Below are 283804 nucleotides of genomic sequence, written 5' to 3'. Positions count from 1 at the left end.
GTGGACCATGAATGAAACTTCGATCAAACTCAGTCAGCATGGGGTTGAGTAGGTAATGACTGAATTTTCATTTTTGGGTGAACTGATCCTTTAAGTCAGTACTTGGCTCAAAGAAGTATCCAGACAGATACTGTACTTTTTTAAAAAGTAAAATGTACTTGTGATGAAGGAAAATCCTCATAGCCGACTTAAGTTTATTCATTCAAATCAATCAAAAGCTTGTTCTGTAGATAGTTCTTTTACTCTCAGTATCAAAAACATTGATCCCAGAAGCAAGAGATCCTCAATTTTGAGGCTTTTCTGTAAATATTGTTCTAATAATAAGAAATACATAAACTCATATCAACTTTAACGTCCTGTTACCACCCACTTTTGGGATAAACCCCGGCCATTCCAAGTACATATAGAGATACAGACAATGTAGCTGGTTGAACAGATGCAGATACAGATAATGGTGTACTCATGAATAAATGTATGTTTTGGTCCTTAATTATTCCTAAACTGTCTTTGAGTGTGGTGCGCTGTCTTTATATAGTATTCTTCATGTTTATTTTATATGTTTATATTGCCACACATTTCGTCTAGTTGCATTGAGGCTTATGCATAAACAGACCAACAGGTTGTGCAGGGCTGTAAGGAAGAATACTAACTTGTGTTTGTTATTTGCTGATTTTGCTGCAGTCCGCCAGTCTTTCTTGCAAGGAAGTGTGTGTGTGGTATCAAGGCACGTAAACACCGCGGGGCCACCCTCAGGACAATCAACCCTGGAATAGAGAAATGATACAAATCATTCTCCTGTTTCCTGCAAATCTGACCAGAAACATCTGATTTATTGTGTAGGAACAAATAAATGTTGCAGCTATTCTGCCTCCCTCAGGCTTTCAGTCCAATTATAAGAATGTCCAAATGGAGCAGCGAGACATATCCTTCTCCTCTTCCCCTGTGTTTCCTAAAAATCCAATTATCTAAATCCATTTTTTAAAGAACTATGGTCATTTTTATAAATTAATTATAATATTTTACTCACCAGTAAGATTCTAAATGTGGCGACACAGCTCTGCACAGTTGGATCAAATTAGTTTAATAAACTTATTGGGAGATTAAAAATGTTAGCGCATACAAAATGTTCATTACAGTCACTCATTGCATTGCAAAACTGTGTTCACTGTCAACTATAAAAGTACACACTAGGCCAAAGTTGAACCAGGATGTAGCTCTGCAAAAGGCATTTCCCAACAGTTTGGGAAATAACTTAAAAGTTCAATTTCACCTTTCACTTCCCAGCAGGGTTTTATGTGAAACTGGGGACTTCTAATCTTTCTGACTGCTTGTGTTGCCTTCCTGAATGGTTAGAACTACAAGATCTTGTGGAAAAGAGAACTGTCCTTTAAGGTTTGTGAACATTTGTAAGACTTTGTCAACACGGTGTGCAAAAGTTACTTAAACCAGTGCTGCAGCACCCTGCTCAGGCAAATTTTCAAAATGTCCGAATGCAGCAATCATGCCCTGAAGTTTCATTAAAAACCAGTCAGGAGTGTTGAAGACATTACCCGTGACAGACAAACAGATGATGACATGTTGAACGGAAAGACTGACAGACAGATGGTCCGGGGTGATTACATTGGATTAATGACCCACCTCAGCCTCCCCACCCCAAGTTCATCATGTAGGACAATTATGACGCACAAGCTGGAACTACAAATCCCATTGAGTGAAGATGACACACAGGTTGATGTGGTGCACATGTCCTCCAAACATCTAATGATTTTCTATTAAACTAAAGGTTAACAAAAGTTACTAAATTGTTATTTTATTTTAGGAAAAAGAAGGCCCACAGGCTCCTACAGCCCCTCATTGTATTTATGGTGTTAAAGTGTGTTTATGTTTTCATTTTGGTGATCATTCTGTTTAACTTTGTTGATTCTTGACCATTGAAAACTTTGATAAGGACAATATGAATAATCATGCCAAAGTAATGTACACAAAGAATTCATCACTACACATGTATTCTTTTATGTGTTTTTTTTTAGTATGCATGTTTTACACATTCATTATTAAGGGTTTGGATTGAGTAATTGCACATGAATGAATTTGATAAAACATGGCTGGACATATAATTGTATACAGCACATATAGACATCAAAAATAAAGAGTAAGAATATAGAACAGTAACTCGTTATGACCTGCTTTCATTTTTCATGTTTTTGTCCTCCCAGGTCACCTGCAACAATAGGTGTCCCTCTACAAACCAGTGCAACTGGTGGCCTGTGGGCTGACTGCAGACCTTTAAGAACCTCATTCCGGACCTCCCATCATTTTGTAAGTAGCCCATTCATTAGTTATATCTGCTGCTAAGCCCAAAAATGCTAATTTTATTTTAAAAAAATGAATACAGGTTGTTTAAAACAAGGGAATTTACAAGAATCAACTTATTTCTAAGATGAATAAAAAGGTGCATTATTTTTTCCTGAACTTTTGTATATCAATAGTGAAAATAAAGCTGAGAAAAAAAATAAAAAGTGTATTGCTTCAGAACATTTAAATTCTGAGCTATACAGGTCAGATGAAGGGAATTCAAAACGTCACTTTTTTATATTCTTGCACTTTCCTGGCCTGTTCTAAGATTTGTTTTCAGTCTCTGTTATACGATACCTCGTTCTCCGGTTGAGTAAAGACTATAAACTGTTATTAAGCAGGAGAAGATATGGAACATACGCAGCAGATAGAATTAAAACCCCTGTAATTACGGAGACTTACAGAGTGTATTTACCCACTTGTGAGAGTTTGTGATGCTCCTGTTTGTGTTGACACAGGACAGAGTGCAGTCTGCAGAGCTAGAGGACACACACATTTTACCACATGGAGTTAAACACAAGTTGAGTCTGGTAAGAGTGAGATTGTGTCGAAAATACACAAAAGCAGCCTGAACTTTAAGGAGAAACTCAAAATGAAAATAAATATTGCAGCTCTCTTATTACGCAGCAATTGCCAGCTGTATACGTGCGCCTCATATACTGTTGGTTTCCCCTTTCATTATCTTGTATTGCCTCGTTCTAGTTTAGATGTATCTTATATGCAAAACTGAGTTACGTAGGAGGCTCTATATAAATAAATACCTCCTCCTATCTCTCATTATGTGGATTTAGACTGTTTGTGCACGCCTTTGAAAATGTGTTTCTTCTGTTTTCACTCTGTCCCTCCACTGTTGGAGGAAAACATGCTCAGTTGCAGCTGACTTCTGACCTCTTGTACAGCACTGAAATAAACTCTGTGCTGATTCTGACCCTGAACTGCTGTACTCCAGTGTTTAGTCCCACGGGTCCAATTATTACCTCACACATACGAGAATCAGGGTTGCGTTTCGGTTCACTGACATGGATGACATCATTGACAATAAAATTGACATTTCCATGGGAAAATCACTTTGACCCAACCAGACTGTGATTTAAAAAAAATTGCCTTAAGAGAAAAACATGCCTGTATAACAAGTCTAGTGACTTCCTGTTTACAACCAATCTGTTTTCATGTGTAACACCAAAAAAAGTGAGGCATGAATATCCTTCACAGCAAAACAGCTTTGCAGCATTCTCCTAAACAACTGAAGTCGATGGGGATTTGCTTTAAAACTTAAAATAACAACTAAAAAATGAAAAGAGCTTCATGCACATCATACAGAGTAATACGTCTCCAGAAGCCTGGAGATCCCAAATTGACTTAAAAACATTAATTACACCCTCAACACACAGTCAATCTTGTGCACCCCTTTCAGATGGGGTGTGGGCTAACGCTTTTAGCTTAGCAGTAATGAAGATTTCAGATTTCATACACTGCCACCAGTGTATGAATGTGTGTGTGCAAAAGGGTGAATGCTGACTTGTGTTGTAAAGCACTAGAAGGCTGGAAAAGCACTATAAAAATGCACTCAGTTTACAATTTAGTTCCATGTTATCTATGCTATGAGTAGCAGTGATGCAGTGGTTATGAACATACTGTATTTCAGCTTCATCATTACAAGACTCGATTCATTTAATGAATTTCCTCTCATTGACAATTAAGCTTCATAATTAACTCAGTAAGCGGTACACACTTATATGCTCGGGGAAAGTGTTCATCAAACCATGGATCTAAACACTTATGAGGAAATATTTTTAAAAAGAGGAAATAAAACTACAACAACAAAAAAACAGGCCTTTCTAAGTTGTTATATGAATGACAGCTCTCCTACACAAAAGCTGTGTTTCCTTTTGTGCTAAAACCCTTTTGTGGCTTTTGTTGGTATGTACGAGTGTGATGTTTTTCCTGCCTGTGAGAACTGGTGGTTTACCAGACATCTCGGCAGAGTAAACAGAATTTAGATTCGTCTGACAACGTCTTTGGCACCGACCACCTTTCTGATTGAGCTATGGTATTTCTTTTAACGACAAACAAGCGGCATAAATTACAACCCAAAGCTGTAAATGATTATCCCATATGCGCCACACGCACCAATGCATGCAGTTCAACAACCAGGCAATTTGTCATGCCTTATAAACTAGAGCACACTGAATAGCTTCTCTTTCTTTTTTTTATGTATTTTTTGAGTGTTCAGCAATGTTTCTCAAAATGTTCTTTATGTGTTGCAACGTCCTGTCTCGTGTCTCGCCGTGCCTCTTTGGTGCTGCCTGTTCTCAGCGTGCGATGGCCTGTGGATGTTCCTGAGAGGTTTATCATTGACACAGTGTTACTGAGGACGGGACGGACATGACCTCCTGGGTCACAGTTGGAGGGGAAGGAAGGGTGAGAGCTCTACCAGCCTTCAGACAAAGCTGCTGGAACAAATAATTGACAGGTTGCCTTGGAAACCGACCAACTAATCTGCATGGGACAAATCAGCCTTGCAGCACCGTCTAAAGAGATGATGTAGCCTAGAAGAAAGTAGCATTTACTGTCTACATTTCAAGCAGTAAGAGGTAGCTTATTATACATGGTACATGCTCTGACTAATACACTTTAAATATAATAGCTGAGGCATAATCATTACAGAGTCATCCTTCAAAATGTTGACACATCAAGTATAAACAGCTCTTTCTCTGTCATATGATCTCTTCCCTGCCTTTCTTCTTTTCCATACAGATGCCATCTATATGCAGTTACATGGAGTGTCCTTGATGTGTAGGCAGCAGCGTTTCCACAATCATCTCTCTCTCTCTGTGTCTCCTTCCTTTCTAGGAGCCTTGATCAAGTGCTTGTAGTGTGCCACTAAGGGGTGTTTCTTCCATCACTGAGGCTGTAATTGATTTCTAAATGTATTCAATGTCAAGGCCAGTGGGTTGTCCACGTCAGTCAAGCTCTTCCTCATCTTTCCGGAGGTTTCTACTGGTGGCTAAATATGTTCAGCCCCGAGCTCACTGGCAAAAACCAGAGGAGACCAGCAAAAGGTGGGGTTTGACTGGTCATCAGCTTGATACCGGAACATGGCTATGAAAGAAAAGTTAGATCTCTCAAAGGATTTAATATGATTTTCAAATCAGTACAAATTGTTCTTGTAAACAAAAATTGTGCAAAAAAAACTTCTTGCGCATGCAGGGTCATGTGTTTCTGCTGAGCACCGATTACACAACTCAAATAATGTTGTGGACATGAGTGGAAGTCCTTTTCGAAGAATATGTAACCAAAGCTTCATAGTGAAAAACAACAGCTACTCTCTGTTTGAACAACAGGAGGGTTAGGGGTTAGGGCTAGGGGGAATACAGGTATTAAAAGACATTTTACTGATCACTGACTGATGTAAAAAACACAAAATGACTGGATAAGAACTGGTGTGTTAAAGTTAAAGGGGCATTCCACTGATTTTCCACATGAAGGCCAGCTTTCTCATCATGGGAAGTACCACTCAGCTGGTGAAAACATGATTGTCATCTGTGGCTCTGGAGGGAGTTTTCAAAAGGCCGAGAAAGTAACCCTGATGATAGCATCCGGGTCACTCAGAGTTAGAGTTGGGCTTGAAAATACTTATTAATACAGAAAGCTGATATAAACTGGAGACTTTTAGTTTGCAAGATGAGGGCATTTATTACATTGTGGTAGCATCTTGGAAATTGTGGGAACAAACATTTTTGAAGCTTGGTGCATACAAGGGGATGTAATTCAGGAGAATCCTTCAACTTTATGCGAGGCTATCACTGGAGTACTCCTTTAACTCATTATAGAGCTATCACTTCAGGAAAAAGTTCACCCGTCAGATGGGAGGTGGGACCCAGAGAACAGGCAACATGCTCTTGGTCCATCGCATCATCACCTCATTTTCACACTAAACCAAGCGTAAAGAGTTTTAAATATTCCCATCTTTATTGTCTATTTTACTCTAAATGGGACCATAATTTACTAAATGAACGATTGAGACCATATTACTTATTAGGAAACTGTTGTGAGAAGTACGGTCTTTTTCTCATGAGCTTACATACAATCAGATTAAGTTTGAAACCAGTGGAGTCGCCTCTTGCTGTCCATTAGAGAGAATGCTGGTTTAAGGCACCAGCAAAATATGGACAAACAATCTGGGTCACTAATGCGCTTCTGTCCCAGTTCACAATATATACTTCCTATGCACACTCGGTGTCTGTTTAACCCTATTTCACTCATGTCATTTTGAAATTAAGCCTGCATGTCAGCAGGGGTTTCCACTGTCAGAAAAAGCCTTCAAGGGAAATTTAAGGTTTCAAGTCTGAATGTAATCAGTATGGACTGACCAAAACCAACACCACTACATCTGAGAAATGTCTTACTGGGCCCCAGAAAAAAAGTACAGATTACAATTTCTCAGTATCAATTAATGGAATAATTCTGCATATAAAAGTACCAACAAAACTGTGGACCTACGCACAAACAACAGTAAACCGTAATGAAAATTTAAACAAAACTGTCAAAAAGAGAGATTGAGCACACACACTATGCTCTTTATTTATCTCTGAGCGCTGTTTAGTGCTACAACAAGGCTTACTTATATGCACACACAGTGCCTGTCATGTATGTTGTCCCCTAAAGAGACTCCAGGTTTCAGCTCCTCTATTGTGGGATGAACATTAACTACTCAAGATGAAGCACTTTCCTTCAGTTGGCAAGACGCCGTGTACAGTCTAAGTGCTTTGATCCAATTTTGCTACTACTGAAAGTGCTGTTTTTATTTCCCTTTTGCACTATTATTACTTGTGCACATGGGAAAAAGCAGCCACACATGCACAGCCACACACAGAGAGTCAGAGAGCAGAAGAGAATCTGTGTCCAGAACATGTAAATTCCTGTCTGTTTGTGAAGCTGCAGCTGCTGTGGGAGTTATGTAATCTGCTATCAATATAAATGAAGATTTACATGCCAAAGAGCAGAATGTACATATGAGCTTATATTGCATGAAACCACTCTGTGTGACAGCAGCTGTGCCCCCCCAGATTAGAAATGACAGGGTTCAGGGAAGTCCAAGTCCAGAGACAAATAGAGAATTACGCCCACACTTTCAACTTCACTCCTCAGCAAAACAAACTAAAGGTTGTGTCCTTGAAACACAGCCTGTCAGTGGTTTCTCGAGTGCTAGAGGCCTGTGCACTACCTTTTCTTTCCTGTCTGACATACTGAACAGCGCAAGCTGTGCGTGCCCTGGGAAATCAAAAAGCTTTCCTCGTTTTCACAGAAAGAATGCCTCTCCTCTTCCATTTCCTTGGGATGAATGCTCTCACGGCCTACACACCAAAGAGCGTTAATGATCGTTATCTCCAAGTGGCTTAAATGCTCAGCTGAAGCAGTTTAGTACACGCACACAAACACAGGGGTAGGGGCGTTTTTTGCAGCGCAGAGGAGAAAACATTTCCTCCCCCTGGGGCCGTGGGTTCAGCAGAGTGTGGCAGGCAGACTGGGTTTCACACTCCTCTGCCGGGCAGGCTTGAACCCATGGTGAACTCTCCCGCAGTGAAGGGAGAGCAATGACTGAATGACTGATTGACTGACCCCACCTCTCGAAGCCCCAGACAGTCCCAGCCAGGTTTGGTTGGTGGCTGCAGCAGCACTTGTGTCTGTATTGGAGATCACAGGTTAGAGTGACACCTGCTGGAGTCTGAAGAAAAATGATTTGTTAATCTTTTGTGAGTTATGATTCTTGAAGCCGGACCACATGTGTTGAATGCTGATAATGAAACGGTAACAGGGATTTAGAGTCTGCTTAATGATGTTTTTCTGTGACTGAGAAACTTTGGATGTAAAAGAAAGAAAACTGGCACACACTAGACAACCTAACATACAGCTACATATCCAGTTTTACTGACCAAGAGAGGCATTCGTTACTCTGAAAATAGAAAAGGGAGCTAGACTTTTACAGCTCAGTGCGGTGTATGTTTTGGCCAGCGTGCCACAATGGTCTTCTCACTCTGAAACCTTATAATAAGGAAGCTGATATCATGATGAATGTTGTCTGAAATACAATGCCCCATGGCACAGGGACTACCACTGTAATCCCTCGCCTCTCCTGTTTTCTCCTATAAAATGCTCTAATGGTAGCTAATCACTTAAGCCCTGCAGTATGCTGTGTAACTAAAGCAGGGCCCATTCAGGGTCCCAAGGTTGCAAGTGGAACTGATGACATATTCTTAGATGAGCTCACAACGAGTGAGTTTCAAACTGTTTCGCTAATCCAAATGGCTCCTTTTTGCTCATGGACAGAGTGACTCATGGGTCAGGAAGACAGATGATGATGATGATCATAGGTATTAGTTTCATTAGATATCATTAATGTAATTTAAAAGTGGCAATGACATTCAATGCAGTCATGAAGTCCTGTTTGGGCAGAACAGAGTTCCCAGAGTTTAAATTAGATCTCAAACTCCACTGCAAATTACAAATAGCCTCCAACTATGATTTAGATAAAGTTACAAAACATGACTTCACAGTAGCAGTGTGCTTTTCCTGTTTTCCACAGGACAGCTAGGATGCTTATCCCCTCTGGGAACAAGCAACTGGATGCCTCTGCAGTGCAACTGCTGAGTCCGTGGTGGTGATAAAACGCTCAATGTCCTGTCCAGATTGTTCAGGAATGTTGGAGAGGAGCTCAGTGATCCATATGTTCTTTTCCACATGGCGCAGTTATCTGGACTCTTTAGATCACATCCAAACCAATGTGTTTCATTAGAGCTGGCTGTACACGCTGCCTGTGGGGGATTAAGTCCATAAATCACAGCTGAGATACTTATTGAAATCAGCAGCGGGTTTGTGCAGAGATATTCCCCTGCAAATCTGAATCGACTGATTGCTGACGTGAGTAGTTACACGGTTTTGTTGCTCACCGCTCTGCAGGAGTGTTTCATCGACAGGGACAACAGTTTGTTTACTGTGTGTGTGTGTGTGTGTGTGTGTGTGTGTGTGTGTGTGTGTGTGTGTGTGTGTGTGGCAAACCTGGCATGGACATCAGGGGGGTTACAGGAAGTATGACGAGGAACCCTTTCCAGAAATACACCAGTCTTCCCAAAAAAGGGAGGCTGTGTAAAACTAAAATAAAAACCAGAATGCAATCACGTTGTAATATGATATAATAATATGTTTGTGGTGGTGAACCTCGCTTGTGCATGACTGAGCCTTTCATACCCAATCACGATACACCGATCACCTGTGACCAATGAACCTGTTTTCCTGTGGAATATTCCAAACAGGTGTTTTTTTAAGCATTCCATAATTTCCCCAGTCTTTTGTTGCTCCTGTCCCAACTTGTCTGAAACATGTCACTGGCATCAAATTCAGAATAAGCATGAAAATTCCAATGATGTTGATGAGGTTAACATCAATTAGGTTGTCTTCGTACAAGGGGTGTCACGATATACCAGCACGTGCCAATAATCCAGCGTAGATGTTAAGCCTTGTGGATCTTTTGTTCATATGGTCTCCTTTTCACTATTCAAGTGTAATTGTTCTTTTTGTACGCTTTTGTACAGTTATGGTTACAGACTTGTATTTTGAGAGTAATCATTTGCGAAAAAAAACAACTGAATAAAGTAAAAGATGAATTTGACTGTCAGCATTTTTTTTCCAAATTTTCTACAGGTATCACGATAATATCGTTATTGTGAATTCTTTCAGACACGATAATTGTGTAGCTAGTGAAAACCTGATATTGTGACAGTCCTACTGTGTACTGTTTTCAATTGAATATACAGTGTGTCAAAGAGGATGAAGACATTATCACCTCTCTGCTCTAGATGCTCATTTTCATGTGTAAAGATGTAGCTTTGTTCAAAGGTCACAAACGGTCACGTTGACTTTCACTGTATTCTTATTGTTAGCCAATCACCAGTATAGCCACCTATGCTAACTATGGCAAACATGAATGTTAATGAATCATGTACTTTGTTCAGAATAGTCAATTCAATAAAGAATAAATAATAGAAACTTTGGTTTATCATAGTGAAAAGTTTAGGAATAAGAGTTGGGGGAATATGTCCATAAGAAAAAGTTACAGTTATGCATAAAATGTTGCTATTTTTAGCTTGCTACAGTGAGCAGCGTTCGAGACCACCTAAACCGAAACCAGGTGTATCAAAAATGATACAAGACCAAGACTTAGAGGGGTTGAGACCAAGTCAAGCCCAAGACCAGACCAGTGCCAGTCTCATACTTCATGACCCACTTACAATACATGTGGAGCATTACTCGACCTCCGTTCTCTGCTTTCTCAACCGAGTGAGGGAGCAGCTGCATTTGAACCTGGAATTATTCATCCAATCACAGAAATAATGTTAAAAACTGATAGTGATATTCCTGCAGTTGTAGTCTCAAGCAAAACATTTTGACCAAAACCCATCTCAAGTAACAGCTTGGTTTAGAGTTAGCTTGTTGATAGGCACAGTGTTAATGCCCTACGAGCTATTTAGCTTTTACTAATACTTAACATTTCGCAGAAGGATAGTTAGCTAAAGGACAACATTATACAGAATCCTGTTTGATATTAACAGCACAATCGCATTTCCAGTTGACAATCATTTTACCTGCACTATTCTTGAATTTCTTGAATTCATTTTTTCATGCTTCACTTTTTGGTTGACTGCCCACAGAAAGAGCAGGGATCATCAGCCAACTCTGTCTTCAATGAGTCAATTATGACATCATTTTAGCAAAACATATTTTTCAGAAAAACAATTCTCAACTCAAATATTTTTAAATTGAATAGTCTTAGTAGGGTGCATGGCAGCAAAATTAGGCTACTAAATCACTTGTTAACGGTTCGGATATAATTCAGGGTTAAGTAATAAAAAGGCTGTGTTGCCAGAGGCAAACAACCTTCACAATAGTTTCTGCATTGGCACTGAAAGTTTCCATTGAACATAAATCACTAATGCAGAGCAGTATTTGTAGGAGACAGGGTTGTTATATCATTGCAGGGAAAAACATTCTGCTTTGTTTTAAAGCCACAGACAGCCTTCATACAACCAGTGGGCTGATAATCAAATAATCTTTTTAGAATAATGGAGAAACCTTGATTTGTTTCTCTAATTATTCAGTTTACCATTCGTTTGCAGTTTTGTTGCAGCAGGGTAATGAAGAGACAGTAAGTACCTACGTGTTACCTATTCTAAGCATATTACCATCTATTTTTATCTCGCTTCAAAAACACATTTGAAAATCAAATTAAACAAATCTTTTCTAGCTGTAAGAAAGAAAAATGTCCAATTCATGTCTAAAACACTAACTCTGTCTCTGCATACATATGTGAGTCCATCCGTGCGTCTGTTTGTTCAGCAAGTGTGCTAAAGAGGAGGGGCTGCCAGCCTTTATAGCCTCTGTAATAATCAGGATTTCTCTTTTCTCACAAAGGCTGAAGTCCTGACAAGGGAGTCAGCAGCCTCTGCTCAGGTGTCAAAAGACTGTGTGCATCATAAAGCAACCCACTGCTTCCACCCTTTACACACACACAGAAAGACACACGTGTGGATCACCGTGATAGTAGACATTAGACAGGTCTGCTGACTGGGCGGCCCCATTGACCTTCCACTCTCTCTATGCAGCTTGACTTGTGTTGTCGTTGGTCAACATGATAAGTGCTTATTGTTTAATAGGGGCTCACATCTATATATCATTGTTAAAGACTCCCTCACAGTTTTCTTGAACAAATGACTAAATGTGATCAGTAAATGGTCTATCAGCCATCAGCGAAGTCAACCTTATCGCCAGAATAATTGTTGCCGTTGTACCTTTCTGCAAATGGATGTTGAAACATTTATTTATGTTCCAACTTTTCGTTTGATTTAATTTTCAATTGTATGTTGTGACAGCACTGTGATTATGATCTTGTTAGGCTAAGGCCCAAAACCACTCGGTTAGGGTAGAAAAAGATCATGGGAGAGGTCTTGCCAAAAACATGCCAACATGTTCCTAACAAAAATACAAAATTATCAGTTACAGCCAGTTGCTTTTTTTCCCCTTGTGATACTAAAGTCTAGTCTAGAGTCTTTTGACTGTCCGTCACCAACCCCACCCCCCAGCCGCTCCCTTTGGTGGCCACCCCAAGACTTTCAGTGGCCCTTTCTGGCCCCCCCGTGAAAATTATCTGGGGGTACGCCTGGTTGGAGAAATGCACATAAATGCTGATACCAATGATAATGTTGATCCCATTAATGCCTCAGTTTGACTTTGGAGCTTTGTGGTCTCATAGATAACATCTCACTTCACAACTGCATTATAAACCACTGAAACTATGACGTGTGTGTGTGTGTTTTTTTTTTTTTGTTTTTTTTATGAGAATGCTTTAGAGCCTGGCCCGGGAAAGTATATCGTAATTAACTGTGCATCAGTACGTATACATAAACAGTATGTAGATGTGTGTTAAGGAGTAACAATGTGGGAGCTTAAGAATAATTTAGTATTTTTCATCACAGGCTACAGTTCAAGCTTCCTAGCAACAGTCTGGCATTTGAAAAGAAATTAAAACTTGTACTGTAAAAATTTTATATGATATTTTAATTTGTAAATAGCTCATTTACAAATTAACTTTGAAAGAATTTTGTTGAACATTGCACGTCGTAATCTAAAGCGTTAACCATTTTTATGTACACATGTAATAGCCACCTGATATGGGAGAATGAACAATAGGTAGAGTGAACCTGTAAAGAACAATCTGAAGAGCCCATAATCTATTTCTGTCTGTGTCCACCCCTCTCTCTAAATATTTCTCTTTTTTTAAAGGCATTCAGCCATCAAAAGATGAGACACTCAGCACCTCCTAGCAACAGGAAGAGGGTCTGCTCCCCTCAGAGAGCTCCTGTTAATCTCTATCCTCATCTCTGCCTTTACGACCACACTGACGTCAAAGGCCAGTCCTCTGTTATTGTCTCTCTAGGATTGAAGTGCCTCAGATGCAGGACTCACACCAGCACCGTGCTTCCTGTCGGAGTCTAGAATAGCTGTCCTCTCCCTCAGACTGACAGCGATCGTTGAAGTCACCTACAGGACTGCATGTGCTGTGAGGGCCGGCTTCGTGACAAGAAACCCGGCCTCCTGGGGGGGGGGGGGATTGGCTGTAAATATCGCTGTTGTTGTTGAGGGGGATGATGTGCTCTGTGGGGAGGGGATCCACAGTACTGTGTACGTATGTGTGCTTGTGGACAAGAGCATACGAGATGGCACAGGTAGGGGGATCCATGTGCTCCACAGCGAGGGGAGAGGCTATGGATTAAGGGTCACATGCACCTTTTGTGTTGCTATACGAAAGGAGAAAGGCAGGTATGACATGTCTTGTCTCCGCATACACATGCCTGATGACGCATTTGCCTCCTCGGTTCTCATGTCTAACATGCAATTTAATAAATCATAAGCATAACCTTCCTCTTTTCTCTTGCTTTCCCTTCTCCATTGTTTCTCTCTCTGTCCACTCCTCTCCCTCTTCTGTGCTTTGTCATCTGTCTTCTTTCTTTTAGAGGAAAAACATTCCCCCTTTTCTCCTGCCTCAGTGGTTCATTTCTGTCTTGTGTTGTTTGTGGAGGCTCAATGGAGCGTCACTTACTGGCCCCTCGACAGATTCCAGACTACACACTGCAGCTGCGGCTATAGAATAGACGTTAGAGCTGGCACCGCGTTGCTCCAAATTACTCGCTCTGCTTTCAGTGTTTAAATAATGGTCTTAGCACAGAGTTAATGGCGGTAGTGGGAGGCCAAGTGATGAACGCACTGTTTTCGGTGCAAAGTGTTCCAGCCAGAGCGAGCTCAGGACGGACCGGGTCCCCGGGTTAATAGGGCCCAGGGAATGATATGTTGTCTTAATGGAAATGAAGGCTGCTTGAGGGAGGACATTACTGTGATTCTTCCATGTGTGATGTTTTGAAGAAGTGAATGTGGCCATTATTTCCTGCCGTCGCTTTCTCTTGTTGCATCTTTGGGGGATGGGTATTAGAGTGAATGGGTTACAGTCAGCTAGTGCCCCTTTGTTAACGCCGTTGGCTTACATGCAAAAGGACAAAAAGCAGCACACTGATCAATGTTCTTTCTTCTTCCACTGTGTGCTCCTCAGTTTAATTGTACATATTTGAGCGTCAGAAAGAGACAAAGTGACATTCCTGTCGCTGTGCAGCTCCTTTTTAATTTTTTTTCCCTGCGACTTCCAGGCCTGTGTTGCGGTAAGAGATTGTTTCATTAGGGGAATATTCATGGGTGGGGAGTGCAGGCTCAGTTATTGATGCAGCTCATTGGCTTTTTGTGAGGCACAATGGGCTCCCTTGATTGATTGTGCTAGACGGCCAATGATGTGACACAGAGGAACGGCAGACATGTGGAACTATGAGCTATAGATGGAGATAAACCCCCACTGAGTGCATACACACACACACACACACAGTTGTAAGCATACTGTAAGAACATGTCGCTGTAATGAAGACAGCTCTGTGACGGTAATGAACAACATCTAGTCCTATATGATGAGGAGATTGGCCCCTGTTTGGACAAAACAATTAATATTAATGCTTGGCTGCCAATTGAATAATAGCTGAGATTGTCCCTTGAGCCCCAGTAGGTTTCGATGATAAAGAATCCAGAGCAGTGGAGGATTCTGGGTGATTTTGGAACACAACTTTTACAGACTGGTCTGTTCTGGTCCTGGTTTTCCAAAAGCTTATCAGGACTAAAGTCATCTTCAATTTCTGAAGAGCGACATCAATGTTCTGTTTGGTTTTTTGTTCATTTTTGGGAAGGACTGCAGCCCCAGAGCTAACCAGATTTGGTTAGAGCAGATTCTTTTGGCTTGTGACTCTGCAGTGCAATAGCTTATTAATCAGAGGAGTGTTCTGCTCTCTGTGATAAGCCTGCGTATTGTGTGTGTGTGTGTGTGTGTGTGTGTGTGTGTGTGTGTGTGTGGTGGTGCAACTGTGTGACCACCAGCCAGGATGTGGGATCCGGGGCTGAGCTAATACAGACAATGCTCCACAGTGCAAACACTGACACATGCACACTCACACGCAGTCACTGAAGAAGCTACGTTTCACAGTCATCCAGCAGCATGGGGACTCGTATCTCCCCCCCCAACACCTACCACACCCTCCACCCTCCTTTTCCAGTCTCTCCTTCTCTCTTGCCCATCTGGACACATCCATTTATTCAGCCCTGAGTCTCAGCAGGCCAGTGTGGGGGTCTCAGGCAGGCAGATCTGATTCTGGCATCCTCTCGTCCATGTGACTGCATCTGCTTCTGTGTGTGTGTACGCGCTTGTGTATCATGTATGTTCACCATCTGGGGGGCTTACTCAGCCGTGCACAAATCAATGGTCATGTATCGATGCCGTTTTTATGAGGCACTTAACAATAAAAAAGCAATAAGCTATGACATGGATAATGCGGTGGGGCATCACAGGCATTGCAAAGCAATTATAACAGCTCTGCTCCTCTCCGTATGATTTACAGACATGCCTGCAGTCTTAAAAAGCTCTTTGATACCAACAACATTTCCAGGAAGTGAAAGGAGGATTTACAGAAGTGTTTGCCTCGCTCATCCCGCGCCACCTCGTATCCATTTTCAGGGTTTTAACTGATATTGAGCTGAAGTGATATCATTAATAAATGGAGTGACTTTGCTTCTCCCTGGAGGCTGAAGTGCATTACACTCCGCCGGCGGGTGTGTAGGTGTTTTTAAATTGTCACATATCACTCTTCACAATCCATCACAGCAGATGTAGCAGCATTTCACCACTAATGTTGTAAAACCCGACGGTTGCATGATTGCGTGTGGGTTGATAATATTGTTTGTGGATTTGCCCACAGCATTCTTACCCGCCGATCATAATGCCGGATTATTCATGAAGTGAAACTGCAGAGAATTACTGTGAACCCAGTGTAATTATAAAGCACCTCAAATTGGCCTTATGTGGGCGACTGAGATACAAAACACACATGACAGCAACAAAACTCCATTTGATTAAAACTTCTGTTTGCATAATGTTTGCTAGGTCGTCTGTTTTGATCACAGCGTGCTGTCAATCTTAGCATTGTTTCATTTATTGCAGGGGACCGAAACATTTTCCCTTGGAGGGCCCAAACCGAAACTTAATGGTGGGCCAGGGACGGAAAGCAAACACCTGATGTATCGTATTGTTACCATGCAAAATGGTACTTAGTAATCAAGTTCCTTTAACCGAATGACTTCATGCACAAAGTGTCACTCTGCCAGCTGTCACATTATTAAAAAGAATGAATAATTAGGGATCCTACATATTTAAAGAGCAAAAATTTAAATTTTGTGTGATTTTGAATTTTTATGTTTCACCGTACACATCTGGCAGGCCAAATCAAACCTTATGATGGGCCAACTTTGGCCCCACCTGATTTATTCATAAATGTGCGGTTTATTTTAATTATTTCAGTTTTCTAGTTAGTATTTGGTGAGATATTCCACAATATGTTCAAAAAAAGGTGGTTTTAGCAAAAAAATAAAGTGCACCTCAGTTACTGCTGCTGTTGTCCTGTCACATCAATTTCATCTATGCAGATTAGTTCTGTTTCACAGAGACAGTTCATCATAATTCACTGTGACAATATAATAGAAGTTTATCTGGCTTTAAAGCACACTATTAAAAAGTAAGCTACTGTTTTTTTTTGTTCTTAAATATAATAAGGCAAGGCAACTTTATTTGTAAAGCACGTCACATCAATTCAATGTGCTTTACACGGTAATTGAATACATCTAAGGTAAATTATTTACAATGTGAAAAGTGCAAAAGTACAGGCAAGCAGTTCAAGAGATAGTTACTCTCTGTGTTTCCTCTTTCAGTTGAACCTACCAGATTATTCCACAATCTTTAAAAGCCAATCATATCGTTGCTCCAGAACTTTAAATCTGTTCTCCTTTCTCGTTGCAACCCTCCTTTACCCCATTCACCTCCACCGCACCCAGGTCTGACCTCACCAGAGACCCACTCCTCTTCATATCCATCCAGATCTCATCTATTCTCTTCTCCAGTGTCAAGACAATGGGGTCTAATCGCCAAGGACTATTCACATTTCTCATCTTTATTGTGCACATGTCAGTAAAAACTTGTTCACTTGTAATAAGTCTCCTGATTGAAATACTTGTACTGAGCGTCTCTTACATGAGCAGTGAGGCCTTGAGTGTGAACGCATCAACAGTGTCTGTTCAGGAGCACACAGGCATAATTGGCTGTTGATGCGGTTGGTTGTTGTTTTACTGAAGTTTTAGTCCCTTTCTTTGTGTGCTCAAATGCACTGCGTGAACTCTGGCAGCGGCTCAACCCTGCATCCCGGGAGGAAATGTGATTTATGATGATGATGAAGCTGTGTACTCAGGACTGGGTTAATTGACATTAGTGATCGAAATGTGATCCTAAATTACTGGCCGGGCTTTTTCGGAAAAGAAAAGAAAATCCAGCCCCACCTCTCCCCACCCCCTGAGCGCTTCTCCAACCAGGCCTGTGAAGATTAGGATTTCTTGCACAGACTCTCTCTCATCTCTCACATGTCACACTCCAGCACTTTGCGTGTGTGTCACAGATGTGTTGTGGAGTACATTTTCTGGACATGCATGCACCCTAGTGTGTGTGTCAAAAGGGTTAGTTATCTGTAAAATGCTGCAATGATCATCCCCAGACGGAAACAGGAGAGAAAACAGGAAAGACAGCTATTATATTTAGGTGCCTTTCAGACCCCACTGAACTTGGCTGGCTCATTGTGGCTTTATTAATGTTGCATGCCCGACCGTGTACACTATAACAGAGCCACTCACCACTGGTTGAAACTAATTGCCTCAGTCTGAGCAACTGCGTGCAAAGACACATTTGGTCTTTTAAAATTAGAGTTTCTGTGTGAATGTTATCTTTGAATCCAAGAGCACCCGATCTGTCATAATCTAATCTAAGAGCCCTTCACACAATCTGAGCTCCTTCATCAAGGGGACTGATGATGATTACTGCTATGTATATGCATATTATCGTATATGCAGGCGCTTATCTGTTATATGGCAAGCCCTTGATGTAATTCAATTTGCTGTGATGATGGTTATTGTGATTGCTATTTAAAGCTGTCCGACCAAAGACATCTCAAACTTATATTAGACCGAAGATATAATAAGTTTTCATGCGTTATCAAAGTAAATGTAAAGAAAGTGTTACATCCACTCAGGCAAAGATTTATTTGAGAGTCCTCTTCCTATCAGACTCCATTAGACAGTATTACCAACAGCTCATGTGTGCTATATGTAGCATCCTGATCCCAGACTTCAGCAGCAGTCTGATGAAAAAGAAACTTATCTAGCTGTGGCTTCATCATCCAATCCCCTGAGCCCTTAATTACATGTGGTCACTCCTCGCACAAATCTCCCTCTTTTTACTTCCCAGCGCATTTTTAGTTTGCGTGGTTTGCACATGGTGTTTGTGTTTCCATGCATTCAAGTAGCTGTGACGTGTGTCTGTGTGTATGTGTGTGTGTGTGTGTGTGTGTGTGTGTGTGTGTGTTTCGATGTGCGTATGTGTAGGTGTGACGTCTGTGGATGCAGCATTAACGTCACACAGGCCCTTCTCACGCAGCATGTAGCCACACCGCCTCATCTGTCTCTCCCTCCCTCCTCCGCGGACTCTATCTATCCTCTGTCTCTTCATGTCAGACTCCTGCCCTCCACAGTCTCTCTCTCCACTGTCCTCTGGTCCATTCTTCACATTTGTTCTCCCTCCTCCCTCTCCTTTCCCGTGCGTATCAATAACACAACCTCCCTGATCTTTTTATCACTTCACACCTCGTCTGGTGTGAAATCTTCCACCCACGGTATCCTTCATTTGATGTAGCAGTTAAAATAAGGAAAGTTTCAGTCTGACTAAAGGTCAGTTACTTTTATGTTCTGTGCATTTTGGTCATGGAACTCAAGACTTAAGTTGAGAAGTCTCTCGTTTCTATACCAAGAATGAAAGAATTGCTACCAGTTTGTTGATGTTTTGTGAGCTAACTGGCTAGCTAGCTAACATTACATTGTTATTGCTGATTAATGCATGACTTTCCCGCATTTTGACATATTTCAATGCTGCATTCCCTCCCTCTGATGACATATGATTCCAGAAATTCAGTCAAAATTAAGTCCAGTAGTAAAGTTGCTGCACTTAAGCATGGATTGCTAATGTTAGCCTATAAAGCACCACTTGTGGCCAGGTAATGAAGCAGTGTTCTTTTTTATTTGAAGACTTGATTGACAGTGTCTATCAGATAAATGGTAAATGGCATTGTGATAATTCTAGGATGGCCACAGTAACGGCATAAGGCTGCACAATGGAAATGTGCCATTGTGTCTGTTCAGTGTTGTCCCATGTCATAGGGGGAGATTTCAACCAATACCCCTCATTACTCGGTTCTGTGGGGCAAAGGGGCACTCGAAGACAAGGGGGTATGGGTAAGAATTGGATGTTTGTCAAATGCAGTTGTACACTGGATGTTGCTTCACTAGTTTCTGGTTCCTCTGATGCCTTAATTGGGTTGCAGCTCAGCCCAGTTGCCAGAATTAAATGTTGACATCGTACGTTTCTTTAAACCATAGATACGTTAAATTTGTAAATTTTTCAATCAGTAATATCAACATTTATAAGATATGTGTCATATCACGTTCAGATTACATGTTTATGAGCTGACTTTCATGTCAGAAGGTCGCGAGCATGAAAGTGAGAGCTAGGCAAGATGGCTGCCAAGCCAAAGACCACTGTTCAACACTGTTTCAAGATTTTTCAGACACGAAACCACTGGATAATGAGACGTCAGGACAATTTCAAGTTGTGTTTGTGGCAAAAAAAAAAACACCAAAAAACAGGTGAATCAAACCATGATCTTTTTTAAACGTTCACCAACGCAAACATGAACATAAAGAAACATAAAGCTTCAACATATCTGCGGTTTGCAGAAACGCACATTGCCAGCGTTTGTGCTGCTAGCAGATCCTCTGGTTAGCTGTTGTTGTTGTACAGTAGCCCATCTTTTGTTTCTGAAAGACAATGAACAGAAATTTGGGCCCTAAAACTGTGTCGAAGCTCTATTCTAAAAAAGGTGGTGAACCTGAGTTTATGGGCTTATATCCCAGCAACCTCCATCCCACTCTAAGTGTATTGTGCTTAAGGAGCGGATGCAGCTCCCAGAGGCTTGCTCCTCATCCCTCCCTTCGTCCTTCCACCCCCACTCCTCTCCACCTGCTTTGTGTGAGTGCAGGAGATGCATCTCCCGGTGAGGTTTGTTGCTCATCTCTCCCTCTCCAGTAAGGAAGGAGTCTTTCTCTCTCTCACTCTCCCCATCCCTCCGAATATCCCTCACTCTCTCCTCCCCCACCCCTGTTGCCTTGTTTTGAGGGAGAGAGAGAGAGAGAGAGAGAGAGAGTTGCTGGCTCCCAGAGGCAGACTGCTCATCCCTCAATAACTCCAGCTGGCTCCCTGCGGTGCTGAGCCCTGTCCTCCACCACTCAATTACTCCCCTCCATAAAGACGTACAGATGGGCTGGGATGCATACGTGCACACACAGACACTCACGTAAGACTCTCTCAAACACACACACACACTCACACTTAGGCATGCCAATTTACACACATTTGGAGTGAGGAAAACACATATCTGTCTGCACACACATGTGAATCGATGCACACAAACACAAACATCCTGATCAGCCAGCAGAGCTCCCTTCGCAGGTTGCTCTGTGCCTTTCCTCCTCCAACAGACTCACGAACGGAGAGGAAGACAAACCTCTTTTCCTTTTCTTTATTAACAGGAGAAAATCTGTATTGTTCTTTTTTTTCTTTCCGCTTTCTCCCTCTCTTACAGCAGCTTTCTCTGCGTCTTTTTCCCCCTCATTCACTGTGCATCCACGGGCGGTTAATGAGAACACAGCACAGATTTGGCTTACCTGCTCTCCTTCCTGCCTCTGTTCAGCAGAAAATACCCAACAGACAATGAATCGCACCCAGGACATGAAAAACACCAGGAAATAAAACACAGATGCATACACACAGACATACACACAGAGGTTAATTCAGGAGCAGCGCCAAAGCTAATGGTAATTTCCACAGGTTATAATGGGAGAGTAGCACTGTGTTGTCTATGCATGACCTTGCAGGAGGTGTACAGGTAAGAGAGTTTTGTAGCACTGATCATATAATAGTGATGATAAAATGGCCGGTTGCCCTTTAGACCCTGAAAAAGAAACATGCACAGTGCTCTTTACTTTATTGAGTTTATGTTCTTTTTAAAATTTAATAATCCTGTGATTGTTCTGTAAATATATTATTAACTGATTGCATGAATTTGAATCAGTAAGTCAAACTGAATGTAACATACTGAATACAGTCATTCAAAATTAAAATGTGAAAAACTGTGGTATCGGAGTGCGCTGTGATTTGCATGTCTCAAAAGGCTCAACCTCAGCATCAGTTGAAGGAAATTATTTTTAATTGAGGAAACTGAACATGTAATTCATTTAGATATAGCTAAAAGTTACATTCAGAAATCAGAGGGCACTTGGCAGGCGAGTACCTTTAGCCTCACAATACTTCTTGCTGTTTATTATCTTGAGAGTGTGATTTTCATGAAGACAGCTCATTTATCTGGTTCAGTTTAACAGTCAGAGCAAAGTCCTGTAGGTCAGAACTCCTCAGAAGCCATAGAGGGCTCTCTGTGTGCTGTATTTCATGCGATCCAGTTGCCAGTTTTGGAGATTGTCATTCATAGAAACAAAGCATTCAAGCATGCACTTGATTTTAAGCTATTTAAACACATTTTTCAATTCTTAGCATCAGCATCAGCATCAGCATCAGCGTGAAAATTCTCATTTTATGCATTTTAAATACAATGTCTGTGGGCACCTTTTCCATATTCATCATCCTATAGATTCTCTGTTGTTGTTTTTTAAAATCTCTTCTCTCCTTTTACTGTTTCTAATTTCTCTGAGCTGCCTCTGCTGATATTGATGATAATTAGGCCTATTTATGTTGTCTGTGTTACAATAATTAAATTATTATCTGGAAGGTGTTACACAAAAGGTAAAAACATCCATCTCTATATCTGTATATCTAACTCCGATATTGTATTTTTTATTTTTTGTATATAAGTCATTAGTGGTACGGATTAAAATGAAAAAAACATTGCCCGAAACATTAACTTTAGTTATTTTAGTTGCATGTAAATGTTATATTTCTATTATTACCGTTCTATTTTCTTTTTCATTTTATTCTATAAGTTCAATGTGTCAGTGTCACATTTAATGCAAAGGTTTCCTGTCATGTTGAGTCAATGATTTTATTATTTAAGTTTTATCGTCAAAGTAATGTATTTCAAATTGACTTTTCTATCTCCTGTAATAAATCTACGCTTCTAGTCATCATTTGATTTATACACATTGACTAGACATGATAGAAAGACTCTGCATTAAATGTGACTCTTTACATTGAACTTATGCAATGTGATTAGAAAGACAATTTACATGAAATTAAAGGGTAACTCCCTCAATTTTACACATTAAAGTGTGTTCACAGGTCTTGTGGAGTATTACTGCATATGTGAAAAAAAGTAGTATTTAGCCGTTAGTGGCTCCAGAGGAAGCTGAAAGTAATCTGACAAATTGCCTCCAGTGATGTCACTCAGTGGCTAAGTTGAACTGTGGGTAATGTAAGCTCCAGATTTTGGAAAGGAAGATTGAAACAAAAAAGGTGTTATCTTTAATTCTGTTGAATTGATTTTAATTATTTGTTTTTAAACTGTCCATAACGAGTCCAACAGTGTTATAGGAGAGCAATGCTGGACCAGTGGACTGCTTTTAAAAACCTGGTGCCTACATTACAAACAATGCAACTCAACCAGTGAGTGACATCACTGCAGGCAACTTATCACATTACATGCAGCTTCCTCTGGAGCCACAGAAGACTGAAGGTACTTTTTTCACATGTGCAGTACTCCCTGAGATCCATTAATACATTTAAATGTTTAAAAATGTATCCTTTAAAGTCAGTGTTTTAGAGAAATTATTTTTTCGAGTGTAGTCTGGGATCTTGTCATTCCAAATCTCACAGTGCTGGTCTCAGACACATGCTGCATTCAGAGGTCTCCACACAGGCAGTCTTGACTACAACACCACCATCTGCTCTGATCAGCCTGAGATGCAGCCAAGCACATACAAACATCCCTGCACAGGCCTCTATAGGACTTTTCATTACCTAACGTCTGGTGAGTATGAGAGCTGTTTGTCACAGAGGGAACCATAATGTGCGTTTTGACCTAATCTGACTTACTGTGTTATTACACATTAAGTAATGTTTTTCAGGGTATGAGCGCTGCTTGCTTCTCTACAGCTGATATTTTCATGTCACTTACAAATTTGAGTTTTGTTGTTTGTTTTTTTAACTGTAGCTCTGTTTGGTTTCACGTTTGTTGATTTTCTCAAATCCAAGTCAAGCAAGGCACATGTGTAGTGTAGAAATCAAGAAAACAAAGCATCTCGCTCTCTCTGTCTCTCTTACACACACGCACACACACACACACACACACACACACACACACCAAGGCAACAAGGGAAACAAACATCGTTTCTCACCCGGTCTGCAGCGCTTACACTCACATTAGATGCCAACCGCTGTGTCAGTCAAAGCCACAGAATACAATCTATTTAACACAATGGCAGCTTAGTGTCAGACACAGAGCGACCGTAAACAGTGTACGCTATATTATATCTGGGCTTCTACCGCTTAATAATGAGCACTCCTGCTGAGATTATCCCACAACCAATACTGTTTATATCAACACAACATTCTACAGATGTTTAGCCGTTTTTACATTATTCAGGCCATTTTGTTTACTGTTTCTCACAGGCTCTGAGGTTATTTGTAGCACATGGAACTTGTGGGTATGAGAGTGATGCAGGAAATAGAAAATGAGGTGTTTTAATGTGTTTTTTTTCTTTTAGGTTTTTTTTTACAAATCTCCTCGCAAAGTCAGGAGCATGAGAGGGAAACACTGCTGCTGTTTGAATTATTCTGAACAGATGTAATCTGCTACCAGTAACCTCTACATCACCCTCCTCTCCACTTGTTCTGACACACTGGCCCCTGCCTCGGTGCTGATTAGAAGGTGAATAAGCCAATTTGTCACATTCAAACCTATTTATAATGCAGGCAAATTGATTGAAGCTAAAGCCTATATTTAACACGTGGAAGAACAAGTAGAAGAGGACACAGTGTGTCTCTCTGTGTGTGTGTGATATATGCAGGAGCCCTGTCTGTCAATTCTGACACATGCAGTTATAATTATCACACTGTCATTAAAATGACTCAGTGTGAGTGCCTGGCAGGCTGCTTTATTGCCGAGTTTAATCTATGACCGGTTCACATCTCATTATTAATATGGTAATGGATCTCCTTGAAGAGATTAAGGGATGGAGTGGTTGGTGGTGACAGTAAAAGCTATTTTAGATTTTAGAATCAGAGAGGGGGTTGATGCTGCAGTAGATGAGTACTGTCGTTTAATGTAGTGTGGGTTTTTTTCATAGCTGCTAAGCTCTTTTTTTTTAGCCACTTTTAGTAAGTTGTGATGTGTGAAAGTGCACTTGCATGTACAACAGGCACCAGAATTAAGTTTTTATCATTTTATGTATGGTAGGTTTAAATTTGCACTTTCCATGAGTGTGAGCGACACAGCTGTGAAGCAAGAGACGACTGTTTGAGACGCTGTTTCAACAATTAGATGATTGCCAAGCCAGAGACCACTGTTTCAGCTGGTGCTTCGCAATTCCTAAGCATGAAATCACTGGATACTTTCAGCAAGACACTGGGACGATAGACCAATCACACTCAGGGTGATGTCAGAGGAATGTTGTACTGCTGTGTTCCATATTATAAGTCCGTAAGGACATATGCAGGGAATATGACAAATTTCTCCGCTTCCTAATTGGTCAGCATGTGTAAAGACAATGGAAAATGAAAATCTGGAGGGACATCAGGCCTTATTTCAAGGTCAAACAACATATTAAATATATATAATATATATAATAACCCATTGGCTTCCATTAGACAACTGCTAATGTTAGCCTTCAATGGCTTCCTTGTTAACATTACGTATGATACTGTAACATGATACGATAGGAAAGGTGCAAATTAATTCTTGTCTGTCAACACATGTCTTGGATACATTTATTGAAGCCTGGAAGTGACACACACTGAATGTAATCAAACTGTAATGTTAGTTAGGAAGTGGTTCAATACTAACGTTAGCTCATGGGTTATCAAATATGTTTTAGCTTGAAATATGGCCGATGTCCCTCCATATTTTCACTATCTATCATCTTTTCAGTTGCTGATCAGTCAGGCAGTGGTGAAATGATAGACATTCGTCAGATACGTTTATTAGACTTGCAACTTGGATCGCAGCAGCATATCATTATCCCAGCATTCAAAATACAGCCATGTGCTATTTCTAGCCATACTAGGGGCTACAGATCCAGTGTTGCCAACTTGGCGACTAGCGCTAGATCTAGCAACTTTTCTGACTCTCTTAGCAACTTGTTCACACCATCAGGGAAAAGGTGAGAAACACATTCAAATTTTGTAATTCATTCTTCTGCTAACAGTGCCAAGGTCTCTCCCTATTGTCTGCCGCTAGCTGCTGCAGGAGTGGGAGTTGTAGCGAGTGTCAGTGGATGGAGCTTTTACAGTAAATATGTTAATAGTGTGTTTGAACATCTCTGTCACTCTTTCTCTCTAGATCTGGATTGGGGTATTAAAGCTTATAAAAATGTAAACAGTTCATTTGATTTCTCTGGCCTTTATATGGCTCAAAGTGATCCCTCACTGCAACTGACACAACCAAAAGAGCTTCATGGTGCAATCTGGCAACTTTCATTGTAAATAAGTTGGCTACACTGAACAGAACCAGGTAAGACAATACATGATCTTTTCCTTACCCCAACCAACATGTTTTGTGCCTAAACCTAACTAGATCATAAACACAGCATTGTCACAATACACAATTGAAAATTCAACCTGAAGAAATGTAAAGTTTCAACATATCAGTGATTTAGAGACACGTACATTATTCTGCCATTTGGTTTGGCATGTGACTTGTTTATAAATACTATCTGATATAACATTTTTACTGCTTTTGTGAGTGTCTTTTTCATGGGTTCTTGTGTACAAGCCAGTGTCTCCTGTCTAACAGCTTTATTTGCCGTCTGTAAATGCCATCACTGCGCTCTCACCCCCAGCACACAGCGAGGAAACCCATCCAGTAATTGGCCTTTCATCGGTCAAGGCAACCGCTGCGCTCCACCACCGAACCCTCTCTTTCTTTCTCTTTCTTTCTCGCTGCAGACAGATGAGGCACATAACATGACTGAATAACGTCCTGCCACATCCCATAATGCCCCTCAAATAAAGTCCTGTACAGAAGTCCTCTGAGCACGTCCAAGGACTTGCACGTCAGCAAAAACTGTGCCGATGTATATGAATAATGCATGGAGGAGGTTTTAGGAGTCTTGGGGCGGGGGCGTGGAGGGGTTACGTTCCCCTGAGCAAATAAATCCGTCAAGTGTCATGATGTTGTGTGTTCATGTGAGCTGATGCTTATGTCGTATATCCAGGATTAGGTGCTGTAATGTTGGTTGAATTTCTCCCTTTATTTGCTTTAATGCTGCGCTCATCAGGACACCTCTGCACTTTTTCTTCTAGGTATCCAGTCTTCCTCTTTTCAAATCCCAAACCATCACAGCCTTTCCTTGGCAACGCATCCATGTTTCGGCAGGTAGGATTAGACTGAGGAGGGTTTGATATAATCTCTAACATCTGCTACACATTTCCATCCAACTTCTTTCCTCTGGCTGTCTTTTCTTTTGTCTTTTGCAAAGCATTTCACCCATGTCAAAACTACTTAAGTCCTTGAGACAAACCCACACAGATACACGCACACCACATGCACACAGAAGCATATCACCCCCCTAAGGTGAGAGAAATCTTGCTTCTAACATATTACTGCACTTCATTAGATTTGTTCATTAAAGAAGGCTCACAAGTAATGACTTTCCTGCACCATGTGACCGCCAAATAGATTACAGTATTGATAATTGCATTAGTTTTATGATGAATATGTAAAAAGTGGAAACGGAGAGTGGGCGTGTTTAATATTGTAGAATTAATAACGTTTTATTTCGTCTCAGCCTCAATTCCTCCACAGTGACTAAGACACTGAATGCTTCAGTGCCGCGTGTTTCACTGAAGGGGATTATAAGCTTGGATATAGAAAGTATTCTCTACTGGATGAATTCTATTCATGCTGTTATTAATGAAAGAATGCGATAACAGTAGAAGATAAACAGATTTACGGCCATATATTCACATATATTGTTTTTCATTATATTAAAGCCCCACTGTAGACATTTGACCTTGCTTGGTCATGACACAATGATTTACCTCTCAGTATCCGTTTTCAATTTCAATTTCAATTCAAACAGTAAATAAAACAGTCGGCATAAAGACAGTAAACAATGGTGATTATATTTCTATATTTTAAAAGGATTATTAATAGTGAACATCAAAGAATCCCCTTCTTCATGTGCCATGCTAATAAAATGTATTATCCAGTCTGATTGTACAAATGTAGTAACATCAGAGGCTCCATATATTTGATACATTACACATATTTTATACATGAAAACATATTATGTCATTAAACTAAAATGTAAAAAATGTAGAAATGTCATATAAATAGGGGTCATTTAGTTTCCTTATAATATTTCTTAAAGGGTAACTCCACTAATTTTAAACATTAATTAATTAATTTAAACAAGTCTTTTTAAAGGTCTTGTAGAATTCTACTGCAAATGTCCAATGTTAGACCAATGGACTGCTTCTCAAAACATGGTGCCTACATTACCCACAACGCAATTTAGCCACTGAGTGACATCACTGGAGGCAATTTTTCAGATTACATGCAGCTTCCTCTGGAGACACAAAAGGCTTTGCGGTAGTACTCCCCGAGACCTGCAAACACAATTTATAGTAAGGTACTCTTTTAGTGAAACGAAATTTATTTTATTTTAGTGTGCAGCCACATGCTTGTCAAATGTACTGTAAATAAAGCAATACACAGCAGATTGCTCCACTAGTATCAAGAGAATGATGATTGATATACTGTATGAAGAACATGATTGTGTTTCATTAAGATTTAAAACAGGTATTCTATATGCTTAAAGAGAAAAATAAAAAGGCTAATATGTATTACATTCACTGACATAATTTCTCAATGCATGTAAATTACCATAAATTGGTACCTCCCAATTCATATGAAATACAACTGTAAACACATATATCCTAAACAGTTAGATGAAAACTTGAGTGCAGAATTCATAGTTTATTATGTCTAACTAGCTCACTTTTAGCGATTACAGCTAGGCCTTGTATTAAAGGTGCAATATGTAAAAACTGGCCACTTCATACTTGCAGCAAATAAAGGGGCAGCATATTACCAGAGTAACCGCTAACTGCTGCCAACTGTAGCTGAAGTTAGCTAGTTAAATCAGTTAACCGTGCAGCGAGCGGTCCGGCCTGTTGTTTACACCGCTGGCACAGGGGCTGTAAATCCTGTACAGGTTGGGGCTAGCTGGTTAGCATGCTAAACATTGCAACACAATACAAAGACATCATAAGGTCAAAACTGTTATTTCTCCAAATTCTGTTGATAATTTTAGTTAAGTTTGGAATTTTCAACCAAAATTGTCCCATATTGCTCCTTTAACATTAAAGACATTAAATTAAAACAAGGATCTTCCTCAGTTCTCTTCCCTTTCTGCCTCAGATATTATTTCTCATTTCCATTTCTGAGTGTTTTGGCATTTTCATTTCCTCTATTAGAAAACTGACAGCAGAAAGACAACCTGAAGGGGAGAGAGATGTGGAACGACATGACACAATGGCCAAACAACCCAGTTACGGTAAATGCCACCACAGTTCCTCATTAATTCTCTTTTCTACTGCAGCTTTGTTTTTTATTCATCTGTTCACTTGTGCTTATTTTCTTTTAGTTAATTTGCCAATCACATTTTGTCTGCTCCTTTTTTCATATTCCTTTGTATTTTCTGTTTGAATGGAACATTAGGTTGGAGGTCAATATGATAATATCTTAGTTTAGTTTAGTTTTTTTTTTTTTTTTAAATGTTTTTAGATAAATTTAGCGTGGGAAGTCTTTTTTAAAAAGCTTAGCACTTTGCAGCACTGTGTGGACATGTATTATGTATATATATTTATATCTGTTTACACAGTCACATTGTGGAGACTGTCTTATGGGGACAACATGCAAGTTTAAGGGTTAAGACTTGGATTAAGATTAGGGTATGGTTATGGGTATGTTAAGTTTAGGTTGAGGTAAGTAGTGGTAATGATTATGGTTAGACTAAGTCTCCAGGAAATGAATGTAAGTCTATGTATTGTGCCAAAAAGTGATAGAAACTGTGTGTTTGTGTCTATCAGTAGGATGAAGGCTGTTTCTTTCCTCGTCTCTCCTGCTTCTGACCCTCATTGGAAAGCTACAAATTGAAGTCTAAACAAACTTTGCCTGCTGATGAGTTTTCATACAAACACAACCTACATACATTTTGTCTTTATGTCTATTCAGGCTCCATCAGTATCACGTCCTGTGCCTGCAGCCACATCGAAGCTGTTTGCTTTTGTCTCCCTGCAACATGCCCCTTCACAGGCGCATGCAAATAGAAAATCTAAATAAGAAGCTATGACCTGGAGTCCAGAACAAACTGAAGAAAAGGCGATGAATGGAGGAGTTGTGTTGGCAGTGGGTTTGGCAAAAACACAGCAGTGGAGCCCTCTTGCTGTGTGATGGCAGGGAAAGCTGTGGCTGTGACAGACTGAGAAGGTGTTACTGCTGCTCCTCTACAATTTCTAAGTCTATCACTCAGAGAGGAAAAATATAACCCATCCATCTGGCCCTCATGGAAGATGATTCAATTTGAGCAATCCCTTGAAAAATACAGTTCAAATGTTGCTTGAAGGCAGAAAGATTTTTTTTGCGAGGAACAAAGGGCCGGCATGCAAAAATCATCTCGACTGCCTTCCTGTAATTCTTTACATTCATCAAACAAAACAGGGGTGACAGAGGACAACAAAACTCTCATTTGACTGCACTTGTTTTCCAATGCAAATCAAGGGACATCATCTGTATACCACAGCAAGATGTTGTTTCATGTCATTCCAGGCGTGTCTGCATCAAAAACAAGTGAATTTACAGCATATCACCCCATTTAGCAGAATAATCAGATGATGAGACTCATTACAGGACTAAATGACTTGTTAAGATGGACTTTTTTTTTTTGCAGTGTGGGTTCATTCAGCCTCTAACCCACTACCACCCCCTCTGTTCCCTGAATACCCAGCAGTACATTAGCCAGAGAGCTACTATTACACAGTCCCAGTTCCAGAGAGCAGCTACGGAGAGCTGAGTGTTACAGTAAGCCCCCACAGGTTTAATGGCGCGGACTTCTCTCACCACCTCGCCAGTTCATAGCCTGCTCTCTCCAGGAGCACCAAGGTCACATTAAAATGGAGGACACAGCAGCTTCCATGTGTGTGTGTGTGCGCCTCCGACTACAAAGGCAGAGGACGGTCATTAGCAGGGGGGAAAAAAAGGGGGTGAGGTTTTCTTCCTAAATGTGGCTGAGAGTGAGGTCTCGCCATCCTCAAACACGAATGGAAGTGTCTAATCCCCCTCGGTAAAAGAAATTCCGATAGGACAAACTTCAGATCATTCTGCGTTGCGCGGAGTCAAGAGTGCCGTATTGATCTGCTCTGTCTGTGATGAATCCACAATTAGAGGCATGGCAGGCCGCTGGGGAGTCTGTCCTCTGTTTGATTGAGCCTGCCCTCTTTGCCTCCACAGCTACAGTATGTGGATGAAACATTAAGCAGCACACAGAGAGCTGTAAGTGCATGTGTGTGTGTGTGTGTGTGTGTGTGTGTGTGTGTGTGTGTGTGTGTGTGACAGCTGTGGCAGGTTCTTGTGCGTGACAGCAGCAAAGACTGAAAGGAGAAGAAATCAAGACAGAGGCGGTAGATTGCCAAGATGCTCACTGGCATTACAGACATGGACGGGGTTGAACAACAAAGAGGGACAGGGAGACATTCCTCGTGGCTGATGTAGTGCTGCAGAATGAGGTGGTTTGGGTGGCGGGTGAACTCTTCTCGGGAACGAGACCAAGACATGAAGACAGAAGAGGCCTGCCAAGAGTAGAGATGGTGATATTTAGAGAGAAGTGTTTTCGATGCAATATGAGGCTACGTGTGAGTTGCAGGTGTTGGAGGGGTTCTGCCTGTAGGAATGCCAGTGTCAGAGCTCAGCAGTGCAGAGAGAGGGAGAGAGTGAAAGAGAGAGAGGACATGGGGGTGAAGTGGGGCGGGGGGGCATCCTGCCAACTGGGTCTGCAGCTTAATTAAGTCTAAAGCAGGCGAGCTGCGGGGCTGCCCCGTCGCCTTGCATATCAACGACCTGAGCGCTTTCTAAGCACCTTAGCAGACAAGCCCTCCTTTGTGAGCCTGAGGAGTCTATTCAGCCGGGGCCGGTGGAGCCCAAGGAGCTCCTCTCTTGTCTCTCCTCCCAGTGATGGGCATGTACTGGGTTTTTTGGGGGGGTTTTTTCTCCAATGAACATTTGAATGGAGCTGTGGTTCTATAGTTGGCTGAGCGCTGAGGGCTGATGGAGAGAATCATATGTAGGTGTTTGTTGCCAAAAAAACAGACTTGAAGACATTTTTCTTCAGGGTGAAAACATGTTGTTAGATTTCTGAATGCCTCAGGACTGCACCAGAACTGACCAGAGTTTGAGAGCTTGCAGCCACAGCGGATGATCAGTTCTTTGGTGATCTGTTCTTATCTTTGAGAAGGTCACAGCGGTGCCTCCTCAGACAAAGCTTTCTGTACTGAAGCGCAGCAGTCCCGTTTAATTCACTACTGGCGTCAACTCGACTAGCCACTGACCTCTAGTGGCCTGGGATGGAATGAATCACTTACAATTAAGCCTTTTCCAATTATGATGAAAATGAAGGTGATGGTCAAGAAGACTCTAGTTTGCCATTTAACAGCCATCGCCATGTATTTTAACATTAAAAAAGCACACAGCTCTGCGTTTTCTGTCACGACTGATGTTGAGCAGAGGCAACATAGTTTTGTCTCTTCTCCCTCCGTCACTTGCATGAGTGTGGTTGTATCTCAGGCATGCTGCATGCTGTTCAATGATGAGAGATTATGTGTGCACATGCACACGCACACACACACCTTGCAGAGCAGCAGTGCAGAGGTCATGACTGATATATTCTGCTGAGAGCACACAGTGATCCGTGATGAGAGCAAGTGGGATTATTAAATTTGGACCTCCTGGCTCCTTCGGGCTGGTTGGCTGGCTGACCTTGAGTTGCCAACTGGCAGCTAGCATGATGACGGACTGGGTTTGTGGTGGATGACCATTCAGCAGGTTATTGACCACATGCATGTCTGCAGGGAGGTCTAGCAGGCAGGTTGGTTGCCTGTTTTGCTACTTTTTCACTGACTGGAGGGCTGATTGATAAGCTGCTGATTTGTTGGTAGCTGGCTGATTGACTAGCTTGCTGGCTGGCTGCATAGATGTCTCTCTGCTGTATATTTCATTAGGCCATCAATTTCCTGGCAGCTCCACTGTTACACAGCCAACACTTCACACACATCTGCTAGCACCAGCACACCTTTATCGCCCTGCAGAGCGCTGCATGTGTCAAATGTGCAGATGGACAAACCAGTCTTTTGTTAAATTATATCTTATTTCATCAAACATGTCTCAGATAGAGCCCTCTGGGCTCAGCGGTTCATTTACACAGAATGATAATTAGATTCTGAAGACAAAATTGAATGTAATTTGTGTTCATTGTATCCTTGCCAGTGCCAGTGCATTTTATGTGTATTTCTCCCTATCAAAAAAAATCTAATGAATTACTAAATGCATTGATTAGAGTCATGTAACCTGAGTGATGGAACTGGTTTAAGTCTATAATGGATGTGTGCAAAAAGGAACAGATCGGTAGTTTGTTTCATCGAGCTAAAACTCCTCTGATTTACATCAGCATCTGAGATCAAAATCTCTCACCGTCATCAGTGTTGTGTTTTATCTTTGTTCTTTATTAATTTTTTTTTACTTTATAGTTGTTTGAGGCCACTGAACAGGCAGGGAAGGAGAACATTCAGTGACACTTTCATTTTATGCCGATAGAAGGATGAATGAAAAGCAAAGCATACATTTGTGGAAATCAGTATTCTCAGTATTTTTACATTGCCAAAGCTCAAAAGACAAATGTATGGCTGGATCAACCTGCTATGTTTGGTTTATTCGTTAGTCTAAGTAGCTATGGGAAATATTAGACTATCACCTCTTGCTTGTACAAAGTGGTAGTAGTAGACAGGACATGTTGGGGCTAGCTGGTTAGCAAGCTAACTTCAGTAGACTTCTCTGCAACACAATACAGAGATGTCTTTGACATGTCGTCAACACTGTTGTTTCTTCACACTGTTGATAATGCTAGTTAATTTTTTGAACATTTTAAAGTAAACTTGTGGCCATATCTTACAAATTGGCCCTTTAACCTTCGCAGATATTGACGCAAAATCCCTAGTCAAGACAGGAGCATGACAGCAAGCATTAAGCTCTTGTCTTACATAATGATATTGTGCTTCAGTAGCGCATACTCCCAAACAAATTTGCAATGAATCATATAACCTCAAACATCACCTGCAGACATAAATGTGTATTGTGTATAAATGTGCACAGAGTAAATACACAAACACTCCCCTTCATTTGTTTCTGTCCCCTCTGTGGTGAGTTTCAGGGCTGCTGCTGTTATCGTGCTGTCAGCTGCCTGTCAGTAAAAAGAACCTGGATTCACAAAGGGCATTTAATGCTGATCAATTCAGCTGTCGCCTCGTTTCGTACTCAGTATTTACCATTAGCCTGTGGCTAATGATGAACCTGCCTCTTACAGGAAATTATCTCATTCTGTGAGAACAGTTCTGACTCACACTTTCTACTCCCAGGTTCCTGTTTGATCTTCTTTCAGTTTTTTTTCTTTTTTCTTTTTTCTTTTTCTCTTTCAGGGTCTTGCAGTTGTTGTTGCTGTTGTTGCTCATCAAGTGTATTTTCAGGGCTTTTTTCAACTCACTGATCTCATATAGACACATGGTAGTGTGTGCACAACTAAATGAGATCTCTCTACAATATCAATCTTGTATAAATTCTGCCAAACGTAGTTTTGAAAACATTGCATTGATGTCGTTTCTGCCACAGTATGTGGTGAGATTCATAAATGCAAGGTCAGAAACTGAAGCCGTTAGCATAGATACATCTAATAAACACCTTCAGTAGAAGAAGACTTTTACTTCAAATAATGTTCACTGACAATCTTACCTAACCATACGCATAATACGTGACTAAATTGTATGTACACACAGTCTTGTGTTTGCTCTCAGAATACTTGTCAGGTATCAGAGTGTATCGTGAGTAGCACCCCACCATGACAGCCTCCCAGTGGGGACACCGGTATTAAAGTGCCACACTCTCCGATGCCTCGCCTGATCAGTCTGCCTAGAAAAGACGGGGTGCTTATGAAAGGCAGATTTCTTTCTTAAGAATACATCAAAGCGACCAGGCATGCTCACTTCCCTCCTTCCACACTCTGCCGAAGCTGAAGAAAGAAAACAAGAAAGAAAGCAAGGTTGGGAGGAATAAGCGCGGCAAATTGGGTTTGCCATGGCTGGATGTGATGCAAAGACCGGACGAACTAAGTCAGAATTCAGGGATATATGCCAAAAGAAATTACTACAGCTCTCAGTGAGAGTAATCCACCACTTCAGTGTGTACTTCCTTTTCTTTTCACAGCGAGAGGAGCTCATGCCATCTTTATTGAACTTCAGTATCAGCTGTCAGAGCACGAAGGATTCAGTGATTTATTTTGAGCAGCTCTTTAAAAAAAGTTTACGTTTCTCTCTGAGGGATTTATAATCTATAAGTGCTGAGGTGAAATTTGCATTGATTTAAATACTATCATTTGGTGCTGGAAGTCTCAACTATTCCGCAAGCAAGAAAGCACTGATTAAGAAAATCCAGTCAGTCTGAGATAAAAACAATCTCTCCTTGAGGTTTGCTCCTGCAATTATATATTTCACCACCATTAGCCAACAGAAGCAAAAGGAGGTAGAATATGATCCTTATGATAATAAATAGAGACATGTAATGTTAATGACCTTATGCGGCATTTAATAAAGGCCTTATTCCCTCCTGGAATAACTCATTATAGCCGCATTGTTCAAAAGCTGCTGACTCACATTTACAGAAAAAACTGCAGGCAACTTTGTGTCTATAGAAAGAATAACCAGCAGCTGTAACTGTAGCATTAACATGAACTGTCAGTTCTTTACAGAAGAAGAGCTTTTGATTCATAATTTGTATGTGTGTGTGAGTGTGTGGCCCACCAGCAGTTAGAGGGCAGCGTCTGCAGGGGAGCCTGTGAATGAGCACGGCTGTCTAAATCAGTGCTGACAGCCTCGCTGCTCTTCTCAAAGTGTGAAAACAAACCGTGCACAGACAGCTGAGGATCAGCTTAGCCTGTGAAGGATTCTGCGATGTATCCATTTCATCTCCTCACAAACATTTTCTAAAATCTCTGGAGTAGTCGCTGGGTGATCTTCACACCTCGGCTATGAAAATTAAGCTTTTAAAAAACCATCACACTCAATTAATTGTTACCCTGATTTGCCCTGGAAGATTTTATATCCAATTATCACTTCAACAATAAATGGTTTAAATTATCTACATTTTTTTTTTTAACTCTCGACTCAATTTTCCATGTGAAATTGATTCTCATTTAAAAGGCTCCTGAGAGTAAAGACGGTCTTGTGTTAACTTTTAACCTCCATTTTTATAGTTAACACACTCAATACTCAATACTATAATGTGGTAATATTCATTTTAGCTGGAACAAAGTGCACAATAACACAGACTTTGACTTTATTTAACATTTTATTGCTAAATTATATTATGAAATGTTGCACATAGTGCCTTTCTCTTACAATGAGAACTGTTTCAGGGTCCACGTATCCCAGGATCCCTCGTGTTCGAGCTGAGGGTGTGACATGTGAGCCACATGTGACTGTATAACAGTCTGCCAAAGATGGTCAAATCTTTGACCTATAAACTACAGATGTCTGAGTGTGTGAGCACATACACATGCACATGTGCATTCATATGTTTGTGTGTTTTCCTGCAGGTTAGATCAATACTTCAGAGACTGAGATTTGACTCACACTAGTTAGTCATTCACCTATGTATGAAGGTAAAAACATATCGTGTCCTGCCATAGACTGGTTTGCCTTAAGATCATTTCAGATTCGTGTCTACGCATCTGTTGAAGGTCAGATTGTTTTTTCAGAAACTTGTCACCCTGACCAGAAACAATGGACGCTTAATATTTCTTTGCCAGAAAATTGTCAAGAAACTGAATATCAACACAAAATCTCTGCTCCCAGAAGTTTCAGTAGAAATTCATTTTCAGGCACCGCATAGGTCAAACCCCTGTGGGTTTACTTATTTCACTGTTTCAGGTACTGTAGGTTACTATTCGGTCTAGAAATCAACAGTATTAAAGGGTAACTCCACCAATTTTACAAATGAAAGTGTGTTTGCAGGTTTTGGGGACTACTACTGCATCATGTAAAAAAGCAGTAGAAAGCCTACTGTGGCTCCAGAGGAAGCTTCATGTAATCTAATAAATTGCCTCCAGTGATGTCACTCAGTGTTTAACTTGCACTGTGGGTAATGTGGGTGCCAGGTTTTGGAAAAAGAAGTAGAATATAATGGTATAAACAAAAATCTCCAGGTGAGACGAGATTGTAAGTATTTTCACAGGTTTGTAGTAATTGACCAAGGTATTGGAGTATTGGATTTGACAGCACTAGCTGAAAAGTTCAGGGATCATCAAAGTTGTTAGAGCATAAATGTACCAATTTCTGTGTCAGTACCAAATTTTTCAGAGATTTTTCACTAAAAACCAAAAATGTCAAAAAGCTTTATAGCATAAAAAAGTCAGGGGGTCACCAAACTCAGAAGGGGTCTTCATGTCCCTGTGCAAAATGTCATGGCAATCCAGCCAATAGTTGTTGAGATGTTTTAGTTTGCACCAAAGTGATGGACCCCCCAACAAACAACCCTGGAGTCCTGCTGCTAGTGAGGCTGAAAGCACAAATAGAAGAAGTGTTAAAATATAAACTAAAAGTGAAGTGTTTATATGAAATGGTTTCACCGCAAAACCACTTAGCTTCACTCTTGCAATTTCATGGTAGATATTTAGCGATGGTCATTAAATGATCCATGAGGAAATATATCATTTAACAAGTCCTGAACTGCACAGAGCCATCAGACTCAAAAGCTGCAAAGGTGTATTTCTCTGGAAATTAATTTTATTCAAAAACCCTCAAGCAAACCACTATCAATGCACTATTTTCTCATACAATCCCAAATGAAACCATTTCCAACTTTTTCTATCAAAGCCAGCCGTGTGTGTGTGTGACCCTGTATTGTAAAAAGATGATGTGTGTTTTCTGTACAAGTTCACGCTCTGTGATTTCAGAACAGTCTGTGGGGCTTTGGTGTCCTCATCCTCAGATCCCACAGCTGAACCTAATACAGGGGAGCGGTGTACGGAGGGAAGAGGGCAGGGAACGGAGCGTGAAGGAGCAGAGCAGGGTGGAGGAGAGCAGGACGGATGAAAAGGAGAGTTTGAGTATGAGCTGAACAGAATAGAGAAGAAACAGAATGAATTGAGGGAAACTGAAAAGAGTAATAATAATGTAGAGTCTTCCATAGTGGAATAAATAACAACTTAGCTGGAAAGTATCAAATACAGCTGAAGTGAAAATCAGAACGAGACAAGATCTAGGCAGAGCAAGAGGAGAAATCGGGATATATCAGCATATACTGTAGCAGTATCCTAGGATGCAGCAGTCTTAATAATGATAGGCTGAGACATGCATCAGATAGGGTTCAGAGGTCACAAGGCCACCCTGGCTTTCATCATCCTGTATATTGGATCTGGGTTGTACAGTGTCTGAATGTCAAAGGGGGATGAAGCCGGCTGGAGGGAAAATCAATGCACTTTGGAAACACTGTTTGGCGTCTGCACTTTGTTTGCAGCGCACACATTCAAACACACACACACACAAAAGCGTGACGCAGACCTGTTTTGACATTTTACCTGAAATAAATCGGTCTGAACTGAGCTTTCAGCAGGTATTTGTGGGAGGCACCTGCTTTAATTTGCTATATGACTTCCCTTTAAACGAAAATCTCCAGGAGCAGCGAGGGTGAATTTTCTTGAATAGTGCAGAAAATTTGGGCTCCTCTTTCAAAGCGTGAGCACAGATTTACTTATCGGTAAAGCTTCATGTTGAATTGTGTATTGTGAAATGAACATTTGATGTTTTTCAGCCTGTCAGTAAGTTGCGTTGCAGCTTTTACTTTCGGTGTCTGAATCAGACAGCAGCATTAAGAGCAGCATTAAAAGACCCCATAAAAAGCCTGTGGAATTACTTAAAAATATTAAATTCCCAGCTGGCTGTTGTGTACATAGGAACTCTGAGCTGAATAAGATTGATTTAGTTACGTCAAGTGAGTGAATTCACTGTAGTGTAGAAATAAAATGTGCCTTGTCCGGGCTTTACTTCTGCAGCTGTCAAATTCAAGTTGAGTTACATGGCCAGAGAACATATCTGACAAACAGCTTCATTTGATATTGTGCTGAGCCACTCCTGTGTATTTAATCTGTGTTTCTAAGAAGAGTTATTGCAGAACCTCCTGTGGTTATGAGTGCCACACAGTTAGCAAGAGTGTAAACATAAAGTTAGAAGTCAAACATTCAACAGTCAAGCTTTCTGACTTCATAAGGGTCAATGGTCAACTCCTAGTCTATTAATAACGCAAGTCAATAGGTAGAATAGGACAAACTGATTCAAACTTGGATTTGATTGATAAAATAACACACAAAGGAATGGTTACAACAAGCATGATAGCTCATCTATCTTACAGAGCGTCAGGAATGAGTCCTAAAATCCAGCAATGAGTTAACATTTTTGCAGTTGCAGTTCCCTTGTCTTTAAGGTTTTTGAATGGGTTTTTCACTCCTGACACCTAAAATAAGGTCTGTGGTCAAAACAAGCTTAAGAAATGTTCACATTTTGCTCTATAACATAACACATCTTAGTAAATACCCCTTTTGTGAATTTTAAAGGTGCCATATGCAAGAATTTTAGTTTAAAACACTCAAAAATTAACCAAAATTAACAACTGAACGTGGAGACATAACAGTTTTGAAAGTATATCAAAGCAGTCTATTTATTGTGTTGCAAAGATTCATATCTACTAAAGTAGAAAGTAGAATGCTAACCAGCTAGCCCTGTGCCTGAAAACCTTGGTCCCAAGCTAGTCTGGCTAGCTGCACGGCTAACTGAGCTAACTAGCTACTAACAGTAACAGTAACTACAGTCATTGAACAGAATACAGTTAGTAGCAATTAGCGGTTACTCTGGGGATATGTTACCCCAAGCCTATTTGTTGGCATTATGACTTCTACAGACACATTTAAAGGGTTTACAGATCTTTTAAAAGGCGGTTGCTAATGAGTGGCTAGATGAGACTAAGGTTATCGGAGACATAAAACGTTATCACGCCGAACATGGAGACTCATGGAGGTAACCAGGGTGATGCTAGATTTCAGGTTTGCCTACAAAAATATGTCATCCCTGCAGTAATCTGTAGTGATCGGGGTTGTTATGTTGATTGACAGTAAGATAGAGCAATTGGTTCAAGCATACGCCTCAACTGTGGACGGGACACAAGCATTCTACTAGAACTGATGCACAAACACATAACTGGCATAACACAAAAAATGAATCAAAACCGGGATGAAGTGTGCATGTTAACATACTCATTGTTGGGATATTTTATGTATCTATATTGAAGCCAGCGGCATCCAGAGAACACCTGTCAGGCAGCAGTGTAGTTTGTATTCTTCCAGAGTTCTGCTCTCCTGTTGTATTTCTGTCTCCGAGGCCCAGGGATGGAGGGATTGAGGATTTAGCGATGATCAAACTCACTGTACTGGACAAGAATAACACAACAGGACCAGCACTCTGACTCCTCCATCTATTGTCGAGATGATTTGACCATCTGGGGTGCTGGAGCCACAGAATGAAATAATGACCCAGAGAATTGCCGACAGAGGATGGGGGTGATGGAGGGGGCAGCAGAGGTGTGATGGGTGGGTGGAGGTGTAGACAGGTTTTTTTTTTCATTTCTGAGGCATCTGATTCCCTCGTGTAATGTGGACACAATTAGAAGAGGGAGAGTGTCCTGGAGCAGCTTTATCCCTAACCTCCAGGATCAAAGAGATGAGAGTGACTTCTGTCGTCCTCAGCCTGCAGCGCTCCTTTATCTTTCCATCTAACCTTCACCTTTTCTCAACCTTTCTCCTTTTCTACTTCTGTTCTTTCTGCTGCTTTCTCTTTGTCTCATCTCCTCTGACCTCACGACAGTCAACCTAAATCCTCTGCATTCTATTCTTTCATCTGCTACGGCTCCGAGACCCAATTAATATTCATCCATCCGTCCTGTACTTATTTTAATAATGTCACTCTTATATGCATGTCCACGTTCACATGCTCATCGTATGCTCATCTTTCATGTCCATTTACATTTACAGCAGCTGTTACTCTTCGCTGTTCATGGTTTGATCGTGTCCTGCCTGATGTGCTGCTTCTTGATTCTGAATTCAAAATTTGCACTGGGCACAAAGGTCTTCAGCCCAGATGTCTGTCACACTGAGTATGGATCTGCATCCGTTGGAGCAATTTTGCGAACATATTCCCGGTGGGACTTGTGTATCAGTGGAGCGGAGCCGCACTGTAGATTCCCAGGTTGTAAATGGGCTTCAGTGTGTCATATAGTGTCTTGTGCATGTAAAAGGTCTTGAATGTTAAAAAGCCCAAAGCTCCTCTCTCCCACAGAGAACACTGCTCCTGATGTGCCAGAAATGCCTCATCAGAAGTCTCGCCTTTAGTTCTGTGACTTCCTGACATCACACTATGTCACCATGTCACACATTCACATAATTTATGCCTCTACTCAACGTAGACTGAAGCTTACTGGAAGCTGACAGAGACGACCAGAGACATGGTAAGGTGCTGGCTCAGGCGTGTCTGTGCTGACCAATCAGACGTACTGGGTATTCAGGAGTAGGGGTCTTAAAGGGACAGGAGAGAACACAAAGCATCTTGGACAGAGGGGGAATACAGTGCTGCAGCACTGGACAGTATGAGAAAACTGATGTGTTTTTGAGCACTAAAGCATGTAAACCTAGTGAAAATGAGCATAATATGTCTCCTTTAATTCAGTTGATGAAAAAAGAATAATCCAACTCTGTAAATACCTGACTCTCTAACATATCCTGAATATCTTGAAAACATAAAGGAATGGTTTCACCCTCTCTCTCTCATTCTCGCTCCCTCTGTCTCCTTCACCGCTGCATGGGTTATGACACCATGACAGAGAGCCATTCGACGAGGCTCCTTTTCATCCTGGCACATACCAGTGAGGGTCTACTGCTCTCAGTGCTTTTGAAGCACTCAGCTTTCCCTCTTCACTTCGTTTTTCTCCTTATCTGCCCTTCTGTGATAGAAAGATAAGTGGCCGTGACACCACACACCTTTGTACCTCAGCTTCACTTTGCAGGTACAACACACCGCATCTTTCAGTTAATATTCATGCGGCGAGAGCTCATGTTAATAAAATGTGGAGTATAAACGTTGTGCAATATTCTGTCCGCAGTCTTCCATCGCTTGCATGAATAGGGAAGTTGTTTTCATGACCAGTTCACTGCACAAATGTGCGGCGCATATTGATTTTAATGCCGATGATAACTCTGGTGCATTACTGTAATGAAACAGCAAACAGCCTTTTAGCCTTGAAGAAAATAATTCTTTTTTGCCTCTATTGTTTCCAGACAGGATTATTTAGCTGTAAAATAAAAAGAGGCCAACCAGAGTGCTTGGGTGAGCTGAGCTGAAGGCTATAATTACCCAGGAGACGCAGGGGGAGAGGAGAGAGAGGTGGTCATTTAGATGGGATGTTAATTGTAATTACTGTTCTGGTGGGATGTCGCCATGGCAACCTTAGCCACCTTTAGTCTCGACCTGACCATGGAGCCTGTTTGTGTGTGTGTGACAGAGAAGGCAACTCAGATGTCCACAAAGTAACAGTGGAGTCCATTTTCAACATCCAGCTGACAGATATCCCTTCCACTTTTACTCCTCCACCTCCTCCATCCTCCATGTCTTCTCCGTCCCTCTCACTCCTACTTCTCTTTCACTCATGTAGCTCCTCCACCTCCTCCTCCCATCATTGCTCCCTCATCCACGCTGACCTGATGTTTTGCTTTCTGCTCTGCTGCTTCCTCCTCTCATGTCAGTCGTTAATCATACACAAGTAGTCCATGGACAGAGTGTACTTACTTGGTTTCTGTTTACAGCATATCAACCAAAGGCTCTTCTATTTTCCACATTCAGCACATAGCTGTGTGTGCGTGTGTGTGTGTGTGTGTGTGTGTGTGTGTGTGTGTGTGTGTGTGTGTGTGTGTGTGTGTGTGTGTGTGTGTGTGTGTGTGTGTGTGTGTGTTTGAGCTCCTGGGGAGCAGGACTTTGGTTGAGAACTGTACCTGTGATTCATGCCATGCAAAAATAGCTCGTAAAGGAAACAAGGAAAGCTGGGAGCTCTGCAGGACTGTGGGTCGTTCCACAAGAGTTAATCACTATTTACCAATTTGTTCTGCATTAGGGATATTGCATTTCTTCTTCGTAAACATGTTTTTCTGCAGCTGGTGGTTGTGGTCGGTGGTGTGTGTGCGTTCTGTGCAATTGTACTGTAATGCTGCAATGAAAGCAGAATTATCATTATTACTTATTATCTTTTGTTCACTTTACACTCTTGTCCAGCAGATTATGAGAACACAATTACAAGTTATGACATCAGACTCTGAGCTCCGGCCGAGCTCTCTCGCGCGCACACACACACACACACACACACACACACACACACACACACACACACAAATGAAACACTGATCCAAGTTTTAACATGCGAGACTGATCTCAGTGGCAATGATCCGGTGTGGTTATAAAAAGCATCTTAAATGAACCTTACAAACTCTCCCAAACAAACATATTTGTCTCACACAAATGTTATCTCGTTGCCCAGCACAGTTTCTGTTTACTGCTTCATGCCTGCTTGCTGTGTTTGTTGTGCGTCGTGCAGTGGCCAGTAGTTGGACTTTGTGCAGCTCTTGTGTACACTTGATAGTGTGCTCACTGAGGTTTCCAGTGACACATATTGTCTGTGCGAGTCTGGCCACTTTGCTGTAGCTAAATACTCTGTGCTGAGTTCAAGCGTATTTGTATTATCAACCAAGCGTAACACCCATTCAATTCAAATAGAGGACCACAGTTATCTGTATTAATATTACATCACACAACAGTGTTGACACTGCAAAGTTCAAAGAGGTGAGGCTAGATTGGAAGCTGAAATTATGACCATTTTGAGTAAAAAAACTCCAACCCCCATTAAAATATTATCGTAGACTAAATGGATAAATTAAATTTGTTTTAAAATGTAAAAGAAACAACAGAAAAAAAAATGGTACATACAGCTCGTCAGGGTAATCCAAGTCTCCCAAAGCCCAGAGATCCCAAATTGATTTAAAAAGAAGTTATTTTCACTTTTTTCAGCTAAAATCTCCACTGTAGCTGCTAAGCTGAAAACCTTATTGTGCAACCCCACTGGAGTGTTCAATCAACCAATCAAATCAATTTGGTATCCCGGAGCGTCTGGAGACTTGGGTTATGCCAGAGGAGTTATTTAATATTTTTCGACATCCACATCTGCTTCATTTGTTTAGGAGAATGCTGCAACACTGTTTTGCTGTGAAGCTCCAGAACGTTTTGTGGGTCTACTGTAATCTAAGTGTTGTTGGTAAATGCTATCAAACAACTATCAGGGCAGCTGTTAAAGGAAGGGCATTGTACCCTAATACAGGGCACTAACATTTTCTTATTTCATCCCTTTCAAGCCACAAGTGAGTGAGTGAGTTAATCATGTGTAGTTAACACACAGGACGAGAAGAGCGACCAGCTTGCCAATTATTAATGCTTATTATTAGATGGGCTATTAGATTAGTCTAAAAGCACTAATAAGCAGTAGTTGGAAAATAAAGTGTAGCTAATATAGTGATGGATAAAAATTGGTAGTTAGGAGCAGTACTTGATTGTTACAGCTGAAGAAACTGACTGGTGGAATAAGAGAAGAGGACCAGTGTCTCACCCCTTGAAACCAAATGGGAGAAACTCCTTGCACAACTGCTGTATTAATCCTGAAAGTTGAATATTCCTCGGTGGAGAGATTAAGACCTTCAAGGACCTGTTTCAAAGGCAGAAGAACCAAAATCTAGCTGTAAGATGAGAGGAGGATAAGATTGGGAAAAGAGCAGAAGAAGGGCTAACGCGAGGTCTGACCTTAAGATATTGAAATTTGGACCTGGAGGGGCAAGACTGAGATTGGATGCTAACAGCAACCACAGGGCAAAGAGAACGAAAGAGAAGCTGTGCAGAGATCAGAATTAAACATGATATCAGTAGACCTTCAGGCAGATTCAAATTGGCAGAAAAATGTAGTAAATCAAAAAAGGGGTCAATGATTTTTAGTAGCAAGAATATAATGCATTTTTAATATAAAAATATGTTTAATTTAACTTAATAAAATGGCTTATTCATACTCTATTCATTTTGTGAGACAGAAAATAAATGCATTAGACACTGATACTGAGTTCAAGATGACCTAAATGTCATCCCAGACAATCCACACTTAGCTGAATGGAAAACTACCAAAAAAGAAGAATGAATCCTTCAACAGAGCACAAAGTGGGGCGATGGTGTATGGAGTGATGATCGTCCACTCCAGTCCTACTGAAGGCAATACATTTTGCCCTGAACTGAGTCTCCTAGGCAACACTGCCCCCAATCTCTAGCAAAGGGTTAAGTAAGTAATTCTGCTGCTCAGGGTCAATGAAAACAAAAAACATACATAGTTTCAGTTTTTGGTCAGCTAGTTCCTGTTTTTTTTTTGTAGTTCTGTCCTCTTGTGTCTTGTTGTCACGTTCTACTTCCTGCTCACCTGCGTTCCCAGTGTTCTGTTTCCCTCCTGTGTTCCTGTGCTCCTCCCCAGCCTGATCGCCTCCCCCCCACACACACCTGTTTCACATCAGCCTTGTTAGCACTACCCTGTTCCCTGTGTCTCTCCACCTGCACCTCATCCCCTCGTTAGTTCAGTTTGTATTTAAGCCTGTGTTGTTACCTCACTCTTTGTTGGTTGGTCTCTTCTTGTCCTGGTGTCAGTCTCGTTGTCATCCTGTTTCTCCTGTGCCCGATCCTCGGACCTCATGTGTTCCCTTTGTTGTATTTTTCTTTGCCTGACTTTTTGTTGCCAGTTTTTGTTGCCTGCCATTTTATTGTTTGCACTTTTGGAATCGGGGATTTTAGACTTCAGCTGATTAAAGCTCACTTTACTGCCTGCCTGTGAGTCTTGCGTTTGAATCCTTTTCTGTGTAACTGTGGCAAAACAACAACCTTTGCCAATGAAAATCTGTCAGGCAGAAATGTTCACAGACGAGGTAATGCGTTAAAGTTTTATTCACGTTATGTAACCTGACAACGTATATCAATTTATTTTGACCTTCCAAATTGCTATATGGTTCTTTAAACCTATCGCCATGCATATTAATGAGTATTGGTCTCATTAAAATGTGCTCTGGATACTATTACACATTTTGATTTGTCTACTTATTTCAATGTCCTGCCAGAAAACAGACTGACTGCAACACCCACAAGTAAATCTGGCCACTATATTAATAATTCCATGTTATGCTAAACAAAGACCACTGGTGAGGATGAGTGGGAGAAGCTGCCAAAGCATCTGACGTGTCAGCTTGTGCTCTGACCCGTTACTTTGATCTGATGAACTGTGTTGTCTGCTGGTGAGGAAAAGAGTCGGGGAGAATCAAGCTTTTTGCCATTCAACATGCCCGTTGGAAAACATAAAAAAGGAAAAGACTCAAAGGAACAAATCAAATAACTTTTTATTGACTTCTCAAGTTTTCTCAGGCTCATTCACATCCAACTCAAGATGACCCGAACCTCTGAGCAACCCCTGTGATCAGCAGGCCATGAAAGTAAGATCTCAAAGACAGGACAGAGCTGGAGAGAAGTTCCGGCTGGGAAAAGAGAAGCAGCTGGTTGGACTGGGAAGGAAATGGAAGTGGGGCAAACAGTAGCAGAGACAGACACCAGTGTTCCCAGAGAAGAAGAGGGATGCCATGAGGGAATACTAAATGCCTGACAAGCCTACTAAAGGCTCCAACATGGCAGATGAAATGTAAATCAGAACAAGTGAATGGAGGAATGGACGAAAAATTTAGCTGTTGTGTTGTAGATTAGCAGAAAAGGACTGGATGGTGCTGTCAGGACTCTTGTAGTAGCGTGGAGGCCTCATACAAATAATGCTCAACCAATTTCAGTTGCAGATTTGGTGTTGAGGTACCCTGAAGACGGACAATACTGAAAAAGGATCTGTGTAGCATCAGACTCAATTGACAAAGCCATAAGGCCGCTTCTGCAAATAAAAGAGACATCGATTAAACACACTTTGACACCAAATGAGTTTTACTGAGGGAGAGGTTACTGACAACGTGTAACTTTGGTGACTAAAATGACTGCAGCATATGACAGTGGAGATGCACTGCATATAACTCTCTATAACTCTATAACTCTATAACTTGTAGAGATTGGTTGTCTGACAAAAAAGGAAAGCACCTGCCAACTTGGCTGAACCTGAGCATAAGCTTTGTTAGTGGTTGCTGCAGGCTGAATGAAATCTTTGTAGTGAGAGCTTTGGGTTACCTTGGGTCAGTCATAGTGTTTTACCAACTATCTCTGTCAAGAAAAGAAAACCCAGGGGCTGACAAAGACGGATCAGATGGCGAGAGAAAAGAATAGACTATCATTAGATCATTTCTTTTTATTGAGAATTCTATCGTATCATTTTTCCTTAGCCCTCGTCAGAACAAGATTAGAATTTATGAAAAAGCAGGACTTCTTCTGTGTTCTTCTCTCTATGTATGTGCATATGTCTTTATGTGTGTCCACATGTGCACTATGCTCCACCAACGTTTGAGTGACCAGTGGCCTCCTCCAGCCCGTGAAGGTCTGCTGCTGGCGTCATGCCATATAGATTTTCATTTGGGACACTCTGTGCTGCAGAGGAGGAGGACACTGCTCCTGTCACGTCCAATCAGCTCGCCTGTTCTTCTTCATCTAACCCCGCTTTCTGTCTGCCTCAGCCTGCGACCTGGCATCCGCCCTCCACCCAGCTGCACCCAAACCCCTACATCTCGGCTTAGCTTTGAGTCAAATCCTACCTGATGTCGAGGAATGGTATTGTTTCAGAGTCATCCTGTCGAGGACATTTCTGTGGCCTATACGGACTCCTGAACTAAACACAGTATCCTACCAATGTAAAGATCTCATCTTTCATTTTATCCAGCATGTATTGATTGCTGGGTAGTGTAGTGCGCCAAAGTGGAGATGAAGGGGAGATAGCGAGAGATGGTGAGGGTAGACAGGGCTGTGATGTGTAAATGTCTTCCAGTTTGTTTGTCTTCATTTCAAAACCTACATGCAAATAGGCAAAGCAGACACCTGCAAGCACATATGCTAACTCTCTCTGCCTCTTCTCCTCTTTTGTTGTTATCTTTTCGTCTCTCCTTTGCTCTTCAAAACCCCTCTTTTCCAAACACACTCCTCCACCAGCCCCACATCTCCAGGCTGAGGAAGCAACATAGCATGTTCCTGTCATTTCCTTGGCCTCTGGTCCCCGAGCCATTTGAGGAGGGATCAATACCAAACATTAATGTCTGCTGCTCCCTAATCACAGCTCCACTGGTGGGAGATGAGGCAGATAACCAGACTGTGAAGCTCCCCTCTCTTTGCCTCCTTTCCTCTGTCTTACCTTACGCTCTTATTTTCAATTTTCATCTTTCTCTGCGACCAGTCTGACACCTAGTGTGTGTGCGTGTGTGTGTGCGTCACCCAGCTAGAAGCAGCTGTCCTTTGCAGCGCCAGTAAATGTCCATGTGTTCTAGTGTCCTTTGAAAAGCAGCCAGTACATTGGCAATAAGTTGCCTTTGATGTTTGTTCACGTTTCATATTCATATTTTCCGTCTCATGTCAAGTTCTGATGTTTCTGCAGAGACGCTACACTCGGCTCCCAACTCTCTCTTTCCATTTTCATTACATTGCACTAACCACGCTTGCATGAGAGCTGTGTGTTAATGAATAAATGAATTAATTAGATCTTGTTTGATCCACCATCATCATCAGGCGTCTCTCCCCCTTGGTAATGACCTCAATAATGGTGCTGACTTTAATGGGATTTTAATTGATTTAGCTGCTTTAGTTTGCTGCTGTGCGTGTATCCTGTGCTCCTCAGACAGAGGTGAGCAGAGGAGCTGATCCCTAACTGCTCAAAACATTTTCTGCCATGTCCCCTTTTTTCAACATGGTCGAAACTGTAAAACATCAAATCCACCTTTTTATACAGCACCATTCAGGCAGAATTGTACTATAGAGTAATTCAGATTTGATGGACTATATAAATGGTCGGCTGAAAAGGTTTTTCATGGTTTCATTTGAATCTGTTCACACATTGTGATGCCCTAAGGTCCTCTGGCCGACTGCTTCAGAGATGAAGACAAAAGACACTAAACCTGCTTCTCTGTTGGTCTTATTACAGACCAGTGTAAGGGGAATGGAGGGATCATCAGATATGTGTTCAGGCATTAATCCACAGAGTGATTTGAAAACCGAGGAGGGTCTTAATGGCTATAAGAAAATAAAAACATGTACATTTGTTCACTTGTGATTTTCTCCAGCTCGTTTTATGTCTGAGTAGAAATAGATCATTGATGAGAGCTGAAAGAAACACAAACACAACATACAATCCTGGAATGCATCCTAGATCAGTGGCCTACTGTACTGTGCTGAGATACGATAAGTAGATCAAGTACCATCAAGTATCAACCCCATTTCTGTACAGCTGAAAATAGAACATGAGAGAATGTCTTTAAAATTTCTCTTGAGGAGTATGAAAGAGGTCATTGTAAACAGAAAATGCATTTAAATTGAAACAAATTTGACTTGTTATTCACACACTGAACCAACGACCTTTTAACAGTAAATAATAATAATAATAATAAACCTCTGATTTCAGTGGAGTGGAAGCTTTTGGAAAAGCACCAGATTACTACATTTTTCCACTATGAGCAGCACTTAATGTTGCGCGATTATCTGGCAGGAACACATCCAACAGTTATTTGACCATTCAAATACTTATTGTTAAAACACTGAATTGTGGCACTAAAATAAGCAGTAGGCATGGATAAGCACCCAATTCACCTCAAATAGGAAACTCATTATATCTCACTCCTTCCTGTATAATTGCCTGTGACAGTTTGGTGGTTGTTGTCCATGTGTCATTAGTCCAGGCGCCTCCGCTGATAAGCTTCTGAGTGCTGATAACTAGTAATGTTCCAGCGCCTGTCATAAATAAAGTACATTACCACTGCAGCTGCACCGTAATAACCTCCTCTCTGCTGTGCACCCCTGCTCTCATCACCCTGCTGACCGTGGAGGTGAAGTGGGTTTTAGATTATCGTGTGTGTGTGTGTGTGTGTGTTTGTGTGCCTGCATCCTTGTCTTAGTATTCAATTTGTGCAAGCAGGAAGTTAAAAATTGAACATCACTCTATTTCTTGGCAGTGCCATCGACCAAGATTCTCATTTTCAATCAGTCTCTCGCTGTCCTTTAATTTGATGTTTGGATGACTAGCTAGATGGTCATTAAAAGTCAGATTTGCCACTTGAAGTGCCAGGATATTTATCTCGAACTGGTTCACAGCTTATACTAAGTGTGTATTTCACTGAAAAGACCTCATGTGGTTTTATGTAATTTTATGATGTCAGTGTGCCTGAGTTAAACTCAAGATCAGTTCATCCAAAATCCCAAAAAGTAATTTTCTCCTTAAAGATATAATATGTAGGAGTTCTGCACTAAAAAGTTGAAAAAACACTCAACCTTTGTTTTATGTTTTTGTTGAGTCGTGTACTTACATTAACCCAAAAGTTTCCAGCAATGTTCAAGTGCAGAGAAATCCACAAGGTTATTCAAGGTGACCGTGCATTTCATTTGGCGCCCGTCGCTACTTCCTGGATAGTGAAGTCGGCGAACGAGACTAAAAAGCAATCATTTATGTTTATTCGGGTTACTCACGCAATGTTACTCCACCCCAAATGGCCAGATTACTTTACTGTACATTAGCCATAAAATAAAGTTAGCAAGCAAAGACATACACCAATTCAGAACTCACCAGAGACCCAAACACCCAAACATCATGGTACCCGACGGTGGTGGCTAAATCACTGGTGCTGAAATGACTCTGTATTTGACTTATTCACTATTCCTTATATAGCAGACACTACATTTTTAAGCACCCTCATTAGTGAGCAGTAAATCAAGAGTTCTGATTTTTTTTAATACTTATGAACTAAGGTATTCTTTGAGCTGTGGTTATGATGACTTAGCTACATCAGACTAGTATTGTTTAGCTAATGGGCAACAACCACGTGACTGAAACTGCTTCCTCCTCACGTGGTCACTCGCTATGGCTACAATTGTAGAGATATATAGTTTATGTCTACTCAATAGTATGTATAAATTGTATAGTGAGAAATTCTGTGTCACCGACAGGTGTACAGTCAGAAAGTAGCCGACAAGACATGGATGGGTTTTTTTATTGTGTAATGTTTGTGCGCACACACTCAAAATGGCAGACAGTATTTACTTTACATTGAATAAGAGGAGATAATTTGGTCTTCAAAAGCTTTTTTTGCATGTGCCAATCATTCACAGTAATTAGACTGCATCATATCAAAGGCCTGTAAATATTTGGTTCATAGGATATCCTGAACTGAACATGCTATACCAACTGGTCCAGGCCGAGCACATGTACCACTACTGCCCTCATAAGTCTGAGTGACTGTGTGTTTCTGCATGTGTGTTCGCCTTTGGGGACATGTTTGTATCTTATGAAAGCCACTCTGTCCTCTCCTCCATGCTAATGCCCTGACCATGGCCTTGGCTCACTGTGCTGTTCTCAGGCAGCCAGCCGACCGGAAGACAGGATCAAACACAGGAGGAGGAGATCTCGGTGACTGGAGTCAGACGCTCTTTCATCTCTCCTCTGCCATGCCAGCACACACTCTAATGCTTCATTTTCCCCCCGCACAGGGGAGGGAGTCTCCACAAAGAGAGCTTTCTGAGTGAACTCTCTGTGTCTGTCTCTCTTTTTCAATTCTGCTTTAACTGATTCATCCCTGATAGAAATACAGATCAAGATGAACTTAGTTATGCGCCTCAATTTTATATGCATCCCTTCTCCCCCGAGTGGGGAAAAGTAAATATGTGTTTATTTCTTCCTTTTCCTCTCAAGAGAATTCAGAGCAACGAATAGATCTGTCTAAAAAGGACTATTTCCTATGTGAAGAAGTGAAGCTAGTAGTCGTTTCTTTATCTCTTTCAAAGTAATACTTACAATGTATGGCTTCAGCAGCAGCATGTACTGTGTTAGAGCCTTATATCAACTGAAAGAGGTTGATATAAAATAGAAATGAACAGGAGTTGATTAGCTACACACGTCTGTGGATAAACACCAGTTCCAAGGTCAGCTCAATGAGATCTGAGTTCTTTACCTGCTCCCGTAGTGTTTGCCGCCCACTGCTCTCCATTTCACAGCCTTTCAGACCTGTGAATGAGAAAAAAACGGGTTCACCTTCTGTTTGTTCTGAATGTCAGCTGACATCGAGATGGATGGATAGATTGATCTTGTGTGTTTGGTTGGTCTTGCCGAAAAGCGGCTCGCTATTTCTGCAAGTTTAGGGACGAGAGAGTAAAAGAAAAAGGGATTAAGATCAGCAGAGCACATAGACCCCTGGATAATGAACTAGTTTGAAAAGAAAGTCTAAACACCCAGGTCAGTGATAATACATACTGTGTGATGATGTATACCGTTCATTAAATCATATAGATTTGCATCAGACTAACGAGGCAAGTAAAGTCCTTGATATCAAATTGCCTTGAGTAAATGTAGTCTGAGCCCACTATTTCAGATCTGCAGACGTGCAGGATTTAATTATGCTGAATTAGCAGCCCCGAAGAAGATGTGTAAAATTTGAATATTCTCATTAACAAAGAAATGGGAAAAGCCTCTTTCAGCAAAAGAAACTTGGCGAGCGAAATGAAAGAATAAATGATATAGTAGAGCAAGAGAGAGAGAGAGAGCATATATTTCTGATTATGAGACAACTGCGTACATCTCACCTGCTCTGTTAAAATTATGTATTCAAATCTTGACAGACAAGAGCAGAGGAGAAACCGAGACTTTCATTGATATCTCTTAAACACAAATATGACACAACTCTTTTCCTAAATGAAATTCAATCAGCCTCCGGTGAATCTGACCCGATGTTAAGCACCTCTCGACCTCTGACCTGTAAATCCACTCTGGGTTTAAATAGATGCTTCTTTAAGAATTCATTTCTGACTTTGTCTTGCTATTATGAAAAGATATCCTGGAAACAAGTTGTCGCCATGTTTTGATGTGTGTTCATATTCATCCTCAATGAGATTATTGTTTGGATGAGATCTGACAATATCTGACAATCAACGTGTTTTGGAAAGCACTGTGACCAGGGCCAGGCTTTAGAGAGATTTACTTATAATCCTTCTACGATGGGAATTTTCTTCTATCGCTGGATAATTCATGAATAAATATCTGATTTGTTGTCCCCGTGTTTGAATGACATGAAAGCCAGCTGGCTGACTGGTTACACTGGTGGGAGGCTGGCTGCTCACAAGATGACCAATTTGTTGGCTGATCGGCTGGTTAGTATGCTTGTTTGTCTGTTGATATGTGCTGAGCTGAGTGACTTGGAAATGTGACTTTAGGTCTACAGTGCTGTATACGAAGGAGTGCAGAGGTTGATATAGAGGGCAGAAGAGCAGAGGATTCCCTGAGGGGTTTCCTGCAGATAATCCGAGCTGTTGTGATAATTTGGACAGAAGGCTGAATAAGAGCAGAGCAGTGAGCCTCTACTTATAGACCTCCAGCTCTGACACCCCATGACCCAAGCACACAATAACCTTACCCTGATAAGGGGAAGAAAGGGGGAGAGAGAAGGGAAGAGTGGAGAGGTTACGGGCGAGAGGGCTGCCAAGCCAGTGACTAGAGTTCAAGACTGTGTTTCATCATTTGTATATGTGAAAACACGTTTTTTTGTTTTTGTTTTGGGGACCTCCAGCTGTTTTTGTGGTGACAAAAACAGGCATTTAAAGGTGCAATGTCTAAGAATTCTGTTTAAAATGTCAAGAATTTAAACTATTAACAGAGTATGAAGACATAACAGAGTTGACGTGATGTCAAAGACGTCTATGTACTGTGTTGCAGAGATGTCTATTGAAGTTAGCATGCTAACCAGTTAGCCCCTAGCGACTTTATACCTCAAGAGGTGATAGCCTGATAGTTAACAGTACCAACACTTCCCTTGTAGTCCGGGTAGAGTCAGCTAATACAACTAGCTAACAGCAGCTAGCAGCAATGTTTGGAGTTGTTTAGAGCAGGAATTTGACAGGTGGCCAATTCCTACACATTGCTAGGCCAAAATACGTTCTTTTCCTAACCCTAACCAAGTGTTTTTTCTGCCTAAACCTAACCACAGTGTAAACATAGCATTGTCACAAGATAAAGAAAAAAACTGAACATAATGAAATGTAAAGTTTCAACATATCCATGATTTGCTGATATGTATATTGCCAGCCTTTTTTCTGCCGATTGAGATGCAATAAATAATCTAAAAAATAAATAATTTGATAATAAAGAACTGAGTCCTACAATATAACAAGAGAAAGATGGCATGTTTGTGAATGCAAAAGCACTGATGTACTTGCGTGTGTGCATGCAGACGTGGCAAAACCATCTTTCCACAGTCCCATCTCATCCCACTGAGTGGCCTCTCCTCTCTGCTCCCTGGTGTTCACAGATGCCTGTCACGTCACCCTGAAGAGACAAGAGCGAGGGAGAGCCTGACATAGATTCACCCTCCCACAGACGGAGAGACGGGCGGATTGAGAGGTGTAGCCGATCCCTGAGAAGCACTGCAGGCCTAATATCCCCTCTATATCCTCTCTTCACGCCGTCTGGTACCATGAGACTCTGGGCTGACGTCAGTGTTATTTCTGTCCATCTCTTGGTCAGGGAGGGGTCATCATCTCTAATGCATTATTCACGCAAGCAGCATCAACCTAGACAGGTTTTATCTCGACAAGGCGAAGTGACTATCACCCCTGGCTCAGTGGCTGAATAAACACAAAAAGCATACAATAGCTGCAGCTTCATCCTATTGTGATTAACACTGCTGATTTGAGCTGTATAGTAACTTGTTTATCCAGACAATTTATTATTTACCTGTATGTATCTGTTATTTTCATATCTCTATGTGGCAACATTGAGTGTTTAATTCACTTCTTCTGTGGACTAATGCATATATATATGGACAACAGAGATGACGATATAACAATCATTCTTCCTCAAAACACACAGGCTCTTTGATATGCCTGTCTTGCATGGCCCTAAACATAATGTCGAGCTATTCAGTGGTGGCTTTCTGACTGATGTTTTGAATGTCAACAGCTGTCATGTGGCACACATTGTTAGATAAGCCATCTTTTCTGCGGTGAACCCATGGGGAGTTGAACCACACACACTTACTGAATACATAATGACCACGTCCTCTGTCTTTAAATACAATATGCATTCAGAGTAATAAAGAGATCCATCATCTCTCATTTTGTATAGGTGTTTTTCCTCATGCATGGTTAATTGTGCTGAAGAAGTATTGTCCCTTCTCTCTGCCCGTGATGACAGTGATATCTCGCCACCATCCTTCACTAGAAGCTATCTGTTCTCTTCACCACAGCTATCTAACAGCTCGTATAGAAGAACTGCTCCCATAAAGCATTAAGGATAATTCAGTTATGTTGCTGATACCTGCCATATCAGTGCGCTCAGAAACGAAGTACATGAATATATAGAATAAAAATGAGCCCATGATGAAATGTCCCAGATAAAAAACAACATTTAAGACTGAGTTTGCATGCTGTCATCTTTGAAATACAGTCACAGTTTGCAGGTTTTGGCTTTATTTTGTTTTTTGGATTCATGACATGTCATGTAAAGATATCTTTGATTTGTATTGATACTGTCTGATGTAGACGGAATTTGCATTCCAGCTGGAGCCTGACATGTAGAGAGAAGTAGAGCGAAGACCCTCTCCCCTCTCTCTCTGTCAGATCCAGCTATTAGATGTAAATGTTGATCTTCCTTCTGAGACAGATTATCCATAGCGGTCCCTCTGTGATCCTCTCAGAGAGGGTGAGTTCGATCTAAGTTAAACTGACACTAGACAACTTTTTTTTGCTTTAACTTATCATTCTGAAGTAAATATCAATTGCCCAGTGTAATGAATGTAGAAATATGACACCATCCACATATAGATTGGTTCCCTATAATGTTGCTTTCCTTATGCTTTTCGGTCTGCCGGCAGCTCGATTTTCGCGGCAAAACAGAGGTTGAATTCTGGCACAAAGGAAGTGCGTCTGCCATCGTCCAAAACAGGAAGAGGTATTGTCTTACCCAGTCGCTATGCCTAGATATCTGTGGAACAACAGGAATAACTGTGGGAATCCTGCACTGCAAAAAATAGAAGCCTGTTAATGGAGGAGGTAAAGAAGGCGAAGACAGAGTATGACAGAAACCGTGAACGGATGGGCATTTACTTGATGGAGAGCACTCTGGTGTTTTAGTTGGTTCCACGGTCATAAGTGTTCGTAATTACCAGTGGGACTCAAGACAGTTTAAAACCGTTTTTCAACCTTATTGCTGCTAATGCTGTGTTTGTTACAGCGGCACCAACAGTAAGACCACAGGAAAAAGCAAGGAAGGGGAGAGTTGAAAAGTTGTCATTTTCCGCTTTGAATAAAATTGGCTTATCTCAGTTTTGCCTTTGATCTGAAGTTATAGTTGCATGCAGAGATTTCCAAAGCCAAACAATGATAACATGATTTGTGTAAGGCTGTTCTAGCATAGCATGTCTGATATTTTGATTGTCACCTGGTCAAGATCCCAGACATATTATGAGGCCATAGTGAGAAGATCCAGTTAATTTTATGATACCTCTAAATAAACTAATTTTACTCCAGTTTCATCTCTGAAGTGTTTCGCATTTGGTAGATTTAATGCAGACAAAACTGATCTAGTAACGAGGGGATCCAATTAATCTCCTAAAACAGAAAAGCATCATGACAAGCAACAGATTTTTCCCTTTGAGGCGAGCAGTTGGAAGACAGACATTCAAAACATGTGTGCAGCCAACAGTCCAAGTAGTATAGGGCAAAAGTCAGTGTCTTGGCAGTCACTGCCTGTGGCTGTTGTCTGTGCACTTCTTCTAAAGTATGGCAGGCTAGATGGATCTTGTGATCATGGAGATTATCTCTACAGGATGGACAGGATTGGGTAATAGGAAATTAACAACAGCCTGAATTCTAACTATTGCCAAGAGAAACAAGGTCTTTATTGTTACCAGCTGTGAAAGAGTGACTAGAGTGATTGTTTACATCTTGTCATCATCATCATTATTGAGTACTGAGTACTAAGTAATATTTTAGTGATGAAGTTTGCCATGGGATCACATCAGCCATGACACCAATCAACATGGTGACGTTCCAACTCATGACTACTCAGTAGTCTAGTCTCTAGTTACAGTTTGAATTCAACTTAAAATGATCTCAGTCAACATATTTAACCTGATTTTTTTGGGTCATTTCTCCCGATTTTCGCCAATTTATTACACTTTTCCCCCTTTTAGTTATCATAACCTGTTTCTGGCACAGATCAGTATGTAGTCTGCTGTATTGTTAGTGAGAGATGATGAAGAAGAGAAAGCCTTTTTGAGACATCCTGAAGACAAGAATTCCAGTTTCTTACACAAAGTTTTTTAAAGAAAGGGGCTGTAAAATCTGTTGATCTATTCTGTCACGTGGGCCACACTGCATCAATCCTCATCAAGAGGCTGACAAACATAAGGCAGTGGCTCGCACAGACTCTCTTAGGGGCAGGGGCAAAAAATGAATGAGTGAATGAAAAGTGGTAAATATTACTTTATGTCACAGATTTATGTTGTCAGTTATTATTTTGTCATTTTCATTCTTTAAATGTCATCAGAATGCAGGAAACAGTCTTTGAATCTTGAATCTTGAATTTTGAATCCCTATTTTGGGGTCTCAAGGTTGGCAAGTATGACTGACATAGGTATATTACCCTTTAAGTGAGTTAACAGTTGCTTATTTACATGCCAAGCAGAAAGAGAGCAGCATCGGCATTCATTTGGAGTCAAATGGAAATGAAAGTGAGTCTAATATTTGCTCTACTTTTAGCTCTTTTCTTTCTCGACCAACTCCTAAGAGAAATATGTGGCCCTTTAGCTACAAAATGCTTCACTTTGTTCACCACATAACTTTGTCCATCCACTATTTATGAGCTGGACGGGTTGTGTACGGTTTATATTTCCCATTTCCATCTGTGTAACAGGCCTGTGGCTCTACTTTTTTTTGACTGTGTATGTTATAAACCACAGTCTTGTTTAGGTGTTTAATGACTGTCCAGCTACCTGCTCACTACACGACCCCCCGCTGGTCTGGCAAGGAAACCCCATGGCTTCAGGGCTCCTACACTCTTTCATGTCACTCACAGCGGGACTTTCTGATAGCTGTTAATAGATTTGTCTTTTTTTTCAAAAAACACCAACTATGTCACATATGTTTCTGCTTGTATAATGAAAACAATGCTTCCCAGAGGCAACTCATGTACTGTTCTTTAGATATCATTCATACCGTCAGTACCATATAGCATTTATTCAAAACACACTGAGTAAATATATTTCTGATTTATGCCACTTAAAGTACAGTTTTTGTCTATGTCTTAAACAAAACAGAACAGAAAGGGCTTTTCTTTTGTTGCTTTCAGGTAATAGTTATTCATAATCCATGTCTTTTCTGCCTCATCCCTTCCCATGATCCCGGGCTTACTGTATATGAATGTGAGGTTGAGAAGAAAGGCAGCTGATGGATGTATACCACAGCCATCAGCTGCCTCCGCTAACGCGGTAATTGAAATGGTAATTTTCTGATACGGGATGATGACCTGTGTTCAGCCAGAAATCCCCAGCCTTATTGGATAATGAACAGGGAGAAAATGGCCCCATCAAAACTCATTGGAGGAATCTCTCAGAATGCAGTCTGTCAGTGAGGTGTGTATGCACAGCCTACGTGAGGGTGTATATCCTTCGGTCAGCTTCAATGAAGCTCTGCATCTTCCTTCTCTCCTCTTCTCTCCTTGTCTCTTCTTTTTTCATTCTTCCTCGGTAAATACTTGGCTCTGATATGCTAATAGATTCTCTCCTTACATTCAGTGTGTACGCCTTCAACAGCTCTTCACTATTTTGCCTTTATGAGGACAATGTGTGGGTAAGAGTGGGTGTACATGTGTAGCAGTGACTGTCTGTGAATAAGTGTTTTGTATAAATGAGTTTCACTGGGAACCTTGTCTGTCCTTTTTTATGTTGTAAATTCATTTATTTTCCCAGAGGAACTCTCGTGTCCCCTCTGCCTCTGTTTGGCATATGGCCTGATAGGCAAATGTGGTGTTATTTGTACTGTATGCCAGACAGGTAGCTTTGTGTTTTTGTCATTCAAATCATTATCTTAATTGCTTTGCATTGCTTTGATGGCTTAAGGGTGGCTAGCCAGTGAACCTGAACAACCGACTCACAGTGACCGGCTCTTTTTTCAGTGCCTCTGTCTCTCTCTGGTCTCTTGCCAGACAATAATACAATCAACCCCCCAAGCTCCCAACACACACACACACACATACACTCACACACTCTTTTAGCAATTACTCAAACTAATTAACAATTTGGCCACTGGAATAATTACCTCTAGTAAAGCAGAGAGGTACACTTGAGTGTTTGGTTCTTTCCTCGTTCTTGCTCCCTTAATTGTGACAGGCTACCTTTTTTTTCTTCACTATTTGATCATCAGATAAATGTAGATTTGCCTCAACACTGCATTACCTCTTAGTCTTCATTAAACAACAGATTTCTGGCTATTTCAGGGCAGTGGGAACAAGCCATAAAAACATTTATTATCCTTATTCTTTAGCAAGCAATTGCATATTCAACAATCCAGCAGATACAGAGCAACATTAGCAACATTAGCCTTCATTTACTAGTTCTGTTTCTGGCAGTCTGGCGAATGCAAGTCCAATATTTAGTCTTCTTTTAGCTTAGTTTTTTGTCTCTACCAACTCCTGAGGATCTCTATCTGGCTCTAAAAGGTGCAACATGCAATATATATGTGATTAGTTTAAAACATTCATTAAATCATGAACCTCATTTGAAAAAATAACAGTTGTAATATTATGTCAAAGATGTCTATGTAGCTATTGTGTTGCAGAGGCGATTGTCTATGGTTTTTCCAACTAAAATCTGGATACAGGAGGATCAATGTGACCCGCAAGATTGACGTATTTAGTGTTTTTATCACCATTGTTTTGTTGAAAGGTGGGCTAGCTCCAAAAAAAAACAAAAAAAACAAAAAAAACATAGGGAGCAGCATATCACCAAAGTAACCGCTGACAGCTCACTATACTCTTTGCTGTAGCTATCTGTACCTGTAGCCACTAGCTGCTGTTAGCTAGTCAGCTCAGTTAGCTGTGCAGCTAGTGACCCTATTAACTGACTGGAATCTGCCAGACTGCGAACTTGGATCTGAAACTTTAATTCATTACGTGTGCGGTTGGATTTTTCTGTTCAGTAAGTAAAAAAGGTGCAAGAATATTTCCTTTCTTTACATTTATTTTGTTTATTCAGGAGACAAAAACAGCTTAGAGAGGTTGTAAAATGTAGGGAACTCTTCACTTGCACAGGTCTCTCAGCCGAAACTATGAGGGACTGTGTTAATAGACAAAGGCCTGAAAACCCTTGAACTGAAGCATTTTAGTGTTTTAGCTCATTGTTCATTGTTTATAGCTGAGGAGAACTGCAGAGTTGGGGTGAGAGTTCTCAGTGGGTTTGTTACTACAGGTGAAACCTTTCACATTACACCAAGTCATTTGATTTAATAATATTATAGAAATATTAAGTGACCACCATAACTGGCTCTATAGTATTCCACTGTCATTGTGTAGGATCCCACATTTTACCCCATATTTGCTTTGAAAGGGTTGTTTTTCCCTTTCCGTCCATCCAGATGTTTGTAGTTTACCATAAAACATAATGCAAACCGGCAATCAATATATATATGGATTTCAACAATTTCCCAAGCGCTGCATTGTTTCAACACATACGCATGTTTATCAATAACCACAAGTGATTGTTTCTATGGTGACCATACGTGAATGCGAGGGTGAGGAATCTAAAGAGACCAGTGATCATGTGAGAGGCCGCTCTGTTTTCCTCTGCACAGTGTGTGTCCGGTGTCTATCTACGTCTCTACTCGTCTCTCAGCAGGTCTCATTCAAATAGGATGTAATATAATGTAAATAAGCCAGGATGAGACTACAGTGGGAGCAGCCAGGGCCAGGAAGCCAGGCAGGCGCCGACTGGAATGGAAGGTTGCACAAAGGAACATGGAGGCCCGAACACAAAGACAAATCAGGCATGAAAGGAAGGGCCACCACAGCTGACATTATTTGCACAGTAATTGGTTGTTTTTGTCCCCATCAAATGGGGCCTGGTAATGAATGGATTGGAAATAAAAAAGATATAAGGACGCCGCGGCTCTTTAGGAGGCAGACCACTGATAAGAGATTCCACTATGTCCCAAGTTTTTTTTTTTTTAATGCCTTCATTACTTAACCTAATTTCACAGAGGAGAGGCTAATATGAGCACACAGCGGCAGGCCTGGCAATGCTTTTCTGTTCCTTGAAGTTTTGGAGAGGGTTCTTTGAATGCAGAAATTTTCAAGGAATTTCTGTGAATTTTTAACACAACGTTTGAGCTGTTCGACATTATTTGACACGTCCTCTGGTGGTTAGTGTTTATTTTGAGGTAATTGCTTCTGAAGGCGGGGTGGTAGGGATTTCATTAGTTCCCTTGCCCCTGTCTCACAGCAAACATTTTACCTGGACTCATTAAGCATCAGACATGACACATCAGAGAGACTGTTCTGCCAGCGTTCAGCCTGTTACCCTGCCAAGGTCTGCCCTTGCTGAATAACCTGCCAAAGCTGAGAGCGTCTTTTCTTCCCATGCCCTAAAATTTTACTCTCCTTTTAGTGGTGCACATTTGTCTTAAACTGAGCATTTAGTCAGTCCAGGCAAAAGGAAAGTGTCTTCTCCTGCCTTGTGCAGGACTGTGCAGGGAAGTCAATGTGTGAAAATGTGTTTATCTTTTAAGAGCTTAAATTCAAACCTATTAAAGTATTTCCTTTTTGGCCTGCCTGCTGGGAAATTCCACCTTAAAATAGAATTCAGATGTACTTTTTGTGGTCTTAAATCAGTTAGTATTTATGAACACTAACAGCCCAGTGAGTAGCTAAGCCAAAACCACACAAATATCTCTTTCTCATGAATTATACATTTGAGCACTCTTCATGTTTTTCTTTAAGATTGTGCATACAGATTTAATAAACTTCAATGAGTTCTAAGTGCACAAATGTTTCCTCTGATATCTTGACTTAAGAGATTATGTGTTACAGGCAACTTTAGCAAGCATTGCCTGGAATAACAGTACAGAAAACTACATTTCTCTTTAAGTTTAGATTATTTTGAAAGAACAGATTGATACAACAGCAGGCTATTACTCTGTGTGATGGAAGCCTTCCTGAAGGTCTTTTTCCCTTTTTAAAGGTTGTCCTACAGAATGTGGCCTGGTCGAGCCTGAATGGTTTAAATGGGTCTGAAAGTCTGTGAAAAGCATCAGAATGAGACACAAACCAATACTTGCTTGGAAAGAAATGACAACATTGCGTATACTTGACTATGTGCCTATTTGCACCATTAACTGGGCACCATCTCAGCAACACTGCTTTCAGACTGCATTCAGCCATACGTCAAACATTGACACCCGGTGGCTTCAGGCTGTCTGAGTGGTAGTAGACTAACAGAGGTGGGGGAGAGGGGTCGTCATCGTGTTTCATTTCAGGCTCCCAGTGCCCTCTGGCGGTCCTCGGAGCAGGCTATACCCAACTCCTTATTTCTTCCTCAGCAAGTCTCCCTATTAATAGCTTAGTGCCACTCCAGCTCCCATTGTTATTCCTGCCTGGCTGCTTGCTGTGCAAAGGATGTCACATGTTTATCAGACCAGAAATATTGTGCATCTCTACTTTGGGAGAATGAACTTTGAGGGAGAGCCTCCTCTAAAACCAGATGTCCTCCTTTTTTAGTCCATAACCTTCTTTATCTTTGTTGTTATCTCAGACCTTTTCTCTGTCCACCTATGATGGCCGTTCCTCAAAAGCTCGTCCACTGAGGCCGAAGGTAAACAGCTGGATCCCTGAACCAGTTATATGTGAAGTGTGGTGTGTATCACTGCTGAAGACTTTCAGTTCAGAAACTATTCAAAGTGTCTATTAATTTGTATGTTGAAGAGCTCATGTGCACAAGTCAGCACACACACACACACACACACACACACACACACACACACACACACACACACACACACAGAAAACCTGTGGAGTCAGCTTTGTTTAACACCTCAAAGGACTCGGATAAGTAACCATCATTGAGTCTGTATAATTAGGACGCCATGTCATCTAAAATCAAAAAGCCCAGTTGCCCTGGTGGTGTCAAGCTCACGAAAATAGCCACTGTGAACATCAGCAGTATGGCCCTGCAAGCACTGCTCGCTAACTTTGGTTGCCCTAAAAACACATTTTTTCTTCATATGTGAAAAAAAAACTCAGCTCAAGATGAATGAAATTTGCATTATTTCATGCTGTGAACACTTATGGAGTAGTGAGCAATTTTCTCAGCGAGTCTGTGCAGCGTACGTGACTTCTCATAGTTTAACAGGGAGTCATCAAGGCCACAGTGAACAAAAGGGACTTTTTTTTTCATCTCTGAATTAAACTGACCCAAATGGCCATTCATCCTAACTTAAATGAAAAGATGAATTTGTTTTAATGTGTGCTATTAACATGTTATGCAGTTAATAATTAGAATACATTATACTATAATATTATTTTATTAGTTCTGCAAACCAGAGAATTTGAGCAACCTGTGGTCCCTGCCATGTGTTGAAATCTGTCAACAATTGTGCTGTCATGTGTTGGTTTATAAACTAAAGATTTATATTTGAATTTTCTTGTTACTGCAAAATGTATTGATGTGTTTATATGAAGGCATTTGTTATTGATGTAGCTCTGGTCTTTAGTGGGATAAAGGGCTCTGTGTAAACACTGTTCCTGAAGCGGATGCTGTTACCCATCATCAGGGCCATCATCAGCAAGCTAAAGATAATATGGTGTGTGAATGCGCTCTACAGGCCATTTCAGGAACTGCAACAGGCAACCTTCTGGCTTTAGCTGATTTTCTTTTTTTTTTTACTGTTGGACTACAACCATTTTGCTTTCTAGGGGTCGCATTTAGGCCTTTTGCATTGCAAGAACATAGCTTGAGATGTAGCCATTGCCACAGGTTCTTTTGATTGTCATATTTATTTTATCCTATCTATCCTGCCCTATAACCAACCAACATGCTTCAAAAACCAGTCAACAAAGTTTTGATTGAACAAACAGAAGGGTTACACCTCCTACTTTTCATTCCTGTTTTAATATTTCAGCTTGACACTTTTCTTGTCACCAACCAATTTGTGCTTTAAACTTGCTAAATTCTGTTTAATCAAAATGTCAAAATGTTGGCGTACTAAACCTAAAGGTGACACACCAGCAGTATTCGAAAAATATGCAAAACAAATGTCCACACATGTAGAATGATCTGTTTTGTGTATTTAAGTCACAATTAAAGTTGTTCAATGATTTAAACTGTCAAGTTTTAATAATGGAATGTCAAAAATACGAGATACATTTAATATATCACCCTCTCAAACTTCAGGCTTCATATCCATGAGGTCATTTCAATACATCAATAAGTAGACATCATTTATCAATGATTTCTTTGGTTGCTTTTTCCAAATTTAAGTGAAAAACAAACTAAAGATTTGGTTCTTCAGCATGTCTGCTTGTTGAAACAGGCCCCTGGTGACTAAAACAATTGTACAGAGTTGTTTCATTATTAACAAATATCAAGACACCTGCAAATGAAACGACTATAGTAACCTAACATCACTGAGGGTTAACGAACTCCCAAAACACATCAATATTGTAGATGTCTGATGTTGTCGTTTATTGAATTCAACAACAAACCAGTCAAGTTGTAAAAAAAATAGTGATCAGTAGGCTGCGTAGGAAGACAGTCTGGACCAATCAGGAGGCTGTCATCTTCTGGTACTGGCTGACTCACTGGCTCTTCAGATAATCATCGGGGTCTGGAAACAGGAGGGGTGCTGAGAGTGGTTCAGTGGACTGCTGTGGAGCGAGGACGTCCTGGGATGATTGGCTGGTCCACGTCCACTCTCAGGAGCCTCAGGAAGAGTCCTGCCCTGTGAAATAAAAAACAAGTCACGATTGTTTTTCTAACATCACAGTTCCTGTTTTAGATTGACAGACATCATGATGTTGACCACATTTCTCCTGCAGACTCAATCATCTCTAAGTAAACCAACTTTAATGTCTATTGTCAGAGAGTTTGTAGTTATCAGCATGTTATTTTCAGCTTATAACATCTTCATAATCAAGGAAACTGCTGGAAACTTTTTTCGGGTCTCTGTCTGAGCTCTGTCTGCTTCAGGCTGCTTCAACATATGTCATTGTTACCAAACCTCTGGCAGATACAGTCATCTAGTTAATAAAAAAAACGAAGATCATTAAATTATCAGATAACTGATAGAGAGACTTACAAGACAGTTTTGCTAATAATGTTAATGTCAATAATGTTATTAATTGTTGTCTTACCTCTGTCTGGTGCAGCAGTCTATATTAAAATGTAAACAAATAAAACAACAGTGTGAGGAAGATAGAACTTACACAGTATAATTATGACTTTATGTGCCATTTTCTTTCCAAGTCAGAAGCTTATATTCACCTTTTCTCCAACATGCTGTGATGTTTCAATGGATCACCATCCATGCTGTCAGGTGTCAGAGGAGCAGTAACCTGGGACCATGCCTGGATCAGGGGATGCAGGGTGTCATCCTGCAGCTGGGTCTGGAAAGAAAAGCCTTCCCACCTGCATGTCTTCCTGCCTGTCTGCCAAACAGCATATACCTACCTGCTTAAATGCCCCGTGACTAACAAGCCTCACTACGAAACAAACTACCTACCTGTTAAGTTACCGATCTTACTGAGCTAAGAGAGTGACAGGTTGAAATCAAACCCAGGCTGCTGCTGAGAACTCAGCCTCAGTATGTGGGCTCAGACCAGGTGAGCTATCAGGGCACCACTTGCTGCACCTTTTTGTGGAGGAGCTGAGGCCAGAAGTTGAGAGATCTGACTCTTGAGAGTTACTTACCTCCATAAAGTTTTGCTCACATCTCCTCTTCTGAGACGCTGAGTGTGCTCAAGAACAAATAAAGAATCCTTTTAACTGAACTGAAGTTCCTGATGCTGCCACAAAGGCAGCTAAAGCTTAACAGGTACCTGCAGGTACCTGACAATCAGTCTCTGATGTACAGCAACTGGATACCAGCAAGAAGAGAAGTTCGACGAGAAGGAACAAACTCCTCTTCAGAGCTGTCATAACCAGAGTCATCACTGCTGATGCTGACATACCAGGCGGACAGATTAATGCTGTCATCAGTATCTTCATCATCAGAAGACACTGGGGGGATGTAATCACCTTCCTCATCCAAAGACACGAGGGGGTAGTACTCACCTTCCGAATACTCATCGTCAAGCTCAACTTCCTCACCCACAGACAGACTGAGGTCGTCAAGGTACAGCAACTGAATACCAGCAAGAAGAAGAGAAGTCGACGAGAAGGAACAGTACAGGCAATGTCCTCACCCTTCTCATACTCACCTTCCTCATCAGAAGACATCGGGTAGTACTCACCTACTGTATACTCACCAACAAACTCACCTTCCACATCAAAAGACAGGCCGAGGTCATTGAGATATAGCAGCTGAATACTATCAAGAACAAGAGAAGTAAGATGAGAAGGAACAGTGCAGGCAATGTCCTCACCTTCCTCATACTCACCGTCAACCTAACCTACATCACCCTTTTCGTCAGGGGACCAATACATACCTTCTCTGTTGATGGGCCTGATCACCTCTGGGAGTAGGTCAGCACGGTCGGCAATGTTGTCCGAAATCCCAGAGGGGCCTCCAGAAGGGAAGCGAATACACATATTATTATTATTAGCTGTTGTATAAATATACAACTGGCAACACTGGCAACTGCTCAATGAGGACACAAGAGGCACACTACCAGACTTCAGCTTAAACAAACAGATCTTCCACTCTTAGTTGAGCAGGATTTAAATGCAAATTCTACTGCAATTTCCTTTTTAAGGTATTTTGTTTCACAAAACAGTGTTTAATGAATTTGTTTAGTGCTGCAGAGATGCTCTGGCCTGCAAAGCACATTCTCCAGATGTAATAAAACACGTTTGTTTGGCAGAGACTGGGAGAAATGCCACATCATCATGATTTTACTACTTTTTCAATGACAATGAAAAAATGGTCACTTTATGTTGACACAGGATGATCACATTCAGCCTAAACAGTCATACCTCTGCTGTTAAAAATCATATTACAGTTATTAGGTGTTTCAAAAACATCTGAACAGCTGAATAAATCATGAGCATCATGACCAACAAGGCTTTTCTAACATAAGCACACAAGAATCGTCTGCTTCTGTTCACACTGAGAGGCACTTTCAACTGTTCTTTCCTCCCGTTGTATAAGCTGCAAATAACAGGGACATTTAGACGGCGACATCCCTGAACTCACAATACTCCATGACCAACCACTTTCCTCCTGGCTCTCACAAAAAATTACTACACAAATGAAAAAAGACCATTTCTATTTTAATCAACAACCAGCATGTTAAATCCAAGCTTTCAGTGTGAATGTAAGCAGCTTCTTCACAATACCTTTGATTTAAATTCGTATTCTGTTGGTAATTTAAGGAATATATCTAAATTCGTTCACAAACTGTATACAATTGGACCTTAAAACAACGCAGTAACGTCAGACCGCTCGTGTCAAACTCGTGCAGAAGGGGAGGTTGGAATGATTGCCAGAGTTTATATAGGCCTCCGGTCTGACGTCATTCATCACTGAGCCAAGGGATGCTTTATGATCAGACCTCTGTGTCTAGATGTTTCTGTAGTTTAGTCATGTGTATGATGATCACTCGCCTCAGTACACTGTCAGAAAATCACATTGTCCCCTGCAGCAAATTGTGCATAATGATGAACACACAACAGGCCGCTGCAAAAGTTGTAGTTGTACCATGTTTGCAGCTTTATTGCATCAACATGTACAGTGTATGTGCGGTTTTTGTATTTTACTTTGCAAAGTGTACTCCAAAAATATTATTTAAATTATAGGTGTTGTGTGCACTTCAAGCAAATCCCCAAATCCCATTTCTTCTGATTTTAATAACAGCAATTCTGTGAGAGTGAGCAGCTGTAGGATTATACAGACTAGTTATAGTTATAGTTATACAATTATATAGTTATACTTATAAGTTATACAGACTAGATTAGTCATTAGTCATTCTGTTGCTTTTCTCATGCAAATGTACTGAATTCAACCTTTTCTATCTATTGCAAGTAAAATCACTGACAGAAGTTTCTCCCAAAATGTCCTGTGAGTTGTATCTGCCTCTGAAATCTTCTTTAGAGCTCTGTCATGAATTTGCTGTATTGGCTATATTACAGTAATATCTGGGGTGCAGTATACTGTAATTTGGGTGCTGTGTACTATAGCCTAACAGTTAAGCCTCAGGTATTGTAGGTTATAGTTTTGCCTCTTATTATTACATCATTACTCCATATTTCTGCTGTCCTCTCCTACAATACCGATATTGCAGTTTTTATTTTCCTTTATCTATTTCATTTCACTTATTGATTTCTTTAGACTATTTATCTATTTATGTAATTATTACATAAGTAATACGTATTATTAGCTTAAAATATATAGAAAAAACACCACAACAATGTAAATGTTTGGGTTTTTTGTGTCATGACTTCCAATTTAGTTTGAATAACCTGCATGGGTCTGCTCTTGGTTAGGATGTGTCTGCTTTCAGTCTCTGACAGCTGAAAGATATTCTGCCAGTTCCTGATGTTTTTTCAGGGTCAGATATCATCCTAATCTACTTTGGCTTATAGTTTCTTCTTTCCAGCTTTCTTAACATGTTTCTTTACATTGTATTAGGACATATAATGATTTAGTTCACTCTGGTGTTTGACAAGTAGTGGTGTTGTGAGGGTGTCTGAGAGGGGGCAGTTAATCGCTGGTCACACTAGGCTGCATGACTTTCAAAGTATTCTCATCACCAACTAACAGAGTGTTTTCTGGGCTCAGCTTTTAGTTTTCAAGGTGACTAAAAACTAAATGTTACTTATCAGTGGTTATCTAGTCAGATCTGCTCTACATGCATTTGTTTGTGTTTTTTCTGTGTAAAATGTATCTGCAGGGTTCTGCACTTTAACTCAACTTTCAAACTCAATTCTTGTCATTATATCATATCATATAATCAGTAATATATCGGCCTACACGCACCTATAAACTGGTGTTGGCTACATCGCGCTCCCGTCCAGTAGGTGGCACTATTGCACCTCCGATTTCTTTTAGCTTGCGTAACATTGAGAAAACGAAGACGAAGAAGGACTTCATAATAATAATAAAAATGACAAGTGAGGGGAAATAAGGTGAGTGAACACACATCCGTTTTTCTCCTTATTTACACATGAAAGTGCCAACTTTCGTCACATTTAAGAATGGCGCTGACATAGTTTATGAAAACGTGACACGACGTGCAGCAGAGAGATAAACGAGTGGACGACCTGCTGTATTTTGTTGTAGCTAGTAGCCTAGCATCACAAATGACCTAAGTTACAGCAAGACGTCGGGGTTTTAAACGCTGTTTTTCAACTTAAATAAAGACGAGCTATATGTTAGCTGTTTGAAGGTATGTGCTTCAGCCGTAACAATGATATTTGTAGTTGTTTCCCCTCCTACACTGTCCTGTTAACAGTGCCAGAGCATCATTTGTGTTTGCCAGTAGGAGGGATTGACCTGTGCCCATCCTTTATAATGCAGAGGAAAGGTTATTAACAAAGAAGTTAGTCTCGGGAACCAACACACCTATCTGTTGTAGACAAACCAGTCTGAGAGGACAGTCCACAAATAAATACCATCACTATCACACACATCTGCACACATTCATCTGCTCTCCTCATTTGAAGAAGTATGCTATGTGTTATCAACTGTGTGATGACATTTAAGATGTGGTCTACTTGTAGAGCCTTAAAGTTCTGATTACACACGTATTCAGCAGCTTTTACACTGAGCTAATCATTTTCTGTTCCCCTTCGCCCCAGGAGCTTTAATCTACTGGTGGCAGTGGAGAGCTGAGAGAAGTTTTACATTATGGAGGCTGTGGTTGACTTTCTAAATATCTTCCACATCAACGCCAGTGGGTTTTCTGTGACGCTCAGCCTCTTCCTCATCTTTCTGGGTCTTCTCTACTGGTGAGTAAATGGTTTGAATCCTAGTCGGCTGAAAAATTTTGAAAATATTCTTCACTCTCTCTTTGCTTTATATTTTCTGCGCTCTGTCTTCTAGGTATTCAGTTTACCCTTTTTCGGTCCTTTCTCGATGTGGCATCAAACATCCGAAGCCAATACCTTTCTATGGCAACATATTCATGTTTCGCCAGGTAAGAGCTCGATGCATGTCGATGTTCTCTAACCTTTTTTTTTCTTTGCCTTTAGTTTCTGTTCAAATCTGTTTCTAATTAGAAACATTTTACCCACTGTTGTGAGAAAAGTCTTACTTCCAACTCATTACGGCACTTTATCAGATTGAACAACACTCAAAAGCAGCAATATTTTATGTCCTGTGTCACCCTGAAACAGGTTAATGTAATTATAATTACATTGTGTTCTGTTTTGTTTCATCTCAGCCTTTGGTTTACTGTAGTGATAATGTCAAGATCATTCTGTACTGTGTTTCTCTGAGGGGATTATAATTTGACTACTTCATCTATATGTCTGGCCTTGGATGAATAATATGCTTTTAGTTTTCTTTGTTTATGAAATAGAAAGTTAAAAGAGAAACACTCCTTAGTTAAGACAAAAATATATTTTTATATATAACATCAAACAATGATGTTGAAGGTTTTATGGTATTTGGATGTGTCTCTATACAGCATGTGATTTTATTAATACATAGTCAGGCAAGGTGGCCCTGCCTCTGTAGGTCCCACGACACACACTTTTCATGCAAGTTTCAGTATCTGAAAATAAGTAAGGTCGCTCTAGTAGCATCTAGAAAACCAGCAGGATTCATCGTCTCTCTTTGGGGCGTGTGAGCTAATTTAAAGTCTCACTCAGTAAGGATTGACAGTAATAGCATTTCCTTAATACACTAAAGTGTTGAATCATATCAGATCTGACTTGCAAGAGCTCATTATTCCATTGACTTTGTTTAACTCTGTCATTGATAAATTACTGTTGAAAGTACATTAACCTACATGCCAGTTTGGTGTAGTCGATTAGGATATTGTTGAATTTAATTTCGTTTTTGTAGCGTTTGTGAAACTGTGACACTTGTATTTTATTCACGTGACACAAAAGTAGTTTTGTTGAATACTTTGAAACAAAGTGCCAAAATGGAAGGCTGTGAAAGACTGTGTTGCTGATCATGTCTGTGTGCTTGTAGTTTACAGTACATCTGCTTTTGGTTGTCAAAGAAAGATTGTAGCAAAGTTTTCCTAGATTTTTACAACTGCTCCCTGTGAAAAGTGCCTTCTGTACAGATGACGACAAGTTGGGCATGTGTTTCTGTAGTTTATATGAGAAGGCCTGATAATTCCCTCACAGACAGGGTACTTGGTATTATTCCCTCTTCTACCAGCACTGGCTTGACTAACCAGTGACCTCTAGTGGCCTGGCAGGGTTTTGCTCAACATTCTCAACTGATGTCACAAATGTCATTTATGTAACAATGTGAAGTTCATCTTGTTCATTCCCCACTTTTGTGGCCTCATGATTTTAATACTTTTGTCAGTGAAAATTAAAATTGTGATGCTAAAATGATCATTCCCACGAATTACGAATCATATTGCAACAGCAATATCTGTCAAAATAATTTAAATATGATATTTTGGCCATATCGTACAGCTATACTTTTAACTGTTACTATTTACATGAAGACAACAGCCCCAATATCAAAATGTCTCCGACATTAAAGGTCCAATTTGTAAGAAAGGTGATTTTTGAGTCTCTTTCCCAACTCGTCAAAAACTGACACTTTGGGATTGTAGGTTGAGTCGGCAGCCACTAGTTTTTGATGAGTTGAGAATGAGACTCAAAAATGGGACTGTTAAGTTATTTCATTCTGAAGAAGAGCTTGATGTGGTGGGATGTTATTTTGGTGTAATAACCGTGGTCTGATGGCGTTCTTTAACATTCTTTTCAGGGTTTTTTCAAACCAATCAATGAACTCATAAAGACACATGGCAGAGTTTGTGGGTAAGTAGAAAAAATAACTTCTACATCAGTATCAGCACACTGTAAAATGAAATGAATTCTTGCTTGTTAAAAACCTGTTAGAAGCATAAGATTCTTTATCTGACTCTCCCTGATATATTTCAGGTATTATTTGGCCCGCAGACCAGTGGTGGTGGTAGCAGACCCTGACATGCTGAGACAAATTATGGTCAGGGACTTCAGCAGCTTCCCAAACAGAATGGTGAGGACATTAACCAGTGCAGGCAAATGTAAACCATTAAATAAACTTTGATGAGTTAATAATAATAGATATTTGTGTCTGTACTCCCCTCTCTCTCTGTTTGTGCAGACTATCCGCTTTGCCACCAAGCCCATGAGTGACTGTCTGCTCATGTTGAGGAATGAACGCTGGAAGAGAGTGCGGAGCATCCTGACCCCGTCATTCAGTGCTGCCAAGATGAAGGAGGTGAGATATGAGTGGTCCCTTAACAAACAACTTTTTTTTGTAGTCTTAAAATTGTTGTAGTCTTAAAAAACATCATAAATAACTGCATGATTCATGTTGGTCTTAAAAATGAGGTGTGGTCAGGTGCATTGATGGAGCATTGCTGTCTCTAGGCAGCAGGTTCACAACACACTTTACTTTAATGGTTAAAGAGGCTGCTTTCAGTCATTTTAAATGTTTTCATGTGCACAGTAACAGCACTGTAACAAATATCGTGGCACATTTAATCAGCAACTAAAAGCTTCATTTATGAACTTGACAGGACAACAGAAACAGAATCAAACTTTTAGCTTCTGAAATAAATACTTCTTGACTCAAATACTGTTGAACTGATAAATACCCAACCCCCTTGCGCCATTTAACTAGCAAAAGGGAGTTGGACATGCCTGAAAACGCACCATGCACCAAAGATTGTTTAAATAGGCCCCTTTATGTCTTTCTGTCAACACTTAAATGCACACTCTATAAATTCTTTTTTAAATTCCTTGTCAGTCAGGAGTAACTTAAAATATTCATCCACACAGTGTTTACTGCATGTTTGCTTTAAAAGTGCATCACACGTTCATCTTTTATTTACATCTTAGAGCAGTTACTGCCGGTCCACTATGTGTATTTACTGGTATTTTGATCTACAAAGGCTTTTTCCAGCTGTATAGTGTTAGGATACTCTATTTGTTTTTGGAACCACATTGACCTTTTCCTAATTTTTGTGCTGACAAGTTGATGTGTGTCTTCCCTTTCCCAGAAAGTCTTAGCAGCTATGAGAAGTGTCACAGTCTCTTGTATTTTCCTGTAGATGGTTCCGCTCATCAACACAGCCACTGACGCCCTGATGAACAACTTGAATGTTTACGCTGAGTCAGGAGAGGCCTTTGACATCCACAAGTAATCACACACACGCAGTGAACAGAGGTAATTAGAATTATGGTGTCTTTTTCTGTCCTCTGTTATATTTCTACTTGTTCCTGCAGGTGTTTTGGCTGCTTCACCATGGATGTTATCGCCAGTGTGGCATTCGCAACTCAGGTGGACTCTCAGAACAACCCCGATGACCCGTTTGTCCGCCACGCACAGATGTTCTTCTCCTTCTCTTTCTTCAGGCCCATCATGCTGTTTTTCAGTCAGTCCAATCGATTTATATTGTTGTTTATTTAGGTGAATTATTACATTTGAGACATTTATATAAGACATTTAAATAGGAATGTAATGTGGGGCAAGAGAATAAAGTATTAATAAATCATTGACTTGAAACTGGAGGGTCTATTATCCTTTTATATAGATTAGGAATATGTCTCAAAAGTATCATGGCTGACCAGGTAATTGGATGATAAATTTGAAGAAAATTAAGGATGAAAATAAAAAGATAATAGTTAATATATTTTTCTAAACATGTACATTTTATGATTGTACACTCGTGTGACTGTGTTAAGCTGGCATTTGTCGCACCAACAAATTTGGTTTGTGTGTCCAGTTGCTTTTCCATTTTTCGCGGCTCCTCTGGTGGGACTCATCCCCAACAAAAGACGAGACGAGATGAATCAGTTCTTCATCAACTGCATCCAGAAGATCATCAAACAGAGAGAGGAGCAGCCTCCTGAACAGGTAGGTTTCATGGATGTACAACTTACAATTTCCTATAAATACTTTTTTTAATGAATTTCTTGATGACCTTTTGCGTGTAGAGGCGTCGAGACTTCCTTCAGCTGATGTTGGATGCAAGAACCAGCAAGGAGTCCATGTCTTTGGAAAACCTTGACACTTTGACAGCAAATTCTGCCAGTGACCTTGATCACAGGAACCAGCAGACACAACCGTCCTCCTCCGATCAAGACGACCGTCCTCACCCACAGGAGCCCCCCACCAGGCGTTCACAGAAGAAGATGACGGAAGATGAGATCGTGGGTCAGGCTTTTGTCTTTCTGCTGGCAGGCTATGAGACCAGCAGCAACACGCTGGCCTTCACCTGCTACCTGCTGGCCATCAACCCTGAGTGTCAGAGTAAAGTACAGGAAGAGGTGGATGATTTCTTCACCAGACATGTGAGTGTTACGACATAAGATTTTAGTTGTGAACATTGTGGATTTATCCCATAACCAGACAAATTCAGTGTATACAGATTTTTTATTTCATTTTTATGTTTAAAACTTTTACTGAATTATGCTGAATTTACTTTGTTTCTCCTTTTATTGTAGGAGTCACCAGATTATACAAATGTCCAAGAGCTGAAGTATTTAGACATGGTTATAAGTGAAGCTTTGCGCCTCTATCCGCCTGGATTCAGGTAAATTAAGAACATTAAATGAGGATAAAATATTTATTTTTATTAGATTTAGTAGCTTCACAATGAATACTCTGTACATATAGCAGATTTTTAGTTATGTTTATACTCAACAAAATCATACAGGAATCACAAAGACAGTAAAGATGGAAAATTGAGTGAAAGTGTATTAAACATGACATTTTTTACCCAACAAAGGTTTGCAAGGGACATCGACCAGGACTGTGTGGTTAACGGCCAGTTCCTCCCTAAAGGAGCGACACTGGAGATCCCAGCGGGCTTTCTCCACTACGACCCCGAGCACTGGCCAGAGCCTGAGCGGTTCATCCCTGAGCGGTAGGAGGCTGTTTTTACAGTAAATAAGAAAAACATATAGTACCTACACCTTGTGTGCCAATATCATCTAAATCTAGGAAATGGCTTGGCTGTGTTTGCTGACAATTAGTGAATGGGGCATTATGAATTATCTTGAAGAAATGCACTGTCAGCACCTGCAATTAACTGTAAAAAAGGGTGTGCAACACCCAAACAAAATATGAATATGTTGTCACATAACTTTCAGTTTGAAACTACTCAAACATCTCAAAAGTAAAAACACTTTAGCCTTTTTCACAGAAGGCATTTTCACGTCACAGTAGGAAACGCACACGTGTAAATAATAATGAATGTTGGCTGAATTCTACATAGCTGCTTCAGTTCCAGGGTCCTGGTATTGTGCATGCTGGCTCATTGTCACTTTATAATGACATACAGGGAATTGAACTTTTGTTGTCAGTAACATATATGATTTTCCTGCTGTGACATGTCTGCTATAGAAAAGGCCCTGCATTTGTGAACCACACGTTGTCATGGCAGTGAATAGCCTCGACATAACGACAACAACAGCGTGAATACAATACCTGCTGGTATCTTTACCTCGTACTGATATGATGACTGGAAAAGTGATTAAAATGTTTTCTGTTAACAGTGAAGTTGCATGAACCTTTTTACAACCTTGTCTAACTCTTTATCATTAATATGTACAGCAGGCCTTTTCAATTACTTTTTTAGAAGGGCCAGATTTTAAATAAAGTGCCTACTAATAAAATGATCAAAGGGACCCAATCAGTGTTATTAAAGCGTCACATCGGGCCCATAGACTACCAGTTAAAAAAGTCTGATGTACAGTACATACCACCTTTAAACTGCCCTTTGTCATACACAGAAGGAAATTAACACTGTTATAATTAAAATAGTAAAATCCTTGCATTGAACTGCATTAAAGCTAAATAAAATACATTATTTTTATACTGATTGACACCTATTCTCTTCTGCCTTTAATTCGTTAAAACAATAACTTGTGGTTTTAATCTCCAGATTTACACCAGAGGCCAAAGCCAGACGACATCCATTTGTATACCTGCCGTTTGGGGCCGGTCCCCGTAACTGCGTGGGGATGAGGCTCGCCCAACTGGAAATCAAGATGGCTCTGGTGCGTGTGTTCCGCAGGTTCAGCATTGTGGCCTGCTCTGAGACCAAGGTGGGTTGGACACTTTAAACACTAAAAACAACAATCTGCTCTCAATCCAGTCTAAGAACAGATTCATATACACAAAAGACACATTTACCCACTACACATGTGGAAGAAAAAAGGAACTATATTCTTCAGCACTAACAGACCGTCACACTAGTAACAGCTCAGATGAAAATGGAAAAATATCTGAGAGTTATACAGCATGTCTACATTCATGTTTGTTAACATCCCATCATCATATACCCATGGGTTAAATTATAATAAAATATTAAAGCGTTTGGCTTTATAAATAATCCAACAAAAATAAGAATTTGTATAAAAATTGTATCAAGCAGCACAAGAGATCAGAGAGTGGAGATACAATCATCAGCCACAGTGTAGTCACAGCTGTAAATGCAGTTTGATGTTCACTTATTGTAGTTGCTCTGGGATTTTACTAACATAATAAAACAGACAAAGCAGTCTTTACAGAGAGCGAGTGTGTAGCTGTTCTCTTCTCATTGTTGTGGTAGACAAAAGCTTATCACTTGGACTCTCCATATTAATACTGTAAACAAAATTATTGTCAATAAAATATGTATAAAATAATATATAAAATATGAACGTAATCCCACATTTAACAAACACAAACAAGTATGGAAGATATTTCTTTACATGTGGTATTCTTTTCTTTGTGCAGGTTCCTCTTGAGTTGAAGTCGTCAAGCACTCTAGGACCGAAGAATGGCATCTTTGTGAAAATTCAACGCAGAGACATGGGAGAATGTCAAGTGACTACTTCAGCTGACGATTAGAAACTCACGTTCATCTTATCGAATGGTGGAAAAAATTCTAAAGAGTAACAAAGCATTATTGCAAGTCCAGACACTGTGTCTGTTAGCAGTTTTCTGGACCTGTTCCTTACATGAAAATATTTCCATAGGTAACCTAACCCTGATCAACTTATAGTACACTGTAATTGTCCATCATAGTGCTTGTTTAGTGCCTTTCTTCTTGGAGAGTGAACTGGAAACAGGACAGAAGGTGATAAACAGCATCGCTTTACTATAATAATTTGCAGAAAAAGTGTGAGTGGCCTGTCATCTGTCCAATCAGGCACTGTGGAGGGCACAGTTTAGGTCCCTCTGAACTCCCTACTGATGGCTCCATATGTTGCTTTGGTGATAAATAATAAGGGAGAGAGAGGGAGGTGGAGGACGTGTGAATAAAGAGAAGGGAGCGAAAAAGAAAAAGAAGTGTGCTCGACTTATGAGAGAGCAACTCTCAGCCTCCTACCTCCAGTATGTAGCAATATCTTTGATTTTTTTTGAACAGGTTACAACAATTTAGGTATTTTTTCATTAACCATTCAGCTGAACAATGTTTTTAATTATACTACAATCAGGTTACAAATCAAATCAAATCAATTTCATTTATATAGCCCAAAATCACAATCACATTATCTCAGTGGGCTTCACAGTGAACGACATCTTCTGTCCTTAGACCCTTGATTACCATTTTTTCTTCCTTGCACTGTGTAACTTTGATTCTTTTATTACTTTCTAAGTGCATTTAATATTTTAACTTATTTTATGGTCTTCATAAGTTACTGCAGTTAATTCAATGAACAGTTGAAAATGCAGGAATTGAATCCTGGACATTGTGTGGTATGAATATAATAATTATATGAAACGGTAATCTGGCAGCTGAATCTGAAAGTTTGCACATTCCTTTACCAAATGAGCTGTTTGTTTAACTGAGCTGCTGTCTTTGCTGCTTCTGCCCATGAATGATTGTTAACTACAGTATGTAATAATTAACCATCACAGATGTCCAAAATAAGCAGGACAGGGAACTGAACATGTTTATGCAGGAGGATGGTTTGTCACTTGTGTTCAGTGTTACTGATTACATTTGAATATATAATGACTGACACAGCCTGTCATGTTTGTACATCTTTTTATTACTCCAGTTGAAAGCTATTTCACAGAGAGCAGAGAGGTAATCCCAGTCTTGTTTTTATTCCTGATGACTTGAGTCAGTGCATATCAACTGTCACAAAATGGGAAACCAGACCTTACTTGCCCACATTTCTCAGTGTGTATTAGGTCCAACTTTAAATCATAGGAGAAAAAGCATTTTATCACTTTCCTCTGAATGACTTTTTTAATTATAGTTACAGTACATTTACACCTCATTGACATGAAAACGTTACTCAACTTTTCTCATGTAGGAAGGTAAATCTTAGTTAAGACAATGTGTTGGAGTTAAGAAATGCAGCCCTGAATTAATTGGAATATTTAATGTATACAATAAGAGTGATTTACCGCTGATTATTTCAAATGTTTCTATGAAACAACACGTATACTTCAGCAGCTGTGATTAAATGCAGAGGGCTGAATGTGTCAGTTGTACATTTTACACTTTTGTGTAAATAAATAATTACATGTGATGATGAAATTTGTCTTTAGTGATCTGTTCTAATGGTACAAAATTAGATTGACACGGCAATTTGTAATATGTTCATTACGTAACAACCTGTGACATTCTTACAACAAACACCAATCATGAACAAAACATCGGCAAGGATATTAGTATTGTCCAACACCAAATTCACTAGCGCACACTAATAATCACACCGAAAAAATAGGAAAATATTGTAACATGTCAGTTTATAAATCCAATGCAGTGCTATATAAAAAAGTTCATATGAGCTCTACCTATAATCTGCCTCCAACATTTCTGCATGAATTATAATAATCCAATGTTTTAATATACAATACTACACTCACAGGGGCCATTCTGCTGCTCTTTTAGTTCTTGATTTGGATTCTTGAAGCATATTTTGTTGCTACAACTCAGCTTTTACATATAATTCAGAATGCAGGACTTTTATTTGTATTTTTACATCGTGATGTTACATTTACTGCACATGTGAAGTATCTGAATACTCCTTACACCACTGGAAAAACTCCACAAACCTTAAACAAAGCCACCTGCTGCTTACCATCAAAGTAGTAGTGTCCCATAATACTTTGTCCCCTGTCCAAAATCTTGAGAAAAGGAAACAACAGTATTGGGACTTATGAGTAGTTGATAAGATACTCTGGATAAATCTGCTGCTTATCAAAGACAACATAGATGCTGGGGTCGCTCTCACGGTCAACACAGCTGTCATAGAAGGTTTTGCCGTCTTTTTTTGCCGGGGGACGGACATAAGTGCCACTCCCCTTGGTGTACTCCCCCACCAGGACCAGAGCAGCAAACATGATCTTGTTCAGGCTTTTTTTGCTGGCATATCTGTCTGAGTAGGACGCATCTCTGGCAAAGTAGCTCCCTAAAAAGTAATAAGTAGTGAGTGTTAGTGTTACTGCTGACACAATCAAAGAGGGTGAAAATCCAAAAGTGTCATATGGAGTTTACTGCTCCCTTAGCAAAACACAACATAAGGTAAGTTTAAGGAAAATACATTTCTTTTGTGTTCTGTCAGTAGTGCATGCTGTATATTCATCTTATTATTGAATTGGCTACCAAAGCAGTGTACCTTTGCCATAGGCCGTCCCGTGAACACCACACATCCTCCAGTCAAAGTTCTGTTCACAGATGGCTTCAATCAGGGACTCGTCTGTCCCGTGGAACAAGTACTGCTGATTGACAGCTTTCCCTCCATTCCTCATCATCATCTGCTCTTTCTGCCTGAACACACACAGTAGATACATGAATGTGATGACTTGATGAATCAGTCAATTCTTACTTAGTTGATTAATTGCTTCTATACGTTCTGTTTTCAATCTCTACAAACTCCTGAGACAAACATCTGGCTTTTTACCTCCTAAACGCAATGTCTGCTGTGTTAGAGCTTTTTCACAGAAAGCAGCTGCCTGCTGCCGCCAAAAATGATGCTACGAGAAATGTTAACCATAACAGTCAAGTTGTGGGCTGGACAATTAAACATTAAGCTGGAACCTGCTATAAAGCTGTGTAAAGGTGAGCAGAGCTGCAGATTCAGCTGATAATTCTCTGTGGGTTCATCACTACGAGGTGAGCGACCCCTTTCACATTGTCACATACATTGTTATTATAAAAACATCACTTATAGCTGCTTTAAGACAAAAATGCCACATCTGTGATTTACCATTGAAAGACTTTCCACAGAGAAGGGTTCTGGATCCTCTGGATGTTGTTAATTTTACTCTGTGGCATGGTGCGCTTAAACAACATCTCAATCCTATTGTACTCCTTTGCAGAGACAGGGAGAGATACGAGCTGAAAGATAACAGAACAGTGCACATTAATGAAGGGTTTAATATATATTCAGTGTTGAAGAAGGAACAAAACATAGTAAAAACAGAAATATTTCAAGTCCCATATTGTAGAAAGTGAGATTTCCATGTCTTTTTGATTATAAAGCAGGTCTGGATGATATATTGATTATCTGAACATAAAAAAAAAAGGTCAATCCACAGCCTGTTTATAAACTGTGATGTCACAACTATACAGTCACCTCCCTCAGCCATGTCCCCAGCACAGCTAAAACAAAAACACTGGCCGTGTCCAAATTCAGGGGCTGCAGCCCAGGAAGGGCGCATTTGAAGGCCAATTACGTCACAACGCTGCGCGAAGGCTGTCCAAATTCGAAGGCTGCGCCACATGCAGCCCACAAATGCAGCCTTCCCCACCCTCGTTTAGGAGGACGCACCGCTACTATCCTTCGCGGCCTCACATATCCCAAGATCCTTTGCGCACCGCTGCTCAGTCCCGAAACAGAAGAGGAAGCAAGAGAAAATGGCGACATCAAGTGGCGCAGACATGACATTTAAATTTAAGTAATGGGTTTATACTCGGTTTTTACTCATTTGAACATCCAACGCCAGATATGTTAAACTTCAAGAGACTATAAAACCTCCAAAGTTTAACTTTCACTTAAAATACGTGAAGCTGGTAATGCTATGGTAAACATAGTTGTTATTCACCAATGGGTTCATGTTTATTTTGTAATGTTGATAATTCAGTTCAGATTTGACACATTGTACACACACAAATAAATGTACACGTTTGATAGATTTGAACCAAAACAGACTTTAATGCATGAACACCTGGTGACGCAACCAGGAAATACTCCGAAGGCTAGACCGTCCCATTTAACAACGGTGGATGTAGCCTTCAAGGTCTCTCCGAAGGCCGCGGCCTTCGTGGACCGCTAAGGCCGCGGCCTTGAAGGCTGCAGCCCCTGAATTTGGACACAGCCACAGTCAGAACTAATGGGGAAACATGGTGGGCAGTGCCTACTCAGACCTGTTACAGCTGACCAATCAGAGTAGATCGGGCTTTTCCGGAGGGGGGGGGCTTTAAAGAGACAGGCACTAAAACGGAGCATGAATAAACTTGCTGCAGAAATGCATGGTATGAGAAAAAATGTTTTTTTTTATCATTAAAGCATGTCATATTCCCTAATAGACACCAAAAATAAAAGTATGAGCCTTAAAATGAGCATAATATAGGATGAGCACAATAACACATGAAACAAAGATACCTTGTATCCAAAATCCACAAGGGCATTCTTGTCCCAGTAGGACGGGAAACTTTCAGCTGTGGAGGAGCTGGAGCTCTGTGATGACCCACTACAGAGGAGACAAATATAACTCTGGCAAGTGAATTAACCTGATCCATAACATCAATGTTAGGATGGCAATAAAATGAAAAATGTGAAAATAAAAACGGGGAAAAAAAATACCTCTTTAGCTTCACCTCCACATCTTGGGCAGACACAAAGCGAGGCCTCCTTCTGACCTCTCTCTTGGTTTTGTATCTTATGTTCTCCTGAAACATCTGCTGGGTTCCCGGTGCGCCTTTGAAGTGGAGGATATACTGCTGTTTGCCAGCACTGAAAGGAATCTCTGTATCTCTGTCTGCCAGGTACACGTTCTCGAGAGTCTGAGAGGTGACGGAGGCTCGTGTGTCACCACCACCCTGAAGAGAACAAGCAGAGCAGATCCATCAAAGTTTGACAATGACAAAAAGGAAAAAAAAAAGATTAGTAAAGGCCAACCCACATATCCAAACTCCAGCCATTTCCCACTTTCATCCTTCCAGTACCAAAGCCATTCTGTTGTAAGAATGAAGTGCGGTGGCTTCGAGACAGAGGAGGCAGTGGACAGGCGACGAACTTCAGACCCTCCATATGTCATCGTCGTGAAGTCAACTGACGGCTCAACAGGGGATGCAGAGCTGAAAGCAAGCAGTGAAAGAAAGTCAACAATTACCTCAAGGAGACTTTAACTAATGCCGTCTATGGTGAAGTATATATTTGTAGGAGAACTGTGTGTACTTCTCCACTCATGCACCTTTGTAGAGACAGAAATCTGAAAATCGCTAAGGTGGGGGTGGGTGATGGTTGATCCTTGCAGTTTGTGTCCCTTTCTGGATCACAGTAGGCCTTCTCAATGTCCTCCATACTGGGCAGGTCCTTCCAGGTCACACCATTGCTGTCTAAAACCTGCCACCTGTAAGGCAGGGGCCAATGGACGCGAGCACACTTCTCTATGGTACAGAGGCGTTCATTAGACAGTGGCAGACATACAGACATCATCTCCTTTTCACAAAAATCTACACAGTGTGACTAGTTTCAGTGTTACCTTTGAAGCTGCAGTGTCTGCGAATGAAGAAGAGGCAGATTTCATTCTTGTCAACATCGCTCATGGGTTTAGATGCACCAGCAGAACGAGCGGGGGGTCCGGGGTTGTTGTGGGAAGGCGGCTGACTGGGGAGTCTTACCTCTGGCAGCGCTGCAGGAGACACACATCAATATCTAAAATCTACTGTGCAGTTCAAAAAGTTTGCCACAAAGTCTTTATTCTTTACCAGGAACAGCAGCAGCTCGTCTCTCCTGTGGTTCCGTGATGATGAATTTATTTCTGTAGATCTCATGAAGGTTGCTGATATTCTCCTGACTGAATCCTCGGAAGATCTTCATTCCCTGTGCGTTGAAATTATGGATTCTCTTACAGGAGGAGCCAAACCTACAGTCACCCTGGAGATGGTGTTGGCAGACGTGAAGCTTGATGCAGGTAGTTTTGAACTTGCAGGAACCGTGCTCACCGTCGCCCCTGTTGTAATGTGGGCAGATCTAGAGGATGGCGACCATATAATGTTCACTTAGACATCTGCTTCATTTCCTACACAATTCTGGACTCCAACCTCTGTCTCCTGTGGTTGCTAGTAAAACCTACCTCAGGAAGCAGAAAAGGGTCATTCTGCAGTAACAGCTGGAACAGCTGTTTCTCCGTCAAATCGTGAAGACCATATCTCTTCAACAGCTCAGCATTGTGTGGAGAAACCAGACTATGGTTTTTTTTACACTTGTGTCTGCAAAATTAACAACATAAATTAAATAGTTAAGGGGTTAAGTTTTACTAAATAAACCACTGAAAAAAAGGCTCGCAAGTGGCAGGCATTAAGTGAATTTTCAGTGTGAACATTGGCATTCATTACTGCTTTATCATTGTACACAGTTAAAGGTGGGTTACTCAGGGAAAGTTATGATCCAGATTATAATAGGATGCAAATTGCTGCCATCTTCTGGTCAGATTAAAGTCATACAGTATGACTTTGTTGATCTTAGGTCCTGGTCACCAACTGTTTCGTTTCCATATAGGTCAAACTGTGACATACTATTTGTCTCGTAGCATTTACTACCATTTTCTGTTCAGATTAGCAGCTTTCTCCATTTTGTGTGTGTCTGTTTCAAGAGAGCTACAGAGAGCATAGAAAAGCCAAAGGTCATAGTGATGTCCACAGATAATAAGGTTCTCTACAGTATGCATGGTTACAAACTGCTCCATTATAACTGATTGTAAAAGTCCATAGTTGTACAAATAAACATTTAAAAAATACTAGAGGTCCTAAACAAAGCAGACACACCCACGTCAGAATAAACAGGAGTATGTTATCTCTTGGACTGGTTAGTCTTCTTATTCTTTGTGATTTATCTGCGGGTTAACAGGTTTAAAGTACCAAGTACAAGATCAACAGTTTAACTTTGACCCTTGGCTGAGCACAGTGTTCACACCCTACAGCCTCACACAGGTGTTGCCCTTCAGTCTTTATTAGGCCACTGCTCAGGCTGATGCTGGGTGGAGCTTCTCTGGAAACTCAGGCAAAGTAACCAAACTTATTATTACATAAGCTGAGAACAGTGTGAGCTGTCCAGCCACAACACATGCAAAAACATCAGGAGGTGAGGAAATGTTGATCGACCTGTAATACACGCCCAAAATGTGTCATCAAAACCACAAGGAGAACTTTAAAGCGTGGGGCTTTAAAGTTTAAAAACACTTTCCTACTGCTCTCATCTACATCTCTTGTCTCTAACAATTACCGACTGTTTTACCATTGTTTGATTGCAATACATATTACCACACCGTTGTCATTGTGAGCAGCGTTACTGCTTGGAAAGGAAATATGTTACAGAGCCCCGACATGAAGCACAACAACAGTCTTCGTACTTACCCGAACGTACACTCTCCGCAAACATAATACCTGCACAGGTGTAACCCATCACACTGTGCACACTCTCCGGGTTTCTTCTGACACAGTCGCAGGCTGGTTTTAGCCACCACCAGGCTGTCCGGGCTGATTAGCTGACCAGCGGCAGCCTTCCCTTTGACTTCCTTAATGGCTATTTTACCGTCGTCGAAGAGGACACTCTGCAGGACTGAATCTGCAACAGTGAAACTCTGCGTGATCCTCTCATCCAGGCGCCTGAAGTCCAAACATCCCTGGTTGTCGCACAGGGTCTTGATGATGAATTTAGAGACGGTTGAGGTCATCCTGACATGAGTTCAGCCTGAACTACACTGTTGTTAGAGAAGAGCTGAGCTGCTAGCTCCCCACAGCTACAGAGAGCCGTCCGGTTACAGAGAAATGAAACTGAAACTTAAAAAAATTAGAAAGGAAATGAAAACAGGTATGCCTACCGCTAAGGTAATTATTAAGAAACTTGTTTATTTGTTAAATAATTTGTGAAATAAACAAGTTTCGACGGAAAGCAGTTAATTTCAACCGAGCCGTCTTTTCCGTCCCGATTCGTTGCAAAGTTTACGGATGAGAGGTTCACGTAAGTACGTGAAGGCAACACCAGCCATAGCAACCACACAGGAGGGCTTCAGTGTACCATAGCAACCATGGAGGATGGGCTTTCGATGATGGAAGAAAAAGGCAAAGGGGTCACCAAAGAACAAAAAGAGCACCTCTGCAACCGAGTCGAAGAGCTAAAGTAATGAACATAAGTATTCAAGAATGCCCTTAAGTGAACCATAAAGTTTGTTAAGCTAAAGAAACCTTAGCGTAACTATTTTGTGTAACCTGCTAGCGTTGGCGACTATAGCTAACTTGAGCTAGCTCTGTTGAGCAATTAGCTAATATTACTGTACTAAAACAATACTAGTAGCTAGCTATATATCCTAGAAACATTAGCTAAAACAGTAATTGTATAGGGTTAGAAGTGTGTCATATAGTGTCATATAACTTATCTCACATTATGTCTAATAAAGTGTTTAATACTTAAGCGTATTTGTAAGGGTATTAGGTATTTTAATGCAATCTGTGCTAACTAATAGCTGCATACATAATAAGTTGGGCTCAATTGGCAGGTGGTTAAGTTGTAAAAACTTTGAACCCTCTTCAGGTTTACGTTTCCAGCTTATGCAACCAAGCTTTTTGCTTCAAGCATTTTCTTTGTCTGACTCTGAATTTGTTTACTTCCACCCAAGACGTGTCAATGCAGCGCTCCTGGCAGAGAATGACATGTTCGAGCGGTTCATGTGCCGCATGGATCCTCAGCACCTGTTGTCCCACTCTGGTGAAGACAGTCTGGAGGCAGCAGGAGCCTCCCAGCTGGAGGGTGGGGTAAGTGCAACCCGGTGACATGACTTCTTTAATACTGATATAAAACTCAGCATGAAGAAACATTGTTTTTGTGTAAATCAAACAAACAATAGGGAACCTAAAACTAACTTCATCACCTCGGTGAAAAACAAACACAGGGAGGACAGATTATGATACACTTTTGTTCAGGAGTAGAGGATTATTCTTGCTCAAAGTCACAAAGCCAAATTAAGAATTCAAAACAGAACATATTGCCACAATCTTAGAAACAATCCTAATGCTACACATCATTTTGTGTGTCTTGTCAGGGTCGTGGAAGAAGGCGGAGGTCCCGGTCCAGCATAACAGATCGCCTTCATCAGCTGACCTTGGAACAAAAACTCTATGTGGCACAGAGAGAAGTAAAAGAGACACGACAAGACCAGGAGAAACTCAAACAGAGATATGAGAGGATTCAGGACGACTACAAGGTTACAACAAAATCCATGCACAGAAAAACAAAACAAAATGACCAAAAAAACTGTAACTCACAGCACATTTTGTCTTTTCAGGCCTCCCTGAAAGAGGCAGAATTGCGTCTTGCAGAAATCATCAAAGCTAAGAAGGAGTTTGAACGCAGACTGCTCAAACCTACGAAGGGCAACCGGTTGGAAATGAAAGAGCCTGAGAAGGTGCTCCAGTACATCGGAGACAAGTCAATGGTAAATATTGAGTTCAGTCTTGTGCAGAGGTGCCCATACTTTTTTCCCTTAGGGTATCAAAATGAAATATTAATGGTGGACCATGGGCCAAAAGCCAGCCTGATCAGTCTGATTCTGATGTAGATTGTTTTCTCTCCTGTGTTGTTGACTTAAGAACAGCTGTTAAACCAGATAGTTTTATAATAGTTAAATGCACACTTCTCATAACTGATTTGAACAATTCATTCAAATACATTCATATTTTCCCCCAAATATGTTATATCATGTTTATACAACAAATTGACATTTTAAATATTAGTCTGTCACCATATCACGTAAGTTCCTGCATTCGCCTTTCCACCTTAAAATGCCATCAGCATGATTATTATTCTAAAGTGGTATAATGTGCTGCCTTCTAGCAGCACTAGAGAAATGCCAGTAATACTAACATGTTGTTTTAATTCAACATATAATTATAATCATATCCCATTAAATGGGAATGACAGACGGCGGGGATATAATTTTTTTAAAAAATTTTTTTAATTTTTGATTGTTATCTGCTTTCTCCAGTACTGTCACAACCCCTGCTCTTACTCATCATCCTCCTCCCTTTGATCACATCATCTGTTCTATTCACAAACACAAACGCACTCAAACAGGTCGCCCAGTTGGAGAAGTTTAATCTGAAGAACAAGGCACTGAAGGCCAATGAGAAGAATCTTCAGCTGCAGCTTCAACAGAAAAAAACCCAAAAAGAGTTGGGCAAAGCAGAGAACAAGGTAGAGAATCAAAGTGTGAAAAGAGACAGCTGTCTTTTGTCAGTGGATTGTGTTGTTTGCCAGTTAGACTGTAAGAGAAGAGTGAATCACAGTCTGCAATCTGCCTTTTTTTTGCACTAGTTAGTAAATGTAACAATGTTGGATGCTGTGTGTTAGGAAATTTTCCAGGAGTTTAGTGAGCAGAGAATCAAACAAAACCTGGATGAACTTCAAGCCAACAATTTGAAAGTGCAACGTGTCCTCAGTTCACACAAGGTAACTCATCAGAAATGTGTGTGTGGGAGAGAGAGGGAGTGTTCTCAGTGTAAGATGTATGAAACAACCTTTGCAGCGTCACTAATCACCTTGAACTTAGCTCCAGCTTGTTAAATCTATCTGTGTCTGTGTGTGCCAACAGGAGAAGCTGCAGAGTGTGACACGAGAGTCCGCAGAGCTGAGCAGTGATATCAGCAACAGGAAGCAGATGCTGGCAAAAATTGAGGAGGAGATGCAGCATGCTGAGGAGGTTTCCATTAGTCCAACAATTAGTCAAATTTTAAAGTGGACACAGAAAGCTTTGTGAACTTCATCCCTTCTGCTTGTTTTTCTCTTTCCTCAGGAGCGTTTGAAGGCCGGGGCTCTCAACCGACGCCTGCGCTGCCAGATGACAGATTATCAGGCCCCTGATATCACTGAGTACATGCATGTCAAGGACAGGCACAAGAAGCTGCAGCAGAGCATTCACACTTGGGAGAGGAAGGTTGGCATCGCTCAGGTAAATCCAGATTTTATTTCCTCTACTCAAATATAATCAGCTCTCTCCTGTATTCTCTCTAGGAAATCTCAGTCACCTCTTCAAAATGGGATGTTTGCTCCCCTTTTGTCATCCTCAGTCCAAGCTTATGAAATAACTGTTGTGTGACAGTTTGCAAAACAATGTGCCCTCTCTTTTCTGTTTTCACCAGATGGCCTTCAGGAGCCACGCTAAAGCCTGGAACACACAAAGAGCCACTCTCACTCCTGCAAACAGTGCTGAGGCTGGAGCCCGATCTAAGGAACACCAAGTCTCAGTAAAGCTCCCAGACATAGCAGAAAACAGCGCATAGAGAGATAGAGAATCAGAACAAGACTACTGAAGTCTTTTAAGAAATGTAGGAAATGTGGAGAGAAAGCAATAAAGCTTTTTCACTCGTACACAGAATGTGCTCTTGGAAGATTTTTACTATGCACCATTATGAAGAATGAACTGTACAGTAGGTGTGCTGTAAATGTAAAACCTCTCTCCATCAAGTCTTATCTGATTAATGGGTGTAAAAATCTTTGTATACTGAACTATGTTGAATAATAAAAATATCCTGATACCATGTACGATATTGATTACACTGCAATCATTATGTTGTACCTAATCCAATGTTATTACATTATTTACGCGCTATTGATGCCAACTAACTCCCCCTGTAGCTTCAGGTGGGCTCTGAGGAGATTTTTAAATATAAGCCTTAAACACTTTAAAAATAAGGGTTAAAACAATTTGCTTAAGTAATGCTTCACTAATGCATGACTCATGATGATTTAATGCAGGCTGTATCATGAATTCCAGTTGCTCATCATTAACAAATGGTTGAGTCATTATGACTTTATGTAATTAGTTCACACTTAATAGATCATCAGTCAGAAAACTGGTAATTCAGTTTCTTCATACATTAATTGAAACGCGACCAAATTAAGCTGGATGAAAGTTTTCTTATGTAGCTGAATTTATGTTTATTATAGAAAATGTTGTATGTATTAAAAAACAGCTTATCATGTATAAGAGAACAGGTACCATTCTGCTTTCAGAGGTTGAGCAAATAGTTTTATGTAACTTGGTTGCACATCCGTTACATAAAGTCATAGTAACCTGTTCAATTATTAAGGGTGAGCAACGGGAATAAATGATACATCCTGCATTAAGTATATGATTTGTACCCCTAAAGTGTTACAGTACTGCCATTTCATCATTTCTTATCATATTTGTATCTGTAATGATGGTCTGTAAGTGTGCATGCATGCATTAATTCATAAACTGAAGTGTGCAGAGACACTTCAGATAGTGTTGCATGATTAAGGTGGAATGTAACCAAGTACATGTACTCCAGTACTGTATTTTGTTCATAATACTTTTTTACCCTTACTTAAAATTATGAATTGAGGATTTTAACCTGTCCGTTTTCAGATTGTGCCATTTCTAATTTTACCTGAGTCAAATTATCTGAGCACTCCTGAAGTTAGAGTTACTCAGTACGACAGCGAAGGCAAAAAAAAATCCACCTTAGTCTCGACAAACTATTTCCTTTATTAGAAAGAAATCCTCGGAGGTATAAGCCCTCAAAGAACTCTACACATTATGATGTTACATGCCATATATACAGTTATATACATAAAAGTGCAATGTCACAATGGGTAAGCTGTTTATTTATTATTAATTCTGTCATATAACTGTTTGGAAAATGGCATCATTACTTATTCATGTGTCTTCTTCCTGCACCGCATTTCCTCAAAAAACACAGCATCAGACATGAAAATGCGACAGTACAGGATGTCTGAAGTTCCTCTAAAACATTTTCAAAGGCACTTTCACAAGTACATACTACAGATGTACAGAACACCACAGAGTAGCTTAAAGCCTACAGACGGCATAATAACTGAGTCCTACTGTAGATGATGTTAGCATAGTGACAAAAGCACACATTTTACAACTGGCTTCATACTGTAGGTGGGACACTTGTGTTTCTGGATATTTAATCTACATCGTTTGTTCTAATTTCCACCCAGAAACACAACAAAACATAACAAAAAAGATTACAAAAATAATGAAAGTTAGTAAGTCAAAAAATCAATTATCGTTTGATTATTATACACACAATATCTGTCAAGTCAAAGAAAGTGTAAACCTGCGGTTAGAAAACATTGCTTGTTCATTGCAAACTTTTCTGTGTTATGCTAGCCAAACATTCCCCAGACATGCACCCATTTTATTTCTACAGTACAGAGGTTTTTTGGGAAAAGACATACAGGGGTGCAGTCACAGCTGGAACTCATACAGTTTTATGGAGCTATTGCGTTTGAAATTATTACTCAACCTGGACACACATGAGCTGACTGACATGGGCTGTTCATGAGCTTCCCCCTCCTGTTCCCACTAGTCATCATCCACAAAAGCAGACAACCCACGGAGAAAGCCTCAGTGTCAGTCAGCACAATACAAAAAAAGAAAACACTGACATTCTCAGCTGAACATAAAACAGACTAGAGGGTTCACAAAGCGAGCTGCTGTTTTCAGAGAAGCGTAGGAAGCAGGGTGAACACATCAGGAGGCTTTTACACTAACAGTCATCAGGTCCATGGCTACCGGCAGCACTCCCACAGGGCGCCGCCATGAGTCTATACACATCAGTCAATATGAAGAATACCTACATCACATATGGCGGATCTACATCCATGCCTTAACTTGTACAGTCTTTGGGTAGAAGGAGCTAAGCAAGGTGTAAAATAAGCTACAGCTTGTGTTCCACACCATAAATAGCATGACTATACTGTATGTAGGAGATGATTTATCATTAGAGTTTTTCACACTGCTCCCCCTAGATTATACACATGCAAAGGCATGAGCTATTAGGCATATTTTATCCCTGCATTGTGAGCTATTGAGGCAGGAATTCAAAAATGTTCATAATGGAGTAGTGGTTTTATCCAATGGTCATGTCATTCCAGGCAGTATGGAAATACGTTCAAATAAATCCAGCACAGAGGTGATCTTTGTACATTTCTGAGACACAACAGATGCCTTGCCAAAGAAAGTTTACACGCTAGTGAGAAAAAAAAAGCATCAGTACTACTATCTATTAACAAAGTACCGTTAGTTGTTCAGGGCTCTTCAGGCCCTTGATCAGTCCAACCTTCAAACCATTTCTCTCCAGGTAGTCACAGCACCTTTATAATATTTAACATTTGAAAGTCAGTAAGGCCTTTGAACCAGGTCACAACACCTTCATGGCCCCTTCCTAGGTAACAGCAAAAAAAAAGTTACATCATCTAGTTGTTTGTGAATGCCACTCTCATCTGCTCTCTACAGTTCACTTCAGGCTCCAGGTTCAGGTTGATTCAGTGGTAAACAGGAGCGACTGTACATGCAGCGTGTTTTGTTCAGAGATACACAGTTCATGAATGTCTGTAAACTAACTAATGTACATTTTCTAAAACCTTGAAGGAAGCCTTTGTGATTTGTTGTTTGAATTTCTTTTTTTCCTTTTTTTTTTAAAAAAAGAAGAAATTTGTTAGATAATATTAACCTAAGCATATTAACACATAACTGTGCATGTTATGTCCAACTGAGAGATCTGTCTACGTGGTAGCTCCTAAATCACTCCACTTTATTTTCACCTTTTCCTGTCCTGGTCCATGTACTTTACACACTCTTCGATATTTTTTTGTTGTGTATCTATGAGGTCTAGACACTGGTAGCATTTTGCAGCCCCGTCCCAAAAGTTGATTGAGGGTTTTCATTGAACTCTACATGGTGCAGGACTTGTCCAGAGGGTCCTGAGCAGCTGGAGGCTGTAAGGCCTGGCTGGATTTGGGCAGGACCATGGGCTTTGGCCTCAAGGCAGGGGGTTTGAGTTGCACCCCCATGCGGGGTGCTACCACAGGCTTGAAGGTGCTCATGGTATCACTGGAGGAGCTGGTGCTGCGGCGGATGGGCGGCTCAGTATTGGCAGTGGACCTCAGCATGACGCCGTGGATGGGGCTGAGGGACTCGCTGGAGCTGGCCGGCGTGGGCCCCCCGCCACCGCTGCCGCCGGAGGTCTGCCGCTGCTCCAGGGTGTCCAGCACCACGTCGGGGGCGTGCTTGGCGGAGCTCTGCCGCTCCAGCTCGCGCAGCTCATTCAGAGCAGTGTTCATGGTTTCTTCTATGTCCTGCAGGAGACAGAGAGAGTGTGTGTGTGAGAGAGGAGTGGGGATGTGGATGGAATGATAAGACTGGTGAGAGAGAAATGGGTAGTAACAGGAAGGTTGGAGTTAAAAAAGAGAAGGTGGAGTGGAAAAAAAAGAGATGATATGTACAGCAGAGACGTGAGAGAAGGGAGAAGATAGAGTACAGTTTGGTAGGAAACATAAAAAGCGATGTTAACAGACGACCACAGTGACAGTCTTTCAAGAAAACACCAAGCGTGCATTATACATGCAGAGAGTTAGTAGAGAGTATTACTTTGCTCCAGCACCTCTCCCTCTGCATGCTAATGACTTTGGATAGCGAAGGAGACGCAGAGATGACAAGACATGTTCATCTGAGCATGCTCCCAGTAGGCAGACAGACAGCCGAGCACAGTTTAAAGTGCTCTCTGTGACCTCTGCTTTCTAATTGAGCCTCTATACAAACATCATTCGTGGATTAAGCATGTGATAACAATCAAATTAGAGCCACCACCTTCCAAATGAAGCAAACATGGATGTCTGCTTGAACACAAATTATTACCAGTTAAGTATTGAGATATTGTGCGATAGCTTTTCACATTTCAAAGCTTTTGGCATGCTACAGTAAATATCCTGTGATGAGTCCCAGTGTCAAGCTATGCTCTCTGCTGTCTGCTGCCTGTGAAGCTAGTCTTTTTGCGTGTATTTAGCACACAGACACAGTTGCAGCCAGAGGAAGCAGAAGACAGGGACTGACTATGTTTTTACAGGGCGGGGCAGGGCTTTGATGGTGGAGGGAGCTGCGGTCGGGTCGCCGCTCGTCCCGCGCTGACCTGTGCGATGGTCTCCGGGTCCAGGGGCTTGCCGCCGTGGTGGTGGTGGGCGTCAGTAAAGCCTGTGTACTGGCCAGAAGAGGTGGAGCGGCGGATCGGGGGGCTCTCCATCTTTTTTAGCGACTCGTGGCGGCTGATGTTGGTCAGGCTGCCGTGGCCGGTGCGGCGCCGACGTTCAGGGCTGTCCATGGGCATGTGGTTGCGACTCCGCAGCATGTCCCGGGGGCTGAAGTGACCTAGGACTGGGGAGCCCATCTCTGGGGTGCCTCCATGTCCTCCGTGACCATGCTGGGAGGGATGCACCATGCAGTGGACATCTGTGGGGCGGGCTGGGGGCCTCCGAGAGGGTGGTTCTGATCTTTTCTTGTGCCTGCTGAGATAGAAGAGGAAACCACAGAGGGAAATATTTATTCATGGCATTACGGCTTTCACATTTAATATTTTAACACTTTAACACATACCTCTCAAACGCTACACTCTGAGTTAAGAATTTCTTTTAAATTACAGCCAGTGTGCAACATCGTATCTCCCAAATGTCCATTTTTTAACAATAATAATAAAAAAAAAATCAGCCTTGCTTTCAGATTGACTGCTATGTCTTCAATGATTTAAAGTCCCCCTCCAGTCAAAAATGTCTTTTTCTTCTTGTTCCTACAGGTGAATGTTTGAGCTTCACTGTACAGAAGGATTATGTGCTTTAGTTTGACACCAGAAGGCTGTTTTCATATCCATTGCTAGAAGTGTACATTTTCTCTGTGCTCATTGAAAATCTGATTTTAGGAGGTGGGTCGGCGAGCATGATTTGTGACATCACAACTAGTTTGGTAGCCAATCCTGGTCCAATATTCGGCATACACAAGTGTGATGTTGAAACTTGAAGCCTCCAGTTCACATACTGTACACTGAGGATGGACAGTGAAGAAGGAGCCATCTTTTCGTCCAGCAGTCAAACTTGTGAAATGAAATATTTGCGTATTCGTATAGTTTGGAATTTTTAATGAGGGAGAAGGAGAAGGAGCCATTTTAAGGATTATAATGTGGTAATTACACTTTCTTTCTGCAAAAACCACATCACACGCATATTAGTTATTGTTTATGCATGCCTTAAAGGTGCAAAATGTAAGATTCAGTTTTTATATTATGGCCCTGCTTCCTGCCAGCATTCCCCACTGGGTCCCCCCATCCTGGGCCTGAAAGCCTCCTCCCCCAGAGTTCCAAGCTCCCAGTCTGGACCGCTAGCTGCACCATTAACTGAGCTAAATAGCTAACGGCAGCTACAGTTGGCAGCTACAGTTAGCAGCAGTTAGCGGTTACTCTGTTGATATGCTTCCCCCCATTTGTTTGGAGATGAACAGGTGGAAAATTCTTACAAATAGCACCTTTAATACATGTGTGGAGGGGATCTTATTGAATTTGTTTAAGGGATTCCTTTGAGTCTCACTCCAAAAACACAATAATCCTTCAAACATGAAAATTCTTCCAAACTACTGTAGATCCACAAAGTTTTCTATATTACAATGTGTGGAGGGCATGCTGCATCATCAATCATGAGTGTTGTAAGAGGAACCCTGAAGAGGAGCTTATTTAGAGAGCAGGTAGCGTGGACCTGGCCTTCAGCCAGAGGATGGAGGACTGTGGTTCATCAGAGCACCAAAACAGGCTCCCTTTCCTGGGAGAAGCTCCAGCTGCTTCAGCAGCACGGCTGCCCTCTATCTGAACCTGGACCAGCACAGCACCATACACACCTAATCTCACACACATTAGAAACATGCAGAGACAGAGCTGAACAGAGACACACACAGACGCATGTTTGCTCAGTTACGCGTGATGTTTCTCCACGGTAACATCTACTCCCTCAAAGCGGCTCTATTGCTCCATAAAAGGCCAATAGAGCAACTCATGCTCCTCGGTATGGCTCTGATACGCTCTGCTCTGCATATTTATGACTACCAGCACTACAGTAGCTACACACAGCCTGAGTCAAGAGCTGTAATGTTTAATCAAAGCAGCTATCATCACTTTCTGTCTGGCAGCTATGACTAGATAAGAGCATGACTATTTGCACTAATGAACTCAAATTGAATAATACAGTTACCTGATATTTATTATGTGACATCTCAGAAATTCATATCGTCTTCGGGTGGAAAAGAAAGTAATTTTATTATCATGCAGTCACTTTTTCAGTCGGTGGAACATTTTCCAAATCAGCTACAACTTGAAATATTAAATCAATAACATCTGAAAGCTGATACGACTATAATACTACTACTTAACTATTTTAATTGGCCTGCCGTCTGCATTATTGGTTTATTGTGATGTGGTGCCTGTGATGAACAAGCACTGAATTACTCATCCTTTAATCACTTCTCTGAGGCGCACGGCTTCATTTGAGAGTTTACGTCTGCCTAATGAACGCTGTCTCAGCTGTTATCGTTAAGATTTACTGGCAGCTTCATCACCACGCTAAACAAAAAGCAATAATGAGTGCGGATATGAAAGACCGTGACGCTCTCAGAGAATGTAATTGCAACTTTGCATCTCCCCAGTCGACTCGTTTCATCACAGAAAACTCTTCATCAATGTGAACTAGAGAGTCTCAACAGCTGTGTGTGCTTATGTGAGACTCATACCTGCTCACCCACTGAAAGAAATGTAAAAACATGAATTATCGTGCACAAAAAGACATCTTGACAGCATAAATATGCACTGATGAGAGTTAAAACATAAAAAATGAAGACTTCTTGGTGGAGTGGTGCAGGCTGGCGAGTCTGGTTGGAGATTTTTTTTTTTTTTTTTCTGACTGCAGTGAGAAATCTGAAATAGTAAACAACCGCAGGAACCACTGACAACCTGCAGGGGGAGCAGTCTACATTCAAAACACCAGTCCCCTGCTGGGACAGTTGTATGACAACAGGCACTGCAACTTACTGTGCAGGCTGTCACCACAAGACAGCTCAGGCTTTGTTTGTTGTGGCTTTTTGGCTGATAATAATGTAAATCACAAGACATTCCATCGGTTTTCATCCTCAAAACAGAAGAGACCAACTGAAATACTTGGTATATGCATCCTTGCCACTGAAAGATGCACTAACTGTCTTGTTTAAGGACTCCTGCTATAGTCGTGACAGAGGTCCAGTCTGGTGAGTGTGCTGTTGATTGAGAACGCCAAGAGAGGAAAATATCTAAATAAAGCTTGGGATATAAATGATTAAACACTTCTGAGGACTGTCTAAATGGAAGAGCAGAAAAGTGAGTGGGGGCGGGCGACAGGAGATGAAGAGAGACAGATGGGGGTCACCTAGGAGCGGATGACAGGTAGAGAGTGTTTGGTTTTGGGAGTTAGAGCAGCTTCATTAGGGCCGATGTGGAAAAAGATGATTCATTCAGATATATCCTCCATCCGCATACAAATACCTGCAGCTGGTGTAAATATTGCCCCTAGGATGAATCATCAACATTTCAACAGTGAAGTAGAGAGAGTGAGTGTGGCTCTGAATAAAATAGCATTTGTTCATGTGTTTGGCAAGAGCCAGGAACAGACATTTCAAGGTCGCTCGCTCACTCCACCACCAGAAGCAGTAAAGAGAGGAGCATGAGACACAATATTGGCATGCAACCAGCAGAAGCTGCCAAAAAGACTGAGGTGTGTTTGCATATATGTGTGTGTCCTCTGTGTGTGTGCGCCATAACTCTCTATGCATGCATATGTACAGTATGTTCCAGTGGGAACAGCTGATGACTAACTACCACTGTTAGATGTGTATTTAATACTCATCCTTTACAACTGTCTAGTCAGTGGCAATAAAATAGAGTGGGAGAGGTTTTTATTTCCTCCAGTGGCCATTAGGCTGAGCGAGGTGAGCTGAGGATAGAGGATGACAGGAGGAAGCAACATATGTAACAGCGAGGATTGGGTGCATTATCGTACAGGTCTTCCCCGCTTCCTTCAGCCTCACTCACATAACAGACAAATCAGGTAAACTGGTCTTGGTGCAGGCTTGCATCGAAGTAAAAGGTTGAAGCAAAGCAAATAAATCTCTATACCAGGTTCCTACACATTTTCTATTTCAAAATTCTATACTTTTCAAGACTGGATTTTTTTTTACAATTCAAAGATATCTTCAAATATATATGATGATGCAGTCCTAACACACGTAGGGCAGTGCTGTTTTGCAGTCTGTGACGTTCAGGTGTAGAGGCAGGTCTGCATAGGAGTAAGCCTTCAGTCACACCTGCACTTTCTCCCCTTGGTCTGCACTCTCTCACTCAGTAGAAAGCATTTTGGCTGCACTGGCTGCAAATGCCATGAAAAACTCTCAGCTGTGATCAAGTCATTTTTAGGAGTTATACATTTTATATTAAAGAAAGAAAAATTAGAAAAGAAACAAATATTTCCACACTTTCTTCTCTTTTTTCCATACTTATCCAGACCTGGAAATAACCAAAATCAAAATCCATTCTTTTCCATAAGGCATAGGAACCCTGTCTACATAAAACATTTAAAGTTTGTTCATTTTTTGCACCTTGGGTTTGTGTGTGTTTGGGCATAAACACTGACCATGACCAATAGTCCTCATGGGGACCAGAGGCCTAACCTAGAGTCCTAATGCAGCAAAGTGTGATTCCTGGTTAGGTTTAGGGGTATGTAATGAATTGAGGTTTAGTTAAGGTTAGGTATGAACTGGTTATGGTTTGGGTTTGGGTTAGGCTGTATAAATGAATGGACGTCAATGTAAGGTCCTAACAAGGATAGCTGTGCAAACCTGTGTGTGTGTGTGTGTGTGTGTGTGTGTGTGTGTGTGTGTGTGCGTGCGTGCGTGCGTGCGTGTTGGTATTCACACCTGAATCTATTTAAGCATCTTGGATGATGCAACAGTGATGTTGTTTCAGACAAGCTGCTGCTAGACTGTCAGTCCTTATTGGATTGGCCACCTCTCATTAGATAAAGCCAATGTGAAGTCCTTGATGTGTTGTGGTCAAACTAGTGTCAGTAGGACTGGCACTAATTAACACTGCAGGGTGCTTATTATCCCTAAAACAATGTGTCTTAAAAGCATTGTTAAGAAATCCTAAATATTGATCTTTATAATGAACATAGCTATTCTAAAATACTGTAAATAAGTTTCTTATTATGTCTCTGTGTCTATCACTTGTAATGAAAGTGATCAATTTTGTGAGTGTATGGAAAGGGAATGTTATCACAACGTTAGATTTTTCGTGGGGGAAAACAAAACATCGAGTGTTATAAACAGCAAACTGTCAGACTTATGTGAATTGTATAGATAATGCAAAGATTTAAATGCCAGATTCCTTCTAGAAATTGTTTAGTAGAGGCGTTAATATTTCAGTCTGATACAACCAATTCAAAACCAACCTGGTAATGAAGGCCTCAGAGATCCTGGTGTCAGTGGGCGAGCCGATGTCTTTTCCCGGGCATTTATCCTCTCCAGCGTGGCCGCTGCTGGCCTCACTGTCAGCCTTCTGGCTCAAAGTGTCTGAGAAGTTGTCATCTCTGGGACACAGAGACAGAGTGACATTGAGACGTGGAAAGAGCAAGAAAAAGTGACAGAAAAAAAGAAGAAATCAGCAAATCAGTCGATCTTTTATATTTTGCACCGGTCTTCGATGACAGCATTTGATATCAGTTTCCTGTGAGTCAGCACGTCTCCCTCTCTCCCCCAAGGTCCAGAGGGTCGGATGAGTCATATTCCTGGGCCTCTCATTATTCTGGTGGTGTACTGTGTTGGTGACATGCACACACACACACACGTACAAACACCCACACACACAAGCCAGCTGTATGGGTTTCAGTGAGGTGTGTGACTGGATACTGGGTACAGTTGGTGCCTGTCAGGTGGCAGTAATCAGAGCTACTGAGCTGCACTGCTGCTTCTGATGGTGTGTATTATCCGATATAAAACACAGTCAGTGTATCCACAGACAGAGACGGAGGCAGGATGAGCCGTAACAAAAATTTACAGATAGACACAAGTAAGTTGGGACACCCTGAAAGTCGAGTCTGAGAGCGACTTCCTGTTCTGAAGTGGCCTCTCAGACATCTCTCTGCATGTTTTATTCTGGGCTCTTTTGTGGGACAAGTGAAGTTCACAACCCTGTGTGCTCTTACAACCCTTGGGCTGCTCTGTTTAAGTAGAGAGCAGGATGTTACTGCACTCTGGGACAATCCGTACAGCTGTAAATTCCCCAGCTCTTTCATTAACTAAGAAGACACCCCATCAGCAGTGGCCCTCCTGGTGAATTATGGATACAGGCACACTGACGGGACCGCAGCAGGAGAAAGAAGAGAAGACGGAAGAGGGAGAGGCATTCTAAATGGCTATTTTGTCGGCCAGCTACTAAGTGATTGGAGTGATTCTTTTCTCGGCCTAATGAGACAGTGAATCCAGTCCATTAAGCACCAACAGTCGCCATGGCAGAGTGTATGCTTGTTAACGCTGAGAGCGGGAGAGAGTGACAGAAGGGCCGGTTGAGGACCCTGGAGATGGAGAATGTTCCACAGCTGAGCGGGGATGACAACAGCGTGCAGAACAAACAAGGCTGAAGGTCCTCTACGCACCACCCTACAGTCAAGGGATGGCCAGCGGCCTCTTATGGAGCAAAGTCAACAAGGACAAGTGTGTTGTTTACACACAGGGATATTATCAGTGAGAGCTGGGGGACAACTCCAAGGCTCTGAGTGGTGGTGGTTTAGGAGTTGAAAGGAACATTTCCTCATGTGAACCACCTGTAGAATTATGTGATAAAAACAAGCCTAGTTTTTCCCAAATGGATCAGGATTAAAATGATGATAAGTTGCTGTTATTATATTCTAAACAAATTATTTCAGTTTGTTAATATGGCCAATTTTAAAATATAAAACCATTGATCTATTATCTTTGCAAATCAAGATGTGATAGTCTAACAATGGCATAGCTGTCAGTGCTGAACAAAATGTTTAAATCAAAAATGTAATCATGGAAAGTTAAGGAATCATTCAAGCTATTACAATTCATTCTGTTGAGAGCATGAATGTCAATGTCATTTCAATTTAAACCACCAAACGTCAAACTTCTTGGGCGCTATTTAGGTGAAATCAGGGGGTGACCAAAGTTAGTTGGATTCATCATCATCTATGGGCTATGAATGGATAGGATTTCATGACAGTCCATTAAATAGTTGCTGACATGTTTCAGTCATCTTGAACTTAGCCAATCCCCTGCTAGCGAGGCTAAAAATACATTAGTTTTGCTTCAAGGTTACAGCAATTTCACACAGCTCGTGTAAAAAGCCATGTATTGCTAGAGTTAGTGTTTTTGTCTCAAGTGTAAAGGTATAATAATAAAAAATTAAGAACCTCCCACAGTGAAAGACTCGGTCATAGATGTGATCTAAACATAACAGTCCAAATTTAATTATACATGTCCTCTATCTATATCAGTATGAAGGCATCTTGTTGAGCATTAAATCATACTCTCACAAGCTAGATGCTGATTGAATACATTTATGCATTACTCAGTCATATCTAAAAACACTCACATGTCTTGGACCACAATATACTGGTGTGGCACCAGGCCATCGATGCCGTTGTGCCGTCCCTCCCACCAGTCTTCTGACGCCCTCTGATACAGCAGCAGGGAGGCGCCCTTCTTGAAGGACAACTCTCGGGAAGAGCGCCCAACGTAGTCAAACTTGGCAATGGCTTCAATGGGTTCACCCTCTGTCAACGGAGAGAGGATTACACAGGTCAGGTATGTCAGACAGGGCAAAGACATCAGGTACAGACGGCTATTATCGCATGTCCAGACACTTGTAATGACTGATGCAAGTGGGACAGCTTATGAAATAAAAATATTAAGACAAGACAACACATAAATACACTTAAATCTACTGTATGCTGGCTTGTGTATGTTTGTGCACATGGAAGCTCATGTGTGACAGTTCAAGTGTGCTGAGCCAGTCTGTTATTTTAGTTGTAGTCAATAGTTACCCAGCTCAACAACAGCAGGCCAGGGCCACAACAGGCCCTGAGGAGCTTTAGCAGGATAATTATAGAAGCTGGCGAGAGGAGATCTATATGATTCAGGGGCATGTCAGTCACTGTATGGATCATTAGACTGGGCTGATATCTACTCAATAACTGTACAAGTAGAGCCCTGGATCAGTGACATGGGAAATGAACATTGGAAAGACCAGGAAAAGTTATAACAGACAGCATGTACCAGTGATAGATTGACCAGATAATGTTATGATTCATTTCAATTTACCTTTATTGACTGCTCTCTTCAAGTCCAGTATTTTTCAAATCACTGGATCAGTCTCCAGCTCCATTTTAGCCTCTTATTCAAAAGGTACACGTCTCCAAGCCAATATGCATGCACTACAGCAACACAGGTCTAAAAATAGCTTTTTTATTCCTCCCTCGCTCCTACCTCTGCTCCCCTCCCATCTCACTTTCTCACTTCAAGTCAGACCGGGGGTCCCTGGACAGACAGAGCCTCACCGTAACACAGACTCTCTCTCTATATATACACCGGGAACAGAGTAAATGGCTGAAGCTTGTATCTGCCGTGAAAAGCCATCATGGTATGTCTTTCACAGGAGCTTGAAAGTAGTTCCCAGATGAGCAGGGAGGCCATGTGAGAAAGGAAATACTGGTGAGATTCCCCTCTCTGTGTCCTCTTCATCCTCATTTATTTCTATTAGATTTTTTTCCCCAAACCTTTAAATTGCCTTCCGTGCTTGACTTGGTTGTCAGGACTGACGGGGTGGATGTGACGTGGCTCCAATGAAACGTGACAAGCAGGAATTTACTGCCTGAATTAATTGGGCTGCACTGCTGCGGACAAGGCTGTTAATAAACTTGACGGAGCCTTTATCGTTGCGGGGGATTTCTCTTTCTCTCTATTTTCTCCATCTCTTTCTCTCACTTCAACCTCTCCATCCATCTAAAAATTTTTATCCAAGGCACACACAAACACACACAGACACACCCACAGTGCAGTGACGTACCTGCGGCGGCTGAAGGCAGCAGGCCATGAACTCAAATCTCAGTGCGGTAGAGGATCCCCTCTGTCATGTTGTGCAATTATAACTGAGAATCTCTTCAAACCCAGCCACCCAAGGTTACACACACACACACACACACACACACACACACACACACACACACACACACACACACACACACACACACACACACACACAGCGACTGGAGTTAAAGAAATGTTGGACCGTGAGAGTTTGAGGCCGGAGGTGTAAGAGATACGAACTGTCAGATGTCTTACACAAGCCAGTGGAGCGGACTCAGAGGGGATGTTGCTCTACATCCAAGTTCACACATAGAAATGAAGGAGCAGGAGCCTTGTGCTAGATATGGTTGGGATCAATACAATAGGAGAAGGTATAAAACACTTTTCTCTGAAGACAAATATTAATCTCACAGCTCTTCACAGGGTAAAAGATGACCCTTGTAGTAAAGTAAAATACACTGCCCTTTTACATGTGCAACTTGACAACAAGGACATCCTACTGTACTGCTGCCGTGATATATAATCAATGTGCCAGTTAGTTCACCTTTGACCTTGTGTTGAGTTTACCAGCAGATAACATCAATGTATTGACGGCGTGCGAGAAATGCCACTCTAAAATCAGGCAGTTAATCTCCAGGCACGACAGCCACCGTCCATGAGACTGTCATGTGTGTCAGGCCTGAGCAAATGTATGCTGAGAGACAATGTATGGCTCCATACAGCCCCAGTGTGTGCCTTTATTGTGTCTTTAATCAAGTAATAGTAGAAGAAATAAAGAGGAGGACAACTGTAAGGATGACTGGTTACAGATGATGATCACTCTCATGTATTATACATGCGGGTCAGAGTACTTAAACATACAGTATTCTGAAAAACAAACTGTATATACCTGGTGGTCGGTGTTTTTTTCACTGGACATTATGACTAAAAGATTAAAATAATGGCAAGAAAAAAACAAACAAAACTAACAACAAACAAATAAAAGGTAATACTCCGGAATTGGAAAACCTGAAGCAAATTGTGATTTGTGATTCTGGGTTATATATAAAACTGACTTGAAATTTACCTGACTTACAAGTACAAAGGGCAGCTGAGGCTGTTGGGAATGTCATTCGTTTGCAGGTTGTAGAAACAGTAATTATGGTATTTATGTTATGGTAAAGTGTCTGATATTTTTTGATCCAAGTGCTTTGAAAGGTCTTCGGTAAACCCTGTCAAATAACTTTTGGCTGGTTTTTCAAAGATTTATAACACTCAATTGTAATGGTAATACTATTAGAGGCACAAACTGGGGCTAATATCTTGAAACACCTAACATGACACCACTTTTAAAATAAACACTCCACAGAATTGGCCTCTACTTTCCACTAGCAACTTGATGAAAGCAACAATCACTTAGCCGTGTGTGCTGTGCTCTGTCTAAATCCACCCAGTCCAGATCATTTATCTGAGCTAATGAGCTCTAACACACTCCAGGGGGCCTGCGCCAAACAGATTTCTGGACAGCTACTTAGACCAACACGTGGAATGACTTTTACTCCACTCTCTCTCTCTCTCTGTCCGTCTTCAGTTCACTTACTTCGAGGGCAAACACATTTTGAGAAGAGAATAAACAAACTGTTTCAGCCTGCAGAATCAAGTGCTGGAAACAGGAAAAGAGGTTTGCTTTTGTGTCTGAAATCCAAATGAGGTCATGGGGATTTAAAAATAACTGACGACAATAACTTGACCACAGTTCAAGACTCCACAGGGAGGGACTCGAGTCAGTGAGGACATCCTCCCCGTCCGCTCGGAGAAGCTTTTGGAACAAAACCATGGTAGCAAGGGATTTCTGGAAAACATAATCCTCCATTAATTACTGAAAGAGTTGATAGCTGCCATCTGTGTTTTACAATGGGAATCCTCACGTACAGAAGTTTCCCTGTCTAATCAGATGTCAGTTTTAGTTAAAAAGGACATCCAGATGATGACTTTAATTTGGAGGCGGTGTGATTAACATCTGATGTAATGAGTGGAAATCAACCATACTCCTAAACTCCAGAGAATGATGATGAACAGTGTGACGGAGCCCCTAAAATTCATCTCTGGGTGTGAAAAGCAGACAGGATTGGGGTCTTTGTCGTCGCCATGGAAACTGGTTTAGGGAAAGTCTGTTCAACTATATGTTGACTCTTTTCTGCTCACATTGTCTACATCTGGCCAGCTCTCAGTCACGGATATCTATCACTTTTTAATGAGCTGGAAGTTTTATTGTCCTTTTCTGCTTTTTCGCTGTATGTCAGCAGTGTCTGACCCCAGCTGATATTTTGGTTTCAACTTACTCACTCACTATTTGATTTGGACTGGACCAACTGGTATCCACTCACTCAAACAAAGGACCACATGTATGATCACACAATTCTGCCGTATCCCAGCATGTCTGAGACAGGTCTATTGTATCCTCCAGCGACTATGTGAGCCTGGTGTTTTTTTAATTCTTCATATTTCTCTTGGACACATGGAAATGTAGTTAAACGCAGAGAAAACACAGAGTGTATAATCTTTGAAAAGCTATTAAAACCTGACAATTTTGACACTACTTCCATGTTTTTGCTATTTTTTTACAAATCACTGTTTTCTCAAGGTAATCAAAAATATCAAGGGAATTAAAACATTTCAACCCAAGGCTATGACCCATGGGAAAAAATATCCAGTGGGTGCAGACCACCAAGGAATTTGTAAAAGGGGGATGTGGAAGTGTCCCGAGGCCCCTTGGGAGAAGCAGAACCATTAGAATATGAATGGCTGTCCATCACTGTGAGCCTAGTTCCCCTGGCCCTCCAAGGTTACTGCATTTAGGTGGCTGAAAGGCAGGATTAGCTGCAGAGAGCTGCAGAGAGCTGGGTTTAACCCTCGCAGCACCAACGACACGAGGGAAAGCTTAAATTTGGATACAGTATACAGACAGGACAGTACAGCTTTTTCCTTCACGTGTGAGTGTGTGTGTTGAGGCGCGACAGTCATCAGTGATGGAATGTAACTGAGTACATTTACTCAATCACTGTACTAAAGTATAATTATGAGGTACTTCTACTTTACTTACTCTAATTTAGTATTCACATTTTCTGTTCAATTATACTTCCACTCCACTACATATTGGAGGCAAATGTTGTACCTTTAATCCAACTTCAGTTGCTAGCTATTTTGCATCAGAGCCTATGTTGCCATTTCTAAATTCATTTACGTCATTGGCGATCAGACAAATGGTAATAATCTGATAATCGGCTAGGCAGATAATAGGTCAACCCATAGCACACAGTAAATCCATATTATATGTAACTACCTTTAATTGGTACTTTTTATACTTAAGTACATCTAATATCAGATATTTTAATACTTTTACTCATGCATTATCTGTGTGGATGACTTTCACTTTATCAAAGTAATATTTCAACACAATGTCTTTACTTATACCAGTATGACTTTTAGGTACTCGTCACAACACTGGGTTTAATTAATGTGATGTTGAATTAATTATACTGTTTAAAGGGGCAAAATGTACACATTTTGGTTGAAAGTGTTCAAAAATGTATCAGGATGCAGATATATCTACTGAAGTTAGCATGCTAACCAGCTAGGCCCTGCCCATCCTGGTCCAAAGCTCCTGTGCTAGCAGTGTAAAAAACTCCCAAACTCCTCTGGTCTTTGAGGGTTCAGTCTGAACCACCAGCTGCGGTTTAAAATGCACTTCGGTGAATAAGGTGCAAAAAAGAACACAACACACACGTAATCACATATAATCACAAGTGTGCCTGTGATTATGTACTACAAGCATTGTTACTTTAATTATCACTCACCGTCCTCGCTGGTGTGTGTCTCTGTCCCTCCCTCATTGTCCACCTCCTCCAGTGCTCCGTGCTCACTGTAGGGGCTCTCACTGTGGGGGACAACATGCAAACTGTCAGGGTCACAGCCAAGGTGGGGTCAGAGGTCAACGGACAGTTTCAAAACAGACTAAAATCCTGAATTTTGTGTCTTTTTTCCTTTCATTTCCATTTTCTTCAGGGAATAAAAAGTAGTTTGAAGTCACTTTATCTCCTAATTCATAATGCAACATAAGACTTTTGCTCAAATCTCAACGGTCAAATCTCATTTCAGTGAAGATGACAAGGGAAAAGGGAGGGTTTTTTTGGAATTAATAAGACATAGGGGAAGTTCAAATAATGGTCACTTTATGAGAGGCTTAGATCCTCTATCTGTGGTTCTTTTTCTAATGGTCCTCTTCTGGCACCGTGCTGAGAGATCTGGCAGTAATGCCACACACACATCCACAGATTACCCTGCCAGGAACTGAACTGTCTCCTCCCATGCTAACATGTCACCAGCCGCCTCCTCTTCTACGAGAAAGGGAGGCAGCCAAGACAACAAATCTCCCCGGGACCTCATGTGCTTTGCCGGGGGGGGACATGGTTGTGCTGAGACGGCTGATTAGCTCGATCCAGGGATAAATCCCTGTCAGCCTGTGGTGATGTGAGGGCATTGAACAGGAGAAAGAGAGACAGAGAAAGAGAGGAAGAAACAAGTGATACGTAGTGCTTACAGATGTGAAACTGGCAAAGGGCCTCAGGTTTGATCTGTTTGACTATGTGCTGCAATTCATCTAATGATCCTCTCACTGCCAGGTGACCTTTCTCTTTCCTCCTGCTGATCGTGGTAATTAAAGTGATTGTTTCAGCCTGTCTCACCTAGAAAAGTCCACTGTGTTAAGTCAGCGCTGAAACATGCTTCTACCATGTCATGTTCCTCAAACACAGACACCTAATTTGTGAGTGTAATTACTCACCACCTCCACTGACACACTACTGACACAGCTGCAGTGCTGAGAGCACACGCATACCTGCATGTTCACCAAGTCCCCAAAGAAGGTTTGGCTGCACGCCTTTGTTCCATTCACGGTAATGGAATAAGGAAAGCACCAGCATCTGTCAGACTCTCAAACCTACATCTTGCTGTGTAAATCTGCGCAGCTGCAGGAGGTGACCTCATCAGAATGCTTTCCATCTTTTAATCCTGGATAACCCACAGCTTCACCTTCAGACACCAGTGAGAGGGTGGCCTCAGAGCTAGACAGTAACACTGTTTACATCAAAGTGTATTGCAAAGTTTTGCTGAACTTTGCAAACAATCGGCAAAAGAACTTGCAATTTGAGATGGCTGCTGAACTCTGACCTATTATTTGAGACCTCTTTTGACCAGTAAGGAGCTTCTATGCCTGCCCTGTGGCCTGAAACAGCCAAACGGGGTATTTTGAGGTCACAAATTGGCCTTCAGTGACACTGTTGTCTAATTGGAACTTGGACCATGTTATAATATATAATGTGGACCAACTGTATTTTCCAGCTATGAGAGGCAGTTACAGGTCATCTGCAGGCAGAAAAAATAAATAAATAATTCAATGTGTTCAAACTGCTTAAGATTAATGCCAGCTTGGGAAAAAAATACAGCGTATTACATTTCAAAAGAACCCAAAATCATGCCCCATTTTTTGGCTAGACTGGGATAGGCGTTTTTCATACATTTTAACAAATGTTATTACATGTTTTTCAAATGTTGCTGTTTGTCAACCTGAAAATATTGAACCCTGACATTCAGAATGACCTAATGACTTGATACCTAATCAATTGCAATAACATATTAACGTATCATTACTCACCAATAGTCTCCTCCAGCCATACACTTCTCATAGATGGGCCCATCCAGCTCTTTAGCATCAGGAAAGATGGTCTCATGGTGGATGATGATGGTCTTGATGATCTCGTTGACGTGGGCCTGGCAGGACACCTGATCCTGGCTGTCTGGTGTGGGCATGAGTGTGGGGCCGAAGCATATGGCCAGGTTGTACGGGTCCATCATGTTCTCGTCGCTGTACTGGGACAGGCTGGAGGGACGAGGGTGGATGGAGGAAGAGAGAGATGGGGAGAAAGAGACCAAGAAAATGGGGAGTGAGAAGAGGACATAGCACCTGGGACAGTATTTCAGACTTATCAGACTTCAATCATTCTTATGAACTGGTTTGTGTCTGTCAACTTACTGGTTGAGGAAGGCGAAGAGGTAGCGCATGACGATGAGGACTGATCTGGGAATGGTCAGGAGGATCTTACGAATGTACAGCGCTCTCTCATACAGGTTCTCTATTCCTAGAGCAGCAAAGAGAGGGTATGATGTTAATACAGTAAAATGCAATAATATGTGAGAAAAAGACTTTGGACGGCTTCGTTTCCATCTTTTCACCTCTGCTTGCAAAGATCCATATATTTATATATACTTGTCTATCTGATGATGTTCACATATTGATTATCACCACACCACGTCCAAGTATACAAATGTAAGAGTGCACTGAAGCTGAGCCAATTACTTATCAGAATTACTGCAAGTCTCAGGAGCAAAGATTTACTAATGCAGTGGTGTGTGTGTGTGTGTGTGTGTGTGTGTGTGTGTGTGTGTGTGTGTGTGTGTGTGTGTGTGTGTGTGTGTGTGTGTGCAGTCCACAGGAAATGTCTTCACAGTGGTGGTGACCTTCACCAGTGTTTTTTCCTGCTCTAAATGAAAGTAGAATCTCTCTGAAATGATTATGTCAACTTCTCGATTCTTTTACTCTTTTTTCTGCCTTGCAAGAATTAGAACAAAGGTGTAACACATTAAAGGCACATTCAGGAAGTCAGCCAAAATTGTGGTGTGCGACTTCCCCCCTTTGATGTCATATCTGCAGAAACATGGAAAGGTTTGTTTCATGGGTGAAACTTTTTATTAATTCAAGAAATCCATATCAATTTTGCACACATGTAATTTGTCATCCGGTATTAGGGTGTAGCCCTCAGTTGCTGTCCCAAGATTAATTAGAAAAATAATGCACTGGCATTAACCCTGTTAAACACAGATGATCTTTGTAGTCTACATCTTGTTTCCATATTTTAAGCTCATGAACACACCAAAGTTATAAGAAAGACTTCCAAACTCCAGACTCGGGACCAACCGAGGAGCTGATTGCACAGTTTTTGCAGAAAGATTATCATAAATTTAAAAAATATGAAGTATTTAAAATCTGTATCAGATTGTGCTTTATCAACATGGCAGAGAATGCCAACCTTTGTATCTTTCATTACCATCTCATTTGTTCTGCTGTGGCACTTGGAGCAGCCTATTTTATTTGACTGAGCAGGGGCTCTGCTGCTGCTAAAAATAGCCCTGTCACCCTCCAGCCACTTTGTGCCATCTGGGATTTGGGCTTCTGGGATCTTTGTGATGCATTTCATTTTTCATGAATACCTAACGAGGATTCTGGGAGGCTCCTGAGCACTTCAGAAGCTACTATTTAAAGATCTACGCCAGCGTAAGCTTATACATCACCTACAAACACATGTGTGAGCACTCCCACGCAAAGCATCCCCGCTGCCAAAATGAAAGATAACAGTAGCTGCAGTGAGAAAAAAAAAACCCTCAACCGAGAGCAGTTAAATGGAAAAGTGATCTTGTAGCTGGTCTGAGCTGCTCCATATGGAATAAGCAGAGGGTTTTAATATGGAGCCTGCTGGGCATTCAGCCCACACTGCAATCACTGGCATGTTGAGCTGGGGAATGTAAACAGGGAATCCCCATCACTCATCCTGCGCAAATGTGTAACAGTACACACCCAGGAAACACACACAGACACACTTCACAACACACTTGTGAGTAGACAAAAGCCTGCGTGTAGAGTACACATGGCACACACAATCTGCACTGGGCTTTAAGGCACACGTTCTGCCCATGTGACACCGTGCATGTTCAATTGTTCAGTAACAGAGCTTAAAAGTCCCCCATGTAATGTCTAAAGATCAGAACAAGCCACACAAAGAGCTGACTGATGCGTGAACTGACAATGTGACTATTCTTATGAGGACTTCCGTAAAGATTCAGAGCTGCAGACATTTAACATTCCACCACATTGCAGCCATCATGGCCAGCTTTGTGCCACTTACAACAGATAATAATCCTTCTCAGTACTCAACTAAATACCACAGAGTAGTATCAACACAAAGTGTCAAAGAGAAGGAGGAGTAAGAGCCATTCTGCTGACGAAACACTACAGACAGTTTATTATACTGTTTCATCTGAGGACTGTATCTGCTATCTAGTATATATACTATAGTCCCAGGACAGTGCTTCAACCACAAAACTTACAATATCCAGCAAGCATTCACCTCCACGATTATCAGACATTTTCAATGTAAGCAAATAGAGAATCTGCACAGCCTAACACTGTTTTACTGACCATAACGTGCTGCAGTGCTACATGTGCAGATCTACAGCTTGTAGGTTTAAAGGTTTATGTCTTAGGTTGATTATTAAAGTTTTTACTTTATTTAATACATGTTTTTCATAGTTTCAAACTTGAGTAGAGTGACCAGTGTAAGTCCATCAAACCTGGTTTAATGTGAGAGTAATCTGAGAAATAAAACATGGTATAAGGGAGAAAAAAACACTGCAAAGTGCATAATTTTTTTTTTTAAGATGATAGCTAAAACTGTGCCCCACAAAAGCTACACACAGTTTGGCAAAATGTTTATTCATATGTGCTGTTTAGTTGATGGATGCACTTAAAAAGCATCCATCTGAGTGAGATGAATTTGCATTTTGAATGAAAAAAGAAAGTGAAGACAACAAAGATTGAACAGAAAAACACTGAGCTGTTATGCCATGATGAACTACAAAGACATGCACTCAGAATAAAACTACCTCACTGAAGATAAAATGTGTGTGTTCTTACTGATGCAGGCCAGCAGATCATTGAACCTCTCTTTGGGGAAAAGAGGGTTCTCCAGACCACGGAAGTAAAGCTTGAGAACGCCAGCCACCGAGTTGATGTCATGATTATTCTCATCATCTGTCAGAGGGTCGTTTCCTAAGACACAGATAAGTCAGCAGGTCAGTTGGACCACCTTGATTATAAAAACTGCACATGATTGAACTCAAAAAGCACAATGGCTAAACATGGTCAATATAATGTGTGATGATTAATTCCTAACATTTGGATCTGATAACAATGAAGCAATAGAGATCAATGTGATAATATGCAGTAAATACAGTTTAAGAAACATCATGTACCTCTTTCAAATGAGTTCTTGATGTCATTGACTTCCAGCTGGGATCCAGATACACGAAATATTCCTTGATGCTGGAGGCCTGAACAGAGAAAGATAAAGAAAGAGGGTAAGGAAGAAGGAGAAACACAAGGTAAAGGAATAGCACAGACACACTCAACATTGTCATAAATCCACTGAGACGGTCACAGAAAGAAACTCCCTCACTCAGCAAATAAAGCCTATTTTAGTTGGACCTCAGAGGCACATCCTCTTCGTTAAGCCCCTTCACTTTTCTAATTAAGGATAATTAATGAGGCAGGGAGTCCGCAATCAAGCTTTACTAAAGTGTCTTCCAGCTGGGATTAGGACTTAATAAGAGGAGAGGTCAAGGGTCAGGAGGAAGCGTGATTAGTCTGCCGTTTGTCTCTTTAAGATTTCTCTTGACGTCATCAGTGGAGGCTGCAAACCAAGAGATCTCACATCTAAAATGCTTAAAGTTCACATTCCTGCAGAGTGTCTTTTTCAATCTGGTTCAAAACCAAAAATTGTAACTAATCACTTGTGCCAGACTAAGCTGTGTGCCTGTTTGTCTCACGGTGTGTTTGAACAGCTCGGTGAAAAAGGCTGCGCTGCTGTAAACAGGATGGAATCTGCATTTTCCCATGACTGCAGCTTAAGTGGAACACACCGAAGCACCGACATGAAACACGATGCACACGCCCAAACAATTAGTGCCTGGAAGTCACTCAAGTGTCACTTTTAACCAAAGTCAGGAAGAGTTTTGTGAGAAGAACTAATCACAGATCATATAAAATACAGTTATCAATTTATGATTGCTAAGCTAAAGTAACTAAATGTCTCTACACATTGTGTGACAACAACCGACTCACCATACAAATTGATGTAGCGAATGCAGCTTTCAACCACGCGGGGGATAGCTTGTCCAGAGTCCTTTAAAGGCAAAATAAACAGAAACTCACAAATGTCACATCATGTATAATTTGATGTTTTGATTACATAATTAAGAGCTAGAGGCCGACAGATACTGGAATTTTGAGGACACTATCCATATCGGTAACACTTAATAATAACCATCATTAATAAATGGTACATTTATAGTTAATAGTTCATTCATAGTTTAATAGCTAACTTTAGTTAATAGTTATTTTAATGTTAAACAATGAAATGCTTTAAAAACCATTTATTAAGCATTTGTTATTGGAAAGCTGTATTTGATTCATAATAGTCTGTAAATGGTTAATAAATACTGTGTAGTTCATCTATTAACATTATCTGGATGGCTGTAATAAAGCTTTACCTGATGTTAATAAAACCTTGCTTGATAAATGGTAAATGAAACATGTCATTCTAGCAGTAAAATAACTATTAACTAAAGTGTAATAAACTATAAATTAACCACTTATGAATGATGTTTTTAATAATATCAATAATTGAGAATGTTAAAAATCTATTAAAATATATTGGGTGATCTTATTAAAATATAAAATACATTCTATGAGATAACAGTACTTTTGATCAGTAGATGGAACTGAAATTTGAATGATTTTAAACAACTATAAATAACAATTATTTATAATTAAATTAAAATGTGCAGCCTCAAATGTACACAATATATGTATAATGGCTGTTGACTGCAAACTCATAATATGTCATTGGTATAATAAATACCAATGACATGGGCCTGTTGGTGTATCGGTCGGGCTCTAACAGAAACTAACTAATGAGATACTAAAAGTATACAAACATGCACACCCAGTGTAAGTGAAGGCTGTGGGTTTACAGACAAAGTGAGAATTACCTTTATGAGACCTTACTGAGACAGACTGAGTTCCAGCTGTTTGATTTTTCATGCCCAGTCTCCTATAATAACTCACTGATTATAAAATATCATCAAAGTGTACAAAACTCAACAACAAGCATGCACAAACCTGTTGTCCAAAACATTTCAACCCTGGGCCTCCAGTGCTGCTAAATATACTTTGTGTCTTGTTATGCTGGCAATCAAGTGCACCCTGTGTTTGAATGAACTTATCTAATGAGCCACAGGAGGAGGGCAGAAGTGGTGGGATGATAGGAGCAGCAGCGTCTCCTTCAGAGAAAACACATTCCTCTCACGCAGTTCGACGTGGACGTGCACTCTTGTTCCGCGCTTGGTGCCAGCTGCTCCTGCAGCTCAGTGCTGGACAGGGACTTGGTACATGCTTGTAATGATACAGTAGATCTGTTTACAGCCCTCGGGGGTATACACATGGTCAAAACACAGCAACCATGCCAAAATCGACTATCTATCGCTGGAGTGGAGCTGTGAGGGGTTGAGGCACAGGTCTGGTGCAGCACAATTATGTAATACTATCCCTTTGGATATGTGAGACTGGGCATGACTCTTTTGTGTCACATAAATGCAATAACAATTTTGAAGCTGGAAATGGTCCATGCTGGGAAATAACAGTTGAAACTAAAGATGCAGGTTGCTGCAAGATCTTCAGTTCAGTCTGTCTCAGTCGACTCACTGAAGTCAGGTAACAAACACACATGACATGGAGTGAAAATGTTGTTACGGCAGGACAGGTAAAAGAAAAGAGCGCAGGCAAGCAGCATGGGCCCCCCCAAGATGCTTCAAGGTGTCTACCTGATGTCGAGCGTGTGAGTTCCGTCGTCCGCGGCTACAGAGAAGTCGCGAGAGCCAGAGATGGACACAGAGAGACAGAAAGAGAGAGAAAAGGCAAGACCCAGATTAGCACCACAGAAGCTGCCCACCAAAGCTTTCACCAAGAGCGCACCCTCATTCCACTCTGTAAACAACAGGAAGTGGACAGGACCAGGCAGGACTGGACACGGCCACCAGCGAGAGGCAGTGAAGAGGCCCGGAGGAGGGAGGCAGCAACACCTTATCAGTCTGGCATCCGCTCCCTGACTGCCATTTATACTGCTGTTCTTCACTGGCCTCTGCTCTCACCGTGGAGGAGGAGGAGAGAGTATCTCTGACAGAGCAGCTCAGTGATGCCAGGTCAGCAGTGAGTCAGGGGAGCTGACGGAGGGAGACAAACATTTATCCCTCCGACTGCTGCTCCTCTCCTCACGATCTATCATTGCCACCCTTTACATCTCAGACGCAGACCGACAGAGCTCACTGACTCATGAGGAAGGTTTCCAGAACCCATCTTAGCACAAATATGTTGTTGTTGTTTGTTGGTAAAAGATAAATCAAAGCTAAGATGCTTTGGGGGAACCCACCAAAATGGCCAGAAAGCCAGAGCAAGACAGAAAATAGATAGGAGGAGGAGCAATGTCAAGCAGGCAGACTGGTAATCAGTACCTTGATAAATGACTCCAAATTGCCATTAAATAACCTAACATTAAAAACAGAGCGGGGTCTAGCCCGCCGGGTGCCAGTGTGGGTTTTGTGTGCCCCGTTGGGATGTCTAGAATACAAAGAATGCATCAGAGTAAGTAAACAATGCAGTTTTCCTCACAGAGTTCATCTATTCTCCAATAACCTTCATGTCCTTCAAAAACTTGAAGGAGGCTGACTAATCTTCAAAACCTTTCGACTCTGGATGATGGAAAGGTGACTGAGGGTATTTTCAGACACTGCTGAAAACCGTGAACAAACTTTTTCTTTATAATCCTGGCTTTTATTTCACCACAGGCTATCACAGGGCAGTGAAATATCAGACCCGCTGGGAGCTTTGTATGTGTCAGCATCCACCTCATGACAGGCCCTGCGGGGGATTTGGCTCTCTTAGTTTGTGTGGATGTGTGTCTGTGACTTAATGCAGTGTGGCTTCTTGTGACCAGACGGAATGAGATTAAAAGAGTCCGGGACTTTGGTTTCTTCTGCTGCTCAATCATAGTGACAGAATTACTGTCACTGTGAGAAAGGTCTGAAGATGTTTTAAATATCTGACCATGACCACCAAAGACAAAAGATGACATATCTGAAATAAGAATAAAACTGTGTCCTTAGCCGTACCATCGCCTCAACGGGGGTCAGCTGGCGTAAAGCACTGATAGTTTACTGATGTTTTACTTGATTACAAATATTGGTGTTAATCTGCACGTCAACGTTTATTTTCATCATCAGTTAATCTGCCTTTAATTTTCTCACTTAGTCTATAAAATGTTGGAAAACAGCTTTGCAGAGCTCAAGGTGACATCATATAACAGTCCAAAACCCCAGTTGAGAGGATAGAAGTAGGGAATTTCTGGTATTCTTGCTTGAAAAATAACTTAAATGGTCGATTCTTTAATCTAAACAGTCTCTAATTTATTTTTCTTTTGTCCATCAACATATTGATTAGTATATTATTTTTTTTACTTTAAGAGTGTACACAAAGGGAAATATATGAGTTATTTCTTTTTTAATCTAACCTTTTCCCTGCAGTTCTATCAGGGCAAAATAAACTTCAACCTAGATTGTTTTGATTATATACATTATACATATATCAAAAAATTATATATAAAAGTAAAGTTAATTTTCCCTTCTTTGCTGACTGACCATTCACAGCTGATGGCTCTATAACTGTTAAATTTGCTCACGAAGAACTATAAGTATTTTTATATCATTTTTGTAAAATCAAATTTCAGTGAAATATGCCACTACACTAAAATAAGTGACAAAAAATAGTCAAGTTAAAGTAATGGGAGTATATTCACAATTATTTCCATACTTGAACATAAACAATGAAAAGTTAGACCAAAGATTCAACTGACCCATCCCTTCCTGTCTGCTCTTCTTTTGTTGTTGTTTAAAAGTGACGCTAAAACACGTCAAGTTCATGCAAATTCTCCTCCCTCTTGTTTCTTTGGCTAAACACTCCCTACTGTACCACCTCTCACTCACTTAAATAGCCTGACATATGGTAGTGTTGGGAATGAGAAGTAGAGTACCCCATAAACACGATACCAGGTTGGGCTTAGAAAACACGGTGACCGGCACATCTGCTTGGTGCTCTCCAGGGGATATTATTCCTCTGCTTTCATCGTCACAAAGGACTTCACATGAGAATTTCCTGAGGGGAACTGTGTGCTGCGACATGTCACGAACGTTTCTGCCACTGCTGAAAAGAAAGTGGACTGGATGCGCATCTCAAATATGCACAGGTCCTGAAATGTGAGCGTGTACTTTACCTTGTGGTCATGTAGTCAGCTCTGTGGCCTGCGGGCAAAGAGAGGGAAAAGAGAAGAGATGTGAGCGGAAGTTAGATGTGAGGACATGCCAGGACCTGTCTCTGAGGTCCCTGCGGTACATTTTGCATCTGCCTAGTGAAGCATTTGAAGCCTGCCATCTGTCCGCAACCGCTGGCCTCTTGAGCAGCACAAATACACACACCTATGCATGCAAACACAGACACAACTTGCACAGTGACTTCTACAGGCAACACGTTAGCTACATTACAATTACAGTACAAGCACAACATCTACCAGGCATGTAGTTGAACGATTACATCTGATGTAGGCACACAGACACACTAATCATTATAGTAACACACAGAGCTACAAGTTTGGACAGGTGGAGAGAGATTCAGAACAAAAAAGCTTCCAAATGGTTTTGGAGAAACAGGAGTAGTTTTGAATGTGTGGCCATCTGTTCCCATGAACAGGATCTGACCTGTCTGTGTGTCGGAGTGACTCATACTGTACTTCATCTCATTGACAACAATATGATTAGAGAACACGTGGGAAAAGCAGGAGGCTTTTCGCTTCCTTGTTAGCTCCATTACCCATTAAGTGGACAGTTTGAGTGAGACCACCAGGACTGCTGGGTGTAACAATGACTGACAGACACTCTCTGGGTTGATTGTAGATTAGCTGAGGCCTCGAGGAGATCCCACCAATGTAGAACAAGGCGAGAGCGTCGGTAATGACCCCCCCCTCCCGCGCTAATACAAGGCAGTCCATTAAGTTGGGAGCAAATCAATCACTAAGACGGATAATACAAATTCACAATCCCCCTTAGCTCTGGCTTGCCTGGCTAAAACCTAGATTGCCATCTAAGAGCTTTGACTAGTGGAAAAAGCAGGCAAACAATGGGAAGTTTGCCATGGAAAAGGCTGAAACTGCTCAGCAGGACTGCAGAATAAAACAAGACAAATGAATTAACAGTTATGTTGGCTGTTGGGGGACTGATTAGGGCTGAAATGTATCCTCATTTTGGTTAAAGGAAGGCGACGCACAGACTGTAACAGGAACAGTGCAAGCTATAAGGGCAGAGTATAAAAGTAAAGGGATCGTGACTCTACCTTCACCAAGTGTCCTCTTCAGCAAGTCATGTTTGGCCTGCAGTTTGGAGATGAGATTACTGCCCTCCAGAAACTCCCGGAATTTCTGTGGAGAATTGAGAGTAATTACACAGCGGCCCTGAGTGCCAGCCACAGCAGCCGCTCTTAAGACAGCAATCTACGATAAGAAAGCCAAGGGCAAAGGACGCGCTGAGAGTCTTTTTAAAGCTGTTATCAGAGCATGTCCATCTTTAGACTGGAACAGGATAGCAGTTAGCCTTACAAAATGGGAATATCAAAGATTTCAAAGGGACTTGGTGCATGTGAGTGTTAAAATTTGCATGCACAGATTAAAGCATTTTAAAGTCCAGATAAATGCTTTGAATTTTTATTCTCAGTTTTTTGCAGTAGCTATTAAACATATTATATAAATCAGACATGAGAAATCTGGCATTTTCACTTCTTTGAAAACATCTAAGTACAGACAGGCATCAAAGAGAGTCTGTAAAAGAGATTTATTTCTATTTTCATACAGAAATCTCTGAAGTCATATCCACAACCGTACGCTCATGTTAAACCACACATCTCTCCTCACCATGAAGTAGAACTGCTCCGTCTCCTGCTGGTTGGCCCTCCTCTTGGCAATGCTGGGTTTGCTGAGGTACGTCTCCGACACAGTGGACTTGACCGACTCGGTGGATCGGCTGTGGTGGAAACACTCGGACACGTCATAGTCTTCGATCGTCACCATGTCCTGGATGGTGGTCAGGGTGGCCTCTGACGTCTTTTTGATCTGGAGACACACGAGGGATGAGGGGGAAGAATTGAGGAATTAGTCAGAGCAAACACCAGCATGCTTAAAAGCTAGATGTCATCTCTTCACTATCCCCATGTTACTGTCACAGCATACTCAGCAGAATGTTTCATCACACTCCCTAAAACCCTCTCTTGCTTTCCCACGGCTCTCTAAAAAATTCAGGTGTTTCTGACAAGACCCACGTTCCTGAAAATCCACCGGCCCTTGAACATGACTCCAAGCCAAGGCAATCAATTTGCATGCACTCAGAGGGGCAAAGGGGAACAGTGTCTGCTGGAGACGGTACATTCAATCGCAGGCTTTTAGGATTCATTTCCATAACCGCCTCATCCCTGTCAACAGGAGTGCTTTTGCCGCAGCTTATAAACTTCAGGACTTGGGAGGGCAAATGAGTTTGTAATAGCTCCGTAAAAATGTGAGAGACGAAAGCAGATACAAACTGATTGTGTGGACCATAAAAAAAGAGACTTGCAGTACACAGATGTGATGAGGTATCATGGAGTTTTAAAGCCACTGTTGGGTACAACTGAGACTTTAAGAATAAAGTCTTATTAATAGAAAAAAATATGATATTATAGAAAACATAGTTGTAATTTGCATGATTGCCATGTGAGAATTAAAATTAAGCTCTGTGAAGCTTTACTTACAGTAAGCAAAGCAAAACTTTGAGCTAAATGCTAACATCAACATGCTAACAAATTCACAATAATACTGAAAATAATATTAGTAATACTAAAATTGCTAACATGCTGATGTTTAGCAAGTATAATGACCAAATCCGCCATTTTAGTGTAGTGTGTTAGTGTGCTAACATTGGCTAGTTAGTACTTAAAACAATGTACAACTGAGGCTGTATGAATACATACCGACAATATCTTGACTAAATTAAAGTTGTGACTTGATAATGGGCTTATAAGGAAAGTCAGGGGATCACCAAAGTTATTATAATTAATGAGGGAATCACATCCTAAATTTCCTGAAAATCTATCCAATATACACACTACAGTAGTATGGCCTGGCTCTAGTATATACCCAATTGAGAATTTAAATGTCCTAATTCTGAGGATTAAACATTTCTTTCATTTATTGTACATATGATTTATGATGTACGAATGTATTAAAACCAGGGTCAGTCAAGGGTCAACAAAGCCACCACTCCTACCTTATGTTTAGTCAGTGAAATTCATTACCCACTCACCCAGTTTACTTATTTACAATATAGAGCGACATAAGCTGTGGCCATTTGCAGAACAGGGACGAAAAGGAAGAGATAGAGAAAAAGATAAAGGAGACAAACAAACAGGGGGAAGAGCCTAGAGGCTGCCAAGTGTGAGCATGACTCACTGATGTAGAAAAGCTGCATGGGGAAAGAGGCCACGCTGATGTAGAAACATCAACAACCGGCTCTCAGGGAAAATTCAGCAAAATGCTCCTCTTCATTCAACAGACACACTCTGGGGTAGAGTGAAGTGCTGCGGCTATTGCAGCTTGATTGTGTGTGCTTTAAAAGGTGGGGGCACCGCAGGTCAACGGGCCCCTGAGTGAGACGCAGCTGGAATTCCTCCTAATTATTCTTAATGGCCTGGACCCCCACTTAAAGGTAGTGACCCCATTTCTTAGTTATTAAGTGAGTCTGACCTCAGTGCTAATGAAAGAACAAGGTGGATTCCTGGTGCGCACGCATAGACAACAGTGGATTAGCTTGTTGTTATTTTTTTTAAACAGCTTGACCTGTGGCCTTCAAAAAACACCTGAAAAGCAAGGTGGACTTCATCCCTTTCATGTGGTACACTGATGGATTACAGTGCTGACACACATGCTTAGGGCACGCAACGTGGATGTATTTAGAATCATCAACCCCATCATGAAGTCAAAACATACTGCAGGTTGGAGCACGGCTAATGACAGTGTGGAAAAGGAAATGAGGGTTCCACGATCATGAATCCTGATCATCATACTCTCTTGTGACAAAAGTCGGGAATGTCATTTGGTGATCAAAGGAGTAATTGTCCTCGAAGGCTGCAACTAATGATTATGTTGACGATTAATCGTTTAGTCAATAAAATGTCAAAACATTTCCCACAGCTCAAAGTGCTTTTTTGTCTAACCAACAGTCCATAAACCAAAGATTCTTCATTTACAGTCATAAATGACAAAGAAAAGCAGAAAATGCTTTCATGTCAGACAATGTCACAAATGTCTGACTGTTTTGATTGAAAAATGACTGAAATGATCAACCAATTATCTAAATGGTTGGTACCTAATGTTTTTTAGAACAACTAATCGGTTAGCAGCCCTATTTAGTAAGGAGTAAGGAAAAAAAACCTTCAGTAAACAGCGAAAATACGAAGAAATCTACACCAACACCATCACCTTAAGGTTATGCATTCTAGTTTTTTCCATGGCAGGTCCCTATAATAGGTAACCTCCTGTGACATACAGTCATGTGTTACAAGTTCTGTGTGTGTTTGCCTGGCAGCCTCATCCATGGTGGCCCCCGTGGAGGCGAGAGGCCCGGCTGTCATCGTGAAGACAGGACTCATGCATGCGAGAGAATCACTCTCCCGGTGAAAAAAAGCTGTTGAGTTTATCCATTATTCAGCAGACGAAAAGTTACCAGTGTTCACTGCTGGGCTCAATTACAATGGAGCTTTTACTGAGACACGCTGGGTATGCCCATTAGTCCCCGTAGCTGCACAACAGACCTGCAGAGAAGTCCCCGGGACTGAATTAAGTTTGTTTATTTTTAATAAAGAACCATGACTGTGGTTTTTTCTGCAGTGTTATACAGGCAGCCCCGGCAACATGAGGAGATTCAGTCTGGCTTACTTAGAGTCGGCATTTACTGAACTGAAAATAACTTCTGTTGTGTCAAAATCCAAAATGATTCCACTTATTGGTCGCACTTTAAAATCAGTGTTATTCTGCAGGGCAGCAGTATAGTGTCAGTAATCGTTATTTCGTCATCCATCATCACATCTCAAAAGGCAGACTGCTGTCCACAGCTTTCAACAGACCATGTACTAAGTGTGTAATCTGCAGATCATCCCATTATGAGTGCACACACACATTCACACACATACCCACACATACCCACACAGGCTTTGATGTGCTTCCCTGAGATTTATCTGAGGAAAAACAAACACACCCTTCAAAAGGAGATGGTATTAGATTGCCAGAGTTTAGTGTGAAACATCTTGAGAATACGAAAGAGAGCAGAGGAGGGAAATCAGCCTGCGTTAGCTCCTGTTCATATGGAGGCAAATGAGATCTAAATGGCCCGATTATTACATCTGAATGAGAGATGAACCACGTGACTGACTGAGGAGCTGAAGATGAGCAATGTCCTCGCAGAGCAGACTTTTTTAATGAAGAAAATTCAATTGTAATTTCCGCAGCGAGGAACCCAGCAGGGCGATGTTAACCCCAACCCCTCATCCAGAGTTTTCTCCTCACATCGCACCCCACCCACCACTGATGCAGAGTAAATTATTCAGCAATGTTTTCTTTCACCGTTTCACGGGAGTCAAAGAGGTTTGAGGAAACAGCTGCACTTCTATTAAGCACTGCCCTGCAGCTTTTCCTGACCGGATAAAGACAGACTCCCTTTCTTTTCTCTCTTGTACATTTGACAGTCGTGCTTGTAGGTCGTTCGCTGAGCTTTGAAAGTTCGTTTTTCAAGGATGTATCTGGCACGATGTTGTCGGGAAGAGAGGCCATCTGGTGATCCTAACACAAGGCAGCAGCGCCCTCCAATTCTGACCCACCAGGACATCCGCTTCAGCGAGGCAGGCGGAAAAGGACACGGTGCAACCATGGCTTGTCATCATACCCTCACACATACACACATATGCACACACAGGGGTGCGTGTGTATGTGCCCAGTTGCAGAAATACTGTACACACTGCAGGCAATGTGAACTGCGATAACACCAGCAGGACTTTTAGCAGTCATGATGCACATTAAACAAGACACTGGGCCTGAATGTACTGTAGGGCCGCAACTATGGTTTATTTCAATCTTTGAGCAATCTGATGATTTTTTCTATTAATAAATCATTGACACCCCAATTACGCCTGGTATTAAAATGCAATCCATATCTGGACACGTTATCCGGATATAAGGAAATGTTAATGCATGGTGTAAATGTAAAATATAAGTTGTTGTTCAAATTTAGAGAGTGAGCAAGCAAGAAAGCTGAAAGTCTAGTTACTGATTAAACATCTATTCTGTGCAATGAAAGTGCCAAAAGTCGCATTACTTAAAAGGCGATAGGGGTGGAAAATGAATGATATACAGTAAGAAATAACTGTGTGTGACTCATCTGTGCAGCGAATCTGCTATTAACAAACCATAAATTTTATCTACTCACAGAGTAGCCAACAAGCCGGTTCTGCAACAAACCAGGACAATCTGACACAATGTTTTTATATAAAAAGAAAGGAATAACTTAATGTATTACATGTGCCAAATTTACAAGATGAGAAATCATTTTGAATTCGTCACGGACATTGTTTCACAAAGTTTATAAAGTTTCCCCGTACTCATCAACCCACAACACTCCAAGAATTGTTAAGGGAGTCTAGTGGCTGATTTGCAGCTGCCTCCAATTCCTAATGGAGGACAGGTCTCTATGAGGACAATGTGAACGCAATAAAAATACCAGGTGTAAATGCAAAGGCAAGATCGGATAATTTTTTATCCAGACACAGATCCCCCTTTAAACTGATGATGTAAATTGGGCGTAAGTCTATAAAAATTCAAAAGGAACATGGTACACATATTCAATTTAGAGTGATATACTAAACACAAACATCTGGCAGGGTGGAACCAGCTCATTTTTGGCACTTTCGTTCAATTAAAAGACTAAAAGAATGATAAAAATCCACAGATTCAATTTCAGTAAATCCACCTTTTGATTAATTGACCATTATTTCAGGTCTACTAATTACAACTATCAAATATTCCTCCTAAATGCAGCTTTGCTATCCATTATGTCATTCTAATAGATGTTTTGTCAGTCACTTTCACAAAAGCGTCGACAATAAGATGAGAAAGAATCTGAAGTCACAGTGAATGCAAAGGGAGTTGAGTGACATGCTCCTGTGTTTCTGAGTCTTTGTAGCAGGATGAAAGAAAGACAGTGCACCAATGTGGAGGGAGGTAGAGAGAGAGAGGGGATCCAGACAGAAGGCAGTGAGAGCTCATTGAGAGGAAGCAGGTCAGACGTGATACAAAAGCCAGCCTGATGGACGTGATTGCACTCCGCGTTAGTCATGGTTTTTGCCTCCATTAGCTTTAGTTTTATAGAAAATGTCGAGTTACTCAAGCATGCTGCAGACAGATTAAAACAATACAGCCTGAGAGGCAGCGATGCACCTCCAATGTCAAAACAGAGAAACGACAGGACAGGTTTGTGCAAATAAAAGCGAGACAGTGAATTCTACCGGTGGGAGCAAAAAATGGAGGCTTCACAGAGAGGGTTTTGATGGCTACCTGCAGGGCATGAGAGAGGGAGAGGAAAATACAGAGTGTGCAATGTGTGTGCCTGTGTGTGGTGTGTGTACGCAACAACAGAAAACTTTGATTCTTCAGAGATCATCAGAAACTATTCCGTGTCTCACCTTGGATGACTTCTGGCTGAAGTTAACTTTCTTCAGTAGCTTTAACTGTCAGCGTCTTGCACCCAACAAATACCAGCATAACTAAATATTTCGACAAAACTGGAGCTGCAGAGAATAGTTTTGACATGTTTGACATCTCTAAAACATCCACAAATACCTGTATAATAAGTTGAATTTATTGCGTTGTTTTACCTCTTCGTTTTCGATCTTCAGAGTAGCCAGGCGAGACTGAAGCTGCTGGAACCTCAGGATGAGCTCCCCGTTCACTGGTGGCTGCACTGAGATCTGAGACACCTTGGGGGGTGAAAAAAGAGGAAATACAAAGTCAATGATGAGGGAACCTGAAATTACATCCTACTGACGGAACAACGAGGCCACGTAATTTAAACAGGACGCAGGCATCCAAATTCTTCTTCAACTGCAGAGCAAACCGCAGTGACTTTTGCCAGATGAATGCAGACAGCCACACAACAACAGCTAGTAAAAAGACATGATATCAGTGTAGGCAATGCCAGCCAAACAGTAAAACTCATAACACATGTCGAGCTACATGACTGCAGGGTGGGAATTAACACATGATTTGTCAAATTCAGTGCCCTATAAAACCTGATCCAGCATCCCAGACACACTAAAACGCTGCATTTAAGCCATTGAAAATCAGACCTCGTTAAGTCTGAGACTTGTTTTAATCAACTCCAAATTCACTTCCATGTTGTTCAGTGTCTTGGAAACAAAACGCCATAAACCCCATGATATATAAATCATATTACAAATGCACAACTACCAGAAATTTCATCATCGCTGCTACTGAATTGACTGTATGTACCTCGTCTCCCATGTGAGGCTGGAACTCAAATTTAGTCGGTGGGCAGAAGGCCGTCGGGTACATCTCCATGAACCTCTGTCGGTCACTCCGAGGGTCCAGACTGTCCACAGCATTCTCTATGATGTCAAGACCCTCATGGCGTGATGTCTCGAGGTTGTATTCGGCTGACAGGTAGGTCCGCAGGGCCCGGTTCAGACTGGCGTGGTACCCCAAATCACAGCACTGGGAGAGAGGAAAGAAGAGAAAATCTTCAGATAGAAAATCTGGCAGATGATCAATTGTAATTAAAGACATTTTTTAAAACATTACATTTATAAGCGTATAAAGGCAAAATCCATGATCATGAAAACAAAAGGGTCGCCTCGAAACCAAAATTTAAACACCAGACACAAATCTGCTATGAGAGATTCTACTGGTCTCATAATAAACAAACTAGCATGAGACTAGGGCTGCAACTGATGATTTGTTTCCTTATTTTCATTAACAACCTACTGACTATTTTCTGGAATAATTGTTTGGTCTATAAAATGTCAGAAATATTACAAATGTGATACAATTTCCCAATTTTAAAGCCAATGTCGGTGCCTTCAAATAGCTTGTTTTAATAAAAAATACACATTGGCCTTTTAAGACGACAATTTTCACTAGTCAACAGCCTAGCATTGTCTGAGCCTCTGTGTTGTGTGTTGCCTCTGTGTTACATAATGTTGCCTTCAGGAACTAGTGCCGATTTTTAATAACGAGAACCTTGACCGAGGTCTCTCCTGGGAATGCATGCAAGTCCCAGGCACCCACAAAAACAGACACACACACACACACAGTTACACACAAACATGACATGGTGTGATGAGTGATAGGCAAACAAGATAAAACTACCAGCCAGCATGCAGACATTGTTTTCAACTATAAAAAGTCTCCTTCATCAATAAACAAATGTGTGCCAGCCTGCACGTACAACTCATGCAGAGTGCACCCCCTACACACACACACACACACACCCCGGTGAGATGTGAAGGCTTGTGAGCAAAGCGGAGAGAGGGGTAATTTCAGCGCACAGCATGCTGCTGAATGAAGGTTGCATTTCTCTTCTCTTTCAGTCCTGTCTAGAATGTAGAAACACCACAGAAAATGGTGCCGTACGTTTATTTCTCTAACAAAATAACAATAACCCAGGTGAGTCAGATCATAAATAAGTCATGTTTATCTGTTTGGTAGCAAATAAGGTCAAACAACCCTGCTTGTAAGGTAGTGCTGAGGGAGGTGAGTGCTGTATTGAATGGATTAATATCCCACAGCTTTATATGGAAAAAAAGATTTCAGGTTCAGGACTACTCTCGCTCTCTATTCAAAGATTTTTCAAAACAGTGACAAAATGTCAGGAAAACACAGTAGAACTGAATATAATATTTGGGTTTTAATAATAACACGAAGAGAAGGAAAAGTGGTAAAGCATAGATTTAATCACAAAAGTTAATAAGCTGCTTTAATTCTGTCCTGCACTGTAATTTCCTTCCCACAGTCTGGTGCCCTACGATCTCTTTTATATCAGGCCTGGCTGCTAAAGTCATCAGTCTCTCCTTTGATGATGAACTTAAATCTCCTCTGAAGGTCTCTGAAACACCCCTGAATCTCCTGCATGAGAAGCACAAAGAATCATAATAAAATCTACCTTAGCACACAGAGATACGACTTCAAAGTGTGTGTTTTGTTTATGTAAGAGTGTCCTCAGCAAAAACTTTTCCCCAGCAGCATCAAACAAGCCAGTGCTGAAGATGAAGATGTTTCAGAGCAGCGCTGACAGAAGCATGTGGTTTTATATACTTACATCAATTAAGTCCGACAAGTCGTGGATGTAGTATTTGAAAACAGAAGAGTTTGACGCTTCCAGTGTCAGCAGGTACTCGTTCCGCGCTTTGATCGACTTCAGCTTGTTCTCGGAGTACTTGGCTTGACGCTGATGAGAGAATTAGAAGCAAGAATGAGAAAACAGAAAACAACAGAGCCAGTGAGGGGAGGATGAATTTAATGAGTCGAGAATTGCCTTTTTGACAACTGATTGTGCTTTTATGTCTCTGCACGCACTGCACGTCTCTGAGCTTAGGCTAGATTACTGGCAAAACAACAGCTTCAATAAACATTAGAGGAGAAATAAGTTACATTCTTTTAAAAATAGAAAAAAAGGAACAAGAAGGAAAGAGGAAAAACAACTAAAAACAGCCTGTGTCCTTCACTTCAACTGGGGTGTCTCAGTCAGAGCCATCTGTCTTTGTCCTACACTTCCTCTCTACCAGACAAATATAAGGCCGCTAGTTAGTCACCATCCACTGACCAATGGGCTCTGACTCACACACTTGTAAATCATCCATATTTTAACACTTCCCAAATGCTTTCCAGGAAGAGTCATGCTAAAAAAGGCCATTTAATGGTTTGTCACAGAGATGTAACAGAAAACAGGCCTGTTCTGAGAACAAAACGCCCGCTCGTCTGACAGTGCTTACAGTGTGTTTTTTCTTAAGCTTAACTGTGGCCTATGGTTGTAATGTATAGTTCAAAGCTTCATTCATTACGTTGACATGTCTACTTAAAGCAGGTATTTCCACACAGTTGCAGATAAAGATTAGGGTACACTAATATAATTACTATTGTACTATTTTTAGAAGATTTCAGTGGTGGCTACATATGTTTGATTCTGACTCGTGTGATCCAAACGTTTTCAATAATAAGTGTTGCGCAGTCCAAAAGCCACAATTTAGTGAAAAAAGACAGATGTAATCATTTACTAAATTCACAACATGCTTTATCTAGCAAAATACCCTGCTTCAATCCATATTTGTTGGCATTTTGCCTTTCAAAATCTTTATTTTCACCGCGGCCAGTGTTTGGCACGAGGCACGCACCTGTGATAATAATGGGCTGGACTAGAAGCAATCCAATAGCATTATAAATTACATAAAAATCTGTTTTGGCTGCAACACTATTAAAGTGAGTTACTTTTTTTTACTTGTTACAAGAACAACAAAAAAATCATACTATGTACCTGCATTCGCTCGGCGCTCCATACTGCATTTAATCCAATTAATCACTTCATTCAAATTTGAGTTTGTTTGGGTTTTTTTGCGGCATAAAACATGACAACAGACTTCGAAGCTTCAATTAAAAAAATTTCAACAAAAGCTTAGAATGAAAAAAAAAAAATCAGTACAGCCCTACTGTGGTCCAAATAAAGCGTGTTTCCTTGTGATAAAACCCTGATCAGAAGTTTTGTTAGAAAACACCTAATGGAAAGTTAAAGGTGCAACTACTAGCTAAATTTATCACAAAGTGTTCAGGATTGTTAAACCCCTGGCGTTTTACCTTCTCTTTCATCTTCTCGATCTTCTTCACAGAGCTACGCCTCTGGTATTTGTCCTCCATTCGGATGCTGAAGACTGGATCTCCCCTACCGATCTGCTTCTCCTCCTGCTTCTCAGCCTCCTTCAGCTTGCTCTCAGCACTGATGCTCTCCGAGTGGTACATGTGGTAAGTCTTCATCACCTGGAGACAAAAAAAAGTCAATAAGCTAAAAAGAAAATATGTTTTTTAATTCCTGTTTGTCATTATTTCTTTTTTGTTAGTTTTTTTTGTTGGCTAAGGGCAACATCCTGAGACTTTGCTGTGTTAGTTGAGTTTCAGCTCAGTCTCTGTGAGGTCAAAGGTCAGAATAATCCATCTTCATAGTTGAGACTGACCTTCTATTATCCACAACTAAGGATTCCATGCTTTGACCCGCTCATTCATTACAAATCGATTCAATTCATCTCGCAGCAGGCACTTCGTCTCTCCCTGAACCACAAACCAAAGACAGATTCTCTCCAGCCTTTTTATATGAGACTCTCATACGACCACTACAACCACAAATCACTGCAGCTAAATCTAACATGCTGCCTTCATTGCTCTGTGTTTGAAAAATAAAGTCAGAAAGGAGATTTGGGTTTGTCCTTTGATTTTGACATGAGGTTATTAAGAGGGGGGTTGGATTACTGGTTAATCAGATGGTTTCAATAAGTTCAGATCCATTTTTGCCACAAGAAGGACTTCTGAGAATTGAGGGCTAACATGTTTAGTGAGGCTTACATGTAGCATATGTAAAAAATAAATATTTATTTTTGTGAAATGCAAATCATTTAAACTCTTCCTCCCATTGTGTCATCACACTATAGCTATTCAATACAAGGTAAATGCATTACCTTGACGATGAATGACTGATTAGCACTACTTCCTGAAGTGTGAGTCATCATCAAGAGAGGAGGTTGGAGTGGAAGCGTTGCTCACATACTCCATGGATCCATTTAGCAGTGACTCAGTTGTTAAGTAGCAGGTAAACCACGAAACACAAACAATGAGTTCTTGAAGAGGGCCGAGTGATTAAAGTCTTATTAACACTGGCTCAGGGCATCAGGAGAAAGGACAACGGAGAACAAACACACATCTGCTCTGAGGACAGAGAATGAATCACAGGCTGTGGGAGAATAACGTGGCCGAAGTCTGTGACGCCAACATGGAGTCATCAGCAAAAGATCTCACAGACCCTCACAGATGCATGTTAATTAACAACTGAGAATTTACAGTATGGAAAGGAAAGGAAAGGAAAGGAAGACGATCCATGTATTATACCCTGACAAATTACCGAAAATGTGGAAGAACAAACTATCTCGCAATGTTAACAACAAGGTAATTAATCAATCAACATACATTAAAAACAGGCAAACTGTTAACATTACAAAAAGCAAATAAATTATATTGTGTTAATCTCATCAGGTGATACATTTAACCACAGTTTAGATTAAATCTGTCAGCTGTTTGTCGCAGCAGGCCAAATGTACTGAACTGAGAACAAAGGCAGAAAATACATTCAATCTCCCACGAGAAGTCAGCGATATAGAGCACCAGCGGTTTAACCTGGAATGAACCACCTCCAGCAAATTACAGCTCCACAACCTGTGTATGCAGTACACTTGTCTGCACAAAACCTCAACTGCAGTACACACACAGAGTCTCACCCATCTCTAAATCTAAACATCTGAGTTATTTCTGTACTAGTGGAACAACAGCGCAATGCCTGATTCGTCTGGAGCCCTCTGCATTTGGTGGCCTAACTGGAACCATTTTAAAGATGGGTGACTGACCTTGGGTCCTGTACTCCTCACTTACTGGTCTGGAGTCGGCCGCTGCTGTGTTTACTTTGGTGTTTCTTTTAGAAGGACATATTTAGAGATGGAGCAGACCTGTTATTTCATTGGCGGAGGCTGACATCGGGACTGAGGCTGTCTGATGCAACAGCTCAACAGTGTGTGTTAGTGAATATGTGTGTGTCCTCCCACAGGGGCTAAACGAGGTCAAATCTGGAGTGTGGACTGTGGTGAGAGTGACACACATTGAGTTTGGAGCTACACGCTGTTGTGTTTGGAGCAGTACTGCCATGGACTGGAAGTGTAACCACTGCCGTCTTCTATAGTGTCAGTCAATCTCTTCGGATGCAACATCAACTGCCTCGACATGTATCTCCATCTGTTTACCTCCCAGATTACCATGACAATCAATGAGGATGCTAAAGTGACTGTTAGTGAGGAATGACATGGTTGACTGAACACAAAAACACAGATGTATATGTTAAAAGGGCTGAAAAATGACTGAATGTATAAAATTATGAATTGTTTTACTTTGGTTACATTTTATCCTTACTGCCTGATCAGTGTTTATCGTTTTTGATGCCTGTGAGTGACCTAAAGTAGCCTATACGACAGCAATCATATAAACAACTTGACGTATAAGTAACACAATAAAATCAAGCCTCCAGTCATCCTGTCTAAGAATACACCAGCTTCTAATCGTCCAACAACATGTGGCATTAAAGGCATTAAAGTAAGGCAGTAGTCTAGCAGACCTGACTGGGGCAATTAAGGCAGTGGAATTAGCTATTGATTCATGATTTAAGTACCCTTCTCCTCCAAGGTCGGAGATACACGCGGACAAACTACTTACAGCAAAGTCGTTGAACAGAGGGGATGAAGTGGCCTTTATAGAATCCAGACTCTGTGCAGCTTGTTTGATGCAGAAGTTTGATGGTCTGGTGAAATGTTACTAAGAGAAAATTGAACCTCTGTGTTCAAAGGTCTATGTTTACCATTTACTCAAAAATAGATGATGGGTGTCCCTGTACATTAGTGGTCTGAGGCGCATACCATGTAATCGCAACATCCCTGATTCGATTCTGACTGCATGTAATCTCTCTTTCGCTCTCTCCCCAGACTTCCCATCTGTCTCTGCTGTCAACTATTACATAAAGTCAACAATGCACAAAATAAATCACCTTAAAAGAAGAGACAGAAAATGTATTCGGAGAGCTTCTATTTGGCTCCAGCCCCCTGGTGTGGCTTTGCATGAATCTGTTTAGAAGAGCAGCTGATAAGAATCATTAAAAACAGAGAAGATGAACTCTGATGAGTCGAGCAAACATCAACGTCAATACTTCACAGTTTGAATCACCAGTTCATGAGATTGTGTTTCAGTCTTGCTATAAATGAAATTAGACAGACTTTCCCTACAGCTTGAGCAATCTTTAGTATTTGTCTTTTTGCTTAAATGTTTAATATTTAATCCCTTAGGCATGTTGAAGCCACAGGGTTTAAGACTTCAAGCTGTTACAAGCAGTTAGAAACTAGTTAGCTAAATGCTGTAAACCAGTCTCGACCACAGCAAAGACCAATGTATTTAAGTGCATTAGTTAGAGAAAAAGAGGGACAGTCATTACTACTTACTGTGTATAGCTCATTTAGGACCTTCATTAAGTCTTCCTGGAGCTGAAAGGCTATTTCCTTACTCTGAAAAAGAAACAAAGAAAAAACACAATGAGATCGTTACAATAAATTACATACAATTAAATGCACAGAACAACTTTTCCTAACAATAATTATAGTTAATACAAAGCAACACAGTAGCACCATTTTTGTCTTTCCATATCTAATCGAGTTGCTCTCAAAGGAAAATAAGGTCACCAGAACACAGTTCGAAGCTAGAAAGGTGACAGGGTCCACCACATTTAACCAAAGTAAAACAGAATGAAATTATGTTGTCCTTCAAGGTCAGCTTGTTTAGGCATAAAAAAAATCCTTCAGTGAAGAGCTTTCTTCTCTGATTAAAATTTACTTCCAACTCTGTGTAATGCACCGTTAACATGAATAGTGGACAACCACCAGACATTGACCTGTGGTTTGAATGGTATGAACACACAACAGAACCATGATTTATCATCCTGCTTCTCATACAGGTTTGTGTTTCTGTGTGAAAGTGGTATCAGTGTCACGGCGGCTTTTCCACTCAAATCACCGAACACAGCTTGAGTTTCACCGTCCACATGCTCAACACATTATCTGCCTTCTACGCCTCAATGTGAAAGATTTTTCCCAAATATGTTAACTCAATCAGCCGTGCCACAAGGCTGAGTCAGTAATACTATCACACACACACACACATTAATGCATCTCACGGTCGTGGGATACAGTTTAACTGTGATGCTGTGATGGATTTAGAGGGGCTTTCACTATTAATTCAACTATGGAGCTCCCATATTTCCTTCACACTGACTCATATACTGTATCACATGTTTATGAGATTATGAGTCATGACAATGAATGTTTGATCTCTCTCTACTACGTTGATACCACGCGCTGCTACCTGAATGATGTTACAGCCTTGGCCTGCACTCCGAGTCTTTCTTTAACCCAATTATCCTCAGACAAATCTCATTCTGGGAGCCGCTCCCAGCAAAAGGCTGGAAGAGTATTCTGAGATGGTATTGAACCAGCTAGTGTAGTGGGATAGAGTGGTGATTTACTTCTGATCGAGAATGGAGTGCACTGCAGATTTTTTAAAGGGCAATGGTGGTCAAAAATAAATTAAATCTACCACTGAAATCAAAAGGTACAGTATTGAGTGATGTTTTTATGAGTATGTCCCCATTTCATTTTTGACATGAACATGCGCACACAGGCACTGGTGTCAAGCTATTACACTGATTAGTGTTGAACAGCATTGGAAAAAACTGACATAGCAACATTTTTATTTTCTGTGATATATATTGCAATAGGAAAAAAATCAGGAATTTTCATTCATACTCATGTCTGACAAATAATTATAGACATCACCAAAAAACAGATTTTTGGAAACAAATCAAAGACAACAACTCAATTTAATAGACTAATTTCAATAGGTATATTAAATCAAGCAAGCAAAACAATACTGGTTTGGGTGTTCCGTGTGAAAGATTTGTCCTTCAATCCACTTGGTCAAGACTCCATTTAGTTTTCTCCACACCCCAAAACAGTTGAGTTAAATCCAGTTAAAAACCACAAAAACAACTCAAAACTTCAAAATCCGCAAATCCCCAATAAACAGCTCTGCTAAGATGGGCAAGTTCTGCAGAATTGCAGATGAACCCTTAAATTGGAGAAAAATATGTGAAAATATGAGTTATCTTGTAATCAGCCATGGAAAATGAGAATAGTGCGAATCACAATGTGTGATTTAAAAATGCAAAAAAAATTGGTTTCGCAAACAAAAATGAATTCAGTGCGTTTTTTAACCTTGGAGAAACACACAATGCATTTTTGGTGAGATATACTATATGTAAACATATTTTTCTGTTTGTTCACAAGAAAACTCTACAGGGAATATGTTGTTTTCCACAGTGCAAAAAGTTGATTTCTGAGACATTTTTGAGACATGTTTTTATGTTTGTTGCAATTCATAACAACCAGAATTTGTGAGTAGGTGTCTACTGGTAGTAGCTTCAGGGTCCAGAGCACACAGTGAGGTAAGCTGAAACCAACCGACTAACAGAAGGACCACATAATCACAAATGCAACAGATTGCTGTGTTACATTGTGTGCATTTGTTTGTCTTGGAGTTGTTTACAAGAAACTAATACCACCAGTAGTTATCAAATCCTGAAGCAGTGTCCTTGACAATGATGCCCCAACAGCGAACAATGATGGGATTTCCTGATTGAGATTAGATGAGTCACGTATCCTCTGTTACCTTGTACACATGTGGCCTCGTAGGGTTGTTGGCAACAGGTCAGGGACTCTATTGAGGTCAGACAGCTAATTGATTCAGGTGAGTTTACAAACATGTTCCTTCTGGTACACAATTACACCATTTTTTAAGTTCTAAAAGGACTCTGCTGACCTGTCAACACCCTAACATTTGAAGACAGAAGCAACGTTGTGAAAACTAGTGTGAACAAACATCCAAACCCTCCCTCTTGTTCCTCACCAGTCACTGACAGGTCAAGCTGCACGATGTCCAAGGATGTGAATAGATAGCAAAGAGGATTATGCTCTCTGTCACCGCCTGCCAGGCTGGTGAAATAAGAGTGTCGAGCTGGGTGACCTGGCTGATTGGCATCTTCCCAACCAGCACCTTGTCTGTCAGTTCCCTGTTTTGTAACTCTTACCTAATCAGAGGGCACACAGCTTGCAAGCCCGGATAACCAGAGCTTTAGAAGCACCAAACTTGGCAAGAGTCAAACACAGACACATTTGAGAACGGAGGTTAGATAAGGGAGCGACGGAGAGGTCTCGAGTTAAATTACACGTATAATTGAGGTAAATTATAGGATGATTTAGTGCTTGAGTGTAAAGTGGATCCGTAATTGTATCTTGCAAAAGATGACAGTAGCATATTTTGAGTAAACTGACTATCAATTGTGGATTCTTACATATTACAGAGATCATAAAGACATATGCCTTCTCCTGTGGGAAAATCCATTAGCAACCTTCAGTTCAGAGGACAGAACCTTTGACTATCTGTCAGATTCAACACCAGTTAGCGCTTCTCCATTGAGAAGGCTGGGAAGTGATCCAGAGCTCAATGAAAAGCCTTCTCATGGATCACATGAGCTGTGAGAGTGTGTGTGAGAAAAGTAAAGACAGAGATGAAAGTAAAGGGGCGCTGCATTCAAGACATGATTAGAGTGCTTTCACCAGAAAAGCGACACGTAACATAATGCTTTAAATAACTGCAAAAAAATCTCTCCTTTCGTAGCTAAATGTAAAACAGACACTGTACACCTCAAATTACAAGCAATAAAGGCTCTTTACTAAACGCTGTGTTGTGTAACTGATGTTGCTGATTTCATTTGCACAGCTTACCCCTTATCACGCTGAAGGAATCTCAGCTGGGGGGTTTCCAATTTGGTTTAAATTCATTAAAAAGATCCTCCAAATGGGTTTCCCCTTTAAAGCACATACCATCTGTATTCCAACCACATTAGAAAGATGAAACAACCCCAGAGAGGAGAAACCATGTCAGCCTTTGGGGAGTGGTGGGTTTCAAATTGCCACTGACATTAATCATGGTATAGAGGTGGCAGTTGTATACCCTGTGGGGCCCTGTGTGTTGGTGCTTAGCTTAGATCTGAGTGCCTTGTCACTATAACACAGACACACAATTAAGGTACGCAGGAGAAAGTCGGACAAGTTCTTAGCTGATGTATTTTTTTAAGATAAGCTTCGACCAAGTTACATAAATATGTGATCCTGTTTTTTTAATGTCAAAAGAATAGTGGAACATTTGGGGGAATTAAAATAATTTGTTTAATTTACATGTGAGATAAGCAGATCAATGTTTGTTCATTGAGCACAGAGTTGAAGTCAGGAAGATTGAGCAGACTAGAAACGGGGGTAAACAGCTAGCCTGGCTTTGTACAATGACAAACAACTATCTTATTTGCACAAATAAGTTGTTTGTTTAGCCTGCACATGAACAGAAATGTAGAAAACAACAATTTGTGGTTTTAGGGTGCGTTACATGTTTAAGCTTACAGTTAAACCATCTGTCAGCACTTCTATGCAGCTTCTTTGGCTATAGCACAGTTTTCCACATATGGTCGATGAGCACAGGTTTTGGTTGAAACAAAAAGGCACAATGGTACCAAACCTGGCAACCTTGTGATGACAAAAAGACACAAAAAGAGGAGTGCACACTCACTGCATCAGGCTGTTGAAAATTAATACATATTTATACGACAACACTCCCTTTAAAACCACAGATTGACAATGTCAAATTTCTCTTTGTGTACAGGTTTAAGTGTGTTAATTAGCATGAGAGGTGTCAGGAGCAGCTAGCCGGCTAAACACATCCTGACTTAAGCTCTACACTGACATGAAACCAGTAGTGATCGTCGCACTTAAGACACTTCAAAATCATGTGTAATCCTCACCTGATTAACACCTGGTGTAGGCATCACGTAAGTCATAAATGCACGACAGGCCACAGCACTACTCAAAACACAGGTGTTACTGATAACATTAACGATAGCTCTGATTTGTTTAAGTGTCCCAGTAATTTGTGACAGTGTGAGACAGCATGAGCAATACCAGGACCCTGAAACTGAAGCAGCTAAATGGAGCTCTGCCATAATACGTTTTATTACATCTGTGCTTTTCCTACCACAAAATGTCAAACTGTTTTCTGTAAGAATGCATGTTAAATAAACACTATCCAGCACAAGCTTTGCCTGTGGAAAAGTTCAAAACTGCCCCTGGAAATTTACCTCGTAGCTGCAGCCACAGAACGTGACTTCCATAAATAAAACAGGGCAGAGTAAAACAAAGAGCCTGTTGTATGAATAATGAAAACTGAATACATGTGATAAGATCTATTCAAGCATAAAGACAGTAAGAAAGTGAGGTCCACTACTTGACTCTTGTATTCAAACAAAAAAGCCCAAAAAGGGGTGTTTTCTAAAAGAAGTTTGCAGCTGTTTGAAAAAGTGACCACAATGCAGCACTGAAGAAACAAATGCACATGCCAAACTGCAAACAGGTCAACCAGAGGATGTTGACGAAGACAACAGGGCTACTCTGGGGTCCTCCTCTGCTGTTACACCTCGCAGCAGGAGACTTAAGCATACAAGGAAATAAAAACACAGGTCTTTGATGTGCTGGAAGGATGACAACAGTACAGCTGTCTCGTCAAAGCTGTGAGGGAGCCCACGTAACATGGGAGACTTCTCTGTTGTTTGTGCCTCGTTACTGAAGCTCTGCTGAGATCAAAGGCTCAGGGAAGCTTTAATTAGAGGGCGAGTGGTGTCTCGGGTCTCCTATGAACCAGGACCTCCCACCAGTCTGCCGTTTGTCTGCACAATGTCACCTGATCCACTGAAAAACTGCATTGCAAACTTTAAAGGAAGAACCCTGCAGACTGTGAGGGTTTGGCAGAGTGTATTCAGCATTACACTATGAAATGTAAATCAGCATTGAACGTAGTCTATCAATATGATCATCAAAGTGTTGAGTCAGTGGAGGCAACGAGAGTAACATCTGAAAAATGACTGTTTCACATCTGGCCTCATTAGCAGAACCATAAGCCTTTAAACACTATCAAAAGGAAATGACTGCTGCAGCTTCCTGTTTGTGTGTTAGGGGTTTGGGTGAGCATTAAAAGACCACGCCCCCATACAATCAGATGAAACCACAACCATTAAGAGATGTAAATTAGTCTGAGAAGAAGTAAAAGAGTCCCACTTTTACTTTTTGTACAAGCCAGGGTTTAAAGTGAAACAGCGCAAAAAGAGAAAGAAAGAGAGGAAAATCAGGGATAGAAAAAGTCGCACAAGCTAAACTGACACAAAGGCGCTCCGCTGAAGAAAAGCCACTTTGTAATTTAGGCCTGTGGTGAGTTCATGTGTCTCCTGCAGCATAGGAGCTCATAATCTTCTAGGGAGTTGTCGTCTTTGTGGTGGAAAAGGCAGTAGAGGCCCGGTTTCAGCCATAAAGCCGCAGTCTTCAGACGGGAGAGTGAAGGCATACTGATCTGAAACTGTGGTGACCAAGGTTCCTCTGCTCTAATTCACAAAACTACACCACAGGAGCCCAACTGAGTTTCATCCCATCAAACGTAAAGCTGAATATATACTGTACATATCCTGCATGCATATCATGCAACTAAATATACTTAGTCGTCAGATGAATGGGTTAATTGAAAGTGAAAGACTGTTTGCATAACATGAGTGACTGGAGACTCTGCTGCCCGATCTGACCGACAAAAAAAATCTGGATCGCGTTAGTGGTGAGTTCAAACTCCTGTTTTTGTTGATCAAAGAAGAGTTACATCTGACCCCTTCTAGCAGAGGTCAAACATCAGAACAGTAGAAAGAAAAAAAAGGTTGAAGGAGTCAACAAGAGACTTCAGGAAAATATAGACACAGGGAAATGGTAACAACAGTAGGCTACACAGATTGTCTGTGTATAAAACTGCATTCACTAATGTAATTGAATTTTTGTTATAATCCTACACATTACAGAGAGAAAATACAAGTGTTTCAATGTGTTTGCATTGTCTACTTATTGTGTATGTATTATAGACTTTTCGGTGTATAAACTTGACCTGGATAATTTTTTCTGATCACAATATTACCCGTAGTGTTTACATCGGTAACAAAGAATGTCACAAACACAGCCAACATGATGTCAGAATAACTAACAGGGTCTTCCCAACTATTATTTGCCTTAACATTTTATTCATTATTTTAGTTGCAAAAGTTCAGTTGCTCTCTTAAAGGGTGTACCCTGCATTATCATGCACCATTTTATCAGTGCAATAAAATAGTCTTGTAATGACAATCATATTGTGTATTGCAGTTATTTTTGGTACAATATATTGCCCAACAAAAGTGTTGCATCATCTCTGACCACTAATCATCTTTATTTTCAACCTTAATGGGAAATGACTTAACGACCTCAAACATTGCATCACACCAACTGTTACATTACATAATCTCCAATGTGGTTTTGGCGGCCATACGAAAGAATCGCAATTGAAACACTTCCATTGCAGAATACAGTTGTTCTATCTTATGAACAAAATGTGGGTAAAGTGTGTATAAACCCCGTTTTCAGAGGCACCCTGACAATCATATTTAGCTTTACTGTGATCACAGCCTGCATGTAATTTCCACTCTCACCTTCTTGAGTAGTCGCGTAGAGTCTTCACTGATCTGCATGAACCTCATGATGACGTTGTTGAGGTAGATATCGCTCAGTGTGGCGTGGTCCTTGCTCTCCCTCCTCACCTGGTTCAGCAGCAGGTACCAACAGTTGACTGGGGACAGCAGGTTCTGGTCTTTCCTACATAAACCAGGGAAAGAGGAAGGTGTCAGATCAGTTGTCAAAGATCTGTGTGGAAAATTATTATTCTGATTCCTCATTTATTTTCATGTTACTAATGAAAAGAAGAAAGAAGAAGACTCAGTGTGTATGACAGAAAAGGGAAGGCGAAGGTTTTTATAATGACTCATGATTTTCTTTGATGCACTGTCCACATTTATAAACAAGAACAAACATGATCACAGACTTTAAACCCAGTCCACAGTTTTGCAGTATTACCTCCATGTGTTTATGGTTTGCGTCAGTGCATTCAAACATTTCCCTGCGTGTTTGTATCCACGTTAATGTCTCAGTCAATTTTTTTAGACAATATCTGTCAGTTTCATAAGGAGATTGTGGCAGTTCCTTCACTAGCAGGATGACTACAAACACCTCAAGTGCACCAGAGCCAATTATAGAAGCAGAAGAGAGATGCGTCATAGGCCTCCCTTGGTGTTAAATGTCCCATATACTGCTGGTTCTGGACCTAAAAAGCTCTCTGTATATTACATGGCCACCGCAGTTAGGTTAGAAATACTTTGTATTAGTGACATTTCTGGGGCAGAGCTCTTGCAATGCTATAAGCCAAAACGACTTCCTACAACCAGGGAAGAGTGTATCACAGGCTTTAAATACACTGAGTGGAATGAATTGGAACTGGAGAAGCTATGGATGTATTTTAAGTAAAGTTGAAATGTATAAATATGTATGAATTGTGAGAGCAGAAGACAGACAAGCAAGGGAAGAGCGATCGCAGCAATGAGGGATGATAGAGATCTGAGGCCAAAAGAGCTCAAGAGTAACATAGTGAAGCCTGAGAGCTGTTTCCTGTGCTGTGTGCTGGCTGCTTCCAAGCTAACTGTAGAACATTGTCCAGGCCAGAGCAAGCTGAGGCCCTGCATAAGCATAGGCCTACATGCTGACTTCCTCTGGGTTAATCTATAACATTCCTCCTGCCTGCTAAGAACAGCATAGAATATGAGCGTGTGTGTTTGGGGAGAGGTTTTATGGTTGGGTCTGGGGTCAAGTCTTGCAGGAACCATATGGAGACTCGCCTCTGCTCTCCTCTCACAACTCGAGTTTGCATAGACAGGCAACACTTGTCAACACAACAGGTGAAACTCGGCACTCGGCAAGTGACCCTGCCCTGAACTAGCCTTGAGCCCGGCACAACATCTGCTGTAGGAGCAAAAAACGAAGCATTTCCCCAAATGAATAACTGATACACACATTCCAACCAGCTGATATGTTCCCTGAGAATCTGCAAAAACAGGAAGCAAACTACATTTGATAAAGGCAGAGCCAAACATGCCAACATAAATAACATCTGAGAGTGTTTTTCAAAGACGCAGAGAAATCTGAGAATGAAAAAAATGATTTTAGCTTAAAACTGAGTGATGTGCTGGTGCCACATACCCAGGCTACAGGACACGTGCAAAAGGGGTAGAAAGCTAGAAAAAGAGAAAATAACTGAGGCAGCAGGACAGCATCACACAGGGACATGCTGTCATAGAGCAATTACCATAAATCCTTTCTGCATTATGTATCAGCAGAGTGCGGTACTTCCATTCTACAGCACAGAATCTAGATACGTGAAGGCGGCACGCTTGTATGTGTTTATTAATTCATGCTGACTTTTGCATGTGCTGATGCATAATGTCCAGGTGTCCACTGACATGAAGCTGGACATGGTACTTTGTGAGTCTCTGCAGAGTTGCATAAAATAATCTTCAACTTTAGATTTCTAAAGCAATCATTTGCTTTTGCCCGATGCCCCTCTGCCTATCTCTGACCATTCTGTCCAGGTGGTGCCAAAATTAAGTTAATTTGATTGGAGATGCAAAACAACTTAAGCCTATTGGCAGGATTAGCCAGAGAATTTTGCTCTTTGCTTCATCCCACCTTATTGCTCAAAGCACAGCAGGAGTCCTCACTGTGAAAAGTTTGGCCTAATTCAGCATCAGTACATGCACAGGTCCTCAGTATGCTACACAATAGTCAACAAAAGCACTCTTCTTTCACATTTAGTTATTTTTTTCAAATGAATGGCTACTTCAAACACAGGAATGACCCAGAATTCATAAGAAGCCAGTCTAAGAATAGAATAAAGAAGCTGTGTCACATGCCAGATTTGTTAAAGTTACAGAAGTCACTGAGGTAACAAAGGGTTCCCACAAACACATTATTAGTTCTTAAAGTACCTTGTGTGTTTGTTAATGGGCTGACCTACTAAATCCAACTGGAAGGCCTGAACGAGAAAACAAGGGGGCTACTGACATCGGCCGTGATGACAAAATAACCTCTGGGAGTTGCTTACCCTACATAATGGCAGGAAAACTCTCAATGTCATCATTTCCCCCTCAGCCGGGGCAGGAACTGGGTCAGACAAACTCACAGACAGATAGACGGCCCCCTGAGGGTCTGACACACAGGTATGAAAGGGGAAACTAATGTCCAGGAGAGGCAGGAAGGGACCTAAGTGAATTAGCAACTTACAGCCTATCAACTTACTTTCATATCAATATCTGTGTGCTCTAACCATTCCTGCAGTTAAAATCCAGGAGTCAACGTCAACATGCTTGCACTCTCATACAGTAGCAGGATGCTGACAATGATGGATAATTACCACTTGAGTATGCAGGGCATTGAAACAGGAGCCTTTATCAGCATCAGAGGCAATAGGTCCTCCAGTGCTGTACTGATAAAATCTTTCATTAAAGAACTGCCGCCTTCATAGCTGCAGCATAGTGACTGGCATTGACCTGTTATGTAAGCGTGTAGCTGCAAAAGAAAGTGATCACTGAAAGTCCAATAATTTGGAGCAAGCCTATTATGTAAAGTTAAAGTTTGAAATTTAAAAGCAACACGGTGCAAAAACTAATGAACTATTCCAGTTTCATCTTGTTTGGTGAATGAGTGCAAACACTAATAGAGTCAAATGAGAATGTTGTCAACAGGTTTCTCCTCTTTGCCACAGCTGAATGCTCTACAGATAGTAATGCCTTGCAGCATATACAGTATGCAGTGGCAGCATGTTGTACACCTTCTTTTTATCCTCACAGACAAAGCGAGGAAGTCCCTTAACCAGAAACTTAGTTCTGGATAAAGCACCCTATTTAAAATGATCCTAGCTGTGGCATTGGTATTATAAATAATTCAATGATTCCTCTGGTAACCATCTCCGTGTCCCTCCCTGAACAAACTTTGCATAATACTGTATCTGGTTTGTGCATGTGTGTTTGTGCGAGTGTGTGTTTAAGAAGGAACGGGGGCGATAGAGGAGAATGTTAGCTCTTATTTGTTCATTTGTATGTGTGTGTGTGTGTGTGTGTGTGTGTGTGTGTGTGTGTGTGTGTGTGTGTGTTCTGCAAACAGGCACAGAGGCACAAATGGACTGGGCAGGCAGGACTCAATGGCTCTTCCACAGAGTGTTGCTGTGGGCAGGACACCGGGATGTGGGTCTGTTGTTTTGTTTTCTCACAGGAAGGAAAAAAGGAAAAAGGAAGACTCTAGTGGAACTTTTTCCTCATAGTCATTAATGGCCATTTAATGTCTTAACCCACAGATGCATCTCATACAATCACTAGCGGCTGCCGTCTTTTCTGCTGCTGACATCCTGGAAGCTAAAAGCACCAAATGTTTTCAAGAAGCCATTATAAACAGCTCACAGAGACGTGTTGCACTTTTGACCAACATCGTGTCGAACAGCATGCATTCTGTAGAGTTAGCTAACTTGATTTTATTACACCTATTATCAAGCTTAACTAGAACTCTCTGCTGCTTTTTCCATTACTGTCTGTTGCATTTAGAGTTTTCTCATGGTAATGAAGAGGAAGAACTAAACTTGCATAAGTTCTCTTCATATGTAATTCTGGACCAAGAAAACAATGTTTGATTAAAGTATAATTGTAGTCAATGTTGTGTTACACAATCTGGCCAGTAGACCATCACTCTAAATAGGAATCTGTGTTAATCTGCTCTTAATTTTTTCTCTTTAAAGTGGTGCAGATAAGTCTTGGTTGTGTTTCATGATGAATGTTTTTAAAAGTGCCATAGTTCCAGTCCCCCAAATCTTAAAGTCATATGTCTTTAAAAACATCCATCTTTACTTTAGAGTTGACATCATCAGTCTTCCACTGCTGTCTTGCCACCAGTTTTGTCAGACTGAGACACAGAAGTACAGCTCGACACAGGGCACATTCCCTGAAGCGAGATGGATTCCTCTCCAGCAAGGAGCTGGTGCAATACTTCCACAGGTGACACAAAGTCTGTGCTTCCTGTTGAACACTAACTTTATTTCACTCCCACAGAGAATTCAGGACTGAACTCCTACTGTGCCAAAACTTTTTCCTCACTCAGAGAAACCTGAGAGAAGCAGATTTAGACCTGAATAGGATATAACACATTTGTGCTGAAAGACAGACACCTAGATCTGATGCCTAGTAGGGATAGCAGCAGCTTGGTCATGAATACCAACAAACATAATAAATGGCTATGTTTGCAGCTTATTGGGAAGCCAGTGGGGGATCATGTCTGTGTTGCATTAATAGCAACACGGCCTGTACAGAGCAGGTGGCAAGATACAGCATCTAATGCTGCAACTAAATACTATTTTTAGAGCCCAACCGATACTCAATTTAGTAGTAGGAGTGAAAAAAATTAAGCAGATAAGAGCCCAGCCAATTGGTCAGCCTATCGGTCGGCCTATCGGTCGGCCTATAATCATGTTCATTGTCGAAAATTTGATCAGTGTGTCCCAAAGCCAAAGAAGACGTCCTCAAATGTCTTGATTTGTCCACAACCCAAAGGTACTTAGATTACTGTCAAAGGTGAAGAAACTACAAAATATTCACATTTAAGAAGCTGGAATCAGGGAATCTAAAAATGTTTTTCTATAATAAATTACCCAAACAAATTAATAGACTGTAAAAATATAGAAAAATTAAGGTGGGGTCTAATAGCATCAACCTTCACCTGTGTTTTCCCCTGTTGGTATAGATTCTTAGTGGCAGCAGATACATTCTCCACGTGTATCGAGAGGATGCATGTGGCTGCATACAGTGGAGCTGGGTACTCTAAATAAGTGGGGAAACTGTCTTCCAAACAACCTAAACATGTCAGACATAGTGTACATTAACACACTGTTGACTGTTAGAATGACAAATTGTCAACTTGTCTCAACATCAGTTATGTACACCTGATTAAAAAATGCAGCTACGCTAACAGCCACAGCAGTGGCCCCCTGTTGAATGCTGCTTGTCTGGACTAATTACCATCAGATTTAGCTGCTCATTTTTAAAGCAACTTAAGCATTGCAGCTCTGCCAAGCTAACCTGTCATATGAATGGTGGCTTAAGGCTACATACAGAATAAAAACACCACAGACAAGCCTGACCAATGAAAACAACCTAAAGAATATGGAGAACACAGAAGCCTTACTGTACGTGTGTTGTTTATGTGAATACAAAAATATAGGCCACATGATTTAAAACCCACAGGAAAGTTTTTAATGTTATTCAGACGTCTTGTATTTACTTAAGCAATATGCTCCTTGGAACTTGCCAAATGTTTAACCTGTGAATGAAGTGACCAGACTGTACATCACGCGATGAAAACCACAGAGCGCCATACCAGACTCCCTCCGCCAGTCACACACATGGGCACACACAGCTGCTAGAGCCATCGGAGCTGCAGACAGAGAGCGGGGGCTATTTGCGGACGGCGAGGACAAACATACGTTTTATTTTCGTTCCCACCACAAGTTCAAACAATATGCTAATGTCTGCTTTTTCCATGAGGAGACTCCTACAGTGTAATAAGGCCAAAGTCTACAGCATGCTTAACTGTGTCAAAAAGTCTCTAAGTCAAACTGTGATGATGGAGACAGAAGGAGAAATGAAAAGGTGACAGACATAAACTTCTTCTAAACCATTTTATAAAGACTCTCATTTCATCAGATCCTTTTTTCCACATGTACCTCCACAGCCAGGTTTACTCTCTATGAGACAAAGACTGGATGAAATTCAAGGTTTAGTTTCTTCTTTTTTACTTCTCTAAGCTTTTTCATAAGAGTTACAGTCACACTGTTCTGTTGTCAGAGAGCATGTACAAGTAGGGCCAGGTATTGAGACTAATTACTCTTTCAGTATTAACTTGACATATATGAAATATTTGAATAGTAAAAATTATCGAAAGTTGGCGTCAAGTGCTTGGTTAAATTCTTAGTCTTGTTTTTTAAATATTTCACAAAAGATAGACAAAAGATACAAAAATACAAAAATCAGAGTTAAAGTAAAAAAGTTAGAGAATCGTCACCACTGTGATGCTTTTCTGTTTCCTTTGACTCTGAAATAAAGATTGATATAGCTCATCTTCACAGTAATCCCATTAGAATAATATATATCCTTCCAACATTGCATTGAAATGCAGTATGACTGGCTTTCACAATAAAGTAACTTCTTATCATAAATTAGACCAGCAAACTATGAATGACTCATTTTGAGTATTCTCAGGCCCATAAATGAACCCAGAAGACAAATTGAACACAGATAATCAGTAGGACTGGGTCTTTTTACTTGTACTGCTGGTGGTCCTTGGTGCTGCGTGTCTTTGCCATGAAGCGTTCAGCCAGTTTCTCCAGGTTTCTGGAGTACTCCATCTCAATTTCTGCCTTCTTCCTGAAGAAGTCCTGGAGGTCCTGCAGCAGCTGGACCCTCATATCTGTCTGCTGGTCCAGACATTTCTGCTGCTCTACCAGCTGTGCCCGAATCTCTGAGAAGACCCGAGAAGAGAACAAATAGATTAGGATGGAGCAGGAACCTGAAGACTGAGGTTTATAAATTCTAGAAATGTAGAATATCAGAGCTACACAAACTCTGGGTTTACAATGCAAACACTGTGTCCAACTTTATGGCATTTGTTTCACAAGAACCCCATCTTTAACCGAGCATAGTTACTGTAGTATAGACACCATGACACATAGCCAGACAACCGGACAAAAGATGAGGGTTCCATGTTTTAGTTCGGCCAAAGTCGCAAATGTTTACCTCTTAAAACTTTTCAATATGACCACAGCTCTTGAAAAAAAAAGCTAATAAGGTGCAAAACTCAAGAGTTAAAAATCAGCATGCCAACATCTAAAATCTATCAGATTTATAAGACAAAGAACAGTCGGGTGAGTATTTATAGTGCAGCACATGTACACATCTACACATCGACTACTACAGAACAGCCCAATGCAGCTTATTATCCTTTAGTTAAGGGACATCTTGTAGAGATGTGAGGTTGGCAAAACTGGTCTCAGGTGTTTCATTAAGGCTGAAAATAACTCCAGGATGAATGGAACCTGATCCCCAACACACCCAGAGTTACAGAACAGGCCACACACACACACACACACACACACACCCTCATCAGTGCCTGTGACTGAAAACCCAGGGCACTTAAGAAAGCAGAGGGGCGACAGCAGGCCTCGCTTAAACAAGTTGTATGTGCAGGTAAATTACCCTCTGAGGTGCCTTCTGAGGATTCATGCCTGCCAGTGCAGCCCTCATTTAAATTTTACATCCTCAACAGGACAACTGGGATCTAACACACACACACACACACACACACACACACACACACACACACACACACACACAAATTGTTTCCTCTGTTTGTCCTCTCTGGCCAGGGCCATGTATAATGGATTTCTCCTAATGGAAGGCAGCCTGGGCCAGACATCTTCAGCAGAGGAAACAGATTAATGAGGTGATTTAGAGCCGTGTGGACACCAATGGAGAGGGGCACAGAGTGATCCCTCATAATAAAAGACTAAAAAAGGCTGCGACATGCCTTCACAAATTATTTGTACAGCTCACTGGACTGGGCGTCAGTATAAAAGGTAACAGCATGCAAGGTCTCAGTGGCCGTTTCTTGGCAGAACAACAAAATATGGAAAATAACAGTCATAAGATCAGCTGAACAGGGCACAGATAATTGTTTTAGTGCAAAGTTCGATGTGCATCACGGTGTCCCTGCTTACAGTTAATGCGGTAATGATTGATCCATTGTTAAAGAAGCCACTCTTTGTTTTGACAGAATTGTGTCTGCAGAATCACATGATACACCATTTTCCTTTAATAAATCATATCACAAAAACTTGAAGAGGCAAGATGATTGGGATACTACATGAAAATACACAAATAAAAATTCAATAGTGTTTATTAATATATGACTCAAGTCTGGGTTGAAGTAAATACATTTATATAACAGAAAAAGTAGACTGTGCACCCTGAGACACAGAGATACTTTATACTGCAGATCTAATGAATTATAAATCTATGTCAGTCTGATCCGTGCTGTCTGGATCACTTGTTGATCAGAAACCATGATCTTCCCACTATGAGATATGCTGTATTTTCTTTATTCCTTAGTTAATGTCAGCAATTATCAAATTTGTATTGCTGTTTTCTTGATAAAAGTATAAATACAAAGTGTCACTGAAGACATATTTTGGAACATATGAATATGAATGTGCTGCTGTTGTTGTGTGGTAATATAAGTTAGCCAATATGAACACCTTCTACTCATAAAACCGTCTTGTATTGCATAGTCTTGTAGTGTTTTTGATGAGACGATTAGACAGCAACAAATATTGTCACAAAGAAGCCAAAAGATCCCTAAGAGCCTTTAAGGTACACCATCAATAGCTCAGTATGTCAAGCTACTTAATGGCCAATCAACTGCTGACTCAATTAGAAAGCTTCCAGTCAAAGAGTGAAAGCAGCACCGTTCTGTATGTGTGGGTGTGTATGTGCATGTGTCCTGAATGCGATAATCAAATTACTAAAAGGCTCCACTCCATTCATCAGCATTGAATCTTCTCACAATCTTGATAAATGAGCGATTTACATCAAGTCGATTCGTAACCGTTGGTTATTCTTTTTGCATTTCCAAGTAGCATATCTTCCTTCGGGCACTCACAAGGAAATAAACCACTTACATGGAGACAGACGCGGCACAAGGGAGGCGTTTCAGCTACACTAAATTTGAATGAATGCTTATCACAGCAGTTACTCTAGCAAAGTGAACCACAAACATCATTAACATGGACGATGGGATTTCAATAGCAGAGGAGAGGTTTGAAGGTTTGACTGCAATAAAGAACTCAAAACTTCAATGTAAAGAGCATGAGGCCATTGACAAAACCTGGAGACCACCAATGAGCACTAAGGAAGAAGTTGGTTTTAAATGTGACTGCATTAAAGTCCACCAGGCCTTTTTGATGAATGGGTAAACCTTGCAATTGCTTCCATCTCCAGAGGATGTGGGGATTAAAACAAAGCTACCATGGCACTGACAAAAAGGAGCGTACTGGATCATTTAACACAATTACATTCATGACTGCACAGGGAAACTCATTAAATCATTCATTTTCCGAGTCAAACATTGGCCACTGAAGCTGTAGTACCAAGTTGAAGTATAGAGGAATTCATGTTTAAAGGCAAGCGCCTGTCAGAGGAAATTACAGGTTTGGCACTTCGTGAAACTGGGACGCGCTACGAAAACTCACTTTCTAGTTTAGGAAAATTCAGCTGTTACAAGAAGAAGAAGAAGAAGAAGAAGAAGACGAGACAAAATAGGTTCATGACCACAGAAAGGCAGGTATATTTGAGAATGGATCCATTTTTCTTTTTTTGGTCTATATACAAACTCAACACAGCTCTTGTCATTTTTTCCTTTCAATAGTTACATTACAGCTACTCAGGACCATATTGATTAACAGGTAGCATTTATTATCTGATTGAAAAAACAGAGTAACACTGGAATTTTGCTTCTCCAAAAATATACATAATTTTTCTTTGAACATACATAAAGAGGTGTTGTGGGAAACTGTACATCACAGAGGTTTGCGGAGGAGCTGATGCAGACACCTCCCGAATGCCAACAGGTTGTTGTAGATTAAATCTGTATCGAGCCAGCTGAATGGTTGATCCACCTCCTTGTGGGAGGTGAGCTTGATATGGTGAAGAAAATAAGACAGAAGTGTCGCAAAAATGTTACTGTACATTCAAGTCAAAGAGGAGCTATGCAAATATCTCCGAACAACCACTCCGCACTTTCGCCAGGAGGAGCATTATTTAAGCTATAACTGAGGGAAATCAGTCTCTGCTCTCACCAGGTGATGGATGTAATACACAAAATTGTTGTTTGCCAACCAAAGAAAGATTTTGACGAACCGAAATGAATATAAAAACAATCATAAAACAGTCAAAAAAAGTGTTGTCTACCCGGCTTTGTGTTGACATTACCTTAGATTATTACATAAGAGAAGTTATCTCATCCTATTGGCAAATATTTGAAAAGGATAACGTTTTTCACTTGGTTGTTTAAGGACCACAAAAACAGCTCCTTTGATCACACCGATGCTTGATATGGATCCATTCCTGCAGGCAACATTAGCTGTCTGACTGGTTTCTTACTAAACTAAACATGACCAGCAGACTGGCACATGGAACCACTGTTTTTTTTCAAGTTAGATCCATCTTACTGTCAAGCAAGTCTTGCTCTACTATTACATGGCGCATTCCTCTCGTTCTGAGGTCATCTGTATGGTAAACACGTGTGGAGGCCTCTGTGCCGAGGGATTTGGGTGTGGGTAAAGTGTAAGGGGGGGCATCAAAGCCCTCTGTGATCCCTTTCAAACTGGGGAGCTGAGGGGAGATGAGAGCACCTGTGCACAGTGTTGAGAAATAACACAACAGCATACAGGAAAGAAACAAGGGTGTAATGTTGCAGAAAGATAATAACTGACTGTCACTCTGTTTCTCTCTCCGAATCTATCGAGCAAGCACAATCTGCCAAAGCTCTACAGGCTTTTATACGCATATACAGGTACATGTTTACATGAGTGGATGGTGGCTTGCAGAATTAAAACAGGGCCTATAAAGTTGTCAGCAACAATTCCAGCTGACTGAAGGACATCCAGTCAATGTGGCCCAGAATGCACATGATGATATGGACAATGAGAGAGCGCTGTTTGGTCTTTGTGGCGATCAGTTTGGACCAAAGCCCTTTTGTTTCTGTACTGGATGTTTTCCAAGTGTTCCTTTGGAGGCCACATCACATACTTCCCATAACCCCATTCATGGCGACAAATATGTCCAAAGTTGCAGTTCAGAATGGCTTCTGATTTGCCAGATAGGCCTGTTCTATTGTGAAAGAAACTGCCTTGTAAGCAGGATGGGTACTGACCCACACTGTTGACCCCCAGAGAGAAACTGGGCTTCGGTAAAAACAACTCACCCACTGTCAGACGGCCACAGAGATAAGTTCTTTCTTTCTCCCTTGAACCTAACAACATGCCCTCTCCTGATGCTCTCAATTAACCTTGCTATGAATCAATCTGTCTAAAATACATCTGTTACTTTGCTGAGTGCAGCAGCATATTCCTCAGACTACAAACTCTCAGAGAGTTTCTGCAGTTCCTCCTAGTTGATTACAGTCTCCACCAACAGCTATCTGGGGCATGGCGTACCACATCAGTCCCAGAGCTGCATTTCCACATACAGAGTGGTTCATCAGCAGCACCTGAAATAGCAGCTAAGGCCTGGGGAGGGACGGTACAGGAGGGTGCCCAGCCCCACCATCTGCTTCAGATCTAGGGTTTGGGACTAGGGGAGTTGTCCATGCTTCTTCTGGAGGCTGGAAACAAGATGGGATAAATACCATCAAAGGTAATTACGAAATGGTCGATCAGTTTTTAAACGGAGCACAAGCTTTCAATTACAGCTGGAGTGGGATCACATGCCACAAAAAACAGAGCATCTACAGTTCATCTTCTTCTGACATTTTCTGACTATTTTGATGTTCCAACAAGGCTCTTCTGCCATATTTAATTACAGCAGAGCTATCATTCATGTTCTTGCTTCTTTGATAAATGTATACCATATGGCAAAAATTATACAGAAAGTAGTTTTATTCAAGCAATTGTACGGGTAAGAGATGTGCATGCCTACCACGTTGTTAATTTCCACTGAGCGTGACTCACTATGCAGTGAGTTGGTTTTTATGTTGAGTCTTGTGGTAACCAGGGATCTGTTGTTTGATCTGGTTTACCTCTTTATGTCTGTGCTCATTTTGTTAGTTCAAACAATAGACTTTACACTCATTTGCATTCCTGCCTGAGTAGAATGCCCTCTTTTTATTAATACATAAGTGCACCAGTTGAACAGAAGATCTTGGCTTTGAATAAACAATTCAAACCATGTAACATGGCCATGTTTAGATGAGATATTAAAAAAGGAATCACAAGGGAAGGATCATAGATAGGAATGTGGGAAATATTAAGCTGGTCATGTGGCGACACACCTGTGCCAATGAAGCTACCAGCACAACTCTTGCAGTCTCTGTGTTCAAGATATTCCCACTGATGAAAACTGATGAGGCTCATTCTCTTTTGGTTGGATGTAAAACACACTACCGTGAGCACTGAACCTCTTGGCCATCCACCTCTCATCATCTCTCTCTACCTGAAGCCTCTCTGCCTTCTCTCTCCACACCATTAACGAGAAGAAGATGGATGAGAACTGAAAGGCCCGCAGGGACACTGACTCTTTACCAGCACTGTTCCACTAGGCTGCCATGGGGTGTTTCATCACCACCACGTGGCATTCCAGGCCCTGGACCAGATGGGAAGACACATAAGGGACTGGTACAATGAGCACTGACAAGTTTCTGCCCAAAAGACCAAGACTATGTGTTTAGATAAACTATGTACTATAATCTCTGTAAACATGTATCTGCATAAATATGCCGAATATTTAGGCAAGGGACAATATTTTGGTATTGGAAACATTGTGTTTTCTGTTTGTAGTCCGTTGTAGTTCAAGTAGCACTTTTGCCGCAAGGGGCTAAAAGCCAATTGGTTCCGAGATTGCATGTACTGTAAAAGCTGTAAAAATGCTTAATGATTAGACCAAGCACAATCATCAGAGGAGCAGTGACACAACTGTTGTAATGTAATGTAAGTGTAATAAAACAGGAATTTACTAGAGGCCTTTCTTGCATTGTACCGGTAGGTTCAAGAAAAATCCACAAGAAGTTCTTTCATCAGTTTAATTTTCAATACTTGTTTTGTCACATTCTTCTGTTACATTTTTGTATTATACTTTTTTTAATTATGTAAACTGAAAATGAACATTGAGTCAAAACCCTCAGCCAGTGGTGGCCTTGTAAACTGGCACCTCACCAGCACTGGTGTTGGCTCGGCTACACCCACTTTACTGTATCATATTTGCTTTAGAGTCTCCCGGATGGGAGCAGTTTCTACATTTGACATCTTGACTCATTTTGGCCAATAAGTCATGACCAACAAAGTCACACACAAAACACTTTTGTATAGTGACTAAAGCCACCGACATTACATGGTGTCCTTGTGAAGGATGACTTAAGTAATGACTTTATCACGTTGGTGGGACCAGTAAGAAATTCATCATGTGTTTGGTATGTCAGACATTGTTTGACCCAACCAGCCCCTCTGCTTTACATCTTGGCATTACTGCTGCAATGTGTCACCGATTGTTTTTTTTTTATCTGAGATTACATCACTGCTGGGATTAAAGTACTGATATCAAAGGCTCCTTCTATTTACCAACATGTGTCATACTCATTGATCAAATCCCATTTTTGGTCAGCAACACAGTAACAACCTGAGGAATAGTTAGATGTGTCCATAGTAATACAGACTTGCCAACCAGGCTGAACAGAATCTCTCTAATCACATAAAGCACAGCCAAACTACACACAGCTAACTGCCAGCTTTACTTAAGCGTTTTATCTCAAAATATTACAGAACTGGCAATGTGGGCCCCATTACAACATCTGACTGACATGTTAGCAGCTTCCAAAACCACAGAGAGAGTTCCAATGGAAGTACTGTTGGCTACTGTGATCCAGAGAATGACTGTTAAATCAGTGGAAAAGAGCCTGGACCATAATCATCTGCTTCTTTGAAACACAGCGAGCTGAAGCAATGTCCTTTGGGATGTTTTATGATCCAGTAGGAATATAGTGCTACTCATGTGAAGTGACTTACAAGAGCTATGCTTGGCAGCTTTGTTTGCTGGTCACTGCTGCCACATCCATACTGCTGAGAAGAAGAGGACTATATGCTATTTGCGAAAGGTAAATTAGGATTTCCTCTGACATGGATAGACACACGTATGCGCTACTTCTCTCAACAATTCCGACACACACACAGGAAATGCAGTAGTGGCTGTGATTGGAGTTCTTGTGTTTTCTCTTGGGCCTGGGAGCATTGTGGGCGGCAGACCCAAAGAGCTCAGGTTCCTTCCTGCGCTCTGGGTTTTATAGTCTGATTCAGAAACAGCTCAGCCGTGGCAGCTAACTGCACTTACTGTTCAAACACAATACACTCCAGCAGTCAAAAAACAGATGTTGGACTAGACGATTCTGACTGAGCAAAGTAAACACTAAAATCTGTGTCAGTTCTATTGAACGAGGTAATATTTAAATGTGTAATTTCAATAAGTGAAATGAAATAATCTCTGCCAGTTAGATTCAGCTCTGCCAAATGGCATATGAGCCAAAAAGCCACAGTTGCTAAGGTGACGCCCCCACAGACGAGAGGCCTGCAGCGAGCAGGAGGGAGATCAATCACTGCTGACATTACGGTGGCCTGTGAGGACCATCGTTTTGATCCAAACAAAATAAGAGAGTGAATGCTGGGAGAAGTAAGCACACTTTAGAGGCAGAGCTGTTTGTTCAGCTGCTGGTTAACATCTAGACATTCTGTTTGATCTGGACAATAGTCTGATGTGTGTTTGGTCTGTCAGATGGACTGGCCGTGAGTCCAGGCTGGATGTGAGCTTGTGTGTAGGTTTTTGCTTCTGAGTGTTAGTGCATTGATATGTGCGTGCATATTTGTGTGTTTACACTACAAGATATACTTCACCTGTAGACTTGTAAGGTGGCTCTACAAAGTTTGTAAGTTTCTGCCATCGATTTGGATTGACAGGAGTAATAAGGGACTGCAATGGTGACCCAGAGTCATGCCAAGAAAGAAGTGTCAAAGCATCTCAAAAGGTATAAAGAAACTTTTCACGTCACTCCTGCTAAATAATCTACTTTACTTTTGGTCAGTACGTTAAGTATCTTCTCAAAACTCAGTCCAAAGCTCAGTCAGAAGTAATCTATTTTGAGATTTGTTAGCAATGCTAAGATTTTAGGGAACATTATGACCATATGGATCAAAGAGATCGGATAAGGACTTGTTCACACCAGAGAGTGGCACACTCACATTAAATTCACTCACACATCTATCCAAAATATATGGCTCTGGAAGCTTGGTGACATAAAGACTTCTCACAGGGCAAGTTGCTCAACTAATTTAGTTAGCTGGTATGCTAACCGCTAACATATCCTGTCTGGCAATTTGTTCTCGGGACTCTACACTAAGTCTTTCAATCAATCTCTGAGTGAACGAGCTTGCAGTTAGCACGCTAACACGACAGTAAGTTCAAACAGTTCACACATGGTACACATATTTTACCATCAACTCCTGTCTTGTAACTTTCTGCAACCATTCATATTTTGTGGAATAGTTTATATCCTGACAGAGTAGGTAACCTTTTAAAAGTGAATGGTGCAACACATCTGATAGCAATGATAGCTTTCTCCATTTTCCTCCAGCTCTCTGTTCCCTCATAGGTCAGCACTGTCAAGATGGCTTGTTTTTGGTGCCAAAAATGTGTTAACCAAAAGTTCAGCAATGTTGAATTTAACATGAAAGATTGTGTACAAATGTACTTTACCTGCACAATTAAAATGGTGTGGCAATGCCTTTATACACTCGAAGCTGTTTGGAAAGTTTCTATGGACAATTTGCTTCTTCTTTGTGTTGCTGTAACTCTGGGTCACCAGTGGAATCCTTTTGTAAGTGTTGAGAATCAAAGCAGTCCACAGCTGCATGCCTCTGCAAAGAAGCAAGCTGCAAACCTTTCAGAGACACCCTCAAGCTTGCTGGGCATGAGAATTTAAAGCTCAAAAGATGGATTTTCAGCAAAGTATCCCAAACAAAACAAGGGACCAAAATAATTGATGCTGCTTCACTTTAGCGCTTTATGCTAAGGATGATAAGAATGTGGACAAGCAATGCTAAGGAAGTGGTTACATCTGTGTGGCTCAACATCAGAGAAAAGAGAATCTGAGACAAATACATTGATCTCTTTCAGTCTCTTGGCCAGACTTCACCCACTTTTCTCATTCATCTGTAGACAGTACCCAGCTGCTCTGCCCTAAAGGGACCAATGTGCATGCTTGTGTGTGAAAGAAAGTCAAAGAGATGCAGATAATCTGTATACTGAAAGCCCAGCCTCAGCTTGTTTTAATTTAAAGGCCAGTCCATAGACTAGAGTTAAGAAAATCACACTGGACATACAATGTCTTTACCTCAGATGTACAGATTTTTCCTGTTTTTTACCAAATGAAACATGACACCTCACCTTGTATCTGGCCTGCCTTTGTCCTTTTGTTTGGGGATATTAGTGATGGGAGAGACAAAGGGGCTAAAGCTCATATGTCAAGGCAGCCAGTCAGCCTCTCATTCCCAACAAAGCTAACCTCAGGCAAAAGACTTGGCTGGGCAGGCCCAGAGCTCTTACAGTTGGGATGTTTGTTTGGGGTAACAATACTATGAAAATTCTGCGGTCAGACAGCTGAAGAGATAAATGCCTTTAAAAAGGGGTGTTGCACGAGAAACATCTGGAACTCTGGCGTATAAGCTTTCATCTATAGGACTATTTACTTCCCCTTGCAGTAAACAAACTGATAATGAAGAATTCCTGCAGAGACTCAAATAATACAAACTCTGAAAGATTAACTTAAAGAATGGCCGAGCAGTTATGTGGCCTGCAGTGCTAAGTGTTTGAAGGAGGGGTTGTTTCTAAGAGACTGTGGATATTTTACCTCGTCATGGGCCCCAAGGAGGTGGGACAGAGAGAGAGAGAGCACATAAATGAATAACACAATGTGGCTCCTCACCCACGCACCTGCATACACTCTAAACACGCGCACGCACACAACAGGTAGAGGGGGGACGTGTGCACCTGCGTGGGGAATGAGTACATTACATTGCAGGTATGCAGACCAGAAATATCTAGTGGGGGAGGTGAATCAAAGTGACAGCTCTGTTACCAACAAGCTCCCTGGCTTCAGTTCCCAACTCTCCTGTGCATCTCCTGACCCCGTCTCTCCACCTGTCTCTCTCCACTGCACACTGGACAGTTCAGTCTCAGGTCAGGTTTGTCAATGACCTCTGATGGCACTCAGAGCTGCCGAGGTCTGCGCTCTAATTCTACTGCTCATTTCTGTCCGAACCGATGTCTGTGAATCATTGCGTCTGTTTGTTGGTGTCTGATACAGTGCATTTAACTCCATTAATTCAGATTAGATGAAGCAGTTGCTAAAAAAAAGTAAAGTGCAGCAACCAATGATGAGTTTCATAATTGTTTTATTTATTTATTATAGCTTTTGATTAAGTTATAAATCTAAAAAATGTCAGAAAATACAGAGAAAATGTCTTTTAAAGCCATCTACCTGCTTCTGCTGTCCATCCATCCGTTTGTCTCTATCCAGACCATCTACATAGTTGCCCTCCTCTGCAATCTGTATGTCACTCCGTCCAGCTGTCTATTCACTGAGGTGTTTGTACATCTGCCTCCCTTCACAGTATGTAAACCTTTATTTTAAAAAAGGTCTTTTCTTTTGTCTGTCTTCCCACACAGCCACGTGGAGACACCAGAGCTGGGCAGGGACACCGGGATCCATGGCCCGGAACCAGCTGGAGCCGCTGCCAGCTTGGGTTGACAACGTGTTCCCACAGTCGGGACACTGTGGCACCGATGGGCCAAAGGAAAATATGGGGGAGGAAGAGGAGATGACTGTACATAGCTACAGCTGAGGTGTCACTGACAAAGCAGGACCGCCCAGCCAACATACAACCAAGAAGATAAATTAACCTTGTAACAAAATCATGGACTCAGATAATGTGTAAGTTCTTAATTTGTTGTTAATTTGTCACCAAACACTGCACAAAATACAGACATAACCATGTCTTTATTTAGAATATGTGGGATTGAAAATGTGCATTCAACTATCTATGAATTTGCAAAACTGCCTGTCACAGAACATTGCTGACAGCAAAGTACAAAAGCGGTAAATAATGAAGGATGTCATGCAAGACATTATGAAGCCTAAGTATTATTGCTGACTGATTTCTAACATCCAGGGTACAAGAGCCTGCTGGCTCAGGTGTTAGAGAAACTAGTCCCATTCTCAGAGATCTCTGTTAAAGCCTCCCAGTCCCCATTATTACACACTCCATCTCCATAAACAACTGCTTATATGTGTCCCTTCAGACTCTTCAGACACGTTAAAGTCCTTAATGTAATCTTAGTGGACAGCTCTCTGAAATGAATTCTACATGTTACTGCAGCAGCGAAAGGGGAAACACACCTGGAGGCTATTTTTCATTCTCCTTTCTCATGTTCAAATGTTTCATTCTTTTGACTTAATGAAAACAAATACCAGCAAAGAGATTGGCCTGTGATTAGCTTAATCCATCTTTTAGTGACTCCAAGAAAAGATCAGTGGATGAAGAGAGGCTATGGACTTCAAAAATATGTTAACGCAGGAACAAGTTCAAACCTGGGCTGTAAAACACAAACAAAACGCAAACAACACAAGACAGTAATAAAGTAAGGAACAAGCTCCCAGTGGTTTGAGCTTTAATCAAGGTTTGTCCTGCAGCCTCAGCCTGCAATATTACTATGTAAGGCTGGATTCATCCGGATGAAAACAGTATTTCCAAATGTTCCAGGCTAGTTCTGAAGTATTCCCCTTAAAATTTGAATAAATAAAATCTCATAACAAGACTAAAAGCCTCCAGTCACAGTGGTGCTTTGAGCTAAATGCTAATGTCCCCAGTCAAAGTTGCTGACAATGACTAGCATTCTGAATTTTAAGAGGTATAATTTTACAAGCAAGAAACAATTACCTGATTACATGAACATCTATCTACCTTAGTAGTTGGTTGATTGTTTGAGTCAAGCTAAAATTGTTTCTTTCATGGGCTCATGTGATAATTTGCTGCCCTCCCTGTTCTTACATCAAGCCAAATGGCTGAACAATTAATTGAAAAATAAATGTGCAATTTAATCGATAATGACAATAATTATCAGGTGCAGCCCTACAACGTTCACCATTTTAGTTTAGCGCATCAGCATGCCAACATGTGGTAATTACCAATAAAATCAAACTGTATCTGATGCTAATGGGGAGAACTCTAGTTTTCTTTTTTGCTTTTTTTTTTTTATCAAAGTATTGGACAATTGCGCTGGTTGAAAAGTGTGAGGATTGCCAAAGTGAACTACCATCCATCCAACGGGAAACCTGAGTGTTTGTATCAAACATCATGGCAATCAATTCAAAGTTGTCGAGACATTTCACAAATGTCCAATATTAACATTTTGGTTCCACTATAGAAAAAGACATCCCATTGTCATGAGGATACACTGAACCACGAATGTTTGGACAAAATGTTTTGCTTATCCAACCCACAGAGGTTGATATATTCCATCTGATAAGTTAAATCTTCGATCTGCTTGTGGTACTAGACTAAAAGTCTATGGATCAACAAAGTCATTGGGATTCACCCTCTGGGCACCATGGATATAAGTGCCAAATTTCATGGCAATCCATTCATTATATGTTATGTCTGCAACAAAGTGGTGGACAAACAGGCCGAGAGACCAACACTTCCATGCTGTGAGTTTGACCAATAAAAAAGCATTACTCTGAATTAGTCCATATTGCATCTTTGCATCTACTACTTTAAATGCAAAACAGTTCCTCACAACAAAATGTTAACACATGGGGCATATTTCTTCCAAAAAGTCCACAACAGCAAATGTACAGTGAATGAAAAGTAAATCAGTTAGACAGAAAGTGTTATGTGGTCATTTTCCTACAGTAGGGAGGGAAAAGATTTATCTCCACTGATATGTTGTTTAATTCCTCCTTATTTCTTTCTGCGGTTGGGTCAGTGATTGATGACACCTTCAGGAGAGCAGGCGGCCAGCCACCAGATGTGTGCCAAAGAAGGAAAGAGCGACGTCCAACCGCAAACTTTCACAGTAGAGTACATTAAGGCCAACATCAGAGGGGCGCACAAATACCCTGAATTCAGAGCAAAAACCCACATGGGAAACATCAGCCATTCCTTCACTATTTGTCCTGTATTCACTAAACAGCAAAGAAAAACACCATCCTCTGCCCGTGTGCTTTCCCTCCCGTTACTGACCACCCCTCCCTTCACCACGCCACAAAAAACCAACACCCCACAGGATGTGTGGTTTCTGGGCCTTTGATAGGGTTAAGCCAGCAAGGCTGCTAGAGGGACCGAGGAGGAACAACCCTACTATTCAGGACTAGGCCTGTAATTCCAGAGGCAAAGATATGTGCTGCAGGCCCAATGGGGAGATACAAGGAGCAAGAGAAACAGAGAAAGGATGCAAATGTGGTAAGAGGCTGGTTATTAGTTGAAAAAGTGTTGGGGAAGAGGCCAGAGGATAGAAAGCTCTAGTAAATTCTCAGACTACAAAGAACTGAGTAGCACAGTTTTTTGGAGGCTGACTAATTTTTCTGACAAGAGAAATGTTACAGAAAGATCAACACCAAACTTCCATCTGTTTCTCTCTTTTAATTAATCTGTAAATCTGAGGATTGCTTTAGTAGACTTTCTTCCTCATCCTACTTATCTCGCAATTCAGAACAAAATTTTTGAAAAAAAAATGTCCCCAAATTAAATTTGAGCTATACATTTTGTAAATGAAACACAAAGATGGACCCTGTGACGACTTTCAAAACTTGTAATTAGGTCCAGGCTCCTATTCAGATCTTCTTTGGACAAGTTTAAAGAGACAATGCTACTTTCAAGGTCAGAGAAGATGGATAAGACGTCTTATCTGCAAAGGAGCAGCTGGCTGAGACAAAGCACAGCCGAAAGTTTGTGCTGTCACGCACACTCTATGCACACATCATGCCCAGATACACATGCTCTTTCAGCCTTTCTAAAAATACTTTTACAAACCCCACTGTGTCTACACACAGGCAGTATTGATTACGAGGGTAATGCCTTTAAATTAAACTCTAAGTAGCACACAGCGTCCTTGTGTGGTAGCCTTGTGAGTGTTAATAGGATGCATTAATGTTTGTTTAGTGATGTGTCGTGTCTGTATGCCATTTGTCAGTCTTCTTCTCTGCCTGTCTAGTCGTGTTTGTCATCTTTTCAATCATTCCAAGTGAATAAATTATGGGACATTTGAAAAGAAAAACTTGCAGGTCATGAGTTACATGAACAGCAAATACATGTATTCATTAATCACACATTGATATCAGTCCATTAATGTGTTAACTATGTCGAAATACCGCAGGAAAAAAAACAGTATAATGGCCTCAACTGACTCTGGGAAAACACAGTTGATGAAATTACAACATGGAAAGTAGCCAAAATTAAGTAAACTGTTGGCCGTGTAACTGGATTTTATAGGTAGCTGACCATAAAGAGCATTTCAAAGAGATCACATAAACATAAAACCTTAAACTGCTACTAGCTCTGGTTCTAGCTATTAGTGGTAGCATGGAGGGGGGGGGGGGGCACTCCCACATTTACAACTTAAGGCATTTATCCTCCTATTTTAAACTTTTCTGTAGTGGTGATGGGCTGAAAACTTTGTAAAAATAAGCAGAAACTTCCCCCAAACTCCTCTGAGGAAAAACAGTTCATCTTTCTCCCACCTGGTGCTCAGAGTTGTGACAGCTGAAATAATCCACTCATGGAGACGGCTTCAGCCTCATGTAAATATATTCACTTTGGGGAATGTGGCGTCTGATCTCTGGCAGGATGGGTAGAGTGATACAAAAGCTGTCTTTCAACTCTGCTAAAACATCCAGTCTTCATTAAACTGCTCAGAGTGTTAGAGATATCGGAGTGAGAACTAATTCTGATATTGAGATTATAATGAAGCAAACTCTCACAGATCAGCATTGTGAAATGTACTAATTAAATCTCAACAGTGTCTCAAAGTTAGAATCTGTCTGCCTGAAAATGTCCACAGTGCTGAATGAAACACTTCAGTCAATCAGAATATTCAACCCTCTATTTTCTAAATGTCCTGGCTATTAACACCTGATGAACACAACCTGAGAACCATAAGAAACAAGCTCAACTGACTGAGGTACTTAGCTAATAAACTATTTCTACATTGGTTCCCAGTTACATGGTCATCTCTGTGGACAGTGGATGACATCACCTCAGTGGGACATCAGGATCAGAGTAGATTACACACCTGACATATCTGGACAGCCGGTATCCCATGAGGAGAATGGGAGAGCCGGAGCAAACTGAGTCAAATAAAGTCTGCCTCCTTAGTTCTCTGACTGGCTGTCTGCCACACTTACTAGTATGCATAGCGATGACATTGTACCTCACTTTGACTAAAAGGGGGAAATTATACTACACATTGTGATTATTATTATCATAATTATCATAATTATTATTATTATTATTATTATTATTATTATTATAACTGCCATGCAATAAATTAGTTTGCTCTAGTTGAGTTTGCTTGTGGACATCAGAAATCACAATCTTGTAATTGCAGTCATGATTCACAATCTTACATTGTGTTCTTTTTTCTTAATGTTGAAATGCTCTGTGGATTACCAGACTTAAATAGTCAATGAATTTCTCCATTTGCATTTGAATTCGAACAAGCAGTATTGATGAGGAGCACAGCCTGTTGAGCTGAGTCTTATCTACATCACAGCTACATGTTGTCATTGTTGTATGCGGCAAACCACCTTCAAATGTCCCAACAGATAATGTTTTGATTTCAGAACATCTCGAGAAGAGTGACAAGACCCAAGCGGCTGCTCCATCCAAACTAAACCAGGCCTGATCACAAACACTCATATTATGACCTCTATACATTATGACATTGTGTTTTGACAACTCAACCCTTTCTGAATGTCAGAAGAGGAGCATCCATATGACTTTGGCCTTCAGTGTGGCTGGTCACAGGCTGGGGATTGAGGGCACAGGGGTTGAGGCTATAAGAGGGGCCGGTTGGGGGTTAGAGTAATGAGGTGCATGGATGGGTGAGCTAAAGCTGGGATTGAGGATTGAGGGTAGAGAATTAAGGGCAGGTGGAGGATAGTGGGTGGGGTGACTTTGCCTTAGAGCTGGGGGTTTAAGATGGGTGAAGAATCATTGCACATACGCAAGAGGAAAGGTCTCCCCCGACACTGAATCCACTTGTGCATAGAGCCAAATCTGATTAACCGATAATGATATCATGGACAAACTGATCCATAACACTCACTCACAAGAAAATGTACAGATAATTTGTTTATCTTAAAAGGCACTATAATTAGCCCAGTATGTTGACATTAAATGAAAACTAAAAAAATGTATATTTTTTGCTCACAGACATTAGTGGAGGGTCTTTTCCTACAGCCACAGGAAAATGCCACTGAAATTTTGCCAAGAGCCAAACTTCAAAGCAAAAGCATAATCTAAAATCAAAGAGATATAATTATGCTGATATGATACACTTCAGAGCTTCAACCAAATATGCACACATGCATTTTTAATGGCTGTTTAAGGGCTGTGAATGAATCATCAAAACCCCAAGAAAGAGGGGCCATCTGATACGCCTACAATCATTATCATTCAAGTTTCATACGTTCCAAGAATCGAACAAAAATACTTAGCAGAGCCCCATGTTTCTGGAGCTGAGACTAACCAAACTGATAGCTCAAAGCAAACTTTAAAAGAGAGGGGGAAATTAATGCTGTACCGGAGGATTTGAATTTTTTTGCTCTCCGTCTGATGCAACAACATCTGTAAGGCCAAAGCCGCACTGCAAGGGCATAATAATGAGGCTGCCGTGATCGAGACAGTTCACTGCAGTGCAGTTGAATTTGGTGGTTTGAACTGAAGCACAGATAAATATTTGCTCTACGTTCCTCTTCTCAAACTTCAAGATCAACCGTAGAGATTCTCACCTGACAAAGGACTCTAAAGTAGATGGGGAGCTTAAACAGGCAGGATAATTATACGCTTATGTCAGATTAAAGACAACATACTGAAACACACAAGCCACGGAGTAAATTTCTCATGAGAAACTCTTAGTTGTACCAACATAAAATAAAAACAGAGGTTTAGTTTTTTATCCCCGAAACCTTAATTTGCGCAAACAAGCTCCTTGTGCAGAAGGAGTGGCTGAAACCAGTCCCAAATACCTTTTTACCGTATGGTTGATCATACATTTTTTGATTTTAGTGAAATGTCTCAACAACAATTGAATGTTATTAATAAAGTCAAAGCTCACATTTTTATAAACAAATACCTAAAAAAAATGAATTACATTCCTATCAGTGTTTAGTGCTAATCATGCGCACAGTGGAAAATAGCATGCTGACGTTAGCATTTAGCTCAAAGCATCACCATGTTTTCTTACAGCCTCACAGAGCTGCTACCATGGCTGTAAATGCTTCTCTAACTTAAAGCTACAATATGTAGGCCTTGCTGTTTTTTTCCTGGGACACAGGAAAATCTTGACAAATATAATGATGTAGCAAAAATCAAAAGAATGAATGAACAAAGCTGATGTTTAGACATGTTTTGTCTGCAATATGTTGAGCTTTGCTTTTCTTTTGTTTCTATGTTAAGCCATTGTCAATGTTTCTAAAACTACTTGGCTATTTTCCAGGCCCGAGTTTTTGACAAAGTCTGATGTTACTGAAAACCTGTTACAATATTACAGGGAGATTTGTGCATGCATGTACACAAGATCACACAAATCCTTTATTTTGCAGTTTATTTTTCTTTTAATTCAGTTATTTTCTGAACATTATAAGCATACATGTGTTTTTTTTCTGGGCACAACTTTGCTGAAAAAGACATGGCTTTAGTTCAAATCACATTCCAATCTTTCCCATCACTCAGGTTTCAGACTGAGCGCCCTAACCCTGTCCTGCCCTGCAGCCTGAGGCCCAATCAGTCCCCTTGTCACAGGCCCAGTCACAGCCAGCAGGGATTGATTTCTCACAAAGCATCTGCAGTGAAACCAAGCCGTGGAGAATGAGGAAGTCCACACTGACACCCACAGCCCCCTCCCTCACAGGGCACCAGAGGCCAAGACAGAATAACATGATCAGCTCAAACACACACACGCACACACACACACACACACACACACACACACACACAGAGAGACACAGACGAGAGAATGAGGAGGCTTCACAAGGACCTAATTTCCAGATAATTATAGTGGAAGCCAATATAGAGGAAGTGACAAAGAGTTACGTGCTGTTATCTCCTCCGACCTACCCTCCAGGAGGCTTTAACTGCCAATCCTATCCCACTTTTCTAAGTACCAGTGGCCGAGTCTGAGAGCAAGCTCTCAGTCTGGCTCTCAGGCGCTGAGATGTCTTGTCTTCCCATGAAAAAATGTCTGTCAGAATATCTCAAATTAAAGCCTTTGTCATCATCCCTGCGTGAACACAAACTTGACAAGACTGGACAGGTGGCACTGGATGCCAGTTTCGCCTGTGGCAAGCAACACCACACAGATCCACCCAATGCTTTCGGATTACCACATGAGATCTGAGCCGAGCACAGCCACAGAATGTGATCGACCTTAGGGCAGCTGCTCAGAGTGCGGGAGCGAGGGACAAAGAGGGAGCAAGAAGAAAAGAACAGACAGATCAGCTTTCACTGCTCTTTGTTTCTCTATACTATAGCGAGCAAGACTGGAGCTTTCTCTTTTCTGTCTCCCACAGAGCCAGGAGATAGAGGCCATCCTTTCTGCATGTGTGTGAGACCACAGTCCAGTCATGCATGTGCCACACACCCAGCCAGGTTGCCATGCATCACGCCCCTGTGACACGCCATTAACCAGGACAAATCACAGAACCCCAGGGGAGACGGTAGCTTCCTCCACACTGCCTGATTAAAAAGTAAGATATATGAGGCCACAATGTCTGTGTCCATGCGAGGCAGCTGACTGTGCAAGTGTATGCAGACACACACAAGCACACACACACAAAGCGTGCTGATATTTTTGAATTGTTCTAAACAATCTTACTCTCCCTGTTATAATGGTGCTTCAGCAATTTCTGTCATCTTGGAGCAGATCACAATCTATAATTGAGGAGATAAAAAGTATCCTCACTATTTTCTTCATGACCATTTGTGTCACACAGGCTTTGCTCTACTTACAGTTATGAGAAAAGGGGCAGACCAAGAGAGCATCCTCACGCTCGATCTATTTCCAGACCAGTATGATCTAAAAAACTAACTTTGCGGTTCATGCCACTCCTATTTAACTATAATAAAATGGGCTGTCAGTAGTCTGCAGGGACTTCTTGCAGAGAGCAATGTGCTCAAATTCAGCCTAACCTAAAAAAAGAAAAAAAGAAAAAAAGAAAAATCTACCAGAAAGAGAAATGACAAGACAAAGATTTCGGTGAACTGAACTGAAGCTATTTGCAATGCTACTAAGCTCTGCCAGGCAGGTTCTTTCACAGGTTTTACTCATACAAACAGTAAAAACAATTGGTAGATGGAAATGTGGTAGAAGAGGCTTTAAATTACACTGTAAGGCTAGGCCTGTCACGATAACAAATTTTGCTGGACGATAAATTGTCCTAGAAATTATTGCGATAAACGATAATATTGTCGCTTTGAGACCATTTTTCAACTAATATAATGATAATGGCATAATAATGCAACTACACCCTTTCAAAGATCAATAAACCTTTATTTCTAAAGAATATTTAACATTGGAATGTGAAAAAGACATTTTAAATATCCAAAATAAATAAAGATGGAGGCTGTGGCCAAAGCAATTGAGCCATGGCCAGCCACGGTTCCTTACTGCAGCAACAATGTTAGCACCATGTCTGTAGTGATGTGGAGGCGTGACGGTACACGTGATGATGATGACGTATGTGTGTTTTTCCAAGGTGTTTCCCCAGTGTCCTCCTGTTAATCTAAACATGTACCAGCTGTCTGTTTATAATCATATGGATGCTGTTATAATGTGTTGTGATTGAGATCCTGACCCACCATACATCCTGGAAAGTGACAAAGTTACGTTTTTCTATAATTTACATAATTACATAATCGCCATCAGTAAACTGGACGCTGTCTGACTATTTCACTCTCGGGGTTCACTAAGTTCACTGAGTCTTGTCGGGAGGGCTGACCGTCACCATGACAACAGTAACTGACCGTCGCGCGACAAACACTTGGTGAGTTAAAGTTTTTTGCCGGGGACAGACGCTGTTTTTCGGGCAGAAATGTGACGAAGAGTCGGTCAGACCGACAGGCTGACAAACACTTGGTGAGTTAAATTTTTTTGCCGGGGACAGACGCTGTTTTTCGGGCAGAAATGTGACGAAGAGTCGGTCAGACCGACAGGCTGACAGACACTTCTCCACGAATAACTGCGGTATTTTTTTCCTCACATAAGTTGCCAAAGACACGACCAGTTACTACGTTCCTGTTGTTTGGTCCTGTAACGTTGCTTTGTGGGACATTTATTTTTCTTTTGTTGAGTGAAGGATCTGTAGAGTTATCAGACACCAACACCATCAGATCAACACGCCCTCGCTCCGCGCCGCCGGCTCGGTTCGCCTCTGATACTACCTCCGGAGGCGCAGCGAAATTTCACCCCTCACCGCATCTGAAACGTTCACACAAAGGCGGATGCGGAGAATTGGCGCAGTATCCCCGCATGCAAACGGCTGCGTGAATGGGGCTAGTGACTGACAAGAGGGTTCTAGTGAGAGACACGAGGAAAACAAACAAGCATGCAAATGGAAATTATCGAGGCCGGCAAAATTATCGAGCTCATTTTAATTTATCGTATGATTAATTGATTTATTGATTATCGTGACAGGCCTATGTAAGGCTAAAGACCAGTCTCTCACTCCTCTGTCAAAAAGCACCAACAGCCAACGAAGGAACTTTTCCAGTCCCACAGAAATCATTAGGGACTTTACCTTCCTTTTGAATGGAGTAACCAAACTACATTTAGTTTCGGATGACACTGGCATCAGACGGGAGATGGACTGATGATTACTGACAGTAAAAGCAATGTTAATTCATCACCATCTGACTACTAGTCTAAAGAAATAGAGAGGGTATTTGCGAACGAGATAAGAGCATGCACGAACTGAAGAGAGGGAGCAGTGATCTAGAGAGCTAGTGAGTGGACAAAAGACACAAAACTTGATTTGCCAATTGTTTCCGCTCAGTACATTCATCCAAAAATCAAGGTTATAAATACAATGAATGAACAACCCAATCATTACTAGTTGCTTTGCAGTTAAGTTGCATTTAAGAGAATACATCTTTAACTGAAAAACTGTAAACAAATTCTTCATTTGAATGACTAACGAGCTTCCATGATCCCTGCAATGAGTACAACAGACACACTCATCTAATTGTACAGAGTTGGCACCGTATTGCGAGGATTCAGGTCAAGGAGCAGAGGTCACTGGTTTGGTGATCAGAGGGTCAAGTTGTCCTGGACAGAGGGCTGCCAGCAGGGGGTTCAGGGAGAGGACAGAGACAAAGGACTCGACAGACTGACACTGAACAGCAAATACGTATGTCAGTAGTTAACTTTTACCATTAATTAGTCTGCTGTGTGTAGTAGTGTAAATGTTCTAGAAATAGTTGATGACTCAATTGGATTATTTTCTTTCATCTGACTGTAAACCATAGGCAAGAAGAGGAGGAGAACTCAGCTACTTCATCTATTGCATAATAACCACATGACATGACGTCTCATGACAATAACATCATTGTGTTATTTAAGGAAAATGCTGACCAACATCGCGTAGCAGCTAGTTTCAAGGAATGTAAAGGCTTCACAAATGCTTTAAAGGATAAAAGAACTATAAATAAATAAACTCCCCTTTTAGCTTATTTTACTATTGAACATTAGCTGTCAGTCAAAGTCTTTGAAGCTTAGAAACTGAGCGAGTCCGATGGGATACGACACAGCCAAAGAAGGGCTGTGACTTTCTCCATGTGTGACCACTGGTCGTGGGACACAATGAGCAGTGGTGGAGCATGGCTGACAGATCTTTATCCGTAAATGGCTCTTTTTTTTTTATTTCTAAGCACCCCACATATCCGTGGCTTGAACCACAACTATGGCTCCAGTTTCCATCTTGGGGGAGGGTGGAGGAGGGTTCAGGCCAGAACACACAAGACCTGCCTGGGGCTGCTCCGACACCAGCCACGGCTGCACACTCAGCTCGGGCCTCCTTCTGCTGCAACCCACAATGAGCCTTTATAGTGAGACTGATAAGCCCAAGAACTGAGACCATGGGAAACTCTTTCCGGCTCCAACCATTAAAAACAGACTGAGTGCATTGAGTGAACCAGAGACAGAGGGAGAAGTGACCACATAAAACAGTGTAGACATTTCGGGGTGTCCACAGCAGTTAGACTGCATTATATTTTCAAATAAAAGACAGGGCTGGCTTCTTTGCTTTAAGCTATAATCAATCAAGCTTACAGAGACAAAGGGTATGAAGCCTTTAGTCGTCACTGCATTGACCGCTTCTTTTTATAACGCTATTTCCCCCTCAAACTTCTCCTCAAGGCGGCAGCCCAACATGGCAGCCATGCCTCAAGGGGTGGTCTTTGGCTATTGATTAGGGGGGCAGCTAGCTGCCCTCAGGTCATGAGGCCAAGGTAGAAGAAAGGAAAAGGGGGGAGGAGATCAGGAGGAGTCGCGTGATCAGTAAATTAAACTTCTGTTCATCACTGTTAAGGGTGGATGGGAAAGACAGTGTACGCCAGAGGGTTAATGTCCTATAAGACATAATGTTTTGGTGAAGAAGTTGGATTCTTGACATCAGGGGCTCATAACTTTGGTTCAGAATGGGATTACTTCTACAGAACATTTCTCCAATATGAATTTATGTTGCAGAAACACTAGAAGATTAGACAAAATTGCAAACTATTACATATTGCATTTTTGTCATTTGTGCATGTCTGCATATATTACTATAGATGTATTTTTACAATGGACAGGATATAGGAACATTTTTTCTACAACACAGCAAGTCGTTAATGCAATTAGGCTTGTCTTTGTCAGATGGCTAGTTATATTTCCTCCACTTGACAAACGCAGGTGAGGCTTGACTTGTCAGCACAATGAAAGCTGTTTGGTTGTTATTTCTTACAAACATTTGATTGTTTTGCATTGCATTTTTTTTTTCTCCAGAAAAGCCCACCAGCTTGAGCCAGTAAGAAGTAGAGAAACATGAAGGCACAAGTGAAGGCCCAGGATCAGATAATGTGCGTTAGCTATTACCAAGAGAGGATGCATCTTTTGGTTTTTAAATCAGGCATTTCTTATCACTTTGGGTTTGGACTGTTTACGTCTCACTGCTCTAACGAAGTTAAAATATTGCAAAGAGGAAGAACCATGTCTCATTTTAGACAGAAGGATGGAACCAGTGAAATCACAATATTCAACTGATCTACAGGTGGCAGTAATGCAACATGGTGTGCAGAAAAGACAGAGAAGAAGATGAATACTCCTCTTATGACACATCTCTCTAAGCACATCACTAGTGGATCTGATGACTATTGACTAATGATAAGTTTACATCACCTGGAAATGGAGCACTTCACAAAGCATGACAGCTTGTGTTACAGAGTTACAGGAAAAAAGTGTTCACCTATGCGTGAGGCATGATTATGGATCACTGCTTTTCTTGCTATGACCCACCCTACTCTGCCTCTGATTAGCTTAACCTGATATTCTTACCCTAACCCAAACATAGCCAACAACAGCAACCAATCACAGGGAGAGTAGGGCAGGGTTTAGCAAGAAAAGCAATGTAATCTATAATTATACATTCATGAATCCAAAGTAAATGTAGCCAGGAGCAGTCGCATATGGAGTTAAGGTAACATCTTGAGCATAGTGAGGCTTTGCCAGGGAAAGTCTAGGGGTAGGAGAAAAAAAATATTGATTCTCAGATTCACTGCCATTCTCTCCTGAAAGGTTATGTCTTGATGCAAAAAAAGTCAATAATTGAACAATTTAAAACCAAATTCTCGACATTACGATTGCCTGTAACAATTCCGCAAGACCAGGCTATACTTAAATTTCAGCTGTATAAACTGCATGGTAAAATGTAACAGACGTAAAACATGTTTGTCACTGCGTCAAGTATACATTCCTTACAGCATCCATTTGGATGGTGAAATGCAATGGAAGTAAAAGGTGCGCAAGATGTTTACATTCTAAGCAGGTTACTTCTTGAGCTTTGGTGGGGAAGGCCGAGCATAAGCAAAAATAATAAAAGTAAATTCATTGGTTTCTTTAAATTATAGATCATTACAAATACTCTATGATTTTAAAAGTGGCAAGTTGTCTAGAAAAAATCTAATCATGTATGGACATTGTTTTATAAAAAGGTATCATAACCCTTTTAAATCAGTATCAAACTAAATCGGTCGGTCCCCACTCCCCAGACATTCCCACACCTAGATGAGACCCTTTAAAGCGTAGCTTCAGTTTATAGAGGGTTGAGAGGCTAGGGTACCTGAGCCAAGTACCAAGCCACAGCTTGTCAACAGATTGTCATGGTCAGTAAAAGCTTTGACATGGAAAAGAAGAAGCCAAAGTAGCAGATGTCACATTGTTTAAGTGAACACAGGAAATAAAGACCAACAAGAGACTTCACTTGTAGCATGTTTGCACTCATCTTGAAAAGCTTTCGCCACCGCTAAACACATAAACGGCTTACATTTCGGAAGATGAATCGGCTGAACACACACAGACGCAGATTAAAACAAGTCAAGCAAGGCAGAGCTTATGACCTCCGCCTTCACTTATTCCTGCCTGACCTCGTACTGTTCCTTCCCATCCCCCAATCTCCTTCGCCCTAATCCAGCCCTACTGGGTGGCAGACAGCAGAATGGCCTGATGGTCAAACTGTGTCTGTCTGCCTTCCTGTCTGTCCATCTGCTGGGCCCCAGCAGTGGTTCAAAGGAATTAAAGTTGTCTAGAAAGTTGCCAAAAAATCTCTCCAAACTCCACTTCAACTCTCTCTTTTATTGCACTTTTTCCCATCAGTTTAATTCCTCTGTTTCACTTTCTATAAGCGTGGTCCAATTCCATTAACACCCTGTACCTCCTATCAGCTAATGCAGTACAGCTACACACCGAATCTCATCCAGCTCATTACCAGCACTCCAGTCCCACACAGGGATTCTTCTCTATGCCCCAATACCACCAACAGAGAAGGGGGGACAAGCAGCATGGTTTGACTGAATTGATTGAATTTACCAGTGTTGGCTACGACTGGAGACAATACACCAGACTTCGTGTTCTGTCATTATTTGCAACAGTGACACTTCAATTGAAACCTTTTTGTTTGTTTTAGAGATGCAGGGGCATGGATATGGGTTGGTTTGCATGTTGGGGGCAGAGTCGCAGGTCAGGGGGGGCTGAACTAATGTCCCGGTGGCCTTTATGGCTACAATGAAAAGCACAGCAGGGAAAGTGTAGCCTTGCTTGAGCTCAGCAGAGTTTATTAAAACTGCAAAAAGGGTGAGTGGCCACAGATGGTGCTGTCAATAACCATTCACCCACCCATGCAAACGCAAGCTCATGCACAAAAGACACACCAATGCCACACCCAATGCCATACCACTGGGTGGAAACACACACACAGTTATGGAGGGTAAACAGATGGTAAGTGTTTGGATGGATGTGTGATGTTGTGGAGAAGTGTTCCAGGGGGCGATTCCATTAGTCTTTCAACCTCTAAACTCCATCAACACCTCTGAGAAGCTGTTAGGATGGTGTTAGGATGGAGTATTAGCTACAACTTAACTACAGCGTGTAAAATAGCAAAAACTGCTCACTGAAGCAGCGAATTGAGACTATTTAGATTCATTGAAGGCCAGAAAATGTGCAGAAATTTTTTTGACACTGGATGCATCGGTGTGCCTAACTTTTTTAATTTAGGTGCACCCAATAATCCATAAAATATTCATTTCTTTTCACGTTATGTACATAATTGTTAACAGGAGTAAAAGGTGCAAATACATGATTTTCTTCATTTAAATCACATGCAACAAGGAACTGCAATAAATCAATTAAAAAAATTAACTACTTAATTGCAGGTGCACTGGTGCAACCAATGAAGATGTTTAATTACACTTGACACATTTTTGACCAAAATAGTCACACCCTGGAGCCCTGAGAGCCTTGTGTATTTGTATAGTCCAGCATCAAATGCAACATTTTGCCACTAATGGCAAGTGTTCCTGAGTTGCCATTCACTCTCAGGTATCCTATTTTTTTATTTTATTTCTGGATTACTTCATGTGCAGAAGAGAAGCATTTCATCTCCTGGCTCCAGCATGGTGTTAATGGGTCAAAATTTGACCAGCACAAGAGGTCAGGTTTTAGCGACAGCTGGCTTCAGATCCACTCACACTCCCAAACTCACAATTGACAGTATTTACCACTCAAGAAAGGGCAAAGGTGGCATAAGGACAGAGGCATCTGACAGCTGTTCTAATTTTCATAATCACTGAATTTCAAAGTGTACCCATTCATAAAAATGGAACCTAAGCAAAGAATATTGTAAAGCATCAGTTAGTAATCAACCATTGGTTCATCATTCTATCAGTCATGGGAAAAAAAATTATTGATAACAAGTTAAAAAGCTGTTTGAAGCTAAACATGAAATTTGAGGAGACAAATTTGGACTCATTCTGTATCGTTACTGATCATTAATATGATATCATTCAAGAGGTAATTCAACCAAAACATGAAATAATTACAAAGGCAGGTATTTGTGGTAAATGTTGAGATATTGCTTCTAAAAACATTTGATGTGAAATGGCTATTGGCTGTTGTTTGTATAAAATACTGATTGTTAAGCTACTGTGAATAAAAGAATCAAGGCCACATTTTTAGTTCTATTTTCTGTGTAAAGCACTGTGAAAGTGACTGTTTGTATTCATCACCCTGAAGAGAATATTTGCTTAAGCATTCCTATTTTTTTTATATTCTAGCATAGAACCTTTCTATATAAAGAAAAGGCACACCACGCTCTCCACATCATCACATGCTGAAATCTGGTGACAAACTAGAGACTAGTACTTCCCTAAAAAAACGCAAAAGACATATTTAAGCAAAATTTCAGTTTTTACCGCATGATCCAGATGTGACATATGTGTGACATCTGGATTGAGGAACGGACAGTGATCAACACATACTGTGCAAGTTCATCCTCTGCCACATACTAGGACAACAACAACTCCCACTATTACTAATGTAAATATGCTAATGGATTTAACCACAAGACAAATCCTATTAATTTGAAAGATTATACTACCTCGGAGCAGTTTCCTGCCTCTAATCCCCCTACATACAAACATGGGCAGACCTCTCTCTTTGAGTATGCAGAGGACCAGGGCTCTGATTTCAAACAGCAGAGAAGGCAGGTCAAAGGGGGCGGCCTTTATGATGATGTGGGAGAGGACCCCTGACAGGGGCTCAAGGGGTCCTGCCATCAGAGTCATGACCCTTGGGCCACAAACAGCAAGCCACGCTCTGACATCAGACCAACACTTTGCCCAAGAGAAGACACGGCAGTGTTGCTATACTTCACAGAATCAGAGGCCCACAGAGAATGCCAAAGTACCCACAACCTTTCCTTAGCCTATTTAAAACGACTGCTACCGATGTGCGCTGTAAAGCACAAACAAATTCCACTGTCTTAACCCAATCTTCTTAATGTTTTTGTTTTTCCAAAACAAGCTGAGTCTTGATGCAGATGCCGATGTTGGCAATTAGCAAAAATTTAATCCCCATGCTGCAGAGCTTTTTCAATAAAAGGCTAATTTCCTTGAATTGCCTAAATGACATCCATTTTCATTTCGTCTGTAGGAGGGTTAAAAAGAAAGGCTGGTGGAGGGTACTTAAGATGTGAATGTCAGCTGAATGACAAGTCAGGCCTGAGAACAGTACTGTCAGCCTTCGTAGGGAGGCTTTCAGATGGACAGTCACCATAAAAAACTACATTGAGTACATACTGACTTGAATAACAATGCCACTCAGCACACCGCTGAAAAATACTGGAGCTTAAATCTTTGCATATAAAAATGATCCTAAGGGAAAAAAAGGGAATTGTTGGTGTGAATCTGCATGACTGCTGGCTAACTGGATAACAGCAGACCACCATGTGCATGTCATTTGTTAAAATTGGGACAGAGAGCTTCAGGCTACAGATCAATGTGGTTACGTAAGATGAGGTAAAAGTTGCCACCAGATATCTGTCGAGCTTTTGTGAGAATTAAAACAATATTTTAGAGAGTGATACAGAGAGGATGCAGACCAACAAGATCAAACATTGGCTCCGGCTGTTTTCTGAGCTGCTTGTTGATCTACTTCTTGAGTAATCAATGTCTGTTCACGAGAATCTGCCTCTGGCGATCACAGCTCCACTGCAGATGTGATCCCACTCATTATCACGGCAAACTCTTAACTCATAAAACGCTTTACAGCTGCAAAATCAGGGGCTGCTCTAAAACTGAATACTTAATGTTGACCGAATGCATTTTCTTCCACTCCTAACTACTCATATCCTAATGAGCCTGGCAGCTATTATTCCTAAACAAACAGTGGGCCGCATTTGCAGGAGTCATCTGACCTACTAAAGACTCTCATTGTCATGCCTTACAACAAGCATAAACATATTAGAAGAGATGGAACAGTGTGTCTGAATATGCTGGCCGTGAAAATATGTAGCATGAAATCCCTCCATGCTTTATTACAGAGTGGAATTTATAAAAAAGAAAGAATGTGATATATTGTCAGTATCCTCTTTGCCCAAAAATAAACTGATGAACGATAAGAAATAAACTCTCAAATTAAATACTCGCAGGGCATTTGCAATGCAAAATGAACCAGTACTTTATGCAAATAGCTCGGCAGTACCTGTGATGTGGAATATATTTACAATGCATGACAGGCCTCAGTGCATTACCCTCACAAATGAATTCTGCATCTTCAACAAAACAAAACACCTTAACATCGATTTATTCCATCTCTGGTGGTCCTATTTGGCAACAGCTATTCACAGCAGCATCAAGTTGTTGTTATTACCCCGCTGGGTTCTGCATGACAAATGAGAGGCTTCGTCATCTCTTGTTCAGCATCCCCTATGACTGTGCATCATCCTCTGTTATAGGCTGAAAGCCCTTAGTCATTCTTGCAAGGAGAATAAAGGGTGCTGAGCATTCCTCGCAAATGAGGGCTTGTGCCCAACCTCATGCAATCTTTTAATTCCTCAAGCAGCAGTGGTCCCCTCTCTACTCTGCCCCCCTCTGAACCACCCCCCTAACCTCCCTTCTTTTTCTGGATTTAAGGTTGGATACAGGGAAGTGAATAGGTGGTATTTGAGCATGCTAAAGGCGCTGAGGAACAGAGCAGGCTGGCTGGGGGCCAAATCCCCATGGTTACCCTGGAGCAGCAACTGCCTCTTTCCTGTGCTGGTCTGTCTGGGAATAAACTACCTCTGCTCTGCATGCACAGAGGGGCTTGAAGGAGACAGAAGAGACCAGATAAGTTAGGGTGGTATCATTATGGTGCCTTGCACACCTTTAAATCACCCACCTAAATCAGGGCAAAAAGCAGTTTTATGCTTAAGACTGAGTGTGTGGGCCTGTGACAATAAGCCAATAGTGAGTAAGGACCCAAGCATGGGCAACCGGCTCTTCTGCGGTGCAACACACTGAGTTGTAATACAGGTGTGCTGCCTGAACTTGTGCTCCTCTTCAGGTGCATTATCATGCTCTAATGCTGTAGGAACAATGTGGTGACTACAAAGTCTCACACCAGTTCTGCATGGCGAGACAATCTCAGTCACTTGCCTGGATAGTAACAGGTTGTTGAACACTTCAACATGATAAAATAAACCAGACCAAGAACAAGTAAAACAATAACGTGGTTTAGCAGATACAAGTTGCCGACTACTTGATAGGTCACCTGCTGTGAAAGATAGTGATCTCCTCTTTGGGCAAGCAGTGAATCTGCTGAGCACTTTCATTGGCTTTCACATGCAAAACTACAAAATAAAAGCCCCTCCGGACCTCAGCTACCAATCTTTTATTTTGCTAATTAAGCTGACCCTCTTGTAATGCTTACATAAATACCATTACATTGTGCTAGGCCTGCGAGTCATTTTACTGAAATTCAAGATAAATGGAGATTTAACACCGACAGGAGGTCATATTTCACCAACTTTTTTTTCATTCACCACACCACATCACTGGCTATCATACAGGTTGTGATGAACTAACGTTAGCCTGCTCCCAAATAATCCTCCAGCGGCTCCAACAGGCACATTTCCCGGCGAAACATTCCCTCTCCCTTACCTTTCACTTGGCTCTCGTACTCCGCGATGATTTCTTTATCCTTTTTGAACCTCGGCGTAGACATTTTCCGTCTTCTCGTGTCCGAAGCTTATTGTAAACTTCTTGTAAAAACTGTTAGTCAAGAAGCGGGATCCTAAAGCAGCCGACGCATCCCACACAGGGTGAGAAAATGAACGCGAGAGAAGGAGAAGAAGAAGAAGCTCGAGATAAAATGACACTTTGAAAGGATTTCAGTCAAAAGAGGAAAAGGTTTAGCTCTTCATGGTTCCCCTTCCTCTCTGGATAAGCGGTGGATACACAGCAGAGCCAATGCGCAATCCTGCTCCCACCAATGAATCCAGTCAAGTAGCAGAGTAGTCCGCGCGGCGCAACAGCGCTGCTGCCACCACAGAAGAAGAAGGGGAAAAAAACAATCACGCAAGTTTCAGGGTCTCCTAAACAACAACAACCCGTCCGGAGGGCTTCAAAGTCCGCCCGAATCGTGAGTGTGTGCCTCTTTTTTTTTTTTTTGGTAGTGCTTTCCAGTTTGGGACCCGCGCGCACACATACACACACACACACTCACACACACATACATACACTCTTCCCCCCTGCTCGCTCTCCCTCGACGGTTTCTCCCTCCAACTCCCAGCAGGCTCAGAGGCAGACAGGGCAGGCCGACTGCAGCACACAGCAGCTGGAGCCAGGCAGGGAGAGGAGAGGGAGGGATCTACACACGCACGCACACACACACACAGCTAGCGGACACCAGTGGACCGACACTCCCAGATCTCAAGGCTTTCTTTTATTTGTCCATAGTTGTCAGCTTTTGGAAGTAAATACAACATCCAACGTCAGTAAATGCATCTGCAATTTATACGTAATGGTTTTCCCATAACCATTATAAGTGTTTTCAACTTTTCACTATAGAAGCATTCCAACTAACTTATCATAAAAACACTAAGACATGGGTTTCGCAGTTACATTCAAAAGAAAGATCCCATAGATCTTTTTCAAATATACAGGAATCCAGTGCTGTGCAAGGTGGAATACCAGGTATATATAGAGGCCCACAGCTGCTTTGGTCCCATAAAAGGTGCAGTTAAATGACACTCAGGGGCCCCACATTGCCTAGCTTCACCCATGCACTCTTATAGGCTACAGCTATTAAAGGTGTCTGTCCCTAAAAGTGATAAATAACACATATTTTTAAAGAAGCTATTTGTTGAATATTTCAAAGACTGTTAATACGTTAATTATCTGAGAAGTTTAAAGCCCCTAGAAGAAGTTAAGATACTACCACGCTTTTGCCCCATTACTTGATCTGTATTGATGTGATAAGGTCAAAAGTTTAACTTTTTCCCTACATTTTTGCCAAACTACAACAAGCCTCCCTCAGAGGTGTGATCACGACATACATTAAAAAGTAACTGGTACACAGCGCCATCTGCAGAGCAAATAAAGGCACATCCACTTAACTTCTCCAGTTTATTTTATTGCACTTTCTTACAAAATCCATGCAGCACAGCACAGAAATAAATATAACGAAGAATAGATGTTTTTCTCATTACGTTGTTTTTTTAATTATTTTTTGGGTCTTTTCATGCCTTCATTAGACAGGACAGCTTAAGAGAGAAATGACAGGAAATGGGATGAGAGGGGGGGGGGTGACATGCAGCAAGAGGCCACAGGTCTGACTCGAACCCGATGACACAGCCATCGCACATGGGGCACCGTTCCGCCAAGCGAGCCACCGGGGCGCCCTTGTTGTTATGTTTCGAAGAGAAAAGCGACTCATGCCACAGCAACAACATCCATTTTCAAGCTGCTCACAATACAAAACAGCTCTATGTTCCACTTTCAAACAAGGCCTAAATCACATTATTGTCGCATTCTACACCTACTGTTTAGGGTTTCCTAAAAATCACAATACTAAGAGCATACAAACAAAGATATAAAACACAGTTGAAATAATATGAAGGCTATAAAATGCAAAGGCAATTTATTATTTCTAAAACACCTGGACATTCCACCATTGTAAACATTAAGATGATAAATATATATCAATTAATTTTTAATGGCAGCTTTAACACTTTACTAAACATATAAACTGTTTTAAAACAACCTGCACAGGAATATTACACTGAACATAATCATGTTCACTTCACCAGTAGTGTGTCACATTTCTCCACAAACCACAAAATAAATAAAATCAATATTGAACAACTACCCCTGTTTATCTTTTAAAGTTTTGTTAATGAAGCACCACGGTCAGACGCTTTTGAAGAAAGTCTCCTCGATGACCTCTGTGAACCTCTCCTTCATCTGCTGACGGAAGCTGGCGTACCACTCCAGCAGCCTCCTCCTCCTGTCCACCCTCTGCTCCTGGCTCATCCCTCTCTCCCTCTCCAAGATGGATGGCAGTTCTTTCCAGTCACTGATGAAGATGAAGGGCGCACCTGCAGCTTTGAGCAGACGTAGCGGGGAACTGGGCCCAGCCGCACAGGTCCCAGGTGTCAGTACATCCTCCACCACGGGCACTGAACCGTAAGAGCAGGCCTCATAGATGCGGTAACACTCTGTGTTGATCCCAACCGGGCAGAGAGTGAGCTCGCTCTGGGCCAAAGCTGTCTGATAGCGTCTCAGACTATCTGATGTCTCCTGAGGGAGCCACCTGAGGCAAGGAGGACAAAAGGCTGTGATAAATATATGCTAGATATATTCCAGTACTGTTTCAATGAGACAGTTCATGTTGTAGATATCTCACCTCAACTCCATTTATAATTCAATAAATAAAAAAACAGAAATTCCTCATTTAAAATAGCCAAACACACTAAATTGAATATAAGAGCAAGGGTCCCTTCGCTGACAACATTATCAATTATGATATAACTGTGATTGCTGTACTGCCAACTGTATATACTGTACATCAGGATACAAATACCTTAACAGGAGACATCCTCGAACTGCATTACAGTATTTACAACATACAGGAGTTTAATATGGTCAAAGGGAATAAACAATGAAAGCCTTCTGTGTTAGTAGCATCACTAAAAAACTGCCTACATTTAAATACAACTAAGAATTGAGTTATTTATTCAATGATTATTGCTTAGTATTTCATGCTATTTTCATATAATTGGTTACTATACATATAGTTCAAATTTTTTTCAAGTCATCATGCAATCATTCCTCCTGTCCATAGTGGTTGTAAAGAGATCCCCTCCTAACACAATTACAATGTAAATGATGGGGAACAAAATCCAAAATCCTCATCCTGTGCAGAAATTGCATCCTTAAATTCAGATGAAGCTAATATGAGGCAGACTTCGAAAGCGAGAAAGTACTTTTTTTTTTCTTTTTAGTACAATATCTTTCTTTTTTGTGTTACTGTCCCTCCACTGAAGCTCAGCGAAGTAACACAACCTATGAAAACACAAAGGAATGTCACACATGACAGACTATAGCTTGATACTTGATTTCACTAACTTGAGCTGCTGAAGCTTGATGTTAGCTTCAGTTGAACTTTGGAATGCATTTTTGTTGGATTTTGGATTCCAGGTACCTTGGAATTGCTTTATTAGGGGATCTGTTTGTAACCACTATGAACAGGAAGAATGATACAGTGACCAGTAACTCTTTCAATGTACATATGGCGAGTAGTGTTTCAGGATAGACCTGGTTCTCAGGGGACTTGGATATCTGACAGTTTATGTAATAAGGCATTAAACTCGATTACTTATAACCATGTTAAAATATTTACTTAATAAGATAAGGGTTATACTCCTCAGCTTCTGTGATGTCTGTCAGTCATGTCAGTCCCTGAAATGTAATCTAAGTACTTCAGTTTCACCACAAGACCTTGAAAATCATTTGAAAGACCTTGATGTCTCAGCAAGTGTTTGAGAACTCCAACTCCAATTGATTAACCTTAATAAATTATCGCTGACGTTAAAATAAAAGCTATAATAGGAAGGTCAGAGTGAGAAGGTCCTGATATTAATATTCTCAATCTCAATATCTAATTTTATGTTACAAATCAAGGCATTCACTAAAACAAAATATGAACGTTTCACTTCCTATATATAAGAGCTTGGCAACCACTTATTAACTTACTTCTCCCTGGCGGCGGTGATGCATTCCTTATCCAGGCCAGATTGTTTCAGCACCTGCATGAGAGTTTCTCTGGAGGAATTTTTGTAAACAGTTCCTAGGAAATTGCAGAGGTATGGTCTGTTGGAGGTGATTAGTTGAGCATTAGGCCTGATCATAGGAAACTGCCTGTATCTGCACAGAGACAGGCAAAACAGAACAACATGTTAGACAGTGTTATTCAAAAACAACCTGCTAACAGTTCAATGTACTGCTACTGAGCACTAATGATGCACACAAACACACACACACACACACACACACACACACACGTAGGACTACTAAGAAAAGACATACGTGGCAACACCGAGAGGCCATTGGAAGACATCCTTGTCGTTGACCCACGGGCTGTCGTACACCAGAAACATCAGATCCACAAAGCCACCGTTTCTCTTCAAGTATGGGCTGATCCAGTTGTTGTTGCAATGCTCATTGCCCAGCAGGACCACTGCCACGTGTGACACTGTGTGGGACTGCACCATAGCTTGAACATGTTCCAGCCACCGTGTGGAGTAAGACACCTTCTGCTGCTCCCGGCCGTTCAGAACCAGAATCAGACTGTTCATGTCCTGAGGGACATGACCCTGGACCACAGCTGGACCTGTATAGAAACTAAAGATAGAGAGGCAAGAAGAGGGGCTATTATACGGTGTGGTGTACTTCATCGACTCCAAAAACTCAACTATAAGGTTGGATTTGGCAGTTTTTAAAAGCTCCCTCTTTGAATTGTTACCTGAAATCAATCTTTCCTGACTGCAGCTCTCCCTCTCTCCATTGTGCGACCTTGTCAGTCGGATTAAGGGGTCCCTCTAAAATATGTTCCCAAAGGTAAAGTCCTGAGGAGAAAAGAGTGGTTCAATGCAATTTGCAACGGGAGTTAAAATGTCAACATGTGCAGTGCCATTATGTTGTACTACTGCCAGGCTTTTACAGCTGAGCATACACCACTTAAATATAGTTTTTGTCTTCATCCATGAATGTGCGCACTCGATGTAATATAGGCTATACGTATATACCGTACTTTCATTGATGACTCAGGAAATATGGAAGTATGTAAAAAATTATCTAGACAGCAATGGGAAAGGAAACAAAATCTAAAGCTTAGCATAACTGTAATTTTTTTACTACGAAATGTTCACATTTGAAGCCTTATTTATTATTCATTATAATAAATAGAATGATGTAATTTTTTCAAAGGGACCATTCCAGTTGTATTCCCCTGTCTAAGAAAGGGAACACTTATATCAAATAAGAATGTACTATGAGTTAACCCATCAAAACAAATTTGAGATACTATTTCATATTTGGTGTTTGGTGTTGTTTCTAATATTTGCTCTTTAAAATCTGGTGGATTTTATTTGATTTACATTCTGTAATACACCAAGATAAATAATCTATGACTAAGTCTACTTTATTTATGGAAAATAAAACTTGATTCTAGACATTAACACCCACTAATTAACAATTCATAAACTTGTATTGGTGTAGAAAGTGTAATGTAATTTATTTAATACATTTCCTTAATATATTTAATTGTGAACTTAATGCATTTCAATTGTTACTGTATATTATTTTTAATGTATATTAATTTTCACCACGCACATCCATCAAATCATCTAATCTCTGTGAGGTTAAATGATGCATGCCTACATCAGGTTTGTAGTTAATTACGAAGCTTTTACATACTGTTCAGTTGTATTCATAATTTTCACACTCGGACTGTACTGTCCGTTTCTAATGTTGTATTGTTTCTGTATTTGCTGCACCTCAGTTTCAGTGAGGAACATTCTTTTCAATTGTATAAATCTATCAGAAATTATATTATATTATATTTTAATCATCTGAACTCATAAAAATGTTATTACTACACTAAACTGATACTTTGGCCATGTGCCAAAGTATCAATCAAGTCATCAATCAGAAGACTTGAAACAGCATTTTCTAATTCGATCTTATTCAACATATTAAGCCCCTTATGAGAAAACATTTTTCTGTACTTGTCATAGCACACAGAAATATATTGTCACTTTGAGGTCACACTATTGTCCTTTTATACCAAAATCACAACAACGACCTTCTCTTTAGGCTGTGACAAATTAATGACAGCTTGTAATATCATGACTTACCTATGGCAGCTTTACCCCAGATTTGCACCTTGTATCTTTTGGGTTTGTTCTTGTCAATTCGAGACAGGTGCTGTTTGAAAGCCTCTCTCTTTTTGTTCAGAGCAGAGTTGTACTCCACTTGCTCATCCTCCCACGGATTCCAATCATCGGCTAGAAATGGAGCAGCACCGCCATCTCTCACACCACCTGCAAACACATCACACCATTCCCATTCAGTTTACGGGCAGGGGTTTCCTTAACATTAAAAAAAAAAGTCCTTAACTGTAAATTTATGGAAATTTTAGGCAGCTTATTTGCAATACAGGTTTTACAACGGTGGTGTTAAACGTAAAATTACCCGAGGGTGCTCCGGTCTCTTTCTTCACTACCCTGTGAACACGGGATATTACTTTGGTGCTGAAGAAAACATTGTATGCAGCGTAGAGTGAAAATGCCACATACGCAAAAATAATTAAAAGAAATAGCTTTCTTTTTGGTATTTTCATTTTTCTTTCCTTTTTTCTCTCAGGTTACCATTGTGCAGCTCGTCTCCAGATTTTATGGGAGGACCCTTGTTTACATCACGAGGACCCCTGAATACTGCCCACTTTGAGAAACGCCTGTACCAAATTCGCCTTTATTTTAAAAGTATGTCTGGTTTCCACCATTGTTGATTTAAAAAATACCATACCGACACAGAATATATCAACTGTAATTTTGGTATGAACTGACAACAATAAAGCTGAATAATAACGTGATTTGTTAGAAAAAATGACAGGGACACTTCGGTCAGACCAACGCGGAACGTTGTGCAGGTGGATTGTGTTTCTGGTAAGGCAGACCAGAGAAGAGCACGGAAGATTTAGTATACGCAAGGTCGTACCCGTTTCTCCAGGTGGAGTGGTTTTTTATTTTGGGCAAAAATGATGTCCATGGCCGCTCGTCCCGGGGTTCTATCCCCGTACTTGCAGGCAACAAAACACGCAGTTAAAAGCCTGCTGTGCCCTGGAGCTAAGGAGTTGGTGCCTGCTGCTGGTAAGGGCGAGGACGGACGTGTGGCTAGTAACATTAGCCAGAGTTGGTATTGCACTGCGTAATGTAACGATAAACAGTACATAGTATAGTGTAGTATAGTGGCAGTTGACTGATAATGTAACATTTCCATATAAGACAACGTGTACATTTTAGTTTTCTTCATTTTTACTGTTCTTATCTACAAACTGACAGTACTGTTATCAACTTGATGAGGCTAGCAGGACGTAGCCGAGGTGTTGTAACTGAAATCTGACCCGAGAGAGGGCCATCAATGGATAAAAGAAAAACAACTCAGATCTAAACACTATATCGCACCAGTTTTTGCTTTGACATCGATCTTAATGTAAGACCTTTTATAAATATGTTTTTATATAACATACATAACATCTGGCTTACCAAACCACGGTCAAACAGGTTTGCGTTGGCGTGCCAGTACAAGTGAGGCCAGCTGAGGTCAAAGACTATGATGTACTATAGTTAAAGTGCGGAAGAAATTACTGTAAGAAAGTCTAATCATTCTTCAACTCAAGATTATTTAATCGTCAGTCATTTTGATAATCTAGTTATTGTGTAATTTTCTAAAAGCTGAAGAAAAGCAGATTGAGCTCTAATGCTAATATTTTTTGGTAGCATAACAGCTGACAGTATCAAGATTAGTGGATCTAAAGCTGATGTGATGTGTTTGTATTATGTGTGCAAAACTTTGATTTTGACTGCTATGATGTTTTTAAAAATGGCTTCTCTGGTATAAGTAGTCAATTATAATCAATATTTACACGTACAGTATACAAATTAGTATTGATTTCAATCCAAAATTTGAATTTCTAAAATTTCTTTACCATGCATTTAGTGAAATCCTCTTATTTCCAAGGTCACATAAATGCACCACAAATCATTTCATCTGTATTTTTTAAACATTATTAGAGATCTATGATTAATTAAGCCTTGAAAAGGACAAATGTCTCCAGTGTGATTATGTTGAAAATTCAAAAATGAAATCCAATAATTTGAAGGAGAAATGTGGTAATTAAATGTTATAAATCCTGACATTGAAAGAATGACAGAATAGAATTAGTTAAATGTTTCTGTAAGATACTGTGTAGTTCACAATCTATTTTTATTTTCCCGTCTGCTGCGTTTGTCTCTAAACACTTCTTCTTTTGTCTCATTTCAAGCTCCTGCCACAGTCCGCCTCGCCCACACAGACATCAAGATCCCTGACTTCACAGACTACCGTCGCCCTGAGGTTGTCGACCCCAACAAGTCCTCCCAGGACAGCAGTGAGGGAAGAAGAGTTTTCTCTTACCTCATCACAGGAGCCACCACTGTTGTCGGTGTCTATGCTGCCAAGACAGTGGTCTATCAGTTCGTCTCCTCGATGAGTGCCTCAGCAGACGTCCTGGCCTTATCCAAGATCGAGATCAAGCTCGGTGACATCCCCGAAGGCAAAAACATGACCTTCAAATGGAGAGGAAAGCCCCTGTTTGTCCGTCACCGCACAGAGAAAGAAATCTCAGCAGAGGAAGCTGTGGATATCGGGGAGCTGCGTGACCCCCAGCATGACAAGGATAGAGTGGTTAACCCGCGCTGGGTCATCGTCCTTGGTGTGTGCACCCATCTGGGTTGTGTGCCCATTGCCAACGCCGGAGACTACGGAGGCTACTACTGTCCTTGCCACGGCTCCCACTACGATGCTTCAGGGAGAATAAGAAAGGGCCCTGCTCCTCTTAACCTGGAGGTTCCCTACTATGAATTTCCTGATGATGACACGGTTGTGGTGGGATAAATACTGGAGCTCTGTCTCAGTTCCTCTCTGTAAAATGTAAATTTAGATGGCTTTATTTGAGAGTTGGGAGTGGTTTGAAATGTTATAATTTCCTAATAAAGATATTTCCAACTCTATGATTGAGTTATTTTGTTGTTGATTCATTTCCATTTTTCCAAAATATTGTATTTATCTCAAACAGATTTTATTCAAACTACTTTAAGCATTTAGTATTTAGCAAATAACATCATGTAACACACAAAGTTTCCATGTTACAGTGTCTTACACAAAAATAAAGAGAAAATAGAACTTTTGTCACACAAACGTTGAGGCAAGAAGATGCTAAAAACAGGAGAATGCTTTATGTAACGCAGAGACAAAAATGCAGAACCAATCTAAAACCACAACAGGCGAGTGAAACAACATTTTTTTTTTTTTTTTTTTTTTAAAAAGCTTCAGTGCAAACAATATCACGTTTCGCCAGCCTGAGTTCTGCTGTGTGGGGGTTTTTTTTCACAGCATTTGTTTATCAATTAAGGCATGATAAATATGTGAAATTTAAAAAAAGAAATGTTGTCGTGTAGACACGTTTCCACCTCTAATAGAAAAACTTCCACAGGGATTTTTATTCAACACACAAAATATAGTTGTTAATCATTAATGGTTCAAGAACACCTTGAGTGTTTATCCAATGTCAGCCGTGTTGTGGTATCTTGAGGGGGTGTTGGGCTACATTCAGGCCCATACGGGGCTATTAAAGATGCAGTTGGGGTCAAAGCCTTAAGTCATACACAAAACAAGCTAACATATTGGTAAAACATCTCTTAGTTCCATTTTTAAGACTGGCCAGATAGGATAGCTTTCTGTTTTTCTATCCTTTTTTTCATGGGCTGGATGGAGCCTTTCTCATGGTTACATAAAGTTCAGTTGTTGCAAAGCTCATTAACACATGAATTACAAGAAACCATGAAGTCTTTTTTCCTTTTAATAGGTTTATGTCAGAAAAGATGACAATTTTAAACCAGTAATGGCAGTAGCAAGTAGTGTCTCAGAGACAGCAAGTAAGATTAAGCATTTGTGTTCTGTATTTCACATTTTTAATCCAGAGGAATAAAGTGTGCCATGTAAAACTCTATAAACTAGTGAAACACAAACTTATTTTTATTGATGCAATAATTTAAAGCCACAAAGAGCTTGATTTGAATCAGTGATGGCAATACAATATACTGTACACAGATGCTGGTAAACTCTCTACTCTTTAACTTCATAATTTACTGTGTACATAGTACCTGAACTGTTCGTTCAAGCCTCAATTCAGAATAACTTTGAAAGTCAGACATGATTATCAGTGCCATCACAGGCTTAATGAATGAATTACTCCTTCAAGTGCACTTCCAATAATAAATTAATCAAGTTATAGAGCTGTTTTCATTCATAGTAATGCTTTGAGCTCATATTGACCAGTGTAACCTGTTACCAGGACTGTGATGGTGTCTGAGTCATTTCACAATATATGAGGAGTCCCTTCAGCTTCACTAAAACAGCTCACATTCTTCTCAAAGACCCCATCCTCATGAGCACACGGGCCCCTGTGTCAGCTTATTCAGTCAGTTTCTCCACCAACACTAGTCCACATAGTGCACCTCTCCCTGGAGCTCCTTAGTGATGTACCCAAGCAGGGCACCTGTGAGCTGCTGCTTCAGTGTGGCATTGCCCATTACTAGAGCGGTGAGCTGAGCCAAATCAGTCCACTGGATGTCTCCCATGATGGCAACAAGATCATTGTAAAGCTTCTGCTGCTGCTGGGGAGTGAGCTCCATTATGATCTGAGGCAGCGGTTTGAATTGTCCACTCGTCAGCCAGCAGCCCAGAAGGCCTCCTACAGCACCACCTACAGGGGAGGAGGGTTTAAGCAACAGTATTGATTGGTCCTACAGAGTAATATATATTTGCAATAAAGCATGTGATTCTGTACATACTGTACATTATAGTTTGAGGTGAAGTAGAGAAAAAAGAGTTGAGGTATGTCATTTTTGAACTTACCGACTGCAATACCAAGAGGACCCCCAACCAGCCCTCCAGCGAAGGCCAGGCCCCCGGCTGCTGCTGCTCCCTTCCCTGAGCCTTTCACTGTGGTCTGGATTTGCTGATTGGCAGATAACTCACAACACAGCTTCATGACATCATCAATTCGATTACACATACTGTGGATCACATTTATGGTTTAAGGACACTTGGCAGAAATTGTAACTAAAAGCTACATAACAATCTGAGAGTAACCATAGGTGAAGACATCAGGGAAACTCTGTCAGATAAAATAGTTTGAGTACAAGTACTAGTTGTTAGCTGTTCACAAATCAACAAGTTACAACAATCACATAAGATGGAGGACTGAACAAAGTCCTACTGAGCCCCTTAAGTCCCTGAAGGTGACATTTGTATCTTGTGCTATAAAGATAACAACATGCTATCATTAAGAGGGCTTGTTGCTCAAATTCCCTCCCTTTAACTCAGTGGAAATATACTAAAGTATCTGCTACTATTGTTTATTAGTCTACAATGGACACAAATTATATTAAAGAATCAATCTCAGGTCTTTTATAGCTACTGAACAGTCTTCAAACCAACAAGTTATCATCTTATGTATGTTATAACAAGGAATCAATAATCATTTCTGCGCACAAGATCAAAAATATCGTTTGAGGACTTCAGATTCTTCATGTGGTCCTGCATGTATTTAATATTGTGGCACACAGTCGTCCTCTATGACATTTATCTACAGATATTAATAGTGCAATAGATATGATTGCATCAGAAAGCATCATAACACATAAGCTAACGTTACACAGCGTTATCATTGGTGTTATCTAGCTGCCGCCCATTTCTACCACATATTACCCGTTCAAAACGAGGCAGAGCCCGCTGTTAAACGTCAGTAACATACCTGTCTGGGTCATGAAATCCTCATAAATAGTCTTCGTGGGATTGTAATCGTTATTATGATGTCGACTGTTCGCTGCTTCAGCCGGTTGCTGCTGATTTCTGAGCTTGTATGACTCTGACCGCAATGCCTCATGGTAGCGAAACAAAATGCTGCGTTCAGGGACATTCGGCCAATCCCCGATTTCCTTGCTTGCTGTTCTAAACAGCAACCAATAGGTATTAAACACAGCCAACATAGTTTTAGGATAGTGCAATCATTTATAGGTCATGAGACAGGTAGTCATGTAAAATGGTCGTCACATGATTTCATGTTTTTTTAACCGTTTTTGACACGAAGTATAATAATATTTATGTATGGTTTGTGCTTATGTAGGCTATATATTTGCAGTGTAGGCTATGTCATGTATAATGTGTACACAGATATACCTAATAAAATATTTTATCGTTAGTATTTTAGTTGTATCTTTTCAGTTTTCTGTTATTTCCAGTTTCCTTTTAGCTTTAAGCTCATCTCTGGAATAGGGCCGGAAAAATGAATCACAAAATAATCGAAATTGCAATATGACTAAGTGCAATATCCAAATTGCACGATTTGTTAGTTTATCAAGGTAAAACGTGTCACAGAATGGTGGTTTTAATGACATTTTGTTGTGCTGCAGAGATGCTCTGGCCTACGAAGCTTGTTCTCCAGATGTAATAAAACATGTTTGTTTGGCAGAGACCGGTAGAAATGCCACATCATCATGATTTTACTACTTTTTCCATGATGATGAAAATTGTGATGTGAGATTGTGATATCACTTTTTGACCATATGGTGCAGCCCTACTCTGGAAGGCCTAAAGTGCATTTCACTTCAAATTGTACTGTATGCTCTGTGTATGTGACAAATAAAGAACCTTGAACCTTGAAGTACAGGATAAGGATAACATTGTTCTTCTAGTAGAACAGCAACAAATGAAATCTACTTTATCTGTTAATGAATTGATTTTTATGTGAAGTGTGTTTTCTCGGGAGATTTCTTTTTGCTGATGAGCTTACCAACTTGGCTACTATACTTAAAGTGTTTGTTTTCAGGAAGTAAATTAAGAATTTTTGATACATTCTTGAATATATGTTAAAATGATCAAATTAAGGACAACTCTGTTAATTAAAAGCTTTATGAATAAACAGCTTTATGATCATTTTTAGAAATAGCTTATTTACGTTCACTCAAAATTGTGTTGTTTCTGTAAACACATTGTTGGGTTGATTATGCTGGCTCAGTTTACAAAAATAAATTCACACAGTTGCGTCACACACAGGTATTATCCCGACAGTTTCAGGGTAGCACTTCAACTGTGATAGGGGCTTAACTCAAGTAGGCTACATGCAATTTAGAGGTACTTGTACTTTATTTCAGTATTTCTATTACAATATTTCCCTCATATGCAATTGAATAGAAGAAAAAAGTGGCATGAAAACAAAAGACTTAAGAAAAGTACAGCTACCTCAAATTGGTACTTGAGTAAATGTTGCTACTTACTGTAGTTACAGTCCGTCACTGCTTATGTTGATGATGATGATGAATTTAATTGAAAAAATGTTTAATCAAAATCAAAATAAATGTGTTTTTCTCCACCAGAATTATATTGGCTTTGAAAGCAGTCATGTTGGAACATAATATTTTCTATTATAGATATTTATATAAAATATAGTTAAATAATGAAAAGGTAAAAAAATGAGCTGACAATTTCAGACATTTTATGGTGGCTGATCATGTTCCTGCTCCCCAGAGGGTGAACTATTTAATGACCACATGATGTTTACTGTAGCGCCCCATCAGTACTGAAGAACTGATTAATATAATCAGGACAAAAGTGTTTTAATATTGGTGGCCTTAAAAATACATATGATTTTTATCATAATACAACTCCAGACTGGAGTCTTTATTTTCTGTGGATATAACCACACAGAAGAGACTCCTCCAAATGGATGATGCCATTGCTGTGTCAGTGATAGATTTCTCCCACGTTCAGGAGTAGCTCGTCAGTCTTTGAGTGTCATCACATTGTACTTTATGTCACAGGTATTTGGAAATTTTGGAGTTCTGAATTGTCTGAAATGTGCAATAAGCAGGGCTCGTCCGGGATTTGAACCCGGGACCTCTCGCACCCTAAGCGAGAATCATACCCCTAGACCAACGAGCCTTCTGTCTATAGGAAAACAGAGGGCTTAGATTTCGTCCCCTGTACTTTCCAACTCTGTAGCAAGGTTCCAAACTAGTGATGTGGCAGCTTGAAGACCCATATCTTCTCTGGCCAAAGAGCGCCCTCTGCTGTACAATATTTTTATAACCCATTCAGCACTTTTCCTCTTAAATCTTCACAGCATTCTCCAGTACAGCTGTGCCTCATCTTTGGAGATGTGACATTAGACTTTTCAACGTTCCCACATATGAATGACAAGTCTACAGAATAAAGTTTAATACATTCCTCAGTGTTGGTATTTCTTTCTGGGTATCTGTATTAAAACTGAGTATTACAAGGGGCCATATTCAGTCATTACTCTGACCTTAAAATCTGGATAAAAATCAGGAGCTCCCACAATCCCTTTTTAACAAGCATGCCTGACTGTGGTAATTATTAGGTTATGTTGAACCGCTGGTGCCAGTAGCAGTGTGCAGGCTGCAGCAGTTGTTTGTCCTTCTCTGTCTGCTGCAGCTACATGTTTTTGCGTGTACAGTAATAATCAGTCTAATCTAGTCTATAACTGTCCAGATGCACTCTGGACATTTTTGGAGAAGCCTCCAACAGCTGCTGGAGAAGGACCTTCTAATGTGCCATCTACACCACTCACTGAAGCATGTAAGTTCAGAAAAGGATTTGTGGTCTCTGCTATATTATTATTATTATTTTATTGTTGTTGTTATTTGTATTATGACTGAATGTTACAGTTAAACCTTGTTACTAATTAAATGCAGGTCTTAGTCAAATTAAATAAAGCTTATTTGTACAGTTTCGACTTTATATGAAGTAGAATGACACAACAGACTCACTGCAGTGGTGTAACAGTATGGATGTAATGTATGTTTAAATACAGCTGCAGGCCGGGCAACAAGCAGCAGCACCACCACCACATCCAGCACGCCACCTACCTCCAGTGAAACGCAGCCTGAAGCAGGTGAGTTCTGTTAATGTGGGCATTGTCTATTATTGTTTTATTGTTTTATTCAGTGTTTTTGTTTGAGAAGTAATTTAACTGTCGATGATGTTTCCGATGGCTGTTGTCCATATATTGTGGTGGCGGGCTTCCAAATCCTAATCTCGCCTAGGACACCAAAATGGCTAGAGCCGGCCCTGTGTGGCTGGATCACAGTTACAGTACAAGAATTACAAGCTGCTAACATCCCAAAAACATGACAACTTGAGGGCTCTCGACATTAGTGTGCCCTTTTTAAAAATAAATAGAGAATGAATACATTCCTAAGCTCTGTTCCATTGAAGTTAAGGAACGACCCACAGTACTGACATGCCGTTACAATAGGACAAAAGAGAGGAAATTAAATTACTTTACACTGAATATGGAATTGTTGTGAGAGTGTGTGATCACGTTGATGTTTGAAAGCAGGTCGTGTACTGTGTTTTTTTTCTCTATGATGGACACATATAAAAGTACTGATTAGTTCAGCTTCAAATACTAAACCTGAAACCAACACTGAGGAAATACTGAATACTAATGATATTACTGAGCCTAACGAAAGTCATCAGGCAGTTTTCTAAAATTCAACCTATTGGCAGCAGCTCAGGGTGTAGAATATAGAATATAAAGTATAGTTGGATGAATAATCTCTGGATTACAAAATAATTAATATTATATGCAGAAAGATAACCTTGAAGTATTAAATTAGTGATACTATATAGCTAAACAGGTTTAGCATACTGTATTTGTCTCCGTTGAAATGAAATAAAACAAAAATAATTTATTACACATCGATGCAAATGAGCCTATGCAGCAAGCTGAAAAAGCTACATTTTATACATAACATGCAATAATGATGAATACATGTCAAAAATGCACTGCAGCTCATTTGAAAATACAAAAAGTCATATAATATGCAGTATGAAGAACTAAATCAGACCTGCTCTTGTGGCACAGCAGTTTGTAGGTCATGAGTCTTGTGTTGTGCTGCAAAGCAGAGCTGGTTTACGTTAAAACTCTTTAAAACTGAATAGTTACCCCAACATTTACTTGAATCTAAAGACACTGGTCAGAAAAAGAAAAATAACTTTAGTCTGCTTGAAGCAGACTGCTAGAAGCGGTATCACGGTGGATTAAGTCACTTTTTTCATCGAAACATCCCAACAATTACTAAAACATCACGCTGATTTAATAACTTCAACAAATACACAACAGAGTGCCATTAATTCATTACACTGTTGAAATAATATTGAATGATTACATTTACATAAGTAAACTAATATATGATCAAAAGATAAGAAAGACATTTTACACATACACAGTCTTAATCATTTGGAAACATTAAGTTGTCGAGCTTGTTTCTCTTAGTTTATGACAACAGTCAACATATTTTGCAGCAAATACTGCAAACTGACTTTTCTCCCCATGGAGAGAAAAAGGGAAATGTGACTTGTTCGGTTTATAAATATGCATTCAGTGTATACTACACAATCCATTTATATTTCTCTCTCAAACATGTTGTAATCTTGTAGAACTCTTAATTTGTAGGGATGTAGAGTCTACTAGTCTCAATCATGTTGAGACGACTCAAAGAAGTTCTGTCACAGTTCAGCTCTGCCTCACCACTCTGCACCTGCCTGCTTCAATCTGCCAATCAGACACACCCCTCTCATCAAGCCAACTCCACTCACCTGTGCTCTCTGCTCTGCTCTGGCTGCATTTAAGCTCCAGCTCCACTCTCACTCATTGCCAGATTGTTCTAGATGCTTGCACCAGACTCTCCAGCGATTTTCTGCCTGATCTCCCGGTTCCGACCCTGCTTGCCTCTGACTATCCTGCCTGACCGATCTCCTGGATATTACCTCAGCCTTCTGTCTTCGACCACGAGTTTCGCCTATCCCCTCTTGGTTACACACCTGCTCGGCTCTGCGGCTACACAGCCCACCACTGGACCTGTCTGCCTGCTAGGTAATCCACCTGTTGCCGGCTTTGCCTTCAGTCAGCAACACCAGACTCACTCCTTCACTGATCTCGCAGATCACTGTGAGCAAAGACTTTTCTCCTCATCACTGTATATACTGTTTAAGACTCCGGTGATAAATAAAAGTCATTACCGACTGATATCCTGTCTGCCTGTGCTGCTTTTGGGTCCTCACCATACCCGTGACAAGTTCTGTTTGAAAGCCCCACCTCCTGAAAACAGGCCCTTCACAGACGATGCCATTTTCTCTCTTGTGTCAGAGGATTTGGTGTGGACCTCCAGGACTTTCTACACAGTGAAGGTAATCAACACTTATCAAATCAGTAAAAGTTAGAGATGGTCTATTAATATGCATTATTCTTACGAAGTCATCACCCAGTTTATCTGCCAGTAAGCAACTCGAGCCAGTTAATGTTAATGCAAGTGTTAGCTAGCTACTAGTCAAGCTAACATTAGCCCTTCATTTAAAAACTTAGCTGTAACGTGTGTTTCCTTAAATGTGTGTAAAAGACGTGCTGTTGGACTTTATGTAACAGTCTCACACTACTTGTTTTCTCTTCTTTTGATTTATGACTGCATTTTAAGGCAGCTGATAATTACTTATAGCTATTTTTGACCTAGACCTATAATAAAATTAATGATCGAACCAAACTTCATGAATGTGTTTCGTGACAAAGTAGTTTGTGTTCCTCTCATTCCATCACAGAAAAATGAGAGTTGTAGAAATCATTGGACTGCCATCATATACATGTTCTATTTCTACAATAGTATACAAGAACATATACTGCATAATACATACACATAATATTGTATTATATAAATACATATAAACATATGAATACACATACAATATACACAATATTTCCTCCATTTCTCTAAAATAAATGATTGGACTACCTGATAAGACAGGTATTATTGGTTAAGACTATTTTTAAACTTTTCACTTTAATGCTTTAGTTCAAATTGAGGACAGTAGGAGGCATCAAGACATCTATAAATACATCAATACATGCTGCCCGGAAATAGGAATGAGTGTTGACGAAACACTAACACCTCAAAAACAGCTTTTTGTGGAGTTGTAGCTACCATAGCCTATTCATATTTACTAGAAGTAGCACCCTGACATATTGTGTGTTTGTGTTGTTGTTTTGTTTGTTTACCTTGTATATGGAATATTTTCCCATTGATGAACCACTGCAGTTATTGGCTTAAAAGCCTGCTGTCATTTCTGACACTCAATGTGTACTGAGCGTTGGCTCTTGTCTCTGTCTCATGTATCAAGTTATTAATTACAGCAATTATGTTAAACACAGCTTTATGTATTCTGTAGTTACAAATTAGTACTTAACTGAAAAATAAGATCATTTTGAAAAAACTAAAAAATAAGCCAGTGTGATGCAACAAAGGTTTTTGGTGTATTTACCATGTAATTGCATAAAATGAATCATATTGAGCTGATTAAAGTTTAAAATGATTTACTGAAATGATGGCAACAATCTTATCTATCTATACATCAATATATACATCTATCTATACATCAATCTATACATTTATCTTAACATCTATCTATACATACATCTATAAATACACCATAACATACATCGTAATATCAGTCTATACAATTATCTTTACATACATCTATACATCTATCTATACATCTATCTATACACACATCTATACATATATCTATACATCTATCTATATATACTCATCGTAACATACATCGTAACACCAATCTATACAATTATCTTTACATTCATCTTTACATACATCTATACATCTATCTATACATACATCTATCTATACATACATCTATACATCTATCTATACATACATCTATACATACATACATCTATAAATACATCTATACATACATCTATACATCTATCTATACATACATCTATACATCTATCTATACAAACATCTATACATCTATCTATACATACATCTATAAATACATCTATACATACATCTATACATCTATCTATACATACATCTATAAATACATCTATACATCTATCTATACATACATCTATAAATACATCTATACATCTATCTTAACAGCAATCTATACAATTATCTTTACATTCATCTTTACATACATCTATACATCTATCTTTACATACATCTATACATACATCTATACATGCATCTATAAATACATTTATACATACATCTATAAATACATCTATATTGTAGATCTATCTTACATCTTAACATCTATCTTAACATCTATCCTAACATCTTAACATCTATCCTAACATCTTAACATCTATCTTAACATCTTAACATCTATCCTAACATCTTAACATCTATCTTAACATATATCTTAACATCCTAACATCTATCCTAACATCTTAACATCTATCTTAACATCTATCCTAACATCTTAACATCTATCTTAACATCTATCTTAACAGCTTAACATCTATCTTAACATCTTAACATCTATCCTAACATCTTAACATCTATCTTAACATCTTAACATCTATCTTAACATCTATCTTAACATCTTAACATCTATCTGTACATCTGCATGACATCCCAGAAGTCCACAGGGAGGAGAAGAGGGCAGCTGAGGCTCTGCACTGGATGGACTTGGTGGAGGATCAAGCTGCTCCATCACTGGGTGATGCTCCACATCCTCTGATTGGCTGGACTCTGTGTGAGTCCTGCAGAGGAGGACAGAGATGTGACTGCTGTTTCTAGAACATGCAGCCAGGAGGCAGTACTAACATTGTACTTCTGTGGCAGTTGATATATGTCACTCACATGCACGGTCACTGGAGTCCGTGTGCGGCAGCTGCACCACGGCTGTCCGCTGATGTGGCTCCGGGACCGGGACTGGTGGATGCCACCGGAGACACACACGACCTCTTAGACGCTGCGACACCAACAAACAGAAACACAGATCAGTCTTCTAAAACTTTAAAAGCACTTTGAAAATAAGATAGCTCTTATCTTGATCTGAATATTAATATTGGATCAAATGACATACATTTGAGAAAGTCACAACCTTTTGTAAAGATGCACAATTCAGTCTCCAGAACACTGTTTAAAGCTAGAAAGGTTTACAAAGTAAAACAGTATGAAATTGTGTTGTCCTTTAAGGTCACTTTGTCTATTCAGTCATAAAAAAAGTTTTTTTATTTAGTTTGTTTAGGCATAAAAAAAAACAGTCAATGAAGATCTTTCTCTTCTGATTAAAAATAGTAACCCTTTAAAGATCCTGTACCAGGAACCATTGTACCTCAGTGTTATTGTTCACAGTGGGGAAGTTGTTTTGGGCCATTAAAATTAAATCTAATAAAATGTCATCTGTAATGATCCTGAACTTTGTATTCATGTAAATGTTCATTGCCGCTCCAAAGTGATGAACTACTTGAACTAAATCCCTTGTTATACATTTCCTTGTTTGAAAAAATAATGTAGTTTAACAATCAAACCTCTTCTAGTTTTCATCGTATTTCACATGACAGTCCTCACCTTTAGGAGCTTTTCTGCTGTCCCTCTTCCTCTTTTTTACACAATACCAAGCACGTCTCTACACTTTCCCTCTGACATCAGCCAATAAAGACTGTTTGCAGTGACTCTTGTCCAGTGATTTATGTGGTGATGTAAACATGTACGAGTTGTGTGTAAGCAGTGTGTATTTACATAGTTTTGGCTGACAGACCAGCCGGGGTGTCTCTGGGCGTGGAGCTCTCTCTCTTTCGACCTGTCGGTAGTCTATGGCCTGCTCCTCCGCTGACAGTGACTTCCACTGTGGACAGACGGACAACGCACAGTTCATTAGCACACACGTAAAAAGTAACCTTGTCTGCGCTGCACTGCACATTTGATACATTTTGATCAAGTGTGCAAAGCAAACTTACTTTGAGTTGGAGGTGCTTGGCTGAGGAGCAGCAGGGACAGCAGGAGGAGGGAAAACTCCAGCTGGAAGAGCGAATAACAGCTCTACATTCCTACACAGGTAAGAAGTCAGATACACACATGATTAAAAGAAAGAAGAAGAACAGTAGAAAGAGTGTGTGTGTGTGTGTGTGTGTGTGTGTGTGTGTGTGTGTGTGTGTGTGTGTGTGTGTGTGTGTGTGTGTGTGTGTGTGTGTGTGATGATGATGAAAACTGAAGCTGATACGGCAGGAACTGTGGAGACAGAGAGAGAGAGAGAGAGAAACATTTAATAAACCCGTGACACGCTTCCTCCATACATGAAGACACAGAAGAATACAGACATTACATTTAGGAAAACAAAGTCATCTCACAATAAAATGAACATTTTTCCTGCCTTCTTTTGCCACAAAGCACCGACCATTGACAAATAATGTATCAATACAGACACTGACCTACTTCTAATGACATCTTTGCCTAACATCTACTTAGTATCTCACCTGTGCCTGGATGTAAGCGTCTTGCAGACATCCACCACGTCCTCAGATCGGACTGTGTGCATGGCACAGGCTCAGGCTGGGTGTTCAGTTCCAGCACAGCAGGGTCGGGAGGAGGAGGTGAAGGGATGGGTTGGTTGCCCAGTAAGTCAATATGGCGTCCTGGAGAATGGAGGACATCTCCTCCCAACCGATCCCTGACTAAACACGGTCAGCGTCTGGGGTCATCTGCTCCATCTTGGCAGCAGGGATGATTGTCAGTGGAGTTTCTGGTCACACACATTGTAAAGAAGCTGCTTTTGAGACCAGGACTTACATATATTATATTCACTTAGGGATATATTGTACTTCACTGCATTTATAACACAGCAGATATAGACAAAATGTATGACTGGTTAAGAAAAAAGTGACGATTTGTTACAGATTCAACTACTTAACATACGTGACAGGACACTGATCAAATGATGAATCATCACTAACTAACAAAGCGCCACATATAGGACTCACATCCCACACACACACACTTACTTTGGGTAGTCTTTGGAGATAAATGGACGAGTGGGGACTTCACGGGGAGTGATCCTCTCATCTTCATCCATCTTCAGCAAGGCCTTCAAACATCCCTAATCCTCCTCAACACAGGGGCAACATGAACAGAAGGTCTTCCTCATCCAGGAGAAGACGCGTCTGAAGCGATTCTTCTTCTTCTTCTGATGCTTCTTCTTTGCCCCCATGTTTTCTGAAAGTCAAAGGACATTAAAGACCTCAGCCGTACTCCAAAATGCACAACAGTTCAGACACAAGTGGAGGTGACTGTTACTTACCACATGAGCCTGAGTCCTCACATATGGAGGACTTCATGCTACTTTCAGTGTTGGTCACTGAGGACCCTGACGTCTCGTTCAGGCCAGACTGAAGACTGAAAACACCACAAAAAGTTAGTTAGTGTTATTCCTGTTATTGTCATCACATCTTAAAGCTGCAACAAGGAACCAAAACCTCCTGTAGTAAAGATCTTGATCTAGCTATCGTGTGGATTTAATGTGGAAGTGAGTGACAGACAAAGGCAACAGGTTCTGATACTATTTTTCATCATCTCACCTGACTGCACTCTCCTGGTCTTCCAGCAGCATGCTCTGGGCTGTCGCAGGCCGAACCAGGATCACGCCTGATGGTAGAAAAGTGGGAGATGGAGTGCAGTCGTCTGGTCGGACGTTAATGACGTCATCATCCGTCAGAGGAGGGGCAGCAGGCTCACAGTCAAAATCCTCACTCGAGGAAGTGAAGGCTGAACTTCCTGAGATCTTGACAATGTAAGTCCTGCCACTGAACATGAAAACACACACACAGAATTATCCTGTTATTGTCATGACATCTTCAAGAATCATGTCTCTGCTATTATTTCTGGCAGTCTGAACTATTTTCTCATGTGACTCACCTGACTTTGTTCCCCTGACCTTCCGGCAGCAGCGTGTCCTCAAGTGTCGCAGGCCGAACCAGGATCACACCTGATGGTGGAATTTCTGGAGATAGAGTGCAGTTGTCTGGTTGGATGTCGATGCTTTCATCATCCTTCAGAGGAGTGGAAGCAGGCTCTCCGAGTGCACTCTCCAGATCTTCCATCGGCTGTGTGTCCTCAGCTGCTGCAGGACAAACCCAAGTAGAATAGAAGAATAGAATAGAGTATTCTTTATTGTCACCATACACATGTACAATGAAATTGTGCTCGGCTTCCTCTTCAGGTCAATAGAAACAAATAGTGCAAAGTAAGAAAGGTAAACTATACCAAATAAAATATATAATAAAAATATGAAAACAGAATAAAAATATATAAATATATACTGTATACAGTAAAGACAGAGGTAGCAGCTTTGACAGTGGAATTGTGCAAAACAGTGGTTGTGCAAGATAGTGCAAGTATGTCACCTGCTGCTGCAGTTTCTGTGGCTGGGATTCTTCATTGTAGGGGTGGATGGAGGTCACAGCTCTGGGGTAGAAGCTGTTTCTCAGTCTGTTGGTGGTGGATTTTATTGTCCTGAACCGTCTGCCTGAAGGCAGTGGTTCGAATAGGGAGTGTCCGGGGTGTGTACAGTCCTTACAGATGCTGTTGGCTTTTTTCTTCAGCCTGGCAGCATAAACAGTGTCCAGTGTAGGAAGCTCCATCCCAATGATGCGCTGGGCTGCTTTAACCACACGGTGCAGGTTTTTGCGTTCGGCAGTCCTGCAGCTGGCATACCACACTGTTGCGCAGTTGGTCAGGACGCTCGCGATGGTACTCCTGTAAAAGTTGACTAACAGTTTCTGGGGGAGCTGGGCCTGTTTCAGCTTCCTGAGGAAAAACAGTCTCTATTGGGCCTTTTTGACAAGCTGTGAGGTGTTAGAGGTCCATGTCAGCTGCCTCGACACGTGACTCCAAGGAACTTGAGGTCGTCGACACATTCCACGTCATTACCATGTATGTGGAGGGTGAGGTGGTCCCTTCCTTTGGTTCTCCTGAAGTCAATAATCAGCTCCTTTGTCCTGGAGGTGTTAAGGACCAGGTTGCTGTCCTCACACCACCTCGCAAGACGGTTCAGCTCAAGCCTGTATGCTGTCTCCTCATTGTCTGCAATCAGGCCCACCACAGTTGTGTCGTCAGCAAATTTTATGATGGAGTTGGAGGTGTAGATGGAGGTGCAGTCATGTGTGAGTAAGAGTGGACGGTGGCGCTGTCGTAGTAAGAGCAGGGCGTCTTTTACTCAGGACTGCCGTCTTTGGTCTCATCATCTTCTTAAGGTTCATCTGGGACTTCTCTGTCTTGCGTGGAGGGGATGCTGCTGCCAAAGCTCCATTGCTTCAAAAAGACCCGGAAACACGACAGGACACTGATCAAATGATGAATCATCACTAACTAACAAAGCACCACCTACAGGACTCACATCTCACACACACACTTACTATGGGTAGCCTTTGGTGATAAATGGATGAGTGGGGACTTCACGGGGAGTGATCCTCTCATCCTCATCCATCTTCAGCATGGCCTTCAAACATCCCTAATCCTCCTCAACACAGGGGCAACATGAACAGAAGGTCTTCCTCATCCAGGAGAAGACGCGTCTGAAGCGATTCTTCTTCTTCTTCTGATGCTTCTTCTTTGCCCCCATGTTTTCTGAAAGTCAAAGGACATTAAAGACCTCAGCCGTACTCCAAAATGCACAACAGTTCAGACACAAGTGGAGGTGACTGTTACTTACCACATGAGCCTGAGTCCTCACATATGGAGGACTTCATGCTACTTTCAGTGTTGGTCACTGAGGACCCTGACGTCTCGTTCAGGCCAGACTGAAGACTGAAAACACCACAAAAAGTTAGTTAGTGTTATTCCTGTTATTGTCATCACATCTTAAAGCTGCAACAAGGAACCAAAACCTCCTGTAGTAAAGATCTTGATCTAGCTATCGTGTGGATTTGATGTGGAAGTGAGTGAGTGACAGACAAAGGCAACAGGTTCTGATACTATTTTTTCATCATCTCACCTGACTGCACTCTCCTGGTCTTCCAGCAGCATGCGCTGGGCTGTCGCAGGCCGAACCAGGATCACGCCTGATGGTAGAAAAGTGGGAGATGGAGTGCAGTCGTCTGGTCGGACGTTAATGACGTCATCATACGTCAGAGGAGGGGCAGGTGGCTCACCGAGTGCACTCTTCAGATTTTCCATCGCCTTCCATCGAACCAAAGTAAGAGTGGACGGTGGCGATGTTGTGGAGGGAGCGACGCGTCTTCTACCCCTGACTGCCGTCTTTGGTCTCATCATCTTTTTGTTCTTTTTGTCTGTCTTACGTGGAGGGGATGGCGCTGCCAAAGCCCCATTGCTACAAAAAGACACACTCACTGTTACATTGATGTCCCAGAAACACGACAGGACACTGATCAAATGATAAATCATCACTAACTGACAAAGCACCACCTACGGGACTCACATCTCACACACACACTTACTTTGGGTAGTCTTTGGTAATAAATGGATGAGTGAGGACTTCACGGGGAGTGATCCTCTCATCTGCATCCACCTTCAGCATGGCCTTCAGGAGCTCGATGCACTGCTCTCGCTCTGCGGCCTCAGCTACATTATTTTTCTCAAGACGCATCTAGTTGAGGAAACAACGGTCAAATCCACCATCATGAAAAGTCAATCGATCACAGTGACAATTAAAGTTACTTCACACTTACTTCTTTGAGATCGTCCAGTGACTGGAGCTTGTGGTCCTTGTTGGCACAGCTGAGATGACTTCTGAAATACTCAAAAGATGTCTGAAAGAAGGTTCAAAGTGTTTGTATCAATGTTCCTCAAAATCAGTCTGAATGAAAGATTAAAGGTCAGAGAAGGTTCACTGTGGTACCTTGAGCTCCCAGCTGTTGGACTCAGTCCAGTTAAAGTAATTATTTGTCCTTAGACCAGCACTGAGAAGACGGTCCTCTGGCTGACCCAGGAGATCAATGATGCTCTGCAGCTGGAGATTAAAAACAGCATTACATCAAAATATGCAAGAGGAAGCAAAGTATTGTTCTCAGGAGGGCAAAGTAATGAATCGCCATATCTCCTCGCCAGTTCTCGTCGGTTGGTTCGGTTCAAGCACGAGGAGTGAGATCGGCCAATCAGAGGCAAAGTAACATCTCCCATCGTAGCTAAGGTACAAAGTTCTTTGAACCACTAAACATCAGATTACTTCCTTCTGTCACGCTCAAAGTAAATTTAGAGCATTTTTTTCATCTGTTTGGACAAAACACCAAGATGGTTTCTCATTCCCTATTTTCTTTAAATTTCCTTTAAATTCCAGCTTTAGATTTCTCATCATACATGTGGGATGTACACTGAGCACTAATTAGAGCAAAACCACAAGCATGCGTGAAGACACACGAGTATGAGTAACTGACAGACTGTCTGAATATAGTAGGTGACTTACTATTTCATACTCAGTCCATTCATCGAACGGTAGTTTGCCGCAGATCATTAGGAACATCAGACAGCCCAGGGACCACATGTCAATGGCCTCAGAAAATGGACAGCCCAACATGATTTCTGGAGACCTGAATGTGGAGGAAAAACACAATTACACAAGATGTTTACACTGTCAGAGCAATAAATGGTAGACTACTAACTCACTCCAGTGTAATAATAAAAATAATGAACCCTACCTAAAAGCCAGTGGTTGCAGGAGCGCGCCCTGCCTGGCTTCTGATGTGAAAATGGCACCACCAAAGTCAATCAGCTTGACTCTGAAGGGTCGTGTTTGGTGATTCTCCAACATTATGTTGTGGAGGTGCACGTCACCGTGGATCACCCCGATCCTCTTCAGCGCCTCAAATGCTGTCCCCATCTGAAAGTACAAGGTCAGTAAGAATGTACCAAAGCCTAAAACTGACAGAGTGCTCAGTGCTTTGCTTTCCATCTGATGGTGCTGATGGAGTTCATACCTGCTGGATGATGGTTGTGATGTCACTCAGAAGCATAGGTGCAAAACTTGTCTTTTCCATGTAGTCGCCTAGGCTGATATCCAGCGCCTCAAACACAATTGCCTTTCCATGTTTGGTTTGTAGGCAATCGATGAACTCGACGATGTTGTGTTGTTCGAGTTTGAGGCGCTTGAACCGTCTCAGCATGGAAACCTAGAGACATACGGCAAATTTGACATGATTTGTTTTTTACAGTCAGTTGATGTGTTAATGTGTTAACGTGTGAAGTCTTAATAATGTGGTGCTTAAAACTAAAAGTGTACAGATAATAGCTATATATTTACATAGTGACGTTCGTAGATAGCTTAAAGTATCTTAATGTAAAAGGAATTGCTTGTTTGCACGAGGCACTTACTGCACCTCTGACTATACAATATCTTTTACAACATTGAACATAAATATCAACACCACCCACCTCATTGATGGTTTCCTTGTCGAAGAATTTAGGAATCTTTACAGCCACAGACTGCTTGATGTCCTTTTTCCAACATTTCAAAACTTTTCCGAAGCAGCCCTCTCCCAGAACTTCCAGGACCTCATATCCGCTGGGGAGCTGGACGGGTTTCATCTGGGAAGATGAGGTGGACTCCTTGGATACATTGGAGCCCATTTTGTCTCTCAGAATACTGAAACAAAACAGGTGAAAACAAGAAAAAGGAGAGGTTACTTTCATTCCCTTTGAAGGACCATGACAATGCTTCAGCTATTGAGTATATTTATTTTTGCTACCATCCAACGGTTTCTACCCTGTCAATGATTAGATGACACAAAACATGTTAAACCACCGCTTCAGGTCTTTACAAAGACAACCATGTATTTATTTCATCTTCCACATTTCAGTGATCATCTGATCATCTGAGGTCTGAGCAAAATCAGGGGAATTACCACTAAATGTTACTGATTTCTACAGGTATCTACAAGTAAGAGATTTCTATGAAAAACAGATAAAACCAGAATTCTGTGAGGAGGGTAATGCAGTGATAAATGTCCCAATTCAAAACCCAAAAAACAATGTCTAAACTACACCAGGGTCTTCAGAGGCAGAAAGGAAACGATACCGAATATGTTAAAGCCGAATGGGAAAAAGAACTAGACACAGAAATATTACAGGAGGCTTCGACAATAATATAACAATAATAAGTAATAAGTATTGGAGAGACAGAGATGAGTCTGATTAGGGTATTCATCGATGCATTTAAAGGTCAAATAAACAGAGAACTTATCTCCAGGATTTATTCACCTTTACAACTGGAAAGGGGCCTTTTCACAATGTATATTAAATCGAGATGGGAGATGGAAGCTAACATACAAATGACTGAAAATGAAAACATATCTGTAAGACACAGTCAAACACCTCAAGTTCAGGTATCTGGAGGGAATTCACCTGGAAAAACACCTTAAGGTTTTTCATTACTCCCAGAATAAAAAATCCTGCAGTAACAAATCCAAATATGGCCATTGCTGGAGAATGTGTGGTAACATGTCTGCAGGTCACTATCAAAATTTTTGGAAGTGTCCTAATATCTCTGCCTACTGGACAGATGTAGTAACAGAGATCAGATCTATAAGCGGCCAGATATTCACTACAAATACTACTAGCAGCTAGTAAAAAAGCAATAACCAGGAAATGGCGAAGTAAAGAGTCTCCAACAATCATTGAATGGACAGAAATAGTTCAAGAAATGTACATATATATTTATAATATATATATATGTAATATATGAATCAGAAGATCCCTTTCATGGGTTTCAAGGACTAACAGGAACATTGAAATGTAACTTAATCTTTAATTTTCTCCTTTCAGTTTTTTATTGCAAAGCATTTCATTATACCCACAATGACCCTTGTCATTTGTTTGTTGTAATACAAAAACAAAATACACAATTAAAATAAAGTATAAAAATAGAAATATTACAGGGTTCAATGTGGGAAACACAGCACTCAACCACATGCTCCAAGAGGTGTAGACAATTTGTCTGGACAAATTTGATAGGCTTCTTCATCTCGCCTCACATTACAAGTAAATGATCTCAGTCACAACAGCAGTGTTGGAGACTGTGCGGACACATCACTCCAACATCTTCTGGACATGTGCAAACATTTTGGAGAAACATGTTCAGCTCTAAAAATATGAAATACCTGTGGATGTTCACCGCCATGTTTCTACATTAGCCTAGACCAGTCGAACCACACACTGACTCTACAGAGGGACTTTCATGTTTTTAGCGGCCACCATAAGGGAGGGTGAGACGAGGGGTCTTCAGTTGGTTATAATCTGCAACCTCACCACTAGATGGCACTAAATCCAACACCTGGACCTTTAAAACAACACAAAGTGGAGCTTTTTCCTCCTTTTGAGCCGAGCCGTGACAACAAACTCAGACAAACGAGATGCTCTGATGTGATTCAGATTTGATTCAGTGACTGACAGACATGCCTCTGTTTCCACTCTAAAACCACTGGACTGGTTTATCACTCTGCACTCAGATTCATGACTGGTGACAGCTACTCCACCCATCATTGCACTTTATATGAAAAGACTGGATGGGCACCTTTATCCACGAGACGAGACATGCACTGGTTCACTTTCATTTATAAAGTCTTGAAAGGCAACAGCCATCATACATCAGCACTTTATTAAATTGGTCTCATAATAACTTTTCAACACGTTCAAGTGATTACTTTATGCTCAACATTCCCCGGATTAACACTGAATTCGGTAAAAATGCTTTCAGTTACTCTGCTGCATCGTCCTGGAACACTTTACAACAGACACTCAAACTCAACACAATCGTTTCCATGGACCAATTTTGAAAAAATGCGTTCCAGCTACTCTGCTTTTGAATGTAACTGTTTTTAACAATGTTTGTTTTTGTTGTTGTTTGTCTCATGGTTCCCCTGTGCTCTCGACTCACGTTCCATCATCTCTGTGGCTGCGCACGAGACAAAAACGTTGTTTATTTTGGCATTTTTCAAAAAAAAGGCCCAGTCACCATCTTTTCCTCTAAATTTTCAACATTAAATATGTAAAAATGGATGCCCTCAACAATAATAACAGTATTTAAACATCACTACACAACCGTGAACACATTCCTCACATGTCGCGGGACTTTCAGCACATTCTTATCATCTCAAAATCACTTTCTACTGCGAAAACGTCAAGTGTCACCCAAAACTGACTTTTCATGAAAGGCTAGCTAAAATGCTATCATTATCCTATCTGTAAATTCAACAATTTACCATGAGTACATTGTCAACTGAAACCCATTTCTAGGCCTTTAAGAAGAAGGTGGAGTCCTGTCCTGTGACATCAACATAAATATGTTTCAGTGGTTTTTATTATGTAGGAAGGAAAATAGCATTTCAATTCAATTCAAACCTTTATTTAAGCCTCAGATAACTGAGGTGTTCCTCATTTTGACTGAGTTTAAGTCATTTGAAAAGAACATTACTAATCGCACACTGCATGCAGTGTTTTGAGATCATCGTCTTGACTTGTTCAGGGGTAGTGAGAGTATTGATATGAACACAAGGGTTATTACTATACAGTACCAGTGGACTTTTGAGTGTTTGTCTGCAGACTGAATCATCTCTAATGTATCTAACATTCTGTCACAGGTTATTTTAGCCTAGAAAAGATTCATAAGAAAAATGAAAGACAAACAAAAAGCAGAAATGAACCCCTGAATGTTCTTTAGAGTTTGCACTCAGAGTTCATGTGTTAACATGAAAGTGAAGGCTTCCTTTTTATATTGTATGAATTTATTTTATCAGTGAAGTTTTGAATTTTTGTAAAGATTCTGTCCAGTATATGATCAAGAGTATTGAACTGTATTCACTTAATAAACGGACAGAATAAATATTCAAAAAGTTCTTTGTTTGTGGTGTTTTTGATGTAAATACTTTGTTCAAATAAATGTGGCCGTCCACAACAGGAACCACACCTGAGAACGATTTAAAAATGTTGATTTGAAAAGACATTATTTACACCCTCGACGTGCGGTCGAGCTCGTGCACACTAACACTTTTATCTCAGCAGCTACAGTGAAGATTTGAGGTTAATACAGCGTGTAAATTACATCTTTTCAGGTCAGTTTGTGATCTCGGGGCTTCTGCAGACTTGGATTACACCAGACGAGCTGTACGGATACAGTTGATGTTTTACAGCTGGTTTCTGTAGATTATTTATCCCTTCATCTGAACTTTTATATAACTCACTGCTTTAAATTATATTAAGGTTTAAAGGTATGCATAATTAGGGGCATGGTCTCTTTGAGTGACAGGTAGCTAGACAGGTAGACAGGTAGGTAGACAGGTGAAGATTTTACATCTAACACCTGTGATTAACTTATAAAATATGATGCAGTGTTACAGATTTGAATACCAGTTGATTCATTTATCAGTCTATCATGTAAAGTAAGTAGGCCTATCCTCCAAGAACACAACTATTTGCCCATTGTCCTATTTATATACTGTATATCCGCCAAAACGTTTGTTGTGCACAGAACAGCTGTGCGTACCTTGATTAAAACGCATGCAGTTAACAACAGGACTTCTCCAAAATAAGCACACAATAATCTGTTCTTCTGGACGCCACTCTCATCTCTTCACAACCTTTTCAATACCAACACGTAAAGTACAAGCTCTGAGTGCTGACTGAACACAACAGTGAAAAGTCCTTCAAAAGTATGATCAACTGTGAACTTGAACTCTCTCAGACAACATATCCGGTTACACTTTAAGTTCAGTTTCAACAGTTATAGCAGCAAACTGAGCTGCACACAGAGAGACGGGCCTGGTGTGTTTACACCTGCAGCTCATCTCCTCACGTTCCATGTCTCCGTGGCGGCGCACGAGACAAAAACGTTGTTTATTTTGGCATTTTTCAAAAAAAGGCCCAGTCGCCATCTTTTCCTCTAAATTTTCAACATTAAATATGTAAAAATGGATGCCCTCAACAATAATAACAGTATTTAAACATCACTACACAACCGTGAACACATTCCTCACATGTCGCGGGACTTTCAGCACATTCTTATCATCTAAAATCACTTTCCACCGCGAAAACATCAAGTGTCACCCAAAACTGACTTTTCATGAAAGGCTAGCTAAAATGCTATCATTATCCTATCTGTAAATTCAACAATTTACCATGAGTACATTGTCAACTGAAACCCATTTCTAGGCCTTTAAGAAGATGAACAAATACATTTGGTGTGATAATAAAATGTCCCACCTACAGAGGCTCCTGACAGCAGGTTCTTCGCCACAGGGGGTCCACCAGAAACCACTTCTCCAGCAGTTAAAGGTGGTCCACGCTCTGCGGTAGTTGTCCTCCAGCAAAGTTATCCACAAGGTTTCTTAGAAAAAAAAGTCTTCTGGTGATCAGGTTCAATCCAAAGGTTTATTTAAGAAGAAGTTTTCCAGGTGGTCAGGTTTAATCCAACAAGTTTGGTTGAGAATAATCTTCTAGGTGGTCAGGTTTAATCCAACAAGTGTGTTTGTGATAAGTCTTCCAGTTGATCAAGTTTCCGAGATTTCAACTTTCCAACAGCAGATCCGCAGTAGGTCAACTTGTCAAAGTTTAATGTGCGAACAGAGAAATGAACGAGGGGCTGCAGCTTTTATAGCTTTGGTCAACGTTCTGTTTCCATGGCCTTCAGTGACGCGCGTGCGTGCGTGCGTACGTGTGCGTGATGGAGTGACAGATTCTGTGCAGCAAATTGATTTATTTAGTTTTCTTGTGTAAAATGTCGCCATTCAGTAATATGTCATTTAAATGTGTCAATAATGTAACTTCATTCATGCCAATAAAGTTTATTTGAATTGACAGATGTAAACTGTGGGATTTGTGTGTGTGCAGCAGGTGTTTCTACAAGAGCTCCACTTACAATCTTCACTGTGTGGGGGTCTAAAATAATGAACGTTAGGCCAGAGATCAACAAATACATAATGAACGAGAGAGAAAGAGGGAGAGAGGCTTTTGGAAGCCTCTGCCTGCCACATCCTATGGAAGCATGTTTCCACCAGTTAAAGAAAAAAACGATGAAAACGAAAAAATGATGAAAAAATATTTCCATTATAAATCAAAATTATGAGATTAAAAGTCAAAATTATGAGATTAAAAGTCAAAATTATGAAGCAAAAAGTCACATTATTAGATAAACAGTCAAATTGTGAGGTAAAAAGCCACATTATGAAAAGGAAAATTAAAATTTATCTTTCTCATAATTTCAGCTTTTTATCTCATAATTCTGCCTTCCTGTGAACACATTTATATTTCTATAAGGCTAAACTTTTTGTCTTTAAGTGGCAGGAAAGGGCTTCCATAACATCCTCTTCCTCTGAACTGCTCAGTGTGGTGGTCAGGTTCGGTTCTTAAGTTTCTTTCAGCTTATTTGTATCATTAACATCAATAAAACTCATTACATTAAAAAATGCATTATTTTAGATTACAATAATGGTTGTTGGTGACGTATTAATGACCCCACTGATGTATTATTTAACTGCTTTCATGGGAGCTCAGATCTCTTCTCATGAGAGCTGAGCTCCCTCTGGCTCCACATAACTAGAACCCTGTTTCTATACATAAGTGATGTGATTGAGCTTTCATTGGTTCAACACTGGCAGACACTCCTGATGTGTCACTGTAATGATGAACAGTCCACACCATCTCCACCCAGAGCACAATCACCAGGTTAAACCCAGAGTGAACCATGTCAGCATAGTTTTACTGTATCAAGATCTGCTCTATGAATGTGTTTCTACTTTCTGAGATACAAGATAATGAATAGAAATGTCTGCAGACAATAAATGTGTCAGTGCATGTTTCAATCAACTGCAACAATATTTAACCTCAGAGGACATGACAAGATTGAATCATTAATTCAGGAGCAAAGTATGCTGTATATCTGCTTCTGGTCTACTGTATGGAGGATGTTTTCATTCTTTTATTTTCTATCGAGGTGATTTGTTTCCTCTGATCCTCATGAACCCTGAGGTGCTTTTTTTTGCCCTCGGATGATACAGGGGTCCCCAAAATTTCAAATCGACTGACATGACTGGGCTTTCAACTTGGTGCTTTATAATCTGTCTTGAAGACGGCCCCTTTATCAAAATCCAGTTTTTAGACCCGTCTTACTTGATCTGATGTTTTGCTAACATGATGCATTTTGATGAACTAAAGACATGCACTGAGAGTTTGAATTTCTTTTCCTCAGGTTAATCTATTCATACATGTAGTCTTTATTTTCAGACTTTCTGGTGGAGTAGAGGAATGAAACGCTGGGTGGCTTTGTCTACAGCAGAAGAGGAGGCAGGTATCGCAGTGTCAACATGGGAAAACTAGTTGCCTTTCTTTCTTTCTTCTTTCTTTCTTTTTTCTATTTGCCAGCCTCTCCACTGAAACCTATGGGATTTTTGCCATATTTTCTCTTTTTACTCAAATTTCTGACTTTTCCACTCGGTTTTTATGCTTAAGTTTAAAACATGCACAAATACAGTTGGATGGAAATGTGAGTGTTTGGCATAGAAGGAACAGTCTTGTTGGCCTCGGTGCCCAACGACAGCAAGTTTTATATATTTTATACAATGAACCACTTCAAAAGAGGATTACACATCAGGTGCATATGTGATGGTACTTCTGTTTGACTGAGGCATTTCAGGTGCGGGTTCAGAGCCAGGTCTACTCTGGAACCAGTACTTTGTGTTTCGTCAGCCAAAGAACCGGCTCCTGGCCAGGAAAACTGGTTCCAGAGTGGTACCAACACTTTGCTGGTCTAGAACAAAGAACCACTTACGTCAGGGGCTGGGGGCAAGGCTATTGTAACCAAGGACCAATTCACTAACAAGACCACGCCACATTTTAACGTTAAGGTAGTTTATTTAAATTGGAAGATTTGGGAGGATAGGAAAGAGGGGTCGAGGTTGTTGGATGAAGGAAGGGGGGGTCGGGGTTGTTGGATGAAGGAAGGAAGGTTTGAGTAGGGTTGTGGATTGGCTGGACCGTCTAGGAACCGGGGAGGTTGAGACTCAGAATGGGGGTACGTCTCAATGGGCGCACATCTTAGTTGGCGTGGCTTCATTGTCCCCCCGTGGTTCCTGTGCTGGAATGGCCTGGGTCCCTGTTCTGGAGGATCTTCTTGCCATGTGATGGCGATGTCGAAGGCTGGGCTGCCGATGATCCTGTGAGAGATGATAGTGGAGAAGGAGAGGGTCTGGGGGGGAGGGTTGTAAGAACTTGAGACGAACGGGAGAGAAATGGTTAGGCTTGCATATATAGATTTCGCAGGTGATTGAATCAGGGTGACGTAGGTGATTGGGTTAATGCGGCACAGGTGGTTAGGTTAACGAGACGCAGGTGGTTTGATTGGCTGGGCCTGGGTGGCGGATCAGCGAGGAGGAGTGGCGTGGTCCAGTTCCTGAACCTCAGTTATAATAACTCCATCTAAAATGGCTTTTGACCACTATTTTGAAAAACCACAGCTTGTGTAGCGCATTCTGACTTGTCCATGGGAGAATAAACGAAGGATTGTGACTATTACTAATCATGGTCTGAGGACCAGTCATGTTTTGATGCAAATATAGACATGCAAAGCCAGAAGCAACACTTGTAAAGAGTCGATGTAGAAGGCCATAGTTGTTCCCGGATAATAGTGATTTTGTGCCTTTTAGTGTTTTTAATGAGTAGTCGTGTCATGTGTAAGGATGAATTTTACAAAACAAATGAAGTTATAGCCATCATGTTATTATTACTAACAATTACACAATGTATTCAACAGTTATGGCAGTGTCAGACAGACCAGACCTCAAAGGAAGAGACACCCAACTGTTGGAAAATGATGAAACATTTCAGGCTTTAGCAGAAATACATGTAGTGTGACCTACTGAAAGACTGGACTTTGGAATCCAAGGAAGATTGACTTCCTGTTGTTACTTTTGTCATTATACTATGCAGTTATCCACTCACTAGGCTCTAATTGATTTTCTGTGTGTTTTGTTATGTGTTTTGTTATCTGAACTCTTATTATTAATAATAATAACTGTTATTATGAACTTTAAGATATGAAGAAGATAAGAGATAATTAAAAAAAAAACTTAAATGTCACAAATCTGTGGCTGTTCTCAGATAGATTAAGTTACATGCAACACTTTGTCCTATGTATTTAAACATATTTATTTTTCATTTTCATTTCATGAATGCATATAGTACATTATGTAAAAGGGAAATTGAAAAAATTAAGAATAAAGCTTAAAGGGAGTTTAGAGGTCTATGCATAAAAGTAAACAATGCTAACCTGCTTTCATTATTATAAAAAGATGCTATCAACTATAAATTGATCTGACAGAGGGTTGTCATGGCTGGAGGTGCATTAGCTGGAGATGTTTGATGATTCATACAGAGGACTATCAATCATCCTTGTTGACTTGCTGTTGCTCAAAAGCTTTCTGTGCCCAGTCCAGGTTCTGGCTCACACAGATCTCCTTTCCTCTGGCAGTGCTGACCCTACACACACACACACACACACACACACACACACACACACACACACACACACACACACACACACACACACACACACACACACAAAAATCATAACAACAGAATGAGAAATGGAAAATATAATTTGGTGTCTAAGTCACAGATTGAACATTTTGTCATGTTTCTTTGAAATGTTGTATTGTATTATTGTCTCAATTAATTCTGTTTTGTTCTCAGACAAAAACTGGCTGAAGATGTTGTCATTGCTCCAGTGAGGATCATTCTACAAAGTGTCAGAGTAAAGCAGAGACGTACACAAATCCCTTCTCATGACATCTGCTGTGAGTCTTGATGATGGAGATCATTTGTGGCCGTGGTATCTTTCCAGCAAAGAATTTAAAGCAGCACGTCGCAGGTGCTATTTCATTCACTCCATGAGCTGAAAAACGACAAAAAACAAAAACAAGGATCATTTAGCACCACAGTCATTCAGTGACCTCAATGCACAACAAGTTAGCATGTGAGTTGCTAAATGCAGGCAATGTGTTCAGTAACACAGAAGGCATACACTGAATCCTCAAAGTGGACTGAGTCATTCATGACTGAATCGGAATCATGGAAACAGCAGGACAACAAAGTCACAGAAACCACGGCTGCAGCTACCATTGAGGACCCTGAGGTCACGTCCTTGGTATTTGTTCTGAGTCTTTAATATCTTAATCAGTGTGAATTTGCATATTAGCTAAATATTTAGTTTCACCCGTGACATTTAGATTTAACATTGAGCATTTAGATTTAACATTTAGATTTAGAATTAGATTTAACATTTAGATTTAACATTTAGATTTAGATTTAACATTTAACATTTAGATTTAGAATTAGATTTAACGTTTAGATTTTAACATTTAGATTTAACATTTAGCATTTATATTAATATTTAACATTTAAATTTAACATTTAGATTTATATTTAACATTTAGATTTATATTTAACATTTAACATTTAGATTTAAATTTAGCATTTAGATTTAGATTTAACATTTAGATTTAGATTTTGTATTTAGATTTAACATTGACATTATATTTTTTACAAGAGAAGTAAATATTACAAAGTTCACAAATATTGCTGTAAATCTGGTCAAAAGTAACATTTTAAAATTAACATATGTTTTTTAAATGTGTTTTTTGCTAAATGTGTCGAAAAGTTGCTGTTTATTTTAGCATGCGCAACTTTACAATCGGCGCCCCATATTATACACTATTTAATAGCAAGTGTTTTTTGGAAAGTTGCAATAGATGGTCATAATACTTTGTATTTTGTAAATGGGCCATCAGAGAGTAGCAACTGAAGTTTTTAACCCTCACAATTGCTTAATAAATGTTTTATGAACCATGTCATTGTTTCTTAACAGTGAAATTACTTAACTAAATAACAATGTACGTTGTTATGTTTTTAGTGTGTTGTTTTTATTATTCTGCTTTTAACCTGTAAAGTGTCTTTGTGTACCCTGAAAAGCACTATATAAAATAAATGTATTATTATTATTATTATTATTATTATTATTATTATTATTATTATTAAATCTAATAAACTATACATTTACTATCTATTAATGATGGTTAAGTGTGACCCATGTCAAATAAGTTTTTTTTAGGAAAGAAATTAGTCACTAAGTTTGATAAATTAAAGTCAAAATTGGCCATATTTGTTACTTTTCTTTGAGTCCAATTTAATTCGCTGTAACTGATTCTTCAGCGATTATTGGTTCTGTCAAAATGTAGTCAAATGCATAGACTTATAGACTTAATATAGTCTTCAAATGTTCTCGATGGATGGCGGCGGCGAAGGATGAAACCCTCTGGGGGCCGGCTTCTGAATATTAATTGTAAATTCCATTCATGTAATTGAATAGTTAACTGCATATAAAAAATATGAAAAATCCCAAAAGTAAGAAAAAAAAAAAAGTGTGGATTGGTTTTGCACTGAGAAAACTGGCTATGGCCCTCATTAGATATCTAGGCTTTGCAGAAATAGCTTTCAGTAAAGTAAGCAGTTAAAACAGAACATTACAGAAATGCTTAATTTTCAGAATCAAAGGTCCCAATCGGGTATACCAAAGCAGGCATACCTTAGAGGGCCAAAACTGAAGCTCAATGATCGAACACGGCCAAAAGCAACCGCTTTTTGTGTTGTATTATATTGTTAAGATGACAAATACCAAGGATTTTTCTTACGATCAGATATCTTTTGAGGCGTACCATTCTCCCATGATCCATTGAAACCTTTGCATAAAGCATGCATGAGCTTGTGGTATAATTAAATTACAAAATGAAATAATAATAATAAAAAAACACTTGAAGTCTAAACAAGAGACCCCCAAATGGCAATTATCTCCAGAAACTAGACTTACGCATGGCAGTGCAGTAAACAGTGAGCAGCAGCAGGATTCCCAGTGTAAAGCGCTTCATGCTGTCTTCACTGTAGACTTAATGATGTCCTCCCGTCTTTGCTGTCTGAAGTTATCTGATGCGATCACTGTGTGTCTTGGTTACATATTCTCATGTTTGTACAGATAGTTTTCGGTGACAGGAAGTTTGAGGGACACCTCAGCATTAGATGTTAAATCATGCACCAACCAGCATTTCAGAAGCTGCTCTGTGCTGTAATTTTTTTCAATGTTAGAAACAGAACCAGATATCAACAGGGACATCCATTTATTTGATTGAGCTAAGAACTAACTTTAACTTAGGAGTTACTTCTGAGTTACTTCAGACTAAAATCTATTTAAAAAGACAATTCTAAAGGTATTACTGTGCCCAAAACAAAGTGCAACAAAGTCAAACAGTGTCCCCACGCACCTTTGTAATGTACGGAGGGCCCTGGTTGGAAATTTAGTTGTGATGGTTAAATTAGGGTTAGGGAATGCAATTGAGGTCTCTACAAGTATAGAATGACGGATGTGTGTGTGTCAATAAACTGCTAAATGTTGCTTACTAGGTCAAATGTTTTACCTTATTCTGTGATCATGGTCTAAATTAATGTAATATAATCATGAAATTGGATCGTAATTCTCAAATGTAACGACAAATTTACAAACAGTTTAACTGTGAAGATATTCACATTTGTAATTAAGTACATTTCCAAATGGTCTTGTAGTTTAATGGAAAAGTTTAACCTGTTATTTTTGTTTAAAGTTGCAAGTTATGTCAATGAGCTCTCTGTCTGACAGTGTGCAAACAAAAAGCAAATTGACCATAGACCATGTAAAAAAAAGATGCTTAAAAATATGTGGCCTTTAAAGATCAAATTTTAGCATTCCATTAGTAAAATATCTTGAATCAGAGGGCTGAGGGATTATAAATACAAACATCAACCACGCACACACAAAAAAACATATTGGTGTCTGACTCCTCAAGGGTAAACTACATTACAGTTCCCCTTTTTCTGCAAATGTGTGTGATGGCTGAAGTGATGGAGATATCATGATGTTCACATGATCTTATCACAGCTGTTTACAGAATGGGTTAGCAATACATCTGTGACCTATTTAGATCACATCTGTGCATGAGTTTGCAACCCCTTCATGATCATTATCTTGCAGTCGGGTGAAACAGAAAAATTACAGACCTTTTGTTATTTAAAGATGCATGTGAGATGCAACATCCAGCAGGTGGACAGTGGTGGAAAGACTACAAGAATATTCTAGCACAGTTTTACTTTTCTGATATTTTACATCATTTATACTCATCACAATACACAGTCCTTTAATGTCTGTTTATTCGTATTTCACTTATCAAACAGTGCGTACTGTATATAAAAGTGTACAAAATATGACAAAAACAGTACAGAATTTACATGCACAGACAGACATGAAAACAAAGCAAATGCATAGAAACAGGAAAAGGAGATATACAGTATAAATATTATCCAAGGTTCAAAGCTCTCCACAAAAAAGACTGTACTAACTGTGCTGAACCAGACATATTGAGAAATCTAAAAATATAGACGCTTCCCAAGTCATTATTTGCTTTTAATGTAGGTAACATTGCCTTGAAGACAACTAACTGTCTCCATGCATTCTCTCAGGCTACCTTCCTTTCCTTCCATTAGTTTGGTATTACATGAAGTTAAATATTTCTCCATGAACGGCAGGTGGCGCTGTATCATGTCATCTCCTGCATTTTGTTCTGGTTGCACTTCCGGGTTCTAATGTTTACAACTGGGAGCAGCCTTGAAGGCACAGGGCTGTTTTCTTGCCTCATGAAAACCATCTTTTTATGTTAAAAACAACATGTGCTTCAAGTGCTAGGATTGATATACTCTGACGGTAGGTCACGGCACAGGACTGCATTAGTTATAACATTAAAACAAACATTTTGACACACTCGCCAGCAAACGTAGCAGGCTCACTCAGGCTAACCAGCTAGCTAACGTTAGCTGGTTCAAATCAGCACTAGGTGGTGAACAGAAAACTGTAATGTCTAAGTTTAAATATTCCAGACGTGTTTGTGGGTTGCTTTCACCGGAAAGAATTGCAAACGATGTTGATGTGTACATAGCATATTGTGCTTATTTACTGGGCTTTGGCTAGCATAAAACTCAGCAAGGTCTTTGAATGCAACTCCAACTTCCTACTGATTTTCTTTTATCTTTATAACGTCCTGTAATATATGAAAATGAATTGGATGTAGCTGATGTAGCTATATTGCTTTTTTAAAACAGCTTTATCACTGTGGGAAAATATTTACCAAATAATAGTGGTTAATGGAAAAATGACATGCTGGTGCACAGATGGTTGTTCAAATCGTTGGTAAAATAACTTAACATTAAAAATAAGAATATATTTCTAGTTAATTTAACTGCTGAAACATGTACAGTAATTCAAAGATGATTAATTGTTTCCATAATTGTCTATAATATAAAGTAGATTATATGACGATTAACTCATCGGGACTTGGCTTACATTGTAAATCTTTACAGTGGAACGGGCAGCAAGACTCCAGTACCAGGATCAGCTGCTGACAGTCCATATTTATAGGATCAATCATGAAGAAGAAGAGCAGACGTCCAAGGTCCAACAGGACACAGACAACAGTGAGCGTCATTGAGGAGAAGAGACCGTCTGGAAACAGAGGGAGACCTCGGAAGACTGTCCCTGTAACCACAGACAGTTTCCATGATAACACTGCAGAGCACAAGAATGCTAACTTTGACTTCAGTGTGACAGCAGCTGACAACACACAGAAACATCCAGAGAGCAAGTCCAAATCTTCAGGTGAGTGCCAAACCTAATGTGTTTTCCCTTGTGTTGTTAATATAGAAAATCACACCATACCCCATTAAATTAAGTTAAAAACTGGGATTTTTTTTATCGACATTTGGCTTCCACACAAAATAATTTAAGTCTTGAGAATAATTAGGCATATTACCTTGTAATATCACCAAGATTCTGGTGGTGGTAGTACACAGTAGATTATTTCTAAAAAAGGGATCAGATGTATGCTGATTTGAAGACTATCTTAACAGTAAAATAAAAGTCTGTTGATAGAAAAACACTTATCTTTTGTTCCTCCCAGCAGGTAGACTGTCAACTGCTATTTGTCGGCTCTGCCATGGCAAGTTCTCTCCACGCAGTCTGCGACACGCCTTCAACAAGTGGCCTCAGGATTCTATTGAGATTGTTGACCATGAGTCATCCCAGTCACCCCTTTTATTCCACACGGACTTCCAGCAACTGGTTGGGGTCCAGTTGGACCGTGACCCTCGGTTATCTGAGTTTATCTGCAAGAAATGTCACGCAAAGTTCTACAAATGTCACAGCATCCTCATCAGGTTTCTGCAGAGAGTCAACATTCCACCTGTTGGAAAAGACAACCGGAAAAGCCAGTGAGTCAACATGTGACTTTAAGGTCCCATCTTATGATCATTTTCAAGTTCATACTTTTATTTTGGGTGTCTACTAGAAGATGTTTAACCCTCTGAACAGTTTTACTCCTTGATTCCACTGGGCACTTCTCTGTTACCTGCTGTGTGTGACACTGTTTTGTTCCATCCTCCACGCTGCTTTATATCCCACTGGGAGCATTTCAAAAGCAGAGCTTCATGCCTGCCTGAGATGGTAGCTCAGACTATGTTTATTTCGTAATTTTTTTCTTGATGTTTGTGCTTCTACTGTGCGTGAGTAGGCTACGTAGTTACATTTTTTTTAGTTATTTCTCTCTTATAAGTGTGTTTATTGTTAATATTTCCAAATTTGTTGTGCTATTGATCCCGACTCTGCACAGGGTGTTTTATTGCTTTGGTTCACTTCCATCAAAAATAGACTCATATTCTCTGTGGAGCAGAGCCAAGAGCTGCTTCTGAGATGCTGCAGAAATGTGCCATTGTGCAGTCAGTAGAAACACAAGTATTGTCTGGAACGATCTGCTGCGTTTCCCAAAACACAGCAGATACGGGCCCGGTGGAATCTGGGGGTCAGTGCCTGTGTCTTTAAGGCCCACTCTGAAAAGAGTCTGCTCTGATTGGTCAGTTCTAACAGGCCTGAGTAGGCACTGCCCACCATGTTGACACATCAGCTCTGCTGGTGTTTTTGTACCCATGGTTGTGCCTGGGGCGTTGCCAAGGGCTGTGACTGTAAAGTTTTGACATCACATACTCATGGAAGTCCTTACGGCCTGTTTGACAGCACAGTTTCTGAACCTGGGCTGTGTGCAATTCTCTGTGAATTAAGCACTTTGATACTTTGATACACAGTCCATACAGCACCTAGACCTGATTTATGATCAATAAAAAAAGACAGGAAATCTCCCCTTCTACAAAATGGGAGCTTAAAAGTGTGTATTTATTGCATGGTTTTCAATTGTTAAGGCAGAAAATCTACAAATACAATCAACTGTTTGTTTCTTTTTCAGGAAGAATGCAAAGTGTCCAGAGTCCTCAGTAAACCATTGCCCAAAAAGTAAAGAAAAGCCTTTCTTCTTTGCTTTTGTTTCTGTGTATAGAAATGGAATAAAAGTAAACTAAGGTAAAAAAGAAAAGTTAACTGATTGCATTACTGTTTTGTGCTGTTTTCTTTCAGCACCACCATCCCTCACCTCAGACCCTAAGTGCCTCCACAGCCTGGTGTCCTGGGCTCACCACCACGGAGAGGCCTGTCACTCCTGCCCCGACCTGAAGGAGGTGCTGGAAGGCCAGTGCTGGGGCTCTGTGAAGGCCATTTGGGGTTGTGTTGATGGCCACAGATACATCATGGACACTCAGTGCACAACTGCTGCCAACCCAGGGTACATGGTGAACCTAAGCAGTGGAGCTTTAGGGAGTGGCGATGGTGACAGAGTGATGTCAGAGGAGGAGGATCAGGAAGAGGAGGAAGATGAAGAAGAACAACCCAGTGGGAATGGAAGGACCCCAGCTGGAAGTATAAGCACTGTGGCTCAACATAGTGCACCTGCAGTCCCAGCACAGACTCAGAGATCAGCGCTGACTCACTGGACCAGTAACACTGAAGGTGAGACTGAGATCATCAGGTAGATAAGTTTCAAAATGTTTGATGTTTGAAAAGGACACAACCAATACTGCCCTTTTCTCCGTTCTGAGGATGCACACATACAAAAAATGCAGAACAACAATCTAGTTTTGCCTTATTTGGAGAATTTTTGCCAGCAACAGAGTGGTGGGTTTAAAAATCGTTCATTTGCATATACTACCAAAATTTTTGCGATGCAAAGCTGGCTGAAAATCAGTAAAGCTCTCATTTAAATGTTGTAATAGCACAGGAAAGATAATTGCTGAAAACTTACAGATTACTTTGGAAATTCTTTTAGCCATGATAGCATCATGGCTCTAGGGATGACAATCATGGTTTTGTAGGATGCAGTTTGTGGTGCTGTTGACCTGTGATGTGTTATATGTGTTCCTTCCTACATGTAAACACAACCAGTGAAGCATAGATATGCCAACAACCTGTTCTTACCCTGCAGATGCTGACACAAAGAATTCATACAGACAGTCTGTATGAATTCTTGACTCACACAGTTGTGGTTTGCCATCCTTTACAGGTCATGACAAGCCGTTGTCTCCTGCTCTGGTCCAGCTGGAGGACAGGGCTGCTGACAGTGATCTGTCTGACAGGTTGGTCAAGCTGTTCATCTCTCTCACCTGATTCTGTCTCACCGCTTGTTGTGTAACCACCCATTTGTGGGAGTCCTTAGCACCTGTAATTTGTGGGTGCTATTCAGCCTTTAAAGTGACTCGATTGGTTGAAGGCAATAACATCTACAAGAAGTGTGTGTGTGTGTGTGTGTGTGTGTGTGTGTGTGTGTGTGTGTGTGTGTGTGTGCGCGCGCGCACAGGGTTGTCTCTGAGGATGACTTTGAGGAGAGTGGAAAAGGAGGGTTATCAGACGATGAGTTGTTCGAGCCGTTCTCAGACAAGAGGTGGGTACAAATATTCTTCAGTAAACGTGGTTGTTCCCTCTGAAAAAGGAGAGAGGGAGTGAAATGACTCCTAACAGGAGCCCAGGCTCTGTGTTTGTTGACCCTTTTTATCCCTCTCCCAGAGCTCGTGAGTTGACCGTCCCCATCAAGAGAAGAGGAAGCCCGAAGGTGCCAGAGGAGCCCAAAATCAAAAAGAAACCTGGACCCAAACCCGGCTGGAAGAACAAGTTCAAACCTAAAGGGTACCCTGCTACATTTTCTTTAATACACAACCTCCACTCAGCATCATTTAATATTTAAATGTATAGTTTATCTAAAGTGTTTTTAGTCTATACTTTGTTTCAGTTCATTTTAATCAACTGTTTAAACTAAACTTTGTATAGCATACATGTACTTGAACAAACTACTGTTGTGTTTCCAGAGAGGAGCTTCCCAATATCTACAAGTGTCCGTATCAGGGCTGTACAGCCGTCTATAGAGCTCCTGATGGTTTAAAGGTGAGAATTCAAAGAATCTGACAGCATGTCACTGTTATTTAAGTGATAAATGTTTAGTAGTTGGATAAATAGTAATTTTTACTTTAACGTATCATTATGAAGTGAATATTGATTGCACACTCATATGGTGTATAAGAAACATATATAGCAGTATTAATATTCATGTTATTGTTAATGTATAAATGTAAATCATTTAATCTACATTTTGACAAAGAATATGTGACATTACGTAATAAGACAAGAAGTCCTTTTTAATTCACCCCTACACAAGACAGTTGTTGTCCACCTTACTACTCCAGAATTAAACCAGTTTGTGAGTATGTTCTGCCTTTGACTGTATAAGTGACTGGTTTTCTTATTGGCTGGATTTTTAGAAGCACATCAAGGAGCATCATGAGGAGATGAGGGAGAGACCGTGTCCTCATCCTGGCTGCAACAAGGTGTTCATGATCGACCGCTACCTGCAGCGACATGTCAAGCTAATACATACAGGTGAGGTCTACAGAAAGATTTCTGTCTGCTTTTAGACAGTGTTTTCCCCCCTGACGCCAGTAGAACAAAACCAGTTAAGGTTTAGGGCTATATGATTCACACTGATTGCACTTCAACTAGCCCTGGGTTACATGTCCATTGGAACATGTGACTTATGTTTACATTCCACCTCAGAACCTTCGGTGGAGTACTTAATATGACAACGATGAAACAGATGGCTCACCCCCTAAACTATCTTTGTGATGCAGGCTCCAGTGTGGCAGGAAAAATCATCCAGTACTGCACAGGATGTGTTGTCTTCATATTGGTAGGAGCAGCTGAGGGGAAAAAAAACAAAGGAAAAAAGAATCTGACTTTTCCATGTTTAAATATTTCCCCCAAAATCTGCCATGCCACCAACAGTGTTTACTCAGTGGGCCATCTCATCTACATCATATTACCATCTCTAGTTGTTTTTGCTTTACTGGTGAAATGAGTTTGAATCATCAAAGTCTAAACTTTGTCTTGAATTTGAGGGACATGCTATGTTAGAGACTGTTCTAGAAACAGACCATCAGTTAAATTAAGTAGACATGAATTTAAGTGTTTGTGTATTTTAACTTGTACTTTTGTTTCCAGAGGAGAGGAACTACATTTGTGACCAGTGCGGCCAAACCTTCAAACAGAGGAAACACCTTTCCGTTCACCAGATGAGACATTCAGGGGCCAAGCCTCTACAGTAAGTACTGATGATGGCATTTGTCACTTTAAAACTTCTGTAGCTTTCGAGGGATAACTCAGAAGTCAGTTGTTTTTTTCTAGTTTGAAAATCATAAGAAAAGTTACGAGACAGGCTGTAGATGCTATTGTGTTCCTTCCCTTTTAGATGTGAGGTTTGTGGCTTCCAGTGTCGCCAGCGAGCGTCACTAAAGTACCACATGACCAAACACAAGGCGGAGGCTGATTTGGAATTTGCTTGCCTGCTGTGCGGGAAACGTTTCGAGAAGGCCCACAACCTGAACGTCCACATGTCAATGGTCCACCCGCTGACTCAGACCGAGGTTCAGAGAGGCAGCAGTCAGCAGCAGCAGCAGCCGCTCTTCTCCGACCTGCACACCATCACTCTGACCGGGGAGGTGGTTCAGCAAGACCAGGACAGGTGACGGCAGGGGGTCCAGGGCGGCTGCGTGGGTATATAAACTTGTGACAGGGACCAGTTCTGACCACCTGTACTGAAGTTTTCATTTTTTTCACATTCATGGACTTGGGCCTGCTGCATGGCTGCTGCATTTATCTTAGTTTTCCACCAACAAAACAGTTTTAGCTCAGCTTTTGTGTCATAGCATCAAAGTCAAACTATTGCCTTTAACATGAAATGACCTCTTGGTTAACAATTGATGAAAATTGTTGATAATTTCTGCCTTACGCCAGGTTCAGACAGGACGCCGAAGCGCCGCGCTCGGAAATTCTCGCGCGAGCCACGGCCCTTCTGTTCACACAGGGACACGAATTTCTCCGCGTAGGTTGGCAAGCGGCTCTGCTCCTCAGCTGTTCTGTAATCACACTAGGAGCTGTTTTTTCACCATAGGAAAGTAAAGCGCCGCTTCCAATGTGAACGACACAATTGGTTAACATGGGCGCCGAAACGAAAATGGCTCCGCTCCTCGGCGCTTCGCAGCTAATCGCGGCGCTTCGGCGTCCTGTCTGAACCTACGGACAGCTCTTTTTTGAATATCACTCTTCATTCCAGAATTCATACATTTCATCATCAGGACATCTTCTGACCATGTATACCACAAGTCTAGGGTTGATCTTGTTTTTAAGGAAGCAGCAGTTTTTCCTTCACATGTACTGTAACATTGACAAACGCTGGCGTGAAACCTCTTCCTATAGTTTGTGACAGTAAAATAGGTTTACAGGTTCTGTCTTAAGGCAGAAAAAAATGTCCTGGATTTTAAGGTTGTAATCCTTAAGTTTTCAGTTCGGTTTGATTTTGCGGCACCCATGGTTACTGTGACAACAGCAGTTAATACTACTACTTGGGTAGCTACTGTGACAGACAGAACAGAGGAGCATCTGCAGTATGTGTTTATAGTGCATACAAACGGTATGTAGCACCTAGCAGCTCACCATGGCTGCTCCTGACTCTGACATTACTCCCTGCATTTTTAAAAATGATCTATAAGGTGAAGAATCTTCTTTAAAGGGGCAACATGTAAGATATGGCCAGAGTTCCAGTTTAAAACATTCACAGAAACATCAACAGAGTGTGAAGAAATAACAGTATTGAAGCTATGCCAAAGACGTCTATGTACTGTGTTGCAGAGATGTCTACTGAAGTAAGCATGCTAACCACCTCACCCCGGCCTGTCCCATAATGTCTCATAATACCACTTTGTACCTCAAGAGGTGAGTCTGATAGCCCCCATAGTTTAAGCTAGGAGATGTTAAAGTGGCAAGTTTATAACCTAGTCTCATAAGTTCACAAAATTAACTCAAGAAAGGAGATATTTTGACACCTATTTTCATTACTTCTAAAAAGATAACCATAAACAAGTTTCTCTCTTTTACTGCACCAAGACAAGCTTATTTGTCTCATTAACTCATCATACACTTCATTCAAACTCAATATCAATGAATGAAACTCACCAAAACAGTCTTGGTTCGCCTTTCCACAATCACCTCTGGTTTGGTCAAAATAAATCCCTTGTTCACTGAATAAGATGTGAAAATATTTTGGTTTTACATGCCCTTTTTGCCTGTTCTAGCTGCCTAACTTTCTCTCACTCATCTGCAGTGTCTTCTTGTCCTCAGAGTCATAGTCCTCGTTAGAGTCAGTGTAAATCACCTCTGTATTGTATCCCGTTTTTAGACTTTTGAGCTACCTTTGATTTCTGGCCATTTCTTACAAATTAAATCTTTAAAGTGAAGCAGCAACAGTATATTATGTTGGGCTGCATTAGCAGTAACTAGATAATAGTGTGAGTGTCTCTGGAGGAAATGGATCTATACAGACAATTTTATCGAAGTACACATGCATAACCCATATAAATGAAGCTGTTAGTCGTATAATGTCATATTCTCGTTACATAAATATATGTAAAGCACTTGTATGTGCTGTGTAAGCTCCTCACAGTGCAAAAAGTTGTGCAGAATGATTTCAAGAACATTCACATCAGTTTTATTAGGTCACTGTTTTTATTAAGTTATTACAATACTAAGTACTCTTTTTTAAGAGTTAATTGTAAAGATGTAGATCAGTTGTACATGTGTATAATAAAGTCCTGTGTGCACTGTGTACAAATATACATGTAAATAAACTTTTTTGTACAAAGCTGAGTATGAACATTTTTTTAAACACTGCTAAGCTCTGAACAGAAGGGATTTTGATAAATATTACAAAAGGGACATGTTTGTGTTGGATAACATCAGAACAAAGTACCAAGTACCAGCTGTATAGTTAAAGACACGTCAAAAACTCTGCAATAAAGTAGGTTCACTTTAGACAGCTTCTCTGCCAGAACGTTAGTCGACAGTTGTTCAGAGGAAGTCCATCTCTGGGCTGAGGCTGTGAGGGTCCAGGAGCACAGAGAGAGCGGCTGCCACTTCTGGGTCCAGGTCTGCACACTGAGACTCCAGCTAGAGCAGGAAACCCACCAGCAGACAGACCAGACAGGGACAAGGGACAGACAAGGAGGGATAAAGACAAGATAAGATAGGTGAATATTGCCAATTTAAGATCTGTATAAAAAGTATGTGTTTGTTGGTTACCGGTGTGAGTTGGCTGGAGGACAGAGCAGCTGGAGGCGTTTGTGAGATCACTCTCAGAAGAAACTGCTTGGCGTTGCTCAGTATTTGGAAAGGCTCCATCTGACAAAACAATTCATAGATTAGACATCAGGACAATGTCAATGGTTAGAGTTACACTGTCATCACTCTGATATAATCCGTCTATGAGGCTCAGTCACCTGATTGTCAAAGCATTCAGTGCTTGGTCTCAGTCTGTGTCCTTCTAGGAAAAGCTGCATCAGACTGATGTAGCAGAGGACAGCAGTATGGAGGAACCCTGGACAACACACAGCTCTCTGCTGCAGCTCAGCACTCTGCTGGAGTAACAGGCTGAACAAACACAGACACAGTGTAATAAAACAAAAGTTTAAATCTATTTGCTGAATGATGGTCTAACTACAGCTAGTATACAGGGACTAAGGGTGGAAATGTGATGCTCCTAAAAATGCGAAAAAAAACTAACCTGTAAAAGGCCCAAGGCATCAGTTGAATAAACTCATCTGATGTTACCATGGCAATCGACTGGTAGACACTTTGCTCTAGAGTTGGGGAAAAAAAGATACATCACACTAATTTAACAATGCAGAAATATACTGATGGGAAAATGGTACGGTAATACTATCTGCCAAATAGTGACTACTTGGCTAAACTGGCAACAAAGTAGCTGAGATGTGATTATAGAAGATACACACTGTACCGTTTGATTTAAAGATGAGCAGCCAGTCAACGGAGTCCACCAACACACACAGAAGGTCTGTGCATAAAGTCCTGGTTTTCTGATAGCTCTTCTCCTACACACATAATCATACAGAAAATAAGTGTTTTTAAAGGATTAACTACCATTGGGGAGACATTTTGGGGAAATAATGAGGACGAACAATAACAGACCATACATTTTTATGGTCTTTTCTTTTTTTTAAGTGTAACCCCAGCTCTGAACTACTGCTCACTGTTTTAATTTTCATAGACAAGCTGCACACCATTTACAAGTGGTCGTATACTTGGGTTCATTTGTGTCACATTGTTTATGTGCTTTGTTCAAAGCTTAAACTATAAAAAAGTAAGGTGGAGTTGGCCTGAGGGACTGTGTTCAGCCTAGACTCATGTCAAACCATTGCATTCTCTTGAAATAGTTCAACATTTCTGGAAATTTGCTGATTAGACTTCTTTCTGAGAGATAGATGAGATGATTGATACCACTCTCATAGCTATACACTAAATATAGATCAAATAAAATGAAGCAATACAAATACAACAAGGTCAGCAGTACACTCCAAATACTTCCATCAAAATTTTTGAGCATGGTCCTTCCTGTTATTTCTAAATAGGGTGGTTGTCTCCAGGCTTAATATTGTGTCATAAAGAGGTGCTACATAAACACATTAGTCAGACCTTGTACAGTATGTGAGAGTGCATGCTGCTTATTAGGGTTGTCAACCTGAGGTAGGCCTCAAAGACTTACCTGTCACTATAACTTGATTTAAATCCCATCTGCTTCACTACATCTACCCTACATCTGAACACAACCTGTGGATGAATTGGGACAGTGCGAGGTTAATTACCTGAGGATACAGCAGCGCTAACAGATAGTCGTTTACACACAGGAAAAGCAGAAAAACCAGCACCTGGAAGAAGAAAAGAGACAGCAGCAGGTAAACATGTGCAATGTGGAAAACACAAAAAGCAAGTGTGGGCGGCTGGTCGCTGGTTTGAATCCCAGGCTCCCCCAGCTGCATGTCAAAGTGTCCTTGAGCAAGATACTGAACCCCAAATTGCTCCTGATGAGCAGTTGGCACCTTGCATGGAGGCCACTGCCATCAGTGTATGAATGTGCGTGTGAATGGGTGAATGTGACAAGTGTTGTGAAGTGCTTTGAGCGGTCAGTAGACTGGAAAAGCGCTATAAAAATGCAAGTCCATTTAAGTGCATGTTAAAATTAAATTATCTACATTTGAAATGTGCATTTTTAAAGAGCAGAAGCACTTAAGAGGCCTAGAGGTTAGAAGTCTCATATACAGTACAAAGGCTTGAAATGGCCCACTAATATTAATTAGCACATATCATGTTTATTTTTATTTATGACCAGGGATGATGAACAAGACTATTATTTTTGGAGCTGAGTTTACCTACCAATACTGGCTGCCATTACCTATATGACAAGAATTCAACATTGTACATCTTGGTAGTATCATACCAGCTGTGACTTACTGTATATAAAGATGAATGGAATGAATATAACAAAGTTCTTTACTCTCACCTGTCTGTGCTGTGTGCCCCTCTCTGCTCGCAGCACATTAAGGGCAGCACTGAAGTCCTGGTTGTTGCACCCTCTGCCCCGCCAGGCATGGTGCAGACTAGCAGCCAACAGCAGAGCTGACGCTGCAGGCACTGGTGACAATGACCGACCCTTCTCTAAACTGAACACAGGACAGAATTAACTATAAATTACCGCCTGGTGGTTGTATGCCTCTGTGAACCAGTCAAGTTGTACTTTATATCCATGTATGTTCTGACTCATATAATATATGTAGTGATGACTTCGAATTTAATAAAAGGGTATTAAATGTAGTTCTTGGTGAAATGGAAGTAATCACTATATTGACATGTATGATTCCAGAAAATAATTTCCAGTGAGAAACCTGCTGACTCTCTCACAGTTTGTATGTGTTCACATTTGGTCAATAAAGCTACTTCTGATAGAACATGAAGAAGCTACAAATTGAAACTTGGATGCTGCACACACATGTTCAACCCGGCAGCACAGAAGATCTTTACAGTCACCGCAGTTTCAAGGTGGGCCCTCAAGATTAGTGTCATCAATTCAGTATCTGACCAAATGGGAAATATGTTCACAATCTCCCGTTCATTTTATCCAACTAAAAATATTGTCATAATTAGTGTACAGATTTTTTGGTTGTGGCCAAAAATGTGTTTTGTGAGGTCACAGCCGCGCCGACCTGACTGTTAAATACTGATCAGTTCATCCGTCAGTCCAAGTGAATTGTTTATGCCAAATTTAAAGAAATTCCCTCAAGCATTCCTGAGATATTGCGTTAAAAAATGGGCCAGACGAATGGACAGACAACTTCATAAAATCATTTGAAAATCACCTTAATATGAGCCAGGAGAAACAATTGACACACAAACCACTACCAAACAGACAAAACTGACACTCTAATTGATTTCTCTCATTATGCAATCTGTATCTAACTTATAAACCCCCTTTCTTTTACTTATTTGTTTTTCTTTCATTCTTCTCTTCATATTGAAACCGACTTCAAGCACCTTCCTGTACAACTCCAGGGACTATGAGGTATAGACAAAGCTTTGGGGGCGACTGGGAAAAGAATGTACGATACACAACTCTATCATAATGTGCTTTTTAAACTTGTCATATATGTTGTGCACTCAAGACTCACAATTTTCCTGCACGTTTTTTTTTGTGACTTGTTTAAAATTCAATAAAGATATTCTTGAGAAAAAACACTGGCACTGTAAGAGAAGCCAAAAGATCCAGAGGAGACTACATTCTACCTATTCTTTTGATTCCTTACACTAAAGGATGGCGTGAAGTGGATCAGTGATTCAGAGGTGGTGGTTATAAAAATGTGGTTTTACCTGCAGGCCCATGTCTGACAGTCAGTGAGCAGCTGCAGCTGCTCTGGTGGAGGCTCTCCATCACTTAGACGATGCCAGAGTGACAACATTACTGGAGAAAGGCGCTCCCACCAGTGCTAAACACACACACGCAAACACACACACACACACAATGTCATAGTGTAAATTAATCCTAAGCCTACAAAACAAAAACATTTATAGGTTAGCATTAGTACTGATTTCACGAACTCAGGGAAAATAACTAATATAAAATAACTAAATGCAGGACCATTTTTACTCATGTTACATCTGTCTCACCAAGTCATATAAGTCGTGAATTTAACCTACAATTAAATAAATCGTAGTTTTTATTTTTCAAGAATCTTCAAGAATGACTGTTTATAACAACACACATAAAGGCAGACTGCTGCATTAGAATCCAGAAAGTGATAATGCAGTTCATTAGCTGTATGGAGAACAAACAGTACCACTGTGGAGACCAGGAGCAGAGGACAGCGTAGACTGATCTGAGACCAGGCTTTGTTGACTTCTTCTGCTGCACGTCCACAGCGTACACTGGCACATAACACACCCTGGACAGGAAACACAGACAGCAGACTTACTCTCCCAGGAGCTCGTGGACATACAGTAAGAAATGTACCTTAGCTGTGATTTCTCTTCAGACTTTGGTAAAGTGATTCTCACTTTCAGGACGTGTGCTGTTAGATGGCAGGACAGCAAGCCGGCTGGAGAACACACCTTCCTCTAATGCATGAACAGAAGTGACCGGCATTAAGTCAGTTTTACTAAAGAGAAAGAAATGTACTAAAACCTGACAGGAACAAGAGCTCAGCAGCTTACCTGATGATGGTTGACATGTTTTATCAGATTGTTACACTCCAGAGTCCTCCTCCCTCCTTCAGTCTTTACTTTAATGAACAACACCGCTGGGAGAGCCAGCAGTACTCTGTGACACATACAAAGAGCTTTTAGTGGCTGTACATCAATAATAGATATGATCTGTATGACATATTTGTGTGCGCACCTGTTCCATGTGTTCAGAGTGAGTTGCAGGCTGAGCTCGGTGCTGATGCTCGGTGAAGCTGAGGTCACTGTGGAGGAGCATCTCTCAGACACAAACTCAAACAGGAAGTCAGCCACATCTGCTCTGCTTCTACAGCTGCCACAGAGGTCAGTCACTTCCATCTCATAGATAAGCTCCTACACAAACAATGATTAAACACCACCTTCACAAGTGCATCTTTTTACCTTTGCACTATGAATGTTAAAGGAAAAGTTCACCCAAAAATGAAAATTTTGTAGTCTACTCACTCTCCACCCTTGTTATTTACACTTTTAATGAGCAATAGAGCTTGTGCAATGTGCACTTCAGATGGGGTGCGTGCTAATGTTCTTAGCTCAGCAGCTACCCTGAAGATTTCAGCTTCAAAATGTTATTTACAACGTGTTTTTAAATCAATTTGGATCACAGTGAACACGCTGTATGGAGAAGTTTCTGTTTGAGTTTTTGTTTTTATTAAATTGATTTTAAAAAGGTTTTGAAACAACTCCCCATCTACTTCAGTTGTTTGGGGAAACACTGCAACGCTGTTTTGCTGTGAAGCTCATGAAATGTTCTTTGGACTACGAAATGTCAACCGACTTTCCATCAGCATGGCGTTGAGAAGATAATGATGGAAATGTATATGTTTGGGTGAACTGTGCCTTTAAGAACCACACTATTTCATTTATAAACTGGTTTTACTTGACCTGAAGTCACACACATATGTAGTGTACACACCTGTAGTCTGGACAGGATGTCCGGCAGACAGGTTCCTTTTTCTGAGACGCTGTGACCTAACTGTTCCAGGCTCTGTTTGCTGTTGACAGAAAATGAACAGAAGAGTTACACTTTTACTAAAGTCCTGGAAGTTATAGCAACTAGAGGGGATAAAGACGATAAAATGCGTGAACAGGCAAACAAATGAAAAGCACCATTACCTTGAATAAAATGATAGGTTTCTCTGGGTTTACATTTGAGTGCGAGTGCACAGTTCAACAAAATTTATAACCAAGGTCTAGTTGTTTTTAGTAATTTGAGTGTGGAAATGTTACATATTATATCCTTAAGCCCAGTGTCAGCAAAGTAAAACCACTTGGAATTGTGCAGAAACTTTTAATACCTGCGTATTGACACCATTCACCTTGTACACTGAACAATAAGCTGTATACGCCTCAGGTGTCATTCATGCTGACCTCTACACTAACCTTTTTTGAAAGGTTTCTCCTGAAAAAGATGTGATACAATACAAAGAAGTCTATCACAATGTAATGCCTTCTCTAAGTTTGTTTGTGTGCAGTAACAGTACAGATGTACACCCACCCTAAGTGCTGGTCCATGATGGCATTAAGCAGATGAGAGCAGAGGCTCCTCATGTCTCCTCCACAGCCTCCCTGCTCCGCTGGATGAGGCAGGTAGAGGTCCAAGCAGGCCCACTGCTGGTACTCCTGACTGCACACAGTTATTAGGGGTATATATTGACTGTATGTCTAATGTCACCTACGAGGTTATGTTTGTTTCCTGTCTTACCGTTCTGGGTCTGACAAGGCGTCTTCACTTCTCTGTACTCGGAGCTCATTAGCCAGCCATTCTGAGAACAAGAGCTTGACAAACATAACACAGGTTGAGGATTTTTTTTTTTTGCCATCATTAACATCAATCCAACATTCGATTTCATTTCACACACAAATGAGAGTAAGAAAGCCACTGATTTTTTTCTAAGGCTCACAAAACATATTCTAATTCAAAACAAACTAAACTAAGACTTCATTGAAATGAGGAAGCAAACAAGCCAGTGGAGCTATGTTACCTGATACTGTGGTATGTCTCCTAGCTGATAGAAAGCAGGGAGCCTCCACAGATGCCAAGCAGTCTTCCTCCATGTGTTGTTAGTGTCCGTGGCACTGCTCCACAGGCCAGGCAGGTTCTCCTCCTGGTATTCACTTACTGGACTAGCGGCAGTGATAGGAGCTCTTCTGGCTTCAGGCAACAGTCTTGGGATGAGGTACAGGAGCTGGACACACACAGTTATGTGTAGAGTTAAAGTAGTACAATGATATGATAATAAAATAAGAATGAAAATTATGAAGGCGGGACTGGCATTAATAGACTCCTTGTCCCCATCCTCACTCACAATGGATCACATTGATTTCAGACTTTTGTGTTTGACTGTGTTTTGTGTGTGTGTGTGTGTGTGTGTGTGTGTGTGTGTGTGTCAGAGAATTGCTGTATATTGTAATCAGGGTGTCTTCAGGTATCAGACACTTGAATTCAAAGCTTTTTAAGGTTAATCTACATTTTGCCAACAGGTAAGTGTAAGTATAAAGTATAAAGTCACTATTAGGTTCAGTGGTATGCTTAAATTTTGTTACATCAGAAATGTGGACTTGCACATAGTTTGTAAATAATAGAAAAGATCAATGGAATTAGATGAAAACTTTATAGCATTCAAGGCCCCACATATTTATAATTTAGGACTATTTAATTAATACTTACTTACTAAATACTTTTTAGGCCTGATATTTATCAAATTGAATTTTTGATATTTTAAGACCCTGTGTCATGTACCTGGCCTGTGGAAAACATGATTAATTGATTAATAAGTCGACAGGAAATTATCAGCAGTTTTGAAAAATGATTAATCTTTTAAAAGTCATTTATCAGGGAAAAGGGCAAACAATTCTCTGGTTCCAGATTCCTAAATGTGAGATTTTGCTGCTTTTCTCTCTTTAACATCATTACATCATCATCATCATCATAAAATGAATATCGCTGGGTAAGGATGCATATATATCACTATTTTGACATTTCATAGACTAAGTGGAAAATCAATTGCTTGAAAGTATTATCACTATATAGCTCTGGCGAAAAAAAGCAGGATGTAATTGATACATTTGATAAGAATTGTCAATATCCATTTAGCAAAAGATTGGAGAGAATGTGGCATAGTCCGATGCACCTGTTCACGTATTGAAACACATTAACAGTTTCTGCTGTAACTTTATCAAGGCTCGTAAGTAAAAGGTGGGAATATTTCCCTTTCCTGACAAGCCTGATACAAGTGTTATGACCATTTTATATGATACAAAGAGTTACCTTCTTATAGAAGCCGCTGAGGATATAGTCCTGCTGTTGTTGCTGAGGCAATGAGTCCCCTCTGCACATCCCATAACACACAGCTGCCACACACAACCTGGACAGCAACAACAAGACTGTGAGTCAAGGTGGCAGCAAGATGTCGGATACATGCTCAACAACAAGTCTTTAATGAATCAGCTGAAGTTTGTAACCTCACCTGACACAGAAGACCATGTTAGCGTGTGTGCTGAGGACGAGCGTCGAGCTCAGAGCTTCTCCAACAGGTACTGGCTCAGGCAGAGTGGGCGGGACCAGCTGAACTAGAGGTCCGTGGGACATGGAGTTGTGGAGGTGGACTACGAATGCTGCCAGACCGAGTAAGTGAGCAGCACTCAGTGAAGAGCCCTTATTGAGAGAAGAGGTTTTCAAAACTGACAACAGAATGTACTGATTTAAGTACAGAAGGGAATGAAGCAGTGTATTGTTTTTTATCCATGCATGAAGACAAACAGAGAATTAACTGAGGAGAGTTTCTGAATATGGATTTATGTACCTGGTTATGAAAGAGGTCCCAAAGTCTGTGTATAAGGCTGGAGAGGAGCAGTGTATTACCAAGCAGCACACTGACAAACCTGGAGGCCCACAGGCTCTGTCTGGACAGGCAAGATTATCTGGTGAGTGGTACACCACATGGTGAATCTGTTCACTTCAGACCTGTGCTCTGAAAACTACTACTCACTTGTTAGGAGGGTTAGCTCTTGAAGCATCTAACATGCACTGGCAGAAGTTTCTTAGGATCATGTTGACGACCTGAGGATACGAGGGAGCGATTCTTTTAAGAATACATATAATTACAGACATACATAAAGCCAACGGAATACAGCAGAATTGGAAATCAAAAACATGATAACAAAGAAGACAATGAATTTCATCAGTACATACTTTGACGTGGAGCTCAGAGGATGGAGGACTGTTTATGTCAAGTTTGATAACTGACAGTCCAATCAGCTCATCGGGACAGGCAGGAAAGACGACACTGAGAGTGTGTGAGATCCTGGACAGCTGGGCTGACATCTCTGAGGATAAATGACCAATGTGACAAGTATGGAAATTAGGGATTCTGAGGTCAGGGATGTGACTGAACAGACAGTGGAAGAAACTGAACATCCAACACATTAAAAAAATGTGTTCCCCTCATTCCATCACAGAAAAAAATGAGAGTTGTAGAAATCATTGGAACTCAAGACTGCCATGATATACATGTTCTTTACAAGTGTAGGTAAACTTTTGACCATCAGAATAAATACACACAGATTGGTGTTGGAAACACTATATGAGTGTGAGTATCATTAGTGTCTTATTGCATAGCATCAAATCACAAAGTCTTTTTCATGACCAAAGAATATCAAGTGTGTGTGTGTGTGTGTGTGTGTGTGTGTGTGTGTGCATGTGAGAGTGATGTGCTGTATCTCCTCCTCCAAAATCTGCCTACCTCCATCATTTCCCTCAACAAGCAGCTGTTTGAACTCCTGCAGCTGAATCTTCAGGACCTCCAGAGGATCATCATTAGTGTCCAAACACACTGCACTACCTGAAAACACAACAGAGTGTACATTAAAGCCATCTGTCTTTTAGTTACTGTTACTATTGTACAACATCACATCTATCTTTGAGGAGATTTCATGCTGTTCACATGCTGTCCCACTCTGGGGTATTATAGATGAGACATTCACTCGCAAATATCGTCTTGTCTGTATAACAAAAACCTGCTAAACCACTATGCTGCTGATATATACCAGATGTCCTCAGTTTCAAAAATGTACATTATAATGTTTTGGACTAAAATAAATCAGTGATGGTTAATCATTGAGAAATGAGTGATACGAAGAATACCCACAGTCCTGCTGCCTCTGTTTCTGGCAGGACTCCACATAAGATGAATACTGTGCAGCAGGGATCTTATCTGCTCTGAATACAGACAAACAACTGTCAGAACAGTGAAAAAACACATGGTAATTACAAATAACCATTATTGGTCAAGTATAACATTAGCAGTCAGAGGGTTATTCTTATCAGGCCCACAAACACAAAAAAATTATCATGAGCAAAGATGCTACCTTGAAATTTATTAAAAGAATACATTTTTGGAGACAATAAATACAGGAAGGGATAAAATGATATATAATATAATGACATACTGATGTCTCAAAAGTTGGTATACAGAGAGATAACACTGAACTAGAAGCGCTGTACTGCATATTTCACCAACTTCTGGTAAGAACTTACTTTTTCAGAACTTCTATGAAACTCATCCGACTATCAGGTTTCACAGGCAGCTGTGAGTGAAAGACAGGTGAACTTGATTTAATGTTATGATGTGAAGATTTAAATAAATCACAAAATAACTTACACATCAGAGAATCTGTCAATCAAACAAAGAAGGTGCTCACCACTCTCGGTGTCAGCAGAGCAGGGAGAAATCGTGTCAGGAAATATGGCCTCCGGAAAATACTGTGAAGACAGAGGTGCCAATGACCTGTGACGTCTCTCGCTAATTTAATTTTGTACATGAACCCCAGATTTTTAAAAGGACCCTCATATACTCTGATGTAGCTGATCATCTGACTGATTACCTGGCCTCCATGACTGTGGCAGAGATTCTTCCTGTGCTTGCAAACAAAGACACTGCCTTCTCCACATCCTGGACAGCCTGGCACTGGGGCTGCACATGCAAACATGATACTGTTATACTGTGTAGATATAAAAAAAACATATCTGAAGTTTTGTTGTACACACAATATTTCTGGAGCTGCACAGCAAAACAACATTGCAAAATTCTCCTAAACAACTGAAGGAGATGGGGACTTGATTTAAATAGTAAAAAAAATCGTGCAGCATAATCAAAACCTCCGGAAGCCCAGAGATCCCAAATTGATTTGAAAAGACGTTATTAATTTATTTTTTAAGCCAAATATTAATATTAAGTAGGTCCCACTTTTGCTGCCAAAACAGCTTTGACCCATCAAGGCATGGACTCCATAAGACCTCTGAAGGTATGCTGTGGTATCTGGCGCATTAGCAGCAGATCCTTTAAGTCCTGTAAGTTGCGAGATGGGGCCTCAAAAGAATTTATCCACCATTTTACAGACGCTTCTTTCACAATGGGTCTATTGTTGTTTTCTCTTCTGTTACAACTGTTTCCGTGCATTCGTAATGTGAAACGTGACATCAATGATATACAACATAAAGCTTCAGTTAAAAATCACAGGCAGGTATTACTGGCTCAATAATTATGTTACCAGGTCCTTTTTTCATTTTGTTTTTCTTATTATCTTGCCTGTTTTCTAAGCCCAAATAATAAAACAGCCTTAAGGGTGTTCTATACTATCATGCTGGGGCCTCAGTGATTCAACAGGTGTCATTCACAAACAAACCACTGGGTGTCACTGTTACCTGCACTGATGCTACACCTGCACCAGAAACATCCTCATATAAACCCATGTCCTCCACTGACTCCTGCACACAAACACACACACACACACACACACACAAACGTATAAAACATCATTAAAACACATATGGGAGCACTGTCTTGTACAGACTCTATTGGATTGTAAGAAATTATCACAGGGACACTAACCATAATATAATCATCATGTTGTGTTACTGTTGTGGTGTTTAATATGAAAAATTTTAAATAAAGTTATTATTTATTCCACCCATACTCTTACCTTGAGGTCAGCCAGTCTGGTCTTGGCCAGAGAGACGTACTCCATCAGGAGGCTGCGGTGTTTCACAGGTACATATGGAGGGTGCAGGATGTGAACCTACCAGGTAAAAATGACACAGTTAAAAGTCACAGCTGGTTTCCAGTGCTTTTTTACACTGTAACTGTATCTTTTTAGCTGACTTGGTGCCAGTTTTGAGTCTAGCACAGACTGCAGACCAGCAGTGGAAGAAGTACTCAGATCTTTTACTTAAGTAAAAGTACCAATATCACTATCTAAATATTATCCATTACATGTAAAGGTCCATTGATACAAAATATTACTCAAGTAAAACTACAGCAGTATTAGCAGCTAAATATCAAAGTAAGTACTCATAACACAGTAAAATGTTGTCAGTGACTGGGTTCAGGTCCTTCCAAAGTGTCACAACAAAAATCTGGTGGGTGGAGGAATTATGAATGGCAGTGGAAAGAGGAAAAAACTCCTACTACACAAGTTTGAATTCATTCATTCATTCTTTTTGTCTTGTTTGTGAAATGATGAATAATTTGACCTCTTTGAACCACGAGCATTTATTATTGATAGTTACATGAAATCATCTGAGAAGTTTTGAGGGATAGACAAGTAGACAATGTTTTCTAAAGGGTCATAAGCCAAAAAATTATGTATTTGACTGAAAAATCTTCATCTGAAAAGTAAAGGTTACTATAGCTGTCAGATAAATGCAGTGCAGTATTAAAATATTCCCCACTGAAATGTGATGCAGAATAAACGGAAATAGTCAAGTAAAAGTTTGTTCAAGTAGTTGTGGTATGTTACACTGCATGCACCACACATCATATGTATTTTTCCATTTATCTCCCTTTTAACATGTCCTCTTCTGAAACCTTTTATATCCATTTGGACCTAAGGCATAATCATGGTCTATTGACATCAACATTAACGACATTTTACTAATGTCTGAGACATTAATACCAGTGTCACCTTGAGGTACTGTGGGGGTTCAAAGGGCACAAGGTCAGAGAGGAACTTCAGCAGGAACACCAGAGATTTCTTACTAGCTGCATGGTAGCCACTGCCTCCACCGAAAGACATCTGAGAGGGCAGAAAAGAAGAATGCTACTTGTAAAAATGATTAACTTAAATGTGCAGAGAGAATAATTAAGCTCTATAGATCTATATCATGACATGTAAGGATTAAAACTCCACAATACTTTGGGTTAAATACCTTCCAAAATGTTACACATTTCAACATTAGATTCTAATAGATTTAAGACAAAAGTTAAATATCAGCTCTAAATGAAAATCATAAAACACTTTTAACCAAATATCCAATAAATAGTGCTTAATATCAGCAGCACCAATCCAAACATATCAATAAACTATGAGCTGGTGTTAAAAAGCCGACATAAAAACCTTGAACCAGTCGCTGTAGGACGGGAAGATGCTGGCTCCCTCTAGCGCTCCCTGTCGAGCCAATAGAAAGGCAGTTATCATGTTCTCTAGGTCATAGCCTTCAAATGCAGAGCTCAGCAGTCTAGACAGCAGCACTAAATGAGGAAGGGAAACACAACAGACATGACAAAGCTTATTGACACTGGAGTCAATACGACTACAAGTCCTTCTTACACTATGTATGTATCCCTTTGTGTAAATTCAAGTCTGATATATTAGTTGACTGGTGCAGGAAATCAAGCTTTAATTAAAAATGCTAAATACAGTAATGCCATATATTAGGTCCATGTATTATGTGTTAGTTAATAGGTAATAAGGCTCTTATAAGTCCTGATGAGAAGTGTTAAAAATAGCAACACAAACACAGTTATTGTTAGAGTACAGAACATTTATAAGCACTTCACATTAAAATAAGCCATATGAGTGTCTTATAATTGTTTATAATAGCATTACACATTTAACTTTAGTTTAACTTTGAGGTATAACTTTGAGTTTGTAACTTTTAATGAACCTTTTATCTCTTTAATGCGATTATTAACACTTATAGTCTTATCAACAATTAATAATGTTAATAAGAGTCTTATAAAGGCCTTTTTGCCTATAAACATATGCTTATTACAAGGACCTTACCCTAAGCATTACCCTAAATACCCATTTATGAGAAACTGCTGACCTTTGTACATTCTAATGTAACTATCTGAAAAAACACAATTGAAATGTTTATTATTTTGCTGGATTTGAATGAAAACTGAATTATTTAGTGTTATAGTATGAAAGTGGATGATGCATTTCATTATTTTTTTCTTACATCAAACAGGTCAGATGTATTCTCAGCACAGAATAATGGCACTTGGAAGGTTTAATCCCACATATCAGTAAAAACCAGTTTGCATTAGTTAGTTTACCTCTCAGGCTGGGCTGGGCACAGGGGTTGTAAACCAGCAGAGTAGAGAGGAAGCACAGGACGAGTTTCCAGTTAACCTCGTGGGTTTCCAATACCTGCTGCAGGTGACACAGCAGCTGCTCCACACTGAAGATCACCGCCAGCTTTTACACAAGCACAGCAACAAGACAGATGAGTTACAGCTGTTCGTGGCAGAACATCTTCATTGATAAATCAATACTTTCAGTACTGTGTTGCTCTGGGCTGAAGGCTGCACACCTGAAGTGATGTGACTGTTGTCTACAGTTTCAAATACAGCAATGACACTGTCTGTGTTCACAGCAGAGCAGTGAGGCTGGTGACTGCTGACATTATGTGCAGTTTGGACTGGGCTATATATCAATAATAAATGTTTCTTTTGGATTTTAGATATCATCATATCATAAGTCATTAGTGCTGTCTTTTCCTAGTTTTATTTTTTAGTTGCTTAACAGTAAAGTGATGTTATTTTCTGAACATTGTTACAATTTCTATATTGAGGTATTTGGTCAAAATTATTGTAATATTTGACATCTTTGCTCTGTCCTAGCACTTAAGAACTTTTGAGAAGATTTCAAAATATCAAGATATACATTGTGTATCATGATATAGCTTAAATTATTGCTATATTATCGCCTAGCCCTATTATGTAAAGAAATTGCATAACATAACAAAGAAATCCACAGTCAGCCAATAACAGTGACACTAGCAGTCAGAAGTCCACAGATGGCTATGAAATCCAATGGCAAGAGAGTCAGACTAAGAGCAGAGAATATTAAATCATCTTGGCAAACTTCATTATATGTGAAGGCTTATAAATGGGCTACATGAAACACTTACCTTACGGAAAAGGCAGGTGACCAATCGGCTGGCTTTTGCAAAGGTCCACTCGTTCTGCAGAGTGATGGCATCTGATACTGAGGACGTATGACTTCATATTACACTTCAGCTTTGCAGAAATAATCTTTGTAACCATCATGAAAGCAGCATGCGCTGGACATCAGGATACTTATTTCAAAGTCTTCCCAAACCTGTATTTGCTGACAGCTTTGAAGTTCTCACTGTGTTTTGTTTACAGCAAAATCTAAGTATAAGTGTTGTCAAGTAAAAACAGTATCAAGCTAATGATACCTGATATTTGATTCATGCTTTTATTACTATCAGGTTGGACTAATGCAATGCCCTTTTCACTGGTCAACTAAAAAAGTTAATAGGAAAACTCCAGCTAGTTCGAAATTCTGCTGCCAGACTGCTGACAAAAACTAGAAAGATTGTACATTACTCCTGTTTTGGCTACCCAACACCGGCTCCCTGTTTCTTTTAGACTTAATTTTAAGATTCTTAATGACATGACATTTAACTGTCAACCAACAACAGCTATTAGTTACTCTAATGCTGGTATTTTACTGTTCCTAAATTGGCCTGTGGAACACGCTGCCCAGTAACATTAGCACTGTTAACAGTTTTAAAATATCAGCTTAAGACCTAGGCAGCCATTTAGTGTAGTAAATGTTCCACATTGCGTTCCACATTCAATTTTTATGAAAATATTTATCTTTTTGTACTGTTTTTCTATTGTTTGGTTTTTAAAGCCTTACTGAAAAGCAGTTTGAGCTGCATTTTATGTTTGAAAGGTGCCATATAAATGTTGTTGTTGTTGTTAAAAAAATGTCAATAACTTGTCTTTACCTGTTAGTCGAGGCTTGTAAGTGAGAGTATGTGTGAGGGAGTGTGTGAAGAAACACCGAAGGCCATCCTCTGATGCTGAACCTCCACACATTGAAGCATCAAACATCTGAATCCTGTATAAAACACAGGGCAGAGGAGTAAGAGATGCTGTGGCAATAAATAAAATACATAATGTAGAATATAACCATGTATAAAGCCTTAATTAAAAACTTATTTATATAAACCCTGAGACTGAGAAGGGCTGTGCACAGTGTTATACTGTGAGTGGCTGCTTTCTTAGAATACCTCCATGTTTAAATGAACAGCTTTCTGCTGCAGACAGAGTCAAGGGGCGGTGAGTCAATGTGTGAAGCATGCACACTGAGCAGAGAGAGCCAGTTACTGTTACTGTTCCACTTATTTAAGCAGTGTGATCACAGGTGCCAGGTGCTCTGCTTCAGCATTTCAGGACCAGACAAGCGCCAGGAATGTTCACACTCCAGTGTCAGAGTTTACTCCGAACAAGGTAGAACAGAAAAATCATGCAGTCAGCTGCCGTCCTGCTGGATTAGAGTGTCCCAAAAAATGTGGTTAAGCTGCCAGACAACAAATCTGCACAGAAAATCTGGTGAGGTGCATCTTTAGAAGTTAATCAGCTACAGTAACAGATGAAGGTAAAGTGGACAGGAGCTCAAAACTGGACAACTGAAGAGCAAAGAAACATTAGTTGGACCAGCAAAAGCCTGTTTTCTGTTGTGACATGACAGAAGCTGCTCAGCATGAATATACAGGAGCTGCATCCTTATGGGTTTTTAAGGCTTTTGCCCTGAGGATCCCAAAATCAGTTGCAGGCCAGTATTTTTGATAAGAGTGCTTTCAGGTGATTCTAATCACCTGATAAAATCAGGAAATATTGCATAAACATTGTATTTGAGGTAAATCAACTGGATCAGAACTGAAACTATTAGTCTAATCATAACTATTTGCAAAAAATCTATCTGCAACAATTCTGATAAACAAGTATTCCCTTTAGTCATTCATTAGTGCTTCATTCTCAATTGTTAAGACTTTTCGCTTTTCTTTTGAAGATCTTTGGGTCTTTGGGGTTTCAACTGTTGAAAATATAAACTTAAGTCATTTAAATTGTGACAGAGGAAAGCTCTAAATGGTCGTGGATCAAACAAATTATTTCCTCCGTTTTCCCTTGATGCAAGTTGTATTTTGTTTCTCAGGATCACAAGTTATTCATGTCATTATCATGGAATAACAAATGTTGTTTTCCCGAGATACCACATTTTAAAGGATGTCTGCTATTGCTATTTTATACAAATAAATAATGTCCTTGTATATTGCTAATTGTGTGTGTTTTCTGTCATGTCTTGTTTGTATTCAGATCTCGTTCTTTAGACAGAGACCTCAGACTCATATTTACTATCTGATTTCATCAAGGTGAACAAGACAAAATAAAAGACCCCGAACCATAGCTCAGCCCCTGCTCCAGCTGTCTTCAGCATTGGACTCTTTTCCACAGTTTCTAGAAGCCCTGGAGAAGACAGACAGAAAAACAATGAAATGTTAAAAAGCAAGAAAAAAAGGAAAGTACTAAAATGACACTTAGACATCTTCGCAGTTAAAGAAGTCGAAAAGAGCTTTCCAGGCCCAGAGGTGTGACTCAAAGTGCTTTCGTAAATATTTCATCAGCACAGGGCAGAGTAAGATTGACAGGGATAAGTAGACTCACAGAAGAGCATGTCGTCCAGCACTGAGCAGCACAGCAGGGAGATCCTCTTGTCTGCAGCTGCTGGCTCGTGGCTCCGCTCAAAACCATTTTCCACCAAGACTCCAACCACAGCTAAAAGACAGAAAATCTATTATAAGCATTACCCTTAGCAGCAGCATGTCTTTTGGTTGCGTTTCTTTTGTAGCAGTGAGCAAGTGATTGGAATATAACATGTCTTGATGATGATAATGTAGAATTCTAGTTGAAGTTTACACATTATCTATTCTTTAAAAATGTAATGAAAATGTTTAAGTAACCATGTTGTGTTGGGTTACAAATGTAATCTCTGTTGCCCTTTCTTAAGGTAATGTGTAAGAGGAAAGGGCAACAAAGACAATATTTTCAATATTCAATGTTCAATGTTAGTCATGACATTTTGGGAAATGTTCTTCTTGCCAAGATGCCAAGACAATCGATAGCAGTCTCATCTCTGTATATGTATGTTAGCTTTGCTTAATATGAAGGCTGAAAGTAGGGAGAAACAGCTAGTAGACACACATGAGATCGGTACTGATCATACAAAGTTACAAGGTTACAAAGCGTACTCTCCAAAATGTTGAACTCCTCTTTTAATGCTGATACAGAGTTGGTGTTCTTCTGCAGACCCATTATGAAATCAGTCCCAGCACTCTCCAGTTTTTCCTCTATATACAAATTTCAGCTTCGCACCTCCGCTTAGAGTTGAGTAGAGTAGAGTAGAGTAGAGTAGAGTAGAGTAGAGTAGAGTAGAGTGCTGTGTTTCATCTTTATCCTTATATTATTTCTGAGCAATGGAAGCTTCACATCTACATCAATTAACACGCCTGCAAATAAAGCATAGGAACAGAAAGGAGAGGACGCCTCCTTATAACTTTGGAATGTAACGTTATATCATTTAGCACTTTCACACACTTGTCAGTAAAGATTAGAAACGGAGAGGACATCGTCTTATAGGTTTAGAACTAAAGTTTTATTTTTTTATCCGCTATACTTACATGTCATATCCAGGCTAACCTGAATATGTCAGCTAAATGATTATAACAACAAGCATTATTATTATTATGAAAAAAAACAAACAGATGAAATCATTAGATGAATGAATGAACACACATCTTCTATGAAGCACAACTACAACTAGCAAAAGTAGTCTGTGTGCTTACTTGACAACACTTTTAGTTGAACTTGTCTGGTCTCTTCTTCTCCTTCGGGAGATGTCCAGCCACAGAGAGCCTTCAACTGAGACACCAACCACACTCTGACTCCTTCATCACTGAACGGAGAAAAAGAAACAGAACTGAGCAAGGGGTTAAAGATAATTTTCTGCAGAGAGGTGTAGGTGTCAGTTATGCTTTTAACTTTGACTATCCTCAAACTCTGATTGACTTGATATCATGATATCTTACTCTGATATCTTTCTTTGTGAACTCAGTGTATAATTTGAAGATGGCTCTCACTACACCCACACAGGGGCGCTGCAACAGCAAAACTGACAGCAAAGTGTCTGTCTTTTGATGGGAGTTCAACCATTTCAAGCATTCAAGGTTCATTTATTTGTCATTCTACTATACAAGTTGCCAGACAAAATGCAAGTTCTCGTCCCTTTATGCTACACAAGAAAAAATATTTTTATGAATTTATGTAGTTTGATTTCCCATCTCTGTCATAACCAGAAAGTCATTTCAGGTTTTCTTAAATTAAAATCAGATTCACACATTCAGGTAGAAAATCTCAATTGTTAACTTGCAGCTAAACCCACATAAATTCAGATTTTTTTTTCTTTTTAAAAGACAAATATTTACAGTTGTTGTCAAATGTTTACATGCACTTGTAAAGAACATGTACTGTATGATCATGTAATATGTTTGGAGGAAAGAAGGTGAGGCCTTTAACTCCAAGAACACCAAACCTACTGTCAAGCATGGTGCTGGTAGTATTATGCTGTGGGGCTGTTTTGCTGCCAGTGGATCTGCTGCTCTAAAGACAGTAAATGTAATAATGAAGAAGGAGGATTATCTCCAAGTTCTTCAGGAAAACCTAAAATAATCAGCAGAAGATTGGGTCTTGGGTGCAGTTGGGTGTTCCAACAGGACAATGATCCCAAACACACATCAAAAGTGGTGAAGGAATGGATCAATCAGGCTGGAATTTAAGTTTTGGAATGGTCTTTCCATGTCCTGACTTGAACCCCATCGAGAACATGTGGACTGTGCTGACGAAACAAGCCTGTGCCAGGAAGCTAACAACTTCAGTTGAACTTCACCGATTCTGTTAAGTAGAGTGGTTAAAAATTCAGCCGGAGGCCTGTCAGAAGCTTGTGGATGGTTATCAAAAGCACCTAATTGAGGATTCACATTTTCACAAGACCTATAATAAATTCATTATTGAACCAAACTTCATGAATGTTTTTTGTGACAAAGTAGCTTGTGTTCCTCTCATTCCATCGCAGAAAAATGAGAGCTGAAGAAATCATTGGAACTCAAGACTGCCATGATATACATGTTCTTAACAAGTGCATGTAAACATTTCACCATGACAGTAAATGCTATTCATTTAGTTGTGCTTGAAGTGCTCAAAAGCAGCTAAATGTCTCAATTATGTATTCAGCTTCTTATAAGATTCAAATCCTTGTGTTTGTAGAGCTAAAGATACTCGTTCCATAATTGTAATTGTTTTATAAACTCAACTCTGTGACTTGTTATCTTATGCAGCCAATAGCGGCATGTTATTAATCAATGTGTGCTCTGAACGAGCTCCACAGAATATGACTGATTCTGGTGCCTTACAAGGGGTCATAAACAGAATTTGCCCATATCTGAAAAAAAAACGAAAAAACAAACAACAACAATTTTTTTTTCTTACCTCTCTAAAATGTACTTCAGAGTGAGGATGTTGTAAAGGTGAAGATGATAAACCACCTCCAGTTTGGGTGGCCTCTGTAAAAACACCACACAGAATATTCAATTTACTACATCCATTACATCATGTAAAAAAGTCAAGCAGAGTTTTTCCTATTGTGGCAGTTTAGACCAACTGAAAATGGATAAATAAATAAACTTAGTTTCTGTTTTCTACTCTTTGATGCATCAAGATTTTCTTCAGTTTTTACTTTGACTGGAAATCCTAAATAAATGCATTTTTAAGTATTAATTTAATGGAATTGCAAATGGTGCTAAATAGGAATGGGACAATAATATTTTATCACGAAACACTCAGGATAAGGTGATCGTGGTGAATTTCCATTGGATCGGTTTCGATTGGATGTGTGGATAGCGCAGCTGTGGCTCGGGGGTAGAGCCAGCATCTTTTCATCGGAAGGTTGCTGGTTCGATTCCCCTGGTCTGCATGTTGAAGTGTCCTTGGGCAAGATACTGAACCCCAAAACTGCTCCTGATGTGCTGGTCAGCACCCTGCATGGCAGCCATCAGTGTACGTATGTATGAATTACTGTAAGTCGCTTTGGACAAAAGCGTCTGCTAGATTCCCTAAATGTAAATGTCTAACTATGTAAAACTTCATGAGAGGCAAATACCTTTGTCAGGCCTCATATAGAGTGGATGAAATCAACTCTAACAAACACACACCTGATCTTTTCTGTACTCCTGCCAGAGCAGTTTTGGGCAGAAGGCTCCCTGTGATAGCAGTTGCTTGCTGGACTCGAGCAGGACACACAGTTGGACCTAGAGTAAACAGGATGGGGGGATTTCATGTTATCTGTACTCTGAAAAAGAATTTTGCAGTAATGAAAGACAAATTCAGGATGGAATTTCTGTGGCTGAACAATATTAAACCGTAACAATCCATCAACACTGTGCATATGACACAACCACAATGACACAAAAACCCAAAAGGCACACATGCATCATACTGTGGAGAATGTACTACAAGTGTAGCTGAGCTTCTAAACATCCATCGGACTCATTCTATGAAAGAAGAGTGCATGACATTGATCATCTATCATCATATTTCAGCATAAAATGCACATCATATAGTGAATATGATATGCAGTTTGTAATTAGGTCATCTGCTTTTGAGATCAAGATCTCTTCTGTAAGAGACACTTCTGTACAGCAGAAAAACGACAGAAAAAAGACAGAGAACAAACAAATGCAGCCATAAAAAAGCACATCGACAGAAATAACCACAGAAATATCCAAATCTGGGTCCAAAATTACAAGTTTAGAATCACCCATGTGTTTAAAACATAGTGATGGAAGGCAGTCTTCTGTAATCCAGCATTTGCCTGTGTAGTATCACAAGTTAGACAGCCCTGAGATATGTGGCGTGTTCCAGATCCATACTACACCCTAATTATATAAATTATGTACTACACATTAACCATCTGGGTGTAGTGTTTTAGCAGCTGGTATAAAAAAAATACGTGCATAAAACTTCAATGTACTTCAATCAAACTGTAATCTGGAATGTCACTGCCAAATAAACTCTCCAAACAGAAATCAAAATGTCTTTTTTGATTCATACTCATACTCAACAGCACACTCACTCATTGGTGCTGGTAAACACTTTTTACCATCACTTAGTGCACAAGAAGTCATCTTTAGGTGATGAACCCAGGGACAGCATCACATGTTGTACAGAGACTACTTTTGTCTAAATAACACTTGTAGCACGGTGTTGATGAGGCGACTAACAGTTTAAATGGTCCTTTAAGTTCAACAAATTCTCCACAGTTAACCACTGGTTTACTAATGTCTGGGGGTTTGTTTTTTATATTTGCATGAGGGTTCAGCCACAAAACAATAATGCGTCAAATCCTACAGTCGGACACTTACTTGCTGAGAGTAGGTGAGCAGCTCTCTCCTCCTGTCCTCTTCTTCCTTTTCATCTACAGTTCCAGTGATCTCTATCAGTCTCTCCAGTACCATCTTCACTGCCAGCACTGCCACAGGGACACCCAGCTGCAAGGCCTGACGCCTCAGCTCACACACTGTCCACAGACAACACAACACATCCTGCAGTTCATAGCATTTACTTTGCAAGCAAACATCTGAAAATGTATAGTTGTTCATGTCTCAGCTGACTCAAATTTCAGATGTTGGACAGTCCAAACACACAACAAACACAGACTACTTTTCTTTCTCCATAGTTTTACAGCTGTTGTGTACAGCAGCAGGTATCTCTGGGCCAGAGTGTCACATGAGGTGCCATTTCAACTTTTGCCACATTAGGAAGGTTCAGCACAGAGGCCATTTCTGAGATTTGGTACTCACCCAGCAGTGAACCTGCAATGGCACATGACATTCCTTTTGACTCTTTCTGCTCTCCAGTCTGAGAGCGAAAAATGTTGCACAGATCTGGATCCTACAAAAAGTGTAAAAACAGTAATAGAATATCAGAGAGAGGACACTAACTATGACATTTGAAGAGTTCACTTTACTACCAGTTCCCTCTTCTAAACGGGTTCCTAACCAACGTAGTACTAGCCTACTCCTGATGAAATTTAATGGTGGAGCAGCTTTTCTAAATCTTCTTGAAAACCATTCTGCATTCTGTGTGTCATACATGTATAATTCACCTAACATACTTTTTTACAATAAAGTATCTTTTGGGCCAGTTTTATGCTATGAAGCAACCTTCCTTTGAGCCACTATGCAATGCAGAACAGTTTCCACCAAAGCCAATCAAGTGGTACGAAGGTTAAATGCAGTATAATGGCAAGTTATTACATAATCAAATCAAATCAATTTTATTTATATAGCCCAAAATCATAATCCCATTGCCTCAATGGGCTTTACAATCTGTACAGTGAACAACATCCTCTGTCCTTAGACCCTCGATTCGAGTGAGGAAAAACTTGCCATGTTGAGGAAAAGAATCCCTTTTAACAGGGTGGGGAAAAAAGGAAGATGGAAGAAACCTCAGGAAGAGCCACAGAGGAGGGATCCCTCTCCCAGGACGGACAGACATGCAATATATGCCGCATGTACAGAACAGAACAACAAAATCACAGTTTACAAGTTGCATTGATAGAATATCTGATCCAAATTATATAATATATGTAAAGAGTGAGGATCCAGGAGACGATTGAGCAGGCCTAGGCATCCCCAAGTGATGCCTGAGCCACACAACCTCCTCATCACCGTGGTGACAGAGGAGAGCAATGACAGTCATCTGACAGTCATGACAATGTCAGTTGTTACACACCTCTTTCTCAGTACACACATTAGTAGCATATGTCATTATTATGATGATTTTATCCATTGCTGAGGAGCCCAGTCGGTTTCTGCAATTATCCTGAAGTCTTTTCACTCACCCCGACCTCCCTGAGCAGACTGCAGAGGTCCTGCTGCTGCCCCAGCAGCTGGATCGTTGCCTCCTGCAGCCGCTGACCATCTTCCTGCTTCGGCCTCTTCAGCACACGACCAGCTGGCCATACAACAGCAGGAAAAACAAAATGCTTAGAGTTTTTCAAATGCGATTTTTGCATGGGCACAGTTTAAATAAAAGTTGGCCTAAGTTGTCCAACATTTAAGACATAACGTATTTATTTACAGATGCCTTTAGAAGGTTACTTAATTGAAAATGACTGTGAATTGGGATGGCTCTCTATTGAGGGTCAGGCCAAACTTTACTTAAAAAGCTGCTATTTATAATATCAGTGCTAGAGACCGAAACATGACAATTTAACGTCAATATCAATCAGTAACGTTGACGTCACAGACGTCAATCAGTATATATCGAGACAATACAATGACATGAACGGGGAGAATATACTGGGTTTATTTCAGACTGTATTCAAGTACCGCTTTTGTTTAATACTCCATAAATATAAACGTGAGGTCGGTCCAACTGTCAACTCACCGAGGAGGTTCGACACAGTCCTCTTCTGGGAGACCGATTCACACGATGCACTGAGTGACATTTCACTTTGTTTCACCTCGCTTCGAGAGACAGTCGACGTTTTAACCAATATGTCTTTTCAAATTAAAACATGAACAGAGCTTTTGGGAATGATTCACGCTACATGACAGCATTTCTTCCCTGGTTCGGTTCATCAAGCTGCTGCGGGACTGTTTAGTTCACGCTCTCCTCCATGTTTCCCCTCGCGCTCTTCTCTTTCATTGGTCTACGTTAGAGCCAATCAGGATAGACTATACACAGTTTTACGTCACATGATCAGCACCGAAATAAAAATAAATACACAAAATATATTTTTATCTTTCATCATACTATTTTAAGCCATCTTTTAATTTATGTATTATTGTATTATATACAACATTATATTATGCTATTATAAACAAATAATAATTACATTTAGTTTTTGTTTTTTTAATAATTCGTGGCACGTCGATTGCAGCCAGAGCATGACGTCACGTGAAAGCTATAAATTCTGCTGTGGGAAAAATAGAAAATAAAGTTAGAATTTTAAAGCCCTCATCTATTTGCTTTTTATTTGTTTAGTTTTTTGTTTTTTGCAGATTTAAAAGTGTCTTCCTCTGCCCGACTGTATTGAATTAAAACAAATCAAACGCATGCATTTAGGTATTTGTGGAACAAACTAAATTAGTCAGGGCTTAGCCTACACAACAGATCAATCTCCCCAGACAGGACAGGGGACAAACAGATCAATAGCCTACACGATACAGAAGGCATGTCATTGCTCTTTCCTCTTTTTTTCAGCTGACAGGCCTGGTGCCATTAGTTGTGTACCATTACCACTGACCCCCTGGAGCAGTCAATTAGACGTACTGCATGCTGTCACCACCATCAGTCAGAAAGTCTGCTACTACAGAAATAATCACAACACTACATACAGTAAATACATAAATTCTTTTCTGAAAATGACTTAAAAGTAGTAGACTATTCCTCTGTGGCTATGTTATAAAAGGTGAGCTTCAGGTGAATTTGCTGAACAACATTTTGTGTTCTTTTTGAAAATAGTGAGAGAGGCAGAGCGGGTTTTGAAACTCAAGCTGAGCTTTTGTTGTGTAGCCTACTTCCCTCCCTTTGAAACACACCCAAAGAGAATAGGAGCATTAGTTCACAGCACTTGTTATGTCATAACAACATCTGCAGTGTATATCATTTTCATTGTCCTGTACTGTTTATGTCTCACCTTTTACACAATTCTATTTATCTTTCAGTGTAAATGTTAACAGGGCACTGCTGTAAAGGTGCGTGTGTGCTCAGCTCTATCTGTATTTATATAGGTTAAATAAATACAGCTGTTGAAGATATATAAATCCACTTAGGTATTATTTGGATATAGCGAAAATCAGTGATGTGTGAATAGAATGGTAGTTTTACAACTGTGGTCTTACTATGATGTTGTTTTCCCATGATTTTTGATTGTGCACTTTTAATCTTGCTGACAAAGCATTCTGCTGTAACCTCTAATGACAATGTGAATGAAATCATGACAGAAAATTTGGCTTTTTCTGATAGATCATAAATGTATTTTAGTTTCACATTATATAGTAATGGTCATGGCGAAAGAAGTATTTACATTGTTAAGGAAGGTAATAATACTGCATTAGTCCACATTCCAATTAAAAGTCCTTCATTTCAAAAAAGTACTAAGTACAGAGACGTTATGAGCAAAATGTACTTCAAGTATCAACAGTAAAAGTACTCATTATCCAGAAGGGATGGTTAAAACAGCTATAATCTGTATTTTAGGTTAACAATGGATCTCACGACTACTTGTTAGCCAACTCTGCAGCTCCCCTTATCTCTATTGAGCTTCACAGCAGTCCCATCTACTTCCGTCATTTAGGAGAATGCATTAAGGTATTTAAAGTATGTTGTCATTACAGTTATGTAAGGACAGGTGTGTAATGTAAGCTTCTCCCTTTTCATAACAGAGATGTGACCTGGTTTTGAAGGCCTTAAGGACTGTCCTATTGTACTGTGGAAGCTGCAGCAGTGTGAGTTCAGTTGATTGTTTTCTCAAAACTGAAGTTATCAGCAAGGTTGTGATGTGCAAGATTAAGAAGGCTGAGAAATAACATTTTAATAAGATCCACTGAGCCTTGAACAAATACGATTTTGACATACTGAGAGCCACACCTTTCCAAACCACAGGGAGCGACCATGACTGTACAGCAGCGTGCTCCATCCTGCCTTTGGTGTGTTCGAGTGAAGATCATTCCTCACAGTGTATAGTGTCTCCTCTCCCCTACGCCACCCTTGTGTTTTCTGGATTTTCCAGCTTTACTGTGGCAGGCAGCAGGAAAACCGTCTCATGGGAGCCGGTGAAAGGAACTCATGAAAACTTAATGCAATGTGTCCTCATGAATTTTTAAGAGCCCTCTCTTCCTATTGTGCCACTAATGTGCAGGGTAGTAATATAAACAGGAGTGCTGATGTACCGAGCTGAGTGCAAACCTACCAGCAAGGCAGAGCGTCATCACCTGTCAGCCTCATGAAGAACAGCACACAGTGACACCTGAGGACACACACTCACTCACTCACTCACACACACATGTTCCGTTACAGTGGCAGCTCTTGTCTGAATCAGAAGTGAGCCATTGTCACTGGAGGGAAATGTTTTGATTAAGGGCTGACTGCATCTGGACCTCAGCAGGATTTCCTGTGTGTGTGTAATGAAGTTTGAGAAGGAGGCAGAGGGAGGCCATGATGTCAGCATGATGTCACTTTGATTGCACAGTTCCAATAGCAGGTTAGCTCACACACAAAGCATACTAAATATGAAAACTTCCAAATTCAAACATAATAAACCCATGAATGTCAACTAAAACAGAGCCTAGAACAAACACAATATAGCCTCTGAAGGCTAGAATCTTCTCCTGACAGTACAGTGATGACTATAGGCTCTATACTGGTCATTTTGTACTGTGGGACCATAAACATTTCATATTCCCTGCATCTATAAATGACAAAACTGAAACAATTTAAGGTGAGCAATAACCTAAAAGAAAAAACATTAATTAAAAATATGTCAAGATTTTGATCATAATGTAAATCAAGTGGAAAATGTTTTTTGAAAATTAGTCTCGAAAAATTCTACACATATTTGGACAGTAAATGAATAAAAAATAATCATTTTCTTTGAGTATCTGCAGTTGAAATGTGGACCACCGCTCACATTCTTACATTGGTGAAATGTAACTAAGAACATTTAGGCTACTCAAGTGCTGTACTTGAGTACAATTTTGAAGTATTTGTACCTGCCTCAAGTATTTCTGTTTTCTGCTACTTCATACTTCCACTCCACTACATTTTGGAGGCAAATATTGTACTTTTTACTCCACTACATTTATCTGATAACTTTACTCTGCAAGTTACATGCTGCGTCAGAGCCATACTAGTGCATTTTTAAATTAATTTATTTTATCTGCAATTGAATAAAAAAACGTCACTGATTCTGAAATACAATATTGGTTGACCCATAGAATATACATACAGTTGGTACTTAAGTACATTTAATATCAGATATTTTAACACTTTACGCACTGTTCATATGGCTGATTTTCACTTTTACCGAAATAATATTTTAACATGACATCTATACTTTAACTCAGGTATTACTTTGGGGTACTTCTTACTACACAGCATTTTCAGACATCCATTAGTTAAAACACACTTGCATAATCTTGAATTTTAAGGGAGGTCTGTCATTGTTATGCACCACAAAATAAGTGTTATGGAAATGAAGTCAGCTAATGAAAACCATGTTTCATTTATATTTGTTTTTGCCCAATGTTAAAGGTTAAAAATATTGAAATTGAAGAAATGATTAGAGAGCCTCTTGTTGTGGATTATTTGATAGAATGGCAACAGAGATTCAATGTAAGAATGACATATTTTTACGGAGAATTTGATGGATTTCTGCTTTGAAACTTAATTATGGTTTCAGAAATCCCCGACTCACAGCCAGGACTGGAAAGTAAGAATCTGCAAAATTCAAACTGTGGAACAAATTTCATTACATTACAGTTCAGAGGGAACAAGATGGAGGAAATTGGTTTCATTATGAAAAACAAACAAACAAGGTAATCATGTCGTATGAAGTGGATGTGCATTGGAACCTCCTTCATTTTACATTTCTCTTAATTGTAATATTTTCTTATTTATCCATTATTTATTTTGTGCTTTCATAAAGTCACATTTGAGCTTCCATATATATTGTTACAAATATTTTTTAAATGACAATAATGTCAAGTATGAAAACGAATTTTTCAGTGCCCACTGATTCTAATATGTATTTAGTTACTTTTACACTCATGTAGGTCAGGGCTATGTTCGTGACACATGCCTCTCGTGACAAAAATCTATAAAAAGATAACATGTTGTAAAAATGAGCAGGAGGGAAGTGGTCATTGCCCAGAGAGATTATGTTGTTCTCCTTACAGTCATCGTTCCCTTGGGAGAAAGACAGAAAACATGACTTACTCTCCTGTGGTAGGAGGCCACAGGAGTTGAAACACACCAGCACTGACTGAGATACTCAGCAGCTTCAGCTGCAGCCTGGAGGCTTTACAGCTGTGCATTCCTGAGAGATCAGACCAATCTGCTGGGCCAAAACAGCAGGTCTCAACTCTCTTGTTTTCTACCCAAAAACTTCCACAGAAAACGTGTTAATGGAAAGACATAAAAGTCTGCTGCTCTTGGCACGTGCTGTAAACAGGAAATGCAGTCTGTACATAAAAATGCCTGAGTACAAAACCTTTCCCTTCATTCACTGGATCTGGGACCTGATTCTAAGGCAGGAAAAGGACGGCTATTGTGTTCATTGTGAACAGTGAGTGCATATTCTGAATTTTGAAACATCTTATTGGTTCACCTCAATAGTTAAAGAACACAGTCATTCAGTTGGTACCATGAAAGTGTGCTGTTCCACACACATAAGCTGATAAAAACTGAACCCTGTCCTCTGGTTCAATTCTGAACTGGAGGCATGTCACAGATTTACTGCCCATACTGACCTTTAGCACGGTTTCCTTGTCATGGACTTTACCTGGTATTTCACAGACTGGTCTTCTTTTAATCTAACCGCTTTGATTCCTCTTTTCAGTTCTTCCTCTTCCTGTTGAGCAGTGTGTATGCATATTTTCTCTCTTACCATTACTGGTATTTAGCAACGCATTTGGTTTCATTTTCACAGATATCTAAGTGCCACTGACTTTCTGTGTGACTGTTGTTTCAGTGGCTTTTTCTCCCTGAGCAGACTACAGTTTAAGAGACAGAAACAATAACCTCCTGCTATGTCTGGCATAAACATGTTGTTTGATTAAATCAAATATGAGAATAAAACTGGTATTAAAGCTTTAAGAAATGATAAGCCAACATTTTCCACCTGAGAATTTCAGCATATACTGTGGAGCTGTTCTTTCAATATGCAAAACACTGAAGAACTGTTAACTCTACCATCGATGTGCAAAGTGAAACCAAACAAACAGTCACTAAGTGCAAACAGCCACAGCTCTACCAACAACACCGACCTGTGAGACATGTTTCCTGGCACATATACTCGTGACAAACTTCCCTGTTTGCTTTAACAATGTATTTTATTTACTTTTTCCTCATTTCTCTCCTCTTATGTTCAAGTACATGGATTCGCAGATCCAGGGAACACAATCAGTAGCAAATACTTTCAAAACATCATCATCATGTTCCTGTTTGATTCACAAATGATTCCACTTAACCCCCCGAATACTCCCCCCAGGCTAAGACACATGGACCTTTTGTAAACATGATGCAAATCAATCTTTGCTTTTTGATTACAAAAAGTAATCTGGTACAAAAATATCTTTTCTTTTATAGGTATTTCTCTTCTTATGAATATTTACATCAATAGGTACCTCACAGTATAATCTGATTTTAAAAAGTACATACTGTAAAATCAACACAAAAAGGTCTCAGAGGGGTAAAAGGCCTTTGGTTTTCATGAAAAATACGAAAACAATGACAAAACACAAAAAGTTCATTCACTGTCCTGTGTATCACAACAGTAAATAATTAATTGGTGATTGTTGGGTGTCTTGTAGCCAAGACTGTAGGACACCAAATTTCCACAGGTTTGAAAGTGTTCATTATCCAAAAGTTTAGAACAAAAAACTGCAGCTACAATCAGGCGTCACTCCTGGGGATGGCAGACCCACACAACCTCCGCTGGGCAAAATACCCCAGAACGATAAGCAGCATCTCTGAGGTGCTGCTGAGGGCCACAATGAAGGGTGCCTGGGATGCGAAGTCAGCCTCTGCCCGGCGGAAGGACAGCTGCATGACAGCGAGTGCCAGGAGGCTGTTCTGGACACCCACCTCAATGCTGACGGTCTTCCTCTGTGGTGGTGCCAAGCCTGCCACCTTGGCCAGGATGGCCCCAACCACCAGCCCCAGCAAAGGCACTGTCACCCCAACAGCCACAATCTGAGGCCCGACGTTGGCCAGGATGGACGCGCCCATTTGGTAGGCCATAAAGATGCCACCAACGATGAGCACCAAGCTGAATGGTCTTATAAGAGCCAGCAGGACACGTGTGAGGGCGGGCAGACGCAGCTTGATCAGCATGCCCAGTGAGATGGGGATGGCAATGAAGAGGAGGGTACCCAAGATCTTCACAAATGGTACATGTAGGGCAGCATGCACACCCAGCAGACGACCATACAGAGCTGATGACAAAGGCATGGCTGCCGCTGCCACCACCGTGGAGACCAGGGTCATGGAGATAGCCAAGGTAACGTCGCCTCCGAGCAGCAGGCTGTACAGGTAACCACCCCCACCTCCTGGGGCAGAGCAGGTGATGACCAGGCCCAGGGAGAGCGCTTTGTGCAGTGAGGCCAGCCGGGACACACAGTAGGCATACAACGGCATCACCAGGAACTGACCCAGCACCCCTAAGAGAAGAGGCACTGGGCTCCTCAGCAGACCCCGCAACACCTCCACCTCCACCTTGCACCCGAAGGCACACTTGTTGATAAAGATGAGGGGCAGCAAGGCAAACAGTACAGGGTTCTCAGAGAAATGGGACAGGCCACCCGACTGGATGAGCCGGGTGGCCGGGTCATCACTACCGGGAGCCACTCTGATGGAGTAATCCGTCCTCTCCTCAATCAGAACCGGGACCGAGTCCTGGTCCAGGTCCAGCAGCTGGATCTGCAGCTGAGCCCTGCCTGGGAACCCGGAGCGGATGCTGATGATGTAGCTCTTTGCTGGTCCTGCGTGGCCGCTATCCGTTACATTAAGGATGGAGAGCACCTCCGGGTCCAGGGAGCGGACTGTAACCGTCTGCTTCCAGCTCTGGCGGCCCTTCCTGCTGGTCGTGGCGCTCCGGTACTGACTGGAGATTACAATCACGCCGTTGGTGTTTTCAGGAAACTCAAATTCCTGCGATGAGCCGTCTCCGATTCTGATATATCTGCTGCTGCTGTCGGCCGTCAGGTTGGTGTCGTTACTGCTGTCGACAGTGAGGTTTCCGGTGGCCCACGCCCGGTCCGCTCCGCGGGTAATAAGGAAGAGACAACAGAATGTAAATAGCGTCCTCATCTTAGTGACGGACAGGGGGCGGAGGGGCGCCACAGAGACACGCTTCTCCCCTACCAGCGGCCTCTCCAGCCAGTTACACCGCCGGCCTGTTACTCCAGGACGGTAAACTTCTCATTCTAGCCTCCGGTAGAAAACGTCAGTGTCGGCAGCAGACTCCACATCTCGTCTGGTTCCCATTTTCTCGCTGCCTTTATACCGGAACCTAAACATCACCCCGCCCTGTCCTGTCCGAGCCCAGCTCTACAGCAGCAGCCTCCGGCACACAGGAAACACACTCACACAGGTCTCTCACCGCCTCTCTTTCGTCTACTCGCTGCTAAGATGTCCGTCTCGGGAAACCAAAGCTTCTCCTCGCTTTCCGTTATTATTATCTCCCCGGTGGACGGGAACTGAGAGCATCGTAGCTCGGCTCCCGTTTGCTTGCTTGTCAAAGCTTATTCGGTAAAAGTAGCGTCAGTAAAAGTCAAACTTCCGGTCCTGAAACGCCACAGTAAAACCTCTTTATTGAATTTTAGGAACATTGGTGGTACTTACGGATGTATTGACATCTTGGTAAATCAGGCAAGTTCATAGAGAACCCCAGACTCAGAGAGGCTCCCAAAGCCAGCTGCGTTTGTTAATTTCATTACATGCACGTTTCACTGGGAAGTTGTAATTCAAAGTATTTCATTATTTCATTTTTTAAATCTACATTTGAAATAACTAAATTCGTGTGTTTAACCAAGACTATCACATAGCAGATCTGGGGCCAGCTAGCATTATAGTATAATAACAATGTATACATTGCACAGGTGGAGGAGCAGGCCACCCATCAACTCAAAACAGCCACAGTGCTAATGCACATATACGTGTGTAACATTACCTCGACGTCACATACTGGGGTCATTAATAATATTACAATTATTAAATAATGTTTCCCCAAATTGTTATGTGCAGCCATTTACTGACTAATGACGAGTCGTATGCGTTTATTTTAAAAGAAAAAATCCACCCACTTCCTGTCTCACTCTGGTCAACTGTGACCACCTTGACGTAAGCCTTTATTTATCCAATCGGAGCGGCCCAAAGCGTCAACTCTCCCCGTGCCACAGCCAATGAGCAGGGGCGGTCACATGGGAGAGGAAAGACCGTGATTTCTGTCCACTGGGGGATGGGGGGGATGGGGGGGCAGCCAGGGATTACCCATCACAGATAGGCACAGGGTGACATGGATTTAATTTCCTGACCAAACTAAAATGGTGGAATTGCAAGAAAATGAAGATATAATAATAAAGTGATAACTGAGAAGAAAATAACGTGTTGCAAGTTACAGGGATGTTTGGTGTTCATGATACTGCTCCCAGCTCATGTCTTTTGCAGACATGTAAAATGTATTGCCTTTTTCTATTGCCCACTCTCACTGTCAGTTTCTGTTTCCTGATCTTTAATCCCTGTAGTATCTTGTGAGACTGATCCATTTGACTAATGGAGGTAGATCCACACAGTCACACTCCTTGAGCAGTTTCCGGTTTCAACCCTGCTGCCAAATAGGCTATTGCTTATTTGTCATACACAAACACTAGACACAACCAGGAAACCAGACACTGCTACTCATCACGACAACGTGGCATTAAATGGGAGCTCCATTATGTCAGCATAACCCTGTGAGCATCCCTTTTTATAGCAACTGGCTCCTGCTGGGACACACTCACATATTTAAAAGTAATTTTAAATTCATAAACTCTGGTTTTCTTCCAGCGAGGTCACGTATTTTCCAGTAAGTGCACCAGAGGTATATCCTGGACATTAACTAACACAGCTCACTGTGTTCAAGTCAGTACTGGGACAGCCTGTTCATCACCATTGTGTTTTCATGAGTTGTGCGTCCTCTTTCTGTCACCATGGCTAAGTCAGGGCTTCCAGACAAAGAAAAGGCGGGGGAGTCCATGGTGGAAACACTCAGTGCACGCCAAGACAACCTGCTGGGGTGATCGCTCGGGCCTCTTTGACATTTCATGGAGCGACAGCCAGTTGTTATGGAGCTGCGAGGCACGCAGAATTCCTGCCTGGCATTTGTGCTGCTCCCCTCCCTGGGCTGTCTAATTATTTACCCATGGTATGATAATTTACCTCATGACTTATTTCACAAACAGAGAAGGAGGGAGGCAGCAGGAGAGAAAGACTGAAGAGGGATGCAATTGTCCATCTCGACACTTTCCCCAGTAATGGCTTCAGTGAGAAAGAAATATTTGGTGTTTGTGCTGTTGCTTCAACTGTTTACCCAGAGAACACAGTAGCCTGTATTTGCCTTTGTTTGTGAACACTGATTCTATGTGAATATTCATGAACCAACTGAGAGCAGCGGTTATCATCAGCCTTGTGGTGTGTTTCTGATGAGAGCATAAGCAGATGACTAATCCGAGAGCATTGTCCTGAAATACCAGTTTAGCACCAGTCCACATAAGGTTATCCTCTGCTAGACAGCTTGGCAACAATACATCACGAACAGGGCCATGGTCAGGATTTTATAAATAGAGTACAGGAGTCTCCCAGTGAAAACTCTCCTGCTTAAAGGTGTGTTCAGACTGAACAAAACAAATTTAAGGGGTGGTGCGAGTAAATAAGAAGCAGGTGCAAAGATGTGATTGGATATTAATAGACATGACTTTGCTCTGGGCAAAATGAAAATGTTTTAATATGAACAAAAGAAAGCGCTTATTGGGTCCACCTCATGAACATAGAGAGTGTTAGATCCCGAGTATACCCCTGTTCAGGAGGTACTGGACCAGCTCTCCATTATAAGGAGTTAGGTCCCTAAACCTACAAGGTGTTACTTTAAAATAGGATTTAAATAGGGACTGCTTAAGCTGGTAGCAAGGAGACTCGCCTAGCTTCTCACTGCCTACATCCGAACATCTACCCTGCTTCTGCTGGTTTGGTACCTGACTTGAATAACCCCTGTGTCAGATATGGCCACCAGCCACACCCGTTAATGACAGCTCTCCTCTAAATGATCTGTGCACTTAGTAGGGTGCTAGTTTTAGCAAGGGCAAAGCATACAGCTCAAACTTATCTTAAATCAATCATTATCAAGAATACCTATTGATAAATATAACAATTCGGTATATAATAAAGATTCATCTAAAGGAGCTGAGGCTGGTTAAAATACTAAGATGTAGTAGAGATTGAGAGGGTCAGGCTGTGGATCTAGTATGCCCTTCCCTTTCAGCTGAAAGTCCAAGTCCTACCCACTCTCATGCTGATATAAAGTCAGGTGGAGTTTCGTAGTCCACAAAACATTTCTGGAGCTTCACAGCAAAACAGCATTGCAGCATTCTCCTAAACAACTGAAGTAGATGGGGACTTGTTTTAAAACAAAAAACACAATCAGGTGCTTGAGCTTGACACGCATCAAGGGTGTAAATAGCAACTTTTCAAATGTATTTGGAAACAATTTGGGCTTCTGGAGACTTTGGGACTTTTTTTTTAATCACACCTAGTTCAGTTATTTAGAAGAATGCTACAACATAGTCTTGTTGTAAAGCTCCAGAAAGGTTTTGTTTATTACAGAACTTCACCTGACTTTCTTTCGGCATGGAGGTGAGTAGGTAATGATGGAACTTTCATTTTTGGGTGAGCTGTTCCTTTAATATTGTTCCAAGCTTCTCATTTGATATATTATTTACATGCTGTTTTTTTTGTTTTTGTTTTTTAAATGTTTTTGTCTTGTGAATCATCTCACCAAAATAACTAACAGCTCTGTGGTGATGGCAACACATTAATCCAATTTCACTAAATGACTTAAAACAAAGGAAAACAGGAAAATGGCTCAACTTTGATTTTGAGGTGTCCATTTACTAAAGTTGTAAACAGTTCAGTAGCTTTTATCAAGGATCCTGACCTACAGTAGGTAAAGAGGCAAACTATGGAAGTAGATGATATCAGGCAGTGGTTCTCCAACGTTTTCATGTCAACGACCACAAATTAGACCACAAACCCACATTTAATATGAAATCAGCTTTAAGGCATTTTATTACAGAAAGTGTAGGAAACGCATAACCAAGAAAGTCATATATTCTCTTATTGTGTAACCTGTGGATGGAATTACAGTGAAATGATTCCCCTTTCTGCTCAAGAACCCCCACTAGGAGTAGAAAAAAAGACAATTTTAGATTAAGTGGATTTCTTGAACTAACATTTGTGTCCTTACTACTGTAGGAAAGCAACATTTGTAGCAGCTGACATCTTTGTGTTCATGCTTTTGGTATCCTCTACCTTTGCTTGAAATTTGATCCAACAGGTCATACGGCTATAATTACAGCTTTATCTCTCTGTATTAAGTAAACAAACCATGAAGCCAAATGAGAGATTGTGTCAGAGGGCAAGACTTTATTTTCATGAGATTAATATACAAAACAAAAGTGCTGCAAAGTCTGCTGAACCTTAAGTATAAATAAATCCTCCCTGTGTTAAGATGGATGACAAAATGAAAACATTGTCAGAGGGTGACGCTGCACTGTCATAGGTGGAGTAGTGGCTTTGGCCTACACACCCTCTCACTGATGTTTACTCTGTACACTCCATTAGAGCTGCATCAAAAACCAGTCAAAGCACTTAACAGGCTACTCAGTGTAGAGCCATGATCTCAAAACACGAGAAAAAACATCATCTACTCTTTATATGAATAATCTTCCAGCACATCATCTTTACCTGAAACATTCAATTCAAACAAATACCTAGTTTACAAGGCAAGCAAGGAGTAGCAACTAGGGCTGGGAAATATATACGATATACATCGTTATCGTGATACAAGTCTATATACCGAGTGTCGTCTTTTCCTGGTTTTAAAGGCTGCATTATAGTAAAGTTATTTCATTTTCTGAACTTACCAGACTGTTGTACTTGCTTTTATACTTGTCTTTACCCACTTAGTTATTTTATATCCCCATTACTGATGATTATTAATCAGAAATCGCATTGTCAGTATTTTGTACCAATAGTCATCCCTACCATATAGCTACAACATCAGAATTTGAAGTTGGGAATATTTGTTCGCCTAGTCCTAACATTTATGAAGTGCTTTTGAGAAGATTTCAAAATATTGAGATATATATTGTATATTGCAATATGGCATAACAATATTGTGATATTATTAAAGCCATACCGGCCAGCCATAGTAGCAACTTACTCGTGTAAAATAAAAAATATAAAGATCCAGCATGTCTTTCTTCTCCTAAAAATGTTTGAGAAGGGACTTAGACAGGTGGGGATGAGAGAGGCGTCCAAAAATATCTGAGTGCAGTTTCAGTGTTGCGGGAGGGTGGGGGGTGGGGTTTCAAAAACTTAAAGGAACCGTTCATCCAAAGTTGGAAATTGAGTCATTATTTACTCACCCTCATGGAACCAATGGAAAGTTTTTTACTAAGAGGAAAACTTAACGAAACCCTATAAGTTTAGAATCGGCATGGGGTGGGTAGATAATGACTGAATTTTCACTTTTGGGTGAACTGTTCCTTTAAATCAAGCACCCAAAACCAAAAAAAGAGATCAGGCAACCGGAGCTCAGACTCATCACAGTCAGTGTTGAAGTGAAGCTGGCTAATACCGACACAGGACCATCTCAGGCTTGTCTGGCAGGAAGAGGAATGGAAAATTCCTTTTATTGACCAACGTCCATCTGAGTTTCAGTCTGCTGCTGTTTGCCATCTAATTCACCGTCCTTCAGGCACTGGCGGGGGAAGCAACTATGCAAGCACCTGCACCCTATATAAGGCGTTCAAAGCAAAAGGTCTGAATACAGGCATGAGAAATAATCAACAACAAACCAGAATACAAGTAAAATACAAAACAAAATTCACCCATTTTGACACTGACAAACAAAAGGTTTGATGATTGCCCTTTGTTGTAAACAGTGTTATAACAATGTCATGAAGCAGGTGTTTACTGGACAAATCCAATGAAAGAAGGAGACTGTTAGTGTCACCAACATGTCACAAGCTATAAGCATAAACTGATATTTCGTTCCGATTAAATATGTGTCTCCTTCCTCCAAAGAGAATCATCCATTTAAACCAAGTTGAACTGAGGGAGCCTAAAAAACTTAAAACATATAGATACATCTTTAACCCACCCTGCACCTTATGAGAGCCAGTGACACCCATCCCCTTATAACTATTATAACTGCTTAATAAATCTTCATTTTCATCATTGTACATTATACAGTTTGTAAAATGGGTTTACTTGTTGTACAAAGCATACATCCAAGAGTGTGTGATTTGAGAACTGGAGAGTGTAGCCAAAGGGAGAGTTGGTGGTGGTGACGGAGGACACAAAGGCATACAAAAGGAGGGAAATAAGAAGAAAGAAAGGTAAACTGAGATCCATTGGGGAATTAGAGAGGGGAAGATAGAAACGGGAATAGATGGATCGAAATGGGAAGGTGAACCAGAGGGAGATCCATGCCTGCTCAGGTGGTATTTCTAGCCGGTGTGTGTGTGTGTGTGTATTTATAGAGCAGGGAGATGGTAATCAATAGGCTCATTAAGTCCTCCTGGTAGGAACAGTTCAACAGAAACACACACACAGCTCCTGTTGCCGTCACCAAGCTCATCTGCTTCCGCACAGCTGTAAGCTCCGTCTCCTCTCCTGGTGGCTTCAGTTCCGCAGGGCAGCCAACCTGAAACGTGTGAGAAATGTGGTGAGAATGAGTCTTATTGTTTGGAGCTTTTGTGACATGAGATAAAAGCCTCAAAAGGTGCAGTGTGTTCAATTACATTACCCAACTGTCAGTGTTTACACCATTTGAAGGGATCTTAATACTGTGGCAACATTTCTGAGAAACTATTAATTTTAAATAGTCGTTATTTTGTATTAATAAGTATTACAGTAATATATTTTAATAATAATTGTTATTTTGTAAACTCTGGCAGCCTTTTTGTTGTGTTCCGTTTGTGTTCAATTTTGTGTTGTATTTTCTTTGTATTGTTTTATGTCGTCAATGTACTTTTCATTTCAAAATTAAAAATGATTAAAAAAGCGAAAAAAAAAACAGTCTTCCTTATTGCCATCAGGATGAAATGAAAATCTACCTCTGGTGTTAATGACTCACACCCAGATCTGAATGACGGCTCAAGCTGGTTGGCAGTATACACAGATAACAACATAAATACAGTATATCAGCTACCAGATATTTTGCCATACCGTTACATATAAAGATATCCCTTATCTATAGTTGTATGAGCCCATGGGCAAGGCTGGAAATCCATTAGCAGGACTGATTTAGATATTAGATTTTTATATTATTTTTGCAGCAAGGTGATGAAGTACTTTGATTTGTGGTGACCACAGACAATTGCTCTCTCTTTATCCTTCCTGACTGAGTCTACTCTAGTTTTGTGTTCTACTAGTGTCCTTGTCACTACTGGTAGCGTGAGGTGGTACCTGCAGCCCAATCAGGTTGCACAGGTAGTCCAGCTCCTCCAGGATTGCACATCCATACACAAGAAGGTTTGCTGTGTATCCCAGCACAGTCTAAAGAACATGGAAGAGATACCAGGAGACCGGCATTTACACGAGGAGAGCTGGACAGGGCCGTAGAAGGGCATCAACCTAGCAGCAGGACCGGTAACTGCTCCTTTGTGCAAGGAGGAACAGGTGGAGCACTGCCAGAGCCCTACAAAATGACCTCCGGCAGGCTACTGGTGTGCATGTTTCTGACCAAACTGAAATAGACACCATAAGGGTGGCATGAGGGCCCGACGACCTCTAGAGGGACCTGTGCTCACAGCCCAGCAGCATGCAGCTCGATTGGCATTCGCGAGTTAACACCAGAATTGGCAGTTTAGGCAGGCGCTGTTCTCTTCACAGATGAGAGCAGGTTCACACTGAGCACATATGATAGGTGTGAAAGAGTCTGGAGACACCGTGGTGAACGTTATGCTGCCTGTAACATCATCCAGCATGAACGGTTTGGCGGTTGATCAGTGATGGTCTGGGGAGGCATAGCCTTGGAGGGACACACAGACTTCCATGTCATAGCCAACAGTACCCTGACTGCTGTTAGGTACCAGGATGAAATCCTCAGAGTGATTGTCAGACCTTACTCTGGTGCAGTGGGCCCTGGGTTCCTCCTGGTGCAGGACAATGTCCGGCCTCAGGTGGCCAGAGAGTGTAGGCAGTTCCCGGATGACCAAGGCATTGATGCTATTGATCGGCCCTCTCGTTCCCCTGACCTAAAACCTATGGGTTGTTATGTATCGGTGCATCCGACGCCGCCAAGTACCGCCACAGACTGTCCAGGAGCTCACTGATGCCCTGATCCAGGTCTGTGAGGAGATCCCCCAGGACACCATCTGCTGACTCATCAGGAGCATGACCAGACATTGTCGGGAGTGCACAGAGGCAGACTGAGTCACATAATGAGTTGCCATGAAAAAATTCACGCTAGTGGGATCAGCCTGTGTATTACATTTTTTAATCCGAAAATCCATAAAAAATTTAATAAAATTTGGAATCCAGCCCTCATTGGGTTGATAAATTTGGTTTCCATTGACTGATGTTACATCATTTTGTCCTCAACAAATTATACAATGTACATCAGTAGAGATTTTCAACTTGAATTATTCATTCATCAAGATCTAATGTGTGATTAACAGGTTCCCTTACTTTTTTTGAGCAGTGTATAATAGAATAAATACTGTATATAACTATATATGGCATACTGTGATAGAGGGTATCCATATTGTCAACTCCTTTCTTGTAAGTTTTCAGACAACAGCCTGAGAACAGGTTCTAAAAATGCCTTACAAACTTGCTATAACCACTATGATGCTAAAGAATTGTAAACAGGAGAGAACTGGCTACTTGTTTCCTAAATTCAAAAATATCATTTTAATAATGGAGGCAAAATATAGGGATGACTAGTCTCACCTTTGTGTTATAGATTTTGTAATAAAGTTAGATTTACAAAAGAAATGGATTGATAAATCTTCTGATCCAAAATATTAGCTTATTGCTATTTATCTGCATCGACGTCAACATTGGTAAAGATATGTTTTGTTTTTTTTACGGAAATTAATGCTATTTTCATAAGAAAATGAGCACACATATACATGTAGCACATTCAACAGTGACTGACAATGTTCAAGCGCTTGAATGGAGACAGATCGAAAAGTATTCATGCAGCAGGTCTTTAACTTCAACACGCATCCTAGAAATGTCCTGGAAAATTGGCGAAAATTGCGTCTACTGGAGTGTTGTGTTTTCATCAACAGTGACCAGAGCTGAAGGCAGTAAATAATCATGACTATGATATTTGATGCAGGAGTGAATGCTGATTATACCCATTCACATTGAAGACTAAAGTCAAATTTTAGGTTTTGTTGGTGTGTATTTTGTCCAGTGTAAACAAGGTTATAGAAACAGAAGCCCAACCACATAGTTTGTCCAGGAGAGAGCACTGACAGGATTATTTTTCAACGTTTAATGTGCCATTCAATGTCTTATCCTAATTCTTTGGAAAACAAAGGGAATTGATGAAGAACATTTTGTTTATATAATGCTTTCTATCAGATTTATCAGATCTAATTGACCAAAAAACATAATATTGATAAAATGAGTTCTAATACTGCTATAAAAAACTTGTGGATCCTGGTTACCTATGTATGTGGACAGGGCCATGGCTCAAGTAAAGGGAACTGGTTCAACAAAATGAAAAAATTGGAAAAAAATGACTTTTGCACAAAGACACTGTGGTAGAGAGCTACATATGCTAGATTGTCTCGTTTTTCAACAAACCAGAACCAACAGAACAGTATGAATGACGCTGTGGTCACATGATCATTCTACACCAGGGTAAACTATTAGATATCTACAGTAAGCCTTTCTTGACAAACTTATAAACTTTCAGCTGTTAGCCTGCTTCAACATGAAGCAAGAACAGCCTAATAACACGTTTTCCTGAAGGAAATCTGTTAATAATGAGATAATATTAACACCACCTCTATATCTTAACACCTGCTTAATGAGCACTTCACAGGTTGGCATGTGAAAGCTGGTTCCTGTATTGTGTCCCAATTATATTTTCTAGAAATAACTTGTGATTAGATAGAAAGACCACAACAACAGCACAGCAGATAACAAAGCAATTTACTGATCAGACTATCTCAAGCAGCTCTCTGGGCTGGGAGATAAAGTCATAAAATAGAGCTGAAAATGAATAATACATTTCTTTATCAATTTACCATTTGTTTTTTGATAAATTGCTTAATATATGTAGTGTGAGAAAACAGTGAAAATACCTGCACCAGTAATCAACTTGATCAAAGTTCTGTTGGCCAACAAATCAATTAATTTATAGTGTTGGTACCAGTCAATTCTTAGTCAACCAACACCTTAATGACCAATTCCAGGATTTAAAAAGTTAAATTTAAGACCATTATTCATGCATTTTAAGACCTTCTAGTGCTTTAATGGAGGCAACTGGCAAACAAGTCCAGTTGCCTCCAATATAGCACTTTAAATTACCATGACCTGGATGACTGAGAATCTTCATCAACAATTGAAGACCTATTTTAGGCCATACGTTTCTGGAGCCGGATCTCAATGATTGTGCACTTACCTATATTAGATGACAGTAACCATAACAGAAACAATTTCTACTTAATGCTTCTAGTAGCTATTTTTGCTCCAATATATTGATTGTAATTGGTTCCATATTGGTTTTGTTTTGTAGTTTTGTTACAGCATAATCAATAACATTTTTCCTAAAGTGAGACTGAAGTTAACGCAGCTTCATAAAAGTGGCCATAACTTCATAATCCAATCAGTTTTTGAGACCTGTCAAAATCATATTTCAGACATTTTAGGTCCTAAAATTCAGATTACTGGATTCTAGAGTTTATAAGGATCCACGCAAACCGTGAATTACTACCAACTAAGAAGAGACGACACCAAAGACATTTTCTGCATATGTAATTTACCAAACCACAGCTCATTTGACTATTCTGATAACCCATATCTTTATGTTACAATGCAGTTTCTTTCTTCCGTCTCTGAGCTGAACATAGTGTTTCCTTCTTGTTACCAATGACTTTGCAACCACAACAGTTGTGTTCTGTGTGTGGGAATTGTAACTGGTGTTTCAATCTAATTTACTGATCTCATGCTGCATTCTAACTGCAAAGTAGCCTGATCATGTGCTACTTGTTAGCCTTATGCCAGAGAATAAAGACAGCTTTACCAGGTTTGGAGCAGGGAGATTCAGTCTCTTGCTTAAGGAAACATGAGCAAGACACACAGATGTCTTTTTAACCTGTGCCCCAGTAGTTACAGGATAGCACATATTGTCTTGTACCAAGTATAGACAGTGGACCTTACCGTCGAGACAGCTGGTCCTCCCTCTCCTGACTCCGTGAGCTCTCTGCACCCACTGAGGTGCCTCCTGCAGGCAGCTGGTTGAGCTGGTCCATCACCTCCAGGCCACTCTCCTCCGCTATTTGGTGGATGAGGTCATCCACCTGCTCCTGAGGGGTGGTCAGCGTCATTGCAGAGCTCATGGAGTCCTCCATGACCTGGTGTGGGAAAGAGAGGGATGGATCATATGGGACAGACCAATGAAAACTCAGACGAAACAGTGCAAGTTTGGGTTTGTTTTTTACCTGCTTAACTTCAGATACAACTTATCAAGTCCATATCAGTTCAACTAGAGAATAACTAAAGAAAACTGAATGAAAATACATAAACCATACAAGAACAAATAGCAGCCACTCACTGAGGTGTGGACGTCGAGGTTCTGCACTTGGGTTTCAAACTTATCCATGACTGCAGAGACCTTTTGGAGATCCATGGAGTTTAGAGCTTTGTCCAGGGCTTTGGTCACCTGGCCCATGTTTTTGGTCACCTGGCGGAAAAAAAAGGGCCTTTATAATGTATTTGATTCATTCTGAAAAAGACAAAATACCTTATGTTCTCCCCTCCCAAGCTTATGTGATGTGGTAATATGAAAATAGATGCTTTCCAATCCAACATTTTGATTGAACACAGTAACTTACTGCCTTCATGGTGACAGCAGTCTGGACTTTAGAGGAGACAGCATCGACTCGAGACGCCATTCGGAGCCAATTAAGACCTTCATTTTTTTTCCGGATAGCGTTCTCTGCATAAACTCTGGCACATTCCACATTTTTCTGTTGCAAAGCCTGGTAATGAGACAAAGACACTGTTAACACTCCAAATCTGTTTCTACAAATCACCTTCAGTATATCTCATTTAGTAAAATCAGAATATCCATGTAAATGTACACATATGTTAAATCAATTTTAAAATAATATTGCTTGAAAATTCAACTTATTCTTGTTTTTTAAAAAAAAAAAAATCAGTCTCTAATAGTCTTATATTTTATGTTTCTGGGTTTCTTTTCCAGTAGTTTCATTGATTGGATAGAACAGTGTAGCTCACATAAAGTAAGTGATTATAATCCTTTCACCAAATTGAGCTGCTGCTACATTTCAAATGCACGTGAGCTGTTATACCGGATATGAGAAGTGAGGACTATGACGACTCAACAGGGAAATATCTTTGGCCAGTGAGATAATAAGAGAGTGTTCTGGCCCCATTGTTCCATGAGAGTAGTCATCAGGATATCTCCTCTGTAATCCCTGAGACTAAACATGCATTTTAATCAGGTACAGAGATGCCTAAAGGGCTTATAGCAGAAATATTTACCTCTAAAAACAATTACCAATCTTTAAAATAGTGAAATATCCATTTCACAAAACAACCAGGGCACTCCTTGTTCAATGTTTAAAGTTGTGTTGCCCCCTGCTGACGGATGCGTGCCACTATCTGTGCCATTTGAACAGTAGAACTCTACATTAATAATCTACTGATTACAAAAAGCACAACAACCATAGAGCCCCCCAAAACTGACAGGGCAGGAAAAGTATATTAGACAAGTTGAAAATATAACTGAATGTATCAAAAATGTTTGTTAGTTAAACATTTAACATGGAGTGTAAAAAGGAAAACATATCTTGACATGTTTTACTGTGTGTATTATTATGTATAACCCTCAATCAGTTGGTTTTAAAACAGCTTTTAATCTTTTCTTTTACCTTTACTTGTATAAACTTTGAAATAATATCATGAAATAAGACAAATAAATTGTATACTAGTTAGAGCGAGATGCAGGGGTTTTCTACCCAGAAGTTATTGTAAACAAACATTGCAGTTCATTCTACAAGTTACTTTATAATAACCATCATTAATAAATGGTAAATTTATAGTTAACCAAACGCCAGTTAAAAGTTATTTTACTCTTAAACAATTCAGAATACTTTATAAATTATTATTGAAAAAGGGAAATTAATAGCTGCGTATTTATTGTTTCTTCACTTCATTTTAACTACTAACTCACTGTGTTATCTATCGATGTATTCAATTACTTTTTGGACATGATAACCATTTATTGCTATTTATGAGTTTTTGGGCAACACATACAATGTCTGGAAAAAACAATTACCGGCACAACCCCAAACATTATCATTACTCCCTACAGGCCAACTGCAAAAATTACATGACACAATTATACAACTGTTAAAGAAAAAAGAAGACATAAAAACGATGGCAGGGAGATATTCTGCATCAGTCTGGATGGTTTACATTTTTTACTTGTGCTAAACATAGACCACTTAGTGAACCATAAAGACTACTGCTGATAAGATTACCCTTAAAATTCACCCCCTACTCCTAATTATTCTCTTTTTTTTTATCCATTTTCCTCATTTATAAACTTCCATCAAATAAAGCTTGGCCTTTTTAAGATTATTTGTTGGCATATTACCTTTATTAGAGAGGTCACAGTAGAGATGATGATGGAAAATGGTGAAGGTAGAGAGACAAGAGTATGACATGCAACAAATGTCCCACTAGACAGAAGAGATCATTGTGGGAGATTGTGATCACAATATATGGTATGTGACTTCGCCTTAAGCTAGGGCCAGTGTGCTCACCTTCTTGACCTTGGCCTGCTCTTTTTCAGAGTCCTTCTCTGCCTTTTTGGCCAGTCTTTCAAGCTGCTTGGAAGTGAACTGTTAACCAACGAGAAACATGTCCAGAACATTAATAAATAATCCCCTCCTACAAGTTATATCATCATATATCATATGGATTAAATATTTTAACAAGACACATACCTTAAGCTGGAACAGTGTGTCTGTGGAGAGACAGTGAAAGTACCTGTTATACAGCAATATACTGACTCTACATTATACATACAGTGTCTGGTGACATAACATACTAAAACAAGATGGCTGGGAAACTTATAAGACATCTTCCTGTCTTTTCTTGCTTTCTTGCTTAAGAGGCAAGTGCTTTTTCATATTTAAGAACCAGAGTGGAAAAGAAATGAGACGTATAGGACCACTCTACTTCTTACTAAGTCCATACATTATGGTTGTTTCCAGCTGTAGCTGAAAATTCCTTTTAGGAATATATGATCATATTGGCATGTGATTGGTATTTATGCTTACATGACAGGTTGATAAGATGATTGCTTAACTATGCACACACAAAGTGAAACCGTTGACTAAGTAGTTTTCCTATTTTGCCAAGTGAATGCAGGCATTTCAAAAAGCATTATATGTCTGAACCTGCCAGAGATCGATGGATATGCTTTTTCAGGGCCATTACCAATGCAGGGAATTGTTGGGTCTCTGTAAATTGATTAGTTAAAGAGTACGGTCGAGAACTACTCCAACTTAAAAGTTTCATGATATAACTTCTATTGGGAATTACTGCTATATAAATAAGCAGATAATTCCACTACATTTAGTTACTAGTTACTTTGTAGATTCAGATTTTTCAGTGTTGAAAGGCCATTACCTGTGACATGTAACCAATAAGAGGACCACAGAGTGGTGACTACAGTACTGCATCAGAGCCAAAGTATTACATTTTTAAATTAACTTATTTAATCAACAATCGGACAAAAATACCACAAATACCAAAATTCAGATAAATGCTGAATATCGGTTCATTATTCGGCCAGGGTAATTAACGGTCTATCCCTACTGCCAATGGGACATTACAATGAGAGTAGGCATAATGGGTTTTTTTTTCAATCTTATTATATATGCAAAAAATATATGGTGGAACACATATTACTTTGTCACAAAAAACATTCATGAAGTTTGGTTCAGTAATTAATTTATTATAGGTCTTCTGAAAATGTGTCCAAACGTGCTGGGTCAAAAATATACATTCAGCAACTTGAACAATCAGTTTTGGTGATTATAGAAAGTTTTGTCAATCAAATTTGCTTTGAAGCATAGCGTCTTAACTTCTTCTGAGTGATTCTGATTTATAACAGCTGGTGACTTTTTTGGACCCATTTTAATAGGGTTTGTTTGATACACCCATTAGACTCAGCCACAGACACTACAATGGGAAGCTCTAAGGAGCTCAGCATTGATCTGAAAGAGCACAATATTGATTTGAACAACAATTAAAATCATAGCAGACACAGGTGCCAAGATCAACTGTCCAAACAGCTGTTTGTAAGTATAAAGTGCATGGCACAGTTGTGTCACTGCCACGATCAGGAAGAAAACACAAACTATCACCTGCTGCTGAGAGAAAACTCGTCAGAATGGTCAAGAGTCAACCAAAACCACTTTACGGGAAGTCCGCAATGAATTAGAAGCTGCTGGAAGAACAGGTGTCAGTGTCCACAGTCAAGTGTGTTTTGCATCAACATGAGCTGAGAGGCTGCCGTGAAAGAAAGAAGCTCTTGGTCCAGATGTGGCACCTTAAGTTTGCTGCTGATCATATGGACAAAGAAAAAAGCTTCTGGAGGAAAACTCTGTGGTCAGATGAAACAGAAACTGAGTTGTTTGGCCACAATGAGCAGCAATATGTTTGGAGGAGAGAAGGTGAGGCCTTTAACCCCAAGAACACCAGACCTACTGTCAAGCATGGTGCTGGTAGTATTATGCTGTGGGGCTGTTTGGCTGCCAGTGGATCTGCTGCTCTAAAGAAAGTAAATGGAATAATGGAGAAGGAGGATTATTTCCAAATTCTTCAAGAAAACCTCAAATCATCAGCAGAAGATTGGGTCTTGGGTGCAGTTGGGTGTTCCAACAGGACAATGATCCCAAACACACATCAGTGGTGAAGGACTGGATCAATCAGGCTAGAGTTTAAGTTTTGGAATGGTTTTCCCAACGTCCTGCTGAAGAAACAAGTCTGTGCCAGGAAGCTAAATGGCCGAAGACATTTAACCAATTATTTGAATTACTGTATGTATATTTTCAGGAAACTTAAAATAAATTTATTATATAAACAAACTTCATGAATATTTTTTTGTGAAAAGGGAGTATGTTTCCCACTCATTCCATCAGAGAAAAAAAATGAGAGTTGTAGAAATAATTTAAACTCAAGACTGCCATGATATCCATGTTCTTTACAAGTGTATGTACATTTTTGACAAAGACCGTATGTGATGCATTTCTTGAATAGGACTACTGTCCCCTAGGGGTCACTTATAATTTTGTTGGAGCCTTTGACTTGAAAAGAAAAATGCACAAATGTTATCCAAAAGCTGCAACAAATACACAATCTGAAACTGTAGAAATTGATGTTCTATAAACTCATAAAAGGAGGAAAATGTTATTAGATACAAACCCATAATAAAACAAAATACATATTGTACCAATAGAATACCAACAACTATACTTGAATTTGGTTTCCGGAAAGGCTGTCAATATTTACTACCAACACATTATTTTATTTATATATAGTCCAATTAAATACTTTATCTTTTCATAAGTCTTCATGTTTTAGTCCAAGTTCAAATCAGGAAGTGTCCAACTGTGTCTACGTTTGTCGAAGCTACAGTAATCAAATGTTTGAACAGTGTGACATTCCTGCTGTCATAGTTTCCTAAGGAAAGATTCAGTGGCAGGCAGCGTTAAGACAAGATGTTATATCCAAACAAAGGCCAAATTAATTGCCCGTATGGCAAATATAGTTAGATATGATAAACGAATGAGGTGATAATCGAAACAGGTCTGACAGCTAACCTAGCTAGCCACCCACCCAAGATAGCAAGCTAATGCTACATACCTGACTGATTAGCGGTACAGCTAAAAACAGACACAACATTTATCAAAATGAAGCGTTCATCTGTTAAAACACGACATACCTTCCATGTCAAGACGAATATGCTCCCAGCTGATGACAGGAAAAATAATTTTCAGCTCCCAAACAAGCGAGTATCGGTTTGTTATGATCTAGCCGTGTATCTGACCCCGCACTTCCTGGTCCAAGACTAGTCACGTGGTCAGAACTCGTCTCCCCGTCTTCGTCGTGATGTTGTCTTCGCGGTTGGCAAACAGCGAAATTGCGCATTACCGCCGCCAACTGGTGAGGAGTGTAAGTTAGAAAAAAATAATCAAGAGCACAAAAGTATCATCTATCACCTCAATCAAATGTGTTCTCCTCAGATACTGAAAAAACAAGACTAGGTCAAAACATAGTATATTTGAGATATTTCCTGCTCTGTTGTTTTTTGTGTTGCCGTCAATTCAAACAGCTCTCCTTCTCCTCCTTCCCTGCAAGGCCTTAATATGTCTTGTGTTGGATGACTTTGACTTTTCTCCCATTTTAACATCTCATTCTGATGTTGGAGTTGTTCTAAAGACACCTGAACCTTAACCCACAGCCTGATACTTCATGTGACCTAACATTTTGAGAGATGTACTTGCTGCAGATCCAAATGACACACACTGGTAATCTAATACTGATCTGATTGGGATTAATCAGATATAAATTGTCCTCAGTGCAAATCTTTCTGCGCCCCATTCACTTCCAACCAGCAGCATTATGTTTAAAGGGGCACTACATAGCTTTGGAGAAGAAATTCAAATTTCACAATTTTTATAGTTACAGTATTAATGAGGTAATGATACAAACTCAGAAATATTTTTTTTCTTCCATAACTGAATAAACAGACTGTTCTCAGGGGAAATATGGTCCCAAGAACACTGTTTGAAGCCAGAAAGGTGGCAGGGTCCGCCACATATAAACAAAGTGTAACAGTATTGAATTGTGTTGTCCTTTAGGTCAGTTTGTTTATTCAGATTACTCAGAGTTTGTTGATTTGGTTTGTTTACACATAAAAACAATCAGTCAGTGAAGATCTCTCTCTTCTCATTAAAATTTCCTCCCCAAAACAACATTGCGCACCTTTAACACTTTCTTAAGTTTGCTTTCTATATCACTAAATGTCACCTATCATTTGTCACAAACACTGTACTAATCCATTATCAACTACTCATTGTCTTGAGGAAGCTCTTCCCAATTCTTACATGAATTGATCTTTGAATTAAGAAGTCCTTGATACACCTTAGCAGATGACATTTAACCCCTAGTATACTGAACTATAATCCAGTGGATTGTCTTTTACATACCAACATGTCACAGGCCTTCTCTGAATATCAACACCAACAAACATCCAAACAGACAAGTAGGGAACGTTCCTATAACATTACCAATAATCTGGTGTTATCATCACTTTCTTCTTACAGTTTATTTTTTCATTCATAAAAGTCTATTGTTTTGACCAAGTTTGAAAGTTTGTTATATTAATCTAAATGTGATCTTGTAATATTAAAATGCAGAGGGACGTGTTTTCATCTGAGCGTGGTCACAGGCGGTAACCAGGGATACTAAGGTTAGTCAAACGTTTTCAGTGCAGACCAAGGCCCGAGCTCGGTCAGTCAAGGTGAAATATTGCGTTATAGCCAGGAGCAGAGACGTCTTCGTTTGTAAAGATGTCTAGAAAAGAGGTGAGAAAGAAGCCCTGCGAACAACATGAGACTGAGAAACTCTCTCAGAACCAGGAGCTGCTCGTGAAAATGAAAGAATATCTGGAGAAGAGGATTGACAGGGAACTTCTCATTGTCAAGAAAAAGAGCAGAGAAAACAGAAGAGGTAAGACATTTGAAAGGACATTGACATGTGCACTGTATAATTCTTTAATACACATACACGTAGCAATGTGAGGTAAAATAAACGTCTGAAAAACCTATTCCTCTACCTTTAATTAAGCTAGCAGCTAAACAAGCTAGCCGCTAATTGACCTATGTTAGCTAGTTATTTAAAATTAAATTAGCATAATTGGTCACAACACATTCATGACTCACTCTCACTGTAATGTTAGCCTGCATAAAGATCATAATCATCCGTTACAATGACCCGCAAAGGAATGAAAACAGAAGTTTTTGGGGTTGTTGAACAAACCATTTATTATAATTTAACAAAATTAGCGATGTCCTGATAGACATTACATCTCTGAAAATCCTCATTACTCTGTTTTTCTTTTCACTTTGTTAAATACTTTCCTAATCATACACTAATATATCTGACCGTGCTCTCCTCATAGTGACTCTGCAGGCGCTGAGAAGGAAGAAGTGGTGCCAGAAACATCTCATGTACATTGACTGTGCTGTGAAGGCCATGAGGTCCACTAATGAACACATGTAAGGGGGAAGATATCAGCAGAAGAGGTCATTAATGACATGTATGAATGTCTGAAAGAAGTACAACAGAGTGAAATAAAGAACTCACACAAAATGTCAGCAAATATAGATACGATTTGGGATACAGGTTATAATGTGCATGTGGCTGTTATTAATTTACGAAGGACAACTTGAATTTTGATCCAGCTAACAGCAAATGTAATATCTTCCTCTTTTTGTGTACAAACCAATGCTTGAAATAAGTAAGTAAGTAATAAGTTTAACTGAGACAGGAACTCTCTGCTGTTTCAGAGATATTCTCAACAAGGTGAATGACCTGATCAAGGACATTGCAGAGGAGCAGGAAGGGACTCAACACATGACAGACTCCCTCTACACACCTGTGAGCTTAGGAGGGGAATCTGATGAGGTACAGTGACAGTAATTATTTCAAGGATTTTACTTAAGTAACATTTTTGTAATTTCAGAAATGGACTGTATTACGATGTAGTAAATATCACATCGACATTTTAAAAAAAGGTCTCTCTTTCAAAACATATCAAAAGACTTTTGCAGAGTCACATCTCATTCGGCTCTGATCTGGAGCCATTAACCGACGACAGGAGAACTCATAGATTACTTAATAACTTTTGTGATTAAAAAGTGGATTTATCTTCACTTCCATTTATCAACCTGGCTGCAGCAGTGATCCACAGAGGTGGCCTCCATTGTCAGGTGACTATGTTCTGTAATGTTGACTGCTGACTGGAGCTGGAGGGGAAATGTACTTAACTTTCTGAATGGAGAGGAGAGGGGAAAAGAAGAGAGAAAACCAGAATCTCTGATGAGTTGCTGAGTTTAGTGAGAGCTTGACTTGAATTCAGACAAACAGACACACACACTCTGGGTGTGTGCTGTTGCTTGCTAACTCATGGCTAATGCACAGTGAAGTAATCTGGCTTTTTGGGCAAATAAACACTTGCACGAGTGACCAAATAGACACAAATGATCCTTTGCTGAAGGTAATGCTTTAAAGTTTTAGTCACGTTATGTTTAGTCTCATTCGTTGACGTGACCTCACTCCCTGACTCTCCTGGAAGTTATAGTTACAGGTGATCAAATGAGACGCACGTTACCTTGAATAAACTTGTAGATTTCTCTGGGTTTGAACATTGTTACAAACATTTGGGATAATGTAAGTACACAACTTAATACAATACATAACAAAGGTGTAGTTTTTCTTTAAAGACATTTTAATGCAGAAATAAGATGCAGAAATATTATATCATTACATATTATATAGCCAGCATAGGATGATGCTGTATTACAGCAAGTACTCACAGTGATCAAAGTGTCTGTGGTGATCTTGGTACCAGAAGATATATGGTGATGAGAGCCATTTGCTGGTGTGTGTGTGTGTGTGTGTGTGTGTCTCAGGATGAGCTGCTGGCAGAGCTGGAGAGGCTGGAGAAGAATCTGGATGAGACTCTCCTTGAGACAGACAGAACAGAAGAGAGCGCCCCCTGTCTCGCAGAGTCATCCACTGCATCTCTTTCCCATCCTGGTAAGACCCATCTGGTACTAAACTAGTCGGTCAGCTTAGTTGGTAGTGCTGGTGCTGCAGTGGTCAATTTTGCATGTTAGTTGCTTTAAAATAAGCTGATGATAAGTTAAAAATATGATACAACACAAGTTGCAGTTGGCTGCTGTTTCAGTCAATTCATGCAAAATGCTCACAGTTTTTGTTTTTTCTCTCCCAAAGCCAAGACGGAGGAAGACGAGGTTGAGGAAGAATTAGAGTATCTGTGGCGCTGGTTGAACGAATCCTCATAAACACACCATCAGCCATAACACAGTACCAGTAAAAAGAAAAGAGGAAAGTTCAGGATGGAATAATAAATAGGCAGAAATAATGTTATTGTTCATGAGTGATTTATGTTTGTGTGCACATTTGACTGTTTTCTTTCTCAGCATTCATATTGTAGTAGTATGAGCTTTGAAACACAGTGTAATATTACTTTTATGATACTATAATTAGGGTATTGATAACATTAATAAATGACTCTATGATATAATATGATGTTATCTGAACTTGGAAACTTGCACTGTCCCCCTCCCCTAACACCATTGTTGTTTCAGCTACTAATGCAAAAGTCCTCTCACCAGTGGCTCTTATTATTTGGTGTATTACTATAAATTGGTCTATTTAGAATATTTGCTATAGCTGAGAGGTTCTGTCAAAGTTTTGTGAAACACAGTGTTGGCTTCATTCTGTTGGCTGTCCTGGTCCTGCTTATAAGAAACTTTGTTTCAAGAGGCTGTTTGTTAAATGTTCTAAAAATAAACATTTATTTACCACCTTAATAATGCCCACTAAACACCATATAAAGGCAGGTGTAGTGCCGTGGCCAAATAGCCAACACTGGCAGAGCTATTGGAGAGATGCCACCAAAAAAGGGTAGTAAGAAGAGGAAGAGGTATTGTTAAATAAAACAACGTAAACGTGATCTTCCACAGCGTCAGCACTGGAGTTACAGGAACGTCAGAAACACAGTACCAGGCAGGTAACATCCACCTGGCCTCCAGCACTCCAGCTGTGCACTCTGGACGCTTGATGTTTTTCTCTTTTCCTGGTAAGAGTGCTCGTGACCACTCTTAGAGTTTTCTCTTACCAAAGAGAAGAGCAAAAATAAGAAAACATTGGTGAATCACAGAAATCAATGGATACTAACAAAATACAAGTACTATTTGTTCATATTGCTTCTTTAATGCGGCCCAATGATTTGTAGACATGACGTTTGGAGAATCAATCTTCAACATGAGCATTTTTGGGCTCCGGTACTTTTAGCATTTGATCCCAATGACCTCTCTGAATAGTGTTGGGGTGGCATGTATTTGTCAAAATGAGGATGCATTTGTAAACAAAGTCTTATGCTTTGGAAAGTCAATCCTTTATACCAGTATGAGTATTTACCATTGTGATAATGATATGGTTTGATTAATCATGTTCAAATTTGATATATTGTTTATTGGACAAAGGTAGTTCCACAATAAGATCAGTTAGACCGTGTAGAGAAAACAGAGACTCAACTCATATTCAGCTCCTGTGTACACACTGTCCTCCTGAAAAGAGTTATTTCTGCCTAATCTTTGGGAAAATGTACCTTTGCCATCTCCTCCTGGGCTGTTAATCCAGTCACCTTTTCAGCACTAAGCAAACTAGTGTCAGGATTAGAATGTATATGACAAAATGAAAATGTACATATTTAATCAAATCTGCAAGAAACTTGACAGTTGGTAACTTTGGGCGCGTATTTTTCTTTAATATGTGAATATAGATTGATAATTGTGTTGGCATATTAAAGAAAATGATGCACGGGGTAAAAAAATAAATAGTGAAAATACCTGACCTAATTGTATTTCTATTGGTCACAATCTACATAGCAAATATCAGTATGTAACAAGGGTGTTTGCATTTCCATGTTTAATGAAATCAGATTATATAGGAAAATTATGAAGCCTCCTCAAATAAGGATTTGTACCAATCAACTCAAGGAGAGATGCACATCAACAAGCAACCACCAAGGTTCAAATCATGTAGCCTGTGCAGGTCTCCATTTGGATACATAACTAACTAACTACAACTGTCACTTAAAACTTTAAAAACTCTAAATTAAATTAGATTATTTTAACAAGGACAATAATATTTTTTCAGTCATTACTGATAAATTTGATATTTTTGGAACATGTGTAATTGTAAATCACCTTTCCTATCACACATTTTTGCATTTTAGTTTTAGAGGTAATTATGTGGCTACCCCAGAATTACCATCTGGTAGCTATGGAGCCCGTGAGGTGACGTTGATGTGGTTTTTTAGGGTTTTTTTTGTTTAGTTTTTTTTAAACGCGCATGTGATTTAGTAATTTAAAAAAAACTAAAAAACATCCATGTACCTCACGGGCTCCGTAGATAGCAACATATACAGTAGATTTTTTGTATTATTATTATTTTTTTTTTCATAATAAAAAAGAGTTTATACCAGCTCTCCCTATTTGCCCTCTAAATCCAGTATCACTTACTACTGTTGTCAGCAGCTGCGCTGGATTAGTGTCTCAACCAGACAGAGCCAGTGACATCAACAGGGAGGGAGTGGCAGGGACAGGGAGGAAGATTGGCAGTAGCCTCAGACAAAGCACCGGCTCTTGAATGGACTAGACTTGACTTGAATGTTCTGTAGCATGGCCTGAGGACAATGTGAGCATCATGTATGCAGACATGTAAGGACTGTACAACAGCTGACTGAAGCCTAATGGGGTCTGGAGCAAGCCAGAAGGAAGATTCAGGTAGGGATGAAATAAACAGGACCTCAGATGACCTCACAGACAAAAGAGAAAACATGTTATTGATTCTAAACAATATTTTGTTTGTGTTTGTCTAAAAGTGCAGGGGAGGTATCAGTCCACAGACTGTCGACTGATGTAACATCCTGAAACTTTTGTTAGTATTTGTTTTGCTCTCAGCCAAAGAGTAAACACTTTAGAATTAACTGGACATTTAAATGTATGACAGGGAACTTTTAACTGGTTATTAACCTGTGTCTCAGTTTAATGATGATGCCTCCATATAACCTACAAAAGCAAACAAGACCATCAGTGAGGAAATTGGCTATTTCTGTATACTTATTATAGTAATTCTGAATACCTGTGAACATGTCAGATTGGACCCATGCAGGTCAGATAAGTCATACAATTAAAACAATTTATTATGGCAGAGTCTCACAGCCTGAGGAGAGAAGCTGCTCTGTAGTTTGGTGGTTCAACACTTGCAGAAAAAAGGTTTATTTTGTGTCATCATCATCATATTAGTTATTAATCTTTAGACAGAAGGCAGTGGAAACATTACCACTTTTGTCCACAGGGGGCACCAGGATCAACAAAAAATTAAAGCTCCTTGTAGTAGCTTTAATATCTGTCATAAGTACAGATGTAGATATTGTGTCATCTAAGATGAAAGTGCAGATGAGCACTTTATGTGGTCTTTATTATTGCAGAATGAATACCGATCACCATTAGTATAAACCATGACCAACAAAGCACTGTGCCTATCAGTGTAAAAATGTCAGGTGCCTTTTTATCAAAGCAGTTGATTATATTATTAGCAATTGCTGATGATTATTGTTAATGATAATCATTGTAAGTCCATGTTGTACCACTATGAGTTAGAAACATCCCTGACACTCTAAGGAAATTAGCACAATCCAATTTACAAGGTGTTGCTGCTCTTCATACTAAACAGAAACACACTAGGTAGGCTATACAAACACATTAGGTATTCTGTCACACCTAATCAGATACACACACACACACACACACACACTGCTCGAAATCTTCTTTTCAGCAGTTAATCTCACCTGAACTGTAGGTCATTTCAATGCTGATGTCAGTCCAGTCTTAACTAATACCTATGAG

At 40.4% G+C, this 283804-nt stretch overlaps 12 protein-coding genes, 1 long non-coding RNA gene and 1 other non-coding gene across 21 annotated transcripts; 5 read left to right on the top strand and 9 right to left on the bottom strand.

Moving 5' to 3' along the window:
• The first annotated feature begins 69734 nt into the window (after positions 1–69734).
• Positions 69735–79373, top strand: tbxas1 (thromboxane A synthase 1 (platelet)). 2 transcript variants are annotated; one of them, XM_073471327.1, is made up of 14 exons: positions 69735–69834; positions 70507–70656; positions 70751–70844; positions 72608–72660; positions 72784–72880; positions 72989–73105; positions 73941–74029; positions 74116–74264; positions 74616–74746; positions 74827–75183; positions 75337–75425; positions 75621–75758; positions 76779–76941; positions 77615–79373. In XM_073471327.1, exons 2-14 carry the CDS (start codon positions 70556–70558, stop codon positions 77726–77728), a joined length of 1692 nt encoding a protein of 563 aa, XP_073327428.1. In that variant the 5' UTR covers positions 69735–69834; positions 70507–70555; the 3' UTR covers positions 77729–79373. The 2 variants fall into 2 exon arrangements, with proteins under 2 accessions (XP_073327428.1, XP_073327429.1); XM_073471328.1 differs by lacking the exon at positions 69735–69834 and adding an exon at positions 70027–70094.
• On the bottom strand, positions 78856–86034 carry parp12a (poly (ADP-ribose) polymerase family, member 12a). Its single transcript, XM_073471326.1, has 11 exons — positions 85422–86034; positions 84143–84278; positions 83775–84039; positions 83549–83698; positions 83258–83453; positions 82967–83141; positions 82648–82883; positions 82447–82534; positions 81049–81179; positions 80458–80609; positions 78856–80250 (listed from the first exon to the last, which is right to left on the bottom strand). Exons 1-11 carry the CDS (start codon positions 85739–85741, stop codon positions 79997–79999), a joined length of 2103 nt encoding a protein of 700 aa, XP_073327427.1. The 5' UTR covers positions 85742–86034; the 3' UTR covers positions 78856–79996.
• Positions 85994–89602, top strand: cfap263 (cilia and flagella associated protein 263). The gene is made up of 9 exons (XM_073471329.1): positions 85994–86187; positions 86684–86819; positions 87107–87268; positions 87350–87499; positions 88138–88257; positions 88414–88512; positions 88655–88762; positions 88856–89011; positions 89202–89602. The coding sequence occupies exons 1-9, from the start codon at positions 86096–86098 to the stop codon at positions 89340–89342; spliced, it is 1164 nt and encodes a 387-aa protein (XP_073327430.1). The 5' UTR covers positions 85994–86095; the 3' UTR covers positions 89343–89602.
• A 949-nt stretch (positions 89603–90551) lies between these two features.
• On the bottom strand, positions 90552–178022 carry srgap1a (SLIT-ROBO Rho GTPase activating protein 1a). Of its 6 annotated transcripts, none has more exons than XM_073471383.1 (22): positions 177415–178022; positions 146423–146618; positions 139667–139829; positions 132459–132521; positions 129016–129195; positions 127487–127615; positions 125662–125883; positions 125028–125129; positions 118990–119187; positions 118416–118500; positions 117304–117331; positions 115490–115595; positions 113043–113103; positions 112175–112252; positions 111837–111971; positions 109122–109227; positions 108744–108968; positions 106888–106967; positions 101559–101739; positions 99397–99534; positions 94023–94395; positions 90552–93192 (listed from the first exon to the last, which is right to left on the bottom strand). In XM_073471383.1, the coding sequence occupies exons 1-22, from the start codon at positions 177476–177478 to the stop codon at positions 92788–92790; spliced, it is 3318 nt and encodes a 1105-aa protein (XP_073327484.1). In that variant the 5' UTR covers positions 177479–178022; the 3' UTR covers positions 90552–92787. The 6 variants fall into 6 exon arrangements, with proteins under 6 accessions (XP_073327484.1, XP_073327485.1, XP_073327487.1 ...); XM_073471384.1 differs by having other exon boundaries at positions 94023–94392; XM_073471386.1 differs by lacking the exon at positions 115490–115595 and adding an exon at positions 114803–114836.
• Positions 178023–178867: 845 nt separating this feature from the next.
• rxylt1 (ribitol xylosyltransferase 1) lies at positions 178868–184160 on the bottom strand. The gene is made up of 6 exons (XM_073471390.1): positions 184009–184160; positions 183672–183857; positions 182279–182381; positions 181843–182157; positions 181510–181680; positions 178868–180067 (listed from the first exon to the last, which is right to left on the bottom strand). The coding sequence occupies exons 1-6, from the start codon at positions 184154–184156 to the stop codon at positions 179665–179667; spliced, it is 1326 nt and encodes a 441-aa protein (XP_073327491.1). The 5' UTR covers positions 184157–184160; the 3' UTR covers positions 178868–179664.
• Positions 184161–184511: 351 nt separating this feature from the next.
• Positions 184512–186587, top strand: LOC141001028 (cytochrome b-c1 complex subunit Rieske, mitochondrial-like). The gene is made up of 2 exons (XM_073471953.1): positions 184512–184685; positions 185861–186587. Exons 1-2 carry the CDS (start codon positions 184574–184576, stop codon positions 186469–186471), a joined length of 723 nt encoding a protein of 240 aa, XP_073328054.1. The 5' UTR covers positions 184512–184573; the 3' UTR covers positions 186472–186587.
• Positions 186588–187417: 830 nt separating this feature from the next.
• LOC141001210 (protein C19orf12 homolog) lies at positions 187418–189510 on the bottom strand. Its single transcript, XM_073472215.1, has 3 exons — positions 189395–189510; positions 188494–188654; positions 187418–188341 (listed from the first exon to the last, which is right to left on the bottom strand). The coding sequence occupies exons 2-3, from the start codon at positions 188651–188653 to the stop codon at positions 188076–188078; spliced, it is 426 nt and encodes a 141-aa protein (XP_073328316.1). The 5' UTR covers position 188654; positions 189395–189510; the 3' UTR covers positions 187418–188075.
• A 1998-nt stretch (positions 189511–191508) lies between these two features.
• Positions 191509–191580, bottom strand: trnap-agg (transfer RNA proline (anticodon AGG)). Its single transcript has one exon. It is a non-coding gene; the product is annotated as a tRNA-Pro (tRNA).
• Positions 191581–196969: 5389 nt separating this feature from the next.
• Positions 196970–198283, bottom strand: LOC141000676 (uncharacterized). Its single transcript, XR_012179562.1, has 3 exons — positions 198210–198283; positions 197325–197436; positions 196970–197224 (listed from the first exon to the last, which is right to left on the bottom strand). It is a non-coding gene; the product is annotated as an uncharacterized lncRNA (long non-coding RNA).
• A 19869-nt stretch (positions 198284–218152) lies between these two features.
• znf276 (zinc finger protein 276) lies at positions 218153–226651 on the top strand. 2 transcript variants are annotated; one of them, XM_073472369.1, is made up of 12 exons: positions 218153–218241; positions 218895–219189; positions 219494–219800; positions 220826–220872; positions 220993–221421; positions 221972–222044; positions 222266–222349; positions 222472–222591; positions 222771–222846; positions 223221–223338; positions 223957–224056; positions 224204–226651. In XM_073472369.1, exons 2-12 carry the CDS (start codon positions 218961–218963, stop codon positions 224478–224480), a joined length of 1860 nt encoding a protein of 619 aa, XP_073328470.1. In that variant the 5' UTR covers positions 218153–218241; positions 218895–218960; the 3' UTR covers positions 224481–226651. The 2 variants fall into 2 exon arrangements, with proteins under 2 accessions (XP_073328470.1, XP_073328469.1); XM_073472368.1 differs by having other exon boundaries at positions 219491–219800.
• Positions 226231–251401, bottom strand: LOC141001327 (Fanconi anemia group A protein). Its single transcript, XM_073472367.1, has 42 exons — positions 251193–251401; positions 250645–250757; positions 249602–249692; positions 249164–249318; positions 247955–248050; positions 247233–247306; positions 245534–245643; positions 244356–244466; positions 244094–244157; positions 242636–242748; positions 241787–241863; positions 240930–241071; positions 239986–240119; positions 239554–239664; positions 238573–238668; positions 238295–238357; positions 237475–237563; positions 237292–237352; positions 237128–237177; positions 236739–236809; positions 236334–236432; positions 235784–235917; positions 235581–235651; positions 235395–235494; positions 235059–235246; positions 234860–234956; positions 233574–233777; positions 233294–233367; positions 233087–233215; positions 232505–232583; positions 231749–231924; positions 231565–231670; positions 231409–231468; positions 231192–231296; positions 230725–230840; positions 229364–229523; positions 228669–228731; positions 227804–227897; positions 227570–227645; positions 227286–227436; positions 227089–227187; positions 226231–226956 (listed from the first exon to the last, which is right to left on the bottom strand). Exons 1-42 carry the CDS (start codon positions 251251–251253, stop codon positions 226858–226860), a joined length of 4362 nt encoding a protein of 1453 aa, XP_073328468.1. The 5' UTR covers positions 251254–251401; the 3' UTR covers positions 226231–226857.
• A 5441-nt stretch (positions 251402–256842) lies between these two features.
• Positions 256843–259266, bottom strand: slc10a3 (solute carrier family 10 member 3). The gene has a single exon (XM_073472579.1). The coding sequence runs from the start codon at positions 258837–258839 to the stop codon at positions 257424–257426; it is 1416 nt and encodes a 471-aa protein (XP_073328680.1). The 5' UTR covers positions 258840–259266; the 3' UTR covers positions 256843–257423.
• A 3921-nt stretch (positions 259267–263187) lies between these two features.
• On the bottom strand, positions 263188–276150 carry chmp1a (charged multivesicular body protein 1A). The gene is made up of 7 exons (XM_073472159.1): positions 276019–276150; positions 273011–273030; positions 272828–272905; positions 270869–271015; positions 270589–270717; positions 270195–270388; positions 263188–265494 (listed from the first exon to the last, which is right to left on the bottom strand). Exons 1-7 carry the CDS (start codon positions 276023–276025, stop codon positions 265473–265475), a joined length of 597 nt encoding a protein of 198 aa, XP_073328260.1. The 5' UTR covers positions 276026–276150; the 3' UTR covers positions 263188–265472.
• A 1498-nt stretch (positions 276151–277648) lies between these two features.
• On the top strand, positions 277649–280168 carry LOC141001663 (charged multivesicular body protein 4c-like). The gene is made up of 5 exons (XM_073472807.1): positions 277649–277808; positions 278260–278356; positions 278648–278765; positions 279773–279899; positions 280098–280168. The coding sequence occupies exons 1-5, from the start codon at positions 277649–277651 to the stop codon at positions 280166–280168; spliced, it is 573 nt and encodes a 190-aa protein (XP_073328908.1).
• The last annotated feature ends 3636 nt before the right edge of the window (positions 280169–283804 follow it).

Source organism: Pagrus major, chromosome 8, assembly GCF_040436345.1.
Source record: "Pagrus major chromosome 8, Pma_NU_1.0".
Taxonomy (NCBI): Eukaryota; Metazoa; Chordata; class Actinopteri; order Spariformes; family Sparidae; genus Pagrus; species Pagrus major.
This window is presented reverse-complemented; position numbering and strand designations above follow the sequence as displayed.

Bases quoted from the DNA above. Each gene is read 5' to 3' on its own strand.
- parp12a (XM_073471326.1), bottom strand. From the start codon at position 85,741: ATGACCTCAACCGTCTCTAAATTCATCATCAAGACCCTGTGCGACAAC. The intron at 84,040-84,142 runs GTAGGTTTTACT...GCCATCCTCTAG, and splicing joins ACCCTTTTCTGCTTCCTGAG to ATCTGCCCACATTACAACAG. The intron at 80,610-81,048 runs GTAAATCACAGA...GTGTGTGTTCAG, and splicing joins CTGTGGAAAGTCTTTCAATG to GCAGAAAGAGCAGATGATGA.
- znf276 (XM_073472368.1), top strand. From the start codon at position 218,961: ATGAAGAAGAAGAGCAGACGTCCAAGGTCCAACAGGACACAGACAACA. The intron at 222,847-223,220 runs GTGAGAATTCAA...CTGGATTTTTAG, and splicing joins GAGCTCCTGATGGTTTAAAG to AAGCACATCAAGGAGCATCA. The intron at 224,057-224,203 runs GTAAGTACTGAT...CTTCCCTTTTAG, and splicing joins TCAGGGGCCAAGCCTCTACA to ATGTGAGGTTTGTGGCTTCC.
- slc10a3 (XM_073472579.1), bottom strand. From the start codon at position 258,839: ATGAGGACGCTATTTACATTCTGTTGTCTCTTCCTTATTACCCGCGGA.
- LOC141001028 (XM_073471953.1), top strand. From the start codon at position 184,574: ATGATGTCCATGGCCGCTCGTCCCGGGGTTCTATCCCCGTACTTGCAG. The intron at 184,686-185,860 runs GTAAGGGCGAGG...TCTCATTTCAAG, and splicing joins GGAGTTGGTGCCTGCTGCTG to CTCCTGCCACAGTCCGCCTC.
- rxylt1 (XM_073471390.1), bottom strand. From the start codon at position 184,156: ATGAAAATACCAAAAAGAAAGCTATTTCTTTTAATTATTTTTGCGTAT. The intron at 183,858-184,008 runs GTAATTTTACGT...ATGTGTTTGCAG, and splicing joins AGAGACCGGAGCACCCTCGG to GTGGTGTGAGAGATGGCGGT. The intron at 181,681-181,842 runs GTATGTCTTTTC...GTCTCTGTGCAG, and splicing joins TGGCCTCTCGGTGTTGCCAC to ATACAGGCAGTTTCCTATGA.
- srgap1a (XM_073471383.1), bottom strand. From the start codon at position 177,478: ATGTCTACGCCGAGGTTCAAAAAGGATAAAGAAATCATCGCGGAGTAC. The intron at 132,522-139,666 runs GTGAGAGTGGAA...TTTCTTTTTCAG, and splicing joins CTACGCGACTACTCAAGAAG to AGTAAGGAAATAGCCTTTCA. The intron at 99,535-101,558 runs GTGAGTGTTTTT...TCTGTGTCCCAG, and splicing joins TATATTGTGGTCCAAGACAT to AGATGACAACTTCTCAGACA.
- tbxas1 (XM_073471327.1), top strand. From the start codon at position 70,556: ATGGAGGCTGTGGTTGACTTTCTAAATATCTTCCACATCAACGCCAGT. The intron at 73,106-73,940 runs GTGAGATATGAG...ATTTTCCTGTAG, and splicing joins GTGCTGCCAAGATGAAGGAG to ATGGTTCCGCTCATCAACAC. The intron at 75,426-75,620 runs GTAAATTAAGAA...TACCCAACAAAG, and splicing joins CTCTATCCGCCTGGATTCAG to GTTTGCAAGGGACATCGACC.
- cfap263 (XM_073471329.1), top strand. From the start codon at position 86,096: ATGGAGGATGGGCTTTCGATGATGGAAGAAAAAGGCAAAGGGGTCACC. The intron at 87,500-88,137 runs GTAAATATTGAG...GCACTCAAACAG, and splicing joins ACATCGGAGACAAGTCAATG to GTCGCCCAGTTGGAGAAGTT. The intron at 88,513-88,654 runs GTAACTCATCAG...GTGTGCCAACAG, and splicing joins GTGTCCTCAGTTCACACAAG to GAGAAGCTGCAGAGTGTGAC.
- LOC141001663 (XM_073472807.1), top strand. From the start codon at position 277,649: ATGTCTAGAAAAGAGGTGAGAAAGAAGCCCTGCGAACAACATGAGACT. The intron at 277,809-278,259 runs GTAAGACATTTG...CTCTCCTCATAG, and splicing joins GAGCAGAGAAAACAGAAGAG to TGACTCTGCAGGCGCTGAGA. The intron at 278,766-279,772 runs GTACAGTGACAG...TGTGTGTCTCAG, and splicing joins TAGGAGGGGAATCTGATGAG to GATGAGCTGCTGGCAGAGCT.
- LOC141001210 (XM_073472215.1), bottom strand. From the start codon at position 188,653: ATGTGTAATCGAATTGATGATGTCATGAAGCTGTGTTGTGAGTTATCT. The intron at 188,342-188,493 runs GTAAGTTCAAAA...CCTCCCCTGTAG, and splicing joins TCCTCTTGGTATTGCAGTCG to GTGGTGCTGTAGGAGGCCTT.
- LOC141001327 (XM_073472367.1), bottom strand. From the start codon at position 251,253: ATGTCACTCAGTGCATCGTGTGAATCGGTCTCCCAGAAGAGGACTGTG. The intron at 239,665-239,985 runs GTTTTTATGTCG...CTGCCCTCTCAG, and splicing joins CCTACAGCGACTGGTTCAAG to ATGTCTTTCGGTGGAGGCAG. The intron at 227,188-227,285 runs GTGACTGAGCCT...TTGTTTTGTCAG, and splicing joins CTGAATGCTTTGACAATCAG to ATGGAGCCTTTCCAAATACT.
- chmp1a (XM_073472159.1), bottom strand. The intron at 272,906-273,010 runs GTATGTGTCTTG...GTTGGTTAACAG, and splicing joins ACACACTGTTCCAGCTTAAG to TTCACTTCCAAGCAGCTTGA. The intron at 270,718-270,868 runs GTAAGTTACTGT...TTTTTCCGCCAG, and splicing joins CTGCTGTCACCATGAAGGCA to GTGACCAAAAACATGGGCCA.